Source organism: Canis lupus, chromosome 12 (genome assembly GCF_003254725.2).
Source record: "Canis lupus dingo isolate Sandy chromosome 12, ASM325472v2, whole genome shotgun sequence".
Classification (NCBI taxonomy): Eukaryota; Metazoa; Chordata; class Mammalia; order Carnivora; family Canidae; genus Canis; species Canis lupus.
The window spans coordinates 1,409,249-1,629,919 of record NC_064254.1 but is presented as its reverse complement, the minus strand read 5'-3'; the positions used below and the strand labels follow the sequence as shown (position 1 = coordinate 1,629,919).

The 220,671-nt window shown below is 52.9% G+C and overlaps 15 protein-coding genes and 2 long non-coding RNA genes across 37 annotated transcripts; 9 read left to right on the top strand and 8 right to left on the bottom strand.

The window, feature by feature from the left end:
- Positions 1-9,428: 9,428 nt before the first annotated feature.
- Positions 9,429-12,705, bottom strand: LOC112641345 (uncharacterized). The gene is made up of 2 exons (XR_003124593.3): positions 12,579-12,705; positions 9,429-11,115 (listed from the first exon to the last, which is right to left on the bottom strand). It is a non-coding gene; the product is annotated as an uncharacterized LOC112641345 (long non-coding RNA).
- On the top strand, positions 10,847-12,389 carry FKBPL (FKBP prolyl isomerase like). 2 transcript variants are annotated; one of them, XM_025418270.3, is made up of 2 exons: positions 10,847-10,984; positions 11,242-12,389. In XM_025418270.3, exon 2 carries the CDS (start codon positions 11,316-11,318, stop codon positions 12,363-12,365), a length of 1,050 nt encoding a protein of 349 aa, XP_025274055.1. In that variant the 5' UTR covers positions 10,847-10,984; positions 11,242-11,315; the 3' UTR covers positions 12,366-12,389. The 2 variants fall into 2 exon arrangements, with proteins under 2 accessions (XP_025274055.1, XP_025274056.1); XM_025418271.3 differs by lacking the exon at positions 10,847-10,984 and having other exon boundaries at positions 11,109-11,690; positions 11,898-12,389.
- A 134-nt stretch (positions 12,706-12,839) lies between the features above and the next one.
- On the top strand, positions 12,840-28,074 carry ATF6B (activating transcription factor 6 beta). Of its 3 annotated transcripts, none has more exons than XM_025418260.3 (18): positions 12,840-12,998; positions 13,379-13,458; positions 13,596-13,674; positions 13,920-14,011; positions 14,687-14,822; positions 17,417-17,502; positions 17,641-17,776; positions 17,864-17,995; positions 18,152-18,285; positions 19,040-19,225; positions 19,345-19,436; positions 19,864-20,043; positions 20,220-20,327; positions 20,463-20,544; positions 20,746-20,816; positions 21,064-21,175; positions 21,315-21,399; positions 21,907-22,630. In XM_025418260.3, the coding sequence occupies exons 1-18, from the start codon at positions 12,893-12,895 to the stop codon at positions 22,134-22,136; spliced, it is 2,127 nt and encodes a 708-aa protein (XP_025274045.1). In that variant the 5' UTR covers positions 12,840-12,892; the 3' UTR covers positions 22,137-22,630. The 3 variants fall into 3 exon arrangements, with proteins under 3 accessions (XP_025274045.1, XP_048947920.1, XP_025274044.1); XM_049091963.1 differs by lacking the exon at positions 21,907-22,630 and adding an exon at positions 28,057-28,074 and having other exon boundaries at positions 12,861-13,007; positions 21,286-21,399; XM_025418259.3 differs by having other exon boundaries at positions 12,863-13,007.
- Positions 21,132-23,406, bottom strand: LOC112641346 (uncharacterized). The gene is made up of 2 exons (XR_007401056.1): positions 23,245-23,406; positions 21,132-21,479 (listed from the first exon to the last, which is right to left on the bottom strand). It is a non-coding gene; the product is annotated as an uncharacterized LOC112641346 (long non-coding RNA).
- A 44-nt stretch (positions 28,075-28,118) lies between the features above and the next one.
- Positions 28,119-84,581, top strand: TNXB (tenascin XB). Of its 3 annotated transcripts, XM_035697877.2 has the most exons (42): positions 28,119-28,259; positions 36,281-36,691; positions 37,079-38,911; positions 39,380-39,495; positions 43,989-44,145; positions 44,342-44,605; positions 45,365-46,120; positions 47,237-47,605; positions 48,659-48,952; positions 50,693-50,983; positions 51,348-51,653; positions 53,193-53,552; positions 56,445-56,747; positions 57,933-58,232; positions 59,467-59,754; positions 59,997-60,305; positions 60,827-61,135; positions 61,268-61,570; positions 61,960-62,310; positions 64,221-64,538; positions 64,928-65,278; positions 66,698-66,994; positions 68,368-68,697; positions 69,086-69,436; positions 73,194-73,526; positions 75,481-75,798; positions 76,188-76,538; positions 77,854-78,129; positions 79,333-79,620; positions 80,390-80,713; positions 81,010-81,345; positions 81,630-81,752; positions 81,859-82,002; positions 82,146-82,265; positions 82,368-82,511; positions 82,628-82,758; positions 82,874-83,006; positions 83,100-83,251; positions 83,344-83,440; positions 83,537-83,698; positions 83,776-83,939; positions 84,279-84,581. In XM_035697877.2, exons 2-42 carry the CDS (start codon positions 36,292-36,294, stop codon positions 84,381-84,383), a joined length of 12,657 nt encoding a protein of 4,218 aa, XP_035553770.2. In that variant the 5' UTR covers positions 28,119-28,259; positions 36,281-36,291; the 3' UTR covers positions 84,384-84,581. The 3 variants fall into 3 exon arrangements, with proteins under 3 accessions (XP_035553770.2, XP_048947917.1, XP_048947918.1); XM_049091960.1 differs by lacking the exon at positions 80,390-80,713; XM_049091961.1 differs by lacking the exons at positions 28,119-28,259; positions 36,281-36,691; positions 37,079-38,911; ... (23 more) ...; positions 76,188-76,538; positions 77,854-78,129 and adding an exon at positions 78,869-79,109.
- On the bottom strand, positions 84,067-87,157 carry LOC112641338 (steroid 21-hydroxylase). 3 transcript variants are annotated; one of them, XM_025418262.3, is made up of 10 exons: positions 86,865-87,157; positions 86,687-86,776; positions 86,425-86,579; positions 86,241-86,336; positions 86,042-86,143; positions 85,856-85,942; positions 85,560-85,760; positions 85,160-85,338; positions 84,975-85,078; positions 84,067-84,869 (listed from the first exon to the last, which is right to left on the bottom strand). In XM_025418262.3, exons 1-10 carry the CDS (start codon positions 87,061-87,063, stop codon positions 84,604-84,606), a joined length of 1,479 nt encoding a protein of 492 aa, XP_025274047.3. In that variant the 5' UTR covers positions 87,064-87,157; the 3' UTR covers positions 84,067-84,603. The 3 variants fall into 3 exon arrangements, with proteins under 3 accessions (XP_025274047.3, XP_035553788.2, XP_048947921.1); XM_035697895.2 differs by having other exon boundaries at positions 86,425-86,553; positions 86,865-86,915; XM_049091964.1 differs by lacking the exon at positions 84,975-85,078 and having other exon boundaries at positions 84,633-84,869.
- Positions 87,158-89,746: 2,589 nt separating this feature from the next.
- On the bottom strand, positions 89,747-104,265 carry LOC112641333 (complement C4-A-like). Of its 2 annotated transcripts, none has more exons than XM_035697882.2 (41): positions 104,219-104,265; positions 103,513-103,711; positions 103,121-103,322; positions 102,844-102,914; positions 102,677-102,762; positions 102,398-102,480; positions 102,122-102,218; positions 101,853-101,958; positions 101,559-101,691; positions 100,988-101,103; positions 100,707-100,886; positions 100,356-100,541; positions 100,036-100,221; positions 99,742-99,900; positions 99,358-99,484; positions 99,118-99,195; positions 98,644-98,841; positions 98,438-98,549; positions 98,275-98,345; positions 97,884-98,023; positions 97,560-97,769; positions 97,257-97,308; positions 97,079-97,168; positions 96,744-96,953; positions 96,494-96,569; positions 96,175-96,331; positions 95,946-96,062; positions 95,652-95,823; positions 95,224-95,456; positions 94,982-95,149; positions 94,555-94,614; positions 93,557-93,650; positions 93,286-93,472; positions 93,064-93,154; positions 92,844-92,918; positions 91,155-91,257; positions 90,903-90,992; positions 90,724-90,822; positions 90,542-90,625; positions 90,135-90,267; positions 89,747-89,972 (listed from the first exon to the last, which is right to left on the bottom strand). In XM_035697882.2, exons 1-41 carry the CDS (start codon positions 104,248-104,250, stop codon positions 89,831-89,833), a joined length of 5,205 nt encoding a protein of 1,734 aa, XP_035553775.2. In that variant the 5' UTR covers positions 104,251-104,265; the 3' UTR covers positions 89,747-89,830. The 2 variants fall into 2 exon arrangements, with proteins under 2 accessions (XP_035553775.2, XP_025274036.3); XM_025418251.3 differs by lacking the exon at positions 104,219-104,265 and adding an exon at positions 103,848-104,006.
- A 320-nt stretch (positions 104,266-104,585) lies between these two features.
- Positions 104,586-110,430, bottom strand: STK19 (serine/threonine kinase 19). 2 transcript variants are annotated; one of them, XM_035697915.2, is made up of 7 exons: positions 110,181-110,430; positions 109,972-110,108; positions 106,725-106,820; positions 106,320-106,459; positions 105,427-105,524; positions 105,174-105,321; positions 104,586-105,021 (listed from the first exon to the last, which is right to left on the bottom strand). In XM_035697915.2, exons 1-7 carry the CDS (start codon positions 110,278-110,280, stop codon positions 104,976-104,978), a joined length of 765 nt encoding a protein of 254 aa, XP_035553808.1. In that variant the 5' UTR covers positions 110,281-110,430; the 3' UTR covers positions 104,586-104,975. The 2 variants fall into 2 exon arrangements, with proteins under 2 accessions (XP_035553808.1, XP_035553810.2); XM_035697917.2 differs by lacking the exons at positions 109,972-110,108; positions 110,181-110,430 and adding an exon at positions 108,409-109,565.
- A 16-nt stretch (positions 110,431-110,446) lies between these two features.
- Positions 110,447-112,748, top strand: DXO (decapping exoribonuclease). The gene is made up of 6 exons (XM_025418265.3): positions 110,447-111,262; positions 111,413-111,648; positions 111,735-111,954; positions 112,083-112,218; positions 112,358-112,452; positions 112,537-112,748. Exons 1-6 carry the CDS (start codon positions 110,907-110,909, stop codon positions 112,685-112,687), a joined length of 1,194 nt encoding a protein of 397 aa, XP_025274050.1. The 5' UTR covers positions 110,447-110,906; the 3' UTR covers positions 112,688-112,748.
- Positions 112,749-112,815: 67 nt separating this feature from the next.
- SKIC2 (SKI2 subunit of superkiller complex) lies at positions 112,816-124,924 on the bottom strand. Its single transcript, XM_025418252.3, has 28 exons — positions 124,769-124,924; positions 124,587-124,690; positions 123,882-123,991; positions 123,675-123,792; positions 123,473-123,587; positions 123,285-123,359; positions 122,922-122,975; positions 122,633-122,823; positions 122,336-122,464; positions 121,971-122,116; positions 121,182-121,328; positions 120,966-121,050; positions 120,668-120,774; positions 120,195-120,341; positions 120,021-120,117; positions 119,623-119,835; positions 119,430-119,540; positions 116,487-116,717; positions 115,632-115,769; positions 115,335-115,472; positions 115,105-115,209; positions 114,628-114,775; positions 114,406-114,532; positions 114,058-114,268; positions 113,787-113,897; positions 113,483-113,701; positions 113,148-113,288; positions 112,816-113,066 (listed from the first exon to the last, which is right to left on the bottom strand). Exons 1-28 carry the CDS (start codon positions 124,788-124,790, stop codon positions 112,866-112,868), a joined length of 3,741 nt encoding a protein of 1,246 aa, XP_025274037.3. The 5' UTR covers positions 124,791-124,924; the 3' UTR covers positions 112,816-112,865.
- A 13-nt stretch (positions 124,925-124,937) lies between these two features.
- On the top strand, positions 124,938-131,062 carry NELFE (negative elongation factor complex member E). 3 transcript variants are annotated; one of them, XM_025418269.3, is made up of 12 exons: positions 124,954-125,085; positions 125,302-125,393; positions 125,512-125,594; positions 126,969-127,038; positions 127,141-127,286; positions 127,963-128,037; positions 128,159-128,196; positions 128,379-128,698; positions 128,818-128,962; positions 129,120-129,174; positions 129,414-129,516; positions 130,750-131,062. In XM_025418269.3, the coding sequence occupies exons 3-12, from the start codon at positions 125,520-125,522 to the stop codon at positions 130,845-130,847; spliced, it is 1,125 nt and encodes a 374-aa protein (XP_025274054.3). In that variant the 5' UTR covers positions 124,954-125,085; positions 125,302-125,393; positions 125,512-125,519; the 3' UTR covers positions 130,848-131,062. The 3 variants fall into 3 exon arrangements, with proteins under 3 accessions (XP_025274051.3, XP_025274054.3, XP_025274052.3); XM_025418267.3 differs by having other exon boundaries at positions 125,302-125,420; XM_025418266.3 differs by lacking the exon at positions 125,302-125,393 and having other exon boundaries at positions 124,938-125,085.
- Positions 131,063-131,064: 2 nt separating this feature from the next.
- Positions 131,065-137,186, bottom strand: CFB (complement factor B). Its single transcript, XM_025418258.3, has 18 exons — positions 136,980-137,186; positions 136,656-136,889; positions 136,061-136,246; positions 135,736-135,909; positions 135,394-135,495; positions 135,157-135,293; positions 134,750-134,888; positions 134,296-134,427; positions 133,886-133,987; positions 133,659-133,796; positions 133,045-133,142; positions 132,791-132,908; positions 132,438-132,588; positions 132,266-132,342; positions 131,945-132,057; positions 131,712-131,844; positions 131,582-131,631; positions 131,065-131,274 (listed from the first exon to the last, which is right to left on the bottom strand). The coding sequence occupies exons 1-18, from the start codon at positions 137,041-137,043 to the stop codon at positions 131,119-131,121; spliced, it is 2,304 nt and encodes a 767-aa protein (XP_025274043.3). The 5' UTR covers positions 137,044-137,186; the 3' UTR covers positions 131,065-131,118.
- A 412-nt stretch (positions 137,187-137,598) lies between these two features.
- On the bottom strand, positions 137,599-179,059 carry C2 (complement C2). Of its 4 annotated transcripts, none has more exons than XM_025418256.3 (20): positions 179,013-179,059; positions 173,723-173,887; positions 150,699-150,818; positions 148,696-148,902; positions 147,972-148,157; positions 145,557-145,730; positions 145,373-145,471; positions 145,036-145,169; positions 143,797-143,935; positions 142,817-142,957; positions 142,054-142,143; positions 139,779-139,919; positions 139,574-139,668; positions 139,366-139,477; positions 139,064-139,229; positions 138,878-138,954; positions 138,691-138,782; positions 138,362-138,488; positions 138,146-138,195; positions 137,599-137,995 (listed from the first exon to the last, which is right to left on the bottom strand). In XM_025418256.3, exons 2-20 carry the CDS (start codon positions 173,754-173,756, stop codon positions 137,825-137,827), a joined length of 2,355 nt encoding a protein of 784 aa, XP_025274041.1. In that variant the 5' UTR covers positions 173,757-173,887; positions 179,013-179,059; the 3' UTR covers positions 137,599-137,824. The 4 variants fall into 4 exon arrangements, with proteins under 4 accessions (XP_025274041.1, XP_048947919.1, XP_025274042.1 ...); XM_049091962.1 differs by having other exon boundaries at positions 173,723-173,845; positions 179,013-179,028; XM_025418257.3 differs by lacking the exon at positions 150,699-150,818.
- ZBTB12 (zinc finger and BTB domain containing 12) lies at positions 177,576-181,580 on the top strand. Of its 2 annotated transcripts, none has more exons than XM_025418264.3 (2): positions 177,576-177,990; positions 179,299-181,580. In XM_025418264.3, the coding sequence occupies exon 2, from the start codon at positions 179,319-179,321 to the stop codon at positions 180,696-180,698; it is 1,380 nt and encodes a 459-aa protein (XP_025274049.1). In that variant the 5' UTR covers positions 177,576-177,990; positions 179,299-179,318; the 3' UTR covers positions 180,699-181,580. The 2 variants fall into 2 exon arrangements, with proteins under 2 accessions (XP_025274049.1, XP_025274048.1); XM_025418263.3 differs by lacking the exon at positions 177,576-177,990 and adding an exon at positions 178,615-178,770.
- A 1,298-nt stretch (positions 181,581-182,878) lies between these two features.
- Positions 182,879-196,282, top strand: EHMT2 (euchromatic histone lysine methyltransferase 2). 4 transcript variants are annotated; one of them, XM_025418248.3, is made up of 28 exons: positions 182,879-182,966; positions 183,613-183,679; positions 183,775-183,993; positions 184,093-184,343; positions 185,261-185,345; positions 185,443-185,483; positions 185,604-185,759; positions 187,802-187,939; positions 188,070-188,184; positions 188,343-188,444; positions 188,675-188,823; positions 188,921-189,064; positions 189,144-189,379; positions 189,458-189,640; positions 189,738-189,820; positions 190,198-190,304; positions 190,406-190,528; positions 190,616-190,717; positions 191,562-191,666; positions 191,770-191,924; positions 192,013-192,180; positions 192,553-192,697; positions 193,021-193,098; positions 193,395-193,510; positions 193,618-193,704; positions 195,081-195,159; positions 195,301-195,476; positions 195,766-196,282. In XM_025418248.3, the coding sequence occupies exons 1-28, from the start codon at positions 182,925-182,927 to the stop codon at positions 195,944-195,946; spliced, it is 3,633 nt and encodes a 1,210-aa protein (XP_025274033.1). In that variant the 5' UTR covers positions 182,879-182,924; the 3' UTR covers positions 195,947-196,282. The 4 variants fall into 4 exon arrangements, with proteins under 4 accessions (XP_025274033.1, XP_025274034.1, XP_025274031.1 ...); XM_025418249.3 differs by lacking the exon at positions 188,343-188,444; XM_025418246.3 differs by lacking the exon at positions 182,879-182,966 and having other exon boundaries at positions 183,385-183,679.
- A 429-nt stretch (positions 196,283-196,711) lies between these two features.
- SLC44A4 (solute carrier family 44 member 4) lies at positions 196,712-209,215 on the top strand. Of its 2 annotated transcripts, XM_049091958.1 has the most exons (21): positions 196,712-196,820; positions 198,734-198,782; positions 199,322-199,395; positions 199,535-199,613; positions 200,388-200,487; positions 200,567-200,692; positions 200,829-200,889; positions 202,214-202,301; positions 202,384-202,467; positions 202,717-202,952; positions 203,058-203,157; positions 203,764-203,859; positions 204,152-204,251; positions 206,738-206,991; positions 207,092-207,186; positions 207,260-207,363; positions 207,469-207,542; positions 207,761-207,831; positions 207,939-208,033; positions 208,106-208,190; positions 208,971-209,215. In XM_049091958.1, exons 1-21 carry the CDS (start codon positions 196,787-196,789, stop codon positions 209,090-209,092), a joined length of 2,127 nt encoding a protein of 708 aa, XP_048947915.1. In that variant the 5' UTR covers positions 196,712-196,786; the 3' UTR covers positions 209,093-209,215. The 2 variants fall into 2 exon arrangements, with proteins under 2 accessions (XP_048947915.1, XP_048947916.1); XM_049091959.1 differs by lacking the exons at positions 202,717-202,952; positions 203,058-203,157.
- Positions 209,216-209,574: 359 nt separating this feature from the next.
- Positions 209,575-213,916, top strand: NEU1 (neuraminidase 1). 2 transcript variants are annotated; one of them, XM_025418245.3, is made up of 7 exons: positions 209,575-209,756; positions 210,228-210,420; positions 211,410-211,438; positions 211,541-211,672; positions 212,486-212,668; positions 212,847-213,069; positions 213,174-213,916. In XM_025418245.3, the coding sequence occupies exons 1-7, from the start codon at positions 209,598-209,600 to the stop codon at positions 213,398-213,400; spliced, it is 1,146 nt and encodes a 381-aa protein (XP_025274030.1). In that variant the 5' UTR covers positions 209,575-209,597; the 3' UTR covers positions 213,401-213,916. The 2 variants fall into 2 exon arrangements, with proteins under 2 accessions (XP_025274030.1, XP_025274029.1); XM_025418244.3 differs by having other exon boundaries at positions 209,579-209,756; positions 211,410-211,672.
- Positions 213,917-220,671: the final 6,755 nt, after the last annotated feature.

The following is a 220,671-nucleotide window of genomic DNA, read 5'->3' as shown; positions in this document are numbered from 1 at the left end:
CGGGAGCCCGACGTGGGATTCGATCCCGGGTCTCCAGGATCGCGCCCTGGGCCAAAGGCAGGCGCTAAACCGCTGCGCCACCCAGGGATCCCTAATGCTCTTTCTAAAGGAGGTATTTGTATGCCCCAGTTCCTTATTTGCTGTTCCTTCTGTCTTCACTGACAGCTCCTACTTCTCTTCCAGACTCCTCCATATTAAGACGGCCTGGGGTGAGGGGACGCCTAGGTGGCTCAACAGTTGAGTGCCTGCCTTCGACCCAGGGTGTGATCCTGGAGTCCCCAGATCAAGTACCTGTCCGGCTCCCTGCAGGGAGCCTGCTTCTCCCTCTGCCTGTGTCTCTGCCTCTCTCTGTGTGTCTCTCATGAATAAATAAATAAATAAATAAATAAATAAATAAATAAATAAATAAATAAATAAATCGTTAAAAAAAAAAAAAAAACAGAGAGAATGTCTTTTTTAAAAAAAGACAGCCTCGGGACCTCTTCCTTCTCTGTAATCCAAGCTCCCATTCTATCATTGCCCCTTGACTAGCTCCTTTTTTTTTTTTTTTTTTTTAAGATTTTATTTATTCATGATAGTCACAGAGAGAGAGAGAGAGGCAGAGACACAGGCAGAGGGAGAAGCAGGCTCCATGCAGGGAGCCCGACGTGGGATTCGATCCCGAGTCTCCAAGATCGCGCCCTGGGCCAAAGGCAGGCGCCAAACCGCTGCGCCACCCAGGGATCCCTAGCTCCTTAATTGGATTTTCTGCTTCCATTTTTGACTGATTCAGTCCTTCCTCTGAGTAGAAACTAGAGTGATCTGTTAAATTACTAGATGATATTGCTCACTTTGCTCAAGCCTTCTGATGGCTACCATATATCTACTTAAAACAAAATCCAAAATACTCACATTGGCCTGTGAAGCCTACCTGATCTTGTTCTTCCCTATCTCTTCAACTTCATCTCCTCCCACCTTTTGCCTTGCTTACTCTGCTCCACCCACTCTGGCCTCCAGCTGTTCTCTTAACTGCTATGAATTTAACATAAAAATCCAATTTTCTCCTGCCTCAAGGCCCTTGCCCTCTTGTTTTTCTCTTCCTGAACTCTGCCTCCAGTCATCTGCACGCCTGTTCCTTTACATCATTTATGTCTTTGCGTAAATATCACTCCACAAGGAGGCTTTCCCTCATCACTTGATTAAAAACAGCACAATGGGGGATCCCTGGGTGGCTCAGTGGTCCTGGGTGGCTCAGCGGTTCAGCGCCTGCCTTAGGCCCAGGGTGTGATCCTGGAGTCCCAGGATGGAGTCCCCACATGGAGCCTGCTTCTCTCTCTGCTTGTGTCTCTGCCACTCTCTATGTCTATCATAAATAAATAAATAAAATCTTAAAAAAAAAAAAAAAAACAGCACAATGCCTGGTATTATGGTCATAATGCATGGTCAAGATTCAGAAAAGAGCGGCTCTTGTAATTAAATATTTCACTGTGGAAAAGTCTGCCTTTCACACCTTCATTCTGCCTGAAAACCCTGCCTATAAGGGATATATAAGCAAAAACGCTTTGGGAACAAAGAGGAGGGAGGAATAATTTTGACATACATCCCAGCAGAACTAAAACCACAGAAACCACCAAAACTAAACAGAAGGGAAAATTTATTTAGCCTTGGAAAGCTAGAATTTTTGTCTCTCACTCTGATGATAAATGGCAGAGAGTAAGTGCAGCATATGGTTCCATGTGGTGAGTATGGAATGCACAGGGATATGAGGGTATAAAAAAAATTCTAACCAGCTTGATCCTGGTGACAGGGCAGCCTGTAAGCGGTATTGAAATACTCTGAGAAAGCTGAGATTGACAAGCCAGAGATGAATGATACTGAATGTAAAGTGGCTTTCATTTCCTTACCTCTTCTGCCTTGCTTCCTTCACCTGCAAGAAATCCTTTCAATCTCTTTAGGTCAAAATTATGGCCATGATCCAAGGCTCAACACTCTGGACTCTGGACTTTTCAGATTAGCACCAGTGGGAAGTAACTTCCCTGCCACTTATCACTTTTGCCCTTGCACCTGGAGCTTTTGTTAACTATGACACCTTACCTTATCAGACTACTGGTGGGGATCCTATATTTATCTCCATGTTTCTTTTTCTTTTTTTTTTTTTTTTATCTCCATGTTTCATTGACAAATTCTGAGTAACCGGTAAAGTAAGTAACCTGTAAAGATTATTGAATGAATAAGAATCTTACTTCACTCATTTCTTTCTTCCCTTTTTTTTTTTTTTTTTTTTTTAAGATTTGATTTATTTATTTGAGAGAGACAGAGAGCACACAAGTCAGGGCAGGAGCAAAGGGGAGAAGCAGACTCCCGGCTGAGCATGAAGCCTGACATGGGGCTCGATTCCAGGACCCTGGGATCATGACCTGACCAGAGGGCAGACACTTAACCCCCTGAACCACATAGGCACCCCTATTTTTTTTTAAATTGACTTTATTGTGCTAAGAACATTTAATATGATATCTACCCTCTTGATAAATTTTTATTTATTTTTATTTTTTATTTAAATTCAATTAATATATATTGTATTATTAGTTTCAGAGGTAGAGATCAGTGATTTGCCAGTCTTTTTTTTAACATTTTCTCTAATTTTTTGTTTTATTTTTATTTATGTATTATTTAATTTTACTTATTTTTTTAAAGATTTTATTTATTTATTCATGAGAGACAGAGAGAGAGAGAGAGGCAGAGACAGAGGCAGAGGGAGAAGCAGGCTCCCTGCGGGGATCCAATGTGGGACTCAATCCTGGGACTCCAGGATCATGCCCTGAGCCAAAGGATCATGCCCAGGCCCAACAGCTGAGTCACCCAGGGTCTCTATTTAATTCTATTTAAATTTAATTAATTAACATATAACATATTATTGGTTTCAGAGGTAGGGGTCAGTGATTCATCAATCTTATATAACACCCAGTGCTCATTACATCAAGTGCCCTCCTTAATGTTCATCATCCAATTACCCCATCCCCCACCCACCTCCCCTCCAGCAACCCGCAGTTTGTTTCTTATGATTAAGAATCTCCTATGGTTTGTCTCCATCTTTGATTTCATCTTGTTTTACTTTTTCCTCTCTTCTCCTATGATCCTCTGTTTTATTTATTAAATTCCACATATGAGTGACATCATAGGATAATTGTCTTTCTCTAATTGACTTATTTCACTTAGCATAATATCCTCGAGTTCCATCCACATCTTTGCAAATGTCAAGATTTCATTTTTTGATGGCTGAGTAGTAGTCCATTTTATATATATATACATATACACACACACACACACACACACACACACACCACCTCTTCTTCTTTATCCATTGTCTGTTGATGGACATCTGAGCTCTGTCCATAGTTTGTCTATTGCTGCTATAAACATTGGGGTACAAGTGGCCCTTCAGATTACTACATTTTATCTTTGGGGTAAATACCCAGTAGTGTAATTGTTGGGTCACAGCGTAGGTCTATTTTTAACTTTTTGAGGAACCTCCATACTGTCTTCCAGCTTGCATTCCCACCAACAGTGTGAGAAGGTTCCTCTTTCTCTGCATCTTTGCCAACATCTGTCATTTCCTGGCTTATTAATTGTAGCCATTCTGACTGGTGTGAGGTGGTATCTCACTTTGGTTTTGATTTGTATTTCCCTGATGCTGAGTGATGCTGAGCATTTTTCCATGGGTCTGTTGGGCATCTGTATGTCTTCTTTGAAGAAATGTTTGTTCGTGTCTTCTGTCCATTTCTTGACTGGATTCTTTATCTCTTCGAGTGTTGAGTTTGATAAGTTTTTATAAATCTTGAATACTAGCCCTTTATGTGATAAGACATTTGCAAATATCTTCTCCCATTCTGTCAGTTGTCTTTTGATTTTGTCGACTATTTACTGTACAAAAAGATTTTTATTTTTATTTTTTTTAATATATTTTTAATTTATTTATGACAGTCACAGAGAGAGAGAGAGAGGCAGAGACACAGGCAGAGGGAGAAGCAGGCTCCATGCACCGGGAGCCTGATGTGGGATTCGATCCTGGGTCTCCAGGATCGTGCCCTGGGCCAAAGGCAGGCACCAAACCGCTGCGCCACCCAGGGATCCCCAAAAAGCTTTTTATATGAAGTCTCAGTAGTTCATTTTTGCCTTTGTTTCACTTACCTTTGGAGATGTCTAGCAAGAAGTTGCTATGGCTGAGGTCACAAAGGTTGCTGCCTGTGTTCTCCTCTAGGATTTTGATGGATTCCTGTCTCACATTAGGTCTTTCATCCATTTTGAGTCTGTTTTTGTGTGTATTCTAAGAAAATGGTTCAGTTTCATTCTTCTGCATGTGGCTGTCCAATTTTTCCCAACACCATTTATTGAAGAGATTGTCTTTTCCTTTTTTTTTTTAAGATTTTATTTATTCATGAGAGACACACAGAGACACACAGAGAGAGAGAGAGAGAGAGAGACACAGGCAGAGGGAGAAGCAGGCTCCATGCAGGGAGCCCAAAGTGGGACTCGATCCCAGGTCCCCAGGATCACGCCCTGGGCTGAAGACGGTGCTAAAGCCATCCTGGCTGCCCCGAAACTGTCTTTCCCATTAGATATTTTTTCCTGCTTTGTCAAAGATTAGTTGACCATAGAGTTGAGGGTCCATTTCTGGGTTCTCTATTGTGTTCTATTGACCTATGTGTTTTTGTGCCAGTATCATACCATCTTGATGATTACAGCTTTGTAATAGAGCTTGAAGTCTGGAATTGTGATACTACCAGCTTTGGTTTTCTTTTTCAACATTCCTCTGGCTATTCAGGGAATACAAATTGTTCTGGTTTCTGGTTCCATACAAATTGTAGGATTACTTATTCCAGCTCTGTGAAAAAAGCTGATGGTATTTTGATGGGGATTGCATTGAATGTATAGATTGCTGCAGGTAGCATAGACATGTTAACAATATTTGTACTTTCAATCCATGAGCATGGAACATTTTTCGATTTCTTTGTGTCTTCCTCAATTTTTAAAAAAGATTTATTTATTCATGAGAGGCAGAGAGAAAGAGAGGTAGAGACACAGGCAGGGGGAGAAGCACACTCCCCACAGGGAGCCCAATATGGGACTGGATCCCAGATCCTGGGATTATGCCCCGAGCCAAAGGCAGAGGCTCAACAGCTGAGCCACCCAGGCATCCCATCTTCCTCAATTTTTTCATGAGTGTTCTTTATTTTTCTGAGTACAGATATTTTTCCTCTTTGGTTAGGTTTATTCCTGGGTATCTTATGGGTTTTGGTGCAATTGTAAATGGGATCTACTCCTTAATTTCTCGGTCTTTTGTCTCATTGTTGGCATATGGAAACGCAACTGATTTCTGTGCATTGATTTTATATCCTGCCACTTTGCTGAATTCCTGTATGAGCTCCAGAAATTTTGGGGAGTCTTTTGGGTTTTCCATTTGTTTTTTTGTTTTTTTTTTTTGTTTTTTTTTAATTTTTATTTATTTATGATAGTCACACACAGAGAGAGAGAGAGAGAGGCAGAGACACAGGCAGAGGGAGAAGCAGGCTCCATGCACCGGGAGCCCGACGTGGGATTCGATCCTGGGTCTCCAGGATTGCGCCCTGGGCCAAAGGCAGGCGCTAAACCGCTGCGCCACCCAGGGATCCCTGGGTTTTCCATTTGGAGGGCAGATGTCACATGCTTTGTGTGTGTGGAGACAACAGGAAACAACCACCAGCTCACAAATTATCTTGCACCAGCTCCTGAACCTCTTCTAGGCTTCTACTATAAGTTTAAATCTTTGATGAAGGCAAAACAATGCCCCCATGGAGCAGAAACAGACCCATAAATATAGAGAGCAAACTGATAGTTGCCAGAGAAGTGGGAGGCAGGGGGTTTGGCAAAGTGTGTGAAAGAGAGGGAGGAATATTGGCTTCTAGTTATGGAATGAATAAGTCACAGGGATAAAAGGTACAGCATAGTGGATATGGTCAATAGTATTGTAATAGTATTGTATGGGTGACAGATGTCTTTTTCACTTGTGGTGAGCATGGTATAATGTATGGACTTGTCCAATCATTACATCACGCGCCTGAAACTAATGTAACATTGCGTGTCAACTATACTTCAATTAGAAACCAACATAAAGGGATCCCTGGGTGGCGCAGCGGTTTGGCGCCTGCCTTTGGCCCAGGGCGCGATCCTGGAGACCCAGGATCGAATCCCACGTCGGGCTCCCAGTGCATGGAGCCTGCTTCTCCCTCTGCCTATGTCTCTGCCTCTCTCTCTCTTTCTGTGTGACTATCATAAATAAAGAAAAATTAAAAAAAAAAAAAAGAAAGAAACCAACATAAACAATGCCCTTAAGGGATAAGGCAAGGAGAGTAGCAGAATATGGCCAGATCCTCTGAGCCACCTTGGAAGGACGTGAAAGAAGATGGGCAGATGGAAGTGACTCCAGATAGGATTTAAAAACAATTATTTATAGGTTAATCCTCAGAAATTTGTCATATATGGGTATTTCCCTGAGAACAATCTTCAACAAGGCATTAAATGCACCCTATGACTTAGATGGAGAATTGTTCCAGAATAGGGTTTATTGTCCATAATCACAGATTGCAGAAATGACAGTCCATCCCCGAAGTCCTTCCATTCTCCCAGATGTCCCTTTGACTTTGACTTTAACACAGACTCTTTCTTAATCTCACTTTCTTTCCAGAGGTTGCTGCGTGCTGCTACCCACCCACACCCCCCACCCCCATCCCTCTAACCTGAGGCAGGGGAAATCCCACAGCATCCATACAATTAGGTGTTGGTAAGGTTAGTCCTTGAAACACCAAAAGAAGAGAGAGAATAGAGGACGCTCGTGGTAGGTTTGGATTGAATCTAGTCACTTGGAGAAGAATGTTCCTTTTCAGCTCTTCCCCTCAAGGCTGCTCTTCTTCCAGTTCATTGTCAAATCTTTAGGGGAAAGAGAAAGGAGAGAAACATTGCTCCTTCCTCACTCTGCAGTCCAAGCTTCTACCCCAATAGGTAAGCAAATTTTCACTTGTCATCCTCTTTTTGTGTCCTTCTCAGATCCCAGGTTCCCTAGTTAGGCCTGGGTATATAATCCTCCCAGTTTATTTCTCTGCTTCTTCCTGACTCCTTGGTGACTATCCCTAGAGAGCTGAGCCCCAGCATAACGAGGCTTCCAGGGCAAGGAACCAGAAGAGAGCAAGAGGTGAATCAGTTAATATTCATGCAGCAACATTTTGTGGAAGAACCTATGCTCTTCCCCATTTCTTTGTCTTCGTATCTTGGTCCTTTCCTACTCTTCAAGCTGAGATCTGGGGGAAGCAAAAGATTCATGGATTTCTCCTCTGAGGATTCTGAGCCCTCTTTCATAAAACTTAAAATCTGTATTTTCATTTTGATGAAGTTCAAATTTTATTTAAAAAATAGAAATATTTTCATTTTGGATAATTTGGATTTTTTTAGGAGTTTATGTGCTTATGTTTGTATGTTTTTTTCTAATTTTTTAAAAAATTATTTATTTATTTATTCATGATAGACGTAGAGAGAGAGAGGCAGAGACACAGGCAGAGGGAGAAGCAGGCTCCATGCTGGGAGCCCGACGTGAGACTTGATCCCGGGACTCCAGGATCGCGCCCTGGGCCAAAGGCAGGCGCTAAACCGCTGAGCCACCCAGGGATCCCCCTTTTTATTTATTTATTTGTTTGTTTGTTTGTTTGTTTGTTTGTTCATGATAGACATAGAGAAAGAGAGAGAGAGAGACACGGGAGGAGGGAGAAGCAGGTTCCATGCCGGGAGCCTGATGTGTATTTTTATAGTCACAGTGATGACAAGGGATCACCTGAAGAGACAAAGTCAACCACTTAATTGAATAGTTTTCAATATGGGGTCTATATAGAATTGAGATTCAGTTCTAATTCATTCTTTGGCAGCAAAAATGTCTCCTAATCCTTCATCCGCTCTCATAGCATCTCACCCTTCTTCATGCCACTGTAATTAGTATTCCCTTGGCCAGACTAGAAGTTCCATGAAAGCAGAGACTGTGTCAGTTTCATTCATTTATGTATCCCCATTTCCTAGCATGCTGCCTGGAACATAGCAGGTCCTCATAAGTACTTGTTGAATGAATGAATGAAGGAGATGACACAAAAAAAATAGAGACAAGGCCTCTGCCTTGTAGAGTCTGTCAGAACTGAAATCGACACGCAAAATAAGAGAACATTACAAAACAATACATTTGTAGCACACTACAGTTTCTTTTAACTGAGAGAAGTTGATCTTTGAAGGGTCATCAGAGTGGCCCTCTCAGTTAAGGCACACAATACAAATCAGCCAACTTTGTCCAGGGACTACGGTGTAATTAAACTTTTCGTTACTCATTCCAGATGTCCTGCCTTTTCCAAAAATCCTTGAAATTAGAAAGAGGAAAAGGGAGGGAGAAAAGGTGGATTAATTTTCAACAGGAGCCCAGGGAATACAAAAATCAGAATATTTAGCCATAGGGGAAGAGGTGGCAGTGGACTAAGGTTATTGTGACACAGAACCCAGAAATAAAACTTGAGAAGTCTAGGTTAGTGACTTGAGTCTCAATACAAAACAGAGAGAGAAGTGTTTTGACACAATTCTGTGCCTACTGATGAAACTATCTCTCCTTCTGGCTGTCCTGGGATGGTCCTTATAGTCAGGCACAATGGCAGGTTATTAGAGAGCAAACTGAGGAAGGAGCCAAAATGAGGTACTGAGAACTGAATTCTCCTTCCCTGAAGAGCTGTGGTGGCCCTGCCCATGCTCAGAGCTGGTCAAGCAAGGTTGAATAATAAAAGGGACCTACATCTTTTATTAGGAGGAGCAGGACCAGTTTTCCACTGACACACCCAATGGAACAGGTTTAACCAGTTATAGAGGCAAAATATAGTACAAACTGAGGGGCACAGGTATTCTAGAATCATACTATTCAAAGCGTGGTTCATGGATCAGCAGCATCGCCACCCAAGAGCTTGTTAGAAATACAGAATCAGCAAAAATGAATGATTGGGGCTTCATCAAAATAAAAAGCTCTTGCACAGCAAAGGAAACAGTTGACAAAACTAAGACAACAGAATGGGAGAAGATATTTGCAAATGTCTTATCACATAAAGGGCTAGTGTCCAAGATCTATAAAGAACTTATCAAACTCAACACACATAGAACAAATAATCCAGTCAAGAAATGGGCAGAAGAGGGATGCCTGGGTGTCTCAGTGGTTGAGCATCTGCCTTTGGCCCAGGGCCTGATCCTGGGGCCCCGGAATCGAGTCCCACATCGGGCTCCCTGCATGGAGCCTGCTTCTCCCTCTGCCTGTGTCTCTGCCTCTCTCTCTGTCTCTCATGAATAAATAAATAAAATCTTAAAAAAAAAAAAAAAAAAGAAAAGAAAGGAGGCAAACCATAAGAGATTCTTAACTGAATATTGCTGGAGGGGAGGTAGGTGGGGGATGGGGTAACTGGGTGATGGGCATTAAGGAGGGCACATGATGTCATGAGCACTGGGTGTTATATGCAACTGATGAATCAATCAATTCTACCCTTGAACAATAATACTAACGTAACTGTTAACTAATTGAATTTAAATATTTTTTTAATTGTTGGGTTTTTTCTTCAGATTTTATTTACTTTTTTATGAGAGACACACAGAGAGAGGCAGAGACAGGCAGAGAGGGAAGCAGGCTCGCTCCCTTTGGGGAGCCAGATGCAGAACTTGATCCCAGGACCCGGGATCACGCCCTGAGCCAAAGGCAGATGCTCAACCACTGAGCCACCCAGGAGTCCCCCACCCTCCCCCACCCCCGAAAATTGTTTTGAGTTAAAGAGCATCTCTTGAAAAGTAGTTCAAAACAGGGTGAAAAATAGGGCAGAGAAAACTCAAAGCCAAGAGGAGCTAAGGAAACATGGTTAAATGGCATGTGGTATCCTGGGTAAGATCCTGGGACAGAAAAAAGTCACTGGGCAAAAAGTAAGAAATCTGAATAAAGCAGACTTTAGTTTACGAAAGAAAGAAGGAAAAGAAAAAAGAAAGGGGGCGCCTGGGTGGCTCAGTGGTTGAGGTCTGGTTTCTGCTCAGGGCGTGATCTGGGTCCCGGGTTCCCTGCGAGGAGCCTGCTTCTCCTTCTGCCTGTATGTCTGCCTCTGTGTGTGTGTCTGTCATGAATAAATAAAATCTTGAAAAAGAAAAGGAGAAATGAAATGCAGAATCATAGGCCCCACCCCATCCTTCCTAAATCAAATCCTGGGATTTAACAGGTTCCCCCGGTGATATGCATGCACAAGAAGATTTGAAAAGCACTAATATTTCCGAGGAAAAAGACTTGAATGGCAATGAATGCGTACGAGGGAAGAGAAGCTTCAGGTGACCCCGCAAAGGAAGATAGGCAGTTGGAGGAAAGAAGCTTGAGGATTTCTCTTGCAGCACCTTGCGCTGAACCGGCGAAGGAGCGGGCTGCGCGGCTCTGGCTCGGAGCTCGAACACCGGGAGGAAGGAGAACAGCACAGGTGGGCCTGAGGCCTCAGACAAAAGGAAAGGACTGCTACCGCTCTCCTTCACCACCAGCTCCGCATTCCCTCGCTCCCCCTAGGGACCCCAGTTGCCCAGTCTTCAGGCTTCCAGTCTCAATAATCGGGCCAGTCGGACCCAGCCAAGCTCGGTTTGATTCGGCCAGGATCGGTTGCTAAGGCCTGGAGCTTCCGGTTGCGGGGGAAATGACGTCACGTCCAAAAGGCGGGCCCACCAGGCCTCTCAGTCCTCCGGATTGGCTGCCGGGAATATGATTCGACTCGCAGCCTGGCGGGCTCCAGCGCTAGCTGTCATTGTCCCCAGGTGCTCCTGGCCCTCGACCGTCCTCTCCGCCTGGAGCAAGACTCCCAGGATAGTACTCAAAGCACTTGGCTCCGAAAGAAGACGTGATTCAAATGGTCTGGCTCTTGCTACCAGGCCAGGCGTTCCGGCCGCCCAGGTAGTTTTTGGCTCCGCCGGGTGTCCGTAGCTGGGCGGTGACCCGAGCCGCAGGGGTTTGTGGGATGTATAGTTCTGGAGGAGGTCTACAGTAGCTCTTCGGGGGACTGGACGCTCCAGCCGGACAGAGATCTTGGGAGGAAAACAAAAACAAAAACGACTTTGAGGACTGGGGGTCCTGGGTCCCCGCAGGACGGGAGACGACGAAAAGGGAATTGAAATAATCCTGCCATTAGCATTTTTGGGTTTTCTTTTCAGGTGCTGACCTGAAATTGATCATCCCACCCCGACCAACACCGTTCACTCACTGGTGGAAGGAACCGGTCGACCAAATGGAGACGCCACCGGCCAGTCTAATAGGAGACAAGGACACCTCTCAACCGCAACAACGACGGGAAGAGAACCCCCAGGAAAACCTTAAGTCAACCACCGAGATTAGGCAGCAGCCCCAAGACTGTCCTACTGAAATCCTCGAGCTGAGAGTGAGCTCAGCTCTGGCCAGCCGAGTTCTAGAGAAACCTCAAGAGACTGAAAAACTGGCTGCTGGACTTGAAGGAGACTCAGTGAAGTCTCCTGGATCAACCAGTGAGATGCCAGAGCCCCTTCCAGCTTCTGATCTCTGGTACTGTCCCGACGGAAGCTTTGTTAAGAAGATCATAATCCGCGGCCATGGCTTGGACAAACCCAAGCTAGGCTCCTGCTGCCGGGTACTGGCTTTTGGGTTTCCTTTTGGGTCAGGCCTGCCAGAGGGCTGGACAGAGATAACTATGGGGTTAGGACCGTGGAGGGAAGGGACTTGGGGGGAGCTCATAGAGAAATGCTTGGAGTCCATGTGTCAAGGTGAGGAGGCACAGCTTCAGATCTCCGAGCACCCTGAATCTCCATTCAGGCTCACACTGGCCTCCTTCACGCAGGGCAGGGACTCCTGGGAGCTGGAGGCCAGTGAAAAGGAAGCCCTGGCCAAGAAAGAACGCACGAGGGGCACAGAATTATTTAGAGCTGGGAACCCTGAAGGGGCTGCCAGATGCTACGGACGGGCTCTTCGGCTGCTGCTGACTTTACCCCCACCTGGCCCTCCAGAACGAACTGTTCTACACGCCAACCTGGCCGCCTGTCAGTTGCTACTAGGGCAGCCCCAGCTGGCTGCCCAGAGCTGTGACCGAGTGCTGGAGCGGGAGCCTGACCACTTAAAGGCCTTGTACCGAAGAGGGGTTGCCCAGGCTGCCCTTGGGAACCTTGACAAAGCAACTGCTGACCTCAGGAAGGTGTTGGCGGTAGACCCAAAAAACCGCGCAGCCCAGGAGGAGCTGGGAAAAGTGATCATTCAGGGGAAGAAACAAGATGCAGGGCTGGCTCAGGGTCTGCGCAAGATGTTTGGCTGATTAAAAGCTAAATCTTAAAAGTGACAGGCACCTGTGAATTGTGGTTTATGCTGTGAGATTTTGAGGAGACCCAGAGGGAGGGTTTCAGCTCGTGGCCCACTCCCAACGTTTGCCTTCCTGGAGAGGTAGCAGTGGTCTCAGGGCGCCTCTTTCCCTCTTTTACCATTAAAAGCCATATTTAAAAAGTGGGGGGAGTCATATGAGTACGTGTACCACATTTTGGGGTGTTTATCCATATCTTCTCCAGGACCGGGGGAGGTGGCAGGCCTTTAAGCCCCGGGAACTGCATCTCCCAGGCGCTCTCGCCGTGGCTCCCGCTTGGCGCATGCGCACGCCGTGTGGTCCCCTGTGCGTGGGAGCGTCGTCCTCCCGCCGCGCTCCCATTGGCCCGGCCTGTCCAGCCACCTCCTGTACTCAGCACCCTCCTCTCTTACTGGTCGGTAGAGCTTCCGGGACGTCGCCTTTTTTTTTTTAAGACTCAACTGATTAGTCGATGGTGGGGAGAGGCGGGCCTTGGGAACCGTCTCATGGTTGGGGGGCGGGAGGGAAAGATGGCGGAACTGATGCTCCTCAGCGAGATCGCGGACCCGACACGTTTTTTCACCGACAACTTGCTGAGCCCGGAGGACTGGGGTCTGCGGAGTGAGGCCTCGGGGAGGGAGGGGGGTTGTGTCCTGCTGTGATCCTGAGGCACGCAGGGAGGAAGCGGAGGGCTACGGAAGAAGGCCGGGCGAACAGAGACTCCATCACCCGCAGGAGGGCGGAGCGGGGCGCCCGTCGTGCTCTGGGGGGATGCGGGAGTTGGGGACGACCTCTGTTCCCTGCGGAAAAGTCGGGGTGTTCCGGGGTGGGGGAAGGAGGGACCGAAGTTCCTTGGCGGCATCAGGTTTCAAGTGGGCGGGCGGTAGGTCTGGCTGAGCCGAGCCAATGAGGGGCCAGCCCGGGGCTGTGCGGCTGTGCGGCTCCGCAGCCTGGGCCACCGGGCGACCCTTGACGCTCTGTGTCCCTCGCAGACAGCACCTTGTACACCGGCCTGGATGATGTGGCGGAGGAGCAGACGCAGCTCTTCCGTTGCCCAGAGCAGGATGTCCCGGTATCGCGCCCCCATCCTTGTCTTTCTAACCAGTGGCGGGTGGGATTGCCCCCGAACCAGGACTCTGCCCCAGGCCGGAGCTCTTGGAGCCATTGCCTTCTTCACATTCCCGCCGTTTAATGCTCCCCTTTATTCAGTTTGGCAGCAGCTCCCTGGACGTGGGGATGGATGTCAGTCCCCCTGAACCACCTTGGGACCCCCTGCCTATCTTCCCAGGTAAGATATCCTCTGTGACTCGCTCATCCTTCCAAAACCCTCGCTTTCCACTGTTTCCCAGGAACCGCGGGACTCCCTGTATCCTCACACCTCCTCTTCATAAGTCCTGTGCACTCCTCTCTCCTTAGGGCCCTTATATGTGTTCCCCTTTGCCCTGATGGAGGGGATCCTCACCGCCTTGTCTTTGGACACTTTTTGGACTCCTCAGACTCAACTTCCTGTTTATTCCCCAACTTTTCTTCCAGATCTTCAGGTGAAGTCTGAGCCATCCTCCCCCTGCTCCTCTTCCTCCCTCAGCTCCGAATCATCCCATCTTTCCACTGAGCCCTCCAGCCAGGTGAGAGCCATCTGACACCTTCTCCTGTTTGTGGCAGAGACTGAGTTCCATTCCCTTCGCCCCATAGGTGCTGAGAGACTATTTTCCGTGCTACAGGTCATGGAGTAGTGGTGGTGCCTTCAGATTTCTTTAATGTCTTTTTTTTTTACATGTCTCTGCAGTGGTTGTCTAGAGTCTTTTTATTTATTTTTTAAAAATTGTATTTATTTATTCATGAGAGACTCAGAGAGAGAGACAGAGACACAGGCAGAGGGAGAAGCAGACTCCATGCAGGGAGCCCGATGTGGGACTCAATTCCCTGTCTCCAGGATCGCGCCCTGAGCCGAAGGGCGGCCCTAAACTGCTGAGCCACCTGGGCTGCCGGGAGTCTTTTTAATATACAGTTATGTGCCAGCCGTGGTGGGGCTGGGAAGAAGAGAGTTGTTAACTGCTGAGGAGTCTAGAATTGCTCTTGCCCAAGTTGTTCACTTTAAGACAATATTTGAAATAATGAGACTTCATCGACCATCCCAGAATAAAATAGAGAAAACAGGGGACCAGAGACAGCTCAGGGAGATGCTCAGCACCATTCAAAGCAGAATATCAAATATTTAGTAAGCTGTGAAGCTTTTGTTCTTGGTCTTGCTCTCAACTCTTGTTTTCTTCTTTGTCTCCTTCCCTCTCACTCTCACCTAGGCCCTTGGTGTAGGGGAGGTGCTAGTTGTGAAGACAGAATCCTTGGCACCCCCACTCTGCCTCCTAGGAGATGATCCAACATCCCCATTTGAAACCGTGCAGATCAATGTGGGTCCCACCTCTGATGACCCCTCAGGTAATAACAGCCTACCACCACCCCCAGGCTTTCCCAAGGCAGAGAGAGAGAGAGAGAGAGAGTGAGGGTGTGTGTGTGTGTGTGTGTGTGTGTGTATGGGGGAGGGATGCAGGACACAGAGGAAAAGGCGGGGAGAGGAAATGGTAGATGACCAAAGGCCGGGAAGGGGAGGGAGAGTTTTAGGAAACCACAGCAAAAACTGCACTGAAGAGATGGGAATAGTTTTCCTTTCTTTTTCTCATCCCTAGTATCCTATTGTGTGATTTAACTTCCTATTGCTTTGCATTTAAAAAAAAATAAAAAAGTATGGATAGATTAGGGAATTTTATGTTATTCTTTCCTCCTGGTGTTTTATTATAAAGTTTTTCAAACTTACAAAAGAGCTGAAATACCATATACCCAACTCCTAGGTTCTACAACGAACATTATTTGTGCTACTTTTAAGTGTTACCAAGTTCATTTCCTCTTACCAATTTACACGTAAACATTTTTTAAAAAGATTTTTAATTTATTTATTCATGAGAGACACAGAGAGAGGCAGAGACATAGGCAGAGGGAGAAGCAGGCTCCCTGCAGGGAGCCCAATGTGGGACTCCATCCAAGGACCCGGGATCACACCCTGAGCCAAAGGCAGATGCTTAACTGCTGAGCCACCCAGGTGTCCCTACAGTAAGCATTTACTGAGCACCTACTCCATGCCACATACTGGACAGGGTGCTAGGGGTGCAAAGACGAAGATATGAGCACCACACTGACCCAAGAATCCTATAGTGTGGTGGGAGGGAAAAGACACATGCCAGTTGCTGAAGGTGTGGGAATTCCAGGATAGACATCATAGGGTGCCACGAAAGCTCATAAGGGGCAGCTCACCTGATGGGGGCTGGATCAGGGATGTGTTTCTGGAGGCAGGGTTTCCCGAGCCGAGTTTTGAAAGACATATAGAAATTAGCCAGAAGATGAATAGATGAATATGGAGATTCGTGTGTGTGTGTGTGTGTGTGTGTGTGTGTGTGTTGTGTGTGAGTCTAGGGAACTTGGATCCTGTGAGAGTGGATGTGGGGAGGGAGTGGGAAATGGCAAGAAGTTGCAGAGGCTGCAGGGCCAGGTGGGAACCCTGCTAAGGGACTCTTAGCTTTTATCCTGTGGACATTTGGGAGCCTCTGAAGAATCAAGCAGGAGAGCAATGTGATTAGAAAGGTGACTCTGGTGGCAAGTAGAGGGAATGGAACATGGAAAGGCAGGACTGAATGCATTTAATCAAGTAGGATATGTGGATGCCAAAAAGAAACAGAAAGAATAAAGTAGAATGGATGAATTGCAGTGACTTCTTGCATAGGATTTGAAGAAGATGCCTGGGTTTCTTGCCAGGGCAGATAGGTATGGTAAGAGCAAGAGCTCCCCAGTCAGGGACGATGATGAATTCAGTGCTGGACATGTTGAGTGTGGCTTGCAAAGTGGCTTCAGGGTTTCCTGTCACTGCCTCTCTTTGGTTGAACTCCAACCAGAAGCTATAGGGCAAGGGAGCCCAGTGATTCAGTCCATTCATGTTTTCCTCTCTGGCCTCAGAGCGATGCTGGGAAGGATACAGAGTGGGCCCAGAGAGACAAACAGACCATATCCACGTATTATTAAAAGTTACAAAGAGAATAAACAAGATGAGGATTGAAAACCTTTTCACAGCAAATTGATTGTTGGTGACTTTAAGGAGTCAGATTCTCTGCTAAACAAATTAGGTCTCTTGAGGGCCTGTGCTTCACCCATCACTTTGATAGACAGGAAGCATCAGACATAATCCTTGCTTTTGGAGAGTCTCATGAGGGTCATAACACATGCTTAATAATCAAATAGTGGTCACCTCTGAGGAGGGATCTGGGTGGCTGGTGGACAAGGAAGGGAAGAAGATCTGTTTCACTGAATTACCCTTGGTCCTTTGGGGTTTTATATCATATGCTTGTGCTAACTATTCACAAATGGAAGTTGAAATTTTAATATAGCAGTCTTAGGAATTATATAATTAAGAATATAAATGAGTGGTATGGACCAAAGGTAGTGGCAGACTGTTGACCTTGGAGCTGAATCTGGCCCTTGGATGAGTTTTATTTTGCCCATGTGGGGTGATCACTGTGCCTCACAGGTGGATTTAACAGAGGCCAGGAAGGCTCAGAGGACTGAGTCTTTGCGATTTGGGGCCTGGGAGGCTGACAGAGTAGAGAGGGAATTTGTGTGAAGGGACAGGCAGTGAGCCCCGAGGTGGGGTATGAGAAAGGAAATGATCAGCAGGCATCTCAGGGAGTGGGAATCAGAACATAGGGGAGCAGTCAAGGGTAGAAATGCAGACTTAGCTGTTGTCAGCATAAAGACTCATAATGGCTTTAGGAGCCAGGGAAAAAGATGGGAAAGTCCTGGGTCAGAAGGTGAGAAGAGAGCCAGCAAGTCAGCAGCCCATGGCTCTAGCTCCTTCTAGATTGTATGCCTACGGCCAGCTTTATTTTTCTGGTACAAAAGAGAAAGGACCATGTCTTCTATCCCCTCTCTTAATTCTCTTCTGTAGTGTTTATCTGATATCCAGCATTTTGTCTCCTATCATCCGATAGATATCCAGACCAAGATAGAACCTGTCTCTCCGTCCTCCTCCATCAACTCTGAGGCTTCCCTGCTTTCAGCAGAGTCCCCCAGTCAGGTGAGCATCAACTGTTTTTTTCTGTCTCATATTCTGGTGAGTTCCTTCTGACTCTCAGAAGTATGAAAGCATTCTTTTTCAGCTCCTTCTCCTTGACATTCCTCCTGACTCACATATCTTCTGGAATGCCCAACACAGGCTTTTATAAGAGAAGAGGTACTGGAAGTGAAGACGGAGTCACTGTCACCTCAAGGGTGTCTCCTGCAGGATGTCCTAGGCCCCCCACTTGGAGGTGTCCAGATCAGCATGGGCCCATCCTCCGATGGCTCCTTAGGTAATAGGGCCTCCTGACACCTTGGGATCCCTGGCAAGATGCCTTGAGTCTGACATTCCTTCCTTCCTTCCTTTCCCCTTCCATCAGGCAAAGCCCTGCCCACCCGGAAGCCACCCTTGCAGCCCAAACCTGTGGTGATAACCACCGTCCCAATGCCACCCAGAGCTGTGCCCCCCAGCACCACCATCCTGTTGCAGCCCCTTGTCCAGCCACCCCCAGGTACTGAAGAAGGAGAGAAGGAGCTGGGCTGGATTGACTTTCTTGGCGAGCTCATAGCCATTGAGGCTCCCAACCTTTGGGTCCTCAGGTGGGGGTGTGTATACTATAACTCCACCTGACCTACAGGTCTCACTTCCCCCTAATCATTTGCCCCAGTGTCCCCAGTTGTCCTCATCCAAGGTGCTATTCGGGTCCAGCCTGAGGGGCCAGCCCCCGCTGCTCCAAGGCCTGAGAGGAAGAGCATTGTTCCAGCTCCTATGCCTGGGAACTCCTGCCCACCTGAAGTGGATGTAAGTATTGGGGAGGAGGGGGCTAAGGCTAGTAATAGGAAGGGAGGAGGGAAGTCTGTCATGGGAAAGAGAATTGTGGATTGAGGAAGGAACAAAAAAGAAGTGAACACATAAAATGATCCTGAAGGTCAAGTGGATAACAGCTTATATTTGCATGTCAACATCAAATCTGTATAATTTACTGACACCATTCCAGGATAACAGCTTATATTTGCATGTCAACATCAAATCTGTATAATTTTAGGATCCTTACTTAGTTTTGCTATCACTGCAGGCAGAGAAATGGAATGGTGTCAGTAAATCTAAGGCAGTGGTTGTGACTGTGGCGGTAGTTAGTAGAGGGAGGCTCCTAACAGAAAACCAGGTAAAGTGTTCTTTAATTATAGCAAAGTTAAGCTGTGGGCCCTTAAAAAGAATTGAGAGGAAGGAAGACACCCCGCCCCCCAACCAGGGAAAGGAACGGAGTTTCCACCAGGAGCTAGGATGGAGGAAGTTCTTCCTACAGTCTGACTTCTCCCAGCTCTGAGGAACAGGAAAGATGGAGTGGTGAGAGAAGGGCTCTTCCTTGAAATGTTTTAGCAGAGAGGGATGGCCCTTCTCCAGCCAAGTAGGTAGAGGACAGGAAGGCAGGAGAGTGGCCAGTGTGAGCAGTGGCTGATCAGTCCCTGAAGTTGGGAGATATGGTTCCCCTCTCCCACCCATCTGTCGTTCCTTTCTTTGACTGTTCGACCGTCCGACCGTCTGGGGACCCTAGGCAAAGCTGCTGAAGCGGCAGCAGCGAATGATCAAGAACCGGGAGTCAGCCTGCCAGTCCAGGAGGAAGAAGAAAGAGTATTTGCAGGGGCTGGAGGCCCGGCTGCAGGCGGTGTTGGCGGACAACCAGCAGCTCCGCCGGGAGAATGCTGCCCTCCGGCGGCGACTGGAGGCCCTGCTGGCAGAGGTAAGACCGGTCAACCTTGGGGGGCCAATGGGAATACCTGCTCCTTTGGGCTGACTTATGCCTCTCTCTCTCTCTCTCTCTCTCTCTCTCTCTCTCTCTGCCCTTTCTCTGCACCTTAGAACAGCGAGCTCAAGTTAGGTTCTGGAAACAGGAAGGTGGTCTGCATCATGGTCTTCCTTCTCTTCATTGCCTTCAACTTTGGACCTGTCAGGTGAGACCTTCCCCACCCACCCCCAAGCTTCAGGGTGAAGGCCACCCTCACCACTGCCTGCCGGCATGCATTGGCATAGTGCCTTTCATCCTGCTTACACACAGACAGTGCTGGTGTCCTTAGCACCAGTGATGCATCCAGCCAGTCCCTTCTCATTCCATCATTTTTCTCAAGTGGTAGGTCCTCACCTGGAGCAGATAGTGCTAATAATATTGGTGAAAATAGTCACTTTTAAAGCGCTTACCGAGTTCTCATGCTTCCTGGCTTTAGGGGGTAGGGATAGTTCTCATTCCCATCTTACATGTGAAGAGATTCACTCTTGTGGAGTAGACTGGAACCCACATGGGCTGTCTGCAGAGCCTAGGATCTTAAGCAGGCCCCTTGATAAAGCCAGAACCCCTCACTCTCCGTCCTTCCTTATCCCCAGCATCAGTGAGCCTCCTCCAGCTCCTCTGTCTCCTCGGATGAGCAGAGAGGAACCTCAGCCCCGGAGACACTTGCTAGAGTTCTCAACACAAGAGCCAGTTGAGGGAGTGGAACCCCTTAGGGGTTCTTCCCTGGGCCCTGAGGAGCTCCATCCCAGCCCACCAGGCCGACCAGGTTTCAGGTGAGGAGAGGGCCCTCTCCCTTTTGGGAAGTACACTTTGCCAAGTGTATCTTCTCCCCAAAAGTTACCTTTTCTTTTTGAGGGGAGCCAGAGTTCTCTTGCCATCATTGCCTGTTCTGCTGGTCAAGGGGTGCTGGTCAGCCTCTGGTCATTTCCCCCTTCCTGCCTCACTCCAGGAACCTGACAGCCTTCCCCGGGGGTGCCAAGGAGCTGCTCCTGAGAGACCTGGACCAGCTCTTCCTCTCCTCTGACTGTCGGCACTTCAACCGGACCGAGTCTCTGAGGTGCGGTTGCCAGCTGAGGCACATCCTCTCTGGCCTGGCTGTCCTGCTGTGCTAAAGCACCAGTTCTCCCTGCCCTCTCTTCTTCCTGCTGCTTGCGGGCAGGGAAGATGGGAGCCTTGGCCTCTGCTTCCTTAGGCTTGCTGATGAGCTGAGCGGCTGGGTCCAGCGCCACCAGAGAGGACGGCGGAAGATCCCCCAGAGGGCCCAGGAGAGACAGGTAGGAGGGGGCTAGGGCTGGTTCCAGGAAGGCCCACTGGAAGACTAGATGTCTTAGGGATTTTGAGTTAGCATCTCTTTGTGGAGGTTTGAGGGATCATTTGGGGTGAGTGGAGGGGTGAGGTGACATCAGCTTCCAGGGGCCGTCTCTCTTTCCCTTTGCCTTCACCCTCTTCACATCCTTAGATACTTCTCCTTCCAGAAGTCTCAGCTACGGAAGAAGTCACCTCCAGTTAAGGCAGTCCCCACCCAGTCCCTGGTGCCCCCAGAGAGGTGAGTGTATGGGGGTGCTTGTCTGTTATTAAGGGAGGTTTCACTCTCAAGAGCTAAACCAAAAAAAAAAAAAAGCTAAACCCCCAGAATCTGTCCTGTGCCCATTGTCATTGCCATCAGTGGCATTGTGCCTTCCTCATCCGTTGGGGGCTCTTTTCCTTTTCTCCCTCATCCTCTCCCACCTTCCCCAGTGGGACCTGAGCATTGGGCTTAGTTCCTCCCAAATCCTGTTTCTCCACTTGGCTAGGGACTTTGTGGGCCAACTGCAGCTGTATCGCCACCCAGACCGTTCACAGCCAGAGTTCCTGGATGCAATTGACCGACGAGAGGACACCTTTTATGTTGTGTCTTTCCGAAGGGTGAGTTCCTCCCCTGCCCCATCCCTGTCACCCTGGGTTCTCCAGCAGTCTATCTTGAGGCTGAGGCTCTAGAGTAGGATGGAGGAACCTGTCCACATCTTTGCCTCCAGCCTCCTGGCCTGGCCCTTCTGTCTCCCAGGACCACTTGCTGCTTCCTGCCATCAGCCACAATAAGACGTCTCGGCCCAAGATGTCCCTGGTGATGCCTGCCATGGCTCCCAATGGTAATTCTCTCCTTGCCGGGGCTGGGGAGGGCTGAAATTGAGGAGGTGAAGGTTCTGCTAGGAAGGTCCAGCATGAGGAGCTAAGGGGGAAATGGAGAGAGGAGTGGGCCATTTCAAAGAGAGGCTAGACTCCTGGATGAGAAGCGGGGAAATGGGTGGAGAGGAAGACAGAGTGCAGGAGGCAAGAGTGTAGGCCATCTGTTGGTGAGGGCCTTGAGTAGGTGTGGGCAGAGGAGGTGGGCTGGGAACTGCCAGATTCTCACCTCCTGTTTTCTCTTGATGTCCTCTCCCCTACGATCTCCCTCATATGTGTTCTCTGTGATTTATCCACGTCATCTTCTTTTCTCACCCCTCTCCTCTCCCTGTACCAACTCCATCCCTGCCGTCTCCTTGACCTGTGGATGTGGATCTGCCTCCTCACCATTGCCCCTCCATCCCTGTCTGCCTCTACCTTTCTCCTCTGTTTGCCTGCCCTTCTGCTCTTTCTTAACTCTCTCCTTCTCACAGAGACCCTGTCAGGCCAGGGGGCCCCAGGGGACTATGAGGAGATGATGCAGATCGAATGTGAGGTCATGGACACCAGGGTGATTCACATCAAGACCTCCACAGTGCCCCCCTCGCTCCGAAAACAGCCGTCCTCGACCCCGGGCAATGCTACAGGTGGCCCCTTGCCAGCTTCTGCAGCTGGCCAGGCCCACCAGGCCTCCCACCAGCCCTTCTACCTCAATCACCCCTGACCTTTGCAACTTACACTGACTTAGAGCTGGTTGTGTGTTGGGCGGGGGCGGGGGGGGTGGTGGCGCAACCCAGTGTGGCTTTCCTAAGTTCTCAGATCCCCGGGCTTGGGGCAATTGGTAAAGGGAAGACAGGGTGTGGGGTTAAGCACTTATTTGGAGATGAGGCAGTTCACCTCTATTCTTACCCCTTTTTAGAATATAGACTCCTCTAATTTCTCTGAACCCCTAATTCCTGCTTCTTTCTTCGAGGGTATTGAGTGAGACTAAGTTTTGGGATGGGTGGACTCCTACACACTCTTCATTCTTTTGTTTCTCTATTTGAGGGGTGGGGGTGGAGGTGGGAATTTAGTCCCCAGGAGGGACAAGGGACATTTTTACATTTTGGAGCTAGTTACTGGGAGTAAAGGATGGGTGGTAGTGGGAGATCAGGTTTATGTATATGTACAATCTTCTTTTTTATTATTAAATAAACAACTTGGAGGGAGTTGAAGGAATGGTGGCTGCCTTCCTGGCTCATGATGGAGAATTTGGGGGAAATTGGCTTCTGTAGGGCCAGTACATCAGAGAATCAAGCACTGAAGACGTAGCCGACTCAGGGGTGGAGTGGGTATGGGATCCCAGACCTCATGTCATCCCCTTGTCCCCACCCCTACAACACTGGGGTATGTCTGTCTAGCCAGGGGATGAGGGTGGGATGTCTCATGGCGTGACAGCCTTGAGGATACAGATCCCTGGAATGTGTCTGAGTAAACAGGAAGGACAGGGGGCCCCACACCCTGTCTTCCCTTTACCAAAGCCTGGGCCCCCTGCATTCTAGCAGGTTCTCCCTCCCTCCCCTTGATTTCCAGGACGAGCAGCTTGAACAAACAGCAGAGCTGGGGCCAGAGGGCTGCAAGCCAGAAAGGAGGGGCCACACTGGAGATGGGGGTGGTGTTTGGAGGGAAGGGGGATGTTAAGGAGCATCTTCTCAGCCCCAAACTGGAGGACACTGAGACTTGAGAGCCTAGTTGAAAGAAAAGGATGAGAACGGATCTGGCAGGAAAGGCTGTGGTTCTAATTAGGAGGAAGGGGGACAGGACAGAGGGTGAGGGGCCAAATCTCACTCCACCTGGGGGGATCCTGTCAGTGGCTTCTGTCCAGCAGCACCTCTGGCCTGGCCCTGCAGGAGTGTCCTGGGTCAGCTAGAGGGTGTGGGCTGGGCCTGGGCTCAATGCCCAGATGACAGGGGCCGCCCAGGCCTTGAGCCCAGGCCTAAAGGAGGAGGGGAGAAACTCACGTGTCCAGCCAGGCTCCCCCACTTCCCATTACTGTGTTTGGGGTGAAAACACTGAGTAACTATGGCAACCTGGAACTAGGGCTCCCAGGAACTAGGCGCCTCCTCCCTCTGGAGGAGCCCAGCCCTGGCTTCTGGGCCTTCCTGTCCTTGCGTCCCTTGAGCCTCATCCAGGCAGTGAGTGCAAGGACAGGGATTTGTGAAGCAGATCGCCTGAATTTGATTCCCTGCTTTACCTTTCATCCATGGATGTCCTTGATATGTAACTTACACAGTCTGGGCCTTAGTTTCCTCATCAGTAGCATGGAATACTCCTGCCTACTCCTCAGGGATGGTGTGAGGATGAACGATGTCACTAAAGGCACACCTGTCCCTTGTCCCTCACACCTGTCTCTCTGCATTTACATTGCCCCTTTCTCCTCTGTTCTACTCCTACCCCAACTGGGTGCATCACCGTCCTATCGTCCCATCATCCCATGGTGACATCGCTCCTGACCGCAGCACAGGGATGTTCCCAAGTGCTGGCATCTCGGACTGGGGGCCCTGGGGTGGGGCCTGCTGCACCTCTGACTGAGTGGCAGGGGACACCTGGCACTTTGCTGTGAGCTGGCACAGTCGGCTGACTGCTGGCTGAGTTATGGGGTGGCAGAAGGCTCAGGAGGGGCGTGGAGGGAGGGAGGAGGGCTGGGAAGGGGAAGGCAGGTGAGTCTCTGGCTGTGGCTGCCACCCACCAGGCCCACGTGTAGCCCAGGTCACTAGGCCACCTCAGCACAGGGCTGCTGTCCGCTCCTGTACCCCCAGGCTCACCCAGTCTTTCTCTGGATCCAGCCTTTTGTTCCTCTTATCATCCCTGACCCATTGCCTCTGCCTCTTTGCTCTGGATTCCTCTCTGCCTCTCCTTGCCCTCACCCAGCCAGGAGTCCTCACTTCCTCTATTCAACCTCACCTCTTCTTTTGGACTCTAGTCTCCATTCCTCCTTCCTTGTTTCCTCACTCCTTTTTGTATTTTGCCCTTCCTCCCTGCTGCTTCACTCTTTTCTGTTCCTTCTGTTCTTCCATCCTCCTACTGCTGACTCTGTGCTCTGGCTTCTCCCCTCCTCATGCCACCCCCTCCCTAGTTCTCTTCACACCCCTTTGTCCACTTCTCTTCTCCCCAACTGCTGCTTTGGCCCTCCCCCACCCTTCCCCTCTTCAATCCCCCGTCCTCTTCCCAGCTGTAGGGGCCAGGACTGGAGAGCCTAATGTTTGCCTCATCGTTCTGCTATGGCTTCTGGATACAGCACATCTGGATTCCAGGGCCCAGATGTGTGGTTGCCACAGCAACCTCAGTCCCTCTGGTAAATATAGGCGCCCACCCGCCCCAGAGCAGAGAACAAAACAATTGTGTGACTTTCTTTTGTCACGAGATAGAAATGTCCTCCCTCCTCCCTTCTCCCCACACCCGTGTCTCCCGGCAGAGGAGGTCCTAAGGGTCCAAAGCCTGCCTTCTGTGGCTCTGTTGTCCCTTCCCAGCCCCGGGCTCTTGGTTCTTTCCCATGTCCTGTGTCAGGCCGTCTCTTCTCTCTGAGCCCCTTGCCCCACTATCTCCTCAATAGTGGAACATTGAGTCTCCTGGCTTAGACTTGGTGATTTTTTCTTACTGAATCTGTGTAATAACTGGATGCAGAAAAGAGTTTCAAAAATCCAGATTTTCTGCCCTGAGTCTTCTATCTTTCCATGGCTCTTCCTGGGGGAGGGGAGAGAATACAAGCTTGGGAATTGGAAAACCCGGGTGGAGGCCCACTTTCACCCTTGGCAAGTCCCGTGGACAGGTCACCTGACCTCTGCCGTCCTCCATTTCCTCAGCCACAAGGCCAGATGAATCCAAGGCCTGTGCTGTGCTGCAGAGTGTTTTGTCAATGGGAGCCCGGTACAACTGCCTTGTCCCCCTCCCTAGGACTGCTCCCTTGGCCCGCAGCCCCTGGCCTCTCCTCGCTCGCTGTCTGCACCTGCAGGGTCTTGCCCTTGATTGCCCTCCTTGCCTTCCCTCTGTACCTTTTATCCCTCATCCTCCTGAGGTCAGGACAGGAGCAAAGATGGAAGCCCAGAGACGAGACCCTGGACTGAGGATTCTGAGATCAGCCAGAGCACGTGGACAGCTGTCAACAGCTCCGACCTTTCTCCCCACTGCCTGAAACACCTTCGTGAAGGCGCCTGGCTCTGACAATTAGGCCTCCCTGCCTCCACGCCTAGGGCTCCTACCAGACTCCCTTTCCCCATCCTTCGCACCCAGTCCTCTCACAATTCCTTAGTTTTTTTTTTTTAAAGATTTTATTTTATTTTTTTTTAAGATTTTATTTATTTATTCATAGACACAGAGAGAGGCAGGCTCCATGCAGGGAGCCCGATGTGGGACTCGATCCCGGGTCTCCAGGATCACACCCCAGGCTGCAGGTGGCGCCAAACCGCTGCGCCACCAGGGCTGCCCTCACAATTCCTTAGTGACAAGCATTTATTAGGCACCTGTGCTATGCAAGGTCTGGTACTTCCCCAACAAGATGCAAACATATGTGAGATGAGAGCTCCTCCAAGAGCCTAAATCCAGGGGCTAAGTCAAATTGTAGACCATGATGACTTCAGAACCTGGAATTCTGTCTGTTGAGCTTCCAGTGGCTTCCTCAGATGCCTTGTAACCCTGTGCAATCCCCCTCTGTTCTCTGAGACTGTGGTGTCCCATTTGCCACTTGCCATGGGCTTCCAAAACACCCCGTGGCCGTTCTTTGAGCTCTCACGTATCCAGGGTCTTCTGGCCACTCCTTGGGCCAAGTATACTCATGGTGACCATACTTAGTAAATAATAAGACCAAGATTAATGCATAGGGCAAACAGTGGCTATGACCATGGGACAGAATTACTGAAACCTGGGGATATAAGGGAAAATCCATCCTCTGTGCAGTCTGCTCTCGCCAAGTAATCCTGTTTCAGACCCTCCCTCACCCTTTCATGTGCTCCCCTGGCCCCCAGCCCCCCAGATCAGAGGGAAATTGTTACCTACTCCAGGCTCTGGAGGCTTTGGGCCAAGGCACAGGAAGGAAGCTGAGCCCAGTTCCGTCCAAGATGCTGACTTCATCCTCCCCATCAAAGCCAGGAAAAAAACAGCCACACACACATACAGACACACGGGGACACCCATGCGAGGGTCTGTGCAAGCTTTTGCCCTCAGCCAGAGGTCACTGACTGGGCATGTGGCAGCCACATGTGCCAGTGTGCTTTGACCCAGGATCAACACACCCTGCAACCAGGGGGATCCAATCTAGGGTGCAGACCCCTATGCTCCAACCCAAGTGACAGACTCAGACACACAAAGGCTTCTTCAGGTCCCTTTCACCCATCACCTATGACTGGACCAGTCTATTCCCCAATGGTGAGGTTGGTAGTGGGGTAGCAAGAACTCTCCTTGTGAAACCTGGGGCAGGGATGCCTCAGCCTGGATACTTCTCTTCAGTGGCAAAAGTCTCTTTAGCCCCTGGTCAAGACAGTGAGCACAAAGGAAAATGGGGCCACACAGGGATATTTCTGCTGTCCTGTCTTCTAGTGTCAGTCATCTTGCCTCTGCCTGAGGTCAAAGTGCTTTCCTCTCCCAGCTCCCAGCTCTCCTTACCCCCGCTTCTGCTCCCCTGCCGCACCTTTCAGCCTTCCACTGACTTAGCCCAGCTATTCACAGGCCCACCCCCACATCTGCCTCCTGCCTCTAGCTCTGGCTCCATCCCTAAACCTCTCTCCTAAACCTCCTGCCTAAGTTTTCGGCTCCTCTTCCCTGTCTCCCCTGAACCCCAACCTCCTTCCCAAGTCTTCTACATCCTGGTGCTGAGCCAAACCCTTGATTGGCCGGTACCCAAGCCTCCTCATCTGCCATTTCTCTAGAATTTGCTGAGGTGAGAGAATGAAAAGGGGGCAGTGATCCCAAGCTGAAAACAGGTAGTGGACTAAACAGAACAGAGGGGGAGAGGCAGTACAGGGACAGGGCAAGTAGAAAAGATAGAAGAGATGAGGCTGAGGTGGGAGCAATAGGACCAGGCAGGAGGGATGGGTGGGGACAAGGAGTTCCAGAGAAGGCCTCATGCCGGGGAGGGATTTGGGCTTGGGAGGGAGGTTTCCTCCCCCACCCCACACACATACACACTGCCAGGAGATAATGGCCGGAAGAGAAAGGGGGTGCTGGGCAACAGGTAGGTGGGGCAAGATCCCAGCTGGAGCAGAGTGGTGGGAGAGGAGGTGCCGAGGAGGGAGAGGGCTGGCCACTGTGGAAGGGTGTTGGTAGAGAGGAGAACCCAGTGAGAGAGCAGGAGCAGCAGGTGGGCAAATGGTGGGGAGAAAAGAGAAATGGCATAAGGTTTGGGGATGTCAAGTTGGGCAAAAATTGGGGTGGAAAGGAAGAGTCCAAATGCGATGGGGAAAGGATGTGGGAGGGATGCCCCAAGGATGCAGGGGCAAGTCGACTGTATTGTGGGACTCAGTGATCCCAGACGGGGAGGCGGGGAGAGGGGGCATGCAATGACGTTGGGAGGGCCTGGCAGGGACTGGAGGAGTGGGAGGACCTGCCCCATCTCCGCTCCCCTCCCTGACCTCATGCTGGTCCTCCCCTTCTCCTCCCCCTGCTCGCTGCAGACTCCCTCCTTCTTACTGTCTGCGAGATCCACGGTCTGCAGTTGGGTCTCAGCTCAGTGAGACCCTACTGCAGGAAACAAGCAAGGGGACCTCGGGGAGCTCGGAGCTGCCAAGGCACGGTAGCCCTGCCCTGTCTTGAGAGCTCCCCTCCCAAGGTCAGAGACCAAGCAGGTGCAGAGGCACTGCAACAGCTTGTTGCCCAGGTAAGGAACAGAGCTCTGGGGAAAACAAGGGAAGAGCTGGGAGTGGTGGTTCTATCCCTTCCCTACACCCCAGGCGGAGGTGTAGCCCGAGAGCTCTCAGGAGAGCCTGGCAGAGCAGAGACTTTGTGCTAGGACAGAGGAAATGGGAGGTTGCACTGGGGACTAGACTCCCCATGGAGGGTATGTCTGGAGGATGGGTCAGTGTATGTGTGTTTGGGGGGTGGGTGTGCGGACTCAGAGGTGGTTGGCCAGAGGAAAACCAGGGACTAGAGGCTGAGCTAGTTAGTGGCCAGCTGAACCTCAGGAGGAAAGTGTTGATGAAACCCCAAGTGCTCTGATCCAAGCGGCTGGAGCTGGAGCTCCAGGAAGGTGCCAGAGGCAGTCTCTCAGCATGTGGGTTGCAGGGTCTGAGAGGGAGGTCCAGGGGTCTTAAGCCTTTAAGAAATGTTGATATGGGGATCCCTGGGTGGCGCAGCGGCTTGGCGCCTGCCTTTGGCCCAGGGCACGATCCTGGAGACCCGGGATCGAATCCCACGTCGGGCTCCCGGCATGGAGCCTGCTTCTCCCTCCGCCTGTGTCTCTGCCTCTCTCTCTCTCTCTCTCTCTCTCTCTCTCTCTCTCTCTCTGTGACTATCATAAAAAAAAAAAAAAAAGAAATGTTGAAATGGAGCAGAGTCAGGATTCCCAGGTCTGGGAAGGGCACAGAGCCTGCAGAGAGGATCCTAAAGCTTGTTCTTGGCCAGGAGCTCTGCACCCATGACTCACGGTTGGGCTGATGGACAGATACCTCCAGGGGCGCAGGGGCTCAGGCTTCCTCCCGTCCCCCTTCTAGGCTCTCCCTGCTCTGCCCGTCTGAGCCTCTCCCCACCCACTACACGTGACACGCCCTGGGTGGGGTGGGCGCACCCCTTATCTTGCCTGGAAAGAATTTGATGGCTTGGAAACAACTGGAAATGGAACTGAGAGGAACTACTGGGAAGCAAGTCGGAAACACCGCAGCTGCTGGCTGTCTGCTTCCAGTCCTGCCCACTTCCCGAATCCCCGGCTCCCTCCCCTCTCCCTCCCCCCCCCCTGCCCCCACTCTCTTGGGGACCTGGCACCTCAGTTCCTCAGACTCCATTCCCCTGGAGTCCTGGTCACTCAGGACAGGACCAGAACCTGCCTTCCTGTCTCTCATTGCCTCCTTCCTCTTTCCCACCAGAGGGCTGGAAAATCCTTTCTATTCCTCTGGCCCACTAGCTCCCCAGAATAAGGGGCCTCTGGATCCCCCAGATCTCCCCTCCCTGGGGCCTCCTTACCTCTGGGTTCCAACCCAGTATTTAGAACCCCCTCCCCTCCTTCCTTCCTCTCATGCCCCTGGACTCCTATTTTCCCCCCTCCTGTGGCACGAGCGGTAGAGGGAGACACAGGGTGGGGCCCAGATGCCCCATCTCTGGAGCATCCCTCATGGAAGCCCGCCTGTCTCCACACCTCTTGGGACCAGCAGTCCCTGATGAGCCAAGTGTCAAAGTTGGCCACAGCATGAATGTCAGACAGGCTGAGTCACAGCTTGGGCTGTTGCCCCCACCTCTGCCAGCCCTCCACTATGGGGAGGACGCCAAGAGGCTGAGGCCGCATGCCCCCTCCCCACTGCAGAAGAGAGCCTCAGACACAGTGGTAGTGGTGACAATGAGGGGGAAATGCAAGAGACACCTGAGTTCTTTCCTCTTCTGGTGCCGAGAGAAGAGGGGAAGTCTTCCAAGAGTTGGAAGTGAGGAGCTGGAGGGGTGGCCATGACAGGGCAGGAGAGGGGATGGAGAAGGAGGCTCTGGGTCTTGATCCGTGGGGTGGAGGCTACTCCTCTCCTCTCAGACCTGCCTCACTACTTTCCAGCTTCTCACTTGCTACTGCAGAGACTCTCTCCCCCTCCCCACCAACCCCAGGAAAGATCCTGGATCCAATGGTGGGGAGGGTTACTGGACCACTCGCAAAGACCGCGAGAGCTGTGGGACACCAGGCATCCTCTGCTTCCCTCTGGAGAAGAGCCTTCTGTTTGGTTCCCCTCACTCCAGCTATGTTCTCTGACTCACACAGCTGCCCCCTGAGCCAGTGAGAAATCGGCTTGCTTAGGTATCACCCAGTGAATGCAAGTGGAGGAACCATGAAGAGGAGATTGTGTGTGTGTGCCTGTAAAGATGCAGGCTTATTTGGATGGATATGTGTATCTGTGTACAAGTGTGTTCATATTTGTATTTGTGGATGCGTGCACACTCGGGCATATTTGTATGTATACATGCACCCCTTGGTTGGCATGGCCTTAGACACAGAGTGACAGGATTTGAGGGTAGGTCGGAGCCCACCTCATACCTTGGGCTACACTTCAAGCTGACAGAGGGATGAGGGGCCCAGGGGAGGGCTGCTGTCTGCCTGCCAGGCCTCTCTGCCTGGGCTTCTCCAGCGTCTTAGTGTGGAAATGCTCTTTCCCTCTTGTCCAGCTTTTCTTCAGTCTCTCCTGGGCTGGTGGCAAGGTGTGATGACTGGTAGCCCTGAAACTCCTTTTTTCCTGGACTCAGAGGAGAAGTTTAAGAAACACAGGAAACTGTGTGTGTGTGTGTGTGTGTGTGTGTGTGTGTGTGTGTTAGGCACTGTCTCTTCCCTTCTCACCAGTCAGTGTTTCCACACTCACCCTGCCCTCCTCTCTCCACCCTCTCTGGTCGCAAAGAGCTGGGCGCTTGCCCACACCTCTCCTTAACCCTTCACCTGCACTGACCCTTCCACATTCTGTTGCTTACCACAGACCCATGTCCTGGCTCACCCTGAATGCCTCTCCAGCCCTGGTTTCCCTTTGTTCCCCAATCCATGCCTCAATGGGTTCCACAAACACAACTGGGCACCAGCACCCAGATCAAGGAAAAGGCTATTCTTAGCACCTTAGAATTTCCCTGCCATGTCCCTCTGGTTACTGCTCCTCCAGGAGCACCACACTTCTGACATGTAACACCACAGATTAATGTTATCTCTCCTCAGACTTCATATAAACAGAACTTTACAGTGTGTTCTCTTTTGTGTTTGGCTTCTTCTATTGGGGAGATCCGTCCGTGTTACTGCATATAGTTGTGGTTTGTTCCCATTGCTTAATTTTATTTCACTGTATGAATAAATCACACCTTATTTAATCCATTCTACCAATGTGGGATATTTGGGTAGCTCCCAGTTTGGGGCCATTATGCCTGGTACTGCTCTGGTGGGTGTATTCCTGGGGGTGGAGCTGGGGGATCAGAGGGTCAGCATATAGCTCTGGTAGTTTGTAGATTCTGCTAAGGTCTTCCAAAGTGCTTGTACTATCTGGCCCTGCCAGGATCCACACCTGGCCCTCTCTCTAGCCCAGCTTTGGCCTGGGCTGCTGTTGCTGCCCAGCTTTCTGTCCCAGACATTGTCCGTTGTCCTAGCCCTGACCTTGGTCCTGTCATTGGTTCCAGCCCCCGATGCTAGTCCTCAGCTTAAATTGAACTTTTCATTCATTCATATGTCAATATTTGTGATGCATCTAATATGTGCAAGATGCAAGGATACAACAGCCAGGGGAAAAATTGGGTGCCATGCCTGCCTTCATGGACCTGCTTGTTATACATGCTACAAGTGGGAGTTACATGGCTCTTTGATATCACATGTTAGGGGGACCTGGGCAGGAAAAATTCCCTGAGGAGGCAACATGGGGCTGAGATATAAGGGATAAGGAGGCCACAAGGAAAGGGAAGAGCATTTCACACGGAGGGAGCACCATATACAAAAGTCTGGGGTTGGGAAGGGTGTGAGGGATGTAAGGTCAATGGGACTGGAGTAGAGAGAGAGAGGGAAGTGTTATGGGAGATGGAGTGGGAGAGACTAGCAGGGGCCAGATGAGGCGGGGCTGTTTGTCAATGATTGAAGGGAGACACTGGAGAGCTTTTAGGGGATGGAACATCCTAGTTGTCTTTGTGAGATTGTAGGGGGCAAGAGTGGAAGCAGGAGGACCACCTAGGAGGCAAATGCAGTTGTCAAGCAAAAGGTAGATGATGCCTTGAACTCTAACAATGGTAAGAGGGAGAGGAGTAGGCAAATTAAAGAGATGTTTATGAAAGTAAGGGCAAAAATGACAAAATATGGTGATGTTGATGGGGGTTAGGTTTCTAGGTTGTAGTGCTGGATGAATGGTGGGGCCGTGAGCAGAAGCAGAGAACACAGTGGAGAGGGGATGGGGTACAGGAAAGGTGACCATGAGTTCAGTTTCAGACACGTTGAATCTGAGGTGCCCAAGAAGAGACACCAAGTTGGATATATTGCTTGGAGTCCAGAGGAGATGACTGGGCTAGTTTATAAATTGGGGTATAGTTTGGAAATTAAAATCCTGGGTCTGGGTGAAAGTACCTAGGTGAGTGACTAGAGAAGTAGGTCTCAAGTTTAGCTGTACATTACAATCACGTGGGGCACTTTTCAAATGTACTGAGTAAAATTCAGTTCTTCAGTTACTCTAGACACATTTCAAGTGTTCAAGAGCCACATGGCTTTCCTGGCTACTGTATTGACAGCACAGATATAGAATGTTTTAAAATGGAAGATGTGGTCAACAGTGTGTCCAATGACTTTTGAGACAAGTCAAGTAAGAGGAAAATAAATGTCTCTCAGATTTTGTGACACTGAGTCTTTGGGAGATCTTAGGGAAAGCTGTTTGATAGGTTGAAAGGAAGTGGGGAAACCAGATGGGAGTGCACTGAGGTGTACGTGGAATATGGCGAGTGGAAATAGCAAGTACAGTTATAAATCTTTTGACAACTGAAGCCATGAAGTAGAGGAGGGAAATATGTGCTGGTTGGAAGGAGTATGAGATTGGGGAAGGTTTTAGTTGTGGTTGCTGTTGTTGTTTAGAGAGAGCACACACAAGTGTGTAAGTGTGAGGGGGAGGGAGGGGTGGAGGGAGAGAGAGAGACTCTCCAGCAGACCCGAAGTGGGGCTTGATCTCATGACCCGAGCTGAAATCAGAAGTTGGATGCCTAACTGACTGAGCCACCCAAGCACCCTGTTGTTGTTTTGTTGTTTAACTTTCATATTGTGAAATGCACAAACCTAAAGTGTATAGTTCAGTAAATTTTTGAATATGTATTCATCTGTTTAACCACCACCCAGATCAAAGTACAAAATATTTCCAGTAATCTTATCTTCTTTTTTTTTTTTTAAGATTTTATTTATTGGGATCCCTGGATGGCGCAGTGGTTTAGCGCCTGCCTTTGGCCCAGGGCGCGATCCTGGAGACCCGGGATCGAATCCCACGTCGGGCTCCCGGTGCATGGAGCCTACTTCTCCCTCTGCCTATGTCTCTGCCTCTCTCTCTCTCTCTGTGTGACTATCATAAATAAATAAAAATAAAAATAAAATATTTTATTTATTTATTTATTTGGGGCGGGGAGCGGAGAGAGAGAGCACAAGAGGGAGGCAGAGGAAGAGGGACAAGCAGACTCTCCACTGAGCAGGGAGCCTGATGCAGGGCTCCATCCCAGGACGCTGGGATCATGACCTGAGCCGAACTCTTAACCTACTGAGTCACCCAGGCGCCCTTCCTATTTATCTTCTAATAGTGAAGATTAACTCTGCCAGTTTTTGAGCTTCATGTAAAATAGCATCATTCACAGCATTCTCCTTTTGTGTCTGGTTTCTTTTGCTAGCATTATGTGTGTGAAATTGTCTATATTGTTCCGTGTAGCAAGAAGGTGGTTTCATTGCTGGGTAGTGTTTCATTGTATGATTGTGCCACAATTTGTTTGTCTGTTCCACTATTAATGGACACTTGTTTCATTTGGCTAATATGAAAAAAAATCTCATGAACTTTCTTGTACATATCCTTTGGAGGATATATGCAGTCATTTCGGTTGGATATTTACCAAGCAGTGGACTTGCTGAGTTGTAGGCTATATGTCTTTGTAGATACTGCATAACAGTTTTCCAAAGTGGTTGCACTAACTTATGCTCTTGCTTGTAATTGATAGGAGTTCTAGGTGCTTCACATTCTTGCCATAATCAAGCAATGACAATCCCTTTAATTTTAACCATTCTGATGGCTATATAATGGCACCTTGTTGTAGTTTTAACTTGCATTTCCCGGATTACTGGTTTTGTTATACTTATATATGTATTTATTTTCCATATGTTTATTGGCCTTTTGGGATATATTTTTTCTAGAGTACCTGTTTAAGACTTTAGTCATTTTAAAACACTGGGTTGCCTGCGTCTTTTGTTTTTGTTTTGCAGGGGTTCTTATTTAAATTTTATTTTTTTTTTAATTTTTATTTATTTATGATAGTCACAGAGAGAGAAAGAGAGAGGCAGAGACATAGGCGGAGGGAGAAGCAGGCTCCATGCACCAGGAGCCCGATGTGGGATTTGATCCCGGGTCTCCAGGATCGCGCCCTGGGCCAAAGGCAGGCGCCAAACCGCTGCGCCACCCAGGGATCCCTTATTTAAATTTTAATCCTCTCTCACACTCTCAATCAACACCTATCTTTATCTTTCTCCCTCCCCAGCAACATCTCGGCATTTCTCATATATTTTATCCTAGTGTCTGGTTTCTATTCTTATTCTCTAGATAGTGTCTCTGGGTGACCAGAAGTCCTAATGTGTCTGTCTCTTTTTTATGGTTAAGTTTTGTGTGAAACTTTTTATGATTAGATTTTATGTGGTTAGGGACGCCTGGGTGGCTCAGCAGTTAAGTGTCTGCTTTCAGCTCAGGGCATGATCCTTGGGTCCAGGATCAAGTCCTGCATTGGGCTCCTTGCAGGATGCCTGTTTCTCCCTCAGCCTATGTCTCCGCCCCTCTCTCTGTGTCTCTCATGAATAAATAAATGAGATCTTTAAAAAAATAAATTTTACGTGGTTAGGTTTTATGAAATCTTTGCTTACTCTAAGGTTGTAAAGATTTTCTCCTATTTTTCTTCTATACAATATTGTTCTGAAAGGTATTGCTTTGCCTTTCATAATTATGTCCAATAGATTCACTTCAAATTAATTTCTGTATGTGGACATAAGGTGGAGATAAATTTTGGATATTTTCTCATTTATCAAAAAGAGCATCCATTTTCTTTTTAACTGCAGTGCCACCATTGTAATTTACCCAGTGACCACATACATGTGGGTCTGTATCTGGACACTACTCTGTTCTATCTATCTATCTTTGCACCTAATAAGTTTTGATATTTGGTAATATAAGTACTGAGGGAGAAGGATTCTTTTAAACAACAGGAGATATTTGAGGTCTTATAAAAGCTGACAGGAGAGATTTAGTGAAGAGTGAGGAAATGAATAAAAGGGAGAGAGAGGATAATCTTCATCAAAAAAGACAGTAGGAATTGGGTTCCAGGTGCTTGTAGGATTGGCCTTATATACTCATTCGCTAATTCACTCGACGTGAATGTGTTGAGTAGCCCCCACATGTCAGACACAGGTGTATGGCAGTGCCAGGACAGACAGGGTCCCTATTCTCATGGAGTTCCCATTTTAGTCATGGGAGAAAGATAACAGACAAGTACCCACACCAACAGGTGATTCAGGCAGCAGTAAATGCCATGAAGAACATAGGCAGGATACTGCAATGAGAGTAACAGAAGACCATCCTGACCCGGCACCAGGGAAGGTCTTCTGGGATGCATGACATGTGAGATGAAGGAGCCAGCATCCCAGACAGAAAGAACATACAGCTAAAAAGACCTTAAAGTAATGAAAGCTTGTAGTATCTGTAAAACAAACATAAGACCGGTGTAGGTGGAACGGTAAAGAAAAAAAGTGGTAAGTGCAGGGAGCTGGGTAATCAAATGACGTCAGAAAGCAAGGTAGAGACCAAATCTGCCCAAGGAGGGTCTCCGTTAGTGTTGGGCTGAAGGTGGAGTTTCACATGCATGTGAGCTGGTAGATTAGTTGTAGGTGTTGGGACTGTGGGTGTGTGTATCAGGGGCGGTGGGGAGCAATCTTGCCTTCTTCTCTGTGAAGTTGCTCACATGTGCCATCTCTCCCTGCAGCCTCCTGAGTGATGCCAGCCCAGTTGTTCCTAATCTCCAGACTGGGCCTCTTGGTACTGCTGGGCACAGTCAGAGCAGGCCCTTTCGCTCCACGGTCCAATGTGACTCTCCCAGCTCCACGTCCTCCTCCCCGGCCGGGAGGCCGCACAGTGGAGTCCATAGGGGGAAGCCCCTCTTCTCAGCTTTATGAGCACACTGTGGAAGGAGGGGAGAAGCAGGTGGTTTTCACCCACCGCATCAACCTGCCCCCTTCAACTGGCTGTGGTTGTCCCCCGGGCACAGAGCCCCCAGTCTCTGCTTCAGAGGTGCAGGCCCTGAAGGTCCGGCTAGAGATCCTGGAGGAGCTGGTGAAGGGGCTCAAGGAGCAGTGCACTGGGGGATGTTGTCCTGCCTCGGCCCAGGCAGGCACAGGTGAGCAGGTGATCATGGGAGAGGGCACAGGAAAAGAGGAAGTGGGGAAGTCAGTCAGGGTTCTGTGGGTATCACTAGTCCATAAAGGAGCTTGGTAGGAATTAGAAGAAGGCACCCCTTCTTCCCCATTAGGGGTACTGAGTACAGCCCAGGGCACAACTCAGAGAATCCACCAGGCTAGAGATGTTAGCACTTCCCTCCCCTGTCCCCACGCATATGCTAGGGCTTTGGAAGGCCACAGGTATCCACCAGTAGTAGTACCTGGAAACAAAGACAACCTTATGAAGTGAGCCTGGCCCTGCTGGAGGGGCTGACTTAGGAGAGCACTGTATGGGCTTGGTCTCTTTCCCCAGAGACACTGAGGCCTGCCTCTCCCTCTTACTCCAGGCCAGACAGATGTTCGCACTCTCTGCAGTCTCCATGGCGTGTTTGACCTGAGCCGCTGTGCCTGCTCCTGTGAGCCAGGCTGGGGTGGGCCCACCTGTTCAGACCCCACAGGCCCTATGCCATCCTCCCCACCCTCAGCCTCTGGGTCCTGCCCAGATTACTGCAACGATCAGGGTCGCTGTGTCCGGGGGCGCTGCGTATGCTTCCCCGGTTACAGCGGCCCCAGCTGTGGCTGGCCCTCCTGCCCCGGGGACTGCAACGGCCGTGGGCGCTGCGTGCAGGGTGTGTGCGTGTGCCGGGCCGGCTTCTGGGGCGACGACTGCAGCCTGCGCTCCTGCCCCGGGGGCTGCAGCCAGAGGGGACGCTGCGAGGACGGGCGCTGCGTGTGCGACCCCGGCTACACTGGCGACGACTGTGGGAAGCGCAGCTGCCCCCGGGGCTGCAGCCAGAGGGGACGCTGCGAGGACGGGCGCTGCGTGTGCGACCCCGGCTACGCTGGCGACGACTGTGGGAAGCGCAGCTGCCCCCGGGGCTGCAGCCAGAGGGGACGCTGCGAGGACGGGCGCTGCGTGTGCGACCCCGGCTACGCTGGCGACGACTGCGGCTCGCGGAGCTGCCCGTGGGACTGCGGCGAGGGCGGTCGCTGCGTGGACGGCCGCTGTGTGTGCTGGCCCGGCTACGCGGGCGAGGACTGCGGCGCCCGGACGTGTCCCCGAGACTGCCGGGGCCGCGGGCGCTGCGAGGACGGCGAGTGCATCTGCGACGCGGGCTACAGCGGGGACGACTGCGGCGTGCGCAGCTGCCCGGGGGACTGCAACCAAAGGGGCCGCTGCGAGGACGGCCGCTGCGTGTGCTGGCCCGGGTACACGGGGCCCGACTGCGGCGCGCGCGCCTGCCCCCGCGACTGCCGGGGCCGCGGGCGCTGCGAGAACGGCGTGTGCGTGTGCCACGCGGGCTACAGCGGCGAGGACTGCGGCGTGCGCAGCTGTCCCGGGGACTGTCGCGGCCGGGGCCGCTGCGACAATGGCCGCTGCGTGTGCTGGCCCGGGTACACGGGCCGGGACTGCGGCACGCGCGCCTGCCCTGGCGATTGCCGGGGCCGCGGGCGCTGCGTGGACGGCCGCTGTGTGTGCAACCCTGGCTTCGCGGGCGAGGACTGCGGAAGTCGTCGGTGCCCTGGGGACTGCCGCGGGAGCGGCCGCTGCGAGGATGGCGTGTGCGTGTGCAACGCGGGCTACGAGGGAGCGGACTGTGGCGCGCGCAGCTGCCCGGGTGGTTGCCACGGCCGCGGCCAGTGCCTGGACGGGCGCTGCGTGTGCGACGATGGCTACTCGGGCGAGGACTGCAGCGTAAGGCGGTGCCCGCGCGACTGTAGCCAGCAAGGCGTGTGCCAGGACGGTGTGTGCACCTGTTGGGAGGGCTACGCAGGCGAGGACTGCGGCCTCCGTACCTGCCCCTCCAACTGCCACCAGCGGGGCCGCTGTGAGGATGGGCGCTGCATCTGCGACCCAGGCTACACTGGCCCCTCCTGTGCCACCCGCACCTGCCCCGCCGACTGCCGGGGCCGCGGGCGCTGTGTGCAGGGAGTGTGCATGTGCCACGTGGGCTATAGCGGCCCGGACTGTGGGCAGGAAGAGCCCCCCGCCAGCGCCTGCCCTGGGGGCTGCGGGCCCCGGGAGCTGTGCCGCACCGGGCAGTGTGTGTGCGTCGAGGGCTTTCGAGGACCGGACTGTGCCATTCAGGTGTGCCCTGGGGACTGCGGTGGCAGAGGAGAGTGTCGTGAGGGCAGCTGTGTCTGTCAAGATGGCTATGCCGGGGAAGACTGTGGGGAAGGTGAGTATGCCGCCTTCCCCAATATGCTGGGGCAGGGACTGGGAACCAGAACCAGGGGGAAGGCCTGAGCCTGTGGCAGTGGCCCAGGGACCTGGAGGAAGAGTAAAGGAGGTCAACTATTAGGGTGGAAGGCAGTCATAGGAGCCAGAGAGCCAGTGTCACCAGGGGCAGCAGAGCTACAGGGGCATGCCTGCAGGCAGGACCTGCTTTCAGATGTCTGATGAGCATGTTGGGGCTCTTCGAGTTGCTTTTAGGGGAATCTTTGTTTTTGGAGATGGGGGGGGGGGCGCGAAGGAGATCCCAGGGCTTGTGCAGGCCTCTGCCAGTTTTGCCCCACCTCCAGAGAGGAGCAGGAACTGGATCGATCTTTTGGTGTGGCCCTGAGTACAGGGATCTTTGATGATAGGGGTAGGGGGTAGGGGACTGCCTTGGGCTAACCATCTTTCCGTATCTCATTCTCCTGGGCAGAGGTGCCAGCCATTGAGGGCATGAGGATGCACCTCTTGGAGGAAACGACGGTTCGGACAGAGTGGACCCGGGCTCCTGACACTGTGGATGCCTATGAAATTCAGTTCATTCCCACGGTGAGAGCCAAGCTTGCAGGAGGAGGTTGAGTGGGCAGGATTCAGGAGAGGGAGTGCTCACCTCAGTCAGGAAGTTCTAGGTGGTCAGTGGTTGAGTCTAGATTGGGTAGGTTCCTGAAGCTGCTATAAAGACCTTCTCATCCTACTCCACACTGGGTCCAGAAGGCCTTCGCAGCATCAGTTCACTGCAGTGGAACTACGTCTGGTGACAATGAGCTCAGGACTTCTTGAGGCTGTGCAGTCCATTGTTGGTAATCATTGGTAGTTCTTTCTGTTGTTGCTGAGTCTAAATCTGCCCCATTGTACATCCCCCATTGTACATCCATCCATTGGCCCTAGCTGGGCCTCCACCATTGTCAGAATGTTGTCTTTGCTTTTCCTCCACCACAGGCTTTCAGGTATTTGGAGACTTCAACCTCCATTCTCCATTTGGAGACTTCAACCTCCAAGACTGCTCTCTCCATTCTCTCCAGGGCAAACCCCCTGGTTTCTTCACTCCTTTTCCCTAAGACTTTGTTCTCCCAATTCTTCCTGGATTCCCTCCTCTAATGCCTTGTGCTTTTTGTATTTGCCCCCAAAATGTGGGAGTAGGAGGGGTCCAGTCGTTCTGGCTAACTCTAAAAACACTGGCATTTTTCTCAGGATTGATGTATATTAACTGTGGTCACAAAAACTGGCAGCTGTTTTGATCATATTTGTTTTTAAAGTAACTTTTATTATAAAAGTCATGTAGGCTCAATATAGAAACAAGAAAATATAAACAAGAGAAAGGGAAAGGAGATAAAAAGAAGGGAAAAAAGATGACATTCAACTATATGCACTTTTTTAGTCTAAATATAGTACATTTTTGCATGTGGCTCTGTTTAGTGTTATCTTTTTTGGTTTGGGCCAAGCTGTCTAGGCTGTTGCAATGATTTGAGTCTGTGAACTTGTTCTCCCGCCTCTGTGTCATCAGTGCACTGCAAAGCATTGTATCTGTCTCACTCTTAAAATATTTGGGGGCACCTGAAGGACAAAGCCTTGTGGCCTCTCATTAGAGACCCCCTTTTATGCAGATTGGCCTTTTATGACATGTTTGGCCTCCCAGCTCCAAATAGTTTGAGACCTCTACTGTTTAACTCATGTTTTCCTGCATCTTCCAAGAAATGACATGGGTGAATAGGCCATTTACCCTAATCTCCAAAACTCTGGAAGAATAAATAACTCCTGGGGACTAAACCCTAGGAAGGGGCTAGGACAGAAGAGACAGCTCAGAGGTGCTGGCTCTCATCCCTGCCCTCATTGGTCTGGGCATTCTAAGTCTTCTTATGACACCAGACCCCAGCCATGCTCTGTCTCTCCTCACTGTCTGGTAGAAGCAGAGGCAGAAATCCCTCCTTTGCAGTGCACCAATATAGCTTGGCTTGGATTTTTTTCTTCTGTTAAAAACATTTTTGTTTTTTGTCATAAAAGGAGTTTAATCACAAGACAAGAATTTGGCAACTAGAGAAAAAAACAAATAATTCTTGGCTGCTTCACACTAAAACAAGCACTGTTAACATTTTTAAGTGTTTTTCCCACTCTCTTTTCCTATGTGTATATTATTGACATAGTTCTGATCTTGAGAGGATGGGACTTTTAAAAGGAACTGTCCTAAGAAACTTCAGGGAAAAAGAATTAAAATAAGCACTCAAGATAGAAAGAGCTTGCAGGGTAGCATTGTTCTCTGCTCTTAGTAAATAATCCATCCTTGGGTGTTTTCAAGAAGTGCGTCTTCCCAGCTGAAGCTCTAGGCTTCCTCCCTCACCATGGGGCCAGGTGGGGTCAAGCTGGCCTGCACCTGGTTCAGCTCATCTCTTTGAACCTGGGTGTGGAAAATGCTCCTATGAAATTGGTCCCCAGACACCTCTCTTGGACTACACATTAGCCTGTGCTACTGGCCCTCTGATTGCTTTCTAAGCTTTCTGTGGCTAGCCCCTGGAGTGGCGCCTCTTGTCCTGGCCAGCGCTCTCTATCCATTTCTATTGGCACAGAGTGTATTGGTAGCCAGCTATCCTCTGGTGCTGCCATCTTCTTAGAGGCCTATCTCCACCTTACCTCCTTCCCTTTTCCAGAAGCACTTCTGTCTCAAAGCCCAGCCATTTGCTGTTCCTGGCAAAGGGACACACCTAGTCACTGGAATGATCTTCAGAACACAGAAGAGGAACTTTCCTCCTTCTTCCTGCATACGTGGCATCAGTACTCTGACTCAGTGGTTCTCAAAGCATATTTCTTGGACCTGCAGCAGGAACATCACCTGGAAGCTTGGTACACATGCAGAACGTCAGACTGCAGCCCCAGATCTACTGAATTAGGAGCTCTGGGGCTGGAGCCCAGTGACCTGCATTGTAACAAGCACTCCAGGTGATTCTGCTACATTCCAAGCCTGAGGACCACTAACTTAAGGAATGTTGTCATTTTGCTCAAGAGGCCAGTACCTCTCTGAATGTGAGAGGAAGCAAAAGGTAACTGAGGGAGGTGAGCCCTGGAAGAGGAGGGTCAGGCATTCTTTGTCCAGGTGTATTCTGAAGCCTAGCAGCCAGCATCTGCCTAGAGAGCCTGCCTCAGACCAGACAGATGAGAGATGTCCATTGGACGGATAGTGGGACTTTAAGGGGACTAGTGCCCAGTGGATCTTAGGAGGCACTAAGAGGTGTCTACAAGGCTCATGTAGGTGGTCTGAAGAGAGAAGAGAAATCAAGATGTGCTTTCACTGAAAGGACCAGACATCATCAAGGAGCACCCAGGGGTTGTGTGGCCTGGGGGTGTGGTGGGGGTTGAGGGTGTGTATATGTGTTGGATTGGGGGAACAAAGAGAGAGAAAGTTCTGGCAAGGATGAGGACTTTACAGGCCTTCAGTGGATGCCCACCCAAGGGTTCCTAGGCTGGGGTATCCTAGGGCAGGGTGAATAGGAGAACAGGGGACCTGTGTGCCCAGGAAAACTTTTCAGCCAACAAAACTGACAAAGCTTCATTTCATCCTCAACCCAGAAATCTCTACATGGCCTCTCATCTGGTTTTATACTTTGGTATTTACTGTGTTGATTTCCCCACAATTTTCTTGGTTTAGGAGAGTACCTTTTGAAATTTCCAGTCCTACTTGGCTGAATGGAGGTGTCCCCATCACAGCCAACATAGCTAAGCAGAACAGAGCGTCCTTATTAGCTGCCCCAGCTCGACAGCCCAGTGAATTTTGGGGCAGTTAGGCTGCTTACAGATGTCCATTCCTCCCGTTTCCCCAGTAGCTGGCCCTCCAAGAAGACGCTGCCTGGAGCAGAGGCTGGCATATTTCCTGTGGGGTCACCACAGATACTCATAACACCTTCCAGGTGCACTTGGAGGGAGGTTGTTTGTTCACAGGCATGTATGACACAGATTTGGGTAGGGATCCAACCACAGATTTGGGTAGGGATCCAATTTGGGTAGGGTAAGATGTGGCCATACATTTAGCTACTAGAACACAAGGTGAGGACAGGAGACCATCTTTTCATCATACCCAGCATACTGCCAGGTATGAAATTGGGAATCATATTTGTGAGACTTAGAGCAGGTAGGCTTTGTCTTTGAGGGGCCTATAATCCTGCCCAGGAGACAAGGGAAGCACCTACAGGGAAATATCATGACAAGGGTCACAGCCATGTTGCCCAACCAGGAGCAGGTGTCTGTGGGCAGGCTTGGGCCAGGGCAGATGCTGTAAGGAGGAAGTGAGGTTTGAAAGGTGCATCCCTCAGTTACTTCCTCTCTTATGACAGGAGTGAGCTTGGGAGAAGCTCCCTCGCACCCAGGTAGGCAGGGTTGCCTGGGGAAGCCAGAGGGAGAATCCTGGGTATGTTGGGTAGATTTTGGCAGACACCTGAGGACCGGCTAAAAAGGTAGGCCCTGTGAGAGGTGGCTGTGAGGTCACACTGCCTGGGTTGGATTCCCCGCCACTTTCTTGGTGTTGGTGACCTTGGGCAAGATACATAATCCTTTTGTTTTTTGTTTTTTTAATTTTTATTTTTTAAAGATTTTATTTATTCATTCATGAGAGACACAGAGAGAGGCAGAGACACAGGCAGAGGGAGAAGCAGGCTCCATGCAGGGAGCCCGATGTGGGACTCAATCCCTGGTCTCCAGGATCACACCTTGGGCTGCAGGTGGCGCCAAACAGCTGCGCCACTGGGGCTGCCCTACATAATCCTTTTGTACTTCAGTTTCTTCATCTGTCCAATGGGAATAACATGACCTCCCTCATAAGGGTCTTAGGAGGATTAAGTGAGTTCATATATGTAAGTTGCCTTGAACAGCACCTGGGACACTCTACCCATTTTAGATGTGTTTGCGGCTAACACCCATGTTCCCCAGCTGTGCAGGACCAAGTTCTACACAGTTCCATGTTGACTGTGCATGGAACTGGAGAAAGAAGCGATAAGGGAGATTGAACAGCAGCAGTGAGAGTGCCAGCCCTGATCCCCTTGGTGCTCTCTTTCTTGCAGACCGAGGGGGTGAGCCCCCCATTCACAGCTCGGGTACCCAGCTCTGCCTCAACCTATGACCAGAGAGGACTGGCTCCCGGTCAGGAGTACCAGGTCACGGTCCGTGCTCTTCGAGGGACTAGCTGGGGCCCTCCTGCCTCCAAGACCATCACCACCAGTGAGAGCTGGGGCCGTGGGCAGGGTCCTGGTAGAGATTTAGATTTGAGAGGAATGGCAGGGAATCTTTCACCCACCCCATCCCCCCTGCCCCAGGAAGGCAGAAGAGAGGGGTGGGGTGGGGACAGACCTCTTAGAGGGAAAGCTGGGGACTGAAGGACCAAACTCCCACCTGATCCCTCTTCTAACCTGGCTAGTGATCGATGGCCCACAAGACCTCCGAGTGGTGGCTGTGACACCAACCACACTGGAGCTCAGCTGGCTGCGACCCCAGGCTGAGGTGGACCGATTCGTGGTGTCCTATGTCAGTGCTGGCAACCAGAGGGTGCGGCTGGAAGTGCCTCCTGAGGCAGATGGGACGCTGCTAACTGACCTGATGCCAGGCGTGGAATATGTCGTGACCGTCACGGCAGAGCGGGGCCGGGCAGTAAGCTACCCGGCTTCTGTCAGGGCCAACACAGGTACGGCTGGCCAGGGGTCAGAGAAGAGCCCAGTTTCTTTGTGCAGCAGCCGCTTCCTTGGGAGCCCCCATCTAGGATTCACGGGCTCCTCTGAATGCACCTTGGCAGGCTGTGTGGTAGTCCCAAAGCACCTGCTGGGGACTTGCTCTGTAACTGCCTCAGTGGGGAGACAGAGCCTTAGGGTGCTTGGAGGCCTTTAGGGAGGCTGCAGGTGCGACTCCGGGAGGACCTGCCCCCGCGAGAGACGCCCTCTGACCCACCTAGGTGGGGCAGATTCTGCTTGAAACAGGCACAAGGACGGCCCTGAGCTCACAGTGGTCGGCTCTTGCAAAGATTGGAACCAGGCAGATCCGCATTCCTGTTGACTTTAGGATTGGGGTTGGAGGGAGTTAGGTCTCAGAGCAGTAATTTCCCACTAACCCTCAAGGTCTCTAAACAGATGGATACTTATTTTCTTTTCCTGTGACGGAGGGACGGAGGGACGCTCACACTGTCTCCTGCCCCTCCCCTTTCTCTCCTTCAGACACAGGGCCCCACCTGCTGGCTTCTCTTCCTTTCTAGGGCACCAGGAGTGGCGGGCTTGGAGGGCGAGCGGGAGGGGCCCCTGGGACACTGACTGTTCGGTCTTGTTCTCTTTCCAGGTGGGGCTGGGGCGCAGGCGGAGGCCCCCGGCGCCCGGGGGAGGGACGGAGGGAGGGGCGCGACGGAGGGGGCTGCCGCTGACCGGCTCTCCCCTCCCCCCTCTTTTGCCCCCGGCAGCGCCAGGCCACTACAGTTACCCGGAGGTGCGCCCCCCAGCCCCGCCCCCCCAGCCCCGTCCCCGGCCGGCTCCCGCCCCGCGGCCCCCGCGCCCCGCGCGCCCCGCTCGGCCCTCGCGGCCAGCGGAGGAGGAGGAGGGGGAGGAGGAGCCTCGGCCTGTGCCCAGCCCGCCGCAGCCCCCTCGGCGGCCGTGGGCCAACCTGCCGGGCGAGCTGGGCCGGTTCCGCGGCAGCGTGCGAGACCTGGAGCGCCACCTGAGAGCTCACGGCTACCCGCTGCGGGCCAACCAGACCTACGCGTCGGTGGCGCGCCGCGTCCACGAGTACCTGCAGCGGCGTCGGGCGGCTGCCGCCCCCCCCGGCTCCCCCGCGCCCCCGGCCCGGCGCCCCGCCCCCGCCGCGAGCCCCGCCCCCGGCGCCTGGAAGGGGGCCTCCGAGCCCGGCACCGACGGCCTCTCGCCGGAGGGCGTGGACCGCGAGGCCGCGCCGCGCCACCCCAAGCCCGAGGTGCTGGGCAGTTCCGCCGACGGCGCGCTACTCGTGTCCCTCGACGGGCTCCGCGGCCACTTCGAGCGCGTGGTGCTGCGCTGGCGGCCCCAGCCCCCCGCGGAGGGCCCCGGCGGGGAGCTGACCGTGCCGGGCACCGCGCGCGCCGTCAGCCTACCCGACCTCACGCCCGGCGCCACCTACCACGTGGAGGTCCACGGGGTGCGGGCAGGGCAGACCTCCACGTCCTACGCGTTCGTCACCACCACAGGTAGCATGCGCTGGGGCCGCGGGAGCACCCATCCCCTGCCCAGCCTCGCCCGACGCTGGAGTCCCCATCGGAGAGTTCCTCTGGCCGCCTCGCTGCTCGGACCACCACCCCACCCGCACCACACCCCGGGGCCCTCAAGCCCGGTCCAGACTCCAGGGGACCCCACAGCAGAGCATGCCCTACTGGGCGCCTAGAAGCCATCTCCACCCCAGGAGCCTCAGGGGGGATACCCAGGGCGAGACCTGGTCTTCAGGGTTCCTGGGACGCTTGCCCGGATTGCCATCCCGGGAACGGACGGGGCGGGCCTGCAGAAACTCACTGGAGCAGTGGGAGTGGGGCACCAGAGTGAAACCATCACTTCCCCACTCTGACTCACTGTGGTGAGGGTGGCCAAAGGCTCTGGTCAGTGGTTAGAGTTTTCCACGATTTGGCCTGGACCTCAAAGGGACACATCAGAACAGTGTGGGGCTGGCCTTGAAGTCATCAGGCAGCTTGTGTCTGTGAGCGGTGAACCCACTGCTTCTTGAGCTGTCTTTCCAGACCTCCTGGCTCACTTCATGCTTATCTCTTCCACAGGAATGATGCCAGGCCCAGGGAAGGGGTGCTCTCGGGCTGCCCTGGGGAGGGATGTGGACCTGTTCTTCCCCACCTAGGGCCCAGATGCCACCTGAGCTGGATGTACCCACGCACACCCTCTTTTCCCTCTCTCCTCACTACCCACTCTCCCCTTGCATCTGCCTTCCCTAACACCACATCCCCTCCTTTCTTCCAGGCTTCTCACTGCAGCACTAATGGAAGCTACGACCACCACCCCGTGGGCAGGGAGATGTGCTTGGGGAGGGACGTGGAAGTCTGTGGGGGCTAGAGGCCACAGGAGCCTTGTGAGGGGGGGATGGTCAGCTTTCTTTCTTTCATTTATTGCCTGCAGGCCTGTCTGTTCAGGAATGTGGTGGACAGGGGTGTTGGGAGGATGCAGTAGCCCAGGGAGTGGACTTGGAAGCAGAAGAGGGAGGCTCTGTGGGCTCTTAGAGGCTAGAAGGCAGAACCTGGGGGCTGGATTTCCTTTCTTGCTCTCATTCCCAACTCTCCTGTTTTTCTCACCCTGCCCTTTCCCAGGGTCCTCTCCCTCAGGCCTCTTGGGGGCCACTGATGAGCCTCTTCCCTCAGGCCCTTCAACAACGCAAGGGGCCCGGGCCCCTGAACTGCAGCAGCGCCCCCAGGAGCTAGGAGAGTTGAGGGTGCTGGGCAGAGACAAGACGGGGAAGCTCCGTGTCGCCTGGACTGCTCAGCCTGACACGTTTGCCCACTTCCAGCTGCACCTCCGGGTGCCTGAGGGGCCAGGGCCACATGAGGAGCTCCTGCCCGGGGATGTCCGCCAGGCTCTGGTGCCCTCGCCCCCTCCTGGAGTCCCCTATGAGCTGTCACTGCGTGGGGTCCCCCCGGAGGGCGAGCCCTCTGCCCCTCTCATCTACCAAGGCATTATGGGTATATCCTGAACTCTGTTCCAATCAGTGTCCTGGGGATGGGGAGGGGCTGGGCCATTGGGGCTTTAGAGGTGGCATGGGGATTGTGGGGCTGGGCTGGTGTTTGGGTTGGAGTGGTAAGAGCAAACAAGGAGAGAGGAGGTTGGAGTTGAGGGTTCAGGGGAAAGAGGAATGGAGGGAGTCTCAGAATAAGGATGAGGTGCAGGGGGGAGATGGGAAGAGAAAAGTCAGAGGGTGGGCCTGGGAGTCAAGAGAGGGGCTGTAGGCTCTGGCTTTCCACTTACAGTGTTCTTTGTCCTGTGTCCTCCCCAGTTCCTGGTCACTCACAGATCTCTGAGGGTAGGCATGGGAAGGCCTCAGCCCTGATGATACTGACCCTTAGCCCCCTCTCCCCCTTCCCTTCCCCATAGCCCCCACCACCCCCTCAGGGGGCAGCCTAGAACAGCAGCCCCCATTCTGGGAGCCTGGCCTGTAGTAGGCTGTGCTCCATGGTCCCAGCAGCCAGTTTCTGCTGGGGATGGAGGTTCTTTAGGGTAGGGAGCTCCACAGGGATCAGGGCTTCAGAGACAGGTGAGGTTTGTGGTGTCAGTGAAGCCCAGGGCCTGGACTTCCTGGCTCTCAGGTTCCCTCCTGGTCCCTCTTTATGACTAGGGTAGCATACTCCCTGCCACTCCAGGTCAGGCTCAGCACTAGAAGAGAGGGAGGAGAGGGAGAGAAAAGTGGACAGAGGAGTCTTCAGCTGCTCCAGAGTGGCAAGGAGGAGGTTCTGACTCCGGAAGAACCAGGGATGACTGGAAACTCCCCCAGTGGTCTTGATGTGGAGAGGGACTGGGACCTTTGTGAGAGGTGGGGAAACTAGCACAAGGGGAGGGCTAATGCTGTCACTCCAGAACAGAGGAGGGCTGCTCACAGAGGCTTGAGGTGGGGAAGTGGAGGCTCTGGGGGAGGGAGCTGTCAAGGAAGGAGGGACCCAGCCGGCTGAGGAGAGGGAAGGAGACCAGGGACAAAGGTAACGGTTGAGTCCACCTGCTCAACTTCCGCCCCCACGTTCCAGACAGGGATGGGCCAAAGCCTGGGAAGACTTCTGCCCCACCACGCCTGGGTGAGCTAGCAGTGACTGACCAGACCTCTAGCTCCCTGCTCCTGCGCTGGACAGTTCCAGAGGGCGAGTTCGACTCCTTTGTGATCCAGTACAAGGACAGGAACGGACCCCAGGTGGTGCCTGTGGAGGGGTCCAAGCGCTCAGCCCTCATCACCAACCTGGACCTGGGACGCAAGTACAAATTCCTGCTCTATGGGCTCCTGGGCAAGAAGAGGCACAGCCCCCTGGTGGCTGAAGCCAAGATTTGTGAGTGAGATGGTCACACACACCCCTGCCCCTGCCCCCTGCACAACCTTGAAGGGGGTCTTCCCTGTGCTTTGGGAACACCAGGAAGGCTTCCTGGAGGCAGTGGGGCCTCAGATGAATCCAGAAGGGAAAACAGTGGTGGGTCCAGGCAGAGAGGTTGAGGAGGACAGTGCCAACAGAGGGAGCCATGGAGAGGCAGGAGCCAATGTGGCCCTGGAGGAGAATCTGTTACCTCACGATGGAGATCAGGGCAGCTGAGGGGACTGAGCTTGCCTGTGTAGGACTGAGGAGCTTAGAGCTCATTTGAGGGCCCTGGGCGGTTGGGGGGAGGGGCGGTCTGAAGGGTTTTAACTGGGAATGACATGATTTAATATTTATCTTACCAATAACAATGAGGCTGTTGCAGAAGCTAGCTGGAGAAGTGAGTTAAGAGCCAACAAGAAATGATACTGGCCCGCCTAGGATGGTGGCAGTGAGGCTGGATGAGGGAGGTGGAGGACAATGAGGAGGCCCAGGCAGTCCCATGTTTCTAGAGCAGACAGTCCTGTTCCCTGAGGCGAGGAACAGTGGAGGAGATGAACAGCACAGCATGGGACACTTAGATAAACCTCTTCGGAGCATAGGTTAACAAGATGTTCTAAGTGTATCAACACACTTACTGCCTACAGCGGCCCCGCGAGGCATGCCTGTTTATAGATGAGGAGAGTCAAGGCACAGAGAAGGACAGGGCACTTGAGCAGAAGTGGCAGGGCCACGGGGTTGTCACTGCTGCCCTCACAGGTCTGGAGAGCAGAGAGAAGGCCTGAAAGGGGGCATGGGGGGACAGGAGCCAGGGTGAGGGTGTTGGTGGAGAAGAGATGGTGGCCAACACTCAGAGCACGGGCAGAGGAAGAGGAGCATGCAGAGTAGCCCAAGGGAGTGACTGGCAGACGGGGGCACAGCCAGGGACAGTGGTGTCCTGGATGCCAAAATGAAGGGCGCGGTTAGACATATCAGATTCCATAAGAGTGATTCAGGGCTGTAGAGTGTCCACAGGACTTAGCAATGACCAGGTCACCACTGACTCTGGTGAGAGCTGCCAGTAGAGGGTGGAGCTGGATTAAGAGGGAGATAGAGGTGAGGACATGGCTACAACCAGTGTAGACGGCTCTTTCTGGAAGCTGGACTAGGACTAGAGAGCAAGCAGGGAGGTGGAGGCTGGAGGGAGCTAGCAGCCAAGGAGAGTTGCTCCCGCAAAGGCTGAGGGCACAGTGGCAGGGAGGGAAGGGTTGGTGGTGCAGGGTGGGAGAGAAGGAGGTGGGAGGCTCTCCCGCATTCAAGTACTCCAAAGATGGTGCTTCCCTCTCTTGAGGAAAAACCAACTGGTAGTTAAGCCTGGAAGCAGTAGAGATTGTCCTGGAAGACTTCCTTGGCTGTAGAGGCACAGAAAGGGATGGCCGGGCTCCCTTCTCTCTGAAGCCGTCCACTACGCTGCAGATAGTTAGGGCCACACCAGTCCATACAGTGCTTCTGTGCCATCTAGAACTTGGCACCCTTCCTTTAGGTGAGCACAGCTCTACGCCAGGGCGCACAGCTTGGCAAGCAGAGGCTGGCTGGATTTCAGTCCCTCCGTGCTCCCTCAGCCATGTACCTTTGTGCAGTGAACAGCCTGTACCACCTCACCCAACATCCATATGTGGGAGACAGAGTCCCCCCCTTCCTTTGACCTGTGTCCTCCTCTCTTCCCACCCCTCTTCCCAGTGCCGCTGAGTGATCCCAGCCCAGCAACTCCACCCCGCCTCGGAAAGCTGTGGGTGACAGATCCTACACCAGACTCCCTGCACCTCTCCTGGACTGTCCCCGAGGGCCAGTTTGACTCCTTTGTAGTACAATACAGGGACGGGGATGGACAGCCCCAGGTGATGCCCGTGGAGGGGCCTGAGCGCTCAGTCATCGTCTCCTCCCTGGACCCTAACCACAAGTACAGATTCACTCTGTTTGGGATTGCCAACAAGAAGCAGCATGGCCCCCTCACAGCTGATGGCACCACTAGTAAGTGGCAACTACCTAAGTCTCCCTGTGACCCCTCCCAGTCTTCCCCACACTTGCCCTCAGCTAGGAACCAGCTGGGGCTTCCCAGTGTGATGGCTGACTTGGATACCTGGCCCCACTCCCAGGCTGAGGGAAGCCAGCCTCCCCCGTACTGCTGGGTCCCTTCCATCCCATTCAGCTGCTCCCCAAGGCCCAGAGGATGTGTCATACCCTGACTGTGCCAGACTTCCCAGGAGTTCAGCACTCCTAATGGATGCTGACTGAATAGTGACTCCCTCCCCACTCAGATATGGCAGCCCATCCAAACCCCAATCCCCAATCTGGGGCTGCCAGTGCAGCCCTCACTGGATCCTCTTATTTACAGCATCGGAGAAGAGAGAGGAATCCCTCTACCCAGAGTCCCCAGAGCAGCCCCTGCTGGGGGAGCTGACGGTGACTGATTCAACCCCAGACTCCCTGCGCCTGTCCTGGACAGTGACCCAGGGCTCCTTCGACTCCTTTGTGGTCCAGTACAAGGATGCACAGGGGCAGCCCCAGGCAGTGCCTGTCAGGGGGGATGAGAATGAGGTCACCATCCCTGGCTTGGAGTCCCACCGGAAGTATAAGATGAACCTCTATGGGCTTCATGGCAGGCAGCGTGTGGGGCCTGTGTCTGTGGTGGCCACCACAGGTAAGTCAGGGTTGCTCAGGCCTCCCTCCACCAGCCCTGTCTTCTGAGCAGGACCTGGTCCGGGGCTCCTTTGTACCTCCCTCTGCCTTCTCTTTCCGGGCTGCATGTCTGCCAAGCCTCTACCCTCTACTTCCCCACATCCCAGGACTTCTCATCCAGCCACCAGCCCCTGACCTTTTTCTGGGCCCTGTTTCTCCATCTCCAAAAACAGGTCTCATTTTCCCCACTCTGAACACCTGGAACACCTCCACCCCAGGCTGCCCTGCCCACAGATATCCTCAGCCACTGTGTTCCTTCCCCTACGCTGGCCTGGCTGGAGCTGCTGTCATTTCTGAGCTCCCATTGGCAACTGCTCGCACCCTCCCACCACTGCTGCTCTGCTCAGAGCTCACAGCTCCAAGGCACAAGAGTCCCTCATTTCCCCAGCTTCTTTCTGGCATGAAAAGGCCTCATTCCAGACCCCACATCCCTGACTCCCAAGCAACTGGGAATGGGGCAAAGGCCTTCCTTTCATTCCCCCACCACTCTGCACTTCTCCACCTGTCCACCCTCTCCCTGGTCAGCACCATTTCTGTGGTTGTGTAGCCTTGTGGTTGGAGCACAGACTCTGGATCCAAGTGCCTAGACTTTAATCCTAGCTCTACAATGTACTGCCTGTGGGACCTTGTGTGAATTATGAACCTCTCTGTATCTCGGCTTCCTCATCTGTCCAGTGAGGATAATGAACAGTCAGTGTACAAACCTACGTGCTTAGAGCAGTACCCCGCACACCAAACTGCTATTCAAGAGTGACCTGCTCCTCATCCCTAGCTCTCTTCCTTCCCAGTTTCCTTTTCTTCTCCTTATCTCCCTGCCTTGCCTATCCTTGCCTGCTCCTTCCTCAGTCTCCTGTCTCATGAGTAGTACTCTAAGGACCAGGGAGTGGGTCACAGAAGCCAGTCTCCCTTCTCCAAGGAGCCTCAGCAAAGACCTACTTGTCAGAAAGTGGGTAGGTGCCCTCGGGGCGGTGATTCTAGACTCAGCCAAGGAAGGGCATGGCCCTCCCGAGCCCTCCACCCTCAAATCTCTCTCCCGCTCTTATCTGAAAGGAGGCACAGGGTTGCCCAGGGAAGCCTCAGCCAGGGCACCTTCTGTCTGGTGTCCTGGTAGGTGGGGTGGGGGCCACTGGAAATCCCTGGGGAGGTGCTGGAGCTGAAAGGGAGGAAGGCAGATGGGAAGAGGCCTTAATGTCCTTCAATCCCCAGAGCTCAGCACTGTCCATGGACACGCTAGGAAATTCCTCAGAGATTCCTCTCTTCCCATCTCAGCTCCTTTCTCAGACATGAGAGGAGACTCCCACCCCGACAGAACCCGCCAGCACCATTCTACCAGCAGTACCTGACGGGTCAGGGGTCTGTCTCCACTCTCTCCAATGAGCTACTGAATGGCTAATGCAAAAGCTACCCAAACCCCAAAGCCTGTAGCTTGAGGACTTTATTTGCTGAATGACCAACAAAGCAAGTCATGCTGTAAGCCCATATCCCCCATCTCTTCTCTCAGCCCCTCAGGACATTGTAGAGGAGACTCCTAGTGCCACCGAGGTGGAGGAGACCCCCACACCTACAGAACCCAGCACGGAGGCCCCAGAGCCCCCCGAGAAGCCCCTCCTGGGGGAGCTGACAGTGACGGGATCCTCCCCAGACTCCCTGAGCCTCTCCTGGACCGTCCCCCAGGGCCACTTTGACTCCTTCACTGTCCAGTACAAGGACAGGGACGGGCGGCCCCAGGTGGTGCGTGTCCCGGGCGACGAGAGTGAGGTGACCGTTGGGGGTCTGGAGCCGGGACGCAAGTACAAGATGCACCTGTATGGCCTGGACAGGGGGCGGCGCGTGGGCCCCGTGTCCACCGTGGGCCTGACCGGTGAGTGAGGGTGGGGCCTATTTCCTTTTCCTCCCACCAGTGCCCCCTATCCTCCCCAGGCCATGGCTCTCCCTTGCTGTGGTGGTCGCTTGAGGCCCCCCACTGCTTGGGGAAGACCCAGAAGAGCAGCTCACTGGGGAGTGGGCTATCACCAGCTTTGTGACCTCAAGCGATTTTTAACCTTTCTGTGTCTCTGTTTCCTCATGTGTAGGAGGAGGATAGGAACAGCTGCCCCACAGAGCTGTAGCAAAGAGTGAATAAGTTAATGAGTTAACAGACACAAAGCACTAAGAAAGGGTCGAGTACAGAGTGCACATGCTATCAGCATTGCCATAATGATGGTTATAGTTACCCTTAGCCTGGGGTCTGCTCTGTCCCCTTTAGCTGACAGATGTGCATGAGGCATGGCTTCTTCATCACTGTAGCTGGAAACTTTCTGTGCCACTCATCCAGTCAGTGACCTTATAGGAAAGAGGGACATCCGTCCCATCCCTTCTCTTGGGCACAGGTATGGGGCCGTCTGGCACCACAGAGGACCCAACCTAGGCATCTTCTCTCCAGAGCCCCAGCGCCAGGGGCCAGAACAGAGGCAGGCCTCTCAGAAGGGGTGTCTCTTTTCCCTTCACTCACTGAAACAATGACACTTATTTTTTCAAAACCAACTTTTACTATAGGGGGAAAGATTAAAAACTTAAAAGCAGAAAAACAGGTTTTCAGAACCTGGTTCCTCTATTTCCACACAGCCCAACCTCACAGTGACCTGGCTGGCTTAGTTTCCAGAACCTTCTACTCCTAATTTCTTTTTGTTCTTCAGTTAGCACTGAGAGTAGGGAGAGGGAAAGCCACCCCAGTTACTGTCCTGCAGGCCTAAAGTAGCAGGGTAGAGGCTCGTGCCCAGCCCAGACATGCTGCTAAGGTTTCTCTTAAGTGACCCTCCATCTGCTGTCTGTCCCAGGCAGCCACACTGGGCTCTGTGAGTCTCTGTCCCTGGTCCCTGGGTAAGAAGAGACTGTGTTGGGCACTGACTGAGCTGGCTAAGGCAGTGCGGTAAAAGGAAAATTAAGTTTGGGAATTTGACAGAGTTCTGCTTATGGCTTTCTTGGTTCTTGGCTTTGTGATCAAGCATGATGTTCATTATCAGAGCAGGAAGGTGATGGGTAGCTGGAACTTGCTGAGCTGCCCGAGGTACCATGTGGCACATGCTGTACCATTGCCAGAAGAGGTGTATATGGCCTATTAGAAACATTTCTTTTTTTTTTTTTTTTTGAAACATTTCTAAATTAGAAAAACATTGTGTCAAGTGCTGCATGGGGACAGCTGTGCTCATGGGTGGTTATAATTCCACCTTTTCCAGTAAAGCCAAGGCACAACAAGGAGGCTTATTTGATGGCGGAGCGACAGTTATTCTCCTTCATGGGAAGAAGTACGGAGAGGGCAAAAGTGAGCAGGAAGTAGATGCTATAGGAGTCATCAGAGCTAGAAGGGGCATGAAACACCATCAGGCCTGCTACCTGGTACCTAGTAGATGCTCTGTACGTGTTAGCCACTCTTACTCCCCCTCCGTCCCTGCCCTCCCCACTCAGACTCATTTGTGTCTTTCAGAGGCCTCCAAAACAGCGCATTTTTAAAACAGGTTTTTATCTCTCTAGAGCCTAGTCTTTATCCTCCCACAGAAGCCAAATGGCTATTGGGAGCCCACCCACCCAGCTACCTCCTCCACTGTTTTATTTCTTGGGACCACCTTCCAGCTTTGGTCATTATTGAGGAGTACCTCTCAGGCTCAGCTGATTCTGGGGTGTGGTGCCCGCCAGGACCTGAACTCGGCCTTTCCCAGCCGAGACCACTCGTTCATTTAACAAACATTTGTGAAGCACCCACTGGGTGCTGGGCACACAGCATCGAGCAAGGCAAAGCCCCTCCCTGTGGAGCTCACATTCTAGCAGAGGGAAAGAGACAGCAAACTCTACACATCTCTCTGTGGTACTGTATATGACTGTGATGAGACCTGGAGAAAAGCAAAGTCCAACAGGTGAGATAGTGAATGGTGGGAAGGAGAATGGAAAGGGCCTCTCTGAAGGAAGACCTGAAGGAGGGAAAGGAGAAGGCACTTTGGGAAGAATATCCCAGGCAGAGGAAGGGGCCCTGACCATCTGTAGACAAGCCAGGAATGTTTGGAATGGCTGGGGCATGATATGTAAGAGATGATCAAAGCCCCATGTAAGGACTTGGCTTTTGCCCCAGTGAGATGGAAGTCATTGCAGGAACAGGCTCTGACTCATGTCTTAACGGTGGAGGGGGGGTGAGGGTGGTGGAGGGAGAGGGTTTAGGAGACCCTTGTCATCCAGTAAGAGCCAGTGGTGCTTGGAGATGGCGGCAGTTGAGTGGAGTTAGGAGGGGTTCAGCTTCTGAAGGTCTTGCTGACAGAACTTACTCCCAGGCAAGATGTAGGTTGGGAGGGGACTCATGGGAGATGCCCAGAATGAAGTGGTGGCTTCACTGAGGTGGGGAGGCTGTGACAGTGTAGGTGTGGAGAGGTGTCCCTAGGGGAACTTGGTTGTGGACTTCATGAGTTTGAGACACAGGAGGCACCCGAGGAAAACACCAGGCAAACATGAGTCTGCAGGGCCCGAGGGAGGGACTTGGAGCCACTGACACACAGCTGGAGGGTCAGCAGCCGTCCCAGGGTCTCAGTGACCATGGATGCCCCTCCTCAACCCCAGCACAGCCCCAGATCCTGACAGGGACTTAGGGAGGGGTTGTGGCCAGACAGATGTTGCCAATCAGTGTAGTTTTACCTCAGAGCCACCTCATGGGCACCACAAAAACAACAGATGTAATAACTAATGAGGGAAAAAGGAGCTTTTCCTCACGGCCTTCCACCGTCTGTCTCAGCTCCACAACCGGAAGAGACTCCAGCCACAGAGCCCCCTCTGGAGCCACGCCTGGGAGAGCTGACAGTGACAGATGTGATGCCCAGCTCCATGGGCCTCGAATGGACAGTCCCTGAGGGCCAATTTGACTCCTTCGTGGTCCAGTACAAGGACAGGGACGGGCAGCCCCAGGTGGTGCCTGTGGCCGCAGACCAGCGCAAGGTCACCATCCCTGGCCTGCACCCTGCACACAAATACAAGATGAATTTCTACGGGCTCCATGATGGGCAGCGCATGGGCCCCCTCTCTGTGGTAGCTGTGACTGGTGAGTGAGCAGGGGTGAGGCAGTTCTCGGGTCACCCAGAATCCCCCCACCCCACAAGCCCTCCCGCAGGTCCTGTCTGGGTGGCCTCCATGGGTCCTCACTGAGGTCACAGGCACTGTCTGTTCCCTGACCCCTTGGCTTCTCCCCAGGCTAGAACCTGCCCTACCCTCCAGTGCCCCTCCATACTGCCCTCTCCCCAGGCAGGAATGTCCTGCTTCCAGCTGACCTAAATCCTCTGGCAGACGCTGTCTCCCCTGACTGTCCACAGCTGTTTTCTTCGTTTCTCTCAAAACCCTGCTGTGACTTGGACTTCTCCTGAAGTGCTTTTTCATTTGGGCTTACAGTACAGGCATCCCTTGAGTCTCTTCTCAGAGGCCCTCAGTGCCCTGGGGTTATAGTCTGCCTTTCTGCTGGAAATGACCCTTGCTCTTGGCTTCATGGGCACAGGTTTCCATTATTTTTCTGCCATGGTGGCTGATGAAACCCATGGACTCCTCTCAGGGCAGTGCTTTAAAATCTACAACATGAATGCATAGGGTTAGAGAGGAAATCAATTATATTGATATTCAATTATCAAAATATTTTATTTTTTTGAGATTTTAGAGTTTTTATTTATTTGACCTAGAGACAGAGAGAGCACAAGCAGAGGGAGCGGCAGGCAGAGGGAGAGAGAGAAGCAGACTCCCCACTGAGCAGGGAGCCCAACTCGACTCAGGGCGCTCGATCCCAGGAGTGGCTGAGATCATGACCTTAGCTGAAGGCAGACTCTTAATGGACTGAGCCACCTGGGTGCCTCCTGCTAAAATATTTTTAATTCAAATTTATGATTTAGTAATACAGGAACTTCTTCATTATCCGTTAAATAATGAGGCTAGTGGCATAACCTCCCCATATTTAGAAGCAGGATGAGTATAAATGGTATTTTGAAGTTTTTGCAGTCATTCTAAGGTGACATGAAAACATCCATTGATGTCACAAGTACTGCTGGCATCACAGTGACTGGCTGCCTTTATTCATCATTGAAGGAAATGCTACATTTCAGTTAGAGGTCAGAGAAAAAGTAGATGTGCCTGTGTCTCATCTTAGTTCGAGGCCTCCTTGAGGCCTTGGGAGCCCAGGAGCCCTTGGGGTGGGGGAATTCTTCTGCCCGAGATCTCAGCTATGTTCTGTTTTCCTGGATCCTAGCTCCCCTCCCACCAGCCCCAGCCACAGAGTCCCTCCAAGAGCCACAGCTGGGGGAGCTGACAGTGACAGACGTGACCCTGGACTCTGTTAGCCTCTCGTGGACAGTCCCCGAGGGTGAATTCGACTCCTTCGTGGTCCAGTACAAGGACAGAGATGGACAGCCCCGGGGGGTGCCTGTGGCCGCAGACCAGCGTGAGGTCACCGTCCCTGGCCTGGAACCCAGCAGGAAGTACAGATTCCTGCTCTACGGGCTTCAGAATGGGAAGAGACGCAGTCCAGTCTCTGTGGAGGCAAAGACAGGTGAGACCCGCCTGGGCCCCCAGCAGCCTTCCCACCTTTCTTCACACCGCCTGATCTTTTTCTTTCTGCCAGGCTTCCCTGCCAGGCATCCCTTTCCCAGGCTTCCCCTTCCTTTGTCCCCAGGACAAAGGCTTCCCTTTGTCCATCTCTTCTGTTTCGTTTGGAAAGCCACACTGCCTGCCCCAATTCAAGGCCAGTGAAAGATGGGGCCAGTCCCTGGGTCTGCTTCCCCCACTGACTTTTTCTCTCTTCTCATTTCCACTCCTGTTGAATGGGGGAAGCCTCTTTAGGACCCTTCCTGGAAGGTGGGACATGGGAGACTGGGGGTGTGGGAGTACAGGGAGCCAGGGGCCCTTTCCATCTGCCTGGGCCTTGCAGCCCTCAGCCTTACGCAGCCCTCACCTCCTGGGAGTTTTGGGTCACCACCTTCTCATTCTACCGTCTCAGGCCTGTCAGGTCCCCTGTCTGCTTCCCCTAGAGGGCCCTGTTCTTCCTGTGCCCTCTTCCCGGAGGCTCGGAAACTGGGAAGCAGAGGAGCCCAGGGCTGACTGCCCAGCCAGGCCCCATCGGGCCCAGCGCAGCTGTGCCCCTTTTCTGGGTTTCAGTCCAGGCCTTCCCCCGCCCCTGGGGGTTCCCTGATGCCAGAAAACTCTAGCAATAACAATGCTGTCAGCATCCTCCCTGGCCAAGAAGGCAGCAGGCCAGCTCCTTCCCAGGCCTCAGGATGGCTTTAGGGCAGACACCAGATCCTTTCTCCATGTGAACTCCCGCTCTTCCCCCCACCAAGTAGGCAGCCCCCACTTCTCCACCAGGTCCCATGAGGGCCACCTCCGTCACAATACCCTGCTTTCCCATCTGCTGTCTACACTCATCAGGGATCCTGTGCCCCTTCTGATGTCCCCAAGGGTCAGTCAGATCATAAAGGGTAGGCTCCTTGGTAAAAGGAAAGAAGTAATCCAAGCTGCACCCTGCTAGGAAAAGAGCCTGGACAGCAGGAGGAATAAGATAAGCAGGAAGCTAGGGGTTCTTTTTTTTCCCCCAGAGATGTCACATTGGCCAAGTGGAGGGAGGCATGGGCTGGCTGGGGATGGTGACAGAGATGGGAGGATGATGGAAATATTTTGGGGAAGCGCTGATCATTTGGACAGCCCTGGGTTTTTCCAACTCTAGTGGGAAGCAGTCAAAGAGTCATTCTGGAAAAAAAATAAACACAAGAATCTTTTCTCTCTGTCAGCTTCCCAAGGTGACGCCAGCCTCGGGGCCACACCCCGGCTCGGGGAGCTGTGGGTGACAGATCCCACCCTGGACTCGCTGCGCCTCTCCTGGACAGTCCCTGAGGGCCACTTTGACTCCTTTGTGGTCCAGTTCAAGGACAGGGATGGGCCCCGGGTGGTGCCCGTGGAGGGCCACAAGCGCTCGGTCACAATTACCCCTCTGGATGCTGGCCGCAAGTACAGATTCCTCCTTTATGGGCTCCTGGGCAAGAGCCGCCATAGCCCCCTCACTGCCGAGGGCACCACAGGTGAGGGTGTCTCTGTCAGGGCCAGTCTCTGCTCCTGGGGCTCCCCTGGGGAAGGTGGCAGCACACAGCCAGGCCAGGGAGGGAGATGGCTGCCATCGCAGTAGTTACTCTCCTCACATAGTACTAGCCCTGTAGGACTCAGCCATGGCAAAGCCCTGTCCCCAGACCTCTCAGTCTTGCCCTTTCAGGTCACCCAAGCTACCAGAAACAGCTTAGCCGCTTCGTCTCTGTCTCTATCTCAGAGCCCTGGAGTGATGTGGATGATGCTAGAACAAAGCATCCCCCAAAGCCCCATCTTGGGAAGGAGCTACAGGTGACCAGCATGACAGCAGACTCTGTGAGCCTCGCATGGACAGTCCCTGAGGGCCACTTTGACTCCTTTGTGGTCCAGTACAAGGACAAGGATGGGCAGCCCCAGGTGGTGCCTGTGGAGGGCAGCCTCAGGGAGGTTAGCATCTCGGGCCTGGATCCGGCCCGCAGGTATAAGCTGCTTCTCTACGGGCTACACCAAGGGAAACGTGTGGGTCCCATCTCTACCATCGCCTTGACTGGTGAGTGAGGCTGTGACCAGAATGCGCCGTCCCTCCTCCTGGTGTCAGCTTTCCTGGTCTGACCGAGCCAGGGGATTTCTGAGCTTCCTATTTCCCTTCTTTTAGGGGAAGGGATAGCCTTATTGAGGCATAATTCACATAAAATTTTATGTGAACAGTGAGTTTTGGTAGATGTATAAGTCATGAAACCATTACCACAGTTGAAATATAAAACATTTCCAGCGACCCCAGAACCCATTTGCCCCTTTGCAATCAGTTCCCCAAATCCCAGCCTCTGTCAGCCACTAACTGCTTTCTCTCCTTATGGTTTTGCCTTTGTAAGCCTCTCACTTAACAGAATCATACAATAAGCACTCTGCACTGGGTTTCTAACATAATGCTTTGGGAATTCATCCCCCTGTTCCATAGTTGGTCATTTTTATTACTGACCTCTAGCCTTCACCTACTCCCCTCCTTCCCTCTCCTTGGAGAGTCTTGTAGCAGCAGCCCAGTCACCCATACCTACCTGTCTCTCTGTACAGTGCCCAGAGAACCTATGAAAGCCGAGGCCCTAAGTCCTCAAAGGCCTGAGCCTCGCTTAGGGGAGGTGACTGTGGAGGAAGCCACCCCAGACACGTTGCATCTCTCCTGGACTGTGATGGAGGGCGAATTTGACTCCTTTGAAGTCGAGTACACAGATGAAGATAGGCAACTCCAAGTAGTCAGGTTAGATGGTGACCGGAATGACATCATCCTCTCTGGCCTGGAATCTGACCACAGATACCTAGTGAACCTGTATGGTTTCCATGGCCAGCAGCGAGTGGGCCCTGCCCACATCGAAGCCCTGACAGGTGAGTGAGGAGAACTTCACTCTATCTGCTTCCTGCCAAATGGCTGTAGAGCCTGGAGGAGAGCAAAGTCCCCATGTTCGCCTGGCCTCTTTCTCTCACGTCCTACTCTCTCTCTCTCCTGTCTGTGTTCAGTCGCAAGGGAAGAGGAGGATGAACCTTCAGAGCCTCCCATCAAGCCACACCTGGGGGAGCTGGCAGTGACCAAAGCCACCCCCAACTCCCTGCACCTGTCCTGGACCATCCCCGAGGGCCAGTTTGGCCACTTCCTGGTCCAGTACAAGAATGGGGATGGGCAGCCCAAGGCGGTGAGGGTGCCAGGGCATGAAGACGGGGTCACCATCTCAGGCCTGGAGCCAGACCACAAGTACAAGATGAACCTGTATGGCTTCCACGGTGGCCAGCGCATGGGCCCCATCTCTGCCATTGGGGTGACAGGTGAGTAGCCAGTGGAAGCCTCAGGGTTGGGCCAGTGGCAGGACCCCCCTCTCTCAGGTAATGGGTGAGTGGGGTGCAGGAGGCCCTTCTGCTCAAGGTGCTCCCCTGCTGGGGCTCCCTGAGGACCGAGGGGGTCCTCCCATGCAGAGAAGGGCGGGCCTCCGTGAGCTGTGCTGGTGGCTGGACAGGCTTCCCCATGGCTGACCCTGGAGGCTCCCAGCATGTTTGTGAGATGTGGGCTGAGCAAGCCCACCCAGCCCCGAGGATGGGCTTCACTGAACTGAATCGGGAGCCCCCAGACCCGGTCACAGCTTCTCCATCCTTCTCCTAAGACCTGAGGATGTCTCCCGGGGACCCTGCCTCACCCTCTCCATGTGTCTCTTTCTCAGCTGCAGAAGAAGAGACGCCAACCCCCACCGAGGTGGAGGAGACCCCCAGCCCCACAGAACCCAGCACAGAGGCCCCAGAGCCCCCCAAGGAGCCCCTCCTGGGGGAGCTGACGGTGACGGGATCCTCCCCAGACTCCCTGAGCCTCTCCTGGACCGTCCCCCAGGGCCACTTTGACTCCTTCACTGTCCAGTACAAGGACAGGGATGGGCGGCCCCAGGTGGTGCGTGTCCCGGGCGACGAGAGTGAGGTGACTGTTGGGGGTCTGGAGCCGGGACGCAAGTACAAGATGCACCTGTATGGCCTGGACAGGGGGCGGCGCGTGGGCCCCGTGTCCACCGTGGGCCTGACCGGTGAGTGACGGCGGGGACCTTCAGGGTTGGGCTGGGTAAAGTCTCATTGGTGGAGCCTCCAGAGTGTCCTCCACTGGAAATCCAGGAACCTAAAGCCTCACCTAACCTGCCCTCCACCCAGTAACATGTCAGGACAGGTGTGATGTGGGGTGGAAGCCGAAGGCCAGGGACGTGCCAGGCATGTGCCCGAGAGGTATGTGGGGTGGAAGCCTTCGAGGCAGTGATCCACTGACCCATGTGTGGCTTTCTGTTTTGCCTGGGAACCCTGGAAAGATCTTTGTGTGTGTGTGTGTGTGTGTGTGTGTGTGTGTGTGTGTATGCGTGGTTGGGAAATGCCATGAAATATTAATTCATCAGCTCAACAAATACCCAATATGTAAGATTGGATACACACAAAGAGAAAGAAGAGCATAAGGAGCTCCCGTGTGTCCATTGCCCTGTTGCAGCCTAGTATTAACTCCTGGCCAGTCTGGCTCCTCTGCACCCCGCCCACCCCTTGCCTCCCCCCACTGGAATGTATTCTTCATTCACAGCTTTCCTGAGATATAATTTACATGCCTCAAAGTTCACCTGCTTTAAGTATACAGCGTAATGATTTTTAGTCTATTTACAGGGTTGTCCCACCCCTATCTAATTTCCTTTACGCCCAAAGAGCATTCCGTTGTATGGATATATTATTGCTGTATTGGTAAACTCAACCCAGATGCTCTATACTTCATCCCGTACCTCGTGGCTTCATGTTTAGTGTGTTACTCTTTTTAAAAAAGACTATTTAAGAGGAGTCCGGGTGGCTCAGTGGGTTAAGCTTCCGGCTCTGGATTTCGGCTCAGGTCATGATCTCAAGGTCATGACTGGAGTTCACTGGAGTGAACCTGATCATGGCAGAGAGAAAGTTCTAATTATACTAGGGCTCCCGGGCATGGGGAGTCAGGCTGCGAACCAGCCATCAGGCAAAGAGGTGTGTGTGTGTGTGTGTGTGTGTGTGTGTGTGTCCGGAGGTCCTGGGGCCGGGCCAGGACCGGGCAGCACGCTTGAGCCAGCCTGCCAGGTACCCACAGGACAGCTGGGACCCAAGGTGGGAAGGTGTTAGCTTGGTGACAGCGTTAGAGTCAGATCCACGTCACAGCTGGTGCCAAGGCCTGGAAACTAGGATCATGGTGGCCCCTGAGAGGGACTGGGAGGATTTTGTGTGAGATCCTCTGAGTGGGGGAAAGAGTCCTGAGACAGGGGTAGAGCAGTAGGAGCAGTTCAGAAGGCAGGGACTCCTCCTGGGGATGGAGACGGTTGTTGCAATGTTAAGCTGAGCCCAGTGCCGTCCCTTGTGCACTGAAGGGCTCATCCTGGCCCCCTGTGAGGAACGGGTGGGCACAAGGAGAACAGGGAGGCAGGGAGCCCAGGGGGGAGGTGGTGACCCAGGTGGCAGGCGACAGCACTGGGATTGGCCCCAAGGCAGGCTGGTGGGGCTACAGGTATGGGGAGCTCAGGAGGCACTTAGGAGTGGGTTGGACACTCTGAGTCTGATGGCAGCTGGGGACGCAGACAGAGCCAGGAAGCCTCCAGCGTCCTGGCTGGGGAAAGGTGAGGTGTTTGGGGTCTGAGCAAACACATGAGCCAAAGGGAGTGAGATGCCAAGGAGACCCCAGGGAAGGGAGGTCTAGGGCCCAGGATGCAGGGGAGGTGGGTACTGAAGAGAGCAGTGGGCAGGGGAAGGGCAGGGGAGGGCAGGGCAAGATGAGGATATGCGCCCAGAAGGCCAACACAGGAACCTGGGACATTAAGGGAAGAGTGGATGAGTTAGAGCCGCCGTGGGTGGCAATGCTCTGCTCCTTATGATCTTATTTTTCTAGACACCTACTTAGAGGCTGACCTGCACATCCTCATCTGTCTCTGTATGTCTCTGTCCCCTCCAGAATATGAAGCTGTGACCACCCAAGCCCCATCCACCATGTCCTCTGAGCCTCCCATCAAGCCACACCTGGGGGAGCTGGCAGTGACCAAAGCCACCCCCAACTCCCTGCACCTGTCCTGGACCATCCCCGAGGGCCAGTTTGACCACTTCCTGGTCCAGTACAAGAATGGGGATGGGCAGCCCAAGGCGGTGAGGGTGCCAGGGCATGAAGACGGGGTCACCATCTCAGGCCTGGAGCCAGACCACAAGTACAAGATGAACCTGTATGGCTTCCACGGTGGCCAGCGCATGGGCCCCATCTCTGCCATTGGGGTGACAGGTGAGTAGCCAGTGGAAGCCTCAGGGTTGGGCCAGTGGCAGGACCCCCCTCTCTCAGGTAATGGGTGAGTGGGGTGCAGGAGGCCCTTCTGCTCAAGGTGCTCCCCTGCTGGGGCTCCCTGAGGACCGAGGGGGTCCTCCAATGCAGAGAAGGGCGGGCCTCCGTGAGCTGTGCTGGTGGCTGGACAGGCTTCCCCATGGCTGACCCTGGAGGCTCCCAGCATGTTTGTGAGATGTGGGCTGAGCAAGCCCACCCAGCCCCGAGAATGGGCTTCACTGAACTGAATCAGGAGCCCCCAGACCCGGTCACAGCTTCTCCATCCTTCTCCTAAGACCTGAGGATGTCTCCCGGGGACCCTGCCTCACCCTCTCCATGTGTCTCTTTCTCAGCTGCAGAAGAAGAGACGCCAACCCCCACCGAGGTGGAAGAGACCCCCAGCCCCACAGAACCCAGCACAGAGGCCCCAGAGCCCCCCAAGGAGCCCCTCCTGGGGGAGCTGACTGTGACGGGATCCTCCCCAGACTCCCTGAGCCTCTCCTGGACCGTCCCCCAGGGCCACTTTGACTCCTTCACTGTCCAGTACAAGGACAGGGATGGGCGGCCCCAGGTGGTACGTGTCCCGGGCGACGAGAGTGAGGTGACTGTTGGGGGTCTGGAGCCGGGACGCAAGTACAAGATGCACCTGTATGGCCTGGACAGGGGGCGGCGCGTGGGCCCCGTGTCCACCGTGGGCCTGACCGGTGAGTGACGGCGGGGACCTTCAGGGTTGGGCTGGGTAAAGTCTCATTGGTGGAGCCTCCAGAGTGTCCTCCACTGGAAATCCAGGAACCTAAAGCCTCACCTAACCTGCCCTCCACCCAGTAACATGTCAGGACAGGTGTGATGTGGGGTGGAAGCCGAAGGCCAGGGACGTGCCAGGCATGTGCCTGAGAGGCATGTGGGGTGGAAGCCTTCGAGGCAGTGATCCACTGACCCATGTGTGGCTTTCTGTTTTGCCTGGGAACCTGGAAAGATCTTGTGTGTGTGTGTGTGTGTGTGTGTGTGTGTATGCGTGGTTGGGAAATGCCATGAAATATTAATTCATCCGCTCAACAAATACCCAATATGTAAGATTGGATACACACAAAGAGAAAGAAGAGCATAAGGAGCTCCCGTGTGTCCATTGCCCTGTTGCAACCTAGTATTAACTCCTGGCCAGTCTGGCTCCTCTGCACCCCGCCCACCCCTTGCCTTCCCCCCACTGGAATGTATTCTTCATTCACAGCTTTCCTGAGATATAATTTACATGCCTCAAAGTTCACCTGCTTTAAGTATACAGCGTAATGACTTTTAGTCTAAAGATCTGGGCCCAAGGCAGATGCTCAACTGCTGAGCCACCGAGGCATTCCGTTTTTAAAAGATTTTATTTATTTATTTATGAGAGACACAGAGAGAGAGAGAGAGAGAGGCACAGACACAGGCAGAAGAAGCAGGCTCCATGCAGGGGGCCCAATGTAGGACTCAATCCCCGGTCTCCAGGATCACACCCTGGGCTGAAGGTGGTGCTAAACCCATGAGCCCCCCAGGCTGCCCTATTTTGCCTTTAAAAATGAACAATCAGGGATCCTTGGGTGGCTCAGCGGTTTAGCACCTGCCTCTAGCCCAGGGTCTGATCCTGGAAACCCAGGATCGAGTTTTTTGTTTTTTTTTGTGTTTTAAAAAAAGAACAATCATTCATTAGTATCATTAAGTATGTAGGTAATGTTAGTTTCCTGATTGTCTCTTAAGTGTTGTTTTGCAATCTGTTGCTGGGGTCAGGTCCAAAAAAAGGAGAATACATTTAAGTTGGGAGAAAATGAATTTTAAATAGGGTGGTCAAGATTGGCCCTGAAGAGATGACATTTGAACAATGAACTTAAAGAAGTGTGGGCATGAGCCATGCAGGCATCCAGGGTCAAACATTCATGCAAAGGGAATAATCAGTGCAAAGGCCCTGAGGCAGGAGGCTGCCTGGTAAGTTTGACAGACCTGAGGAGGCCACAAAAAAACGATGATAAGCAGAAATGGATCATAAGTTAGGTCTACAGAGCTGGCCCACCTTCTGGTCTGAATCCAGGAGAGCCAAGGCCTCAACTACTTCTTCCAGCAACAGGAAAAGTTCTGTTTGCATCTATCCCCAGACCCTGAAGGGGAGCCCCTTACCAGCACCCTTCTGAAGCCACACCTGGGAGAGCTGACCGTGATGGACACCACCCCTGACTCCCTGCACCTGTCCTGGACTGTCCCCAAGGGCCAGTTTGACCACTTCCTGATCCAGTATAAGAATGGGGATGGGCATTCCAAGGCAGTGAGGGTGCCAGGGCATGAGGACAGAGTCACCATCTCAGGCCTGGAGCCAGGCCACAAGTATAAGATGAACCTGTATGGCTTCCACGGTGGCCAGCATGTGGGCCCTGTCTCAGCTGTTGGTTTAACTGGTGAGTATGCAGTCCCTGCTCCAGCTGGACTCAGTTTCTCTTTCATGTCAGTATTCAGGTGTTTTTGCCCCACTGTCCCTGAGACTGAGCCTCCCGAGTTCCTGAGAACAGTTCTGCTTATGTCTATCCCAAGCCTTCAGTGTTGCCCCAGCCATCTTACCTTTTACACACAGGCTTTCTTTTTCTTTCTTTCTTTTTTTTTTTAAATCTCTATTCCCAACATGGGCCTGGAACTCACAACCCCAAGACCAAGAGCCACATGTTCTAGCCAGTCAGGTGACCACACACACAGGCTTTTTGGTCCTTGAAGAGGCAGGGAACCAGAGAAGTAAGAGACTCAGACAGACCTGGGGTTAACCCTAGCCTCAGCCCATTTGAGCTGTATGACCCCAGGAGAGTTACTCAACCTCTCTGTGCGTCCCTTTCTTCATCTGTAAAGAAGGAAGAGGAAGAAAATTAATTTCTGAACTCTTAGGATGAATTCTCATAATTATTGATTTCAATGGGTAAAATCGTATGTGTTCTTCAACTCCCAAACTGATCCTTATTTATGCTAAATGAACACTGAATCCTGCTACCATGGATGCTGTTACTTCAACAGTTAGTATTCGTTGTATCTGCAACTTCCTAAGGCACCTTCCCTTCATTCATTACATGCTAACAGGGCTGTTCATTGCTTTTGTTAAGTTCTTTTGGAGCTATTACCCCCTGATGCTTAAGACCTGCTTCCCAAACAGAGCAGATAGGAAACAAAATGATTTCATAATTCAGCTATGAAGGAAGAATGAAACCCTAAGCAGAACAGAAAAGCTGAAAGAGACCTGGGTGTGAGAAGTCATCCATGCCATAAATTACGGAGAGAGCAAATATAAGCCCCAAACCACCCAGGTGCAGAGTTGATCTCCTGTGTCTCATCTCTTTGGCCTCAACTGTGAAAGCTAAATTTGTCTCTAAAAAAATGCTCAGAAGCCTTCTAAACACAAGGAGGTATTAAAGGAAAATATTCACAAAGTAGACTATCCAAACCTGAATAGATGTACCTCCTGATGTGACTTGCCTGGTATGCTTGGTGGTGTTAGAAACCCTTAGCTCTGTCTCTCTATGCAGATTTGCTCTGTGGCTCCCAAGGGCTCAGTGCATGAATGCATGTATTGAGCATCATGGCAGTCCCGGCCTCCCATCATGATGGCACCACAAGAGTGTGGTCCGTTCTTTGGTAACTGAACATTCAAACCAGGGAAATGACGTCTTAACCCTGGGAAGCTGGCATCCAGGCTGGAGGGCCTTGGTGTGTCTGGGAGACATCTAAACATCTTTTATTAGATGGAGGCCCATGAAGCACATCCAAAAATTCTCTTTGTATCCTCATCCAGCCCCAGGAAAGGACCATGAAATACCAGCCCCCACAGATCCACCCACCACGACTCCCAAGCCTCCCATCAAGCCACACCTGGGGGAGCTGGCAGTGACCAAAGCTACCCCCAACTCCCTGCACCTGTCCTGGACCATCCCCGAGGGCCAGTTTGACCACTTCCTGGTCCAGTACAAGAATGGGGATGGGCAGCCCAAGGCGGTGAGGGTGCCAGGGCATGAAGACGGGGTCACCATCTCAGGCCTGGAGCCAGACCACAAGTACAAGATGAACCTGTATGGCTTCCACGGTGGCCAGCGCATGGGCCCCATCTCTGCCATTGGGGTGACAGGTGAGTAGCCAGTGGAAGCCTCAGGGTTGGGCCAGTGGCAGGACCCCCCTCTCTCAGGTAATGGGTGAGTGGGGTGCAGGAGGCCCTTCTGCTCAAGGTGCTCCCCGCTGGGGCTCCCTGAGGACCGAGGGGGTCCTCCCATGCAGAGAAGGGCGGGCCTCCGTGAGCTGTGCTGGTGGCTGGACAGGCTTCCCCATGGCTGACCCTGGAGGCTCCCAGCATGTTTGTGAGATGTGGGCTGAGCAAGCCCACCCAGCCCCGAGAATGGGCTTCACTGAACTGAATCGGGAGCCCCCAGACCCAGTCACAGCTTCTCCATCCTTCTCCTAAGACCTGAGGATGTCTCCCGGGGACCCTGCCTCACCCTCGCCATGTGTCTCTTTCTCAGCTGCAGAAGAAGAGACGCCAACCCCCACCGAGGTGGAAGAGACCCCCAGCCCCACAGAACCCAGCACAGAGGCCCCAGAGCCCCCCAAGGAGCCCCTCCTGGGGGAGCTGACGGTGACGGGATCCTCCCCAGACTCCCTGAGCCTCTCCTGGACCGTCCCCCAGGGCCACTTTGACTCCTTCACTGTCCAGTACAAGGACAGGGATGGGCGGCCCCAGGTGGTGCGTGTCCCGGGCGATGAGAGTGAGGTGACCGTTGGGGGTCTGGAGCCGGGACGCAAGTACAAGATGCACCTGTATGGCCTGGACAGGGGGCGGCGCGTGGGCCCCGTGTCCACTATAGGCCTGACCGGTGAGTGAGGTGACATGGATCAGAGATCTTCAGGGAGAACTACCTTTTTTCATGGGTAACCCAGATGACTGTTCTGTTCTTTTGCTAGTCCCTAAGAATCCACACCTCCCCTCCCCATTTCATGCCATTTCTTCCACGGCCCTGAACTGTGGCCTGTGCCTAGGAGTTTGGTATTTGCTAACCTGAAGCCTCATCATACATATTAGCATAACCTCCTTCTGATGATCAGCTACTAGGTGTCTCTACAAGAGAAATGTGTCAAGCACTGGCCAAGCGCGCGCGCGCACGCACACACACACACACACAAGAAGGAAAGAAAGAGGACAACTTCCAACCACATTGGGATGATTAAATATTTAAGCAACATCTATGAGTTTCTTGCCATCACCAAAATGTTTTAACATAAGACAATTTACTTGATAATATTACAATCAAAAAGGGGCCTCCAAATTTTGTAAGGATGCTAATCATAACCACTGGAAAATAACATGCGTGGCAAGAAAATTGGAAAGAAACACATCTTACAGGATGCATGGTTTGGAGGACAGGATAGAATGTTCCAGCCTTTTTTGTTTTATTCTATTCTGTGTTGTTCCAAAATTTCTTAAATGGTGAACATTTCTTTTATAATCAGGAATTATTTCTTTTAAATATAATGTCTTTTCCTCCCTTGCACCCCTTCCATCTTTTCCCCCATTGCTCTTGCAATTTATTTCATATTTAATTCTGAAAAAGTCATAATTTCTAGTCCCTAAGAAATTACGGAGGCAAAATCCCAAGGCGAATTAAATTCTAAAAAGGAGAGTCAGGATGGTTTTTCTAAGTCAGGGTCAGCCGGATTCTCTCTCTCTCTCTCTCTCTCTCTCTCTTTTTTAAATTAGTTTCAAGGGTAGAGTTTAACGATTCATCAGTTTCATATAACACCCAGATCTCTTTACATCACATGCCCTCCTTAATGCCCATCCCCTGGTTACCCCATCCCCCACCCACCTCCCCTCCAGGAACCCTCACTTTGTTTCCTATAGTTCGACATCTCTTATGGTTTGTCTCCCTCTCTGTTTTTATCTTATGTTATTTTTCCTTCTCTTCACATATGTTCATCTGTCTTGTTTCTTAAATTCCACATATGAGTGAAATCATATGATAATTGTCTTTCTCTGACTGACTTATTTCCCTTAGCATAACACCCTCTAGTTCCAACCACATCATTGCAAATGGTAAGATTTCACTCTTTCTGATGGCTGAGTAATATTCCATTGTGTGTGTGTGTATACATATATGTATGTATGTATGTATATATGTATATATATCTCACATCTTCTTTATCCATTCATCTGTCAGTGGACACCTAGGCTCTTTCTATACTTTGGCTAATGTGGACATTGCTGCTATAAACATTGGGGTGCAGGTACCCCTTCACTCCATTATGTTTGTATCCTTGGATAAATACCTATTAGTACAATTGCTAGATCACAGGTAGCTCTATTTTTGGCTTCTTGAGGAAGTTCCACCGTGTTTTCCAGAGTGGCTAAACCAGTCTGCATTCCTACCAACAGTGTAAGACGGTTCCCCTTTCTCCACAAGCTCACCAACATTTGTTTCCCGTTTTGTTAGTTATAGCCATTCTCACTGGTGTGAAGTGGTATCTCATAGTGGTTTTGATTTGTACTTCCCTGATGGCAAGTGATAGGGAGCATTTTTCTTTTTCTTTTTTTTTTAAGATTTTATTTATTCACGAGAAACACAGAGAGAGAGGCAGAGACACAGGCAGAGGGAGAAGCAGGCTCCGTGCAGGGAGCCCGATGTGGGACTCTATCCCGGGACCCAGGGATCATGCCCTGGGCCAAAGCGAGGTGCTAAACCATTGAGCCAGCCTGGTGTCCCTTTTTTTTTTTAAGATTTTATTTATTTATCCCTGAGAGGCACACAGAGAGAGAGGCAGAGACACAGGCAGAGGGAATGTGGAGCATTTTTTTCATGTGTCTGTTGACCATATGTAGGTCTTCTTTTTTAAATTTAATTTATTTATTTATTTTTAAATTTATCATTATTATTATTTATGTGTAGGTCTTCTTTGGAGAAATGTCTGTCATGTCTTCTGCCCATTTCTTGATTGGGTTATTTGTTCTTTGGGGGTTGAGTTTGATAAGTTCTTTATAGATTTTGGGTACTAGCCCTATATCTGATAAGACATTTGCAAAGATCTTCTCCCATTCTGTCGGTTGTCTTTTGATTTTTGCAACTGTTTGCTGTGCAAAAGGTTTTTATCTTGATGAAGTCCCAGTAGCTCATTTTTGCCTTTGTTTCCCTTGCCTTTGGAGACGTGTCTAGCAAGAAGCTGCTGCAGCCAAGGTTGAAGAGGTTGCTACTTGTGTTCTCCTCTAGGATTTTGATGGATTCCTGTCTCACACTTAGATCTTTCATTCATTTTGAGTCTATTTTTGTGTCTGATGTAAGAAGGGGTCCAGTTTCATTCTTCTGCATGTGGCTGTCCAATTTTCCCAACACCGTTTATTGAAGAGACTGTCTTTGTTCCAGTGGATATTTTTTCCTGCTTTGTCAAACATTATTTGACCATAGAGTTGAAGGCCCATTTCTGGGTTCTCTATTCAGTGTCAGCTCGATTCTGATGCCCCATGAGAACAGAGTTTCTCTGTGTGCCGTGAGGGAGAGCCCAGCACCCTGGAGAGAGCCTTCTGTAGGGGTGGGGCTCACCGCCTCTACGAGACCAAGTGAGAGGCTCTATGAGGTTCCTTCTCCTCTCCTGAAGATACTTCACACAGAGGACCAATTTCACACAGCCCCTCTGACTCCTGGGGGATGGGCCTCTTTTTTCTACATATGTTCACAGGAGTATGGCAGGAGGAGGAGGACGGGGGAATGATCAGATAATAGATGTTAGAACAGCTGCCAACTGGAAGGAAAACTGTTATCCACTGTTCAATTTTATGACCTGTCACACAAATCACAAGCACACACAAAGTAAGGAGGGCAGTGTAAGGAACGCATGGCACTTCCCCACAGCCCCCACCAAATTATTAATTTTTATATTCCAGGATTTCTTTCTAAGTCCACATTATTCTAGTGAAATGAATATCAACATTAAGCAATATTTGAAAAATAGGAGGAAAAATCTGCCATCAGAATACCTTTTGACCCAAAAACTGCCATTAATAATAATGTCCAAAACACATCCTCTCCCTGTATGTTTTCAAATGCAGAGTGTACACATAATTCCTGGCTCTTCCTTTGTTTTTGTACATAACTTACATTGTGAGGGTCTATTCTGTGGCTGTACGACCTGCATTAATCATCATCTTAATGGTTATTTGATGCTATGTGGTAAAAGTGCCATAACAAAATTAATCATCATCCCTGGGTCATTTCGATTGCTGACACATTCTGCTGTTATGGATGATCCCATAAGGGACTCCCATGGCACAACTTTTTCCAACTTTTTCATAATTTTTGTAGGATGGCTGCCCAAATGGGATTTGGGTCAAAGGACATGAGAAGTATTTTGGCTTCTATCCACATGACTGAATTGCCTTCTTGAATGTTTATGGTCCTGGCCAGTCCAGTATGAAGGGGATTGTGGCCTGTCTAGCACTCTCCATCAATTAATTACCAGTTGCCTAACCCCGAGGTTCTCCAGCTTCTGTTGAAAGCTGGAAGAGTCTGCTGCTTGCACTGTGTTGTCCCTATTGACATGAGCAGTACTTGACAATGAAGCCACCATCCCTGTGTCTTCTCCCAGGCCCCCAGGATGAGGTGGAGGAGACCCCCAGCCCCACAGAACCCAGCACAGAGGCCCCAGAGCCCCCCAAGGAGCCCCTCCTGGGGGAGCTGACGGTGACGGGATCCTCCCCAGACTCCCTGAGCCTCTCCTGGACCGTCCCCCAGGGCCACTTTGACTCCTTCACTGTCCAGTACAAGGACAGGGATGGGCGGCCCCAGGTGGTGCGTGTCCCGGGCGACGAGAGTGAGGTGACCGTTGGGGGTCTGGAGCCGGGACGCAAGTACAAGATGCACCTGTATGGCCTGGACAGGGGGCGGCGCGTGGGCCCCGTGTCCACCGTGGGCCTGACCGGTGAGTGACGGCGGGGACCTTCAGGGTTGGGCTGGGTAAAGTCTCATTGGTGGAGCCTCCAGAGTGTCCTCCACTGGAAATCCAGGAACCTAAAGCCTCACCTAACCTGCCCTCCACCCAGTAACATGTCAGGACAGGTGTGATGTGGGGTGGAAGCCGAAGGCCAGGGACGTGCCAGGCATGTGCCCGAGAGGTATGTGGGGTGGAAGCCTTCGAGGCAGTGATCCACTGACCCATGTGTGGCTTTCTGTTTTGCCTGGGAACCCTGGAAAGATCTTTGTGTGTGTGTGTGTGTGTGTGTGTGTGTGTGTATGCGTGGTTGGGAAATGCCATGAAATATTAATTCATCCGCTCAACAAATACCCAATATGTAAGATTGGATACACACAAAGAGAAAGAAGAGCATAAGGAGCTCCCGTGTGTCCATTGCCCTGTTGCAGCCTAGTATTAACTCCTGGCCAGTCTGGCTCCTCTGCACCCCGCCCACCCCTTGCCTTCCCCCCACTGGAATGTATTCTTCATTCACAGCTTTCCTGAGATATAATTTACATGCCTCAAAGTTCACCTGCTTTAAGTATACAGCGTAATGATTTTTAGTCTATTTACAGGGTTGTCCCACCCCTATCTAATTTCCTTTACGTCCAAAGAGCATTCCGTTGTATGGATATATTATTGCTGTATTGGTAAACTCAACCCAGATGCTCTATACTTCATCCCGTACCTCGTGGCTTCATGTTTAGTGTGTTACTCTTTTTAAAAAAGACTATTTAAGAGGAGTCCGGGTGGCTCAGTGGGTTAAGCTTCCGGCTCTGGATTTCGGCTCAGGTCATGATCTCAAGGTCATGACTGGAGTTCACTGGAGTGAACCTGATCATGGCAGAGAGAAAGTTCTTATTATACTAGGGCTCCCGGGCATGGGGAGTCAGGCTGCGAACCAGCCATCAGGCAAAGGTGTGTGTGTGTGTGTGTGTGTGTGTGTGTGTGTGTCCGGAGGTCCTGGGGCCAGGCCAGGACCGGGCAGCACGCTTGAGCCAGCCTGCCAGGTACCCACAGGACAGCTGGGACCCAAGGTGGGAAGGTGTTAGCTTGGTGACAGCGTTAGAGTCAGATCCACGTCACAGCTGGTGCCAAGGCCTGGAAACTAGGATCATGGTGGCCCCTGAGAGGGACTGGGAGGATTTTGTGTGAGATCCTCTGAGTGGGGGAAAGAGTCCTGAGACAGGGGTAGAGCAGTAGGAGCAGTTCAGAAGGCAGGGACTCCTCCTGGGGATGGAGACGGTTGTTGCAATGTTAAGCTGAGCCCAGTGCCGTCCCTTGTGCACTGAAGGGCTCATCCTGGCCCCCTGTGAGGAACGGGTGGGCACAAGGAGAACAGGGAGGCAGGGAGCCCAGGGGGGAGGTGGTGACCCAGGTGGCAGGCGACAGCACTGGGATTGGCCCCAAGGCAGGCTGGTGGGGCTACAGGTATGGGGAGCTCAGGAGGCACTTAGGAGTGGGTTGGACACTCTGAGTCTGATGGCAGCTGGGGACACAGACAGAGCCAGGAAGCCTCCAGCGTCCTGGCTGGGGAAAGGTGAGGTGTTTGGGGTCTGAGCAAAGACATGAGCCAAAGGGAAATAATCAGTGCAAAGGGACATGCAAAGGGAATAATCAGTGCAAAGGGAGTGAGATGCCAAGGAGACCCCAGGGAAGGGAGGTCTAGGGCCCAGGATGCAGGGGAGGTGGGTACTGAAGAGAGCAGTGGGCAGGGGAAGGGCAGGGGAGGGCAGGGCAAGATGAGGATATGCGCCCAGAAGGCCAACACAGGAACCTGGGACATTAAGGGAAGAGTGGATGAGTTAGAGCCGCCGTGGGTGGCAATGCTCTGCTCCTTATGATCTTATTTTTCTAGACACCTACTTAGAGGCTGACCTGCACATCCTCATCTGTCTCTGTATGTCTCTGTCCCCTCCAGAATATGAAGCTGTGACCACCCAAGCCCCATCCACCATGTCCTCTGAGCCTCCCATCAAGCCACACCTGGGGGAGCTGGCAGTGACCAAAGCCACCCCCAACTCCCTGCACCTGTCCTGGACCATCCCCGAGGGCCAGTTTGACCACTTCCTGGTCCAGTACAAGAATGGGGATGGGCAGCCCAAGGCGGTGAGGGTGCCAGGGCATGAAGACGGGGTCACCATCTCAGGCCTGGAGCCAGACCACAAGTACAAGATGAACCTGTATGGCTTCCACGGTGGCCAGCGCATGGGCCCCATCTCTGCCATTGGGGTGACAGGTGAGTAGCCAGTGGAAGCCTCAGGGTTGGGCCAGTGGCAGGACCCCCCTCTCTCAGGTAATGGGTGAGTGGGGTGCAGGAGGCCCTTCTGCTCAAGGTGCTCCCCCGCTGGGGCTCCCTGAGGACCGAGGGGGTCCTCCCATGCAGAGAAGGGCGGGCCTCCGTGAGCTGTGCTGGTGGCTGGACAGGCTTCCCCATGGCTGACCCTGGAGGCTCCCAGCATGTTTGTGAGATGTGGGCTGAGCAAGCCCACCCAGCCCCGAGAATGGGCTTCACTGAACTGAATCGGGAGCCCCCAGACCCAGTCACAGCTTCTCCATCCTTCTCCTAAGACCTGAGGATGTCTCCCGGGGACCCTGCCTCACCCTCTCCATGTGTCTCTTTCTCAGCTGCAGAAGAAGAGACGCCAACCCCCACCGAGGTGGAGGAGACCCCCAGCCCCACAGAACCCAGCACAGAGGCCCCAGAGCCCCCCAAGGAGCCCCTCCTGGGGGAGCTGACGGTGACGGGATCCTCCCCAGACTCCCTGAGCCTCTCCTGGACCGTCCCCCAGGGCCACTTTGACTCCTTCACTGTCCAGTACAAGGACAGGGATGGGCGGCCCCAGGTGGTGCGTGTCCCGGGCGACGAGAGTGAGGTGACCGTTGGGGGTCTGGAGCCGGGACGCAAGTACAAGATGCACCTGTATGGCCTGGACAGGGGGCGGCGCGTGGGCCCCGTGTCCACCGTGGGCCTGACCGGTGAGTGACAGCGAGCACCCTGTCTCCTAAGTCTCCTGTTTTGTCTTGCTTTCCTCCTTTCCTCACAAATCGTCCCTTAGGTCCCTCTCTTTTCTCATGTGGCACTAATATCCTTCCTCATCCTTTACTCATGAAGGATGTAGGAGACTGTTCAGGCTTAGTTGGCAGGTACCCTTCACTTCATAAATTTACCTGTCCACTTTCCTTTCTTATCAGCAACATTAAACTTGTTGAAATATTCATATACGGCCTCTCAGGCTCCCGGACTGGGTATTTTAGTGACTCAGACCACGTCTCTGGTCTGCAGTGGCTCTGGTCTTTAGTGGCTGCAGAACCACGTCTCTGGGTTTGAATCCTGCTCTGAACCACTGACTGTGTGAATTCCGACCGTATCTTAACTTCTCTGCGCCTTAGATCCACGCATAGTGGCAATGACAATACTAGAGACACGTACTTCATATTTTGTGGGAGGATCCTCGTGCCTGTGTGTGAAGCGCTCACAGCCACGCCTGGGATGCACTAAGCACTTTAGAAGAGCTTGCTACAAGACATTTATTTCATAGCCTCGGGAAAGCACTCTCTCTCTTTCGAAGGGTCGCACCATTGACCCATCAGCCTCCTCCGCTCTGTTCCAGCCTCTCTGCCCACAGAGCCCCCCGCAGCCCCCGGCCTGGGGGAGCTGGCCATGGCCACCGTGACCTCTGACACCGTGCGCCTCTCATGGACGGTGGCCCAGGGCCCCTTCCACTCCTTCTGGTCCAGTACAGGGATGTGCAGGGGCACCCCAGGTGGTGCCTGTGGCTCGAGGCCTTCGCGAGATCACCATTTCGGGTCTGGACCCACCTGCAAGTACAAGTCCCTGCTCTTCGGGCTCCAGGATGAGAAACGCCATGGTCCTGTGTCTGTAGACACAAAGACGCGTGATGCTGGAGGCCCTCATGGGTGCTTGTGCCTCCAGACAGGCCTTCACCCCCTTGTGGTGGCAATTAGTGTCCTGTTTCTATGCTCCAAGCTCCAAAGCTGGGGCCTCCTGACCTGATTATTTACTGGGTCCAGTAAACACCAGGTCCAGAGCTCCCCATGACCCCTCTCGTTCCCATCCTTCTCCCTACTTGTCCTACATCCTGGGGATGCTGCTGGCTAACCTGGTTCATCTTTTTCCCTGTTCCTCTGCTGGCCTGCTTCCTGCCAGGTGGCCTAGCCACCCCCTCCCAGCTCTCAGAACCAGCTCCCAGAGCCCTAGCATCCTGACAAAGCTCTGCCAGCTTCTGTCACCATTTCTGTCACTTTCCATACACCTCTCTCTCTACTCCAGGCCCAGACACGAAACCTCCCAGCCTTGGGGAGCTGACAGTGACAGACGTGACCCCAGACTCCATTAGCCTCTCGTGGACGGTCCCCGAGGGCGAATTCGACTCCTTCGTGGTCCAATACAAGGACAGGGATGGGCAGCCCCGGGGGGTGCCTGTGTCCGCAGACCAGCGTGAGGTCACCATCCCTGGCCTGGAGCCCAGCAGGAAGTACAGGTTCCTGCTCTACGGGCTGGCGGGCAGGAAGCGCTTGGGCCCCATCTCTGCCGACAGCAGCACAGGTGAGCCCCAGCCTTGCACCCCATGTTTTCTAGAGTTGCCTCTGACTTAAGCCCCAAGAGCTGCCCCCCACCGGCCTATCCCTGCCTTCAGCCTTTATGGCAGCAAGAGCAAACATTTACTGAGCCTCCATCACGTGCCAGGCTCTATTCTAAGTATTTTATATGTGCATTATTCCCTTCATTCACTGACTGCTGATGTCATAAAAAGAATCCAGTCTTTGGAGCTAAGCAGAACCATGTTCAAATTCCAATTGCCAGTGGTGTGGCCACAGACAAGCCACTTCTTTCCCTCGAACCACAGTTACTATACCTGCATATGCACAATAAATATGGATCAGCACTTAATAAATGTTCCAGTCCTTCCCTCTGTCCCAGCCGAGGCAGGAGGTGGAAAATATGGAAGGGTTTGGCTGTAGAAAGACTATGGAAAAATCTGGAGTCATTGTGCCTATTACTCAGCCCCCTGAGGAAAGGGTGGAGGTGGGTCACTGACCCTTACCTCCCTCCCAGGACCATGAGTCACCCTGGCCAGATGGGGATGGGGCACACAGTCAGCTGGGACACTCAGACTCCAAACCCTCATTATGGGCACTGAATACAGGCTTCTCCTCTGACCCCATCAGCTAACGCCTGTCCCCGCCAGGGCAGGTCTCCTCTGTGTTCTGCTCTCCTCTTTGTTCTACCCCGGCTGCCCCCCTGCCAACCCTGCCCTGGTCCAATGGTGTTAGTGGAGGGCTGGAAAGTGGGTGGGAGGATGGCCCAGGCTGATAGCAAGAGAGAGGAGGTCATGGCCAAGCCATGGGAGCCCACAAGCTTGGCTGGCTGCCCAACCCAGCTCTTAGTGTTTAGGGGTGTTTCCCTGACAACCCAGATACACTCTGGGAGCCTTTCTCGGCTCTGGCCACCTCCTGCTCGAGGGATCAGGGGCCAGGGAGAAACTGAGGCCTTTCTCTACACCCCCAGGGACACTGTCTCACAAGGTGATCTTCTCTGCATTTACTGCACCCTGATCACAGCAGGGAGGGAAGGGGGGCAGGGGCAGTGGCCTCCAGCAGAGATCAAGCTGCTCGCTTTTCTTCCTTTCAGGCAGACTGAAGCCACAGTGCAGGGACCCTTTCCTAGACCCTCATGTCTCCGAGAAGCTGCCAGGGCTGCAGTAAAGGTAGCTCTTAACTAAGGTCTCTCCTCCCACTCTGTTTACAGCTCCCCTGGAGAAGGAGCAGCAGCACCCACCCCGCCTCGGAGAGCTGACAGTGATAGATGAGACCTCCAACTCCCTGAGCCTCTCATGGACGGTAGCCCAGGGCCTCTTTGATTCCTTTGTGGTCCAGTACAGGGACCCAGCTGGGCAGCCCCGGGCAGTGCCTGTGGCCAAAGACCAGCGGGACGTCACCATACAGGGCCTGGAGCCTGGCAGGAAATACAAATTCCTGCTCTATGGGATCCACGGAAGACAGCACTTGGGCCCCATCTCCGTCCTGGGAGTGACAGGTGAGCATGAGTGGGCCTGGGAGGAAGGGAGGTGCAGTGGGGCCAGCTCCGATGGTAACCCGAGGAGTCCATCCAAAGCAGGAGCCAGGGCAGCCAAGGCAGGCACAAGGAAAGGCCCTGGCAGTGGTCCCCTGTCTCCCAGCCCCCATGCTGCCCAGCACTGCCAGCTGTTCCCCTCACTCTACTGAGGCAGCTCTTACCTCCCCGCGGGCAGCCTTGCCAGATAGGGGCAAACCCCCTCCTGTGGATGAGTCAGGAGCATTTTTTCCCAAGTGGAAAATAACTGGAAAAGAAAATAGGTGAGGGGCGTAGCAACCAGAAGTGGCTACAGTGATGGAGCTGGGAGTTATTAACACCCAGCTGAGGTCAGCAGGATGGGGCCCATCGGCCGACCTGGTTGGTGCGATCTGCCCTTCCAGTTTACCAGCCAGCTCCGTCCTCAGCTATGCACCCCCACTCCACCGCCCTGGACCACATGCCCCGCCCAGCTCTTCCTGCCTTGGGCCAGGAGCATAGGCACCCAGACATGGTGGGGAGGGAGCAGGCTGTGCACGCACCTCAAGATGAGACACCCAGAATACATGGAGGAGGAGAAGGAGAAGCAAGTATCTGATGGGGCCACAGTGCTGGTGCTCACGGAGGCCGGGGTTGGGGGTGGGGGGCAAGAATCAGTGCCAAAGCAGGGGAAGGGGAGATTCAAGAGAAGGGCGATGCTAGTAGAGCCTTGGTCACCCCTGCTCAGCTTCTCCCCTGGGCTTCTCCCACGCAGCCCCGGAAGTGGACACACCAGCCCCCTGGAGCCCCGCCACAGAGGCCCCTGAGCTCCCTGAAGGGCCCCACCTAAGGACACTGGCAGTGAGCGACATAACCCCAGACTCTCTGCACCTGTTGTGGAATGTGGCCCAGGGCCCCTTTGACTCTTTCGTGGTCCAGTATCAGGACACAGATGGGCAGCCCCAGGCCTTGCTCGTGGGTGGCAACCAGAACAAGGTCCTAGTGTCAGGCCTGGAGCCCAGCACCTCCTACCAGTTCTTCCTCTATGGCCTCCATGGAGGGAAGCGCCTGGGGCCTATCTCAGCTGAGGGCACCACAGGTACCGCCGGGCAAGGGCCCCGTATCTAGGCCTCACCCACCTCAGGTCTGGGACTGGAAGGGCTAAAGGGGGTGCCCAGAGGCAGTGACTGGAGGGCAGTGTGGAGGGAGGAAGGGGTGCAGCAGCCGCCTGTGGTGCTCCACACACATGCTCACATGGGCCCCAGCTGAGTACCTGCCTCGCATGAGCTCCACCACCTCACATATGAGAAACTTGGGGCCGGGGTGGGGTGGTGGAAGAGACCTGCTCCAGCCCACCAACGTGGTGTGCTTTTGTCTCCCACCCACTCTGTGCAGGGCCTGCTCCTGCCGGTCTGACCCCAGGGGAGCCAGGGCCCCGCCTGTCCCAGCTGTCAGTGACTGATGTGACCACCAGTTCGCTGCGGCTCAACTGGGAGGCCCCATCCGAGGCCTTTGACTCCTTCCTGCTCCGTTTTGGGGTCCCATCACCAAGCACTCTAGAGCCCCACTCACGTCCCCTGCTGCAGCGGGAGTTGACGGTGCCAGGGACGCAGCGCTCAGCCGTGCTCCGGGACCTGCATCCGGGGACCCTGTACAGCCTTACATTGTATGGGCTGCGTGGGCCCCATAAGGCCGACAGCATCCAGGGCACAGCCCGTACCCTCAGCCCAGGTAAGGCCCCACAGTGGGCACATTCGTGTGCTGCCCTGATGTGAGAGGTCTTTGTACTTTGTGGGGCGGGACCTAGTGCCTCCGCCAGAGGGGAGGTTGGTGTGTGGTGGGGCTGAGGGGAATCTCCAGAGTCTTCCTCTCTGAGGTCTGGAGGAAAGGGCTGGTGGTGAGCAGGTGTGTGCAGCCACTGGGGCCCTGGGAAGGAGCAGGGCAGGGGATCCCGAGGCAGGAGCCTCCCTGCCCGGCACCCTCACTGACATTCCTCGGCACACCTCTCCCCTCAGTTCTGGAAAGCCCCCGGGACCTTCAGTTCAGGGAAATCAGGGAAACATCGGCCCAGGTCAGCTGGATGCCTCCATCATCCAGAGTGGACAGTTTCAAAGTTTCCTACCAGCTGGCAGATGGAGGTGACCCCCTTTTGCCCCCCCTTTGCCCTCCCGCCCCCTGCAGTCTGCTCACCCTGTGGCTCTTGCCTGCTTCCCTGGGCAAACTCCCAAGCCTGTGTGTTTTCAGGGGAGCCACAGAGTGTGCAGGTGGATGGCCAAGCCCGGACCCAGAAACTCCAGGGGCTGATGCCAGGCTCTCACTATGAGGTGACCGTGGTCTCTGTCCGTGGCTTTGAGGAGAGTGAGCCTCTCACAGGCTACCTCACCACAGGTGAGATGGGCTAGGTCCCCGACAGGATGAGGGGGAAGGAGGCGTGAGAGGATTCGACTGTGGACAGGAGGCCCGTAGAGCTTGGGGAGGTGAGGCGTGGAGAGGGGAGCGGGGACAGCTCTGAGCCTCCTCCCTTCTCCCAGTTCCTGATGGCCCCACCCAGCTCCGTGCACTGAACTTGACGGAGGGATCAGCTCTGCTGCACTGGAAGCCTCCTCAGGCCCCCGTGGACACATATAACATCCGTGTCACAGCCCCAGGGGGTGAGCTGGGCTGAGGCCTCCAGAGGGGACTTGGTCAGGGAGGGGACAGAGGCTCTGGCAGGGCACCGAGGGGGCAGAGGCTGATGCTCACCCCACCTCCAGACCCCCCACTGCAGGCCTCGGCCCCTGGCAGCGCGGTGGAGTACCCTCTGGGGGGCCTGAGGCTCCACACCAACTACACAGCGACTGTGCGTGGTCTCCGGGGGCCCAACCTCACCTCCCCAGCCAGCATCACCTTCACCACAGGTACGGCCTGGGAGGTGTGTGCCACAGGGGCAGGGGAGGTCATCTCTATCTCCATCTCCATCTCTATCTCCATCTCCATCTGCATCTCCATCTTCTCTTCCCACCTCCCCTCCCAGGGCTGGAAGCCCCCCAGGACTTGGAGGCCAAGGAAGTAACCCCCCGCATGGCCCTGCTCACTTGGACTGAGCCCCAAGTCCCGCCGACTAGCTACCTGCTCAGTTTCAACGCCCTTGGTGGACAGACACAGGTGCTCCTCTCTCCCTCACTGGCCAGCCCCGCCGGTTCCAGGAGATGCTGCCCGTCCCCCACCTCCCCCAGTGGGTCCCCTGCCCGGCCCTGACCTGCTCCTCATCTATCCACAGGAGGTCGTGCTCCCAGGCGGGGCCACTTCTCACCAGCTTCTGGGCCTCTTTCCCTCCACCCCCTACAGCGTGTGGCTCCGGGCTGTGTGGGGCGAGAGCCTCACGCCGCCGGTGTCCACCTCCTTCACCACTGGTATTTGGCGCTGGGACCTAAGGCGGGGGTCCGAGCGGGCAGCAGGGCGCCGGGCGCGGGGACAGGACCGGTCCGTCATTCTCCTCTCCCCAGGTGGACTTCGAATCCCCTTCCCTCGGGACTGCGGGGAAGAGATGCAGAACGGAGCCGGCACCTCCAGGACCACCACCGTCTTCCTCAATGGCAACCGCGAGCGGCCCCTCAATGTGTTTTGTGACATGGAGACCGATGGGGGCGGCTGGCTGGTGGGTGGCGGACAGAACGCCCAAGGGTCCGCGCGGGGCACGGGCTGCTGTGCCCGGAGCCGTGGCTGATGGTGGCTCCCCCTGCTTGCCAGGTGTTCCAGCGCCGCATGGACGGACAGACAGACTTTTGGAGGGACTGGGAGGACTACGCCCACGGCTTCGGCAACATCTCTGGGGAGTTCTGGTTGGGTCAGTGCCTCGCAGGGACAGGGGCAGGGGCGGGGCCGGGAAGGGCCGGTGGCCGGTGGATGGGGGACTCTGGTGAGAGCACCTCCTTACCCCCAGGCAACGAGGCCCTGCACAGCCTGACAAAAGCGGGCGACTACTCCATGCGTGTGGACCTGCGGGCTGGGGACGAGGCCGTGTTCGCACAGTATGACTCCTTCCGAGTAGACTCAGCTGCGGAGTACTACCGCCTTCATCTGGACGGCTACCACGGCACAGCAGGTCAGGGTGGACCTGGGGCCCGTGGACAGTGGGGCAGGGGAGGGGAGGCCCTCACTGCCCCTTTCACACCGGTCCAGGGGACTCCATGAGCTACCATAGTGGCAGTGTCTTTTCCGCCCGTGATCGCGACCCCAACAACCTGCTCATCTCCTGCGCGGTGTCATACCGCGGGGCCTGGTGGTACAGGAACTGCCACTACGCCAACCTCAACGGGCTCTACGGAAGTACAGTGGACCACCAGGTGAGGGGCTGGGAGTGGCTCAGGGCTCAGCCTGCTGCAGGGGTGGCGGGATGAGCGACAGAGCCGCTTGGCGCCTTGGGCTGTCATCTGTGAAATGAAACAATAATGCTAATCTCACCAGGTCATCTCGAGGGAGACATGAGCACGATTTATTGGATGTAAAGGGCCAGCTTAGACTAAGCCTCCGGCCTTTGCAGTTGAGGATCATGAAGTGGGTGCGGGGGGAGGGTGATTGATTTCTGGGAACCATCTCCCCAGATGCCGGGGTGCAGGGTGTAGGCTGGGGAGCAGATGGGACGTCTGTCTGGCTCTGACTCTGTCTCAACAATCCTTTCCCAGGGGGTGAGCTGGTACTACTGGAAGGGCTTCGAGTTCTCTGTGCCCTTCACGGAAATGAAGCTCAGACCAAGAAGCTACCGGCCCCCAGCAGCCCAGGGAGGCTGACCACAGCTCACATCTCCGGCGCCCCAGTATGACTGCCGAGCACTGAGGGGTCGCGCTGAGAGAAGAGCCAGGGGCCACCCTCACTATCCAGCCACCGGAGGAGGGAGCCTTCTCCATCTGCGATCTCACAGCACCATGTTTACAGGGGGGAGGGACGGGGTTTGTACTGGGAGAAATAAAAGGAGAAACTGAAGCACACAGCCGTCGTGTGTCCTGCCTGTCATGGGTGCTGGCCACGTCCCAGGACTCCTGCCCCCCGGGGCTGCAGCTGCACCTGGAAAGGCTGCATACTGAGGTTGACGCCGCAGCGGGCCCGGGGTCGCAGAGAGGGCAGGGTGCCCGCAGCGGGCATCAGCGTGAAGGCCCGGAGCAGCTGCGCCAGCACCACCAGGAGCTCAAGGCGTGCCAGCGGCTCCCCCAGGCACACACGCGCCCCGCAGCCGAAGGCCAGCACTCTGGGGCTGGCGCCGGGGACCAGGAAGCGATCTGCGGGCGGGAGGATAGAACCAGGGTCCAGTAGCGGTGGGGACTGGCCTCCGCCGCCCCCAGCCCTTGTGCCGCAGCCACCGCCCCTCCCCTGCCACCACGCACCGGGCCGGAACTCCTGTGGCCGCTCCCAGACCGTCTCGTCTAAGTGGGCGCCTTGCAGGTTGGGGATGACAACCATGCCCTCGGGGATGTCGTAGCCCGAGATACTGAGAGGAAGGTGGAGTCAGAGGCCCACCAGGATCCCCCACCCTTTGGTCCCCCGTGTGCCCAGCTCTTAGGAGAGTCACCTGCTGGGCCGCGTGGTGCAGTGCGGCAGGGCCAGGGGCACGACGGGCCGCAGGCGCAGCACCTCGGCAACGGTGGCGCTGAGCAGGGGCAGGCGTGTGGGGTCTCTGTACGGGATTCGGGAGCCTGAAGCTCCAGGACCCAGCTCCCGATCCAGCTCTTCCTGCAGTCGCTGCTGAATCTGGGAAATGGGAGCAAGCCTGGTGTCTGGGGTGGGAACCCTGAGGTAGCTGACCCAGGCCTGCCTGGCCTCCCGGCCCCGGGCCCCTCCCTAGAGCAACCCAGTGGAGGAGCCTTCGTGCCCACTGGGAGAAGCGCCCCTGGGTGAACGCATCCCATGGGGGCGGGGGGAGGCAGCGAACCGAGTTCCTGGGCCCCAGCCGGGCTGCCCCCAGGGCGCACCTCAGGGTGGTGAAGCAAGAACGCCACGGCCCAGGAGAGGGTGGTGGCCGTGGTCTCGGTGCCGCCAATGAAAAGGTCCACCACGGACATGTGCACGTGTCCTTCGAGGAGCTGTCCACAGCCCTCTTCTGCTCTCAGCCTCCCCACCCTCTGGAGCATGTAGTCGGTCATGTCCCTCCACTGGCCTGCCACCATGCTCTCCTGTGGTGGGGAGGAGGAGCCCGCCTGAGCGCGTCCAGCAGGTGCGCCACCTGGGGGCAGACTGCGGGGGAGCCAGGCCCACGCGGCCTTCCCACCTTGTGCTGCCTCAGCTGCTTCTCTACGATGTGGTCCCGGTTCTCCAAGGCTCGCTTCAGCCTCCAGAGGCCTGGGTTGGGAAAAAACTGGGGCAGGGGGCAAAAGGGTGCAGCCGCTGGCAAGGAGGCCTGCTCCCCCCGCACCGCCCCTCCCAGGACCCAGGGAGTCTGGGCTGCACCCCTCACCCTGAGAAAGGGAATGATGTCCAACATTTGGATGGACCAGTGCTCCCAGGTTCTCATCAGGTCTTGAACACAGTCATGAAAGGTATGTACTAAGGTGTCCTCCTGCCGAAAAAAAAAGAAGAAAAAAGTTCAGGACCAGAGAGGGCCAGGGAGAGGCTAAAGAAGGGCCCCAGCACATGGAGGGCAAGAAAACCTTGACCTTGTCTCCGAAGGTGAGGTGACAGATGATGGCGCAGGTGAGCAAAGAGAATTCCTTCTGGATGGCCACAGGGGTGCCAGCCTGGGCTCTCATGCGCTGCGGAGGAGGAACAGGAGCTAAGCAGGCCGGGCGCCGCCGGGCAAGGGGCAGCGGAGCTGGGGCGGCTGTGGGGCGGCAGCCTCACCTCACAGAACTCCTGGGTCAGCTGCTCCACCAGCGGCTCCATGGAGCTGCGGATGCCCAGCAGCAGGGCTGAGCGGGTGAGTTTCTTGTGAGCCTTCCACAGCAGGGAGTAGTCCCCCAGGGACAGGTCCTGGTGGTGCAGAGACACCAGCTTGTCTGCGAGTAGGAGAATAGGAGAGGGGAGGGACGGACCATGGGAGCCGCAGGCTGGCCTTCCCGGCCTCTGACAGCCCACGTCCCTCGAGAACCGCCCCAGCCCTTACAGGATGGCGTCTGCGGTCTGCCGGCGAAGTCCACCCATTTCCTGACCATGGCTTCCTCGATGGTCCTCTTAGAATTCAGCACCACCACATCTGGGGAGGAGTCAGAGCGGGGTGTCAGCAGGAAGGGGACCCTACCTCCCACGCGGTGGGGCTGGCGACGGAGCAGAGGCAGACTCACCTTGCAGCCCCAGGCGGAGCCTGTAGATGGGCCCCAGTTTCTGCGTCAAACCCAGCAGGTGGAGGGGAAGGTCGGGCTGCAGCAGGTGCAGGCAGCCAGGGACAAGAGGTGGGAGGTGCAGACCCCTGAGCTTCCACTTGCCCCACAGCAGGCGGGCACCAGCCAGCACAGTCAGCAGCAGCACCCCGAGGAGTAGCATGGCCAGAGACCCGTGCAAGGGCCCTGGCCGGGCCACTTATAGCTCCTGCGGCCCCACCATCCATCCTGTGCTCCGACTGTTCTGCGGCCTCCTTTGAGTCCTTCCGTCGGGTCCCGGCCCACTGTCCCGCCCACGTATTCCTGGAAGGGCATCGGCCTCCCTGGCCTTGGGGAGTCCACATCTCAAAGAACAGGTCCCTCATCCATCAAGAAGAAAGGAAGGGGGACGTGACCCTGACCTTTCTCCCGCAGCCGGAATCGATTTTCTGGCTGCACACCAACCACACAGGACAACGTGGCCACTCTCGGGCCTGCGCCCTCTCCCAGAGCCACCCACCTTGGACCACCATCCCGCCAAAGCTTTATCTCAGAGAGACCACGGCCATCCCTGCCTAACATGCCCGTCCTGGCTTGCCCAAGGACAAAAGGAGATGCAAGCAGCCTGCGTGTTCTTCACCTACAGATGGGGTGACCTTTCGGCCTGGTCTGCCTGGGTCATCCAGGTTACACCTGCAGTCCCAGTGTAATTATTGATCGTGCCCTATTTCAGTCTCAAAAGTTGAAGAACTACATGCCCCCCCAGTTTGGAGCTCTTACTATGTCCTTGATATGCTCTGTGGTGGCAGGGGAAAGGCGCCAACTCAAGCTGGCTTGAGCCAAAAAGAACTCACTGTGCAGATATAGGGGGACCTCAGAGAACCGGAGCGAGCAGGAAGAGAGGGACTTCACTGACCTTGGAATCTGGGGGGTGGGGAGCACAGCTGCCCTCTCTTGCTCCTCCTCCGAGTCTGCCTGCCCGCCCTCTCCTCTCCCTGCACTGGGCTGCTTGTGCTCCCTGCAACAGGCAGGATGGAACTGCCTCCCGGGTCAGAGTCCTCGGGTTACTGGTCCGGTCCCAGGTCAAGGGAGGTTCCTGGCACGTTTAGGTCATGAACCCTGCCCCCGCCCCCCCCCCATCCCCATTGATGCCAAAGTCCCCAGGAAGGGACCCAACAGCCACAGCTGGGATGGAGGCCCAGCCCTATTCTGGGAGCTGTTGCCCTAAAGGGTGCAAGGCAGGTAGGGCAGGCAGGAACCACTTTAGGGGGGAGGAAGCAGCTGGGAGGCTCAAAGGAGGGGTGATAGCGGCCAGTGAGAGGTCAGGGCTGCCTGGGGTGGGAGTGAGGGCTCGGAAGTGACCAGGTCCCACCCTGGCTCTGTGAACTGATCCTTGCACCCAGGAGGACTTAGACCTTCTCGCCCTTGGCTCTACCCAGAGAGCACAGGCTACGTGGCTGGAGACCCTGCACTGGAAATGCTGGCCGAGCCACCGACCAGCTTGAGGGAGCTGCCATTGGGGGTCCTGATGAGGGAGCTCAGGTCCAGGGCTGGGAGGGAACAAGCAGGGGTGGGATCTCGGGGTGGGGTGGGGTGGGCAATGGCAGCTGCTTCCTTCCTCGTAGTTAACACCCCAGACCCGGGCCGCGTCTCGCCACCGCAGCAGCTGAATCCCCAGCTCTCGTAAATGGCTTTATTGCGCCCCTGCTGACCAGCTCTGGGGAGAGACCTGATGGGCAGCCAAGGGGCCATGGCAGCAACAGCCTTGGGGAGCCTCTGAGACGTGGGTGGAGGCCATAACCTCCCAAGGTTGCATGGCTTCGGAGGGGCTCCACAGGAAAGAACAGGGAGCCGGGAAGTTGGCCTGAGTGGGAACAAACCTGATCGCCTTGCTGGCCCCAGCTCTTCCACCCCACCTCCAAATCCAAATTTCAGACACAATGGGATTACAAGCAGTGCCTCCAAATGGCTTCTCCAGTGCCTCCAGTGCCCCTGGCCTCTGGGCCTTTCATGGTCTCCATCGTCTGCCTCAAGTGCCCTCACCCACCCCCACCCTCTCCGCCTGATGCCTTAGCTTTCAGAACCCAAGTTAGATGTCATCTCCTCCGGGAAGCCTTCCCCTTCTCCCCTCTCCCAGACTGGGTCAGATGCCCCAACTACGTGCTGCACAGGACCAGGCAGCTCCAGTCATTACATGTTTCAGAGGACGGGGACCTGGCCCAGGGCACAGCATGGAGTGAAAGTGCCACAAATTCCTGCTGCACGGTCGGGTGGCAGGCTGCTGAACAGACTTCCATCAAAGCTGATCTCGGCCAATTTCTCTCGCTGGTGTTCTAGGTCAGCCCCGAGACCCAAGGGGGGCCGCCACATGGGGAGAGCTAGGCTGGCAGGTAGGGAGGGCTGGCCCAGTGTATTAATACACACATCACCAAGTCCTTGTACAACTCTGGGCAAGTCCCCTAACCACTGTAAGGAGATCAGGGGCCGGCTCCAAGCAGGAGACCCCAGGACTCACAGCTGCTCGAGGGCAGAGCGGGAAGCATGTGGCCACCAGCCACTCTAACTAAAGCAGAAGAGCCAAGGCATGAGGCTGAGCACGAGCTGTGCCGGAGGCCCCCGCTGGCCACAGTGGGGCAGGGGAGCACCCCACACGCAGAGCGGAAGGGAGGCTTCGGCATGATGCCAGAGCCTTAGGGTACAGGCTGCTGGGTCACCAGTCCACTAGGGATGCTCCCAGTGCATTATCTGAGAGAGACACTCTCAAGGGTCATCCAGGCTCTGAGAACTGAAGATGATGCAAACCCTGGCCTCAGAAGCTGGCAAAGGTGGCAGGGGCACTGCTCTCAATCCTTGAGACACACTGACACTTTGCTGCCAGAGGCCTTTATTGTCCAGGGGCCCGGGTACAGCAACAATCCAGGTAATAGCTGGGGGAGGCGGGAGGGTGACCCTCACACCTGGCACCCCTGAGTGCCATACTCCTGGAGGAAGTCACTGAGCTGGGCGCAGGCTGCCCGGTGGCGGGTGCTCTGGCACAGGCGTTTGGAGGGCATCTCCTCAATCCAGCTATTCGAGTCCAGCAGGTACTGGGGGCTGCAGAGGCAAAAAGGCAGTCAGCAGGGGTGGGAGGGTGGGGAGGTGCGAGAGGAGGGCACGGGGCACCTTGTTTCTGACGGGGCAGGTCTGGGTGCTGGGCATCCATTCCCTCATGAGGCATGAGGAGAGCAGGAGACATTGGAGGCCCAGAGAACTCACTCTCCCTTGAGGTCCGAGGTAGCCCCATCCAGACCCATGATCAAATATTCCTTCCCAGGTTCCAAGCGAAGGCGGCAAGAGTCTCGAACCAGGAAGTTTCGGGTCTGACCGACCTTGGCCTTGGTGTCCTTGGCTGAGAGGATGATGTACACAGGAGTAGTCAGAGGGGGGCAGAAGGTCCGGGGTGAGCGGGGGGCCCAGGGCTGGCGTGGAACCTCTCATTTGGCCCTCACCGCTCCTTACGGGGAGGTACAGCCGCTTTTCGAATTATGGACAAGCCCGGAGCTTCCAAGAGGCTTTGAGCTCAGGCCCTGAACTTACACAGTCCAGAGCACCCGGGTCACAAACCCTTGACCTCGGCTCCCTATCCCCCACCCCAGCCACCGGCCCATCCGTTCCCCTCATACTGAAATGAATGACTTGGGTGATGCTGGTCTCGAAGAGGCGGAAGGCAGCTCTGCCATCTTCTCGGAGGACCTTAACCTGGAAGCCTGTGGGGGAATTTAAGAGAAGGGAGCACGGGTGTGTTCCGGCTGCGGTCAGGAGCAGGCCCAGGCAGAGACCCTGGCGGCGGCCGCGGAAGACTGACCGTACTGCACTCGGGGGTAGTAGCAGGCGAACCTCATCCTGTAGCCGGCCTCGTCCTGCAGCCCCCGCTCCAGGGCACGACGCTGCCGGGGGCACTTCCCTGCATCAGGGGCCCAGGTGAGACAGCGCAGGCCCTCGCCTCACCGGCTCCCTGCCCTCCCTCCCAGCCCTGGGTCTCACCCTCGGCACACTGGCAGACGTCAGCAGAGCACAACGTGGACAAGAGTTTGCTCTTAGTGGGTGCTCCGTAGAACACAGAACACTTGTGCTCTGGGGAAGAGAGAGGGCGGCTAGAGCTCATGTCCCTCCCCCACCCCCCACCTCATCCCAAGGAGCCGCAGGACATCCTGCCTGCCACGGCATGGCCCCAGCTCCTGATGTCTCACACAGGGACACCTGCTCCCCACCTGCTGAGTGTCCCCAGGTGCTCACCAGGGTTGTAGTAATCATACAGGGCGGCGCTGGCCGGCTGCACGAGCCCCACAGGTACCTCCTGCACTGCTCCAAAGCCCACACACTCCCGAGACGTGGGGACCTGACACAGTGGGGAGGAGAGGTCAGGGTATGCTCTCTGGGCGCTGCGGGCCACTGTGCTGCATCTCCTTGACCTATCTGGTCTTATCTTTAGTATCTTTCACATTCTAGTACCTTCTGGCTGCCAGAATTCTAAAAACTGCTCTGCAAGGTCTCTGCTGACTTCACTGGCAGTCAGTGACGTTGCAGTCTCCAGTGCCCAGGGGCAGTCTCACATCGTGGACACATTGTGCATGAAACTCTCTAAGCTCAGGGTAGCTTCTGGCCGTCCCTGGCTCTCTCTGACCTCATCATGCGTGACCGTTCCTCTTCTTCCTCCCTGGAGGCGCAGTCTGGGGCCTGGGCTCCTCCCGTCCCCTGCATTCCCCTGAGGTCTCAACTGTTCCTTGGCTTTCACCAAAACCTTCCCAGCCGATGAGTCCCAAATTAAACATTCAGCCTCATTCTTGCATTAGGATTGCTGTGAGACCTAGAAGTTCCCCAGACTCCCTCTGCCTGCCCCAAAGCCCGCCCCCTCCCGACAGCCTTGCTTCATCACCAGTGCAACAGGGTCTCCATTTATCTGTCATAACCTAACGGCAGGTGCTGTCACTCGCCCACCTCTGTGACCCTGCAGCTCCTGACCTTAGGCCCAGACCCGTCTCCTCACGCCCACACTGGCTCGGTCCTGCCCAGTACCCTGCCACTTTCCCTCCTGAGCTGGGCTGCTTAAGTCAACTCCTCGCCCAGGAATCTTCCTGGCCCCTCATCTTCAACCAAACTCCTTTGCCCAGCTTCTCAGGCTAATGGGGGGTCCAGCCCGTCAGCAGGCACTGGGCAGGGCAGTGGGGGGGTTCCTTGATCCCCAAGTGCCTGGCTTAATGGTGTTACAGTATTAACACATCTTTTTCACATTTTCTCCAAGAGATTACAGTTCACATTCGAAAAAAGTTTGAGGGGGGATCCCTGGGTGGCACAGCGGTTTAGCGCCTGCCTTTGGCCCAGGGCGCGATCCTGGAGACCTGGGATCGAGTCCCACGTTGGGCTCCCGGTGCATGGAGCCTGCCTGCTTCTCCCTCTGCCTGTGTCTCTGCCTCTCTCTCTCTCTCTCTCTCTGATGTGACTATCATAAATAAATAAAAATTAAAAAAAAAAAAGTTTGAGGGCCATCAGAGGATGGATGATTGTTTGCTTTAGCCAAATAAAGGCACAAAAAGACAAAAACTCATCCGTGACTGTTATCACTTTCTAACAGGAAATACACTTCAATATCAAAAACAAAACCCCCCAAAATGAGGAAAGTCAAGTAGGAACAAGCAAGGCAGCCCTCAGTTGAGTAAATTCAGCTTTACTGAATGCTGACTGGCACCAGCCCCCAAGCCGCATCCCAACTCGGCCCCCATCGCCTGCCCACCAACAGGGTGACAGGGTGGCCTCCCAGCCTGCACGGAACCCTGCTGCAGCACTCGTCTGTCCTGTCTCCCTGCTCACACCACAGGCTCTCTCCCAGAGTGCTGGCTACTGATCCAGCTGCCCCCTGGGGAACCTTGTCACCCATGCTCACTAAACCCAGTGTCCTCCTTCCCTGGGTTGCCCCTCCCTGCTCACCGAGTCGAAGTACAGCAGGACATGCGGCCCCTCAGTCTCAAAATGACTCACATAACGGTCAGAGAGGGAGGTCAGCTGTGGGGAAGGACAGATGGTCACTGGGAGGTAGCCCTGAGCCCTGCACCAGACAGGGCTCAGCGGCTAAGATCAGGGACAGAGCAGGCTCCCGAGCGCACAGCGCTTTCACCACCCCCCACTGCCCCCAAGATGCTGACCACACCTTCTCCAGGTCGGCACGCAGGGCGCTGAATCCACTCAGGAGGGTGATGTCCGCAATGGCCATGCCTGACAGCCCCACCTTGCCGTTGCGCCTGCAGAGCAACACGACCGGGGCCCACATGCCCTGGCTGGTGGATGCAGCCTCCATCTCCCGGCCTCTGCTTCCCAGCCTCCGCCTCCTGGCCCAGCGATGCCCCTGTGCCAGTGCAGCCCCAGTGCTCACCAGATGCACACAGTGTACTGTACTCTGGATTCCTCCTCCTCAGGCGCCTTGGGGGCCTCCCGCCTGCGGCGGTTCCGCCGCCTCTCAAACAGTTCCAGGGGTGTCACGGTCTGGGAACTGGCGTCCGGGTCGTCCTTAGCTGGAACCTCCTCATACACGTAGTCCTCGTAGTCCTCGTTGGCCTCCCCTGCACAGCGATGGTGATGATGTCATGACTTGGCACTCGGCCCTGGCCCCCTCAGGGCCCTAGGCCTCCGACCCCAACACTCACTTGTGTATTCAACATGACCCACAACCGAAACTTCAATCTGAAGATCCTCACAGGTCGTGTTCTTCAGGTCCAGGACGTTGTAGGTACGAAGGATCTAGCTCAACAAGGGGTGAGAACAGGGCACGTTTGGAGCACAGACCTTTTCCGGGGCCACACCTGGGGCATCTCCTGGACTGAGGGAGTCCGGGCTTTGGGCCCCTCTCCTCCCTCCTGACCAGTCTATAAATACAGATGGCCCAGGTCTGGGGTTAGCCAGTGAGACAGGAGGCAGGGGCCTGCCCTCAGGGGCAAGTGCTCTCCAGGGGGCATAAAAGAGGCTGGGATGGAAAGCTCCAAGAAGGCTTCTGGCCCAAGCTTCCAGGAGAAGAACAAGTCTGTCACTCGGGAAGAAGGAGGGAAGGACATTCAAGGCAAGGAGATCTGTGTAGATGAGCGGATCTGTCTGGTCAGGGAAGTGGGCAGACGCTTGATCGTGCAGGTGGAAGAGTCTGGCTTTTCTCCAAGGCTAGTCTGACTAGTGTTTTCAGAAGGTTGATACCCCTGCCACGTGCACAATGGGTAAGAGGCGAGAGATTTGGGGGTAGGGAGAAGTTCCAAAACCATCTAACAGAGTCCAGGAAACAAGTGACAGGGCCCTGGGCAGCAGGGCAGTAGAGGAGGAGATGCCAGGGTCATAAGGAAGGGCTGGGGTAGGGACACTAAGGTGGCCTCTAGAGCGGTGCCTGGGATCCCGTAGGGAAGGGGCCCCATCAGCCAGGTGAGGGCACACAGGAGGAAGAAGGGGTTGGGGTGGCACTGTGGTGGAGGTGCCAGGAGACACACGGGGCCTGTGGCTCAGGGGAGAGCCCTGGGTGTGTATACCATCAGCCTTGATGGGGGCTGCCCACCCCAGGGGGGCTCCCTCCTTCCTTGACCATGACCTCTGCCCTCAGGCCTCCCTCTCAAGACCATGGCCACCCCTGGCCAGGACCCAGGTGTTCACGGCCGTTGGCTCTCACCTTCAGGATCCCTTTGCTGTTGCCTCCCACTTTCACATTAATCTTGCTGCCCAAGGAAAACTTGCAGGAACAGAGAAGGCAAAGAGATGTCAGGAAGGCACACAGGACACCTCCTCCCCGAACACACCCTCTCCTCTTCTGTGACCCCAAACTCATGAGGTTTACTCCTCCACGTCCACTACCTCACTTCAGCCTCCTAAAAGCCCTGTTGGGTAGACTCTGCATATGTTACTCTTGAGATAAGATAAATGAAGCTCAGAGATTAGGTGACTTTCTCTAGGTCACTCAGCAAGTATCTTCCCACAAGGATATCAGGACAAGCTCCCATGGGGATTACACAGGGCTGGGGGTGGGAGGGTGACAGCTTCTGGCCTGGCCACAGTAGGGTTGGCGGGGGCATGGCAAGCCAGGTGAGGGAGTGGCTCACCTGCAGCTCCTCCTCCAGCCCCTGCACTTGGTGGTTGTTCAGCTGCAGCTCATGGGACTTGAACCCACTGCGGCCTATGGAGCTAAGGGTCACATTGAGCTCCCTCTCTTTGGTGGTGTGGGAAACAATCCAGTATGCAGACAGAGCATCCAAAGCTATCACCGTGTCCTGGGGAGGTGAGCCAGCGCTCAGGCACTCTGTCTCAAGACCACCCACCCCCGGAGCCCCCGGGCAGCTCCTACCTGGGTGCTACGGAACCCGCCTTGGAAACCGCCCTGGTGGGTAAGCCAGGCTGCAGCGTGGTCAGCCATCTCTGACTTGCCCTCCCGAAGCAGTAGGTCAAGCAGGGCGTAGGCAGTGGTTTCAATCCACACAGCTGGGGCCTGGGGCACAGGGTCTGTTGGGCCTTGAGGAACCAGGGTAGGTGGGATGACGTTGCCCTGAGAACCAGGGACTGAGCCCCAGTACAGGTTATCTGGAAGTGCAGAGACCGATGGGTGAATGGGGGGCGGGCCCTAGTTGCCTGGCCCTCTGATGCTCCCCCAATTATCTCTGCTCATGCTTCCATTCCTCCTTAAGATCTTCATTCAATTTCTCCCTTTGGGCACACTCAGGGGTCCTGGGGTCCCCCATGGCCCAGGCTCATTGCCAGGATCCCCGTAGCTCTCACCCCCAGCCTTCTGGGCCATGGCCAGGAGGTTGCGGTGGGCAACCTCCTGCAGGTCCTCAGGAGCCTTGCTGAGAGTCAGGGCATAGGCCGTGATGGCAGCTGCATGAGCACCCAGGGTCCCAACACTTGCCTTCTCCCCCAAGAACAAGTTTGCTCTTAAGATGGAGGTTTCCTAGGACAAAGTGGGGAGGAAGGTCAGGGAGCTGGACACCCAGCTTCCTGGGGAGAAAGCAGGGGTAGGGGGGAGGGGGGTAGCTGGGGATCAGGAAAGGGCAGACACCCGGGTACACTTACCACTTTCTGTTTCAACTGCTCTGCAGCGTCATCCTGGAAGATGGCCAGCCCGTGCTGAAGGGCGATGACTACAAAGGCTGTGAGTGCTACAGTCTCATCGTCTCCCACCAGGCCCCCCTAGTTGAAGGGGGCAGAAAAGATGTCAGCCAAGAGTGGGGAAGGAGGCAGGCGGGTGGGAACAGGAAGGGCCCTCCCACCTGGGATCCTCTGACTGGCCTCAGCCCCGAACCTGCATGCCCCTGTGTAAGACCGGGCAAGGGTCCTGGAATGAACCGTCCGCCTGCTGCTGGGACAGCAGCCACTTGGCTGTCTCCTGCAGCTTTTCAGGTGAGCCGCCCACCTGCTCCTGAGCCAGACTCAGTACCTTCAGCACAAAGGCCGTCAGCCTGGTGGGGAGAGCAAGATGGCTGGGGACAGTGCCTGGTCCCCACAGGGGACACATCCCTGCTCACCCAGGCACCGGTTACCCACCCTCCCACTGTACCTGGCTCTGCACCCCACCCTACCCCCAGCCCCTCTCAGAGACCTGGAAACACTCCCAACCTCACCAGGTACTGCTATCTCGATGTAACCAAGCCCCGTAGGAACCATTCGTTTTACGAAACTGCTGGATCCGCATGTAACCTTGAGGACAAGAGGCAGCTGCTGAGGTGACACTCACTCCCCACCACAGGTGCCCGGGGCCACGCTCCCCAATCCCTACAGGCGCCCCCTCCTGTTCCCTCCAGCAAGCTGGGCCACCCCCTGCCTCTAACTGTCGCCTCCCAGCCCCATGCCTACTCGCCCTGTGCCTGGCACCTTTCTGGATCAGATCCACAGCATGGTCCTTTGTCTCGGGAGGCAGTGTGCTCCACTGCTCCGTCTTGTCCAGGTAGCGGGAAGCAGCCAATGTAGGAGCCAAGTAGATCATGGTTTGTTCTCCACAGCCCTGGGGAAGCCTCAGGAGGGAGGCCAGGCCTCCCGGCGACAAGACCCCCTTAGAGCCCCAAGTGTCCAAGGGATGTGAGGCTAGAGGGGAAATGGAGGGGCAAGGGTCAGCGAGCAGGTCTGGGGACCCAGGGGATCTAACAGGGGTCTGTGGGCTTCACATGAATCTGAGGCTGCCCTGGGGACAGACTGGAGGGCACTCCCACCTGTAACCCTGACAAGGCTGCTGAAATCTCCATCTGGGATGATATTGGGGTCAGAGCTGCCGGGAATCTCCAAGGTCCGGGCTCGGTGGTCTGGGGGAATGGGGGAAGTTGGCAATCTGTTTGGCGGCCCACATCTCCCAATTAGGACACTGGTGGCCAGAGGCAGGGGGCCACTCACCCAGGGGATTGAGTTCATAGACAATCTCCTCCGTGTGGATGGCCCCTTCTTTCTGTCTCAGGGGAAATGCAGCTATGAGAGGTCACACAGCACTATGACCTGCCCCTCCCACTGCACACCCCCTGGGACTTGGGAGTCTGAATCTCAGGGACAGAGTGGGATTAGAATTGTAGAAGACAATCAGACCAAGGTATTCAGGGGCCTCTGGCCTGGCCGGCAGAGAGGGTATAGAGGGTTTGAGGGGCGAGGAGAAAATGTATATCTGGGAGCTTAGGGACCTGGACTCAGGACTGCTCCATTCACCTGAATTTGTAGAACCTTAGACACTGCATCCCCCACGGGGAAATCCCAGGACCCTCGAGCCACCACCTTCAGGGATACAGCTGTTGCCGCCGTGGGCACCACAGAGAAGCTGACAGGCCGGGCAGAGCCTGCGGGCACCAGGACACTCTGGGCCAGCCCTCCGCCTCCAGCCAGGCACAGCCCCTCCACTGGGGACACGTGGACGCTCACCTGGGTGCAGGAAGACGGGGATGGCCAGAGCCCCCACCCAGCTGGGCTCCCCACACTTCACCCACGCTAGCTCCCACCCACTCCCTGGAAGCTCAGGCTTCTCCAGGGCCTCACGGTCAGATTGTCTTTCAGGTAGTTGTAGAGGACAGGCCGCAGCTCAAGCTGCTCAAAGCGGCGGATGGAGACGGGCAGGCGGAGGTGCAAGTGAAACTCACGGAACACTTGGATCTGGACTGGTGTAGCCACACACAGGCCTGGCAGATGGGGGGCGGTGAGGCAGGGGGCGCAGAGACCAGAGGCCACAGGGTCCCAGAGGTGACCCAGTTCTGCCCTACTCCCCGTCCCCCACTGCCACTTCCTAGTCTCTGGGCCCCAGCACACACCGACACAGACGTCCCCAGGAGTTTGCCCCCAGCCCCATGCTAAGAGCAGAGGGCTACATGGGGAGCTTGGGTCCAGGGGAGAGAGACGGGGGAGCACCGAGGTCTAGGCAGGGCCATGTCACCTGTGCTTTCAGACAAGCTCACACCATGGATCTCCCACGTGGTCAGAGAGTCAGGGAGCATCGGTGACAATCTGCGGAGGGAAAGGCGAGAAGCCCTGTCACACCCTGGGCTAGCCCCAGACAAGAGCCCAGAGATAAGGCCAAGCCCACCACACCCCCTCACTGGCGGATGCGGTCCACTTTTTCCAGTGTCCAGAGCCAGTTCTCTGGGAAGAAGCTGCGCACGGGAATGTCATCTTCATCGATCAGGTCCTCCTCCTGCAGGACCTCCAGAGCTAGGAGACCATAGTGGAGGGCAATGAGGAGGGGGGCCATTCTGCCCTTCCAGAGGGCTGCCTGCCTGCCCCCCAGCACCACCCAGGGCCTCACCTCGGGCAAGGCCCACCTGGCCTCTGGAGCGGGACTTCTTGCGCAGATCCTCAGCAAACTGGCAGCAGGACAGGAAGGGCCCCTGGCAGGCTGGGTGCCGCACTCGAGCCACCCGCTGCTCGCAGGAGCGTACCATGGGCAGCCTCGTCAGCCCATCCTGGCAGCAGCGCCTGGCTACTGGGGAAGCATACTGGCCCACTGCAGGGCGAGGCGAGGGTAAGCACAGGGGAACCAAATGGAGACACATCTCATTTCCTACCCTGACGTCTAGATACACGACGGCTCATCCTGAGAGACCAGAAACTTGGGTGAGGCCAGTGGAGAGAGCCTCCATCCATCCCCAACCCCAGAACTTGGGTTTCTGGCCCCAAATACCATTTACAAGGCCCACCCAGGAGTGGAGCTGCCAAGAGGCAGACCCGTCACCCCAACCCTTGGGCCTAGTGGAGAGCTACACAGGCACCCACAACTCACACTTCTCATGAATCGCCTTTTGGAAGTTCACGTTTCTCTTATTCCGGGAGAGCTTTCCTTTTTTGGGACAGCTCAGACCTGGTGAAAAGCAGGACGCAGTCAAGCAGAGGGTCCATAGCCTCCCACTTCCCTTCCTTGCTCCCTTCCTATGCACTGACCCTCCTCCCATCTTATGCCCCCAGACCCCTCCTCCTTCCTGATCTTCCCGTCACCCAACCCCCCTTCCTCCTCTGTTCTCACTCTTTCTGGCCGAGGTCAACAGGTCTCCATCAGAAAAGGCCAGACCAGCTGCCTCAAACACCTGAAGAGCATTGTCTCCACCTCCAGGACCACAGCCAAGGTCATAGCTGTTCATAACTTGGAAGACCTGGCAAGAAAAGGCCGGCATGTTGCAGACAAGTTGAGGGGCCAGATCGGCCACTCAGCTCCAGGTGAGAAGGCAGGGTTTGGGCAATCCTGAAAGACATACGGAGAATGGGGAAATAGAGACCACAGGAGTCTAGATCTGAGGGAGGCCTCGGGGGAGCCTGCGTGAGATCTCGGGGTTGGGTCCAGGGCTCAGGACAGCAGGACAATGAGCGAAAAAGGGGAGATGGGCCGGGGAAAACTGAGGTCTTGACAAACCTTGTCCATGTTGAGGGGTTTGTGGGACTTCCCACCCACAGCATACAGAGCCATGTCCATGGCTCCTAGTGCCACCAGGGCTGGAGAATCTGTTTGCAGGTGGAGCTTTACGGTCTCCCCAGGATGATAGTCCTTGTTGCTGCCCACATTCAGCTCCAGCTGGCAGAGGTAGGAGGTGGCAGTCAGAGTGGGGAGAGCTTCTTTCAGCTCCACGCCTCCTCAGTGTACCCGCTCGCAATCTCTCTTCTTTCTCTCTCGATCCCCTAACACACCGCCCCTCCCGATGCCAGTTACCTTGCCCTCACAGGCCCCTGCCTGGATGTCTACCCGCAGGGAGTTGGCCACTGGAATGCCCCCATGATAGTAGAAGGCCACAAAGTAGAAGGAGGGTGCCAACTGATGGTCCACAAACACGGAGACTGAGGTCAGGTCCCTCCTGGGCTCCCGATTCATAGACACAATCCGGCCCCGGGACAGGATCTGGGGCAAGGATGGTTTCCTCTTTACTGCATGCACATCCCCAATCCCAAAACCGTTCCCTCCGTGCCCAGGGCTCCTTCCCGCCTGAGACAATCCCTGCACCCTGCCCTGCTCAACAACCGGTCAAGGCGCACCATGTAGTAGTAATGAGAGAAGCTGTCCCCGCTGACACCCACAGCTCGCAGGTTCAGGTTGAGAGTGTCCTCGACACGAGGGGGTCGAGGATCTGGCCGCTCAATGGACAGAAACCTAGAACTTCCTGAGGGCGGGGCTCTCACAGTGAGCCTGGCTACAGCAGGGTGAGGGGAGCCTGCAGACACCTGGAAAGAGGGACAGGGCAGGGCTAGGGTCAGTGGCAAAGACCCCAGGACCCAGCTTCTTCCCAAGCCCAGGACAGGGGGGTAGCCAGGGTAGCCCCTGGCTTTCCAGAAGCCAGCCAGCCTTTCTTTCCTTCTCCAATCCTGTCCCGCAAGCGGATATCCTACCAAGAGCTGCACTTCTGAAGTGGACTGAGAGACAATGATGGGAATGGTGACTTGGCCGCTCCCATCTGTGTTTTGTTCAAGCTCCTGGATTCTAGGAGCAGATCTAGCAGAAGACAACGTGGCTGAAACTTTGACAGGAATACCAGAGGCTGGGGAACCAGATACGTCTCGGACCAGGGCCTGGGGGCAGGGAGGAGGGCCAGATAAAAGAGACTGCTCAGTGAGGCCATGTGCCCTTTTGACAACACCCCACCCGTCCCATCCTCTCCTCCAGAAGAAACCTGCAGCAGAAAGGGGGCCCCAGGCACAAAGTGTCGCTTGGTGTTGCTAAGATCCAAGGAGAAGGGAGATGACACAAAACGCCAAGATGTGAGCTCTGCTTCCTCCATCTCTCCTCCTGCAAGAGATGGGGCAGAGAGAGGTGGAGGACAGAGAGCCCCAGAAGGATGAGCAGGAGAGTGAGGGGGAATGCAGCTCAAGCGTTTCTTGCTCACAAGACAGTGAGCTGCTCAGGGCATGGGCCATCCTGTATTCATCTCTGTTTGCTGAGGCCCACACAGGACCCAGCACACAGATGGTATGTAACGTGTCTGCCAGATGGACGGGGGTTGGGGGTGGGGGGTGGGGTGAAGGGAAAAAGAAAACTGAGATGGAAGCAGGAGTACCTTCTCCTGAAACCACCCAGAAACACAGTTGGGGAGAGACAGTCTCCTGGGTCTTTTCTGGCTTTGGGCACAAGACACAAGACACAAGGGTAAGAAGAGCAGGGAATCATGTCGATGCTGGAGAACAGAGGGTCAGCTCGAAGGTCAGGGGTTGGGGGCAGGGGTTACAATAAGGGAAGCCCCTCACCTGGAGACTCAATGATGGCAGCTGCAACATAGAGGTGCAGCCCAGGGAGGTCAGCAGCATTAACGTTAAGCTTCTCCAGGGCACCTCGAACCTCAGCCTTTGAGAGGGAAATGTGGCACTGGCCATCCACCAGCTGGGGCATAGAAGAAAACAGGGCCTAGGGTGAGATTTGTCTCCCTCCTGCCCTTCCCCACAGAGGGCAGGACCCTCCTGCCCACCCCCCCAGACCCCCTTCCCTTTCCCTCTCCTCCCCTCCCCTCCACCCTCCCACACTCCCCACACCCTCCTTCCTACCTTAGTCTGACTCTCCAGCCCCCGAAGGAAAGTCTTATCACCATTCTCATTCAGGAGCCCAAAGCGCACATATGCTACCCCTTGCACCGGCTTCCCATAGATGTACCTGCCGCCGCAGAGAGAGTGGGAAGAGGGTTAGTTTAGGAAATAACACCCATGTCTCAGGGTGGGGTGGGGGTGGCACTAGGGCAAGAGGAACCAGGGCTTCACAGCTCCTTCAGACTTGATGGGGAACCCTGCGTGCCCCACGCAGGAGATGGGAGAGTTACCTGGCCTGGACGTCTAATTGGATCTCATCAAGAAAGCCAGGCACTGCCAAGATGTAGGGCTTTCCAGGAACAATCTTCACCTCGAAGTTGGGAAGGACTGACTCAGGGTGAAGGGGTGGCAGGTCAGACTCCAGTGAAAGGACCCTCTGAAAACTTCCCTCCCTTCAGGGCTATGGCACCCACACCTCCCTGCCCTGCCCTGTCCCCAGACCTCCCCTTCTCTCCGTTTCTCCTTGAGGAAAGGAGAGGCTTGTCTCTCGCGTCTCCAGCTCTCACCATATTTCTTCACCTCAAACTGGGTGCTGCTGTTCGAGTCTCGGCTATCTGAGAACCGGGCTGAGATCCTCCATGTCCCTGGCCTACAGATGGGGGAGGGACTCAGCCCACTTGTGCAGGAGGCCAGAGGCCTGGCTCCCAGGAAGAGGGCTGACTTGGAGGGGAGCCCAGAACTGTGAGAGGAGGTTTGAGCTCTGACAGGGCGCTGGAGGCAGAGAGCCAATGAAGATGGGGATGGCGGGGCGGTCGCCAGGCCGGGCGGGGGGGGGATGCACTCACTCTGAGATATCGGGAATCATGAAGTCATCCTGGAAGATGGAGGAAACGCGCACTTCCCTCTTCCGCACACGGAGGCCATGGGAGTTCTGCGGTGGGAGTAGAAGTGGTCACGGGTGGGAGGGCAGATCAGCAGCCCTCCTGGTCAAGGTCAGAAGTCAGGAACTCACCTCTACTGTGACCGTCAGGGTGTCAGTGGATGGGCGCATCTTTTGATCCAGAGCGAAGATCCGATATCGAACTGGGAGAGAAGGGCAGGAGGTGAGCAGGAATCCATTGGCAAAGGGTGGGCCTCAGCCCTCACTGCTCCCAGCCAGTGAGAGGAGGACAACAAATATTTGCCAAGCAGCCTTCCTGTGTAGCACATTCAGGCTCTTACTTACAGGTGCCAAACATGCCCTGGGCAGGCTGGGAGAGCCAGAGGCAGAGGCCCAGGGCTTGACTCACCCCGCTGGCCAGGGTTATAAACAGGCTGGTCAGTCTGCAGAAAGAGGTGCCCTCGGCGAGAGGAGAAAAGAAGGTTGACGCCCTGAACATCTATCTTTCTGGACAGAAAGTTCTTCAGCCATGCTGACTGGGCCACCAGCTGGACCTCGGGGCCACTGAGGAGGCGGTAGAGGCCACAGTTCTCTGCTTCTTCTGGGGAGATCTTTCGTGATAGGGAGAGGGAGCAGGTCAGAGACAGGGCAGAAGGAAAAAGTCAGAGATGGAGACAGAAACAGGAAAGGCAGCCATGCAAGGTGTGGCAGGGGGAGCCTAGCGAGAGCACAAAACGCTGACCAGAGGGGAGCAGGATGAGAGTTGCTAAGAAGCCATAGAGGGGAGTGGAGGCTAGTTACCTGGAGGCTAAGGAGCACGAAGTCTTTTTCTGAGCTGAGGGTAAAGTCAGCCTTTGTGGAGCAGAGGGCATTCAGGTTGGATGGGTTTCTCAGAAACACTGATCCTGCCACCACCTGTCCCCGGGGAACATCCTGGAGCTGCACCCCCACTGACAGGGGGACCCCCAGGTGAACCACAGAAGGCGAAAACAGGAGCAACCTAGGGAGAGCAGGAAGGGTTGGTGTTCAGCATCCCCCAGGCCCCTCTGTCCCCCCGTCCTCAGTTAGGTCCCCTACGCCTGCTCTCCCGCCACCAGCCCTGTCCTCCTCAAGCACTGGTGTCCTTCCTTCCCGACCTGGGCTTCTGCAGGGATAGGGCAAAGAAACTGGCCATCCAGGCCAGTCCCCAGAGGAGCCTCATGGCTGGAGGACCCAAGAGGGATCAGACCAGTCTGTCTGCCTGCTCCTCTCTGGTCAAGCCCGGGCTCTGAGCAGATTTGACTCTGGACCTTGCTCCTCCCCTGGCCCCGCTAAGCTGGGAAACCATGTGACAGGCAAGAAATGCAACTGGCCCCAAGCCCGGTGTTTAGCAGGGTCAGGGGGAGGAGGGACAACCCCCGACACCTGGGTCTCTGAAGGCATCTGAGGAAATCATGGCTCCGAGTCCTGTCCTTCCACGTTAACCCTCTCATCCCAGTGCCCTGGGCAGCCGCTATATTGGGTGTACCTGGGTGTACAGGTATACACATACGCACGCATGGGCGTAGGAGTCCAGTGTGGCTCAGTACATGGTTGGAGATACATGGCTTCCTTGGTAAAAATCCTAACAAAACAAAATACCAGACACTTGTCTCTAACTACAACCCCCACAAAACCTGAACGACACCAGGCCTTCGCTCTGTGTAGGCCCCAACACAAATTCCATGGCTGAGGACACAGGGCATACCCTTACTACCCTGCAGGGAGAATGGACCCCAGTGTCCTTTTCTCTCTCGGAACAATGAGGCAAAGCTCAGGCTCAAGGTTGGCTTTAACTCTGCCCCCAAACCAGGTGTCCAGATACATATTACATCCAACAAAAGACATCCAAGAAATTGCACATGGTTTGTACTTTATTTGGCAGCTTGATCTTAACATTTAAGAAAGAACTCTGCCCTCCCTCACCAGCCTTCCCGGAAATCCCGTCTTCCTATCCCAAGAGCGACAGCAGTACTTTGCTGTGTGAAAGGCAAGAGCCATGGCCTTGGCACGGTTTGTGGCTCCAGTCCCACAGAAGGGCAGAGAAGCATTGCCCAAACCCCACCACTGGGTCAGAGCCCAGGTAAACAGCAGCAATCACGTCTGACCCTTTATGCAGATGCAAGCCCAACACTCATCCGGGCTCCTACGTCTTCCCAAGGTGACCCTATCTCATCCACCACTGGACATACTCCTGGACCCCTCTCAACCCACTCTGCAGAGATATGCAATGATGAGCAGAATCCTCACGTCTCCGGCAGGCGGAGGAGAGTTCCAGAAGTGGTGGAGACACTGTGCAAGCAAAAGAAAAGACGAGGCTGGAGCCAGATACCTAGGCCAAAAGTCTGGGTAAAACTCAGAGCTTGGCCTGGGATAGTCCCAGGAGGGAGTCCAACCTTGGTTCACTGCCTTATCATCTGCTAGAGGCTGAGGGCGAGACTCACCAGTCCACTAGCTGGGCCCCAATGAGGTCGTGCACGTGGTAAGTGAGGCCAAGTCGCACCGAGGCAGGTGCCCGCCGGCCCAAAAGCTCTGATAGGAGTAGCTCTCGGTACTTGGCCTTCCGGACCATGCTGAGGACAGCCTGGCGCCCTGGAGAAGTGGCACAGGAGAGGGGAAAGGCATAAGGCTTGGGCCCCAAGGAGCTACCCAAAGGTGTCCTTAAAGGGCTGAGGACTTGAGCTGCAGATAGAATACCTTTAACAAAATATTTGATGAATCTCCCAGCCCCAGGCACGGCTAGCCACCAACTCCCAGCATCTCGGACAGTGAGGACTCCAGCATTCACCAGATGCCTAAGGAGGGCGAGAAGCCAGGAGAGGAGGCCTACTGACACTTGGACACTGTCTCCCCAAAACTGCACAACCATGCAAGGGGACTAGGTAACAGTAGCCCACCCCGAGTGGTTCTCTGCTCACCTTGCTGTTTAACGCCCCAGGCCCTTGCTTCCATTCCTCTTCCTAGACTGCCTCCCACCCCCACTTTCTTTTCCTCTTACTATTACCTGTTCAACTAAAGCTGCTTCTCCTCTCTTCCTCCTCCTTGACCACATGCCCTCACATACTCTTGGCCTAACCCCAGGGGATAAACAAGGGCCTTTCTTCTGTGCTCCTGCCACTTGCCTTCCCCAGGCCTCACCATGGATCCTCCCATGTCTTACTAAAAATATATAAAATGCTTTCACATATACCTTGGGTTACAACATAGGGAACCTGAGCCAGATAAGGCCCCATGAAATGGAATCCTCACTTCACCCCAGTTTCTGCTTTTTAATGAGAAGGCTTTAGGACCATCCCAAGCTCATACCCCTCTCTATTCTCTTAGTCTCAGCAGGGTTCACAACAGGCACTTATGGTACCTGGTGGGCAACTAGTCATTGGATTAGCCATCCAGAGCTCCTGGATTTTAGACCAGTATTCTTTCTAAGGCCTCAGGTAAAGACAGGCCTCCTCTCTTGGTGAAAGAGTACAAATTTAGGTCATTTTACTAAAAAGAAGAGTCTATCTTTTTGGTAGGTGCACTGGAAGAAGGAAAAGGCTTGATGGGACTGGGAGGAAACAGGGAAGTTCTATTGGTCCCCCAAGTCTCACGTGATCTCTGGGTCCCTGAAGCCGAAGGTCTCTGTCATTTGGTCCTGCTGGAAGCTAAGGTCCCCACAGGCTGGAAGTACCAAAGCCAGAAACTTCTGCACTGCCCCAGCATATGGTCGGCCATCACAGGCCCTGAGGACCTGGAACCAGAGATGACAGATGCAGTCTGGCCCCACCCTCACCCTCCACTGACCCCTTCAGGACATTTCTCTTCTGGTTTTCCCTTTCACTCATGTCCTTCTACCTCTCAGACTTTCCCTCATTTCCCTCTCGTTCATATTACTGCTCAGCAGAGCCCCATGTCCTCTCTGTGACACAGAGTAAGAGAGTATGTTTCTTTTTCCTTCCACTCTTCAACTTCCCAGCCTGCCCCGCCCCCCCCCACACACACACAGTTACACGCACTCTGGTCCTGTAGTCCTCAGTGAAGATGATCCCATGGGCGTCCAAGTCAAAGCCTAGCTGGACGATTCTGATCTCCCCCTGCTCTTGAAGCTCCTTCTGTTTCCAGAGAGATGGCAATAAAAAGAAGGGCATCAGGGTAAGCCACTCTGCTATCTCTGGGAACTTCTGGGCAGGGAGATTTTATTGTCAATATTGGGGAGTTTTTCTCTAAGCAAAGGAAAAACTGTGGGGAAAGAATCAGGTGGTTTACTAAGTAGTCTTTTCAAATTACTTACCCACCTTTCTATCCACCCATCTCATCAGTTCCCTATCAATCAACATATATTTCATAAAACCAATCATACGCCAGACACTAAGATAAAGTAGTGATTAACACATAGGCCCTGCCTTCAAGGAATTAGTGGTCGAGATTTTGGGTGAGGGAAAGTATCTGAAGAAATAATAGCAAGTCCAAAATCTCAAAAGTATACTAACCCACTATAAATTCACAGAACAGAGCAGACTCGGTGAGGAAATAACTTACATTAACAATTGAAAAATATATATTCTCTTCAAATATACATAGACTAGCAAAACTGACCACATAGTCTCAATAAACTTCCAATGACTGAAATCATAGTGTGTATGTTCTCTGGCCACAATACCATTTGTGTCAGAGATCAGTAACAACTAGGTAATATGAAATTGTATAAAATTAAGTCACATTTCTAATCAGCCCTTGGTCAAAGAAAAAACTCACAAAAATGTTACAATATATTTTAAACTGAATCATAATTAAAATACGTGCCAAAACTATATATATCTGCATGTGCTTATGATAAACGACAACTTGACGTGCATATATCAGAAAGGAAGAGGATGAAATAATGGGAAAAAAAGTAAAATAAACCCAACAGTAGAGAGAAAGCGTCAATAAAACAGAAAACATGAGAGAGCTACAAAACTAAGCATTAATTCACTGAAAGACTATTAAAATTGATAAGCCCCTGGTGAGACTGACCAAGAAAATGGGGGGTGGGGTGGGACTAGAAAAAAGCACAGATAATCTAAAGAATGAAAAAGGGTCATCACTACACATCCAATAGACAGTAAAACAAGACTACAGACTTTATCTAAATTAGAAAATTTAAAAATTTAAATGACTAACAATTTCCTAGAAACATAGGAAATTTTTCACTAGAACTGACAAAATGGGATATATTCACAAAATAGGAATATATGAAAGCAAATGCACTATCACTACATGAAACTGAGAATTTCAAAAGTATCCACCTAATGAAACACGGTATAAATACAGTACATACATCCATACATATTACTTTATTTACATCAAGGTCAAAAATGGATAAAACTGGGCTATGTTGTTTACGGGTAAACACATAGGTGGTATAAAGAAAACCAAGGGAACAATTATCATACGGGTCAGGACCATAGTTATCACCAAGGGACACAACTCATTTCCATCAGAGAGTGATGTATGTGGCTATAGTCTGCCTTAGGTGGTAGTTGCTTTATGGGTATCTGCTTTATGAACATTCTTTAAATCGTGTGTTTATATTTTCTTTGTGCAATTTTTAAAGCTTTTTAAAAATTAGGCTACCATCAGTAAATTACAAATAACAAATACTCTGTAAGGAGTGGTTCTATGGGGGATCCCTGGGTGGCTCAGCGGTTTGGCGCCTGCCTTCGGCCCAAGGTGTGATCCTGGAGTCCCGAGATGGAGTCCCACATCGAGCTCCCTGCATGGAGCCTGCTTCTCCCTCTGCCTATGTCTCTGCTTCTCTCGCCGTGTGTTTCTCATAAATAAACAAATAAAATCTAAAAAAAAAAAGGAGTGGTTCTATCTAACTTGCTTCCTCCCGAGAGTGGAGCTAGTCTCCAACTTCCTTTTCTTCCCTCTTTTTGTCCTGACAGGTTACCATTAATCTTCCACATGCTAAATCCAATGGACTGATTTGGGGTATTACCTTACTTAATTTACTGGCCTTAAATCACAGGTTCTAACACTGCCAACTATTCCACCTCCTTGAAAATCTATTTGCTTTCTCAACAGGCCTCTTCCTGGGTTCCTCCTAACTCTGACAATTCCTTCCCAGCCTCTTCCAGAGACGAGACTCCTCTTCCTCTGCTTTCCCTTTACAACAATGGGTCCCAAATTTTAAGGAACATTAAGAATCACTTGGGACAGTAATTCAGAATGTAGATTCCCAGGTCCCACTTCAAGAGATCTGCATCTATTAGCTTTAGGTGAGTCCCAGGAACCTGTATTTTCTAACAAGCAGCCCAGGTAATTCTGATACAGGTGGAACTCGGGACATACTTTGAGAAACACTGCCTTAAATGTGGGTATCTCTTAGCTTTGTAGATTTGGCCCTTTCACTCTAAACTTGAGGTCCTTAACCCTGGACCTCAGAGGATCTGTAAAACAACCCACCCTCCCCCTTAAAAAAAAAAAAAAATGCACATATACCTTCTATGTATGCGGCATATATGCATTTTTCTGGAGAGAAAGGCCATAGCTTTATCTCTTAAAGTCTGTAAAAAGGTTAAAAACCACTCTTCTACTCTTCCTACCCGATCTCGCCTACCTCCGCAGACTGAATGAACCGTAACAACTCTAGTATCACTGGCTCAGAATTCTCTCCAGTCCCTCACATCCAACTGTCTACTACACACTTGCCTTCAGACGCTTCCCAAGCACCTCCAAGTCCTCCAAAATGTATCGCCTGCCCCCGCGCCTCAGCGCGTCCCTACTCTACTCACTCCCCCCACTGAGTCCTGCCATCTGGAAAACCTGAATCACCCGGACTGCTCCCCACGCTCCTCACCGTCACCCACCCTCGCCCTCCTACTGCACTACCCTCCTTGAGGCCTTCGCCAGTTGGCCGCCGCCACGTCTTCCTAACCGATCTCCCTGCCTATCTCCCTTCCTCCGACCCCCGCGGCACGGCGTCCCCTCTCCGGGCTAACGGTATCCTCCAGCGTCGCCTCACGGGTAGGACGGCGACCACACTGGGACGCGGCCGCCGGCATTCCCCGCGATGGAAGGCTCCGACTACGCCCGAGGACTCCGTTTTCACAGGAGTCGCTCCTCCGCCTCCACGATGTGGCCTGCTCTCCTGCCGGAGGGTCTTTCCGCGAGGTCCGTGGCCACCCCGGGAGACCCGCGGACCCACTGGGGTCAGGGGCCCGTGGCCCTCCGGCGAGGCCGGGCGCGGCTTCCGTCCGCCGCCCCGACGCCGCTCACCAGCTGCCGGTCGGCCGCCGTCCGGTCGGGCAGCAGGCTGTACACCTGGCTCCGCAGCGCGATGGGCGGCAGCGCGTCCTCGAACAGGCCTCGCGGGAACAGCTGCACCAGCTCGGCGACCGCGGCGCGCGCCGACCCTGGACGGAGAGACCGGTCACCGCGGCGGGCGGCGGCGCGCTCCCAGCCTGGCCCCGGGCCACCGCGCTTACCCGACTCGCCCCTCAGGGGATCCGCCTCGGCCTGCCCTCGCTCCCGCCGCCGCTTCAGCCCAAAGGGGTCCGGGACCAGACCCTGCCTCTTGCGGCTCATATCCCGGGGTTCAGGCGGGGGAAGAGGCCGGCGCCGAGGGAGGGGGCGCGGAGACGGCTCTTCCGGCGCAGGGCATTGACGCGAGGCTCCCTGGAGGCCCGCCCGGCGCGGTAAGGATGACGCGCCCCAAGAGCTTCCGCTGGCCCTCTCCGCGCGGCCCCGAGCAGCGCTGCCACCCGCCGGGACTGGCCTCCTGCGCGGGTGCGGGGCCGGGAGCGGGGAGCGGGGGCCGGGAGCGCGTGGGCGGCGGGCGGAGCGCGAGCTCCCGGGGGAAGCGCGCCCCCGCGTCTGTCGCTGAGCGCGACTCGGAGCGCGGACACCACCTTTGCGCGCCTCCCGACTCCTGGACGCACCGGCGTGACGTCTCCGCTCCGTGGAGGAGGCGGGCTTTGAGGCCTGCGGGCCGGTGATCTGCGCCCGGACAGCCTTCCCCAGCCCCCACCGCGTTTGAGGCGTCGGCAGCGGGGCGCAGGGCAAGAGGAGGGGTGGGCTGCGCGGCTGTCTTGTTTGTGCTCGGGGCCAGAGCCTGGCCGTCGGGAGGCTCGCTTAGTCCAGACCCAGAGTCCCCCTTTCCCGGGCCTCCTCCGTAAAAGGATAACTCCCTAGGCCCCAGCTCTCAGGACCTCATGGATCGCAGAGAGACCAAGAGAAGAGCGGAGGAGGCAGATGTAGCCGAGCCTCGGAACAAACTCGCGCGCCCGGCACTCTCGCTGCCCACAGACCCTGCCCTCTACTCTGGCCCCTTTCCTTTCTACCGGCGCCCTTCCGAGCTGGGCTGCTTCTCCCTGGATGCACAACGCCAGTACCACGGGGATGCTCACGCCTTGCGCTACTACAGCCCACCCCCTACCTATGGCCAAGGCCCCAAATTTGACCTCAGAGATGGATACCCTGATCGATACCAGCCCAGGGATGAGGAGGTCCGAGAAGGGCTGGACCACCTGCTTCGCTGGCTCCTGGATCACCGAGGCCAGCTGGAGGGGTGAGCAAAGCAAGCACACATGTAGATCTGGAGACCTGCACCCACTCTCTAAAATTAGGAGAGCCAAAGCTGGAGTGAGTTCGGTCTTTAGAAGGAACCTAGGCTCTTTGGGAAAATCACCTGAGCTAATGCTTCTCACTCCTCCCTCAGGGGTCCAGGCTGGCTAGCAGGGGCCATAGTGACATGGCGGGGGCACCTGACAAAATTGCTGACGACACCGTATGAGCAGCAGGAAGGCTGGCAGCTGGCAGCTTCCCGCTTCCAGGGGACACTATATCTGAGTGAGGTAGAGACACCAGCAGCTCGGGCCCAGAGGCTCGCCCGGCCACCCCTCCTCCGGGAGCTCATGTACATGGGGTACAAGTTTGAGCAGTACATGTGTGCAGGTGAGAGTTGCGTCTGCTCTGGAGCCCTCTCCCCCTTCCCCAGAGATTGAAAGTCCCCTCCCTTGTTGCTGCTTCTCCTTGTGCAGACAAACCTGAAAGCTCCCCAGACCCGTCTGGGGATGTTAACACCAATGTGGCCTTCTGCTCTGTGCTACGAAGCCGCCTGGGAAACCACCCTCTGCTCTTCTCAGGGGAGGTAGACTGCACAGACCCCCAGGCCCCATCCACACAGCCCCCCACCTGCTATGTGGAGCTCAAGACCGCGAAAGAGATGCACAGGCCTGGCCACTGGAGGAGCTTCTACAGGTTCAGGGTGGGGGTGGGTAGGAGGAGAGCCTAGAGCACACAGCTGGAAAAGGGATGGGGGCGGGGGGAAGAGGGAGAAGCTGGGGAGTGGGGGGAGGGCCCTACTGACCCCTTGCCTTTCCTGACAGACATAAGCTCCTAAAATGGTGGGCTCAGTCATTCCTTCTGGGGGTCCCAAATGTCGTTGCTGGCTTCCGTAACCCAGAAGGTTTCATCTGTTCCCTCAAGACCTTTCCTACCATGGAAATGTTCGAGTATGTCAGGGTAAGGCAGTGGTGCTGCAGCTCCCACCAGCGTCCCCCGCACCCAGATCACAGGTCCACTATGCGGGGCAGCAGTCCGCCTTCCCCTTTCCTGTCTTCCCCCTCACCACCTGCCTTCCACCTCCTCCTCGGCCCTCCAGAATGACCGTGATGGCTGGAATCCCTCCGTGTGCATGAACTTCTGTGCTGCCTTCCTTAGCTTTGCCCAGAACACAGTTGTCCAGGATGACCCCAGGTGAGGCATTCATCTCTGCCCCTGCCTTCTGGGTCTCCGGAGCTCTCCTCCAGCCCTCAACCTGTGACCCCATGTGCCCCTTAGGCTTGTCCATCTCTTCTCCTGGGAGCCTGGCAGCCCAGTCACGGTGTCTAAACATCAAGATGCACCCTATGCCTTCCTGCCCACGTGGTATGTGGAAGCCATGACCCAGGACCTCCCATCACCCCCCAAGACACCTTCCCCCAAGGACTGAAACTTCAAAGGGGCTGGTCCTGTCTCCATGTGCACAGATAAAAGCATATTTCTAGGTGGTTCTTGCTGTGTCTTCTTTTTTTTCTTGCTGTGTCTTTTGCCTGAGTCATCCCTGCCCAACACCTTAAGGACAGGCAGGGGTTTGCTATTTTATTACTACATTTTTACACAGACAGCATTCACTGAGTGTACAGGCTGGCAGCAAAGACGATGTCCCTCCGTAGCAGGGTAGCTGCCGTCTCCATCTTGGCACCTAGCACAGGCTCACCTACCAGGCGGGCTGCCCCCCTCAGCGAGCGACACATCTCAGCCAGGCGCTGGATGCAGCGGACCACCAGGCCCTCAGGGGTCCCTGACAGCCCCGCCAACTCGGAAAAGGGCTGTGGGGGAAGCAAGAATGTGGTAGATAGACCTGGGCAGCCTCTCCCCAACCAGCCACCCACAAAACCCCAGTCACTCACCATGCCACGGGCCCACTCGTACACAACCTCAACCAGCCCAAAATTCAGCTCCCCGACAAATTCCTCCACTGTCTGGTTCAGGCCACAGGCCACCTGGACCTCACCGATCCGCCTGGCCACAGCCCGGACACGTTCCACTCCCTGCAGATGTCAGAATAAGAGGCTCAGGCCCTGCCTTCCTTCTCCAGGAGCAGGGTAGCCCAGATAAGGAAGAAGGCATTCCAGCTCTTAGGGGCACTTCACAGGGCTAGAGGGGGGTCACTTGGAGAACTTGTGGGGGTGGGGCTCAGGAATGCCACAGCCAAAGGAGAGGAAGTGGGGTGGGTGTCCCATACCTGTTTGAGGGTACTTGGGAGCTGCTCCCCAGGGTCCCCAGGGCTCTGGCAGACCAGGCCGGAGAGTAGGGCTGCAATCTCCTCTGGCCGCAGGGCACTCAGAGCATTGTCAAACATGAGCTCAGTGAGGAGCAGCTCATGGCTGCTCATGGCGCAAGCCACCCTCCCTGCCAGCTTCACGGTGCCCGCCTCATCTACGTAACCCAGGGTTCGGAGCACCTGAAGAAAGACGGTGGGTGTTGGGAGCCTGCTATCTTCTCCCTCGCTAGCCAACCCCCCCTCCCGCCCCCAGTACCCCTCCCACCTCTACTCGCTGATGATATTCTGGGAGCAGCAGCAGTGATTGATCTGACAGCAGGAAGCGCAGGCGCTCCATCTCCTTCTGTATCTGCATTCGCTCTCGCAGCTTCACGTACTGCAGACAGCCACCAGCAGAAGCACGTAAGCCTTCCTCATGCCGCAAGGTGAGGTGGCATGGAGGACAAGGGCAGAGATGGGGCTGGCCGGTCTACAGGGGACCAGAAGGGAACCACAGCCCCCACTTCTCAACTTGGGAGCTGGCATTCAGGACCTACCTGGGCAGAGAAACGGGGGCTGTGCACACACTGAGCCCCCCAGATCAGCTCCTCCAGCTTCCGGGCCCGGAGCCCCCCCTCTACCACAGACACATCCTTGAGCTGCAGGTCATTGACAGGGTCAAGGGTCGGGGGTCCTGCTGGGTAGGCCTGAGCCAGACGCAGCAGTTCCTGGACAGCAGTGGTCACGGCTGCAATGGGAGGATCCTTCCTGAGGAAGGAGCAAAGTCTTGAGACCTAGGGCAGAGTCTTTTCTTCCACAGAAGCCCCTGACGCCCCAACCACACCTCCCCATACCCTGTTACATAGTCCCTCCCAAGAAAAAAAGATCTCTCCAGAATCTCTGACTTGAATTTTGGTTGCTGCCTCTTGCTGAAGTCCTCCAAGATCTTCTCCCCATTCACTCGGAGCACCTTGGTGGTGATAGTGGCTACATCTCCGGGCTGGAGCTTGGCCACTGTGTGGTCACAGGGCCCTGTGCAAAGGGGAGAGCAGAGTCAAACAATACCCTGGACCCAGGCATCCTTTCCACACTGCTGTCAGGAACTTGGACATCTGTCCCATGCTCACCTTCAGGCAGGAACAGCTTGAATCCCACAAGGTCATCCGGGTATGGCACATCAGGGGTGGCTGGCGCCCTCTCCTGTGGGTCCTCAGACACCGGTTTATCACACAGGACCAGGGTTGTAAATACCCTGCTGGCAGAATTCGAGGAGACCTAGGGCAGGTGGGGAGGCCAGGCCAGGGCAATGTGAGGAGTAGACATCAAAGATGGAGAGCAGGTCCCCACCCTCAGGCAGGGACACAGAGCAACTGCAAAGCCCACCAGGATGGACTGGTAACCAAGCCCATCAGAACAGTCTTCAGGAAAGGACAAGGAGGTAGGCACAAAGTGGTAGCAACAGGAAAGGAGAGCAACAGGGGATATGAGTGTACCATTGTGACTATAACCACCACAGCCAACTGGGGAAGATGGAGATAGGGTCTCCCCCCACTCCCTCCTTTCTCCCTCCTTCCCTCTGGGGTCCAAGTTTCCACTGCCCTCACCTGCAGGATCACACCCAATGTGTTGTGATACTCCTGATTCTTCACAACCACCACCCTTCCCGCTGAGAGAGACTTGAGCCCATTCACAGACTCCATGATGCGTCGCTAAAGAGTAGAGAGCGGAGGAGGCATCATACGGACATCACAGGGACTAGGCCGGGCCTAGGTTCAGGAGCACCCAGAGTGTCTCATTCTCTCCTCCCTCCATCATGCCTCCAACACCCACTCACCTGGATCAAGCTCCGGGTCTCTGTCAGTTCCTCCCCCCAGCCATAATACTCAGACAGGTCAACCAGTTGGCCAGTCGTGTCAGGTTCCTCCAAGGCCCCTAGTCTCTTGGTCAGTTCATCTAGAGCCTGTTCATGGGCCTGGGTGGAAGTGGGGGGAAGTGTGAAAGGACAGTCCCCAGGCCTAGTGTGCCACCCTCCCTGCCTGCACCCCCAGTCTCTAGGTGCCTGCCCCTTCCCAGCCTGGCTTCCCTCGTCCCAACAGCCTGCCCAGTATACTGGTCATCCCAATCTCCTCACCTTGCTGTCCTTGCGGGATGGAAACTCGGAAAAGCTTCTCTTCATCATGTCTTCCACCCTGAGGGCGTCCACCCGCAGCAGGTTCAGGATCATGGTGTACGTGAGTCGGAACTGGGACTGCAACTGTGATGGCTTCCCCTGGGTCAAGTCAGAGAAGTCAGTGAGACTGGAGGGGGGGGGGGGAGGCCCCCAGCCAGCCCTCTGGGGACCAGCTCTAGTCCCAGCAGATCCAGTCCCTGCCCTGCAACCATGAAACCCTAGACAAATTGCTTCCTCACCACCTCTGCAAAATAAAGGAACAAAACTTGATAGGCCCTCAAAGGCTCTACCTAGCTCTGTCTTCACAGTGACAAAAGACTAAAGGAGGTAAGATTCAGTCTAAACCTCAGATTTGCTCACTCTGACCTTGGTTTCTCCCAGGCAAAAGAAAAAAATGGCTGACCCTTGAACACCATGTGTTTGAACTTTGTGGGTCTACTTACACACGGATTTTGTTTCAATAAATGCCATACAGTCCTGCATTTTCTCTCATAATTTCCTTTATAACATTTTCTTATCCCCAGATTTATTTCAAGAATAAAACAGAGAATACATATATAACACACAAGTAGGTATTAATCATGTGTTATTGGTAAGGCTTCTGGCCAACAGTATAGGCTATTAAGTTTTTCAGGGGTCAAAAGTTATATGTGGATATATGACTGTGCAGGAGGTAGGCGCCCCTAACACTACACTGTTCAGGGATCAACTGTGGAAAGCAAGGAGGGGGAAGAGGGCTGGAAGAGAGAATCCAGCAGGTCCCCAGAGCTGGTGATGTCCCAGCTCAGCCTCATGCCACCACCTTGGCCGGCTCACCATCATCATGCGGTGCAGGTCTGCCATCTCAGGCACACGGCCCTTGCAGAGCAGGATGACAGTGCCTGTGGGATCCAGGCCCCTCCGGCCTGCACGGCCTGCCATCTGCACATACTCTCCAGGGAGCAGATCCCGGAAGGTAGACCCGTCGTGCTTCCGCATGGAGTCAAACACCACCGTTCGGGCAGGCATATTTACACCCATGGCAAAGGTCTCTGTGGCAAATAAGACCTGGGATGGGGGAAGAGAGGTTCAGCAAAGGGGCTGCACACAGATGCCCAGCCCTGGGCATGGGACCACCAGGTGTGGTCCCAGACGGTTAACTTGCAGGATCTCATTTAACTCTCATGGCAGGGATCCCTGGGTGGCGCAGCGGTTTGGCGCCTGCCTTTGGCCCAGGGCGCGATCCTGGAGACCCGGGATCGAGTCCCACGTCGGGCTCCCGGTGCATGGAGCCTGCTTCTCCCTCTGCCTATGTCTCTGCCTCTCTCTCTCTCTCTCTCTCTGTGACTATCATAAATAAATTAAAAAATTTAAAAAAAATAAATAACTCTCATGGCAAATCTAGAGTGCAAGTGCTGTCATTTTCCTTATTTTATCTATTCATCTACTTCTTTTGTGTAACCCCCATATCTCACTCCTATGTCCCCACCATTAATCATCCCAATATATTTAGAGTATCTTTTTGTGTCAATATATTTTCACAGATTATCTTTTGAGTGCATGAATTTACAATCCACGTCCAAGGCAGTTAGTTACGCCCTGATTCAAAAAGACATGATAGGGGATCCCTGGGTGGCTCAGTGGTTTAGCGCCTGCCTTCGGCCCAGAGCGTGATCCTGGAGTCCCTGGATCGAGTCCCATATCAGGCTCCCTGCATAGAGCCTGCTTCTCCCTCTGCCTATGTCTCTGCTTCTCTCTCTCTATCTCTCATGAATAAATAAATAAAATCTTTAAAAAAAAAAAAAAAAAGACATGATAGGGAGCTTGAGTGGCTCAGTTGGTTAAGTGTCCAACTCAGTTTTGGCTCAGGTCACAATCTCAGAGTTATGAGATTGAGCCCTGTGTCAGCCCCACATCAGGCTCTGCACTGGGCATGGAGCCTGCTTAAGAGTCTCTTTCTCGGGACTGTCTGGGTGGCTCAGTTAGCTAAGGGTCTGCCTTTGGCTCAGATCATGATCCCAGGGTCCTGGGATGAAGCCCTGCATCAGGCTCCCTGCTCAGCACCCTTTGCCCCTCCACCCGCTATGCTTTCCCACTCTCTGTCCAATAAATAAAATCTTAAAAAAACAAAAAGACTCTCTTTCCCCCTCTGCCCCTCCCCACTGACTCAAAAAAAAAAAAGAAAAGAAAAGAAAAAAGTATGCCCCCTATGTTTATTGCAGCAATGTTTATAATAGCTAAGATATGGATACAACCCAAGTGTCTATCAACACATGAATAAAGAAGATGTGGTATGTGCGTTGGAATATTACATAACCATAACAACAGATGAGGTCTTGCCATCTGTAATAACAGGGATGGTTTGTATGCTAAATGAATGTATGCTAAGTGAAATAAGTCAGACCAAGAAAAACAAACACCATATGATTCACTCATATGTGGAATCTAAAGAACAAAACGAATAAAGAAACACACAAAGAGCAGACTCAGACCTATAAATACAGAGAATAAAGTGCTGGTTGCCAGAGGAAGGGGTTAGGTGATGGGTGCACTGGGGGAAGGGGACGGGGAGATCCAGGCTTCTAGGAACGGAATAAGTCACAGGCATAAAAGGAATACTGTTGGGCAGCCCGGGTGGCTCAGCAGTGTAGCACAGCCTTCAGCCCAGGGCCTGATCCTGGAGACCGGGGATCAAGTCCCACGTCAGGCTCCCTGCAGGAAGCCTGCTTCTCCCTCTGCCTGTGTCTCTGCCCACCCACCCCCAACTCTGTCTCTCATGAATAAATAAAAATCTAAAAAAAAAAAAAAAAAAGGAATACCGTCAATGACACGATAATAGCGATGTTATGGTAACAGGTAGTGTTACACTCGTAGTGAGCACAGCATACCAAATAAACGTTATGTCTATTATACAAACAGAAACCAAATGTTGTATACCCAAAACCAGTGAAAAACATTGTGTGTCAACGATACTCAAATAATAATAATAAATAAAATAAAAGCAATGACACATCTCGTGTTCTTTTCCACCAGTGTTTTCAACACCCATGAGCCTTCCTATGGTTACACCTAATTCATTGCTTCCCACTGCTGCAGAGCACTGTGGGGCATATCCTGGGCAATTACCTCCTCACTTTCCCAGTGAGAGCACCTTGGTGTCACCAGCACCCTACCAAAAAATTAGAGCCAACAAAGGAAGAGTGGACATTTTCACTCATAGACCAGGAAACTTGTTTCTACTACATATCCAGAAATGGAATTTAGGATCAAAGGTATATTGGACCTATTATTTTTTTTTACCTCAAAATGCCAGGGTCCACTCCAGACTGGCTATACACCTTTATCAGGGTTCCTATAATCCTATAGTCTCTGATGTCTTTGGCAACACTTGGCATTGGCTGGTTTCCTAAATTTTATCAGCCTAGTAGCTGTAAAGTCATTTCTCTTTGAATATTTTAAATTCTCATTTTTCTGATGACTAATAACTTTTCAGACACTTGCTAATTTGAGGGGTTTCTCTTCTGAATACTGCCTGTGCTGATCTGGCACATCCCCATTTTAAGATGGGAAAGCTAAAGTTCAGGAAAGTTAAGGAGTTTGCCTGAGGTCACATGGTGAGTAAGTAGTGCAGCCAGGATTCACATGCAGGCAATCTGGACCAAAGCCCGAGTTCTTAGCCACTGTGCTGTCTTGTCTAAAGACCTGCCCCTCCACCCTCTGGGCAGCCCCAAAGAGAGCAACAAGTGCTCCAAAGAGTTCCTCTTCTACTAGTGTGGATACCTTGACCAGGCCTCGACTGAAGAGCATCTCCACGATCTCTTTAAGAATAGGCAGGATGCCGCTGTGGTGCACACCCAGGCCACGGTGCAAAAGCTCGGACATGTGTAGGACCTGCAAGGAGCCAAGACCCAGGGTCAGGAATAAGGTGGTGGAGAATTCTCTCCCCATCAGTCCCCAAGACCCCCATCCACACCTGGGGCAGCTGGCGGTCAGAGCCCCGGAGGCGAGCAAGGCAGCGTTGCAGGAAGAGGTGAATCTCACTCTTCTCTGAGCTCGTGGTGAGATCAAGAGAGGTGAGGCCCGACGCTTGCTCATCACAGCGACCCCGGGAGAAGGTGAACACCACTACGGGCAGCTGTGCGCGGGTGCGAAGGGAGGCCAGAAGGGATAGGTACACTCCTCGGTCCTGAGGAAGAGGGCACGAAGGGGGAAGTGGTGAGTTCCTGAACCAGTCAGGGCCAAAGTGAGGGGAGGTAAAGCAGTGTCAAGTCGGACAGTGCTCAAAGCTCAAGTCCAAACCCCTGGGGAACGAGGGAAGAATGGATAGAGTTGAAACACATGGTAGCAGGTACAAAGCCTGCCAGTTCTCACCTGTGCAGGTCCCCCCTGATGTGTGGGCTGTTTGGCCCCAAAGGTCTGGGCATGTTTGCTCATCCGCTCCTTCTTGGCCTCCACAGCTGCATAGTACCTGAAGCATAGCGGGGGTCAGTGATCACAGCCACACCCAGTGGACCCAGCCCTGACTCTGCCCCATCTCCAGCTTACCCCTTTGTGTGGAAGGCCCCTCGAGAGTCCAGCAACAGAAAGAGCTCCCCCTGGGTCTTGGGGCTGTTCCCCGTGAAAAGATAATGCTCCAAGGGAACGGGGCGGGCAATAGTGCTGATCACATAGATCTGGCGACGTTTCAGCCGCCTGTGTGGGGAGAAGGCAGCAGGTCAGGGGCAACAGTGTAGGAAGGACCCCACATCCCTGCCGCCTTCCCCGTCTGGCTTCACCCAGACTTTTCTGGGAGCCAGACTGGAAGACTGTTCCATCATCTCTTCTCCCAACACAAAATGACCTGGACCCAAGTGGGGTCGGGCAGCTGCTGAGTCAGACATATACTCCAGCCCCACCACTTCCTCCTCTCTATTCCACAGACCTGACCACTCTCCTTGCTGTGGTAGTCTTCACCCCCACTCCCAACCAAGGAGTGCCGCAGCCCCATTCACCCATGTGTCCCAGGGCACGCATCTCACCCGATCCAGTCAGCAAACTCGAGGGCGTTGGGGACGGTAGCACTCAGTAGGATGATGGAGACATGGTCGGGGAGCATGATGAGCACCTCCTCCCACACAACCCCACGCTGGGCACAGAGAGAGAAGACCAGTCACCAGCAGCTCAGAGGGGGCTGCTCTTCTGCCCCTAGGGAAGCGCACAGGGTTCCATTTGGGGGCAAAGAAGGCAGTAAGGTCCCCAAGGGTGTGTGGACTAGGGATATGTGATCCAGGCCCACAGGAGAGGACTACTGGAGTCTGGGGCTCCCGTGCCTCTCACCTCAGCATCATTGATGTAGTGAACCTCATCAAAGATGACCCACTCCAGGTCCCGGATGACATCTGAGCCGCTGTACAGCATGGAACTGGGGAGAAGAGGCCAGAAGCTGACTCCCCAGTGGCTCCTGACTCCACCCTGTTCTCAGTCAACATGCTGTCCAGAGCAGCCTCACGTTCCTGACCAAAAATCCACCCGTGTTGAGTGCCTATCTCTCACCGAAGGATCTCTGTTGTCATAATGAGACAGGAGGCCTCTGGGTGCAGCTGTACATCCCCAGTGAGCAATCCCACATCCCCAAATGTGTTTCGAAAGTCTCGGAACTTCTGGTTGCTCAGGGCCTTGATGGGTGATGTGTAGATGGTCCTGGGAAGAGGGCATGAAGTCAGCTGGTCAGTTCTCCCAGAGCCTCCTGGGCAACATCGCCTCTTCTACCCTGAGCCCTCTCAGAGGCATGCCAGAGCTCAGGTGGCCCCCCTCCCTCCCAAACTGCCCTCACAGTCTCCTTCATGACACAATCCCACAGAAACTCTAACCCAAGGGGCGCCTGGGTGGCTCAGTGGTTGAGCGTCTCTGCCTTCGGCTCAGGGCGTGACCCCAGGATCCAGGATCGAGTCTCGCATCAGGCTCCTTGTGGGGAGCCTGCTTCTCCCTCTGCCTATATATCTGCCTCTGTGTGTGTGTGTCTCTCAAGAATAAATAAATAAAGTCTTTAAAAAAAGAAAACAAGAAAAAAAAAAAAAAACTCAGTTTGAAAAAAAAAAAGAAAGAAAACTCAGTTTAAATAAAAAAAAGAAAAGAAATTCTAGCCCAATCCCCTCCAAAGCTAATGCAGGTCTTCTTCTAACCACTATCCCTGCCACACCTGCCCACTTCACTTCTGGCCCTATCTCAGTTTCTCCCCAGACCTCTCATCTGAAGGACCGGTAAGAGGTGGGGAAGAGATGACACTCAGAAAGGGTGCAGGAGGACCCAGGACCAGCTGGTGAAGGCAGAGGGGACCTGTACCGCGTCATGTGTTTCTGCGCAAGGGCAATGGCATATTCGGCCACAACTGTCTTCCCCGCAGATGTGTGAGCTGCGACAAAGACGGAGTCGTGCCGCTCCAAGTGCAGAATGGCTTGTTTCTGGAACACATCCGGCTCAAACGACCACTGTGGGAGAGAGAAATAGATAGTGGACGGACAAGGGAAAAAGAGCACTCCTGCCTCCAGCTCTTGGGGCATGCAAGGTGGCTGTGGGATACCAGAGCAAGGCCAGGCCAAGCTGAGGTCCAAGATTGACCTAGAAGGCATCTGGCCTGGGTGGGGAAAGGAGATGAAGAGAACAGCGGAGAGGAGACAGGGGAACATGTGAGGACTGGGCCACCCTACCTGGAAGGCTGGCTGGGGAATGAGGCGGTAGAAATCACCAACAGGGGAGGTGACATCCACAGGAATCGCCCACTGCTCCTGAGGCACAGGTTTGGGGGGCTCTGGAGGAGATATAGCTGTGGATGTTTCCTGCAAAAGCCAGGGGCAGGGATGACAGAAATACAGTCAGAGAGCTATTCATTACTACCCCTCCCAAAAGATACTCCAGTCTTCCTCTTAGACCCAACCAAGCCAGCCACCCCATCCCACCCTAGCACCTCAGTAAGGCCCCTTCTTTCTCTGCCCAGAACCACCAACCTTCAACACTAGGTCTTCCAAGCTGCTTGCTCGGGCCAGGGAAGCACTGCAGGGGGTGGCTGAAACAGTGTCCCCTCTGGGAATTCCTGGCTGTCCCACTGCCTCAGTCTCATCCTCATCACCCCCACCCAAATCCAGAGGTTCCAGCAAATGACTGAGGCTGAGCAAGCCAGGAGCTGGAGTTGAGTGATCTGAGGAACAAGGTAAAAAGGGATACCTGGTGATGTCTACCTTTGTTCTACAGAAGAAGAACACCACTTCTGCACCCCATCCCAAAACTAAAACTCACCCTTTGGTGCAAAGTCCACACCTTTCTTGAAGCCAGGTGGAACCGTAAGAAGATCTAAAGGAAAGAACAGAGACACAGAATCAGCACTATGACACAGTGTCACACAAGTCATATGTTACCCAAACCTACAAGATGCCCTTCACAGCACAGATGTTGCAAATGGGGCTACTTACAGTTGCAAGCAGTCTGCACAACTTTCTAGCAGGTGACAGTAAAAACTGTAATGACAAGGATGCCTTTTCCTAATTTTCTCAAAGACACAGAAGGGCTAAGCAACAGCCCAACGATGGGCCTGGGCTCCCTCTTCCTCGGGGTCCAGACTCACAGCCCTGCTCCCAAGGGTCCATCCTGGCGCCACCTCACCTTGCTCAAAGTCTATCTCCTCCTCAGCCTCCTCCCGAGTACTCAGATCTGTTATGGTGGGCTCATCCATTCCACCTGGGGAGAAGATAGACAAACAGGATTCGTGGGGTGCGGTGATACGGGATAGGGGGAACCCTTTCCAGGAGACTGAGGGCACCTTCTCCTACCATCCCATTCCCACAAGTCACCTGGCCAGAAAGGGTACTGTGTTGGATTCCCCCAAAGGGACTGGGAGATAGGCCCTGGGGGCCGGCGAAGAGACAAGGAGGTTGTAGCTGATAGGTTTGTATTCTCCAGCAGGACCTGAGGCAAAGGACCACAATCCCAGTGAGGCTGTGCTTGCCTTTGACCCTTTCCCGACCCTGCTTCCTGTGGCCCCTGACCTCTGACCTCTTTGTAGCCCAGTATCTGGCCTGTGTTTGGGTGTCTTTGGGCCTGAAGGTCAGAGGGCACTGGGGCCCCCAGTGTGGCCAGCAGAGACCAAGGATCCATCTTCCTCTGCCATTTTCTGCAGAAAAGGAAAACAGCTTTCAGGTCTGCTTTCTCTCCTGTCTCAGTTTCCTTCAGGGGCCTCTCTCACCAGTCTAGACCCCTCACCGGACGGAGTGCTCCACACCATGTAGAGGCAACCAGGCTGGAGATGACAAAAACAACTGCTCTGCTTCCTGCTGCAGATCTGGCGCACAGGGCGGGAGGCCATGGGGAAGCTGGTGAAGGACAAGATGAGAGGCATTAGGTATGGAAAAAGCAAAAAAGAAAATGATAGGATTTGTGTTAAATGAGAAATGGTAGACTTTCCAGACCGACTAGGAGAGTCAGGCAGAAGCAATATTTTCCAAACTGTCCCGTTTTACAGGGCAAAGTACCCGCTACTGGTTTACCTGAAGCAATGATCACTAATAAGTCACGATACAATACTTTCGCCATCTCTGTGATTGGGTTTAGAAATTTGTATTTTTAAAAATCCCACACACACATACACTAATTACAAGGCACACTTAAGTTTGAGAAACACCAGTTTTAGGAAAAGGGGGGAGTCAGGGCCTTGTTGAAGGCTGGCCATCAATGCCCTGGTGCTTGGAGACAGGTGACTCCAAAGGGGAAAACCGCATCTGAAAGAGCAGCTCTCAGAGCCAAGGTATGTGGAGCATTCCCTTCTCTGTCTTCACAAGATGTTGTCCACCGGGCTGGGGTCTGTCCAGCACAAGGCAGGCCCAGATGACAGGGCTCCAGAGAGAAGGATGAGCTTGTGCTAGGGTGCAACACTAAGGAGGGTCAATGTCAGGGTCTACAGGCACTCACGGTGCTCTCTGGAGCCCCAGGCACATTCAGAAGCTCCCAGCGCCCTGTGCATCCCAGCTCCACCGGCCGAAGGGGTAGATCCAGGGGATCTGGAGGAGGGAGCGCTACGGGAGGAAGGTCAGAGGTCAGAGGCCAAGGGCCACCCCTCCGACTACTCCTTCGTCTCACCCTCTCCCTCTCACCGAGTCGCTCGGTGTCCATCATCTCGGAGGCACGGCAGCAGGCCGACCGGAAGCGCAGCGAGGAGCCGAGGAGCGGGCCCCGCCCCGGAACGGGCGGAAGTGGAGGCGACTTCCGTCACACACCCCTGCCGGGAGCGGCGTTGAGCGCCAAGGAGAAGCTCGCTGGAGCCGGGCGACTGCCGGGCGGAAGTGTGTAGCCTCGGGCCGCCTTGGTTACCGCGTTCCCCGCCCCTCGTACGTCATCGCTGTGAGCCCGCTCGCCGCCGCCAGCGCGGGCGCCGCCCGAGACCGTGGGCCCCCGGTTACCGCCCCCTCAGGTAAGGTCTTCTTCTCACGCTTCGCCCCTTTTTTCCGAGCTCTTCTGTCTTCTTCCCCTCTCCGTTGCTGTGAGAGCGCTGCGCGGCTTCCACTGCCTCCTGTGCCGTTTGGACCGTGCGGCTGCCGTACCCCCAGCAGGGGTAGGGGGTGTCTGGTGCCATCGTCTTGGCGACGGAAGGGGTGCTTCCTCCTGCCTGGGCCACTTGGTTCCTCAGAGCGCTGGTGGCCGTGATTGCCGGAGAGGAGAGGGAGTGCTGGTTGGTCCGCACGAGCGGGGGTTTGGACGGCAGCCTCGTTGAAGCAAGGGGTAGGGAGAGGCAAAAGACAGGAGTAGGTAGGCCTGGAGGGGCGCGGGGCAGGGGGATCCCGTGTGAACCCTGGGCGGTGACAGTGGAAAGATGTCTTGGGCCCTGCCCCTGAACCAGGAGCCACCATGTTGGTGATACCCCCCGGACTGAGCGAGGAGGAGGAGGCTCTGCAGAAGAAATTCAACAAACTCAAGAAAAAGGTGAGGGAGTGTGTCGGGGCGTGGCCCAACCTTTCACAGACTCTACACTGTTGAGAACACCTGGGGTGAGTGTGAGGGGATGGGGGGGTTCTTCTAGCTCATACCTGGAGATGTAGCTCCTCTTAGCGTGGCCTCATAGAGCTGGGCTTCTCCCAAGTCTCGGTGTGCACCTTCTCTTCTGTGCATCCTGCTGTGGAGCAGTCTCCTTTTTCGTGGCTTTTTGCACCACCAAGGATGTAACCTCCTACTTTGTTTTTTCAGTTCTATCCAGGCTGTTACCGATCGCCCTCAGATACCCAGGGTTGCAGCTGTCACCTTCCTATCTATTCTAATTTAGTTCCTTTTCTTGACCTTCCAAATAGGGGTGACCACAGCCAATTCTTCCAGGTGTTTGGAATCAAAATCTCATCTCTGACTTCTCTACTTTGCAAAGCTAAACATTTGCCAAGTCTTGATTCTTCCTTTGAAGCAACTTCTTCTGTTTGCTTTTTTCTGTGTATTTCATAGATCAAGTTTTTGTTGTTCATGTAGACACTTGTAATGGTTTCTCGAGAAGTTTCTCAATTTTTTTTTTTGGACAGGCTTCCTTCACTCTTATTAAAATGAACCACTAAAAACACAAAACTCTTTTTTTCAAAACCCGTAAGTGGTTTCCCATTGTCTATAGAACAAAGCCTTTACCTTGGCATCCCTTTCTAGTCAAATAGAACTATTCACTAGTCCCAAGACATGCATTCCCAAAGCCACCTTATTTCTGTATCATTGCCATCCTGTTACTTTGCCTAAAATGCCCTTTCTTTCGATCTGTTTTGTGTAGATTATATCCAGGGACCAGTTTAATACCCATTTGGCATGAGATAATATTACTTGGTCACAGTAGCAAGCAGTCTGCACCTCTTACAATCATTCTTGATAGTTACTTCTAATCATCTTGTTTCATAGACTGTAAGCTTCTTGAGGGAAGGAACTGTGTCTCGTATTTTTGCATACCTTTGTTACAAAGTCATAGTCTGTCCTTGCCAAACGTACAGGGGATGGATGGATGAAGCCCCCAAGAAAGGCATATAGGCTTATACTTAATTGCAGCTTATATCTTGGGGCTCTGGCCCATGGTTGAATTCCTTGTCTTCAAAAACCTGAGACTCTGGAAAGCCTTTGAATACTGTGGTTTGGCTAGATTAAGTATTACTGGTATTATAGGTGATCCAGTGGACCGTGTGTGAGGCAGGGCTGCCTCAGTGTACCACTCCAGGAACACTATTTGCATTGTTTTCTGAGAAAGGCATCCCCTGGAGTGAGGTGCCCAGGGACCCTGGGAGAAGACCTGGCCGGGGACTGGCCCTCACCAATCCCTCTCCTCTCACTTGTTCCCAGAAAAAGGCATTGCTGGCTCTGAAGAAGCAAAGTAGTAGCAGCACAGCCAGCCAAGGCGGTGTGAAACGCTGTGAGTGACCGGGGAGACAGGGATAGACTGGAAGTGGGCACAGTGGGACTGAGCTTTCTCACAGCCTGGCCAAAATAATGCCTCCTCCCCTTACTACTCCAGCACTGTCGGAACAGCCTGTGGTGGACACAGCCACGGCAACAGAGCAGGCAAAGCAGCTAGTGAAGTCAGGAGCCATCAGTGCCATCAAGGCTGAGACCAAGAACTCAGGCTTCAAGCGTTCTCGAACCCTAGAGGGGAAGTTAAAGGTGAGCATGAGCAAAAAGATTGTTCAGGGGACCCTTGACTTCAGAGGGCATCCTTCCAAGTCAGAAGGGAGGTAGAACATAGGGGGAAAATAGCGTTTATTCAATCACGGGCAAGTTGTCCTATAGGTCTGAGCTTCAGATTTCTCATCTATAGAGTGAAGACACTGAATGACTTCTCAGTTCATTTTACATGTTTTCTGGGTCTGATCTACCACATAGTCGAGCTTCTAGATTTTGTTGTTTTGACAAGCTGAATAGATTGAAGAGGTCAGCGGATTTGAGAAGCGTTCAACAAGCTAAATATTCTTTATGTTAGATCATTTAAAAAAATACATAATCAGGGCAGCCGGGGTGGCTCAGCGGTTTAGCACCGCCTTCAGCCCAGGGCCTGATCCTGGAGACCTGGGATCGAGTCCCACATCGGGCTCCCTCCATGGAGCCTGCTTCTCCCTCTGTCTGTGTCTCTGCCTCTCTCTCTTTCTGTGTCTCTCATGAATAAATAAATAAAATCTTTAAAAAAAAAACATAATCAAATAAGAAATGCACAAGGGAATTAAAGGAGAAAAGAGAGGCCAGAGGAAACCAAGAAGAGGGTGAGGGAAGAGGAACTCCTTCTGCCCCGTGGTTAGGCCTCCTCCTGCTCTCACATTAAAGTAGATCTCTGTGACCTTCCCAGGACCCTGAGAAGGGGCCAGTTCCCACTTTCCAGCCGTTCCAAAGAAGCATATCTGCCGATGATGATCTGCAGGAGGTATGGCTCCCAGTTCTCTGTCCCTGGGGGCCCAGGGAATGAGAAAAGCAAGAAGACACATATTTGGGGCCATATGCCAGCAACTAGGACTCATCTTAACTGTCCCTGGTTTCTTTTGCAGTCGTCCAGACGCCCCCAAAGGAAATCTCTGTATGAGAGGTTAGAGAACTAGAGAGACGACTGGGTCCCAACTGGGGGAGTGGGGAAGGGGTGATTGCCTGTATCCATGGGAGGTTTGGGCTGGAGTGGAAGAAACTGGGGCTGCAGTAGGTTAAGTCTTCCCAGGGTCTAGAAGATTGAGGTAATGGCCCCCTTGATCCTCACTGTCTGCCTTTCTCCAGTTTTGTGTCTTCCAGTGATCGGCTTCGGGAACTGGGGCCAGATGGGGAGGAGGCAGAGGGCCCAGGGGCTGGTGATGGTCCCCCTCGAAGCTTTGACTGGGGCTATGAAGAACGTGGTGGTGCCCGCTCCTCAACCTCCCCCCCACGAAGCCGCAGCCGGGACCACAGTCGTGAGCGGAACCGGGACAGAGACCGTGATCGAGAACGGGATCGAGACCGTGATCGGGACAGGGACCGCGATCGGGACAGGGACCGCGATCGGGACAGGGACCGTGATCGGGACAGGGACCGCGATCGAGAACGAGAGGGCCCTTTCCGCAGTGAGTGATCTGGGCTAGTGGGAAAAGTGAAAATGTTTAGGCAGGTCCTAGGAAAGTGGCCTCTTAAAGTAGAGGCTGAAATGGATTGCGTCTTATGACTATGACTCCTGGTCCCGTAGGGTCGGATTCATTCCCTGAACGCAGGGCCCCTCGGAAGGGTAATACTCTCTATGTGTATGGAGAGGACATGACGCCCACCCTCCTTCGTGGGGCCTTCTCTCCCTTTGGAAACATCATTGACCTCTCCATGGACCCACCCAGAAAGTAAGGATGACAGTGGGGTAAGATAATAAGTCCTGGGAGGACCTGGGTTTGAGGGAGAACACCAGCCTATCTCCAACGGCCTGTGAGCACTGGGTTTGGTTGGGTTCACAAGAGCCCATAGGCCCTCTATACTGACCCTGTTTTCTTTTCATCCCAGCTGTGCCTTCGTCACCTATGAAAAGATGGAGTCAGCAGATCAGGCCGTTGCTGAGGTTGGGACTTCCCAGATCTGTTCTCCCCATCCCTCCTGCCATCCTCATATTTTCTCTTTAAAATACTGGGAGCCAGGAGGAAATCATTTCCTCTTGACAAAGAGTCTCTTCCTGTTCACACAAGAAATGTAATCTCAGGTCCTCAGTCTGTTGCTAGGGTGGCAACTGTTGGAATTCCTCCTTTGCTTTGTCTGCAATGTTTCTCCCCATCCTTTGCCTCCTCCCCTCTTCTGCCCCAGCTCAATGGGACCCAGGTGGAGTCTGTACAGCTCAAAGTCAGCATTGCCCGCAAGCAGCCCATGCTGGACGCTGCCACTGGCAAGTCTGTCTGGGGCTCTCTCGGTAAGAATGGATTCTTCCTCCTCCATCCTGTGCCCCACAGCTCACCCTTCCTGCCTGTTCCCTGCTCGTCCCAGGATTCTGAGGAGTTGATAGAGGCCTGAATCTGTGTGGAGGCCGTGGGAATGGGAATGAGAATTATCAGGCCTTCTGTCAGTTAGAAGTGGGAGAAAACGGAGAGAAAAAGATTGAGAATAACTCCCAAAGCAGTAACTGGAATGCAGAAGAAAATAGAAGTGAGGGAGGTTGGTGAAGAAAATGGGCATCTCACGTGGCTTTATTAGGAGATGGAGTGTAGTTGGTCTTATAAACATTTGAAATTAGAGATCTGGAACTTGGGTGCGAAGTGAGGAATGAAAACATGGGTTGGAGTCCTCCGTGTTACAGAGTGGCTGCAAATTGGTAGTATCCTCAAGGGAGACTGAATTTGGGGAGGGGGCGCAGGCAGGCAGTTACCCAGGCCTGGGCTTGGGGAATATTCAAGGGGCAGCCATTAAAGCCAAAGGACACAAACTTTGGAAGCAGGGGAGTGATCAGCAGTGTCAGGGTACAGAGATCCAAGAGAATGGAGGCTGGTTTGGGGTGAGTCACTGTAGCCCCAGAATGGTAGGCATGGAATCCTTGGAGATGGGGTAAAGAGAGGGACATGTCAGTGTAGGGAGGAAAAAGAAGGGGAAAGAATAGCTTGAGGCTGGCGGAAGAATGCTTTGGGTCAGAGCTGCACCCAGAATGGTTCTCCCGTTGGGTCTAGTAGCATTTCTTAGTTTAGTCTGAATAGCCCACTATACCTGTTGGTTTTCCTGGCAAAGGGGTAAGCAGAAAGGGGTGTTGAGAGTAAGAGTGGCCCTCCATACAAAAGGAACAAGAAATGACTAGCATGTCAGCAAAGGCCTACAGAGATTTTTTAAATTTTAATACTTTAAAATGTAATGGGTTAACATCATTCATTTGTGTAAACAATAACATCTGGGGTGGTTCTAAGAACAAAATATCCCTAATGGTATCTGTGCAGGCCACAACAACAGCCTCCACTCCTAGCCACGGGGATGGGTTGGCAGCCACCCACCTAATGGGGCTAAAGGGAGCCAGGCTATCCTGGCCGCTAGAGGGCAGCATTGAAATTGGGCTTCGAGAGCCAGAGGCCGGGAGTGAGCTGGTCAGACTCTGAGCCTCTGGCCTCACTAGTGCTCAGATGCAATGCTTTAGACCTTAACCGATCCTTTCCTCCCTCCCCAGCTGTCCAGAATAGCCCTAAGGGTTGCCATCGGGACAAGAGGACCCAGATTGTCTACAGCGATGATGTCTACAAGGAAAACCTTGTGGATGGCTTCTAGGGAATGGAGCTGTATTCCGTGTGCCTCATCTGCGCCAACACTTGGTCTCAGTAAAACACTGAGGTGGAAGCTCACACATCTCCCTCAGCCTCTGGTTTTTCAGCACTTGGGATTGGGGTTGAGCCTTTAAAAACAGCTGTTAGATTTTATCTCAGTTGTAACACATGGCCAGTGCACGTTCCCCTCTTCTTTCTCCCAAAAGGATCTTGAACACAGGTATTGTCGCAGCTGTTTTAATTTTATCTCATACCCCTTCCCAGCAGGGAACCCCTTACAGAAATTCCAAATCCTCATTTTTGAGTTTCTCCTTGAGCCAGGGCATCACTTGGAAGAGGTTGACGTGAAAGTCTCGGGCATGAGTAGGTACCTGCTGCCACCGCCTCCGGTCTTTGCAAACATCCACTACACCCCAGCTGATCACGCCAACCTGGAGAGGGCAAGGGGATGCCATGGATCATTTGGTAGAATTCCTTCCTTCCTAATCGCAGGAAGCTCAGCTGTTCCCAGTTACATTGGAGTTGACCTAGAAGAATTAGACTGGGGACCCAGCTCTGTACTGGTCTCCCAAGCACACGGGCCAGACACATGGACCTAAGCCAGCCATTTCAAGGAATGGTTGTAAGGAGGCAGGCTCTGCGCCTTCCCCTTTCAGGCCACATGCACGGAGCTTTCCTGCTGTAGGGTCCATGCTGACCACTTGGCATCTCCCCACAGACAGGAGAGGGGAAACTCACTTGAATGAAGCGACTCTTCTTGTGAATAATCAGAGGACCACCAGAATCACCTACAGGAGAGGAAAAGCTGTAGGGAGAGCAATTCTTGGGCTTCAGGAACATGCAGCACAACCAAAGAGCCTTTTCTCACCTTTGCAAGTATTGGGGTCAGCATAGGGATTCACCCCTCCAGTGCAAAGGAACCTGGGAGTGACCACTTCAGAGATGTCTTTGATCTTCTCATAGCCGGAGGCATACTGAGCGTCTTTCTCACAGCTGGCTTTCTATAGATGAGGCATAAAGCGTGGAGGGGAAAGGGTGAATAGAGTGTGCTCTGGAAGAACTGGGGCCTGGAGGACCTGCTTAGAGTCCCACATTCCTTACCTTGTCCCCATTCTTGATGTAGACCTCCTTCCGAACCAGCACCTTCCTCCTGTCTTTGGATAACTCTGACACAAATAGAGCTTTGATGTCCTTTGCAGGGAGCAGCTCTTCCACTGGGCAAATGGACAGACTGGGTCATTTTAGCCCTCTCCCACCCTACCCAGCCACCTCCCCATTGGCTTTGTCACTCAGCAAATGTCCCCCAACCCTTTCCTGTGAGCTAGGGACCAGGCTGGCCACAATCTGCTCTTGCAGCACCCTGTCACGCCCCACTTGTCCCCTGGTAGCATCCCCTTGTGCTGTTGTCCCTGAACATCTTACTCTGCTGCTGGCACGTGGTTGACGGCGGAAGCCTCAAAGCTTGATTTGTTGCCTGAGTGCATGGGAGGCAAATGGGCCTATGAAGGAGAGATGAGATTCAGGGAGAAGTTGGCTCTGCCCTGGGCCTGCGGCCCCACCTCACCCAAACTTCTCAGGGCTCCAGAGGGCTCACCTGAGTGTCTGATCATACTCTAGCTTCTTCTCAAGCTCAATCAGGGCCACGTCATAGTCATAAAATTCAAGAATGTCTTTTTCTTTTTTCCCATTGATGTTGTAGTTGGGGTGAACTAGGACTTCCTTTACCTCCAATTCCTTCTTCCCTCCTAAGGTAGGAAAGTGGCTATGTCGGGACGTCCCACTTCTCCATGGGCAGCCTCCTACATCTGGCCCCACATTGTGCCTAACTCCCAAGTCTTCCCCACTCCCAAGTGGCCCAGTGTGCAAGATAGTGGGCTGCTGTGAGGACGGGTGGGAGCGTGGGTTCCTGCACAGCTGAAGCTCAGGATTGATTGGCTGCTTCCTTACCCACGCTGACCTTGATTGAGTGTTTCTGATCATTCTCTGTGAAACAGTGTGCTGCTGTCAACACAAAGTACTCAGACACCACAGCCCCCATACAGGTTTCGTGTCCCTTTGAAGGGCGCTGGGAACAGAACGACAGAGGGGAAAGCTCAGCTTACCAAACCACAATCTAGTATAAACATTTTGCCCTTCCCCCGCCCCCGTTCCACCCTGACTTTGCCTCCCACAGGTCCCTGGCACCAGGACGCCTTGCTTACAGTGATGGAGATTTTGGCATGCCATGGCTGCTTGTGGTAATCAGTGCCTTTCTTGTGCTCCCAAACCATTCCACAGAGCCCCAGAGTCCGGGTTTCATCTAACAAGAAAGGAAAATGACTTTAAAATTTCTGACTACATGCTGAAAGGTAGGGTGCTTCATTTCCACATGGCAGCAGCCTTTTAAAAGGGGAGGGACATCTACGTGTTTGTGAGGAGCAGAAGCCTGTAAGGAAAGGAAAGACAGGAGTGTTTGTTTCCTTTCACTGAGGACAAGGAACTGTGGCAATAGTGAAAAGAACTTGAAAGTAAGAGATGGGAGACGTGGTGGTTGGCAGGTCAAACTTGCTAGCTTGCTGTCCCCAGGTTGTTCTCAGCCTCACTTGCCACGCGTGTAAAATGAGGAATTTAAGAAAGCTCTCTGATGTCATTCAGAGCTCGGTGATTCTAAGATCGGGAAGCAGATAGTGCCAGGAAACCAGAATATGACATAAAGAAGGAGCAGCGAGAAAGTCCTTCCAGACTGCCAGGACTTCAGGAGAAGAGGAAGTATGAGTGACCTTGGGGGACCTGGGGAGGTTCCTGACCTCTTTATAACATCCTGATCTTTTCCTACCAAGCATTTGGATGAAAACGTCTTCCAGGTTTTCCATGTCCTTGACTTTGAATACGTGTTGTTCCTTATCCTTCTTGGAAGCCAAAGCATTGATGTTCTCTTGGTTCACCAGAGGCCCAACCCCAAACACATAGACATCTGTGGGAGAAATGGGGAGAATGAGTGCCCAGGCCCCGGGAGCAAGAGCTGAGAAAGTAAGGGACTGGCTCCTGGGCAATAAGACTCACCCAGATAATCCTCCCGTGGGTTTTTGTGATCCCTCCCAATGTCCAGGAAGTTCCGGATATTGTGAATGACAGAGACCGGGTCCCCGCCCATGTTGTACAAGCCTATAGAAGAAACAGGGCCTGTGAAGGTGGGAAGCAAGTAAAGAAGGGGGTCGAGGAAGATTGGCCAGAAGTCCTGACCCATGGCTGGGGAAGCAGATTGAGGGGATGGAAGTGACAGATCCCAACAGAAGCTTAAGGATTCCTCCTTTCCTCTGTAAAGGGTCACAGGAGAGATCAGCATGCTTGGGGCCCTGAGCAGTACTCAGAGCCCCAACCATGTGACAGTCTGGTGTTGCACGTGGACCGAACAGTCCCCCACTCATATGAAAGGCTGGGGAATCTGGGGCAGGAGAAGAGTTCCTTCTGACCATCAGTCATAAGGATGATAACGTGGCGGGTGCGGTTCCAGTCTGCTGGGGGGGTCTCCCCTGGCCAGTTCATCATGCTGTATACTGCCTCCAGGGCCTTCTTGGTGTTGGTCCCGGACTTCAACATGTGATCTGGGGAAAGGGAAGCGGTCACCTTGCCTTGTTGGCTAAGTCATCCATGACCCTGAGAGGCCCGCCAACAACTGAAATCCCACATCTCTCAGGTTCTTGAGTTGCCACCCCACTGGCTTTCCTTTGGCCACAAAAGTGACCTCCTCAGCCCCCGATAGGTCCCCGGTGACCCATATTCACCAACAAGTCTGCCGTCTAACCCCAGACGCAAAGTGGTCTTCCCTGATTTCTCACGTGGTCTCCCCACAACCACCCTGAGTCTTTTGACTTCTCTGATTCCAAAGTGACCCCTCCTCCACCAGTCCCTTCCCTGACCTCTGACCTTCATAGCTGACTTGGTTGAGTATCTTTGTGACCCAGTCGGCATCGCTGCTGTTTTTGTCCCTCACTCGGACCCAGACTTTGGGGTTTGTAGCATATGTCACTAGACCATATTTTGGCTTCACCCCATAACTTGCCACCTGTGGGTTAGGGGAGCAAAGGGTCATGGCGTTGAAAGAAGACTAGGGTTGGGAGAGGTCAGCAGCTTCTCTGGGACAGGGAAGGTTTTCCTCAGAAACCCAAAGGCTCATGGGTCACCCTGAGGTTTGCCTGGGTGATGGGGTGAAAGGTCAAGAAACGACTTCAAGTAAAAAGGAGGAAGGACAGTATAGGACCAGAGGTTTTCTGAGGTTCTGCAGCCCAGAGGGGCTGGGGACACCAGGGAACTAGTTCTAGCAGGGGCCCCACCTTCTCAATGAAGTCCCGGAGACAGTTCTTGGCTCTTGTGAAGTTGCCAGCCCCGATGCTGTCTGATCCGTCCAGCACCAGGTAGATGTTCATGGAGCCCGACGGGTCCAGGACAATCTTCCTCTTTTGCTGCTCCCCTGGGTGCCACCAGAAAAACTCAGGCTCTGGCACGCAGGGTCCTCCTGCCTCTTCGTCCTCCCCTAGTTCCCTGCCTCCCTCCGTGGTCTGCACTCAAACCTGGGATGTGGCCATCCTCAGCATCCACGCCCTCTATGGTCTCAGTCAGGGACGACAGGAAGGCTTCGGCTACCTCTTCAGGGGTGTCATACATAAAGGAGTCTGGGGAGGGCAGAAAGCAGGTCACGTGTCAGGGTGGGGGGAGGGCCAGAGACACATGGACAGGGACGGGACAGTAGGTGGGTTTCGGGGCAGGAAGGGCTCCGCAGTGAGGACGTTCTAGGGGCAGGTGAAGCGAGGGGAGGAGCTGGGCTGCACTACAGGGAGAAGACAGGGCTCTGGGGTAGGGACAGGAGGATGAACGAGCGGGATCTGAACCTGAGGGCATGGGGCAAGCATCACCTTGGCAGGAAGGCTCGGTTCCACTCCAAGAGCCGCCTTCCTGGCATGTCCGCTGCTGGGAGCCACGCAGGGTGAGGCCTCGGCTGCAGTAGTAGGTGACTCTGTCTTCAAGGCGGTAGTTGATGCCCACCTTCCTTGTGCCAATGGGGATGCCCGGGTTGGGGCAGTAGCCCGCTACAGAAGCACGAGATGCGGAGGTGAGAGCCAAAGCCTGAGGCCCGGATGGCACAGGAGAGCACAGGAGTTGTGACGCCCCTTCCTCAGGCTGGAACACGGCCCCCAGGAGGGAGAGGATCCCGTCGACGGGGGAGGGGATGCTGCTCACCTCCATCATCACAGATGGCCGTCTGTCCGTCCCAGCGACCTGTGGCCTGGCAGGTGCGGTTAGCGGAGCCCCGGAGAGTAAAACCATCATAGCAGCGGAAAGAGATCTCATCACTCACATTGTAGTAGGACGCCCGGGGCCAGTAGTCCCCATTCTCAAACTCCTGTGGTCTTGGGCACCGAATTGCTTTGGGGGAGGGGGAGGACAAGCAGAAGTTACTGAGAAGTTAGGGCTGCTCTTGAGAGTCTCCCTCCGGGCCTCAGGGACCCTATCACAAAGACATAGGGTCTTTCTGGTCCCTCAGAAACCACGCCTACCCCTGACCCATGATGAGTCCTGCTTCTCCATGCTCCCCCTTTCTCAGTGTTCCTTTCACTGCCGGGGCTGCCTGGCACAGGATAAATGCTCAGTGAAGATTCGCTCCCTTCTTCCACCCCCCTCCCTTCAGTCCTCGACAGCTGCTGCACTTGCTCAGCATCCTCACCCCTCAACCTGCTTGGTCTCCACCCAACTCTCACAGCGTCCTAGGCTGGGCCTCGGCCACCACCTGCTCCATCCCTGCATCACCCCGTGCCCACCCTCACTGCCCTCCAACCTCTGCATTCTGCCTTCTTGACAACCATTTTGTCTTGGGTCTGCAGGGTGCTCCAGGACCCCGTGGATCTGCAGGTGCGAGCCTGCACGGGGTATGGGTAGAAGCCAGAGGGACACAGGTACTCCAGCGCCTGGCCCTCCTTGAGCAGTCTGAAGGAGCCACCTTTGATCTGTACTCCCTCCAGAGGGCAGGGGCCTTGGGGCCTGGCCTCAGACAATGGCGTGGCACTCCCACCTGAAGAGAAAGGCTGTTGAAGCCCAGCCTCACAAGGCCAAGGAAGGAAGCTGGGGGCAGCAGGAAGGGGGAGTGGTGACCCTCTCTTACCTCCAGACAAGAGACCCAGCACCAAGGATATAAGGCAGAGTTGAGGCATGAGAGTGCTCCCCATGGTGATGGGAGCAGGAGAGACTGGGGGTGGGGACAGGGTGGTCTATGCGGGCTGGTGCTGCCTGTCTGCTTCGCTCAGCGCCCAAGCCGAAACTTCAGACCTGAGTCTGGTTGCTGTCTCTTCCCCTGCCCCCCCACCACCTCCGGCCCTTTATGCAATCTGTTCTGGCACTGGCGGCTCACCCCGCCCACCTGACCCACACCACTTTCCGGAATGTCCAAGAGGGAGCCCTCCACCCCCACCCCGCAGAGCTGCCAGTCAAGGAAATAGAAACTGCCTAAGCCCTGCCCTTTGCTGCGGTGAACCTGGACTGACACCTTCAACACCACCTCTCAGCCCCAGTTCCTCCCCCAACAAGCCCAGACCACCCCCTTAGGGACCAAAAATAAAGGCTGGCTCACTCCCTGTCCACTCTGTCACAGAGCAGAGTCCAGCCACTGTTTGTGCGCCAGGGTCCGTGACCTGCCTCCCTGCAGTTCCTGGAATCATTCTGGCCTTCCTCCGCTCTCCCCTCCCCCCGCCCCCGGCCACCCCCCAGGTAGAGGCACAGACAGATGAGGACATTGTCGATTTTTATTAATTTCATAACTGGGTAATTCCACATGAGTGAAAGGAGAGTGAGTCAAGGAAAGGAGAGGGTGCGCCCCTGGGGATTCCCCAGCCTGGATGTGCTTCTCTGGGGTTGCCGGGAGCACAGATGGGTCATGGGTCTGAGTTCAAGGGTGCGAGACAAGACAGATGGCAGATGCTGGCAGGACAACAGAGGGATGGGTGGCCACAATTAGAGGGGTAAGAAGTTCAGGATATCCTCCAGGTGCTGCCGCAGCCAGGGCTGCAGGCGAAAGAGGTTGATGTGAAAATCTCGTGGTTCCTTGCCCTTGGGGGGCCTCTGGCGTGAGTTTTTATTACTCTTGCTACAGGGGTTGTAGAGACCCCAACTCACCAGGCCCACCTGGAAGAGGGAGAGAAATGGGGTGGGAGGCTGTCACAGCCTCAGCTCCAAGCCTCAACCTCCCCAGTTCCTTCAAAGGCCGCCCTCGTCTCCCTGCAAGGCCATGATCTTGTAACCCCATTCCTGTAAGTATCCCCCTTCTCTCCTCACCTGAAAAAACCTGTGTCTCCGCTCAAGGAAAACTGCTCCCCCAGATTCTCCTGCCAGAAGGAGGGACAAGAAATTGTCATTCTGACTCTCACCCTGCCCCCGTCGTCAGGGCAGTGCACCACTGTCTTGGCATGCATGCTGGCCGCAGGGACGGCGGTGGTCTCTCCCTCAGCCATCCAGGCTCGGGGTGGGGGTGGGGGGGTGGGAGGGACTTACCCTTGCAGGGATTGTCATCCTTCCCTGTCCCACTGCATAGGAACTGGTCTGTCACCACCTCTCGGACATCCTTCAAGTTGGGGAATATAGCTTTGTCTTGGGAAACGGCCTCAATACAGCTTGTCCACTGCAGCAGGGGCAGAGTGGGACAGAGGGATGGAATGAGCAGTCCCAGGGGCTACCTACAGTTGCTAGCCTTGGAGGGGAGGTGGCATGGGGTCAGAGGGAGAAGGCTGCCAGAGCTGGAGGAGGAAGGGACAAAGAGAGACTTTGGGGAGCTGCCACAGGGGTCCCATCCCCTCACAGCATCCCAGACCTGAGATCCTCACCTCTGTCCCTGTCTTGAGGTTAATGTTCAGTTTGTCCCCGTTCAAGGCCACAAAATGAGCAGGAATGCTCAGTTTGTTCAGAAGTTCACTTTCTGCAGTTAAGGAGAGAGGGATGTGATGCTGGTCCCTTTATGCAGCATCCAGACTCCAGACTGGAGTCCTCACGCACCTGAGGCCCAGCACTCACCATGGTCTCGGCAGGTGCTGCCTGGGGGTCTCCGCAGAGCCAGGTTGGCCGCCACCGTGCAGGGAAGGCAAATGGGCCTGGGGAGACAGACAAGAGTCACAGGAGCCCATCCTTGGTGTCCCCTCCTGTGGGACTTCCCAGAGCACTCTCCCCCAGAGGACGCCCTCTCATCCCAGACTCTAGCACCTGGCATGAGTGGACATCTTCACTTTCTGGGCCAGCTTCAATAGGGCAATGTCATCACCATAGAACTCGAGGATCCCCTGATTCTTCTTGGCAAAGACATCAAACTCCGAGGAGATCACTGCCTTCTCAATAGTGAACTCTTTGCCCCACTGGGAGTTAGGATCCCCTGGGAAAAATAAGCAGATTAGGCAGGGCCAGGGCTTCCAGGGAGGCCAGAGGCTGGGACTGCTGTTGAGAGCTCCAGCCACAGGGTCAGGAACCTAGTGTGGACCCTGCCTTACCCACAGTGACCCCCCCCTTACCTACGGTGACCCTCCACAGAGAGCTGTTCTCAGCATGGCGGAAGCAGTGAGCAGCCGTCAGCACCCACTGGTCTGAGATGAGGGCCCCCCGGCAGGTCTCCTGGCTCCTAGGCTGCAGGCAAACAGGTGTTTTTGGGGGACTGCTATGTCTCTGGCCCATTTCCTCTTCTACTTCTGGGACCCAAGTCCCTTCCCTCCTTCCCGGTACCTTAATAATAACATGCCACGGTGTCCTTTCCTGGACGGAGGCATTGGCTGACATGTTCCCTACCCCGCAGATGGTGTCTGTGAGCTGGGAAATATCTGCGGGTGTGGGAGCAGAGGGGGAAAGAGGTTTGTGAGGAGCACCATGAGTAGGTTCCCAGCCTGGACCCCTAGCCGGCTCCATTGTGAAGAGGGCAAAGCTCACTCACCCAGCATGTGCTCAAAGACCTGGTACAGAGCCTCTGTGTCTTGCAGAATGAAGGCATGTCTCTCACCATCCTTCTTCGATCCCAATTCATTCAGTTCTCTCCAGTCCACATCCAGCTTGCCCACCCCAATGGCATAGATGTCTGATGGGGAGAAGGAAATCACCAGAATCTTGTGGCTGAGGAGCTACCCTGCGAGACAGGGAATTATCATTTGGAACTCACTGGGTCCTACAAAGCCCTAAATGAGCTGGACCCCACCCTCTACTACCTGTCTGGCCTCAATTCCCGACACTCTACACCCTTCACTCCCTGCCATATAACCTCCTTGAAGTTCCTCAAATTTGCAGGCGTGCTCCCAACCCAGGCCTTTCACACACGCGGTGCCTCTGCCTGGTTGACTCTTGCCCAGACTGCCCACACGGCTCACTTTCTTAACTTTTGAAGTCTTTTTTTTTTTTTTTAAAGATTTTATTTATTTTTTCATGAGAGACACAGAGGCAGAGACACAGGCAGAGGGAGAAGCAGGCTCCATGCAGGGAGCCCGATGTGGGACTCAATCCCGGGACCCCGGGATCACACCCTGAGGCGAAGGCAGACACGCCTCAACCACTGAGCTACCCAGGCGTCCCACCTTTTCAAATCTTGACTCAAATGCTACTATCTCAGTGAGGCCTTGCCTGGGATCCTTGTCTAAAACTGCTATGCCTTGGCCAATTCTGTTCCCTTTCTGTTCCATTTTATACCTTGTCCCAGGGCACCATCCACCACGCCATATGGGGTCCTTATTTATCTTGTTTCATGCCCAAAGTGGGCACAACTGTGCCTTCAAAAGGAAATGTTCAAGTCCTCACCCCCAGGACCTGTGAGGGTGACCCTATTTGGAAATAGGGTCTTTGCTGATACCTTGATCTTGGATTTCTAGCCTCCTGAATGTGAAACCATGAGTTTCTGTTGTTTTAAATCACCCTAGATTGTATGATCTGTGGCAGTGTCCCTAGGAGACTAATGCAATGCCCTTCCAGAATGACAACCCCAGAGAGAGGCATTTTTGTTCATTTTCTGCACAGCCATATCCTTAGAATGATGCCCAGGAGAGACTTCCAAATGTACTTAAGGACATTTATGATTGAATAAAGAGCCTATGAGCGAGCTTGGAGGCAATACTTCAGATCTAGTTCCTCTGTAAGGTACAGGCTCCGAGAGGGGGGTCTGGAGCCATCTCTTCCCACCGGAGAACCTGGGCCCACATGACCATTCACATCCTGCCTCCAAGAGAGAACAGGTAGCAGTCAGAACTGCCCGGGGTGGCCGCAGCGTCCGGGCTTCTCCTGTGCTTTGCACCCCTCGTGGCCCCTTCCGGCTCCCGGAGGACCCTGAGTGGTGTGCAAAGAGTGAGATGCTCAGGCAGATGGGGGGCAGACAATGCTTTCCTCAGGTGGCAGTGTCGCCCCCCGCAGGCCAGAAGCAGTCACAGTGGGAGTTGGACAATTAGGTTCTGCATGTTTTCTATGACTATGTCCCTTTAGTACCTGCTTTTTTTAATAAGGTATTCTAAAATGGTGTTTTAACCCTAGCCCAGTGATGCTAAGGAGTTAGCGGGGAGAGTTTGGCCTTCCCCTTCCCTAGGCCAGAGTCTTAAAAAGGAATCCACTTGCTCCTGAGGGGAGGGTGGAGTTGGGGCCATGAAGAGAAGGCCCAAGGGGAAAGTGAAACTTGGAGGTTCAAGAGCAACTGTCCCTACTTACACAGAGCACTTTTCTCTAAAATTCTTTTCTGGTCAAAGATCAATGCTATTTGCATTTAGTCTGAACCCCGAGGAATTGTTCCTTTAAAGGCGGCAACTGCCAAAGCCTTAGTTGGTTATCCATACCGCTAAAGGAGGAAACGCCAGGGACGGTCCCTACAAGGAGAGTCCAGGCCCTTCCTCCCTGGAGTTTCAAGGCCATGATGATGGCAGCAGCCGCTCACATACACTGTTCCATACACTGTTCCTCTGCACCAGGAGATATCTGAGTATTTGCCCCTATGGGCCTCTGAGGTGAGTCCTAGCATCGTCCCCTGTAGCAAAGGCAGAAACCAGCCCCGGCCACAGCCAACAAAAGAAACCAAGGCTGCAACCACAGGCAGTTTGACACCAGACTCGAGCATGACTCAGCTGCCTTCACACAGAACAACACAGCCTGGGGTCTCGCTGGAAATGAAGGCAAGCTGCCCACTCCAGCCTGCACCCACCGCAGGGGCAGCACATCTGGGGGTGGGGGAGGGAGAGGCTCACCCAGATAGTCGCTCCTCTGCTGGTTGATGTTCAAGATCTCTTTGATATTGTCAACAGCCAGCTTGGGAGAGCCACCCATGTTAGACTTTCCTAGAATGGAGGGAAAAGAATTGTCCATCTGGGGAATATATCTGGACTCTCCACAGCTCCAGAGGAGTGGGCAGGCATCCAGCTGGGAACCTTAACATTTATCGCTTCCCATGTGAGTTTCAAGATATGTTATTTGGCGAAATTCTCGACATTCCAGGCACCGGGCCAGGAGCTTCATAAACTTTATCTCATTTAATTCTCATGAAACCTCAGGTAGTGTGGGTATCCTCATTTTATAGGCAAGAAAACCAAGTTCTGAGGGGCTATGTAATTTGGACACAATCGAGAAATAAATGACATAGCCCAGCTCCACTCCACGTCCACCTTTCCATCCATGCGCCTTGACATCCCTGCCCCAAAGCCATGCCTCCCCATCTAGCTGACTCTAGGCAACCTTGCGGTAGTAACCATAACTGATATCTGTAATCACAAAGCACTTCTACACAAACTATCTCGGTTGCTCTCCATAAAAATTGTGTCAGGAAAGGAGGGTGGTTATGATCATCGTTATCGTTGTTGTTATCCCATTGACATCATCAACACTATCTCGACTTTACAAATGAGAAACTGAGGCCCAGAGTGGCAGAGGGAGAATCAACATGCAGGTCTTCCGACCCTACACTGGTGGTCCTTCCACTGTGCCAGACTCACTTGCAGAGGCAACAATACCCACCATCTGTCAGAAGGATGATGGCGTGTCGGATTTCCTGCCAGGCCGCCGTCTTCATTCCGAGGCGATCCATCTGGTTATTCATCATGATATGGACACTATTTAAAGCTGCATAGGTGTTTGTCCCGGTTCCATTTTCATGGTCTGGAATATGTGAAGAGGAAGGATTCTCTAGAAATGCCCCCACCTACCACCTAGGAGAAAGGAATTACCCTATTCTCCCAACCATTGGAAATACATTTATCAACTGGCTTGATAAATCCAGACCTTCTCTATCCAGATAGAGATTTGGCATCATTGCCTGTTCAAACATTAAAAGTCTTTTCCTTTAGAAATGTTCACTGCAGCGTTGCCTGGGTGGCTAAGGTGGTTGAGCATCTGACTCTTGGTTTCAGCTCAGGTCATGATCTCAGGTTCATGGGATAGAGCCCTGCATTGGGCTGCATGCTCAGCAAGTAGTCTGCTTGGGATTCTCTCTTTCCCTCTCCCTCTGTTCCTCCGCCCCCTCCCTCTGTCTCTCTCTCTAATTAACAAATATACCCTTTAAACAAAAAGAAGAAGTAATGCCCACTGAAGGCCACTCTAAAGCCTCGAGATTCAAAGATGGGGTTCCCAAAGAAATTGTTACAGCCACCTGCTAGCTGTCACCCAGGCAGCTTGACAATGGCATGGAGAGACTACGGTGTTGAGCCAAGAAAGCCACATGGTTCTGGCATCAGGAGAGAACCAAAGACCAGCACAATGCATTTGGGTGGGTAGCATTTTAGAGTAAGCCATGAGCTGGTGGGAGCTGGGATTCCCCTGACATGAACCTGAACTGGAAGCCACCTCCCCCAGAGGAACATGAGTTCCAGAGTCTTGGGACTAGAATGCCACCAAAGGACTCACTCTCTCTCTCTAACTTGTCCAAAATCTGTGCGGGCACAGGGAGCTCATTGTCCCTTGACCCCTGCCTCATCGCCTTCATTTGATGACACCCATACCTTTATAGTTGACCTTGTTCAGGCTGTTGATCACTTCAGTCGCATCCCGGGAGTTGTCATTCAGAACAGACATGATGATTTTGGGCTTGGATGCAAAGGTGATGATGGCGACACTAACATTGATCTCAAAGCTGAAGATCTGAGAAGGGCAAGTGAGAGGCAGCATTAGAGGCCCTGAAACCGAAGGAGAGAGAATAAGAGAGCAAACCAAGGGTCCCAGAGGAGGCAGAGAGCCTGGGCCAAGACTTACAGAGGTCAGGGCCACCAGTAGTCACTAAGAGACTGCTGCTCGCAGGGAGCCAGGAAACCGACGTTTGTTAGCCAGGCACTCTGTTTGATAGGCTCACTCGCTCCCATTGTATGCCCACATCAATTCTGTGAGGGGGCGAGATGGCCCCTGTTTTATAGATGAGGACACTGAGGCCTGTTGTGCGAGGCGGAGGTCAAATTTGAACCTGTCCACGCGAATCTGAGGCACATCTCTAGCTGGCGTGTTGTGCAGCCTCACGGCTTAGTGGTTACTGTTAGTCTTAGGAGAGACTTCAAGGAGCCTAAAAGTTGCCTTCTTTAAAATGTAACTGAGAAGAAAAACACATATATCTACATAAACTATTGTGAAAAGTGTAATTACTGAGCAAAGCGCTGGCAAGGAATCTAAACTAGTGACTTCCAAACTCTCCTGTTCATGCATGTCATTAGTAAAAACACATGGAGGTATATGTATTTATAAAACTAAACTCCTATTTATAAGGTGCATCGCTATTCAAATGTATTATACACCTTTTAAACACAAAAAATTAGAATTTTTAATGGAAAGTATTAAATATTAATTTGTTGATTTAATTTAACTTAAAACTATTCAACAAGGATGCCAGTAGTAATCTGTCACACCCTAGTGGATCATTTTGTATATTCTCCTGTGGAGACCACCGCTCTAGATGATGGGTGCCTGGGAAACAGGACCTCAGCCTGTTCATCTTTGGTGTGCCCCAGCACCCAGCACCCAGCACCCAGCACCCAGCATGGTGCCTGACACATACAAGGTGCCCCAGGACTGTTTGTGGGATGAAAAATGGGATCTTATAAATGGAATCCATGATTCCTGCATGGCATGCACTTAATCTGGGAGGACTTTTTGGAGGAGGTGGGCTGTGAGTGCAGTTCTGAGGAAGGGAAGGAACCAGAGAGAGACAGCGAGAGTAGGAAGGGCCTCCTGTGCACAGGCCCCTATTCCCTGACCCTGTCCACCATGAGAATGGCGCTCTCCTTGAAGACGTGAAAGTCTTCTTCCTTCACACTCTGAGAGGCATCCAGGAGCAGGTAGAGGTTCAGGTGACCAGAACGCTGGATTTGGATTTTACGGCCCAGGTTCTCTGGGAGAAACGTAGAAGGGGCAAATTCACATCTTCCTCTTGCCTTCCCCATACTCCTTCCCTCTTGCCAGGGGTAGGCCTCCCTGCCCCCCTCCGAGCAGTTCAGCCCCACTGAGCCTTGCCAAAGCCCCAGCATCCTCTGCAGAGTCTGCTCCTCCCCGTCCCAGGCCCAGCACCCTGCTGCCCCTACTTCAAGCATTTACCTCTTTTCTTCTGGGTGGGGTTGGTAGCTCCAAGCAGGTGAGACAACGAAGCACCCAGGGCGGGAGCCACATCCTCAGGAAAGTCGTAAGAGTAGGTCTCTGTGGGAATAGACACTGGGGTCGGCCAGGGTCAGGGGTGGGGTGCCCGGGAGTCCCTGGAGGGTCAAGGCGGCTGGCTACTCACGGCGGCATATGGGCTCCGTCCCACTCCAGACCCCATCGCTCTGACACTCCCGCTCCGCAGACCCCGTCAACACCAGATTTGAGGAGCAGCGGTAGCTGACTTTATCCCCAAGGCCGAAGCGGGACCCCATCCGCACGGCACCCACCGGGATGCCCGGGTTGGGGCAGTGGCCAGCTGGGAGTGAACACACAAAGATGGCAGTGAGCGGGACACCCTTACCCACCCTGTCCCTCTAGCTCTTCCTCCTCCCCAGGCCCGTGGAGCCTCTGCGGGCCATCTGGCCTCCCCCTTGGGAGACACCACCACCGTGCTTCCCAAGGAAAGCCCATCCCAGAGCCCACGGAAGGTGCTGACCCAGGAGCCCTCTGCCGCCACAAATAATATTTGCACTTCATAAACCACAGGAGGCATCACTACACACCCACCAGGATGGCTAAAACTGAAAATATGGCTCATTCCAAGTGTCAGAGAGGATGTGAGCAGCCAGAACGCTGAAACACTGGGATGCCTGGGGGGCTCAGCGGTTGAGCGTCTGCCTTCGGCTCAAGTGTGATCCTAGGATTCAGGATCGAGTCCCACATCAGGCTCCTTGCACGGAGCCTGCTTCTCCCTCTGCCTGTGTCTCTGCCTCTCTCTTTCTGTGTCTCATGAATAAATAAATAAAATATATTTTTAAAAAAAGATTCTCTCTCTCTTCCTCTTCCTCTGCCCCTCCCCCTCATGCTCTCACTCTCTAAAAAAATAAATGAAATAATAAAATAAAATAAAATATGTATGCCAACCTGTGACCCAATAATTCCCTTCCAAGACAACATGCTCAAGAGAAGCAAATTCATACGTGCACCAACAAGTTACATAAAAGGATGTTCATAGGGCTTTACTCATAATAGCCTCAAACTGGAAAGAACCCAAGTGCCCATCAAGAGGAGAACACATAAATTGTAACCTATTTGTATAATAAAACTACACAGTAATAAAAAATAACAGGAGCATCGGGTGACGTAGTTGGTTGAGCGTCCGACTCTTGGTTTCAGCTCATGTGGTGATCTCAGGTGGTGGGACCAAGTCCTACATCGGGCTCCGTGCCCAGCACAGAGAGCTGAGTCTGCCTCTGATTCTCTCTGCCCCTCCCCACTCCTCTCTCTTTTTAAAATAAATAAATAAATCTTTTTAAAAATTAAACAACAAACTGCTCCTACACGAGACCACGCAGATAAATCTCACAGGCAGAATGCTGAGTAAATGGGACGCCTGGGTGGCTCAGTGGTTTAGCGCCTGCCTTCAGCCCAGGGCGTGATCCTGGAGTCCCAGGATCGAGTCCCACGTCGGACTCCCTGCATGGAGCCTGCTTTTCCCTGTGCCTGTGTCTCTGCCTCTCTCTCTCTCTATCTGTGTGTCTTGTCTCTCATGAATAAAATAAAATCTTTAAAATTAAAAAAAAATGCTGAGTAAAGGAAGCCAGCTATTTGGCAAACAGTCATGAATATGCATAGGGACCCAATGGCTGGGCCACTGGGTGATGGGATGGTCCTACCATCTCATGGACTCTGTGTCTTCTGTCTTCTGTGCTTAGAACTATCATTCCAGAGCTCCCCAAACCCAGAGAATCCTAGAAACCCATGTCCTATCAAGCAGAGCTCCTTACCATTGACAGGAGCAGTAATAACTATGACAACAGCATATGTGTCATTTACTAAACTCCAGGGACTCCTCTAGGTGCTTTTTTTTTTAATTTTTATTTATTTATGATAGTCACAGAGAGAGAGAGGCAGAGACACAGGCAGAGGGAGAAGCAGGCTCCATGCACCAGGAGCCCGACGTGGGATTCAATCCCGGGTCTCCAGGATTGCGGCCTGGGCCTAAGGCAGGCACCAAACTGTTGCGCCACCCAGGGATCCCCCCTCTAGGTGCTTATTAATGTCAACTCATTTAATCCACAGAGAAGCCCTAATATCGTGGCCAGTCTTACCATCCCTATTTGAGATGTGAAAATCGAGGCATAGAGAGCTTAAAGAGCCTGCCCAAAAGCTATCCAAGTCCGACCCAGGTTGGACCCGAACTGGCTCCAGAGGCAAGGCACTGAATTCAGCACAGCACTAGGAGCTCTCTCAGGACGTTGTCAGTACAATAGCCCATTGGGCCTGAATACCAATCTTGCTTTGAGGCATTGGGAAAAGCTAGACAGACTGTGTGGAGGCCTTACGTTGGATCTGAAACTTAGCAGCAACTGCCTCGGCCAGCTCCTGTAGGTTGGTGATGTGGGACCTGTAGACCTCAACTAACCAAAATCCAGGAATATTATTTTGGCATCAGAACACCAGGCCCCTGTCCCCACACAGGCCCCATGAGCACACATCTGAGTCCAAGGTTCCCGGGTGACCCCCGCCCCTGCAGCTATGAGGGCAGGGCACTCACCACCATTGTCACACACGGCCGTCTCCCCATCCCACATGCCATTAGGGCGACACTGCCGCACAGCCGAGCCCCGCAAGGTGAAGCCATCCTCACACTGGAAGCTCAGGTTGCTGCCCACAGGGTGGGACCCCAGCCTCGGGGTGAACATACCATTCTCAAAGGAAACAGGAGCTGGACAGCGAACATCTGGAGGGAGAGAAGGGGATGAGACTACACGGATGGATGGAAAACACCTGGGATGGTAAGGTTTGGCGTGGATGCATGGGAGTCACCAACTGATTGTCAAAATATTGGGTTGCTGCTTGTGGCAATCACTGCTTGTGGCAATTGGTCGAATATTGGCAATTTCACACTGTTCAACCTATCAGACTGATAAATAACCACATCTCTCAGCACCCTGAGGGCCATGGACACCTCAACCTCTCCCCTGAGTTCCTCAAATACCCCCTGAATGGACACTAAAGGGTAACATTTGGCATCGGGAGACTCCAGCACCCATTCTGAATGGTCAGTATTCTGTAGTCAATTGTTAAATGTTAAAAAAAATATCACCCCGTGTATTTTTTTAAATTTCCATTAAGGCCTTTCTCTAATGCCTTGCTATGGACAATGGACATTTTCTCATTATTTTGAAAAGCCCTATGGAAAAACAGCTTGGCCACCCCTGGCACACCATGTAGTCAGGTTCAGCCCCACCCTGAGCAAAGCCCACAGAGAGCCTCACGTTTGCAGACCGCCTTTGTGAGCTGGGTGGATCTCAGGGTCTGCCACTGTCCATTGCTCTTGCACAGCCGTGATGCTGGGGATGGGTAGCGGCCCAGGGGACAGGAGTAGGTGAGGACACTCCCAGGGGCCCAGCCATGGCTGAGGGTAAAAGTGCCACCGGAGATATTCACGTTCTGAGGGCAGGAGGGAGCGGCTGCAGCCAAGCCTGTGAGCATGACACACAACACAGTAGTGGAGAAAAGATGAGAACAGAAAAGCCAGAGAAATTGGCATTTACAAGAGGGAACCCAAGGTGGGCAGTACAGGCCTTTTCCACAGGACTCCAGCATCCCTCTCCCCTGCTCCTACCTGGGTATAAGGGCAACAGGCAAAGGAGAGCCATCAGTGGGTCCATGGTATCCACCTTGGGGCAGAGAGAGGCAGAAAGCCGGCAGAGGGAAAAGGTCATCTGACTTCCCGAAACCCAGAGCTGACTCAGCAGCTGCTTCATTTGCTGCCAGAGAAGAAAAACTAGGGAGCCGCAGGGGGGATGTGCTCTTGGCAGGAAAAAAATAATCAGAGACTGGAGGCTGAGCTGAGAGGATGAAGCCCTTGTCCAGTTCTCTAACCCCACATATCCTAGTCAGTTGCTCTGTACCATAGGCTTTCCATACTGCTCTCAGTCTCTACCCCCCTACACACACACACACACACACACACACACACACACACATGCTCTTGCATGTATAGTCTAAAGCACACAAACCCAAAACCATCCAAGATATTGCAAAATCATTTATTTAAGTAAAGTTTCAGTTTTCTCTTAGGTGTTGCCAAGTGAACTTTATTTCCTGAGATCCTGGGATAGTATTGTCTTCTTGAACATAAACCTGCAAGAGATTGGGGCTAATTTTCTTAGGAATTCTTGCTAAATAGGAAGAATCACAATCTTTTTATTCCTTGCAACCCTTCCCCAGAAAGAATCTAAAGACAAAAACGAAATCAACACTTAGTTTTGGAGTCTGGAAAATGTTTAAAACACTTTTGTGGAAAGTCCGGTAGAAAAATTCCCAGCCCATAAAATAAATAAGTCTGGGATTGGTTTACCCAAAGGAACAAAAGTATTTTTGGATTTTGGATGTGCCTTTTTTTTTTAAATTTTTCCTTCTTTTTTTAATTTTAATTCAATTAATTGACATATACTGTATTATTAGTTTCAGAGGTACAGTTCAATGATTGATCAGTCTTATATAACACCCAGTGCTCATCAAGTGCCCTTCTTAATGCCTATCACCCAGTTACCCTATGCCCCCACCACCATCCCTCCAGCAACCCTCAGTTTATTTCCTATGATTAAGAGCCTTTTATGGTTTGTCTCCCTCTCTGATTTCATCTTGTTTTATTTTTCCCTCCCTTCCCCTATGCTCCTCTGTTTTGTTTCTTAAATTCCACATATAAGCGAAATCATGATAATTGTCTTTCTCTGATTGACTTATCTTACTTAGCATAATACCCTCAGTTCCATCTACATCATTGCAAATAGCAAGAATTCATTTTTGATGGCTGAGTAATATTCCATTGTATATTTAAACCACATCTTTATCCATTCATTGGTCAATGGACATCTGGGCTCTTTCCATAATTTGGCTACTGTGGACATTGCTGCTATAAACATTGGGGTACAGGTGACCCTTCAGATCACTACATTTCTATCTTTGGGATAAATCCCCAGTGCTGCAATTGCTGGGTCATAGGGTAGCTCTATTTTCAACTTTTCAAGGAACCTCCATACTGTGTTCCAGAGTGGCTGCACCAGCTTGCATTCCCACTAATCGTGTATGAGGGCTCCCCTTTCTCTGCAACCTCACCAACATCTGTTGTTTCCTGGCTTGTTATCTTAATCATTCTGAGCAGTGTGAAGTGGTATTGCATTTCGGTTTTGATTTGTGATCATTTAAGTTTGTGAAAACTCTTTCAAATTATGAATAACTTCTTAATAACACATATGCAAAGTGTGCCCACCTTGGATGAAACTGACAATGCAGGAAGACCATGACACCCTTGGTGTTGGGGGTCCCAGAGGTGCTGTGTGGCAGAGTTGCTGGTGCCTTCCCGGCACATAGTATCTGTGCTCTCTCCCTCCTACAGAAAGATGTTTAGTGAGACACACAGTCACCCAGCTAAAGACTACATTTCCCAGCTACCCTTGCAGCTAAATAATGGGTGACTTGGTTCTGGCCAACAGGAATTGAGTAGAACTGATACATGTAACTTCCAAGTTACATGTATTCCAAAATTAAATGTGTCCTCCCCTTTCCATGGGCTAAAATAGAAATCTGATGGTAATTCAAAAGCAACATCCTGAGGATGACAGAGCAAGCAGACAGAGGAGCCTGGATCCCTGACACTGTTGATGCCATATCAGCCCTGTCTACCTACTCAGATTGTTACCAGAGAGAAACTATCTTAAGGGTGGTGGATATTTTTTTTTTAATTTTTATTTATTTATGATAGTCACACACAGAGAGAGAGAGAGAGAGAGGCAGAGACACAGGCAGAGGGAGAAGCAGGCTCCATGCACCGGGAGCCCGACGTGGGATTCGATCCCGGGTCTCCAGGATCGCGCCCTGGGCCAAAGGCAGGCGCCAAACCGCTGCGCCACCCAGGGATCCCAAGGGTGGTGGATATTAAGGATGTTCACAAATATTCTGGCTTTGTCTCCCTTTGGTCACATAGTAAGATTGAGCTTCCTTATCTACTTGCACTGGCCAATGAAATGTAAGTGACGTGTACTGTTTCCAGATGGAAGCTTCATGAGCCAATGCAGTCCTCACCATGCTCTTCCCCCAGTATGGCAACATTTGAGATGCTGGCTGCTCCATCGTCTTACATTCCTGAGAGACACCAAAAGCAGAACCTCTGCTGATCCTCACAGGATATGTATGTAATATGAGCGAGGAAAAAAGAACCAGAAATCTTTGTTTTAATCTATTACATCACCACTGCTGTTGGAAAAAAGTAAATGCCACCCAAAATATAGAGGATTTAAAAAATGATTTATTCCTTCTCATGCATTAGCCTGGTGGTTCTTCTGCTGCTCTTGCCTGGGCTCACTCAGGCAGCTGCACTCAACTGAGGGCTGAGTTCAGCAGGAGAAGTCAGACACCGGGAGTTCTCTGTCCCATGGTCTTTCATCCCTAGCCTTGCATAAGCAGCCTCAGGAAAGCATTCTAAGAGATCCAAAGCAAAGCTGCATGGTCTCTTGAGCCCTATCTTCAGAAATCACATAACATCACTTCCATCATGTTCTATTGGTGACAGCAAATCAAAGGGCCGCCCAGACTTAAGGGTGGGGGAAACCCAACCTCACGATGGGAAGACTGGCAAAGTCATACTGCAAAGAGGCATCCACACTAGTATAGGAGAGATTTCTGCCCATATTTTGAAAAACACCTATGGCAACCAAGATTTGGGAGTTGTCATCAGAACATAATGAATCTTTGCCTGGCTAAATACTTAAACCACTGAGTTTTAAAGCCCTTCTTTAGATCACTGCTACAAACTAAATTGTATCACCCCAAAATTCACATACCGAAGCCCTAACCCCCAATGTGACTGTATTTGAAGATGATAGGGCATATTAAGAGGTAATTAAGGTTAAATGAGGTCATAAGAGTGGGGCATTGATCCAATAGGATAAGTGTCCATAAAAGACAGCAGAACACGCTTGCCTGTGCACACACACACACTCTCTCTCTCTCTCTGTCTCTCTCCCTCCCCAACACACCTCCCTCCTATCCCCATCCCTGTGCATCATAGAGGAAAGCCCAGGTGAGGATGGTATTTGTAAGCCAGGAAGAAAGTCCTCCCCAGAAACCAAACATGCTGGCACCCTGATCTCAGACATCCAGCCCCCAGAACTGTAAGATAACACATTTCTGTTGTTTAAGCCACCCAGTGCAGGTGTTTTGTTATGGCAGCCCAGTACATTCATATATACGCCCAGTACATATGTAAAAGCCATCTTTAAAAGAGGGGGTGACTTTCTTTTGTGAGTTTCTCCCAGCACTTGTCGAGTTAGAAAACTTAGCAGTCTGTCAGAATCCATTCCCCCTTCTTCCTTAAGTATTAAAACTTCCAAGTTGAGATGCCTGGGTGGCTTACTGGTTGAACATCTGCCTTTGGCTCAGGTCATGATCCCGGGGTCCTGGGATTGAGTCCTACATCAGGTTCCCCCAAGGGAGCCTGCTTCTCCCTCTGCCTATGTCTCTACCTCTCTCTGTGTGTTTCTCATGAATAAAATAAATAAACTCTTTAAAAAATAATGAAAATAAATAAAACTTCCAAGTTTTCCACTGGGCCCATGGGGTATGCTCTTAAAGGGGTGTACACCTCAATTTTTCTTCTCCCCTTCCCACTGGCTGGAGTGCAGATACACTGGTGGAAGACAAAATAGTCACCCTAGACCACAAGATGGAAGTCACATGTTGATGATGACAAACAAAATTAAAGAAGCCCCGCTCCCTAATCCTGCAGGGCTATCATAACTGCCCTGGATGGTTTAAGCTCAGCCCATTTAAGCCACTGTTATTTTAGCCCGAGTTTTAGCAGCCAAACATGTATCTAACTAATACATTTAGTTAGCCAGAAATCAGTATGAAAGCCGAAGGCAACACCCACAGACATATACTCATCAGGGTCTAATGTAAGTTGCTGTGATAAAGACAATCACAAATGCAGTGAATTAAATAAGGCAGAAGTTTGCATCTCTCACAAATAGGACCCTCAGCATGAGCAGGCAGGGCTAATATGGCAAAGGTGGCCCTGGCTGGCCGGGCACAGTTGCTCATCAGCATCACTGAGGACCCCAGGCTCCTTCCATCTGCCGTGCCATTGAGAATCACCCTAGTCTGCATGGTCGAAAGAAGTCTCCATCAAGTCTGCATTCCAGTCCCTCTTTTGCTCATATTCTGTTGGCAAAGACTTTGTTATATGACAGGCTGGGAAATGTGGTCTCTAGTTTGCCTACCGCATACACAGCTAGAACTCTAATACCATATTAGAAAGTTTTGGGAGACAAAAATGCACAAAAGAGAGGAGATCAGCTGCACACGGAAATGCTACATTGCATAATGGCAAATCAAGGTGAACAAAGACATGGGTCACTGGAGTTGGGTAACTGTTCCAAGTCTCCATCAGGCCCAGTCCAGAGTGGAAGGACCATGACCTGAGAGGCTCTGGGCCTGAAGACACCAGATCTTTATTCCCCTCTTTAGGCTCCTAAGTTGATTTTTAGTAGACTCCCATTGGGTGAAGGTGACCTTGGCTAGTCTATTTTTAGCATCATTATAAAGCCTGGTGCAATGTTTTCACTCCAGATGGAAGGAAGGAGGTAAATAATGCTTAAAAGGACAGCCCCTCCACTCCTGCCAGTGTCTTTCCTCTTGCCCAATTTCTTCTCAACAATTCAAAGCTTCTAATACATACTCCCAGGGGATCAATTCTAAAGAGAAAAAAGCAACACACCATACTTTGCAACTCGTCCCCTAGTCACACGTTAAAAAAAAGAAGTGATGACATGATGGCCTCTCAGGAGGCCTTACTATTCTCATGGGAAAGTCAGTTCCTTGAAAATTTCATATGAGGAGCCCTTGGGTGGCTCAATCAGTTAGGCATCTGCTCTTTCAAGCTGAGGTCATGATCTCAGGGTCCTGGGATGGGTCCTGCATGAGGCTCCCTACTCAGAGGGGAGTCTGCTTCTCCCTCTCCCTCTGCCCCTTCCCCTATCCCACTCATGCTCTCTCTCTCAAATAAATAAATAAAATCTTTTTAAAAAATCATACGAAAAATGATCGGCCTGTGAGACAGGCAGGGCCATTGTAGTATGGTCTCCTTTCAGCCACAGTCTATTCCTTGTCCAATCTGAGCACTTAGCATGGATCTAACTAACGTCTTAGAATCTGCCACCCTCAACCTCCCTTGGCAACTGCAGGGCCGATTCCCATTTTCAGATCATCCCCTGGTTTTGGAAACTAACTGGTTCGTACTGTGTGATTTTAGTTATGGATTCAATATTACTCAACGCACTTCTTTATGTTTGTAGGAAATCTGTTCTTGCATCACTCACATCCTTTGGGATGGCCCCTGGAGAGGGCCATCGACTTCCAATAGCAATGTCTCTATCTCTTTTTCTGAAGGTTTCTCTAGTGTCCTGCTCCACCTACGCACAGAAACCTGGGAATGCCAGAGAATTAAGCCCCTCCCCCCCGCCGAAAGCAGGCTTCAATCTGTGACTGCGAGGAGTGGGCATATAAATATCCCAGCTTATTCACTCTCCACCACGGGACAACTCTGACGTTCTGCACCCCAGGGTTCTCCAGGGTCCTCAGTGGAGCTAATCTCCACTCATCCACAGTGGTGAATTTGCTTGATGACACACCTTTTATGGACTACCTTCCTTCCCCATCCCACTTTCCCAGTCCATACCCATGTTTCCTGGCACCACCTCTCAAATGCACTATTTGCCTTTGAATCCTTGTCTCACAGGCTGCTTCTGGAAGAAGACTTCTTATGAACAGGAACTGTTACATGACAGACACTATTCTAAACCCTTTATATGTAAGGGCTTACTTAACCCTCACAAAAAGCCTATGACACAGGTTTTGTCATTGCCCCCAGTATACATAGGGGAAGCAGAGGCACAGAAATGTTCAATGCCTTGCCTCAGATTCACACGGGTGTTAAGTAGCAGAGCCAGGATTCAAACCCAGGCAGCAGGGCTCCTGAGTCCACACTCAGAGGCTGATGCATTAGTGCATCTTCTTACATCTTCTCTGAAGAGGCTTTTCTGAGCTTCCTGAGTTCCCCTCCAGTCCCAGGTCCCCACTCACCCCCTTGCACTGGGCCTTCCTGAGCCCTCCTTCCCCTGGACCCTGGCCTCTTGTTGTCCCCTTTCCTGTGACACCTTCTCCATTCTTCTCCAATCCCTCATCCTTCAGGAAGTTCTCTTCAGTTCTCCAGATTCCTACAGGGCACACACAGGATGTGCTGCCTTCTAGTTCTAGTTCTTTGTGTCCTTATCTCAACCTCCCTGACAAAGGATCCAGGAGTTTCTGTTGAAACAATGAGCTCCATGAGTAAGATCAAGGCTTATGGTTATTATACCACAGGAGAACCCCTCCCCAGTCTTATTCTCACTCCAACTAAACAGCATCCTTTAGATTAGCAACAGAAGTGTCTTTGGTGTTCAGTCCTTCCACTTTTTTTTTTTAAGATTTTATTTATTTATTTGACAAAGAGAACACAAGTAGGGGGAGCAGCAGAGAGAGGAGAAGCAGGCTCCCCACTGAGCAGGGAGCCCGATGCACAGCTCCATCCTGGGACCCTGGGATCATAACTTGAGCTGAATGCAGACGCTGAGCCACCCAGGCACCCCTTCTTTTTTTTTCCTTTAAGTTTTATCTATTTAAGTAATCTCTCCCCTAATGTGGGGCTTGACCTCATGACCCTGAGATCATGCTCCTTTGACTGAGCCAGCCAGGTGCTCCCTTCCACTTCTTTTTAAAAAAATATGTTTACATAAGGTTAGACCTCACCCACTTCCTCTGAAACAGGTCGCTGTTAGAGCTCTAGGTACACACCACCCCCATCCTACCATGCACTAACGTACTTATGTTGAACTAATTGCCCAACTATAACCTTGAGAAACCTTTATATAAATCACCCTGAGGAAAGGGTTATGCCCAGTCCCTAGCTCTCCCCCATCCCAAGGCTCTTCCAGGCCCTGAACCCCAGAGGCCAACTTGCAAGCCTGGACTCTGGATCAGGACATGGAACCTCCTCTTCTCACCCATCTATTGCGTAAACAATTCCTGAGAATTAAGCAAAGTAAGGACCTCCCAAGAAACTGAAGGCCTGCCTATGACCTCCCATATGGGGCCATAAATCCTTCAAATGGAAACTCAGTCCCTGGAAACGGCCAAGCTTGAGGTATACCAGTGTGTCTGTCTGCTCGCCACACAGCTCCTACCTCACCTCTGTCCATCCCATCCCTCCAAAGTCTCCCAGTACTACGTGGCCAGTGATGCATATATTATTCCCTCTCCCCTATTTCTTGCCACCTATGGGGAGGCTGTCCTGTGTAGCCCAGGTAAGAGGGTGGTGACCATGACTCATGTACTCAGAGGTCCCCTGGAAATGGCAAGAGGCAAGATGGCCTCAGGCTATACCTCCCTGGATCCCTCTCACCACCTTCATCCTCCAGGTCTGGACTTACTTTTGGTGGGAGGGGTGACCTAACCATCCCTCCTCTGCCCTTTCATTCAAAATGCATCTTAGGGGTGCCTGGCTAGCTCAAATATAGAACATGTGACTCCTGATCTCAGGGTTGTGAGTTTGAGCCTCATGTTCGGTGTAGAGTTTACTTTATTTTTTTTTCTTTTTTTTTTTAATTTTTTTTTTTTTTAATTTATTTATGATAGTCACAGAGAGAGAGAGAGAGGCAGAGACACAGGCAGAGGGAGAAGCAGGCTCCATGCACCGGGAGCCCGACGTGGGATTCGATCCCGGGTCTCCAGGATCGCGCCCTGGGCCAAAGGCAGGCGCCAAACCGCTGCGCCACCCAGGGATCCCTAGAGTTTACTTTAAAAAAAAATTTTTTTTAGGGCAGCCCAGATGGCTCAGCGGTTTAGCGCCGCCTTCAGTCCAGGGCCTGATCCTGGAGACCCAGGATCGAGTCCCACATCAGGCTCCCTGCATGGAGCCTGCTTCTCCCTCTGCCTGTGTCTCTGCCTTCCTCTCTCTCTGTGTGTGTCTCTCATGAATGAATAAATAAAATCTTTTTAAAAAATTTTTTTAATTAAAAAAAATGCCTCTCTAATGTTTTCCTCCATGGCCTGGGAATTGTGTGTAGGGGAAGATGATTCATCTCCTTTCCTCTTACTAACTCCCTCCCACCTTTGAGAGGTGGTGAACTCAAAGTAGGGCATGTCTCCTGCCCCTACCCTCAACACTGCCAAGGGGCAGGGAGAGACCTTTCCAGTATAGAAGGGACATACATTCATGCTTTGCTTTTCTACCAGACTCAAATGAAAGGTCATGCTCCAGTAGAACCCTTTGTGCCCAGACATCTGGCCCCGGCTGTAGTGTGGCAGAAGAAATTCAGGCTTTGACTAAAGACAGCCTAGAATCTCAGGTTTGGCTTGGCAAATTTATTAGCTGTTTCACAGCCTTACTTATCCTGTTTTGTCACCTGTCACACATGGAGCCAACAGCAAAATACACTCCTCTTAAAGTTATCTGTGAGAATTAAATTAGGACTATAAGAACGAAATGTTCTTTTCTCTTACAGGTGTGGAAGAGTGGTGTACAAAGATACTCACTACAGCATTCATCACTATTGTGAGCAAATGTTTGGAAATAACCCAAGTCATTTAGCAGAGGAGTAACACAGAGTACCTTATAGTTTGGACAGTGGAATGCTATGCAGCCTCTGAAAGTTTAAGGCTTATGCATGTATGAGGTGCAATGTCTCAAGATACTATCCGTAATATAATATATACTTTGTAACTAAATGGACATTTGAAACCATGTGTGTGGTCTATTGCCAATTATGCAGAAAAATGGGGAGAAAGAAGACGTAGCAACATACGCTCCTTATATATATACAATTTCTCCAGAAAGGCACACAAAATTTGGATAAGAGAGTTGTCTTTGAGGGCTAGAAAATGGGATGTGGGGCAAGGAGAGAGACTTACTCTTCTCAAAATCCCCTTTATTTCTCTTTACACTTTTGTTGGGTATGTGTGGTACATATTCAAACAGATGGAGAGAGGGGATCCCTGGGTGGCTCAGCGGTTTGGCACCTGCCTTTGGCCCAGGGCGCGATCCTGGAGTCCCATTTAAAAAAAAAAAAAAAAAAAAAAAAAAAACGAGAAAGAAATTTAAAATGTTTCACTACCAAAAAAAATCGACTAAACACAAAAGAAGACAGTAATGAAAGAAATGAAGGACAAATAAAATTACAAGGCATATAGAAAAGAAGTAGCAAAACGACAGGAGTAAGTCCCTCCTTGTCATAATTACTTTATTTTTTTTAAGATTTTATTTATTTATTCATGAGAGTCACAGAGAAAGAGAGAGAGAGGCAGAGACACAGGCAGAGAGAGGAAGAAGCAGGCTCCATGCAGGGAGCCTGACACGGGACTCAATCCCGGGTGTCCAGATCACGCCCTGGACTGCAGGTGGCGCTAAACAGCCGAGTGACCCGGGCTGCCCCCGTAATTACTTTAAATGTATATGGATTAAACTCTCCAATCAAGATACAGAGATGGGCAGACTGGATACAAAAACATACATGACCTAACTATATGCTGTCTACAAGAGACTCACTTGAGATCCAAAGACCTCAAATAGATTGAAAGTGAAAGGATGAAAATGGATACTCCATGCAAACAGTAACCAAAAGAAAGGATAAGTATGCCAATGTCAGACAGAATAGACTTTAAATTTAAAAGTTCACAAGAGACAAAGAGGGACATTATATATTAATACAAGGTTCAATGCAGCAAGGATACATAACAATTATAACATTTTCACATCTAATTACAGACCGTCAAAATATATGAGGCAAAATGGGTCAGAATCGAAGAAGAGAGAAATAGACAGGTCTTACAACCATGCTTGGAGATGTCAATACCCCATTCTCTTTTTTTTTTTTTCTAAAATTTTTATTTATTTATGATAGTCACACACAGAGAGAGAGAGAGAGAGAGAGAGAGGCAGAGACACAGGCAGAGGGAGAAGCAGGCTCCATGCACTGGGAGCCCAACATGGGACTCGATCCCGGGTCTCCAGGATCATGCCCTGGGCCAAAGGCAGGCGCTAAACCGCTGCGCCACCCAGGGATCTCCCCCCCCCCATTCTCTTTTTTAAAATGTTTTATTTAAATTCAGTTTGCCAACATATAGGTTAACACCCATTGCAATACCCCATTCTTAATGCACAGACAACCAGGGGTGCCTGAGTGGTTCAATCAGTTGAACATCCAACTCTTTTTTTTTCTCCTAAAGATTTTATTTATTCATGAGAGACACAGAATGAGAGAGGCAGAGACATAGGCAGAGAGAAAAGCAGGCTCCATGCAGGGAGCCCCATGTGAGACTTGATCCAGGGACTCCAGAATCATGCCCTGAGCCAAAGGCAGACACTCAACCGCTGAGCCACCCAGGCGTCCGGAACATCCAACTCTTGATCTCAGCTCAGATCTTAATCTCAGCGTCGTTGAGTTTGAAACCTACATTGGGCTCCATCCCCAGCATGGAGCCCACTTAAAACAAACAAACGATGAACAGAACAACCAGACAAAAAAGGAAATGAAGATATAGAGGACTTAACACAATAAGACAAATAGATCTAACAGATGTGTACAGAACACTACCAGGCAGCAAAAGCACACACATCCTTCTCCAGTGCACGTGGGACATTTTCCAGGATACACCATGTGTTAAGCCATAAATAAGATCTCTGCAGATTTCGACGGGATTGAGTCCCACGTCGGGCTCCCTGCATGGAGCCTGCTTTTCCCTCTGCCTGTGTCTCTGCCTCTCTCTCTCTCATGAATAAATAAATAAATCTTAAAAAAAAATTCTCCAGTGGGAGGCGGAGGCCTGATGAAGCATGGCTGGCAAACTGTTGAAAATTGTTGAAGCTGGGTCATCTGTGTATTCTACCTATTTTTGTGTCTGTTTGAAAGTTTCCTTAATAAAAAGTTAAAGTAGGGGTGCCTGGGTGGCTCAGTGGGTTAAGGGTCTGCCTTCAGCTCAAGTCATGATCTCAGGGCCCTGGGATCAAGCCCATGTCAGGCAGGGAGTCTGCTTCTCCCTCGCCCTCTCTCCCTCCCCTTGCTCATGCTCCCTGTCTCTCCAAATAAATAAATAGTCTTTTTAAAAAATGTTTAAAAAGGGATCCCTGGGTGGCACAGCGGTTTAGCACCACCACCTTCCGCCCAGGGCGCAATCCTGGAGACCCGGGATTGAATCCCACGTCGGGCTCCTGGTGCATGGAGCCTGCTTCTCCCTCTGCCTATGTCTCTGCCTCTCTCTCTCTCTCTCTCTGTGTGTGACTATCATAAATAAAAAAAATAAAAATAAATAAAAAGAAAAATGTTTAAAAAGGGCAGCCCAGGTGGCTCCGCGGTTTAGCGCTGCCTTCAGCCCAGGGTGTGAACCTGGAGACCCGGGATCGAGTCCCACATCGGGTTCCCTGCATGGAGCCTGCTTCTCCCTCTGCCTGTGTCTCTGCCTCTCTGTGTGTGTGTGTGTGTCACATGAATAAATAAATAAGATCTTTTTAAAAAATAATATAAAATGTTTAAAAAATAAAAAGTTAAAATATAAAAAATTTCAACCCCCTTTGACCATTAAGTAAGATCAGACAAATAAAAAGACTAGACAAGGCACAAAGACCCTGCCACACACAACAGGTGCTGTCAAAAACATCAAACGAATAAATAATAAAAATATCAAACGAATAAATGATAAAGCTCGGGGAACGTAAGTACCAAATCATCTTGCAAGTTACACCTACCGCGGAAATCAATAAATGAGCCATTTATACATGAGTCTTTCATGAGCGTTGTTAGCATGAGTCAGTCCTCTGGAGCCCCATCATAACTGTATTTTTATTTATTTTTTTTAATTTTTATTTATTTATGATAGTCACACAGAGAGAGAGAGAGAGAGAGGCAGAGACACAGGCAGAGGGAGAAGCAGGCTCCATGCACCGGGAGCCCGACGTGGGATTCGATCCCGGGTCTCCAGGATCACGGCCTGGGCCAAAGGCAGGCGCCAAACCGCTGCACCACCCAGGGATCCCATAACTGTATTTTTAAAATCCCACTTCTGAGATAGACCGTTTGGAAAAATGACCAGATGAAAGGAAAGCCACTCCATCAGAGCCACCTATTATTCTTGCTCTGGTGACTTGCTACCATCTTTCTATAAATCACTATAAAATCTACGCCAGGAAGGTTGCTGTACTGAATGAGGGAAAGACCCATAAATTAGCACCTAGCACAGCAAGTGACAGAAAGCAGTAATTTAGGAAACATGAGGTCCCCTGGGGCATTCATTTCCTGTGCCCTGTATCCTCTGTGCCACTCTCTGATTTCAGCAGTGGCTGGCGTGGACAGTTCTTTGGAGCTCAGACTCACCTTGTGCTAAATCCCGGCCTTTCCCGGAGCCTCAGTGACAAGTGGGCAAACACAGGGGGAAAGGCCAGGGATCTAATGTCCCAGAGTCAACCTGCCACTCATCAGAGAACGGAAATTGGTGGCTAAATACTCCTGCCTCCTGTCCTTCCAATGGGCAATTTCTGGAGACCTTCTGTTTCCCTCCTCAGAAAATTCCAGTGGAGTCGCATTCCCATCGAGCACAATAGCCAATCATCCTAAATTGGCTTTTCCTTCTTCCCAAAATCACACTGCCTTACTTCTGCATTCTAGAATCATTTAAATTAACTGCCTAAACCCACATCTCAGACTCTGCTTTCAGGGACACGCAAATTAAGACTGTCGCTGTCATACTTGCCTCTCCCATGACCCATTGCTCTTCTTTCATGGGTTTTCCCCAACCAACATGCCAGCCAAACCCAGACTATAACATGAACATGGAGAATTACAATCCATTGGTTTATGGGTCTCTGCCCATTGCTGGAGCGCAAACTGCTCAAGGGCAGGGACCCTGTGATGACTTGGCATCGCTGGTGTCCAGTGGAAGAGATGGAAGCAGGTAAGCACTGCACCAAGCCACAGTAGTCATTGAGGCTGTTCTCCAATTTTCCTATTTTTTGCCTTCTTCCAGGCACTTGGTATTGAATTTCTCAGCACTCTTGAAGTTAGGCATAGCCACATGGCATGCTGTCACCAATGAAATGTGAGCAGAAGCCACATGGGTTGTTTTTTCTAGGCAGAAGTGCTAATTGCCAATGCGACATGAGATATTCTGGTGCCCTCTTTTGGTGGAGCCTTCTTTAACCTGGATCCCCAAGTGATTCTGATGACCAGAGAGGCCCCCACCACCACCGTGCTGACTCACTGACAGGTAGCATCAGTGAGTAATAAACAGGCATGGGGAACTACTGATTGTGGTGCTATTTGTTACTGCAGCATTTGCTTAGCCACTCTGACCGATACAAGCTGAGATAAGGATGCATCTAGAGTTCACAGACACACAGAGAGGAGGGTATCAGATCTCTCAGAGGCTCAGAAAGGCTCCATATGGGAACCGGAAATAAGCTTTAAAAGATGAATATTTAAGCACCCGACAAGGAAGAGAGAGGACAGCCCAGGCAAAGCAATCTGTGTAGGGAAAGGCTTGGAGTCTGGAACCCTGGAAGAAGGTAAGAGAACTGCAGGTAAGTTAGGAAGGGTTAGGGTGGGAGAGGAAAGAGGAGGCCACAGAAAGATGAGACGGGGAAGGAGTCTGCCCTACTCAGGAGCCAGGGTGGCAGTTTAAAAGGCAATTAGGTATACAACATTGTAGGCAGGGGAGTGATATGATTTCATCTGCATCTCAAATATATTATATTGGAAACAGTGTGGAAGGTGAATTGGAAGACCAGTTAGGAGACTATTTTAATCCTTGCAAGAGACCAGGGGCTACATGGATGCAAAGCAGTGGGGAAGGAAAGCCCAGACAAGTGTTGAGGGGCAGACTCCGGAGACCCTCTGTGCTGTCCGCTGGGCTCTCCCGACACCTGGGCTGCCCACATCTCAGCACTTGCCCCAGCATCCTCTGGTTGCTTACTTATTACCTGTAGTCATCTTGAGTGTAGGAAACGTATTTTTCTTTCCTTCTTTTTTTTTTTTTAATCAATTAACATTTTATTATTCAATTTAAAAGGCAGTGAAGTATTAGAGAGGTTTTAGCTTCCTGGGAAACCAACAAGAGCAGCAAAATGTGTCCAATAAGCGGATATGCATTTTTAGCTTTTAAAAAATAGGTTTTTCTTCAAGTTATATTTGAAAGGACAGTTTTCTGTATTAAAATGATTGTTTGGGGCACCTGAGTGGCTCAGCGGTTGAGCAACTGCCTTTGGCTCAGAGTGTGATCCTGGGGTCCTGGGATTGAGTCCCACATCGGGTTCCCTGCAGGGAGCCTGCTTCTCCCTCTGCCTGTGTCTCTGCCTCTCTCTGTGTGTCTCTCATGGATAAATAAATAAAATCGTTTTAAAAAATAAAATGATTGTTCACTATTAAATCTATTTTTTATTTCTTTAAAAAAAAACTTTTTTTGAGGTAAAATACACATAAAATTTACCATCGTAACGATTTTCTTTGGGGGGTGGGTCAGAAAGAGAATCTTTTTTTTTTTTTTTTTTTTTTTTTTTCAGAAAGAGAATCTTAAGCAGGTTCCACGAGATCACCACCTGAGCTGAAATCAAGAATCAGGTGCTTAATCAGGAGGGCCACCCAGACACCCCTCTGCCGCTCATCTTAACCATTTTCAAGTGCACAGTTCAGTGATATTAAACACATTCAAAATTTTGTGCAACCATGACCACTCTCCATCTCCATAACTCATTCTGTCTTATAAAACTGAAACCCTGTACCCATTAAACATCCCCCTACCCCCAGCCCTGGCCACCACCCTTCTGCTTTCTATTTCTAGGATTTGGAGTGCTCCAAGTATCTCATATAAATGGAATCATACAGTATTTGTCCTTTTGTGTCTGGCTTATTTTCCTTAGCACAAGGTCCATAAGTTTCATCTGTGCCATAGCATGTGTCAGAATCTCCATCCTTCTTAAGACCAAGTAATATTCTATTGTATGTGTATCCATATCTTGCTCATCCACTCATCTGCTGATGGGCACTTGGGTTATTTTCTGTGTTAGCTCCTATAATGTTGCTGTGAATATGGTTGTACAAATATCTCTGAGACCCTGCTTTCAGTTCTTTTGGATGTGTGCCCAGACATGGAGTTTCTGAATCATACAGTAATTCTATTTTTAATTTTTTTTTGAGGAACCACCATAGTGTTTTCGGTGCCTTTTCGTATTCCCATCAACAAGGCTTTCAGTTTCTCCACACCCTCAGCAAATGTCTCTTACTCTTCTTTGAGCCACAGCACTGGCTCCGCATTGGCACATTGTGGGAACTCATATATTTATTAAATGGATGGGCAAGGGATTTGGTGGCTGAGTATATATGAAGGATGAAGAGCCAAGAGAAGTCCATATTGAATCCCAAGTTTTTAGCTTGGGTGATGGAATGGATAGAGGCACCTAAATGGAGAAACAGGTTTGGGGAGAAAAAGAATAGACTCTATCCAGGATATACTGTGTTTTAACTACCTCTAGAACATTCAGGAGGAGACAGATATCCTAGACCAGACACAAGAGGCAAGTCTGGTGGGAGTCTGTATCAGTCATTGTTCCCCAGAGAAGCAGAAACATAAATACAAAGAGATTGGGGCACCTGGGTGGCTCAGTTTGTTAAGCATCTGCCTTCAGCTCAGGTCCTAATCACAGGGTCCTGGGATCAAGCACAGCATCATCAAGCACCGCATCAAGTTCCCTGCTCAGCATGGAGCCAGCTTCTCCCTCTCCCTCTGCCCCTCCCTTCCCCTGCTTGTGCTCTCACTCGCTCTCTCTCTCATTCTCTCTCAAATAAATAAAATCTTTAAAAATAAATACATACATACAAAGAGATTGATTTTAAGGAATTGACTCATGCAATTGTGGAGGCTGCCAGGTCCAAAATCCACAGGCAGACAGGAGGTTGGGAAGAGTTGATGTTGTGGGTTGGGTTTTTTTAAAGATTTTATTTATTTTTTCATGAGAGACACAGAGAGAGGCAGAGACATAGGCAGAGAGAGAAGCAGACTTCCTGTGGTGAACCCAGTGCGGGACTCGATCCCAGGACCCCAGGATCACGACCTGAGCCAGAGGCAGGCGCTCAACCACTGAGCCACCCAGAGGCCCCAGATGTTGTGGTCTTGAGTTCGAATTTGTACCGCAGACTGGCAGGATGGGAACTGAAGCAAGATTTCTGTTATAGTCTTGAGTTTCTCTGGGAATCCTCAGTTTTTGCTCCTAAGGCCTTCAACTGATTGGATGAGGTCCACCCACATTATCCAGGAAAATCTCCTTTACTTAGAATTCAGCTGGGGCGCCTGGGTGGCTCAGCGGTTGAACATCTGCCTTTGGCTGAGGTCATTATCCTGGGGTCCTGGGGTCAAGTCCCGCATCAGGCTCCTCAAGGTGAGCCTGCTTTCCCCCCACGCCCCGCCTATGTCTCTGCCTCTCTCTGTGTGTCTTTCCTGAATAAATGAATAAAATCTTAAAAAAAAAATAGAATTCAACTGTGTGTAGATGGTAATCATAGCTACAAAAACACCTTCCAAGAAACATCCAGATTAGTGTTTAACTGAACGACTGATACTACAGTCCACCCAAGGTGACACATAAAACTAGCCACCACAGTCCTCCAGGTAATAACCAACCTCTTAAAAGCACAAGCTATCGCCCAGGGAGAACAAGGAGAATAAGAGGCCAAGGACACCAACAGTTAACAGATGGACAAAGGAAGAGAGTGAGGGGTTGCAGAGCAGCCTGAGGTTGTAGGAAGGGAAGCTCAAAGAAAGGTGTCACAGAAACCAGGGAAAGGCAGTGTATCAAACAAGCGCTGTCAAATGTGCCACCAGCTTCAGAAAGCTCAAGCGAGGCAAGTGCTGGAAACCAGAAACCTTTAGTGACCTTTCACAAGCAGCAGCTGGTCCACTGCCATTCAGAGTGTAAATTGGTACAACTACTTCAGAAGATCCTTCGGCATTGGGCAGGGGAGTAGAACATGTGAAGATGCCATCACCCAGAAGTTCCACTAGTAGGAATACAGCAGTAACCCTGCTATCCACAGCAGCGCCCTCCTATCCACGGTAGTACCTCCCTTATCCAAAGCAGCACCCCTATATCCAGGGCCATACCCCGTTATCAGCGGCAGTCACTTGCAGTTAACCTCAGTGTGAAAGCAGATGATCCTACTTCTGACGGATCAAGTGGATCAAGTCAACGGGAGCCTAATGCCAGGCATTCATCTCCCTTTATCTCTCAAATAGGCCGTTTATCATCTCAGGTCATCACAAGGAGAGTGAGTACAGCACAATAAGAAATTTGAAAGAGACCACATTCATATAGCTTTTGTATAGTATATTGTTAGCACTTTTCTGTTTTGTTCTGTTACTCTTTTTAATTTCTTACTGTGCTTAATTTATAAATTCAACTTTATCATAGGTGTGTATGTATTGAAACAAGTAGCCATATGGGATTCAGAAAATCCATAGTGTCAGGCATCCACTGAAGGTCTTGGAACATATCCCCCACCGATAAAGGGGGCCTACTGTGTATGGATGTTTGCTACTCAAAGTGTGGTCCACAGACCAGCTGCACTGGCCTCACTGGGAGCTTGTGGAAATGCAGAACCTCAGGCATCATCCAGACCTACAAGCTCAGCATCTGCACTTGAACTAATCTTCAGATGATTCACATGCACAATGAAGTGTGAGAAGCACTTCCTCTTCACTCTTTTGCTCGTGTTTTTAAAAATTCGCAAACCATATAGGCACTCCTTGCATATTTTTATACTACTACCTAAAATGTTCCTGAAATGTTTAAGTCATTGCAAAAAGATGCAATTTCCAGTGTGTTGTAAATATTGACTTTTTTTTAAAGAATATTTTATTTATTTATTCATGAGATACACAGAGACATAGGCAGAGGGAGAAGCAGGCTCCCTGCAGGAAGCCTGAGGCGGGACTTGATCTCAGGAACTGGGGATCACAACCTGAGCTGAAGGCAGATGCTCAACCACTGAGCCACACAGGTCCCCAACACTGACCTTTTTAAAAAGTGGTATTTCACTCTTAACGACACTCTCTCTGATTCATTAAAAAGCCCATGACCACTCTCTTCTGTAACAGTCAGAAACTTGGGGATCCCTGGGTGGCTCAGTGGTTTGGTGCCTGCCTCTGGCCCAGGGCGTGATCCTGGAGTCCCGGGATCAAGTCCCACGTCGAGCTCCCTGCATGGAGCCTACTTCTCCCTCTGCCTGTGTCTCTGCCTCTCTCTGTCTCTCATGAATAAATAAATATTTTAAAAAACAAAACAAAACAGAAAAAGTCAGAAACTTGACATGTTCCATTTCTTCTGAATTCATATTTTCCCTTTCTACCCACCAAAATGTTATCTCAATAAAATATGGCTTAGGTTTGAAAGTCTTCTATTCTCTGCAACGAAAATATGTATATAGATTAAAATTGAATTTATGGGTGCCTGGCTGGCTTGGATGGGAGAGTAAGCAAGTCTTGATCTTGAGGCTGTGGGTTCAAGTCCCACACTGGGTATAGGTTTACTTAAAATAAATAAACTTTTTTAAAAATTGAATTTTTAGATGTACCCTGGTGGCTTAGTTCATTAAACATCGGATTCTTCATCTCAGCTCAGGTCTTGATCTCAGGGTCACATGAGTTTAAGCCCCATATTGGGCTCCACACTGGGCAGGGAGCCTACTTTAAAAAAAAGAGGGATCCCTGGGTGGCGCAGCGGTTTGGTGCCTGCCTTTGGCCCAGGGCGCGATCCTGGAGACCCAGGATCGAGTCCCATGTTGGGCTCCCAGTGCATGGAGCCTGCTTCTCCCTCGGCCTATGTCTCTGCCTCTCTCTCTCTCTCTGATGACTATCATAAATAAATAAAAATTGAAAAAAAAATTTTTTTTAAATAATAAAAAAAATAATAAAATAAAAAATAAAAAAAAGAATTGAGGGATGCCTCAGTGGCTCAGCGGTTGAGCGTCTGCCTTCGGCTCAGGGCATGATCCCGGAGTTGCGGGATCAAATCCCACATCAAGCTCCTTGCGTAGAGCTTGCTTCTGTCTCTGCCTCTCTTTCTCTCTGTCATGAATAAATTTTTAGGGCAGCCCCGGTGGCCCAGCGGTTTAGTGCCCCCTTCAGCCCAGGGTGTGACCAAAGGAGGCGCTCAACCACTGAGCCACCCAGGCGTCCCTGTGATATTTTTCTTAAAAAGAAGTACGATTCTAAATAAGATGGTTAGGTCACTTTCTTTTCAATTAGTTCATGTATTTATTGGGTGAATGTTATTTATTGCTAGAATTAGGATTCAGTATGAATTCTATTCCTATTTTTCATTTTTGTAGATGTACGAACCAAAAATTTTGTTCCCATAAATATGTAGATGTAAATGGAAGAAGGTTTGTCATAGCAATGTCAATAAATTCTTTGAAATTATATACCAAAAGACAGTGACTTATCAAACTCAATCAGCTGTTTTCTTCAACAAATGGTGCTGGAAAAACTGGATATCCACATGCAAAAGAAAAAAAATAAAATCCCTACCTCACACTATATACAAAAATTAACTCAAAATGGTTCAACAACCTAACTATATGAGCTTAAGCTGTAAAATGGTTAGAAGGAAACATGAGTAAATCTTCACAACCTTGGATTTGGTGATTTTTGTTTGTTTGTTTATTTTTCTAGTAATCTCCACACCCAATGTGGAGCTTGAACTCATGGCCCTTAGATAAAGAGTCACACACTCTTCTGACTGAGCCTGCCAGGTGCAGTCATCCCTTGGGGATGGTTTCTTAGATATGGACACCAAAAGCACAAACAACAAAAGAAAAAAATAAATAAATTAGACCTCACCAAAATTTAAAATATTTGTACACCTAAAGACTTTATTACCTTTTTTTTTTTTGTAAGCTCTACATCCAACACACAGCTTGAACTCACAACCCCAAGAGTCGCACACTCTGCAATCTGAGCCAGCCAGGTGTCCCAATCTAAAGACATTTTATCAAGAAAGTGAAAAAGACAACCTATAGAATGGAGAAAATATTTGTAAATTGCCTATCTTATAAGGATCTAGTATCCAAAATATATAAATAACTCTTACAATTCAACAACAAAGAGGCAAACAACTCAATTTAAAAATGGTCAAAGGAGGGATCCCTGGGTAGCTCGGCAGTTTAGCACCTGCCTTTGGCCCAGGGCGTGATCCTGAAGTCCCAGAATCAAATCTCACATGGGGCTCCCTGCATGGAGCCTGCTTCTCCCTCTGCCTGTGTCTCTGCCCCCCCCTCTGAATGTGTATGTCTCTCATGAATAAATAAATAAAATCTTTTTAAAAAATGGTCAAAGGACTTGAATTGATAGTTCTCAGAGAAGGTATACAAGTGGCACCGATAACCACATGAAAAGATACTCAACATCATTAGTCATTAGGGAAATGCAAATAAAAACCACAATGAGGTACCACTTCATACCCACAAGGATGGCTTAAAATGCATATATATAGAAAATAAGTGAGACCTAGGATGTGGAGAAATGTGCTGGTAGGAATATAAAATGGCTCAGCAGCCGTGGAAAACTGTTTGGTGGTTCCTCAAAAGTTACATATAGAACTACCATATTACCCAGAATTCAACTCCTAGGTAAATACCCCCCAAAAAACTAAAAACAGGTTCTCAACAAAGACAAGTGCATAGCAGCACTATTCGCAATCGTCAGAAGGTGGAAAGGGCCCTAACGTCCATCAACAAGAGGAATGAAAAAAACAGTTGTGGTATATCCATACACCTGAATATCAGTTGCCCGTAAAAAGGAACAGACTACTGATACACGCTATGGCATGGATGAACCTCAAAGGCATTACGGCACATGAATGCAGCCAGACACAGGGCCATATAGTGTGTGATACCTTTTATACAAAACATCCAGGACAGGTCATTCCAGAGAAACAGAACACCTACTGGTGGCTGCTGAGAGCCAGAGGGAGGAGGGAAGCAACAATTTAACAGGGCTCCTTCTGGGGTGATGAAAATGTTTTGGAACGAGACAGAAGTAGACAGAGGTGGTGGCTGCACAATATTGTGAACGTACTAAATGCTGCTGAATTGTTCACTTCAAAATGGTTCATTTTATGTTGTCAATTTCACCTCAATAATAAAAAGGGTGAGACGCCTGGGTGGCTCAGTGGTTGAGCACCTGCCTTCGACTCAGGTCGTGATCCCAGGATCCCGGGATCGAGTCCCACATCAGGCTCCCTGCATGGAGCCTGCTTCTCCCTCTGCCTGTGTCTCTGCCTCTCTCTGTCTCTCGTGAATAAATAAAATATTTAAAAATAATAATGATAAAAAGGGTAAAATACTCAATCAGCTGACACTCAGCTTTGTTGAAAGGACAGAGAAAGTAGCTGATGTGCAGAAGGATGTCACTACATCACTCACATTCTCAGAACCAACAGATTTTGGAACTGCTCCTGGGGTACCCTGGTGTTTTGATGCTTCTACATCCCCCTGGAGCTTGGTTTCTGTGGCAAGGGCAGGTTGGGCAAGAGGATGAGGACACATGTTTCTCCTTCATGGGGGTCTCCCCAGGCCCACCAGTGCCTTTATGCCTTTTGGGAGAGTCAGATCTGAAAAGCGTTCCCTTACGTCTCTCTGGTCCATCTACTCCTTGGACAGTCCTCTCACACTACAGGGACACACATCCCTAATTTGAAGCCTGCTGCCCTAGAGAAGCTTACATGTCACACTCAGAGAGGAGTAAAAGCTCACATCAGCGCCGTAGTAATAACCACCAGTTTAAACAACGCAGAAGTGGGGCACCTGGGTGGCTCACCTCTTGATTTTGGCTCAAGTCATGACCTCAGGATTGTGAAATGGAGCCCTGAGTCAGGCTCTGTGCTTAGCACAGGGAGTCTGCTGGGGATTCTCTCTCTCCCTCTCCCTCTGCCCCTCCTGCTTGCTCACTCTCTCTCTCTCTCTCTCTCTCAAATAAATAAATAAATCTCTAAACAATGCAAATGTCCATCAACAGGACAAAGGATTAATTAATTGTGGTGTAAGCATGCAATAGAAAGAAAGTGAATAAATTACAACTACACAACTCAACAAAATCAGAATGAGTTAAAAAACCAGCTCCAGAAAAATGCATAATGTATATTCCATCTATGTGATGGTTAAACACACAAAGCTAAACAGCATGCTATTTAGGGATACCTACAATATGCACAGATAATGAAGTTATGAAGACAAGAAAAGTACATATCATTAAGAAATTCAGGGGCAGCCCGGCCAGAGTGGCTCAGTGGTTTAGCGCCACCTTCAGCCCAGGGTGTGGTCCTAAAGACCTGGGATCGAGTCCCACGTCAGGCTCCCTGCATGGAGCCTGCTTCTCCCTCTGCCCATGTCTCTGACTCTCTGTGTATGTGTCTCTCATGAATAAATAAAATAAAATCTTAAAAAAAAAAAAAAGAATGGGAATGTAGGGAAGCCTGGGTGGCTCAGCAGTTGAGTATCTGCCTTTGGCTCAGGGCGTGACCCGGGGATCTGGGATCGAGTCCCACATCAGACTCCTCGCTGGGATCCTGCTTCTCCCCCTCTGCCTATATTTCTGCCTCTCTCTGTGTGTCTCTCATGAATAAATAAATAAATCTTAAAAAAAAAAAAAAAAAGAATGGGAATGTAGGGAACAGCTGGGTGGCTCAGTGGTTGAGAATTTGCCTTTAGCTCAGGTCATGATCCCGGAGTCCCGGGATTGAGTCCTACATTGGGCTCCCTACATGGAGCCTGCTTCTCCCTCTGCCTATATTTCTGCCTCTCTCTGTGTGTCTCTCACAAATAAATAAATAAAATCTTAAAAAAAAAAAAAGAAGAAGAATGGGATGTAGGAAGAAGGATGGGGCAGCCCGGGTGGCCCAGCGGTTTAGCGCCGCCTTCAGCCCAGGGCATGATCCTGGGTACCCGGGGTCAAGTCCCACGTCGGGCTCCCTGCATGAAGCCTGCTTCTCCCTCTGCCTGTGTCTCTGCCTCTCTCTCTCTCTCTGTGTGTGTGTCTCTCGTGAATAAATAAATAAAATTTTAAAAAAAAAAAGGAAGAAGGATGGACTTTCAACAAGTTCTGAAATTAAGGAAAGAGAGATAAGGATGAGTAAAGAAAGGGAAATTTGGGGTGTGAAGGAAGGCTCTCTGGGCTGCTGAGAGCAGGCGATCAGAAGAAGGGTAGGGGTACTCAAGAGAGGGGGCGGGTGTGCAGCACAGCGTGGTGGGCCGAGGGGCTCTCCTTGGTGTACAGAGAACCCAGGTAAAGGATGCTGCTAGGTCAGAGCAGCTGAGAGTGGTACCCAGGTGGACAGGGAGAGAGGGGAAGACAGGATGCCTGGAGGTCTCCCTGGGACCTGGGGCAGGGATGCTTGCTGCCTCCCAGGAGAGAGAGATCTGAGGGTCACTGAGGGAATGGGGCTCTGGCATTTCAAATTTCAGAAAGGACACAGTTCCAGATGCTGTCAATCAGCAGGGGGTGATCTCAGGAAAGAAGTGGATGAAATGAAGTCAAACTAAAAGTTTTGAATGTCAAGAAGCTTTGAAGAAACCATTAATATTGGTTGCTGGAGGGAAGGGGAACTGGGTGGGGGTTGGCAGGAGAACTTTCAGTGTGTACCCTTTTACATTTTTCTAATTTTGTGGGTTTGGAGGTTTGGATTTTGATTTTGTTTAGTTGGTTGGTTGTTTGGCACGGCAGTAGGGGGGGTTGCTTTGGTTACTTTTGGCTTTTTGGTTTTGTTTTTGGGGTGAGGAAAAATAGGCTATTTATTGGTGTCACATCACCCAGGAGAATGAAGAGCTAATGCTCACAGTCCTAAACTCCCCATTGGCTTGCAAGCAGGGGTTTTTACAGGGTGAAAATCTAGGGGCGTCTGGGTGGCTCAGTTGGTTAAGCATCTGCCTTTGGCTTGGGTCATGATCCCAGGGTCCTGGGATCAAGCCTGAGTTGGGCTCCCTGCTCAGGGGGGAGCCTGCTTCTCCCTCTCCCTTTGCCCCTCCCACCCCAGTTAGTGCTCTCTCTATTAAAAATCTTAAAATCTTAAAAAAATAAGTAAACAAAAATAAAAATAAAATAAAGGGTGAAAATTCAGGATTAGGGTCTCAGGCTCTTGGATCATGCTGATTGATTAGGGATTGGACCTACTGTAATACTTCCTTTCTTGATCCTCTTCTCTCATTTGGCATCTCCTGGTATGGTTTTGGTGTGATTGTAGAGAGGTGGTCGTCTGCTGCAGGGGCCTGGCTGTTCCTCTTTAGGAGCCGGGAACTGCAAAACATTCTCAGCAGATTGTGTTTCAGGATGTCATCTCTAAAAGGCAGACATTTTACATCTTGTGACTATTACTAAGCTGCAAACTATTATTATTATTTTCTTGCAAAAATGGCACATTATGTTTGTCATCTCAAGCAGAATAGCATCCCACAGACTTTTCATGAGGCAACATGTTATTTCCTGAGACAATTTTACAGGTTTCTTTAACAGTAACTAAGGGCTACAAGACTGGCCAGAGGCAGCTGTGGGCTCTGCAGGAGTTTGCATACCAGGTTTCAGCTCCCCTCCCCCCACTTGTTTCTAGTTACTCCTGAGTCTTGAGGGATGACCACTGCTCTAGCTACTTCTGGCTGAAGAGGGGCGAAGATCAGGATTAGAGGAATGCAACTGGTTTGCTCCTAACTGTGAATCCTCTGGCACCTGGCCTAACTTCAAAGCTTTGGAGAACCATCAAGTTAGTTCCTGCTTTTGCTGCCTTCAAGCAGCATCTCATGCCACAGGTGTGAGTATGTACATCATATAAAGAGCAGATAGATCTCCCACTTGGGTTAATGCCCAGAGTACTGATCAAATTCCTTGAGGAATCCAAGAAAACAGACCAGAAAACCAATCCCATTCTGTTCACAGGACTTTGGCAGAAATTTGTTGCAGCCAAGTGTCTTGAACCTGTCTAGGTGGGTTTCTACCTCAGCTGAATAATTAATGTAAATGCAGCAGGAAGAGTTAATTACCTTCCATATCCCTCCCTGTTCCGGCAAAATACAATCTAAGGCCATTCTATCATCCAGGCCAAAGAGTCTAATGCTTTTTGTTGAGCTGCTATTGCTTGAGCAATTTCATTGGCCAGAATTCCCAAGGTGATAGAAATATTTTTGATCACTTGTTTATGAGTCCTCATCCCCCACCAGGGTAAAAATGTTCTCCCAAATAAATATCAAATGCATTCTTTTGATAAGCAAGCAAGTAATTCCCACCTGGTATTGATTCCCTTTCTGATTGATAAAATACACTTTTTGAATCCTGAACCATGCAAGTGACTCTAAGAAAACATAAAATAAAGGCAGCCCTGATGGCTCGGTGGTTTAGCATCGCCTTCAATCCAGGGTGCGATCCCGGAGACCCGGAATCGAGTCCCGTATCGGGCTCCCTGCATGCAGCCTGCTTCTCCCTCTGCCTGTGTCTCTGCCTCTCCCCCTCTCTCTGTATCTCTATGAATAAATAAATAAAATCTTAAAAAAGAAAACATAAAATAAACTGGACATTTTTTTTTAATTAGGGGTGTGGATGAGGTCCATTTGCATGGACACTGGCAGGCCTGGAAGTTGGTTGCTCAGGCAACAAGGAGAGGTAGGGAGCAGCAGAGCAGGACTCAGGGTTCCTACAGTGAGGGCAGTGCTGAAAGGAAGAGATGTTGGAGGTTTTGTTGTAATACACGAAAAGTTTTATCAGCCTGTGGATTTAAGTCCAATATTTCCTTTTTTAAAAATATTTTGATTGATTGATTGATTCATTCATTCATGAGAGACAGAGAGAGAGAGAGGCAGAGACACAGGCAGAGGGAGAAGCAGGCTCTATGCAGGGAGCCCCATGTGGAACTTGATCCCAGGACCCCAGGATCACTCCCAAAGCCGAAGGCAAATGCCCAACCGTTGAGGCTGAGCCACCCAGGCGTCCCTAAGTCCAATATTTCCTATTGGTACCTCAAGGAATATAATTATTCTGGCCTAGGCTGAGCATATGGCAAAAGTACACCCACTGCCAAAACTACCTTGAAGGTCTCAGGGAAATGTGTAACCATTTCTGTCTAGGATTATCTAGACCACTGTTAGCATTCACCAGGAACCAGGAGTGATACTCTAAGCCATGAGCTAGCTTAGTCCTTGACCACTTCTCCCAGACATAGACACAAAAATGCACACATCTCTTTTCAGATTGGGCTTTTAAAGACTCACAGCACTGAAAGAGACTTCATAGGACAATCCCTCCTTTTCTTGAAGAGAATACTGAAACCTCGGGGATGTTGACAGCCTCCAACCTAAACTAGAGCCTAGACCTTTTGTCTCCTCTTGTTCCTTGCTCCATAGTCAGATTTTATTTCTCAAGCCCACTAAGAATCCTGAATCCACTGTCCTTCACACTATGCCAGGGAGTTTGGTACCACTAGCCAAGGACAGGAGGTTTCCTCATCTCACATTGGCAGAAGTCTGGGGCCAAGGGACAAGGATCAAGATACCCCTGCATGGGCTATGTGGGAAAATAGCCCTAAACACCTCCTCACCAGGCTGTACAGGAGAAGATAGCCTGGTGCACTATGGCTTATTTCCACATGAAACTGTAGCTGGACGGGCCTGGCACTTGAAGGATTCATCAGTTCTCAACTCTACTTGCCACCAAGAACCACCTGTCTTAAGTTTCAAGCTGAGATTAGGCCCCCTGTCCCATTCACACTCTCCCAGAAAGGAGAAGTAGCAAGGTGACAGGATACATAACTTTACAGACTTCAGTTCTTACTTTGACAGCTTTTGTATCTCTGATTTCACTGGAGTGAACTACTCTTTTGAAAGGTTTGGCAATGAGGGAAAGAAGAAATGAGACAGGGAAACAGAATTTCAGTTAAATTTCTTTTGAAGATTTTGTAATCTGCCTCCCAATTAAAGGAAGAGAGCTATCCCTGTTCTAGCACCTCCTGTATGCCTTAAACTTCACATTAGCCCTGTGAAAAACCAGGGTCTCCAATTCAAAACAAAGATGCTATGATTCAGAGAATTAAGGAATTTCCCTCTTTTCAAAAGTAATGGAATATGGGGGTGCCTGGGTGGCTCGGTCAGTTAAGCATCCGACTCTGGATTTCAGCTCAGGTCATGATCTCGGGGTCCTGAGATGGAGCCCCTGAGATCAAGCCCTGGGTGGGTTTTCATGCTCAGCAGGGAGTCCACTTGAGATTCTTTCTCTTCTCTCTCTGCCCTTCCCCCCTCTAAAATATATAAATCTTTTATATAAAATATAAATCTTTTTTTTAAGATTTTATTTTATTATTTATTCATGAGAGACAGAGACAGAGAGAAAGCGAGAGAGAGAGAGAGAGAGAGAGAGAGAGAGGCAGAGATACAGGCAGAGGGAGAAGCAGGCCCCATGCAGGGAGCCTGACGTGGGACTCGATCCGCGGTCTCCAGGATCACGCCCTGGGCTGAAGGCGGCGCTAGACCGCTGAGCCACCCAGGGATCCCAATAAATCTTTTTTTAAAAATGTATAGAATATGGCTTTGACCCAGGTGTGTCTGACACAAAGGCCAAAGTTCTTTCTCAGATTTATATGGCCTGACTACAAAGGAGATTGCTATAAAGAGGCAAGAGAACTGGGTGGAAGCATAAAAAGCAGAGTAAAGGCAAAAGGCAAGGAGTCAAGCACCACCTAAACACTGCCCCGGCTTTCCACCAAAGGTCATTCCTTTGAGTTCAGGAATTCAGTTTCAGCCAGGAACAAACTTTTTCTGGGTGGATGCTGGCTGCACTGAAAGGGAATGACTTCAGCAGTAAATCATTTATTGCATGCCTTTTATTTGCAAAATACAACCCATGACATAATTCCCTCAATCAAGAAGTTTACAATCTAGGGGGAACCAAATATTGAACCCATTATATAACAAGCAGTTTCCTCAAAACCCATGTGTAAGAAAAATGAGCTGGTCTCCTGGGGTATATAACCAACCAATCCAATCAAAGGGAAGCAGGGGATTTTTCACCTGGATTTGGATGGATTGGAAGTGAGTGTACTAGGATGGGGGGGAGGGCAATCTTCAGGAGGAAGCTGTGGAGACTGCAGGTTACTTTGGGAGTGACAGAAAGGGACGTTTTGTTTAGGGCGGTGCAGCTCTGACCTTGCCAGGCCCATGGAGGAGCAGGAATGGGAGGAACAGCTGCAGTCAGGAAGATTAAAGACGGTAAAATCGTCCTGATATAAATAATCGCATAATCAGAAGAATTAATACCAGGGCTAATTGTACAGTAGGGAGGAAATGGGCAAGGTTATCGACGGTGCGTACAACTGGAGGACGTCTGATTTGGCAAGAAGTGGGATCAATCCTGAGAATGGAGGGGAAGGTCGGAGAGGGGTGATGTTACACAACTTTGAGAAAGAGGTAAGTGGAAGGCACCGTAGTGTTTCCGCAGCAAGTTAAAACTTCTTTTAGGCCAGGAAGGCTGGGCGGTCACTAGCTTCCTAGGAGTTGAAAAAGTCTTCAAGTGTGGCTGGAAGGGCTGTGAGCGTCCTCCGCCGAGGATGCGCCCGTGGCCAGCAGCGGCCACCGCGGGGCGGCCTGGGTCCCCGGGAGGGGCGGCGCAGCCTCTCCCGCCGGCCCGGCGGGCCCAGGGCACCCGCGGCGCGGGCAGGTGGCGGCAGGGGAGCGCGGGCGGGGGCGCGCGCCGCGGGCCGCCGGGAACGGGGGGCGGGCCGAGCCAGCGGGCTCCGCGCGGCACTTGGCACGCACGCGCAGATGGGCCGCGAGGCCCGGAGGCACAGAGGAGGGGGAGCGGGAAAGGGGGTGTGGAACGTATTTCCGCTCTGGCGGACAAATAATATCGGCCAAAGGGGAGGCCAGGCCGTCCGGCCCTTTAACCGTGGGGGGGGGCCGGGGAAGAAAGGGGGGTCGGGAAGGGGGGAATCCTGCTCCTTTAATTCCCTCCCCTCTTCCTCCTCCCCGAGTTCTCGCCGACGCCGAGGCGCGCGGGGCCTGGAACACACCGCGCGAGCCGCCCCCGCCCCTCCCTCCCTGCGCCCACGCGGAGTTGGCCCCGCGCGCGCGCCTCGTGCACCCCCGCGCCTGCGCGCTGCCCGGGCCCTGCCCGTGTTCGGGGGCGCCGCCAACCCCGGGGGGGGTGGGGGAGATAGGGGGGGAAAACAGCGCGCGGAACCGGGCCAGGTGAGAGGCGCGTGCACTCAGGGTCGTGGGCTGGGGGGGGCGTGCCACGGAGCTCTGAACGTGGGGGGGGGCGTGCACGGAGCGTGCAGGCGGCTGGGGGAGGACGTGAAAGGCGCGTGCAAACGTGCAAAGGGGGGGCGGAGGAATGAAGCAGCGGGGAAAGGGGGCGGGGTGAGAAGAGGCTGCACCCGGGCCACCCCGGAGCCCCCGAGCCCCAGGCCTCTGCCCCCGGTTTCTCCTACCTTCCCCGAGGGTGCGCGGGCTAGCCCGGTCCGGGCGGGCGGGCCGGGGGGGGGGGGGGGGGGGGGGGCGGTGTGGACGCCGCTGCCCCGCCCCCGGGAACCACGCCTCCGTCCTCGTCCTCGGAGGCCCGAGCGCTTCCCCAGGGACTGGGGAAACTGAGGAAGAGGCCTGAAGACTGGGAGATCTGAAGCTGGGAGGCTGGGCAAGAATGGGGGCGAGGGGCCCGGAGCCCTGGCCTAGGAGAGCCAGAGACCTTTGTCTCTGACCGGTTTCCTTCCCAACCAGGGTTGCCCACCCCTGCCACAATGGCCTCTGGGGTGGAAGTCCTGCGCTTCCAGCTGCCCGGCCACGAGGCCGCTACCCTGCGGAACATGAACCAGCTCCGCGCAGAGGAGCGGTTTTGCGACGTGACCATTGTGGCCGACAGCCTCAAGTTCCGTGGCCACAAGGTCATCCTGGCCGCGTGTTCGCCTTTCCTGAGGGACCAGTTCCTGCTGAACCCCAGTTCCGAGCTGCAGGTCTCACTGATGCACAGTGCGCGCATCGTGGCGGACCTGCTCCTCTCCTGCTACACCGGTGCGCTGGAATTCGCTGTCAGGGACATCGTCAACTACCTGACGGCTGCCTCCTACCTGCAGATGGAGCACGTGGTGGAGAAATGCAGGAACGCCCTCAGCCAGTTCATTGAGCCCAAAATAGGCCTCAAAGAGGACGGGATCAGTGATGCCAGCCTTGTGAGCAGCGTCAGTGCCACCAAATCCCTCCTCCCTCCTGCCAGGACCCCAAAGCCAGCCCCCAAGCCTCCACCCCCACCCCCTCTGCCCCCTCCACTCCTGAGGCCTGTGAAACTGGAGTTCCCTCTGGATGAGGACCTGGAGCTGAAGGCCGAGGAAGAAGATGAGGATGAGGACGAGGACGTGTCTGACATCTGCATCGTCAAGGTGGAGTCGGCCCTGGAGGTGGCCCACCGGCTCAAACCTCCTGGAGGTCTGGGGGGAGGCCTGAGCATCGGAGGCTCCGTGGGCGGCCACCTGGGAGAGCTGACCCAGAGCAGCGTGCCCCCCAGCACTGTGGCCCCACAGCAGGGTGTAGTGAAAGCCTGCTACAGCCTCTCAGAGGACGCAGAGGGGGAGGGTTTGCTGTTGATCCCTGGAGGCCGGGCCAGCGTGGGAGCCACCTCAGGCCTGGTGGAGGCAGCAGCGGTGGCCATGGCTGCCCGGGGGGCGGGGGGCAGCCTGGGGGCAGGGGGCAGCCGGGGACCCCTGCCTGGGGGCTTTTCCAGTGGAAACCCCCTAAAAAACATAAAGTGCACCAAGTGCCCGGAAGTATTCCAGGGTGTGGAAAAGCTGGTCTTCCACATGCGGGCGCAGCACTTCATCTTCATGTGCCCGCGCTGCGGCAAGCAGTTCAACCACAGCAGCAACCTCAACCGCCACATGAACGTGCACCGCGGCGTCAAGTCGCACTCGTGTGGCATCTGCGGCAAGTGCTTCACGCAGAAGTCCACACTGCACGACCACCTCAACCTGCACTCCGGAGCCAGGCCCTACCGCTGCTCCTACTGCGACGTGCGCTTCGCTCACAAGCCTGCCATTAGGCGGCACCTCAAGGAGCAGCATGGCAAGACCACAGCGGAGAACGTGCTGGAGGCCAGCGTGGCGGAGATCAATGTCCTCATCCGCTAGAGCTAGCAGAGCAGGCTCCAAGGCCCAGCGGCGTGGGGTGGGGGGGTCCCTGGGCTGAGTGTGAAGGGAGCTCCCTGGCCCAGGAGAATAGAATAGGGGATGGGAGGGTTGGGAACAGGCAGGTACGCTGGGGAACCCTAGCAGACATATCCTGAGAGAGGGGCCGAAGATTCCTTGGACAGAAGACCCTGCCTTTTCAGAAAAAAAAAAAAAAAAAAACGAATGAGAGAGGGTTCTTTGAGAAGGCCAAGGCAATATGGGCTCCCAGAGAAAAATTTTCTTCTCTTAGAGGTGCATGGATATGTGGAGGGAGGGAAAGGGTCTTATAGAATGAGAAGGGGGGAAAAAAGAGGAAGATGATTTATTCCTGGTTAAAGCTGCCCAGGGAGAGGGTCTGATATTTCTTGAGATGGGGGGTGGGGGTGGGAATTGGGAGGGAATTTGGCAGGAGGCAGCTTACTTGCTCCTGCATAGAATAGATCCTTGGGAGAGGGAGTGGTAGGGGGAAAGGATTATTGAATCCCAGAAAAGAAGTGGGAGACAGTTCTTGCATGCTGGGGGAATGGGACTGTGGGTAAAGGCTCACCAAAGCAATAGGAAGGACCATGTCAGGTGCCAGGGAAGAGAACTTGGGGGTGAGCATCCTGGGTAGATATGGAAGAGTGGGGACAATAATGAGAAGGATGAATAGTGGCAGGGTGGGGGGTAGGGCACTTAGATGAAAGGATACAAGGAGGGCTGTTGGGGGGAGGGAGAGGAGTAGAGACTTATACAGTATTTTTTAAGAAAACAAAACGTATTTTTTAGGATTTTTTCTGGAGTTTGGGGTTTTAGTTTTTCTGCTTTTGTTTTCCACAAAATAAATTTAAAAAAAAAATCAAACTTTTTTTTTCTTTATACTCTGTTTGGCAACTGCGTGTGTATGACCGTCCCACCCTGGACAGCCTCTCCCTTTTATGCTGTTTGCTCACTACTCAGCGCAGCTCATGCAGAGGTCCTATGCCTGGAGGAGACTTGACAAGACCAAGGGACTGTGACAAGTGTGCTTCTCTGGCTGGGGACCCTCCCAGTTCGGCAACCTCAGCACCTGGCAGATATCTCACACTTCTGTTCCACGATTGGTAGTGGTGATAACTCACGACTTCCCCATCTATCACGAGAGTTTGGTATCAGTGCTAGGGATGAACTATAAAGGTGATCATTATACCCACCAAAATTTTAAGCAGGAGCCTATGTTTGGGCATTTATGTTCTGAGAAAAGGGTTCATGTCCTGGGAAAGCCAGAAAAAAAAAAAAAAGTTTGGATTAGGGCATGGGGAAGACTACAAGTCCCACAAAGCTCTGAATAGTTCTTAACCAAAGAGAACTACAGTTCCCAGAAGGCCTTGAATTGGCCTCAGGTGCCCTGGAGCCAAACCACGGACCTCTACCAAATACTGCGCGTGAGATCTTACAGGGTTTTTGCCAAACTTTGACCAGAATATAATACCCAAAGGGATGGTACCCTAAATAATGCTATCAAGGTTTTTATCTCGGTGTAATATCATTCATACTTCCTCTGTCAACTGGGCTTATGACCCACGGAATGCCTAGGCTTGCGACCAAAAAAAGGCTCCTTAGTATAGTGTACTCAGCAGGCGGTGATGACTGTGGAGCCTCTGGGGGTTACTCAGGTCCCCGGTGCACTTGGTGCCTTAGCATACCCGGCTCAAACAGAAGGGACCCTGAGCCCCGGGTTCAGGAGAGGACGCTGCTCCTGCCGGTACGAAGCAGTCGAGAGCACCGGTGTCCTCCATGCGTTCCCGCTGCCCCCTTCCTGCTCGGGGGAGAAGCGAGGCCGACACTTGCTACCCGGAGACCCAGAAACTAGAGCGCACCGAGGCGGGAGAAGCAGACGCGGGCCTCCTCGGGAAGATAGCCGCCGCGAGCCGGGACGCTCAGACGCCGCTCTCGTTACCTACGGACAGGCGGGGCACGGAGGGGCCACCCCCGGCCAGGCGTGCCTCGCCTTCGGCTCCCCGCGCAGCCGACGCCCGCAGCGGCGGGAACGCGCCCCCGAAGCCCCCAGCTTAGGGCAGCCGCTGCCACCGCCGAGGCCGCTCCCGGCGTGGGGGGAGATGGCCAGAAAGCGCGCCGTGGCTCCTTTAAGGCCCCTCCTCGCCCCCCCTCCCCGCCCACGTGACCCGGGGCGGCCGCGCGCCGGCTCGGCCCCCCGCGCAAGCGGCGATGGCGGCGGCGGCGGGAGCTGCAGCGGCGGCGGCCGCCGAGGTGCGGAAGGGGAGGGGGAGAGGCGGGTGCATGCCCGCGCGCGCGCCCGGGGGAAGCGCGCGCCCGTGCAATGCTCCGGGGGTGCAACGGGGCCGGGGGGCCCGGACGAGACCTACAGCAATCCGGAGGGCCAGCACCGGGGGCGGATGAGGGGACCAGGGGGTGGGAGGTGGGGGGAGTGGGCACGGAGGCGCGCGTGCAGCCGCCGGCTGCCCCCGAGTGGGCAGCGGGAGCCGGGGCCCCAGGAGCGCGCGCGAGGGGCACGAGGGGCCGTCCGCCGGGCTGGGGAGCGGCGGGCGCTGGAGGGGTTGGTGCCCGGGGTCCCCGCGGCCTGGGGGACAAAGGGGGAGCGGCGCGTGCAGCCGGGAGGAGGGGGCGGGGCCGGGGCGCAGAGGCCCCGCCCCCTCCCCCTCCTCTTTTCCAGGCCCCAGAGATGCGGGGTCTGCCGAGAGGGAGGGGGCTGATGCGGGCCCGGGGGAGGGGTCGTGCGGCCCCCCAGGGCAGCCGAGGCCGCGGACGGGGGGGCCCCCATCGAGGAAGAGGTAGGCCCCGGAGCCTACTCTCTCTTCCCAGAGCCCAGGCGTCCTGGGCTCCCCAACTTCCTAGCGGGCTGACCAGCCCTCCTATACCTTGTGTCCCCTGCCAGGGGGAGGCCCCTGCTGAGATGGGGGCGCTGGTGCTGGAGAAGGAGCCCAGAGGAGCCTCTGAGAGAGGTGAGTGCGGCTGAACAGGCCCAGCTGGACCTTCACCTCCCCCAACACAGGATTCCCCGAGACCTTAGCCCTGAACTTTTTCTTTCCCCTTACAGTTCACGGCTCTTTGGGGGACACCCCTCGTGGTGAGGAGACCCTGCCCAAGTCCAGCCCTGACTCCCTGGAGCCTGCTGGCCCCTCATCCCCAGCCTCTGTCACAGTCACCGTGGGTGATGAGGGGGCTGACACCCCCCTAGGAGCCACACCGCTCATTGGGGATGAACCTGAGAATCTGGAGGGAGATGGGGACCTCCACGGGAGCCGAATCCTGCTGGGTGAGAGGCTGGGGAGTCAGGGGCCTGGGGGGCAGAGGGGGGGTATCCTCTGATTACCTCTCGTCTTACCTTGTTTCTGTCTGCCTATTTGTCTTCCAGGCCATGCCACAAAGTCATTCCCCTCTTCCCCCAGCAAGGGGGGTGCCTGTCCCAGCCGCGCCAAGATGTCAATGACAGGCGCAGCAAAATCACCCCCCTCAGTCCAGAGTTTGGCTATGCGGCTGCTGAGTATGCCGGGAGCCCAGGGGGCAGCAGCGGGGCCTGAACCCCCTGCAGCCACACCCAGCCCAGAGGGGCAGCCCAAGGTCCACCGAGCCAGAAAAACCATGTCCAAACCAGGAAATGGGCAGGTGAGAATGAGGGGGAGGGGTGGAGGTGGGGAGACCCAGGTAACCCACTGTGTACCCCTTGTGGACTTTTTTTTTTTTTTTTTTTTTTTTTTTTTTTACAGTTTAGCTTCAGACTTTTTCTCATCCCTTCAGGGCTCGCCATACTTACCTAGGGGCTACTGTGTGTCAGATTCTGGGCTGGGCTTGATCTGAACAGACAGACAAGTTTATATTCTTGGGGAGAGGGGAGTTGTAAAAAAGGTTAGAGGGGCACTTGGGTGGTTCAGTGGTTTAAGCATCTGGCTCGGGTCATGATCCTGGATCTAGTCCCACATCAGGGAGCCTGCTTCTCTGCCTCTGTTGCTGCCTCTTTTTGTCTCTCAGGAATAAATAAGTAAAATCTTTAAAAATAAAAAAAGGTTAGAGGATTACTGTTGTAGTTAATTGTCCCAATTATTCTTATGATAATGACTAAGGAACTTCTAACTTGCTTTCTACCTCAAAGCAAGCCCCAAGGGAGCTTTTTCCCTCCCTTTGAAACTCCCCCTGCTTCCTTTTTCAAAGGGCTTCTAAGGATTTTACTGTGACTCCCTACAGGGAAGGAGGGTGAGGGAAAGGACAAAAAGCCCCAGAATTTCAGAAGCTTTGTGACAGTGTTTTTGGGGGTTTGGGTATGGTTTAGGTAGCTTTGGGCAAGGCACAAACCTATTTTCTCATCTGTAAAATGGGTAAAGAGGGCCCGCTCCTTCGGGTGAGTGAAAAGGTGAGTGTTAGGTGTGGAATGTGCCTCATACCCTTCTTCTCGAGAGACAGCACTTCTTGTGATTGCCACATTCTGGCTTACTGGAGCTTCAGGTGACATTTTTGAGGGTGTGGCTCACCCTTGACTGAATGCAAATGCTCCCTGACCCTAAAGTGTGCTCCCTCTCTGCCACTAGCCTCCTGTCCCAGAGAAGCGGCCCCCTGAAGTGCAGCATTTCCGCATGAGTGATGACTTGCACTCGCTGGGGAAGATGACCTCAGGTCAGCGCCACCCCCACACCCCACCCACCTGCCACCTGATAAATCTTGTCCGGAGGGTCGAAGAACCAGCCTTATTCCTTTCTCTCTCTCCTTCCAGATGTGGCCAAAAGGAGGAAGCTGAACTCTGGAGGTGGCCTGGTGAGCCTAGAGAGGCTGAAGACAAGGCCTCTCCACCTGGGGGGGGCTGCATCCTGCCCTCAAGGGAAATGGTTGGGAAGGGAAGTACCAGCAGCTTCCATTTTTCTGATCTTTTCCTAGTCGGAGGAGTTGGGTTCTGCACGGGGTTCAGGAGAAGTGACCATGGAGAAAGGGGACCCAGGGTCCCTGGAGGAGTGGGAGACAGTGGTGGGGGATGACTTCAGCCTCTACTACGACTCCTACTCTGTGGATGAGCGTGTGGACTCTGACAGCAAGGTGAGAAGGAGCCAGCCTACCTCTCTGCCAAGGCTCACTCTCCAGTCTTTCCCACCCACCCACCCCCTTTGTCTCTCTTTCCTTTTTACCTTGTGACACCCCCTAATTCACCTTCCCATCCTCTCTGTAACTTCCTCCCTTTGTGTGTTCCACCCCAGCCCGGCCCCTCGCCCCTCTCCATTGTGGTAACCACCATCCTGGACTTTGGGTTTAGCATCCCATTTTGGTTTTGGGTTTTTTTTTTGTTTTTAAGATTTAATTTATTTATTCGTGAGAGAGACACACAGAGAGGCAGAGACACAGGTAGAGGGAGAAGCAGGCTCCACGCAGGAGCCCAATGTGGACTCGATCCCAGATCTCCAGGATCATGCCCTGGGCCAAAGGCGGCGCTAAATCGCTGAGCTACCCCGGCTGCCCCCATTTTGTTGTTTATCTGTGGTTTGTCTGTTTATTCTTTTGTTCTTAGTTTGATTTTATCTCATATGTTTGTATTTACCTATGTGACATAATGCGGTCTTCCTGACGTGCACTTTGTTTAACGTGTCAGGGAAAATTTCAGATATGCACAAAAGAGTAAATGGTGAGCCCTCATGGAGCCTCACCCTGCTCCCACAATTTTCAGGACACAGTGGCTCTTGATTCAGCTCTTCCTCCACCAACCGGCCCACCTCCCTGACTGTTTTAAAGTAGCCATCACATCATTTTATCTGGAGATGTTTCCATTTGTATCTTTAAATGTGAGACCTCTTCCTATGCTTTGATATCACTGCTTCACTGTTCGCAATCTGAAAAATGTGACTCCCGGTGACTACCAGTGACTCCCTAACACCATCACCTTGCTACTAGGGTTCATAATATGCCTTGGTGGTTTCGTAAACAGGTTTTTGTTTGTCAGATTTTCTTTTCTAAGATTTTATTTATATATTCATGAGAGACACAGAGAGAGAGGCAGAGACACAGGCGGAGGGAGAAGCAGGCTCCATGCAGGGAGCCCCATGCGGGACTCCATCCCCAGATCCAGGATCATGCCCTGAGCCGAAGGCAGCCGCTCAACCGCTAAACCACCCAGGTGCCACTGTTTGTCAGATGGGCTCCATATATTCGTTTGATTGACATTTGCCTTAGGTCTCTCTGGATATGGATGCCCTTGGTTTTGAAAAAGTTTTTTTTGCCATTTATCTGTTGAAGAAACCAGGTCACTTGTGATACAGAATTCCTCATGTTTAGGAATTCACTGATTGGGTGAGGACTAAATGTCCTCTCTGCCCGATATTTCATGTAAACTAGATCTAGAAGCATGATCGGCTTCGGGTGATTTGGGGTTTTTATTTTTTTTAATGGTGAGAGGATTTGATAGCTGGTGTGCATACTTCCTGTTGTGTCATATCGGGAGGCACAGGACATCTTGTCTTTTTATTAGTCATGTTTGAGATTGGTCAGTGAATTTATGGGATGTCGGGACGCCTGGGTGGCTCAGCGGTTGAGCGTCTGCCTTTGGCTCAGGGTGTGATCCTGGAGTCCCGGGATCGAGTCCCACATCGGGCTCCCTGCATGGAGCCTGCTTCTCTTTCTGCCTATGTCTCTGCCTCTCTCTCTGTGTCTCTCATGAATAAATAAATAAAATATTAAAAAAGAATTTATGGGATGTCAACCTCATCCTCGTTATAAAGTTTATCATTAGGTTTCCATCTAGTGTTTGGAGTGGCCATGGGTAGTTTTGCTTACATGTGAACTTCAAGACTTAAACTATGTGCTTGTTTTCTGAACTTTTTTTTTTTTTTTGCTTAATATGTTCCCAAGATTCACACACATTGTTGTGAGTTCTTCACAGCTGTCTAACATTCAGCTCACTTCCTTTTCCCATCCATGCTCACCTCCAGGGAGCCATCCTGGGACAGTAGTAGTAGCTCTTTCTCCAGCTTCACTGCCTTAGTCTTTGGGGTTGGATAAGTCCCTCCCTGTCTCTTTCTCAAGTTACCTGCAAGAGAGGGCTATGGGCTGGAGGTTGCTGTCTCCCCAGCCCTGCCTTGCCTCTCTCCCAGTCTGAGGTTGAAGCTTTGGCTGAACAACTGAGTGAGGAAGAAGAGGAAGAGGAGGAGGAGGAAGAAGAAGAGGAGGAGGAAGAGGAAGAGGAAGAAGAAGAAGAAGAAGATGAGGAATCAGGCAATCAGTCTGACCGGGTAAGGGCTCGCAGCGGGCATCCTGTGGAGCAGGGGGGACTCTGGGATTGGGGCCAGAGGTCTGAGTCCTCAGAGGGGAGGAGAGGTCGTGGGCTGGGGCCCAGGCTCTCTAACTCTTCCTCCATCCCAGAGTGGCTCCAGTGGCCGGCGCAAAGCCAAGAAGAAGTGGCGGAAGGACAGCCCATGGGTAAAGCCGTCTAGGAAACGGCGGAAGCGCGAGCCTCCCCGGGCCAAGGAGCCACGAGGTGAGGAGGCTCCTCAGCTTCTGGGTCTGCTCCTCCAGCCCCTCTCCCAGCCCCCAGAGAGCGTGCACAAACACACGCTCACGCATGTACTCACGCATGTACCCACGTGTCCAGGCACCTATGAGCTCGTGCTCTCACTCTCTCTGTCTCTATGTCAGGAGTGAATGGTGTGGGCTCCTCAGGCCCTAGTGAGTACATGGAGGTCCCTCTGGGGTCCCTGGAGCTGCCCAGCGAGGGGACCCTCTCCCCCAACCACGCTGGTAATTGCCAATTGCTGGGATGGCGAGCCACTAGGGGGCAGCCTCTGGGCTGGGGGGTACCGGGAGGAGGAGGAGGATCCCACTGGAGCCCAGGTGTCTGTCCTTCCATGGCCAGGCTTTAGGGGTTCTAGAGCATGAGGGAAAAGCAGGGCGGGGGTGAGAGGCCCCACCAGGGGTCCCCATGGGTGATGGGGATGGCCTCGCTCAGCGCCCTTTTCCCTCCGTCCAAGGGATATCCAATGACACGTCTTCACTAGAGACGGAACGGGGGTTTGAGGAGTTGCCCCTCTGCAGCTGCCGCATGGAGGCTCCCAAGATTGACCGCATCAGCGAGAGAGCTGGGCACAAGTGCATGGCCACAGAGAGTGTGGATGGAGAGGTGGGCCTGTGAGCTGATAGGAGAGGTGCCGGCAGTGGGGGGGACCCAGCCCCAGGCCCCAGCCTCACCCTCTTCCTGCCCGTTCACACTGCCACAGCTGTCGGGCTGCAATGCTGCCATCCTCAAACGGGAGACGATGAGGCCATCAAGCCGCGTGGCACTGATGGTGCTCTGTGAGACCCACCGTGCCCGCATGGTCAAACACCACTGCTGCCCCGGCTGTGGCTACTTCTGTACAGCAGTGAGTAACCAGTGGGGCGGACAGGCTGCGTGCCCCGTGGGGGAGGGGTCTCCCGGAGCCTGAATGCCTTGTCTTCCAGGGCACGTTCCTGGAGTGCCACCCTGACTTCCGTGTGGCCCACCGCTTCCACAAGGCCTGTGTGTCCCAGCTGAATGGCATGGTCTTCTGTCCCCACTGTGGGGAGGATGCATCTGAGGCCCAGGAGGTGACCATCCCCCGGGGGGATGGGGTGACCCCACCAGCTGGCACTGCAGCCCCTGCCCCCCCACCCCTGGCTCAGGATGCCCCTGGGAGAGCAGACACTTCCCAGCCCAGGTACTGGCCTTCCCATTCCCAACTATCTGTTCCCTGCCCAACACCACTGCTGGTACACATCAGCACCTTCTCCCACAGTGCCCGGATGCGAGGGCATGGGGAGCCCCGGCGCCCACCCTGCGACCCTCTGGCCGACACCATCGACAGCTCAGGGCCCTCCCTGACCCTTCCCAATGGGGGCTGCCTCTCAGCCGTGGGGCTGCCACCGGGTCCAGGCCGCGAGGCCCTGGAGAAGGCCCTGGTCATCCAGGAGTCAGAGAGGTGAATGAGGGGTGGCTCTCAGGCATGGCGATGAGGGCTGGGGCTGAAAGGTGGGTTCCCTTTCTGAGACACCTACCCCTCTCCCTCACCATGGCAGGCGGAAGAAACTCCGTTTCCACCCCCGACAGCTGTACCTGTCAGTGAAACAGGGGGAGCTACAGAAGGTGATCCTGATGCTGTGTGAGTATTCCACTCATTCATTCATTCATTCTGCAGACCTTGATGGAACACCAGACCATACATGCCAGACCCCGGGCCCAGGGCTGGGGGTACAACAGTGAAGGTCATCATCCTTGCCCCGAAACACGGAGCGTGGAGGGGGAGACATACTCACAGATAACCCAGGATGATGGGGACAGTGGTGACGACAAACACGTAGGTGCTGTGTTTATACACATCCACTCACACCAGCCCTGCCAGTGGAAGCCCAGAGAGGTTAACTGCGTTGCCCAGAGGGCCCCCCACCCCACATAGCCTTCCTAGAGGAGGTCCTACCTGCCCCTTAGTCACTTACCACTTGTCCCTCCTTCTTCCGGTATGGCGGGCTCTCCCCACAGTGGACAACCTGGACCCCAACTTCCAGAGCGATCAGCAGAGCAAGCGCACGCCCCTGCACGCGGCCGCCCAGAAGGGCTCTGTTGAGATCTGTCACGTGCTACTGCAGGTCAGCTCGGACCAGGCCCTCTGTCTCGTGGACCAGGCCCTTGCGCCCCCTCTCTTGCCCAGCCCTTCTGTGATGCCAGCCCACATGCCCCCTCCTTACAGGCTGGAGCCAACATCAATGCAGTAGACAAGCAGCAGCGGACCCCGCTAATGGAGGCTGTAGTGAACAACCACTTGGAGGTAGCTCGCTACATGGTGCAGCGTGGCGGCTGTGTCTACAGCAAGGTGTGGTGACCGGGCCAGCTGGGACCTCGGGTCAGAAACAGGGTTTGAGGTGCCAGCAAGGGACTCATCTGCCCACATCTCCCTCAGGAGGAAGATGGCTCCACCTGCCTCCACCATGCAGCCAAAATCGGGAACTTGGAGATGGTCAGCCTGCTGCTCAGCACAGGACAGGTGGACGTCAACGCCCAGGTGAGTGGCCTGGCTGGCTGCCCAGCCAATTTCCTCCGGGCCCCTGGCTCAGCCCTGGCCTTTGTGCCTCCTGTCAGCCCCCGCTGATCTCCAACACTTCCATCACTCTGTTCCAGTCTGTCCCTATTTCTTGCCTTTTCTTCATTTGTATTTTTTTTTCCACTTTTTTCTTGTTTGCTTCTTTCTATGTTTTTGGAATGATCAGTTGCTGCCTTAATCTCTAGGAATGTGTGGCGATGCTTCTTATTACCTCTTAGTGTGTCATATGTTGGGTCTGTTTTAGCCCATTACTGTCATTTTTCAGTCTTTGAACTGTCCTGTGGTTTGTCCAGGAGGAACCCCATGAGCCTGGCTCCTGTGGCTTTTGGTCCCACCCAGCAACTTCTAAGAGCATCCTTACCTCTTAGTACATTTCCTGCCCCAGACTTGATCTACCATTTCTCTAAGGGACTCTGGTTCCTTTAAACAGGAAATGTTTTTTAGAGACGTGGTCTGTGTCCTCAGCAGTGGTTATTGCTATTGGGTTACCATATCCTAGGACTTTCGAGTGGAAAGACCTAAAAAATATGTGCTTTTTGGAAAGAGAAAAATTACTCCACAACTTTGAGCAGTAGACGCTATTAGTCACATGGGGTAGATCAAGAAGCTGAGACCTAGAGACGTTCAGAGACTTAGCCAGGGTCCTGTAACACATGAGGGGTGGAGCAGAGACCCCTGTTCCGAGTCCAGCTCTAGGGCCTGTGCTCTAGACCACGCACTGCTTGGGTAAGCTAGGCCAGCTGCTGGGTGGCCCCGGGCAGGGGACGGCAGCCCCTCACCCTCCTCCCTCTCTCCCGACCCACAGGACAGTGGGGGCTGGACGCCCATTATCTGGGCCGCAGAGCACAAGCACATCGAAGTGATCCGCATGCTGCTGACACGGGGTGCTGACGTCACGCTCACGGACAATGTGAGAGTCTGGTGGGGGTAGGGGAGATGGGGTCTGAGCAGAGAGGAGACTGGGTTCAGGCGCCCACGGCTTAGACCCACCCTCACCCCTCCCACCCACACAGGAGGAAAACATCTGCCTGCACTGGGCTTCCTTCACTGGGAGCGCGGCCATCGCTGAGGTCCTCCTCAACGCCCGCTGCGACCTCCACGCCGTCAACTACCATGGGGACACGCCCCTGCACATCGCAGCACGGGAGAGCTACCACGACTGTGTGCTGTGAGCCCCTGCCTGCCCCGCACCCTGACACCCTGCCGCCGGCTCGGCTGGTGGCCCCAGGCCCCACGGGCTTCCCGTCCCCTCCCAGGTTGTTCCTGTCACGTGGGGCGAACCCGGAGCTGCGGAACAAGGAGGGGGACACAGCGTGGGACCTGACCCCCGAGCGCTCCGATGTGTGGTTTGCGCTGCAGCTCAATCGCAAGCTTCGGCTTGGAGTGGGGAACCGGGCCATCCGCACTGAGAAGATTATCTGTCGGTGAGCCCTCTGCCCCCTCCCCAGGCTCCCCTGAATCCCCAGAGCCAACCCCTAACTAGGATGTCAGATACAGTAAATTAAAAGAGCGTTAAAGGAGGATTTCAGATGACCAGTGCATGTTTTTTTAGTGTTAAGAGCATCCCACATGGCACTGGGGACTTATCTATGGTAAAAAAAAAAAAAAACAAAAAAACTATTTATCTGAAATCCAGTTTTCGTGGGCTGTCCTCTAGTTTATTTGACCACCTTACTCCCCCCACCCCGGTGAGCCCCCAGAACCACCCCCTTCCTCCCACGGCCCCAGGGACCTCTCAGGCCTCTCCTTGCACCTTGTGGACCCCCTCACCCCAGCCCCCATTCCCCTTGTGTCAGGGATGTGGCTCGGGGCTATGAGAACGTGCCCATCCCCTGTGTCAACGGTGTGGACGGGGAACCCTGCCCTGAGGACTACAAGTACATCTCAGAGAACTGCGAGACATCCACCATGAACATCGACCGTAACATCACCCACTTGCAAGTGAGCTGCCAAGCACAGCTGGGCAAGTTGTGGGCCAACGAGCCACCTGGCCAGGGGAGTGGGGCTGGAAGGGACCTTGGGGGTGGGCCTGCATCCACTTGGGAGAGGGGTCCTTTCTTTAGGACACATGAAGGTCTACGGGCTCATGTTGGCCCTGGGTACCCCTGTAATTAGCATTTTGAATCCCCCTCATCCTGGGACCATCAGCCCCCACTGTTCTAAAGCAGTGATCTTAGAGAAAGGACAGTGGTTAGGGGTCAGGGAGCACTGTGGGGATAGGGCTGCTTCTGAGGATCGGGCTAACCCCCTGCCTCCTGCGCCAGCACTGCACCTGTGTGGACGACTGCTCCAGCTCCAACTGCCTCTGTGGCCAGCTGAGCATCCGCTGCTGGTATGACAAGGTGCGTGTGCTTGCCCCATCCAAGCCGCCTGTCCCTCTCTTCCTCCCTCATGAAAAGAGGGCAGGGCAAAGCAGGGGTTGGGGGGAGGGTGCTAGGGGGAGATGGGCCTGTGCCAGCTGCATGCAAATTAAGGGCTTGATGGGGTTCCTGTTGTCTGAGCTCCACATGTGTGGCCTCCCCAGCCTGTCCTCCCTCTCTGGTGGGTTGGGATCCGTGGTGGATTTTTCTGGGGGTTCCTTGGCAGTCGAGGTGGGCACCAGATAGAAACCACTTACTCTCCCCACCCTCAACCCCAGGACGGGCGGCTGCTCCAGGAATTTAACAAGATTGAGCCCCCACTGATTTTCGAGTGTAATCAGGCTTGCTCCTGCTGGAGAAACTGCAAGAACCGGGTGGTGCAGAGCGGCATCAAGTGAGGACCCCTCCTGCAGCCTGCCCTCACCCCCCCACCCCTGTGCCCCTCAAATGGGGGCTTTCCAGGTCCCTCCACCTAACACCACCCTCCCTCCCCACCCCCAGAGTGCGACTGCAGCTCTACCGAACAGCCAAGATGGGCTGGGGGGTCCGCGCCCTGCAGACCATCCCCCAGGGGACCTTCATCTGCGAGTGAGTAGGGGTCAGGGGGTCGGTGCCTAGCCACAGCTGACTCCCAGGTCTCCCTTGGCTCTCCTCCCTGGTGGGCCTGCCCCTTCACTGCACCTGCCCCCAGCCCACACAGACCGCAGAGCCTGATAGCCTCCTGCCACCACTGCAACATCTCCCCTCCCCTGCCCTGCCTTTCCAAGCCTGGAGACCTACAGACCCAGGTTTGAGCTGTGCTCTGCCACTGGGAATCCTTGGCCAAGTTCTTAGCCTGCTTGAGCTTCATTTTTTTTTTTTTTTTTGTCTCCAAAATGGAGGTAATGATGCGGCCTTTCTGTCCACCTCTGTACGGGCCTTGCTTCTGTCCAGCAATTCTTTCTTTTCCCAGCATCTGTCACCCCGTCCGTCACCTGGCTCCTCCTCCACGGCTCAGTCTTCATCTAGGCCCCCCTTCAGCCCCATTTGCCTATTTAAGGGGCCTCCATCTCTTTATTGGACCATCTCTCAACTTTGTTCAAATGGCCCCTTCCTCCTGGGCCTCAGGCTCCCCACCACCCACTCACTGCTCATCCTTGCCAGAATCTGCCTCTGCCCTCACCCTCCTGCCAGTGCTGCCTCCCAACTACCCGTGCCTTGCCCTGCATCTTGGTCCTCGCTTTGGCTCCCACGACGCTGTCCTCACGTCAGTCCCATGCATCCCTCTTCTTCACCGGCTTCTTTTCCTCTGCTTTCTAAGTGTGGGTGTCCCTGTCCCCAGCTCCTTCCTGGCATTTCTCATGGCCCCCATGGCTCCATCCCTTCCCGCAGCCCTGACACCTCTCCTGTCCTGTCGCCTGGCATCGCTACCACCTGCTGGGTGGTTCCTAGTCCACAGACCTGCCAGGGATTAAACTCACATGGATTTCCCCACCCACACCACATGCCCACAGATACTGAGCCACAGGGGCTCACTGATCTTCCTCTGGCGCAGCTCTGGCCCTTCCCTTTACCTTTCCCTGGCTGCTTCTCCAGCTCATCCCTGGCCTACTGGCCCCCAGCTTCCCCCACATTCGCTGGTCCTGCCTGTTGGTGCAGCTGTCCGTGGAGACCATAGCTGACAGGAGTACACTCTGCGTTGTCCCCTCCCGTGCTGTGTCCCTGTTCCTCCTGCTTCTCACTCTCGGGGCGGGGGGGGGGGGGGGGGGGGCGTCCTCCTCCCCCATCCCATGACATCTGGAGTCGGCTGTCCTCCATGCCCACCAACACCCGCCCATACAGATCTGTGGGGTTCATGGGCACAGACCAGGGCAGCTGACATGTGGTGGAAGAGGGTCCCATGGGGTCATGAGGAGAGACAGGGCCTGGAGCCAGCTCTGGATAATCCCTGCTCACCTTCGGAACCGCCACTTCCTGCCCAATAGGTATGTCGGGGAGCTAATCTCTGATGCTGAGGCTGATGTGAGAGAGGATGATTCTTACCTCTTCGACTTAGACAACAAGGTGGGCAAGAAATTCCTCTGTCCTTCACACCCAGTGGGCAGACAGAAGCCTGGGGAGGAGGGCCTGGGTGGTCCGTGGGTGGGGCAGCTGGCCAGGCAGGCAGGGCAGTGGCGAGTATGAAGAGTGCCGCCCTCCCCTCAGGATGGAGAGGTGTACTGCATCGATGCCCGTTACTATGGCAACATCAGCCGCTTCATCAACCACCTGTGTGACCCCAACATCATCCCCGTCCGGGTCTTCATGCTTCACCAAGACTTGCGCTTTCCACGCATTGCCTTCTTCAGCTCCCGAGACATCCGGACTGGGGAGGAGCTGGGGTGAGGTGTCCATGCTGTGTGTGGGGGTGTGGTGAGAGAGGCAGGCCACTTGGGGCCCGAAGCCCAAGGCTGGAGAGGGTCTGGCTTCTAGGCGTGGATAAGGGCAGAGCCTCCCAGACAGTGCAAACGGAATCCTGAGCCAGAGCTAAGCTCCTGCACGTGTAACAAGGCCACCGGCAGGGCCAGTACTGCAGGTCCTAGAGCCTGTCGGGAGGAGATGGGGTGGGTGCTCTGGACGGGCCTGTGCTGCCGGCCCTGCACCCCACAGCGTCCCATGCCCCTCCAACAGCTTCGACTACGGTGACCGCTTCTGGGACATCAAGAGCAAGTATTTCACATGTCAGTGCGGCTCAGAGAAGTGCAAGCACTCGGCCGAGGCCATCGCCCTGGAACAGAGCCGCCTGGCCCGCCTGGATCCCCACCCCGACCTGCTGCCAGAGCTCAGTGCGCTGCCCCCCGTCAACCCCTGACAATGGACCACACACACACACGCACACACACACGCCCCAGCCCTAGACGACCACCTGCACAGCAGCTCTCCTGCCACATGCTGCTCCAGAGCCCACATTGCAGGGTGCTGCCATCAGCTCACCCCTCCCCCTTCACACATTCCTCTGCCAAGACCCAGCCAGGCCCTGGAGGTCTGACAGCCCCTCTCTCCCAGAGCTGGCTCCTCCCTGGTAGGGTGACTTCAGGGCTGGCCACTCCCTGTTCCCCCTCCTCAGCTGACGTTTGATGAATTGAAATTGGGCCTCTATGCCAGCTGGTTTCCTTTATTCTCAATAAATACTGGGTTTGGTAATAAACTGTCTTGATGATTGTTGGGAGGGCAATAGGGGCTGGGCAGAAAGGAGGCCCACAGCTAGAGGGAATGTGGGTCCACAGCAGCAAACAGGACAGGAAGCATGCTGGGCAGGTGTGGCTGGTGTGGACAGCCACCTGAGGGAGAAGGTGGGGAGACCAGGGTGGTCAGGGTCCAGTTGATGGCTAAAAGGCCAACCTCAATCAACACTGGATCTTTGGGAGGAGAGCATAGGTGTGAGTGTACCACAGCTAGAGTAATTTGCAAAAACCTGAAGGATTTCCTTAGAGTGTGTTGTGGCCCATGGAACCCCGCTGCAAGCAGCCCTGAGCCGGTCACGGGCTTGGCCTTCCAGTCCTCTCCAGGGCACTGCCCAGGCTCTGCGTGCAGGAGGAACTAGTGTGTCAGGACCACAGGCGGAGGTGGGGCTGTGACGTGTGGGAGGGCGGGGCGGGCAGCAGGTGAGTCGTTAGGTCTCCCTGGCTCCGAGCACTCGGGAGACCGAACCATGGGGGGAAAACAGGACAGGAATGAGGCCTATGGTGAGTCTGAGGGTGAGGCTGTGGTGTGAGGCCCAGGATGGGAGCAGGGGCGGCCAGCCTGGGCCAGCTCTGGGGGAATGATGGTTGGGGCTGGCCCCAGGGAGAGAAGCTGAGGGAAGTCCTGGATCCCTGAAGGGAGGGTCTGGAAAGAGCTCATGGAAGGAAGTAGAGTCAGAGTCCTGGGAGGAAGATGGGGTTCAGGAGCTGAGGTCCTTCACCTGGGAGCTTTTGGGGAGTGAGGCTGGGGTCTTGTGAGGAGTTGGGGCTGGAATCTGGGTCCCTCAGGGCAGGGCCCTGGAAAGCAAAGCCTGAATGGCAAAAGGCAGGGTCAGTGTCCTGAACAGGAAGATGGGGCTCGGGGACTGGGAGGGTCTACGTGCTGCAGAGCCGGTGAGGGGCGAGGCTGGGGTCTGGGCCCCTGTCAGGAGGTGGGGTTTCAGCCTTAGACCCTGGGTCTCTGAAGGGAAAAGGTGCTAGAAGTTGGCCTGCCAGGGTCTGTGTGAGCAGTAATGGCAGGAGTGGGGTGTGTCTGGGGGTTCCTGTGAGGTGTTAGGCTGGAGGTTTCAGTGGAGAGGGGACCGGGGCCTGCCTCTGGGGTCTCTGTTAGGAGGGGGGCCTTCTCAGGATATCGTGAGAGACAGGGGTAGGGACTTCACAAGGGGTTCGTGAAGGGTAAGGCCTGAGGGGAGCAGGAACAGGGAGCCTATCTGCACTCTGTGAGAAACCAGGGCCAGGAGCCTGTCCCAGAGACCCTGAAGATTAGGGGTGGGGGGTCTAGAGGAGAAGGAACTGGAGCGGCAGCCTCTGGAATCCCCATGAACAGTGAGGGTCCCTTGGGGCTTGGGGGTCTGAGCCCCAGGTCTGCGTGGGAGGGAATCTCAAGAGGGAGGGGCCTCTCAGAGGCAGAAGTCGGGCCCAAGCAGGTCAGGGGAAGGAGCCAGAAAGACTCCCCAGTAGACTTCCTGGAACAGCTTTGGGTCAATCATTGATCTCACGTCTGAGAGCCATGGAGGGACAGAGTCCAGAACACCTAAAGAAAATGAATCCCACCCCTTCCCACACTCTTGCCCAGCCCTCTGTCCCCGCTCCTCTCCTCGGTGCCAACAGGGGACCCTAGCTGCAGGCCCCACCTCCTCCCCGTGTGTACTCAGGGAGGACCAGGAACAGGACATGGCCACAATCGAAACCGCCCACAGTCTCAACAGCCAGGCTTAGGTATCACCCTGACTGCTCACCCAGAGACTGGCAGTAGCCTGGGGTCCCCTTTAGCAGAGATGAGGTGGGGAGCAGGAAAATAGGGGCCCTCCTTGTAGGAGTTAATGCCTTGGGCTCCAGGCTCTTTCCCCATGGCCTTGGGCCAGAGGGCGGAGGTAGGGCTGGGGCAGCTGTGGGGAGGGGCTGTGACCTCCCTCAGGTGCTGCTGTGGATCTGCGCCCACCCTGGTTGGAGTACAGGGAGCGGAGAGGGATAAGGATTGGGGCGTAAGAGCCAGAGGTGGCTTGACTCAGAGTCCCACATCGCAGGGGAGGGAGACACAGGACAAATGGGGCAGGAAGTGAGCAGGAGGTGAAGGCTATATCCCTGGCTGCCAGCCTCAAGATAGGAGCTGGAATCAACCTGAAAAGACCCCCCTTCCCCCTCCTTCCAAAGCCAACTTGGTAGAATTCGTGGTGAGCAGTCAAGCTGCTGACCAGGCCCTAATCCCACCTCTGTCTCCTACTCTCCAATTCTCCTGTCAGCCCTACCCCAGTCCATCTCCCCACCTCCTCCCACCTTGAACTCTGGAGGGACAGGGGCATCCTGGGCCCCGGTAGGATCCCGCTTCAGGGCAGGATGCAGATGCAGGAGGGACAGGAGATGGGGAGCCATCTGCTCAGGGCCTCACTCTCCATACTCCTGCCCGTACCTCTCAGGGAAACCGGCCAAATATGACCCCTCCTTTCGAGGTCCCATCAGGAACAGGTAAGTTCTGGGCACTGCCTCCAATTAGGGGGTGGGGGATCTTGATTTTGCTTTGTATTTTACTGAAATATTGGTAAGAAGGTCATAAAAAAGAGAACTCCTGCCCCAGGAGAATGATGCCCATGGGTGAATGTTTGAGTCTGGAGCGGGCACAAGGGGGCTTCTGGGGTGCTGGGATGTTCTGTTTCTTGACCTGGGCGTGTGCTCTTTGGGCAAATTCATCCAGCCAGGCACTTATGAGGTGTTCACTTCTCTGTGTCATACTTCAGAAGTATTTCTGTCACCCAAAAAATGGTTATTTTGGTGTGGTTTTTTTTTGTTTTTTGGGGTTATTTTGGTGCCCTCTCCTTCCTGAGGACACATGGAAACAATCACTTGTATTTATTTCCTGGTGCATTGTGAGAAAAAGATTTTCTTAGAAAAATAAAATAAAACCTACTGAGGCCCATTCTCCAGCATCCCCCAAACTCCAACTTGTGATACCTCTAGGCCACATGCCCTGCCTCCCCCTCCAAAGGCTTCCCCCGCTTCTCTCCCAGGAGCTGCACAGATGTCATCTGCTGTGTCCTCTTCCTTCTCTTCATTCTGGGTTACATCGTGGTGGGGATCGTGGGTGAGTTTCCAGCAGCGGAGCAGCATGGGGGCAGTGGCTGGGGGCAGGAACCAGGGCAGGAGCCATCCCTGAGGCTGCTCCCCACCACCTCACCCCGAAGTCCGGCCCTCTGGTGATTCATCTCTGTGTCTGCTTCCAGCTTGGGTGTATGGAGACCCCCGGCAAGTCCTCTACCCCAGGAACTCTACTGGGGCCTACTGTGGGGTGGGAGCCAACAAGTGAGTATGAAGGCAGGGAGAGGGGCAGACGAGAGGTGAGGTGGACAGCGGGCAGAGAACACGATCCCGGCACTCAGGCTCCAGCTCCTTCCTCTGTTGCTCACCTGCCACTATCCTCTCTGAGTCTCACCACTCTAAGCCACATTGAAGAGCCTCCATTCCTGGCCAGTTGGCTTTTGAGTGTCCCAGTAATGGGAGACAGAACCATGGTTAAGTGCATAGGTTTTAAAGTTCAGAATTTGGCATTTGAGTCCCCAGCTGGGCTCAGTAGGTTCTGGTCGCATGGCTTTGGGCAAGGTGGTCAACCAGTCTGAGCTTTGATTTCTTCACCTGAAACACCGGGGTGATCCCCGAAGCCATGCCATCAGTTCCGCATGCAGGACGCTTCCAGTAAATAATAAAACCTTAACAATTATGCAGGGTTTACTACGTTCCAGGCAGATGGTGTACTTTGCACACACAAGCTCATTCAAGCCCTGTGAAGTAGGTACTATTGCCTTACACCTGATGGAATTGAGGCAGTGGGCAGTGAAGTGACTTGCTCAAGGTCATAAAATTCTTAACATTTGTTAGCAGTTCCGATGCTCAATTACTCTAGAAAATTTTCCGGTGCTTCCTGTATCTCCCCAGCTGACCTGAGCTTCTTAAGGCCAGTTGCTGAGCAGTGTGCATCAGGGTGTGGGCCCCCCACCACCCTCCGCTGGGCCCTGGCAGTCCTCCCCTCTCCTCGCACCTGACGAGGACCTGAGACCCACACTTCCTTCCCTCCCGCAGAGATAAACCATATCTTCTCTACTTCAACATCTTCAGCTGCGTCCTAACCGCCAATGTCATCACAGTCGCTGAGAATGGCCTGCAGTGTCCCACACCCCAGGTCAGACCCTGGGACCTGCCTTTACCCAGATGGCCCCAGGGTCCAGGCCCCAGCTCCTCAGCATGCTCTCTGCCCCCAGGTGTGTGTGTCCTCCTGCCCCGAGGACGCATGGACCGTGGAGGTCAACCAGCTCTCAGAGAAGGTGGGGGAGGTCTTCTACACGGCAAACAGGAACTTTTGTCTGCCAGGGGTGCCCTGGGATATGGTGAGAGCTGCCTGTAATGTCATTGCTGTGGTCAAGGAGGAGTCACATGGGTGGGGGAAGGGGACTATGGTACTGGTGTTGTGGGGGCTCCCTCCTTCATCCTGCTCTGTGTCTACGTGTCCTCCCCGGCTCCCAGCCAGTGATCCAGAGTCTGCAGCAGGAGCTCTGCCCCGGTTTCCTCCTCCCTTCCACTCCAGGTGAGAAGCTGCATTCTCTCCTCGGGCAGCATCTAGTCCTATTTTCTTATTGCTCAAATGAAGAAACCAGGCCCAGAAAGAGTAAAGCCATACAGCTTGTCTGGCAGGACTGGAATTAGCACTCGGTCTTCATTTCACTCTCCGCAGCCTGATCCTGTAGTCAGATGCTCTGTTTATCGCGCACGTGCTGGGCACCAGGCACCCAGGAGAGACGCAGGGCAGATGCTGCTTCCTGTTTGAGCTACATTTTAGGGGCAGAGATCAGAGATGTTGGCAAAGACATTGCATGAGTGTTTCAGGGAAACACACCTGGGAAAATATACCCACACACGTTAATGTCTGTGCACTGGGAACAGACTAGATGTCCATCCCTACTCACAAGCAAACGTGGCTGGGTGATTGGGATCATAATTGACTTTTCAATTTTTCCTATATGTTCTTCTTTCCAATAGTCAAAGTTATTTTTTAATAGAAGAAAATTTTAATTATAGCATGAGAAACAATACCCGATTTTCGATATAAGTACAATACAAAGTAGCTCAAACGAATGCTCCAAACCCAGATCTAGATTCCAGCACTTTCCAATCCTGTGGTCTTGGACCAATAACTCAACCTCTCTGAGCCTTTTTTCCTCACCTTTAGAATGTAAATGCCAAAGCCAGCCTGCTTAGTAAAGTCATTGGGAGGGTGGAGATAAATGGCTCTTTAGGCACATAATAGGTGCCTTAGAAGATGGGAAAGGGGTGAGAAGGCTTCTTGGAGGACAGGACATGGAGATGGAGCTCAACTGGGAGTAATGGATGGGACTTTTTGACAGAGAACGCTCAGTGAGAAGGTCGCCAGAGAGCAGAGGTATAGAGGTGAGGGGAAAGTGGGCTGAGCCCCAATGCAGGGGCTTTGAACTGGCCAGGGAGCACGGGCACTCCAGAGCAGAGCTTCTGGAAGTGTCTGAGCTGCAGAATGATGTAGAGCCTTAGAATGATGAAGCATAGTCTCCCTGGTTCTCGAGAGTGGTGGGTTATAATGGTGGGTTAAGGGTGGAGTGTAAGAGTCAGGCCAGAGGAAATGAGGGTCTCAACCCGGAAGCAGCAAGGACTGGAGGAAGAGGGGTCCTGAGAGACAGTGAAGGAAGCTGGACAGGGCTGTGTGGGGCAGGAGCGCCCTCTTGGCTGTGCAGTCAGGAGCAGCTCTCTGTGGGGAGGTCAAAGCCCATCTCTCTCCTCCCTTCCCTAAGGCCCACTGGGGCTCTGGGTGGAGGCCAGAGGCCTTGAAGGTAAAACTCTGGGCCCTCCCACCCAGGAGCCCGCTGGTTCTCTCCCTCCAGCTCTGGGGCGTTGTGTTCCGTTCTTGAATAGCACTCCACCTGAACTCCCAGGGATCTCCAGCAACACCTCCATCTCCCAGGGGATCAGGTGGGCATCCTCCTGTCCCCGCATCTCCGTCCCACACCCTTCCCCGGCAGCAGCCCCACCCGACTCTGTCCCTCTCCAACAGTGGTCTTTTTGACATCCTCAACGCCCGAGACATCAGTGTTAAGATCTTTGAAGATTTTGCCCAATCCTGGTATTGGATTCTCACGTGAGTCACCGATTCTCCTACTCCCTCCTTCCCTGCTGCCCTCCCCAATCCTCTGTCTCCTAGCCCAACATCTGAAACAGAGACTTGGACAGAGAAGGAGCCAGAGCTCAGAACTGACCCCAAACCCAACGAGATTTATAAGAAAAAGGGAGTCTAACCTGAGGATATTGAGAGTGTGAGGCATTTGGGAGCTTCTGAAAGGGATAAGATTTAGGGGGGAGGGCCTCACCTACCCCACCCTGCCTGCAGTGCCCTAGGTGTGGCTCTGGTCTTGAGCCTGCTGTTTATCCTGCTTCTGCGCCTGGTGGCCGGGCCCCTGGTGCTAGTGCTGATCCTCGGGGTGCTGGGCGTGCTGGCATATGGCATCTACCACTGCTGGGAGGAGTACCGAGTGCTGCGGGATGAGGGTGCCTCCATCACCCAGCTGGGCATCACCACCAACCTCAGCGCCTACCGCAACGTTCAGGAGACCTGGCTGGCGGCCCGTGAGTGCCCCGCCCGGCCCCTCACCACCAACCACCCGAGGGCCGCCTGGGGCCGCGCTGGGCCCCGGCCTGACGCAGGCCTCTCTGCTGCCTGTCCACTCTCAGTGATCGTGCTGGCCGTGCTCGAAGGCATCCTGCTGCTGATGCTCATCTTCCTGCGGCAGCGGATTCGCATCGCCATTGCCCTCCTGGAGGAGGCCAGCAAGTCAGAACCTGTCCGGGAGGGAGATGGGGCAGAGGACAGGGGCAGAGGCATGGCGTGGCAGTGCTGGGAAGGTGGCCGGTGGCCCTGAAGGGGAAGGGCAGAAAGACGCTGCGGTTAACACGGCTGTGACTCAGCTTACCTGTCTGTGAAGTGGGGGCAATAGTTCTTACTTTGTAGAGGATTAAATGAGTTAGTGTCTTGGGTTCCCAGAACATGAAGCAGCCCCTCCATCAGGAGCAGCGTTGTGGTGGTGGTGGTGGTGGTGCAGAGCAGGAACCCAGGCAAGGAGGAGAAGCAGCAGCTTATTCACAACCAGGACCTACCTGCCAAATCTGTCAAAAGATCATACTTTAAGGACTCTATTCTCTTACTTGCCCTGAAGCCCTGAGGCTGCCCCAGGTGGCTTCTCTGATTCTTGAGCCTGATTTATTCCATTCAGTCCATTCCATTTTGTTCAATGAGGACCTACTGTGCACCCAGCCTGGGGGGCAGAGCAGGCCCTGGCAAGGACAGAGGCAGGGACCTGTCCAGGATCAGGCCCACTGGAAGGTGGGTGGGCGCTAGGGACTGCGGCCATAGCGATGGACTGCTTTTACCTCCCTACAGGGCTGTGGGGCACATGATGTCTACCCTGTTCTACCCACTGGTCACCTTTGTCCTCCTGCTCATTTGCATTGTCTATTGGGCCATGACCGCCCTGTATCCTTTGCCCACGTGGCAAGCCCTCCTGGGGCGGGGGTGAGGGCGGGATGGGGGGTAGGGGAAGGGGCAATATTTGCCAGTATGATGCTGTAGTGCAATTGGGAGAAAGTGCCCCTTCCTCTGGGCAGACACAGCCCTGTCCCTGGACAGAGTTGAAAGACTGAGCCCAGGCTGATTTCCAACACTTTGTGCAGTAAACAACCTGTACAAGTACCTGGGAAGATGTCCCTGAGGAGGGGACCTGTGGAGACCCCATGTGACTATACCTTCTTCCTTGACTACCCTCTGGGTACCTGGCTACATCAGGGCAACCCCAATACGTCCTCTGGGCGCCCAACGCCAGCTTGCCCAGCTGTGGGAAAGTGCAAATGAATACATCATGCAACCCTATGGTGAGGGAACTGCTATGGACATGGAGGGGGCACCAGTAGGGCTGGGGTGACCTGAGGGCCAGCTGGTCCAAATCCCTAATTGCTCGGCAGAGACTGAGGGCCAGAGAAAAAAAGGACTTCCCTCAAGGTCACACAACAGGCCCCCAGCAGAACCAGAAAGGGAGCTAGCCAGGGACTCCAGAGCTGGTTGTGCTCCCACTCAGCCACCCGTTACTCAGAGAAGGAAACAGGCTGGAGGCAGCATGCGGCCCTGGGAAAGCCCAGTACCAGCACTTCCACCCTCCCCTGGACTTGCCTCTGCCAGGAGGACTATGAGCCACTGCAGCCTCCAGTCTCAGTCCATTCATCTGTAAAATGGAGACAATCATACCTGCCTCTGGGGGTGGCTGAGAAGATTGAACGACATCAGGCACATAAAGTGCTTTGTACAATGTCTGGCACCTGATAAGAGCTGATAACTGTAGATGGGTGTTGTTTGGTTTTTTAAAGTCTTTTTCCCTGCGAACGCAGTGCCCGAGGCAATAGGCAGGCAGGAGTCCTGGGGGAAGAGCAGAGAAAGAAGCTGCTTCCCCGCACTCTCCCCTGCAAGGTTCCCAGAAAGTGGCCCCAGACTGCAGGGCATTTGCTGTTCTCAGAGCCTTCATGCGGCCACTTCTGGAGGCAGGGACCAGCGGCTTTGCTCAGGGCATTCGCACTCTAATACAGGCAAGGGAGGCTGGTTTACATTTAGGGAGGACCCACCCTGTGCCAGGCACCAGCTATGCAAAGCTCCAAATGACCTGGTTCTTCCTTCCAGCTTGCTCAGGATCTAGCAGCAGAGACTGACACAAACCCACAATTACAAAGCGGGACGGTGGTTTATATTCTTATTGTAAAATTTCAAACACACACTCAGCAATTTCATCAATTCTCAAGATTTTTGTCACATTTGCTGGGAAGGGTTGTTTTTTTACTTCTGTGTTTTTTATTTTTTATTATGGAGATTTTGAAACACATACAAACCCTCAATTTCCCACTGTCCTTGTTTTCCTTTCTTTTCTTTTTTTTTTTAATTTATTTATTCACGAGAGACAGAAAGAGGCAGAGACACAGACAGAGGGAGAAGCAGGCTCCCCGTGGGGACCCCAATGAGGGACTGATCCCAGGACCCCGGGATCCTGAACTGAGCCAGAGGCAGATGTCCCCACACACTATCCTTGTTTTCATCCATCTCCACCCACCCCCTCTGTTCCCACAATTCTTTTTTTCGGAGTTTCCTTAAAGGCAAATTCTGGACATAAGTGCCAATCCACCTGTAAACACATCAGATTGAGTCTGGACATACAATGACTTTTTACTTTTCTTTTTTAAGTAATCTCTACCCCCCAGTGTGAAACTCAAACTCACAACCCGAGATCAAGAGTCACATGCTCTACTGATTGAGCCAGCTGGGCACCCCGACAGATAAGTATTTTCAGGGCCCCTGGGTGGTTACGCATCTGACTCTTGATTTCAGCTCAAGTCATGATCTCAGGGTGGTGGGATTAAGCCCTGTGTCATGTTCCCTGCTCAGTGGGGAGTCTGCTTCTCCTTTTTTTTTTTTTAAAGATTCATTCATTCATTCATTCATTCATTCATTCATTCCTGAGAAAGGCAGAGACACAGGTAGAGGGAGAAGCGGGCTCCATGCAGAGCCCGATGTGGGACTCGGTCCCTGAACTCCAGAATCACACCCTGGGCTGAAGGCAGATGCTCAACCACTGAGCCACCCAGGCGTCCCATGTTTCTCCCTCTCCCTCTGCCCCCGCCCCTGCTCACACTCTCCCTCTCTAAAATAAATTTTAAGAGCAGCCCCGGTGGCGCAGCAGTTTGGCGCCGCCTGCAGCCCGGGGTGTGATCCTGGAGACCCTGGATGAGTCCCACATCGGGCTCCCTGCATGGAGCCTGCTTCTCCCTCTGCCTGTGTCTCTGCCTCTCTCTGTGTCTCTCATGAATAAATAAATAAAATCTTTAAAAATAAAAAATAAAATAAATTTTAAAATCTTACAAAAGAAGCATAACCAAAAAAATAAAACAAAATAAATTTGAAAAAAAAACAAAAAGCATAACCACTCTACCATTATCACACCCAACAAGATTAAGAGTAACTCCTTTATACCATCTATACCCAGTCCATTCATTTTTGCTAGAAAGCATGTTGGTTGAAGTTGCAGGTGCTGTTTTAGAGGAGATTGCTGACTGAGTGCCAGGGAGAGAGCTAGGGGCTGGTCACACTTGCCTCCACACCATTAAGGCTGGGCCTGCGTAGACTGGGAGCTCTTGTACCCACTTGGAGCCTGGAGGAAAACTAATCACTGTCACACAGTAGGCAGTATGAACCCAACACGAACCCGGAGAAGGATCTCCTGGAAGGAAGTGGCTTCCTCAGCTGGGGGCGGCTGCTATTCTCTCTCTACTCCGGGAGTGGCAGGAGTTGGCTGGGAGTGAGCCTACTCTGTCACCCCCAGGCCCAGCCAGTGAACTCCTCGTGCCCAGGGCTGAGGTGTATCTTCCAGAGCTACTCATCCACGGGCCTGGTTCAGCGTTCTCTCTTCAACTTGCAAATCTATGTGGTCCTGGCACTATTCTGGACTGTCAACTGGGTACTGGCCCTGGGCCAGTGTGTCCTGGCTGGGGCCTTTGCCTCCTTCTACTGGGCTTTCCAGAAGCCCCAGGACATCCCCACCTTCCCCCTGAGCTCTGCCTTCATCCGTACACTCCGGTAAGGTCAGGGCAAGGGGGCTGGGAATGGGGAGCCTGGGAGCCTCAGGGGTCCTGGAGCCATCTCTGCCCACGCACCCCGCCCCCCAACCCTCCTGCAGCTACCACACTGGGTCGCTGGCCTTTGGAGCTCTCATCCTGACCCTCGTGCAGATGGCCCGAGTCATTCTGGAGTACATTGACAACAAACTGAGAGGTGAGCAGCTGGCCCCTCAGGGAGGGGCTGTCAGGGGCCAGTGACCAAACATAAGCTCCCCCTTTACTCCCAGGATCCCAGAACCCTATGGCCCGCTGCATCATGTGCTGCTTTAAGTGCTGCCTCTGGTGTCTGGAGAAGTTTATCAAGTTCCTAAACCGCAATGCCTACATCATGGTGAGCCCCACTGCACAAGCAGCCCCTTGTTCTGGGGTTCCCTGGCCCAGGCCCCTGCCCTGGCAAGCTCCACACAGGTAATTCTGACTTTTCAACCTCACTCAGATCGCCGTCTACGGGAAGAATTTCTGTGTCTCCGCCAAAAATGCCTTCATGCTGCTCATGCGGAACATTGTCAGGTTGGGCTATCCTCCACCCCCCTGATCGCCCCCCCAAGGCCAGCTTCATGGGCATGCTGTGCTCTGAAGGGCCTCAAGCATGGCTTGTTGCTCTGCTGCCTCCATCTTGAAGTGTGAACCATTTTCATTTTGCATCTGTCACAGCAGCTGATATCGCCAATCCAGTTCCTGGCCCTGCCAGGCCCCTCATGCCTGACCCACCTCTACTTCCCATACAGGGTGGTTGTGCTGGATAAAGTTACAGACTTGTTGCTGCTCTTCGGGAAGCTGCTGGTGGTTGGAGGTGTTGGTAAGGGCCAGGGCTGGGAGTTACGGGGACAGAGGGCAGAGGCGCAAGGCATTGGAAGAGGTGACCACAGAGTAGTGGTGACACTGACCTTGACGCCTCTCCCACAGGGGTCCTGTCCTTTTTTTTTTTCACCGGTCGCATCCAGGGGCTGGGTAGACACTTTGAAAACCCCGCCCTCAACTACTACTGGCTGCCCATCATGGTGAGTGACTCCCCGGCTCTGCCTCACAAGCCAACCCCAGAAAGGAACTCTAAGGCGCCCTGTGTCTTCCAGGTCTCCATCCTGGGGGCCTATGTCATCGCCAGCGGCTTCTTCAGTGTTTTTGGCATGTGTGTGGACACACTCTTCCTCTGTTTCTGTGAGTGAACTCCCTACCACTTCCCCCACATTTCAAGGTACCAGATTGTTTAGGGGTTTTTGGGAGTTAAAGGAGCCAAAGTCAGAGGAAGCCTCCTCTGCCATCCTCAAACCAGGGATTTACAGAAGAAAGGAGGAAATGAGGTGCCAGACTGGCAGGATCTCCCAAGAAAGAGCATTTCAGCGCAAAGCCCTCTGGGACCTTTCCCTAGAAAATAGAAGGTACAAGTTAGCCACAAGAGCCTTCCCAGCAGGTGGCTGTAGTGAGTGGGGATTGTCTCACCCTCATATGACCTCGAACAATCCCGGGTTAATCCCCACACTTCAATTTATGTGGGTTTTTTTTTTTTTTTTTGATAAATATAGTACAATGTTGCACACGTATTTTCTTTTCCATAGGATTTTCTTAACATTTTATTTTCCTTAGCTCATTTTATTGTAAGAATACAATAACACAAAATATGTGTTAATTTGGGAGGGATCAAAAGCAACAGGCGGACTGTTGAATGCTGGGGGTCAGCTCCCCTAGTCGCTGTGTCCCTCAAGGGTCAGTTCTACACGCATGCAGGGTTTAGTATGCACTGCAGTCGGCAGTAGGCGGTCGGCATGCAGTTTCCATTAAGCCCTATCACGCTATGAAATGCTGGCCTCAGTTTACCGAGGAGACACTGAGGTTGCGCAGCCCGCCCAGTGGGTGCCAGGCGGCCTGCCCGGCCTCCCCGACTCTCCCGGGACTCCCCCCCTCCCCGGGGTCCGCTCTAACGGTCCTGTTGCGGCTCAGTGGAAGACCTGGAGAGGAACGACGGCTCGGCGGACCGGCCCTACTACATGTCCAAAACCCTTCTCAAGATCCTAAGCAAGAAGAACGAGGCCCTCCCGGGGCACAAGAAGAGGAAGAAGTGAGAGACGCGCCCGACCCAGGGCAGCACCCCTCCTGCACCGCCTCCGAGCCGCACCCCGCCCTCTAGATTTCGATTTCGTAGTTTTAAGAAAATTATTAAAGGTGGATATTTTGTTTTCTCAAAAGTCCGAGACCTTTGATTTTCTCCACGACGACTTGCAGCTCTTTTCCGCGGCCTGGCTCTTTAAGAGAGGCCCCGCCCCATACAACATCCCAGGGCGCCGGCCCTCGGTCCCACCCCGTCAGCTTCCAGTCTGGGGCCTGGGCTCGGGGCTTCGAAAGGAACCAACTGGAAGGCCCCGCTCCAGGGCGGAAGGATCACGTGCGGGGTCTGAGCGTGCGGGGCCCATCCGGGTCGCGGAAGTGGGGCCGCGGGCGGCCTCGGGGCGGGGCGAGCGGGCGGGCGGGGCGGGCGGGCGGGCGGGCGAGCCAAGGGCCTGGTCCGCTGACGCGCCGCAGCCCCAGTCTCGCCGTGGGCGCCCGGTCCCGGCGGCCGAGGAGGGGGCGATGGCGGGTCGGCCCGGCGCCGCGCTCCCGGGCAGACCCGGGGGCCCGCGGGTGCCGGGGTGCTGGGGCGGCTGGCGGGTTCGGGCACGCGCCGCGACCTTCCTGCTGCTGTGGCCGCTGGCCGGGTTGGGCGCGGGGATAAAGAACGACTTCAGTCTGGTGAGTGGCCCCGCATGTGTCCCCGTCCCCGGCCCACGCGGGTCGTTCAGGCGCAGGACCCCCGGGACAGCGTCCCCCGAGTCCCCTCTCCCGAGGGAGCCTCCCGCCCCCGGGCCCCGCCCTCCGTCCACTGCCAACCCCGCCTTCTCCCGGCCTTCGTGCCCCTGCCAGCCCCTGCCAGCCCCTGCCAGCCGAGCCCCCTCCGTTGGAGCTCCTTCCCCGTCGGTGGGCCGCCAGCCCCCGCCGCCCAGAGGCGCCTCCTCCCCTCGTCGCTCTCCCCGCTCCGAGCCCCCAGCTTGGCAGCCAACTCTCCTCCGGTGCCCTTCCTTATTCTGGGTGCCCCCCACCCCCGCTCTGAGCCCCCGCATCTTGCCCTTCCCAGGGAAACTCCGAACCACCCTTACTTTTCCTAAAGCCCGAAGTCTCCGGCCTCGTTCGTCCGCTGACCCTCCTTCCTTCCTCCGTTGGCAGGTGCAGCCGCTGGTCACCATGGAGCAGCTGCTGTGGGTGAGCGGCAGGCAGATCGGTAATGTGCACACCTTCCGAATCCCGCTCATTACGGCCACTCCTCGGGGTACGCTCCTTGCCTTCGCTGAGGCGAGGAAAATGTCCACGTCGGATGAAGGGGCCAAGTTCATCGCTCTCCGGAGATCCACTGACGAGGGTATAAGGACAACTGGGTGGCAGTGGCTGGTGTTAGGTCGTGTGAGTGGGGAGCTTGATCTGCCCGAGGGCCCTGAGGATGGTATAGAACCACTGGGAGGGCTGGAGGCCTGGTCCTTGAGGGGCAGAGGGGACTTAAGGAGGCAAGTAATTGGGATCCCTGGGTGGCTCAGCGGTTTAGCGCCTGCCTTTGGCCTAGGGCCTGATCCTGGAGTCTCGGGATCGAGTCCCACATCAGGCTTCTGGCATGGAGCCTGCTTCTCCTTCCTCCTGTGTCTCTGAGCCTCTCTCTATGTCTATCATAAATAAATAAATAAATCTTTATTAAAAAAAAAAAAAGGAAAGTAATCTAGAAATTGTGATCACCTAGGAGTTGAATACTTTTTTTTTTTTTGAACACTTGTTATATACTAACATATAGTTATAACATATACTAACATATAGATATAGTTATATACTAACATATAGTTATAACATATACTAACATATAGATATAGTTCAAGATTCCGTGACTACAGTTGTGAATAAGGCAGACCAAAAACTCCCTGCCCTTGTGGGGCTTATATTGTCTGTGGGGAGACAGATAGTAAACATAATAGGTAAATTTGGTTTTTGTGTTGGAAAGTGATCAATATAACAGAGATAAACAAAACAGGGTGCTGGAGATTGGCTGCAACTTTAAATAGATGACTTTTGAGGCAAAGAGGTGAGAATAACCCTGAGGAACAATGTAGCAGGCAGATGTCACAAGCCTGTGCAGGTCCTCCAAGAGAGAAGTATTTGAGGAATGGGAAGGAGGCTGGGGGACACAATGGAGAGAGAAAGAGCAGCATAGGTAAGGTCAGAGAGGTCAGGCGGGGCAGGTCTGGTAGGGCCTTGAGGCCACTCTAAGGCCTTGGGTCCCTAGCAAGAGGTAGAAATTAACAAAGAGTGGTTATACAGGGCACCTTTGGAGCACTCACCCTGGATTTCTTCTCTTTTTTTCTTCAGGCAGCACGTGGTCTCCAACAGCCTTCATCGTAAATGATGGGGAGACCCCAGATGGGCTGAACCTTGGGGCAGTGGTGAGCGATATGGAGACGGGAGTGGTATTCCTTTTCTATTCCCTCTGTGCTCACAAGGCTGGCTGCCAGGTGGCCTCCACCATGTTGGTGTGGAGCAAAGATGATGGTGTTTCCTGGAGCCCACCTCGGAATCTCTCCTTGGATATCGGCACTGAGATGTTTGCCCCTGGACCAGGCTCTGGCATTCAGGTCTCTATCCTTTTTTTTTTTTTTTTTTTTTTTTTTTTTAATTTTTGTTTATTTATGATAGTCACACACACACAGAGAGAGAGAGAGAAAGAGAGGCAGAGACATAGGCAGAGGGAGAAGCAGGCTCCATGCACCGGGAGCCCGACATGGGATTCGATCCCGGGTCTCCAGGATCGCGCCCTGGGCCAAAGGCAGGCGCTAAACCGCTGCACCACCCAGGGATCTCTAGGTCTCTGTCCTAAGAAGGGAGGAGGAGGCTGCCTTTTGGAGAGTCTGGGAGATGCCCCTAGTTGGACTTCTTCCCAGGGAGAAGGTCTTGTGAGGTCAGGTTCTTGCTTAGATGGGATCCCTTGGAAGAAAGGGACATCCTGGGAGGATGCCAAGGGAAGGTGGAATGTTGCCCTTGCCTTCCCATTGGGGGGTTGTCAGTAGGGCCATGCTGTTTCTTGTGGCACCCGTGCAGGCTGGAAAAAGGCACCCCTTCCTCTGAGCAGACACAAGCCCGTGCCAAGGGGCACAGCTTGGTGAGCTTGGCTAAGCTCCCATGCACCCATGTGGCTGGACCCCTTGTCTTGTGCACAGCCTATCCAGTGAATACCCTGCATGTCCTGAAGGAGCTTATTCTGCGCTTAGGGAGCGCTTTCATGAATAAGCTCCTTCATTTAGGCAGTGGGGGTTTGTGGGATCTTCAGCCAGGACAGGACTGAAGGGAGCCAGATGTGTTCTCACACTTAGGAGGTGACAGGCTCCCCTGCCCTGCCCACGAGCCCCTGCTGTATCTCCCTCAGTGACACCCAGCTTCCTTCCCCCCAGAAGCGGCACGATCCGCGGAAGGGCCGCCTCATCGTGTGTGGCCATGGGACGCTGGAGCGGGACGGGGTCTTCTGCCTCCTCAGTGATGACCACGGCGCCTCCTGGCGGTATGGTAGCGGCGTCAGCGGCATCCCGTATGGCCAGCCCAAGCGGGAGAACGATTTCAACCCTGACGAGTGCCAGGTCAGGAGCCCAGGGCCGCCCCAACCCAGTCCCCGCGCCCGGCCCCCCAGGCGCCATCGCACCCCTGGACCCAGGATCGGGCTGCCCACCCTGTGCCGTCCAGCCTGCGTCCTCAGGGGCGGGGTCCTTGGCACTGCCTCTCTCTGGGACCTCCTAAAGCCTTGTTCTCTCTCCTTAGCCCTATGAGCTCCCAGATGGCTCAGTCGTCATCAACGCCCGCAACCAGAACAACTACCACTGCCACTGCCGAATCGTCCTCCGCAGCTACGATGCCTGTGACACGATCCGGCCTCGAGACGTGACCTTTGACCCTGAGCTGGTAGATCCTGTGGTGGCTGCTGGGGCTGTAGCCACCGGCTCCGGCCTTGTCTTCTTCTCCAATCCAGCCCACCCAGAATTCCGTGAGTGTCGGGGGGTGGGGAGGGTGGGGGTGGGGCGTGAGGCCCTGTGGTCTGGAGCCGGCCTGGCCAGAACCCCTCCCTCCCCAATTCTCCACCCTCTGCAGGAGTGAACCTGACCCTGCGCTGGAGCTTCAGTAATGGTACCTCGTGGCGGAAGGAGACAGTCCAGCTGTGGCCAGGCCCCAGTGGCTACTCCTCACTGGCTGCCCTGGAGGGCAGTGTTGGGGGGAAGGACCAGGCCCCCCAGCTCTACGTCCTGTATGAGAAAGGCCGGAACCAGTACACAGAGAGCATTTCCCTGGCCAAAGTCAGTGTCTATGGCACACTCTGAGCTGTACACCTGCCACCAAAGTGGGAGGCCTGGACATTGTCCTCAGGACCCTGGGCCCATGGAGGATCTGCTAGAGATCCCTAAAAGACAGTTCCATCTTCCTTGAGACTCTAGCCTCTTGCAAAGCCAGTTTCTCTTTCACTCTGTTAGGACTGCAACTCTGGCTTCCTGCACACAGGAAGTCCTGCCCTCACTCTAGAGTGCTTCCCTGCACATCATTGCTGGCTCTGGCCCCCTACCCCTTCTGCCTTCCTGGGGTGATGATTGGTCCTTTGTTTAGGCAGGGCTAGGCAGGCCTGTAGAATTGAATAAATGTGAACTCAGGGAGTTGGAGAAGGCTGAGCTTCCTCTCCAGGGTAAGATACTAGCTATGGAGCGGGTTGGTGAAAGTCCTGGAAGGGCAATATTTGGATTCAGGGTAAAGAACTAGGTGCACCACCCACCTTGACTATTTATAAATCGAAATATTTGTAACTTAAACATTTTTAATGAAGGAGGAGGAGCATTTGTACAGTCTGTGTGATTGTGTTAATGTGCATCTTTGTGTCTGTTCTGCGTGTGCACTTTTAAGTGGCCAGGGAAGAGTTTTGAGGAAGAAGCTGGTGCATTTATTGCTCATGTAGCAAATTGAATCCTCCTTTCCCTTTTACCCTCTTCTTTATCACAGAAAAACAGATTCAATTTCATAGATGTAATGAGTGGCAGGGGGAGCCCCAAGGGATATTTAAAAATCTGCCCTGTTTTGTATTGCTGAGATGGAGTCCTCTGTGATGCAGGGCGCAGGTGCGTGAAATGCACATGGGAAGCCTCTCCCAGGCCAACATGGCAGAAAAATAAGCGTATGTGAGCAAATAGCACTATCCTAAGGCAGATGCTCTGAAGAGGATGGGCAGCCTACAGATGAGTGGGAAAGCCGTAGCTTTCCTGTTTGGAAAGAAAATACAAGGCCTAGATGAGGTGGTAAGAGTGGTAAAGATTGAGGAGTAAGGCCCATATCCACTTACAGTTAGAGGTTTATTTTACTTTTAACGTGCTTCTCTAAGAAATGTTAGGATAATTCATTCTGTCAGAAAAAATGGAATAATCTCACTGTATGTGAGGATATGGTGCAATTATATTTGATTCAGAATTTGTGATCAATAATGTAATACTTCAATTTTTTTCACTTACAGACATTTTATTTTTTTTTTTTTTTTAATTTTTATTTATTTATGATAGTTACAGAGAGAGAGAGAGAGAGCAGAGACACAGGCAGAGGGAGAAGCAGGCTCCATGCGCCAGGAGCCCGATGTGGGACTCGATCCCGGGTCTCCAGGATCGCGCCCCGGGCCAAAGGCAGGCGCCAAACCGCTGCGCCACCCAGGGATCCCACTTACAGACATTTTAAAAAGCATAAAGGTAGAGAAAATAGTTAATGAAACCCCACGTGTCCAATATTTGCTTCTTCTGATTCTTTTTTCATTTTTTCATTTCCTTTCCTTGGTTGAAATATTTTGTTTTGGTTTTTTTAAAATGTCTGGATACTCAGATTTTTTTTTTTTTAAGATTTAATTTATTCATGAGACACAGAGAGAGGCAGAGACACAGGCAGAGGGAGAAGCAGGCTCCACGCAGGGAGCCCGATGTGGGACTTGATCCCAGGACTCCAGGATCACACCCTGAGCTGAAGGCAGGTGCTGAACTGCTGAGCCACCCAGGCGTGCCTCACCCCTACATTCTTAAATATGCATCTCGTTCTTTAAAATGGAACATTTTATTTTATAACCATAATGCTATTGCCCACCCGAAATATTTAACAACTCTGGTATCATCTAATATCCAGTCAATGGGAAAATTTCATCAAATGTCTCAATATCTTGCTTATAGTTGTTTTTTTTTTTAATATTTTATTTATTTATTCATGAGAGACACGGGGCGGGGGGGAGCACAGACACAGGCAGAGGGAGAAGGAGGCTCCATGCAGGAAGCCCGATGTGGGACTCGATCCAGGGTCTTCAAGATCACACCCTGGGCTAAAGGCAGCACTAAACCGCTGAGCCACCTGGGCTGCCCCTTATAGTTGTTTTGTTCAAATCAGGATCCAAAGAAAACCTACATTACATTTTGATGCTGTTTTTTTTTTTTGGTTTTTTTTTTTTTGTTTTTGTTTATGATAGTCACAGAGAGAGAGAGAGAGAGAGGCAGAGACACAGGCAGAGGGAGAAGCAGGCTTCGTGTACCGGGAGCCCGATGTGGGATTCGATCCTGGGTCTCCAGGATCATGCCCTGGGCCAAAGGCAGGCGCCAAACCGCTGCGCCACCCAGGGATCCCTTGATGATGTTTCTTATGTCTAGGTAAATCCACAGTCTCACTTCCTCTCTTTCTGTTTCTTGATACCATCTATGCAGAAATAGGGGCATCTTCTTCCTCCATCCTTTGCATTTCCAGTTATCAAACCTGAAATTCCATTTGGAGGCAGTGTGTGTGTGTGGGGGGGCAACAGGAGGATAAGATTCCTTCCCAGATAGTATGTGCTTTCTGCTGTGGGCTCCCCCAACCCAGGGGGCAATTCCTGTCTGCTGGTCCCTCTCTGAGTAAAGCTGAGAGTGAACAGTGGGTTCAGGTGGCCATAGCCTGACCGTTCCTTTGTAAGGTACCTCCATCAACCTTCCAGCTGACGGTTTCACCCACACACAGATGGGTTTTGTCCGAATCAGTTACTTTAAGCAGTTGTAAAATATTGATTTTTAAATTCTATTATTTCTATCCCATTTGTTACCTGGAATTCTTCAGTAAAAAAAGAGCTTTCCCTCATCAGAGCTTTTGAGTTACTCCAAAGTGTGGTTTGTAGGAAAAGGCAGGGTAAATGCTTAATTTGCCACCTCATACCTACCTGTACTAAGACTAAACTGGTTGATGCACTACTCTACCTTGGCCAGTAAAGCACACTGTTCCCAACGATGCAGGGGACCCTTGCAGAGGAAGAATCTGGCCAGCAGGAGGCAAGGGGACATCTGAGGAAAGAAAGAAACCCAGGGGGATTCCTGGGTGGCTCAGTGGTTTAGCACCTGCCTTAGGCCCCGGGCGTGGTCTTGGGGTCCCGGGATCGAGTCCCGCATCGGGCTCCCGGTGCATGGAGCCTGCTTCTCCCTCTGCCTGTGTCTCTGCCTCTCTCTCTCTCTCTGTGTGTGTGTCTCTCATGAATAAATAAATAAAATATTTTTAAAAAAGAAAGAAACCCAGGCAGTGGGGTTGGGGGTGTGTGTGCCTGATTTTCTAATGGAGATCATGAAATAGGTATGAGGCAGGAGGAATGGAGCGGGTGGCGTCTGCAGACCCAGGACATCTGTCAAATACCACTAAAAATTGCACATCTTGCTAACAGTGTCATTAGGAATACTGGAGGAAGGGTCGCCTGGGTGGGCTCAGTCAGATAGGACTCTGACTCTTCATTTTAGCTCAGGTCTTGACCTCAGGGTCATGGGTTCAAGCCCAATGTGGAACATACACACAGACACACACACACACACATACATAAGAAAATACAATACCGGGGATGCCTGGATGACTCAGCGGTTAAGTGCCTGCCTTTGGCTCAGGGCATGATCCAGGAATCCCGGGATCAAGTCCCACATCCAGCTCCTTGCATGGAGCCTGCTTCTACCTCTGCCTGTGTCTCTGCCTCTTTTTCTCTCTGTGTGTGTGTCTCTCATGAATAAATAAATAAATCTTTTAAAAAATGCAATACTGGAGAAAAGAGGAAATTATACCATGAATGTCTGACTCATGAGCTACTGTGTCAGAGGTGGCAGAAGGCTTGTATGATAGTCACAGAGAGAGAGAGAGAGGCAGAGACACAGGCAGAGGGAGAAGCAGGCTCCATGCACTGGAAGCCCAATGTGGGATTCGATCCCGGGTCTCCAGGATCGTGCCCTGGGCCAAAGGCAGGCGCCAAACCGCTGCCTGGTATCATCTAATATCCAGGGATCCCTGATCTTGTTTCTTCTTAGCCACAAACCCTCAGCTGAGAGGATCCTCCCCAGGAGGGCGTGGGGCAGAGCCCTGGACCCCATCCCAGACCTGCAGATTCAGTCTGAGACTTTGTATTTTACAGATTGACTGATTTGGGAGAGAGAAAAAGATAAACCCTAGTGGGGTGAGAGGGGGAGGGAGGGAGAGAGAACCTCCAGCAGACTCTCCTCTGGGTGAGGAGCCTGATGGCTGCTTAGTCTCACAACCCTAGATCATGACTTGAGAGGAAACCAAGAGTTGGCTGCTGAACCATCCAACCAATGGAGCCACGCAGGTGCCCCAAGGGACTTTACACTTTAATGGGAACTGCTGGAGAGGCTGAATGATGCTGGGGTCTTTGGACTGCACTTTGGGAAACTGTCTTAGACATTTAGCCTAGACTTAGGAAGAATTGACTTCGCAACAGTGTAGAAAAGATCTCAAAAGAGAAACTTTCAGTAGAAAGAATTCATGTTTAAAGAAACCAGTGCCTCCCATTTACCCCAGCACCCTGAATGCCCACCACAACAGCTGGCACATAGTGGGTGCCTCATCCAGGAGGCAAGACAAATCCAGGATGGCTAAGAAGCTAGGCCAGCGGCTCTCAAGGTGAGGACCTAGATGGATACAGGGGGTCCCTTTTAATGTAAAGGAGGAGTTGGAAGGTTGTCTGGAAGCTGTGAGAAGAAGGTATAATGTTTTCCTGTACAAATGGCACAGAGCCGGCAGCCCATTGAGAGCCTCCAGGGCAAGCAGCCACATTCTAGCACGCAGCCGGGGCCCCTAGCACAGGCCCCTCCCCTTCATCCACCCAGTCCCTCCCCAGTCCCTTGGTTCTGAATTGAACCGACTCAGCTCTCCCTGTCCACCTTAAAGGGTGGGAAAAGATCGTAAGGGGCAGCCTGGGTGACTCAGCGGTTTGGCGCCACCTGCAGCCCAGAACGTGATCTTGGAGACCCGGGATCAAGTCCCATGTTTGGCTCCCTGCATGGGGCCTGCTTCTCCCTCTGCCTGTGTGTCTGCCTCTCTCTCTCTCCCTCTCTCTCTCTCTCATGAATAAATAAATAAAATCTTAAAAAAAAAAAAAAAGGAAAAGATCATAGAAATTGAGAAGCAAATATCAGCCACCAGGTACCCTTTTTCACTAGTCAGTCCTCACAACCAGAAGTTGCTACCAAGAAGGAGCAGGAGGAGGTCAATCAATTCTGCCCAAAGAAAGTTTAGGAGAGAAGATCTAAGACAAAAGCTTGCGCTTCTTTTTGAGCAAACAAACCTGACCCAAATTACAATGAAAGAGTACATTTCCCTTTTATAATATTCTTTTTAAAAAAATATTTTATTCATTTATTCATGAGAGACACACAGACAGAGGCAGAAACATAGGCAGAGGGAGAAGCAGGTTCCCCGGTGTTGGGACTCGATCCCAGCACCCTGGGATCATGACCTGAGCCAAAGGCAGACGCTCAACCCCTGAGCAACCCAGGTGGCCCCTTTCCTAATACTCTGGGTAGAATATTCTTAAGAACACATTTTCAGTGTAAGGCTTAGCTGGCAGAAAAGCAGGAGAAATCTTCAAAAACCATGAATAACAGAAAGCAAGAATCCAGAAAATCAAGTGGGTTGGAGGCCCTGCTTGCCCTGGGGATATCAGCCCATGCTTAGTGCTGAAATCAGGGTTTCAGTGCATCTCAGATCTGTCATCAGGATATAAAGCCAGAGGCCTGAAAAGGGCTGAAGATTAAACAAGAAAGTTCTTCCTGTCCCCTTTCCTTACCCTCACAATGCAAGACTGCACTTTGGGTGCATAATTTACCACTAAAAAACTCAGGAATCAAATAATGTTTGAATGTAATATTTCTAAAAATCAAATTGGCAAGCTGCAGCTCACAAGCTGGCTACCTCCTTTTGTAAACAAAAGGCCATGTCTTCAACTGGCCTCCGACTTTGTTCTGGATCAAGGTAAAGGGAAGTGTCTCTGGAAAAGTCTTTTTTTTATATAATTTTTTTAAATTTTTTATTTCTTTATGATAGTCACACAGAGAGAGAGAGAGAGGCAGAGACACAGGCAGAGGGAGAAGCAGACTCCCTGCAGGAAGCCCGATGTGGAACTTGGTCCTGGGACCCTAGGATCACGCTCTGGGCTGAAGGCAGGTGCTAAACCCACTGAGCCACCCAGGCATCCCATCTGGAAAAGTCCTAACAGAAGTTGACACTCCTGTGAGATTGGGACCAGAAATCATATCCTTTGCGGCTGTCAAATCTGCCCGCCACAAGTTTAGTGATATCAAGATCTTAAGCTCAGCAGTAAGTACATGTTATTAGTCTTCTTTATTTTTTTTTTTTAATTTATTTATTTGAGAGAGAGAGAGGAGAGCACACGAGAGAGTACAAGTGGTGGAGAGGGAGAAGCAGGCTGACATTTAGCAGGAAGCCTGATGCAGGGCTCAATCCCAGGACCCCAGGACCATGACCCGGGCCAAAGGTAGCTGCCCAACTGACTGAGGCACCCAGGCACCCCTATTAGTCTTCTTTAAATTATACATAATTAGGGGCACCTGGCTAGCTCAGTGGTAGAGCATGTGACACCTGATCTTTTTGATCAGGAGTTCAAGTCCCATGTTGGGCCTAGAATTTACTTTTAAAAAGTAGTAATAGAAAAAAAAAAAGTAGTAATAGGGGCACCTGGGTGGCTCAGTCAGTGGAGCACATGACTCTTGATCTCAGGGTTGTGAGTTCAATCTCCACACTGGGCATGGAGCCTACTTTAATAAAAAGAATGGGACAGGTAGATATGAAGGATCTCCCTGATACAAGGCCCTGTGAAGCACATAGCGCATGGTAAACTGAAAATGATCTCCTAAAAGATATCCACATCCTAATCCCTGGAACCTGTGAATGCTGCCTTGCAGATGTAATTCAGTCGAGGATTTTGAGATGGGAGATTATCCTGGCTTATTGGGTGGACCCTAAATGCAATCATTTATGTGGTTGTATCGGGAAGAAGAGGAAGATTCAACACAAAGAATGAAGAGAAGAAGGCAGTGTGCCAAGGAGGCCTATTGGAGGGATGTGACTTCAAGTCACAAGGAATGCCAACAGTTATCAGAAGCTGGAAGAGACAGGGAGTGGATTCTCCCCTAGGGCCTCTGCAGGGGACAAGGCCCTGTAAGACACCTTGATTTTGACCCACGCAAACTGTCTTAGACTTCTGGCCTCCAGGACTGTGAGAATAAATACCTGTTGCTGTAAACCTCCAAGTATGTAGTACTTTGTTACAGTA

What these genes read in the sequence shown, in the direction of transcription:
- NELFE (XM_025418266.3), top strand. Translation starts at nt 125,520, where the DNA reads ATGTTGGTGATACCCCCCGGACTGAGCGAGGAGGAGGAGGCTCTGCAG. An exon ending in TCAACAAACTCAAGAAAAAG is followed by an intron (nt 125,595 to 126,968) that starts GTGAGGGAGTGT and finishes ACTTGTTCCCAG; the next exon opens with AAAAAGGCATTGCTGGCTCT. An exon ending in ACGAGAGGGCCCTTTCCGCA is followed by an intron (nt 128,699 to 128,817) that starts GTGAGTGATCTG and finishes CTGGTCCCGTAG; the next exon opens with GGTCGGATTCATTCCCTGAA.
- STK19 (XM_035697915.2), bottom strand. Translation starts at nt 110,280, where the DNA reads ATGAGCCGCAAGAGGCAGGGTCTGGTCCCGGACCCCTTTGGGCTGAAG. An exon ending in TCCCCTGAGGGGCGAGTCGG is followed by an intron (nt 110,109 to 110,180) that starts GTAAGCGCGGTG and finishes CTCTCCGTCCAG; the next exon opens with GGTCGGCGCGCGCCGCGGTC. An exon ending in CGGCGGCCGACCGGCAGCTG is followed by an intron (nt 106,821 to 109,971) that starts GTGAGCGGCGTC and finishes CTCTGGAAACAG; the next exon opens with AAGGAGCTTCAAGAGCAGGG.
- NEU1 (XM_025418244.3), top strand. Translation starts at nt 209,598, where the DNA reads ATGGCGGGTCGGCCCGGCGCCGCGCTCCCGGGCAGACCCGGGGGCCCG. An exon ending in CCGGAGATCCACTGACGAGG is followed by an intron (nt 210,421 to 211,409) that starts GTATAAGGACAA and finishes TTTTTTCTTCAG; the next exon opens with GCAGCACGTGGTCTCCAACA. An exon ending in GACCAGGCTCTGGCATTCAG is followed by an intron (nt 211,673 to 212,485) that starts GTCTCTATCCTT and finishes CCTTCCCCCCAG; the next exon opens with AAGCGGCACGATCCGCGGAA.
- SKIC2 (XM_025418252.3), bottom strand. Translation starts at nt 124,790, where the DNA reads ATGATGGACACCGAGCGACTCG. An exon ending in CTGGGGCTCCAGAGAGCACC is followed by an intron (nt 123,992 to 124,586) that starts GTGAGTGCCTGT and finishes GTCCTTCACCAG; the next exon opens with CTTCCCCATGGCCTCCCGCC. An exon ending in ACGAGTGGGCCCGTGGCATG is followed by an intron (nt 113,067 to 113,147) that starts GTGAGTGACTGG and finishes CTTCCCCCACAG; the next exon opens with CCCTTTTCCGAGTTGGCGGG.
- LOC112641333 (XM_025418251.3), bottom strand. Translation starts at nt 103,912, where the DNA reads ATGAGGCTCCTCTGGGGACTGGCCTGGATGGCCAGTTTCTTTGCCCTA. An exon ending in CTATCCCTGCAGAAGCCCAG is followed by an intron (nt 103,712 to 103,847) that starts GTCGGGAAGGAA and finishes TGCTCTCCCTAG; the next exon opens with GTTGCTCCTGTTTTCGCCTT. An exon ending in TGCCATCATTGAGTCTCCAG is followed by an intron (nt 101,104 to 101,558) that starts GTGAGGGGCTTC and finishes CATCTCTTGCAG; the next exon opens with GAGGAGAGATGGAGGAAGCA.
- FKBPL (XM_025418270.3), top strand. Translation starts at nt 11,316, where the DNA reads ATGGAGACGCCACCGGCCAGTCTAATAGGAGACAAGGACACCTCTCAA.
- C2 (XM_025418256.3), bottom strand. Translation starts at nt 173,756, where the DNA reads ATGAGAGAAGAGGATCAAGAAAGGAAGTATTACA. An exon ending in GGCCGTGTGTGACAATGGTG is followed by an intron (nt 145,731 to 147,971) that starts GTGAGTGCCCTG and finishes GTTCACTCCCAG; the next exon opens with CTGGCCACTGCCCCAACCCG. An exon ending in ACCTCAAGACAGGGACAGAG is followed by an intron (nt 138,489 to 138,690) that starts GTGAGGATCTCA and finishes CCCCTGCTGCAG; the next exon opens with TGGACAAGCTGTATTGAGGC.
- ZBTB12 (XM_025418264.3), top strand. Translation starts at nt 179,319, where the DNA reads ATGGCCTCTGGGGTGGAAGTCCTGCGCTTCCAGCTGCCCGGCCACGAG.
- EHMT2 (XM_025418246.3), top strand. Translation starts at nt 183,400, where the DNA reads ATGCGGGGTCTGCCGAGAGGGAGGGGGCTGATGCGGGCCCGGGGGAGG. An exon ending in GTGTGGACTCTGACAGCAAG is followed by an intron (nt 185,760 to 187,801) that starts GTGAGAAGGAGC and finishes CCTCTCTCCCAG; the next exon opens with TCTGAGGTTGAAGCTTTGGC. An exon ending in ACGTCACGCTCACGGACAAT is followed by an intron (nt 191,667 to 191,769) that starts GTGAGAGTCTGG and finishes CCACCCACACAG; the next exon opens with GAGGAAAACATCTGCCTGCA.
- CFB (XM_025418258.3), bottom strand. Translation starts at nt 137,043, where the DNA reads ATGGGGAGCACTCTCATGCCTCAACTCTGCCTTATATCCTTGGTGCTG. An exon ending in TATCATCCTTATGACTGATG is followed by an intron (nt 133,988 to 134,295) that starts GTCAGAAGGAAC and finishes TTTCTTCTATAG; the next exon opens with GCTTGTACAACATGGGCGGG. An exon ending in CTCAATCAAGGTCAGCGTGG is followed by an intron (nt 132,589 to 132,790) that starts GTAAGGAAGCAG and finishes TTCCTACCTTAG; the next exon opens with GAGGGAAGAAGGAATTGGAG.
- SLC44A4 (XM_049091958.1), top strand. Translation starts at nt 196,787, where the DNA reads ATGGGGGGAAAACAGGACAGGAATGAGGCCTATG. An exon ending in GGACAGGAATGAGGCCTATG is followed by an intron (nt 196,821 to 198,733) that starts GTGAGTCTGAGG and finishes CGTACCTCTCAG; the next exon opens with GGAAACCGGCCAAATATGAC. An exon ending in TGCAGTGTCCCACACCCCAG is followed by an intron (nt 200,488 to 200,566) that starts GTCAGACCCTGG and finishes CTCTGCCCCCAG; the next exon opens with GTGTGTGTGTCCTCCTGCCC.
- ATF6B (XM_025418259.3), top strand. Translation starts at nt 12,893, where the DNA reads ATGGTTGGGGGGCGGGAGGGAAAGATGGCGGAACTGATGCTCCTCAGC. An exon ending in CCACTGAGCCCTCCAGCCAG is followed by an intron (nt 14,012 to 14,686) that starts GTGAGAGCCATC and finishes ACTCTCACCTAG; the next exon opens with GCCCTTGGTGTAGGGGAGGT. An exon ending in CCAGGCCGACCAGGTTTCAG is followed by an intron (nt 20,044 to 20,219) that starts GTGAGGAGAGGG and finishes GCCTCACTCCAG; the next exon opens with GAACCTGACAGCCTTCCCCG.
- TNXB (XM_035697877.2), top strand. Translation starts at nt 36,292, where the DNA reads ATGCCAGCCCAGTTGTTCCTAATCTCCAGACTGGGCCTCTTGGTACTG. An exon ending in CAGCATCACCTTCACCACAG is followed by an intron (nt 82,512 to 82,627) that starts GTACGGCCTGGG and finishes CTCCCCTCCCAG; the next exon opens with GGCTGGAAGCCCCCCAGGAC. An exon ending in CCCTTGGTGGACAGACACAG is followed by an intron (nt 82,759 to 82,873) that starts GTGCTCCTCTCT and finishes ATCTATCCACAG; the next exon opens with GAGGTCGTGCTCCCAGGCGG.
- DXO (XM_025418265.3), top strand. Translation starts at nt 110,907, where the DNA reads ATGGATCGCAGAGAGACCAAGAGAAGAGCGGAGGAGGCAGATGTAGCC. An exon ending in CACCGAGGCCAGCTGGAGGG is followed by an intron (nt 111,263 to 111,412) that starts GTGAGCAAAGCA and finishes CTCCTCCCTCAG; the next exon opens with GGGTCCAGGCTGGCTAGCAG. An exon ending in CACTGGAGGAGCTTCTACAG is followed by an intron (nt 111,955 to 112,082) that starts GTTCAGGGTGGG and finishes CTTTCCTGACAG; the next exon opens with ACATAAGCTCCTAAAATGGT.
- LOC112641338 (XM_025418262.3), bottom strand. Translation starts at nt 87,063, where the DNA reads ATGCTACTCCTCGGGGTGCTGCTGCTGACTGTGCTGGCTGGTGCCCGC. An exon ending in ACATCATTCCCTTTCTCAGG is followed by an intron (nt 85,943 to 86,041) that starts GTGAGGGGTGCA and finishes CCCCTGCCCCAG; the next exon opens with TTTTTTCCCAACCCAGGCCT. An exon ending in TCTTGCTTCACCACCCTGAG is followed by an intron (nt 85,339 to 85,559) that starts GTGCGCCCTGGG and finishes CCCATTTCCCAG; the next exon opens with ATTCAGCAGCGACTGCAGGA.